General features: G+C 47.0%; 22 protein-coding genes across 25 annotated transcripts; 14 read left to right on the forward strand and 8 right to left on the reverse strand.

Annotated features, from left to right (window-relative positions):
* Window positions 1-9,642: 9,642 nt before the first annotated feature.
* On the reverse strand, window positions 9,643-11,511 carry TMEM140 (transmembrane protein 140). The gene has a single exon (XM_054167847.1). The coding sequence runs from the start codon at window positions 10,237-10,239 to the stop codon at window positions 9,682-9,684; it is 558 nt and encodes a 185-aa protein (XP_054023822.1). The 5' UTR covers window positions 10,240-11,511; the 3' UTR covers window positions 9,643-9,681.
* A 7,860-nt stretch (window positions 11,512-19,371) lies between these two features.
* Window positions 19,372-34,202, reverse strand: AGBL3 (AGBL carboxypeptidase 3). Its single transcript, XM_054168044.1, is given in 13 exon segments — window positions 19,372-19,616; window positions 19,619-19,654; window positions 20,888-21,062; window positions 21,858-22,042; window positions 24,365-24,431; window positions 25,823-25,902; window positions 26,065-26,162; window positions 26,680-26,806; window positions 28,008-28,170; window positions 29,638-30,420; window positions 31,486-31,612; window positions 32,622-32,729; window positions 33,740-34,202. Coding segments are annotated over 13 exon segments (2,178 nt in total). The 5' UTR covers window positions 33,927-34,202; the 3' UTR covers window positions 19,372-19,574.
* Window positions 34,203-58,152: 23,950 nt separating this feature from the next.
* PDE6H (phosphodiesterase 6H) lies at window positions 58,153-65,063 on the reverse strand. 2 transcript variants are annotated; one of them, XM_009898496.2, is made up of 4 exons: window positions 64,968-65,063; window positions 59,914-60,106; window positions 59,608-59,648; window positions 58,153-58,718 (listed from the first exon to the last, which is right to left on the reverse strand). In XM_009898496.2, the coding sequence occupies exons 2-4, from the start codon at window positions 60,054-60,056 to the stop codon at window positions 58,642-58,644; spliced, it is 261 nt and encodes an 86-aa protein (XP_009896798.1). In that variant the 5' UTR covers window positions 60,057-60,106; window positions 64,968-65,063; the 3' UTR covers window positions 58,153-58,641. The 2 variants fall into 2 exon arrangements, with proteins under 2 accessions (XP_009896798.1, XP_054023943.1); XM_054167968.1 differs by lacking the exon at window positions 64,968-65,063 and adding an exon at window positions 63,354-63,450.
* A 13,893-nt stretch (window positions 65,064-78,956) lies between these two features.
* Window positions 78,957-87,733, forward strand: ARHGDIB (Rho GDP dissociation inhibitor beta). 2 transcript variants are annotated; one of them, XM_009898498.2, is made up of 6 exons: window positions 78,957-79,084; window positions 82,906-83,094; window positions 83,676-83,759; window positions 84,496-84,572; window positions 85,976-86,039; window positions 86,947-87,733. In XM_009898498.2, exons 2-6 carry the CDS (start codon window positions 82,917-82,919, stop codon window positions 87,144-87,146), a joined length of 603 nt encoding a protein of 200 aa, XP_009896800.1. In that variant the 5' UTR covers window positions 78,957-79,084; window positions 82,906-82,916; the 3' UTR covers window positions 87,147-87,733. The 2 variants fall into 2 exon arrangements, with proteins under 2 accessions (XP_009896800.1, XP_054023894.1); XM_054167919.1 differs by lacking the exon at window positions 78,957-79,084 and adding an exon at window positions 82,717-82,785.
* On the forward strand, window positions 87,392-106,372 carry ERP27 (endoplasmic reticulum protein 27). Its single transcript, XM_009898499.2, has 7 exons — window positions 87,392-87,395; window positions 88,427-88,564; window positions 88,769-88,869; window positions 93,167-93,304; window positions 97,232-97,342; window positions 100,473-100,598; window positions 106,073-106,372. Exons 1-7 carry the CDS (start codon window positions 87,392-87,394, stop codon window positions 106,370-106,372), a joined length of 918 nt encoding a protein of 305 aa, XP_009896801.2.
* A 17,515-nt stretch (window positions 106,373-123,887) lies between these two features.
* Window positions 123,888-129,709, forward strand: MGP (matrix Gla protein). 2 transcript variants are annotated; one of them, XM_054167824.1, is made up of 6 exons: window positions 123,888-124,011; window positions 125,894-126,052; window positions 126,393-126,491; window positions 126,794-126,829; window positions 127,972-128,047; window positions 129,309-129,709. In XM_054167824.1, exons 3-6 carry the CDS (start codon window positions 126,476-126,478, stop codon window positions 129,445-129,447), a joined length of 267 nt encoding a protein of 88 aa, XP_054023799.1. In that variant the 5' UTR covers window positions 123,888-124,011; window positions 125,894-126,052; window positions 126,393-126,475; the 3' UTR covers window positions 129,448-129,709. The 2 variants fall into 2 exon arrangements, with proteins under 2 accessions (XP_054023799.1, XP_009896802.1); XM_009898500.2 differs by lacking the exon at window positions 126,393-126,491 and having other exon boundaries at window positions 123,889-124,011.
* Window positions 129,710-133,192: 3,483 nt separating this feature from the next.
* Window positions 133,193-139,536, forward strand: BGLAP (bone gamma-carboxyglutamate protein). Its single transcript, XM_009898502.2, has 4 exons — window positions 133,193-133,348; window positions 135,241-135,276; window positions 136,955-137,024; window positions 138,993-139,536. Exons 1-4 carry the CDS (start codon window positions 133,282-133,284, stop codon window positions 139,120-139,122), a joined length of 303 nt encoding a protein of 100 aa, XP_009896804.1. The 5' UTR covers window positions 133,193-133,281; the 3' UTR covers window positions 139,123-139,536.
* A 1,038-nt stretch (window positions 139,537-140,574) lies between these two features.
* Window positions 140,575-145,323, forward strand: ART4 (ADP-ribosyltransferase 4 (inactive) (Dombrock blood group)). Its single transcript, XM_009898539.2, has 4 exons — window positions 140,575-140,596; window positions 142,726-142,910; window positions 143,670-144,396; window positions 145,156-145,323. Exons 1-4 carry the CDS (start codon window positions 140,575-140,577, stop codon window positions 145,242-145,244), a joined length of 1,023 nt encoding a protein of 340 aa, XP_009896841.2. The 3' UTR covers window positions 145,245-145,323.
* Window positions 145,324-146,087: 764 nt separating this feature from the next.
* On the reverse strand, window positions 146,088-146,919 carry LOC104298474 (uncharacterized). The gene has a single exon (XM_009898540.2). It carries the CDS (start codon window positions 146,917-146,919, stop codon window positions 146,125-146,127), a length of 795 nt encoding a protein of 264 aa, XP_009896842.2. The 3' UTR covers window positions 146,088-146,124.
* An 874-nt stretch (window positions 146,920-147,793) lies between these two features.
* On the forward strand, window positions 147,794-151,542 carry SMCO3 (single-pass membrane protein with coiled-coil domains 3). The gene is made up of 3 exons (XM_009898503.2): window positions 147,794-148,282; window positions 148,748-148,796; window positions 150,771-151,542. Exon 3 carries the CDS (start codon window positions 150,785-150,787, stop codon window positions 151,460-151,462), a length of 678 nt encoding a protein of 225 aa, XP_009896805.2. The 5' UTR covers window positions 147,794-148,282; window positions 148,748-148,796; window positions 150,771-150,784; the 3' UTR covers window positions 151,463-151,542.
* Window positions 151,543-156,170: 4,628 nt separating this feature from the next.
* WBP11 (WW domain binding protein 11) lies at window positions 156,171-173,236 on the forward strand. The gene is made up of 12 exons (XM_009898504.2): window positions 156,171-156,299; window positions 160,658-160,774; window positions 161,565-161,596; window positions 162,497-162,590; window positions 163,474-163,670; window positions 164,932-165,065; window positions 165,755-165,954; window positions 167,441-167,635; window positions 168,103-168,204; window positions 169,677-169,994; window positions 171,367-171,549; window positions 172,133-173,236. The coding sequence occupies exons 2-12, from the start codon at window positions 160,711-160,713 to the stop codon at window positions 172,564-172,566; spliced, it is 1,953 nt and encodes a 650-aa protein (XP_009896806.1). The 5' UTR covers window positions 156,171-156,299; window positions 160,658-160,710; the 3' UTR covers window positions 172,567-173,236.
* A 2,985-nt stretch (window positions 173,237-176,221) lies between these two features.
* On the forward strand, window positions 176,222-176,708 carry LOC104298437 (histone H2A). The gene has a single exon (XM_009898505.2). The coding sequence runs from the start codon at window positions 176,222-176,224 to the stop codon at window positions 176,609-176,611; it is 390 nt and encodes a 129-aa protein (XP_009896807.1). The 3' UTR covers window positions 176,612-176,708.
* A 1,722-nt stretch (window positions 176,709-178,430) lies between these two features.
* LOC104298440 (histone H1) lies at window positions 178,431-179,356 on the forward strand. Its single transcript, XM_009898507.2, has one exon. The coding sequence runs from the start codon at window positions 178,703-178,705 to the stop codon at window positions 179,354-179,356; it is 654 nt and encodes a 217-aa protein (XP_009896809.2). The 5' UTR covers window positions 178,431-178,702.
* A 1,415-nt stretch (window positions 179,357-180,771) lies between these two features.
* LOC104298439 (histone H2B 1/2/3/4/6) lies at window positions 180,772-181,270 on the reverse strand. Its single transcript, XM_009898506.2, has one exon. It carries the CDS (start codon window positions 181,254-181,256, stop codon window positions 180,876-180,878), a length of 381 nt encoding a protein of 126 aa, XP_009896808.1. The 5' UTR covers window positions 181,257-181,270; the 3' UTR covers window positions 180,772-180,875.
* A 4,652-nt stretch (window positions 181,271-185,922) lies between these two features.
* Window positions 185,923-186,247, forward strand: LOC104298445 (histone H4). Its single transcript, XM_054167989.1, has one exon. It carries the CDS (start codon window positions 185,936-185,938, stop codon window positions 186,245-186,247), a length of 312 nt encoding a protein of 103 aa, XP_054023964.1. The 5' UTR covers window positions 185,923-185,935.
* A 2,212-nt stretch (window positions 186,248-188,459) lies between these two features.
* On the forward strand, window positions 188,460-188,870 carry LOC128897867 (histone H3). The gene has a single exon (XM_054167982.1). It carries the CDS (start codon window positions 188,460-188,462, stop codon window positions 188,868-188,870), a length of 411 nt encoding a protein of 136 aa, XP_054023957.1.
* Window positions 188,871-198,517: 9,647 nt separating this feature from the next.
* On the reverse strand, window positions 198,518-199,002 carry LOC104298443 (histone H2A-IV). The gene has a single exon (XM_009898509.2). It carries the CDS (start codon window positions 199,000-199,002, stop codon window positions 198,613-198,615), a length of 390 nt encoding a protein of 129 aa, XP_009896811.1. The 3' UTR covers window positions 198,518-198,612.
* A 296-nt stretch (window positions 199,003-199,298) lies between these two features.
* LOC104298441 (histone H2B 8) lies at window positions 199,299-199,824 on the forward strand. The gene has a single exon (XM_009898508.2). It carries the CDS (start codon window positions 199,365-199,367, stop codon window positions 199,743-199,745), a length of 381 nt encoding a protein of 126 aa, XP_009896810.1. The 5' UTR covers window positions 199,299-199,364; the 3' UTR covers window positions 199,746-199,824.
* A 6,338-nt stretch (window positions 199,825-206,162) lies between these two features.
* Window positions 206,163-207,383, forward strand: LOC128897869 (histone H4-like). The gene is made up of 2 exons (XM_054167987.1): window positions 206,163-206,455; window positions 207,344-207,383. Exons 1-2 carry the CDS (start codon window positions 206,163-206,165, stop codon window positions 207,381-207,383), a joined length of 333 nt encoding a protein of 110 aa, XP_054023962.1.
* A 6,714-nt stretch (window positions 207,384-214,097) lies between these two features.
* Window positions 214,098-214,622, reverse strand: LOC104298446 (histone H2A.J). Its single transcript, XM_009898512.2, has one exon. It carries the CDS (start codon window positions 214,617-214,619, stop codon window positions 214,230-214,232), a length of 390 nt encoding a protein of 129 aa, XP_009896814.2. The 5' UTR covers window positions 214,620-214,622; the 3' UTR covers window positions 214,098-214,229.
* Window positions 214,623-214,920: 298 nt separating this feature from the next.
* Window positions 214,921-215,426, forward strand: LOC104298447 (histone H2B 1/2/3/4/6). Its single transcript, XM_009898513.2, has one exon. The coding sequence runs from the start codon at window positions 214,961-214,963 to the stop codon at window positions 215,339-215,341; it is 381 nt and encodes a 126-aa protein (XP_009896815.1). The 5' UTR covers window positions 214,921-214,960; the 3' UTR covers window positions 215,342-215,426.
* A 972-nt stretch (window positions 215,427-216,398) lies between these two features.
* On the reverse strand, window positions 216,399-217,295 carry LOC104298475 (histone H1.10). The gene has a single exon (XM_009898543.2). The coding sequence runs from the start codon at window positions 217,280-217,282 to the stop codon at window positions 216,617-216,619; it is 666 nt and encodes a 221-aa protein (XP_009896845.2). The 5' UTR covers window positions 217,283-217,295; the 3' UTR covers window positions 216,399-216,616.
* Window positions 217,296-222,325: the final 5,030 nt, after the last annotated feature.

Genomic DNA, 222,325 nt, shown 5'->3' on the forward strand with positions numbered 1-222,325 from the left:
TGGGTCTTCAAAGTGGCCAGCTGCTCAATGCAGGTTACTCTCCCCACCTATTCCACTCTCTGTAGTGAGAGGACAAGGGGCAATAGCTTGAAACTCTATTTATGGCTTTCTGCTTCAGTCTCTGCAACACAAGCCCCTGTCTGCCCTTTCTGCCAACTGGCCCCATGTCTACAACAGCACAAAGTCAGGGTGCATGTGACTTTGAGCCACCTCCTCAGGGAGCCCATTGGCATCACAAGGGGAGTGAAAAGCGGTGTGAAATACAGTGCAGGTCCTGGTTCAGTCACATCCAGGAGGGTGACTTCTGTGTTACCTTGGTAACGAGAACTTCATGATCCTCGCAGGAGTTGTTCTCTGCTTCTGCTGCTGGCAGCTCTTCCTCCATGCTATATACAGAAAGGAAGGAGACACATTCAGTAAAAATACTCTCACACACTTTCACACTCTCTGCTGGAAGAGCAACAGTTGTTCCTGTGCCATTCTACCTGTATTCCTAGCCAGGGGGTAAAGGGGAACCTTTACATTTCCTCAAACCTAGGCCTGACTCTGAAGGTTAATCTGACAACCTGAGAGTTCAGTGATCGTCTAAGTGGGTATCAAGAGTGGGACAAAGATTGTGGCAGCACACCCACAGCCTGCCAGCAGCAAGGAGAACTGCCCAAAACATCCACTGAGTACAGGAGTCATTTCCTCAGCGGTGCCCATGTTGAGCATTGCTAGCTCCTACAGCCCTGGAGAGTGGGTGGGATTTGCCAGAGGCACTGCCCACTCCTCAATGCCCCTTCATGTCCAGGCTGTTGTCCTGGAGTCTCTTCCACTCACCTCTGCAGCTGGGCCAGCTCGCTCCGGACCTCCTTCTCCTTCTCGGTCCTCAGTGAGTCGCAGGGTGTGGAAGAGCTGGGGCTGTGCTCCCGCTTCCACACCCTGCCACGGAGGCCCTTGAGGCTCCTTTTGGCTTTTTGACGTCCTCCTATAAAGGAGGAAAGAAAAAGCAACAGTGCTGGGAGTGCTTATTTCACTCTGCTGTTCATCAGCTGCTTCACTCTAAAGGAGCTTACAAAGGGAACCATTCAGTGTGTCAGGAATTACCCCTGCCATGCTGCTCCTTATCAGACTGCAGGCCTGCTCCCAGGCTGACTTGTTCTGGAAGCTCCACAGGGGGCAAGACACTTCTTGAATCTTCCTGAATCCTCCTGCATGTTTTAAAGGCACATGTGAGAACTGGCACAGACTCCTCCTTGAGCCATTTCCACACACAAAGCCTTTCAATATGGAAAGATGGAGAGAGACTTTTTCCTGGGGCCTGTAGATGAGGACAAAGTGCAATGGGTTTGAACTAAAAGGGGACAGAGTGGAGACAAGGAAGAACCGTTTTGCACTGAGGGTGGTTTAACATTGGACCTGGTTGCACAGAGAAGTGGTGAGTGGCCCCATGTGTGAAATAGTTTAAAGTCAGACTGGATGTGACTTTCCTGGTTCAGTCACATCCACTCAGCAGCACTCCAAGCTGTACCTAGAAGGAACCACTATGTGAACAGCCACAGGCTAAAGGATGGCTCCCTGATTCAGTTTCAGTACCACAATCACCTGTCTGTGCCCCTTTGAGAACTGGCATCAGCTGAAGCACATTTTTTTAATCTCAGACTCCCTTTTGTTCAGGGCAGAAAGCAAAGCAAGTAAGAACAGAGAGGCACAGAGTGTCTGGCAGTAGGGAAAGGACTCCCCAGCACCACTGCAGCACCACGCTGCATTTCAGCCCTGGTGATACACAAGTGTGACTTCTGCATTACCTCTGAAAACGGAAGGACAGGATCCAGCCAGGAGGAGTTATTATCTTCCATTTTCCCTGGTGCAGGCAGCTTTTCCCCAATGCTGCATTGAAAAAGGAAGGACATACAACTGGTTAAAATAATCAGTGTATCACAGACTCTAGTGGAAGTGCAGCAGCTTTTCATGTGCCATTCTACCTGAATTCATAGCCTGCTGGTAAAGGGGAACACACCCACCCCACACTCACAGCCACCTCTCACTGCTCCACTGGAATATCCAAGATTGAACGACCGCTGGCATGTTCATGCTACAGGTGCCTGTTCTTGTCCATGGAGTAACTTATCCCTGCTGGCTACAGTCTCTTCTCATAAAACCTCTTTCAATTTCAATGGCCAGCGACATTACAAAGCCCTCAGGCACGCTATGGTGGCTGAGGGTTCTGCTGAAGGCTCTGTTTTGCCCTGTTCAGTGCTGCATGCAAGGAGTCTCAGAGGTGGAAGGGATGGGTTTGATAACACCAATGGGAAGGCTGCGCCGTGTCTTTCTGCTAATGCGTGCCCCACTCAAGCCTGGCAAGAGGAAAGGAACCCTCTGTGCTTGGACTAAAGGCTGCTGAGCTCCAGAGAAGACTCACTACAGGAACCAGGCTGGCAGGGTGCGGCAGCAGAGAGCAGCATCTGCCTCCTGTCCCAGCTTAGGCAGGCCCTCGTCGGGCTGGTGTTGGGGAAGTGGCCCTGCTGCTGGGGCGTTTGTGCCCTGCTAGGCTGTGCCAGGTCTTCCAGACAACGTGGGTGGAGGTTTTGCCACGAGGTGCTGCTCACTATTTACTACTTCTTCACATCCACCCCATTGACCTGGAGTCTCTTCCACTCACCTCTGCAGCTGGGCCAGCTCGCCCCGGACCTCCTTCTCCTCCTCGGTCCCCAGCGAGTCACTGGGTGCGTAAGTGGTGGTTTTGTTGTGCCGCTTCCACACCCTGCTGAGGAGGCCCTTGAGGCTCCTTTTCGGTTTTGGATGTCCTCCTATAAAGGAGGAAAGAAAAAGCAACAGTGCTGGGAGTGCTTATTTCACTCTGCTGTTCCTCAGCTGCTTCACTCTAAAGGAGCTTACAACGGGAACCATTCAGTGTGTCAGGAGTTACCCTTTCCACACTGCTCCTTACCAGACTGTAGGCCTGCTCCCAGCCTGTCTTGAGCAGGAATCTCCACAGTGGTCATGATACTGATTGGACTTCCTGAATTGTCCTGCGTGATTTAATGGCATATGTGAGAACGGGCACAGACTCCTTCTTGAGCCATTTCCACACACAAAGCCTTTCCATATGGAAAGATGGAGAGAGACTTTTTCCCTGGGCCTGTAGCCTGAGGTCAAAGTGCAATGGGTTTGAACTAAAAGAGGACAGAGTGGAGACAAGGAAGAACCGTTTTGCACTGTGGGTGGCTTAATACTGGACCTGGTTGCCAAGAGAAGTGGTGAATGGCCTCATGTGTGAAATAATTTAAAGTCAGGCTGGATGTTATATTGACCCAACTCTTCAGGGTGCCCACTGGCATCACAACGGGAACGAAAAGAGGTGCGAAACACAGTGCAGGTCCTGGTTCAGTCCCATCCCCTCAGCAGCACTTCAAGCTGTGCTCAGTAACAAGAACCACTATGTGCACAGCAACAGGCTTAATGATGGCTCCCTGTGTGCAGAATCACCTGTCTGCCCCTGTAACACCTGACTTCAGCTGAAGCACATTTTGTTCATCTGAAGTTCCACTTTCGCCAAGGCAGAAAGCAAAGCAAGTGGAACAGAGAGAGAGACACAGTGTCTGCCCGTGGAGAAAGGCATCCCCAGCACCACTGCAGCACCACCCTGCATTTCAGCCCTTGTGCTACACAAGTGTGACTTCTGCATTACCTCTGCAAATGGAAGTACAGGATCCTGCCAGGAGGAGTTGTTATCTTCCATTTTTCCTGCTGCAGGCAGGTTTTCCTCCATGCTACATACAGATAGGAAGGACATACAACTGGTTAAAATACTCACAGTGTTCCACAGACTCTAGTGGAAGGGCAGCAGCTGTTCATGTGCCATTCCACCTGTATTCATAGCCTGCTGGTAAAGGGGAACACACCCACCCCACACTCTCAGCCACCCCTCACTGCTCTACTAGAGTATCCAAATTGAAATAGTGCTGGCATGTTCATGCTACAGGTGCCTGTTCTTGTCCATGGAGGAATTTATCCCTGCTGGCTACTGTCCCTTTTGATAAATTCCCTTCTCACTTTGGCGCCCAGGATTATTTAAAAGCTCTGTGGCACACTATGGATGCTGAGGGTTCTGCTGAAGTTTTTGTTTTCCCCTGATCAGTGCTGCATGCAAGGAGTCTCAGAGGTGGAAGGGATGGGTTTGATAACACCAATGGGAAGGCTGTGCCGTGTCTTACTGCTAATGCGTGCCCCACTCAAGCCTGGCAAGAGGAAAGGAACCCTCTGTGCTTGGACAAAGGGCTGCTGAGTTCCAGAGAAGACTCACTACAGGAACCAGGCTGGCAGGGTGCGGCAGCAGAGAGCAGCATCTGCCTCCTGTCCCGGCTTGGGCAGGCCCTGGTCGGGCTGGTGTTGTGGAAAGGGCCCTGCTGGTGGGGCGTTTGTGCCCTGCTAGGCTGTGCCAGGTCTTCCAGACAGGGTGGGTGGAGGCTTTGCCACAAGGTGCTGCTCACTATTTACTACTTCTTCACGTCCAGCCTGTTGAGCAGGAGTATGCTCCACTCACCTCTGCAGCCGGGCCAGCTCGCCCTGGAACTCCTCCTCCTCGGAGCTGGATGCATAAGGGCTGGGGCTGTGCTGCTGCGTCCAAGCCCAGCGGTGGAGGCCCTTGAGGCTCCTTCCGGCTTTTCGAAGTCCTCCTATAAAGGAGGCAAGAAAAAGCAACAGTGCTGGGAGTGCTTATATCACTCTGCTGTTCATCAGGTGCTTCTCTCTAAAGGAGCTTACAACGGTAACCATTCAGTGTGTCAGGAATTACCCCTGCCATGCTGCTCCTTACCAGACTGCAGGCCTGCTCCCAGGTTGTCTTCTTCTGGAAGCTCCACAGGGGGCAAGACACTTCCTGAACTTCCTGAATCCTCCTGCGTGATTTAAAGGCACATGTGAGAACTGGCACAGACTCCTCCTTGAGCCATTTCCACACACAAAGCCTTTCAATCTGGAAAGATGGAGAGAGACTTCTTCCCTGGGCGTGTAGCACGAGGACAAAGTGCAATGGGTTTGAAGTAAAGTAGGACAGAGTGGAGACATGGAAGAAACTCTTTGCACTGAGGGTGGCTCCACATTGGACCTGGTTGCCCAGAGAAGTGGTGAGTGGGATGATGTGTCAAATAATTAACGTCAGGCTGGATGTTTTATTGATCCAACTGTTCAGGGTGCCCACTGGCATCACAACGGGAACGGAAAGAGGTGCGAAACACAGTGCAGGTCCTGGTTCAGTCCCATCCCCTCAGCAGCACTTCAAGCTGTGCTCAGTAACAAGAACCACTATGTGCACAGCAACAGGCTTAATGAGGACTCCCTGATTCAGTTTCTCTACCAGAATCACCTGCCTGTGCCCCTTTGACAAATGGCTTCAGCTGAAGCACATTTTTTTAATCTCAGGCTCCAGTTTCTCCAGGGCAGGAAACAAAGCAAATGAGAACAGAGAGAGACACACAGTGTCTGTCAGTGGGGAAAGGCATCCCCAGCACGACCCTGCATTTCAGCCCTTGTGCTACACAAGTGTGACTTCTGCATTACCTCTGCAAATGGAAGTACAGGATCCAGCCATGTGGAGTTATCTTCCATTTTTCCTGCTGCAGGCAGGTTTTCCTCCATGCTACATACAGATAGGAAGGACATACAGCTGGTTAAAATACTTACAGTGTTCCACAGACTCTAGTGGAAGGGCAGCAGCTGTTCATGTGCCATTCTACCTGTATTCATAGCCTGCTGGTAAAGGGGAACACACCCACCCCACACTCTCAGCCACCCCTCACTGCTCTACTAGAGTATCCAAATTGAAATAGTGCTGGCATGTTCATGCGACAGGTGCCTGTTCTTGTCCATGGAGGAATTTATCCCTGCTTGGCTACTGCCTCTTCTGATAAATTCCCTTCTCATTTTGGGCCCCAGCATTATTTAAAAGCCCTTTGCACCCTATGGATGCTGAGGGTTCTGCTGAAGGCTCTGTTTTGCCCTGTTCAGTGCTGCATGCAAGGAGTCTCAGAGGTGGAAGGGATGGGTTTCATAACAGCTGTGGGAAGGCTGTGCCGTGTCTTTCTGCTAATGCGTGCCCCACTCAGGCCTGGCAAGAGGAAAGGAACCCTCTGTGCTTGGACAAAGCGCTGCTGAGCTCCAGAGAAGACTCACTACAGGAACCAGGCTGGCAGGGTGCGGCAGCAGAGAGCAGCATCTGCCTCCTGTCCCGGCTTGGGCAGGCCCTGGTCGGGCTGGTGTTGTGGAAGGGGTCGGGCTGCTGGGGTGTTTGTGCCCTGCTAGGCTCTGCCAGCTCTTCCAGATAGGGTGGGTGGAGGATTTATTACAGGCAGTGTCCAGCGCTTACTACTTCTTCACGTCCATCCTGTTGACCTGGAGTCTCTTCCACTCACCTCTGCAGCTGGGCGAACTCGCCCCGGACCGCCTCGGTGCAGGGTGTGGAAGAGCTGGTGTTGCGCTGCCGCCTCCACACCCTGCGCAGGAGCCCCATGGCTCGCTGCATGTTGCGGCGGGGAAGAGGGGTCTGACACTGCCGGGGTTAGCGGCCGCAAGACTAACCCCGGAGGGAAAAGGAAAAGGAAAAGGAAAAGGAAAAGGAAAAGGAAAAGGAAAAGGAAAAGGAAAAGGAAAAGGAAAAGGAAAAGGAAAAGGAAAAGGAAAAGGGGAGGGTTAGGAAAAAAGTGAGTTCTTTAGGGAAGACCAGCAGTTCGCGTCCGACTCTCTACACCTCCAAACACCGTCTCCTAGCAACGTTGCCCTCCGCCTAGAAGACTCTGGACGTCACTGGAGGGGATGACGGAGTCGGACGGAGGCCGTCGAGGGGGCGTGGTGAAGCCAGCCCGTGACGCTGCCAGCCAGCCAGGCGCTGCCAGTCTCGCCACGGCGCCGGCAGCAGCGAGTGCCAGCGCTTCAAGCGAGCTGCCTAAGAACGATAGAGGCGGCACCAGCAGCAAAGCTTCGCCCTGCTCCAGCTCTGCACGGGTGCTGTGTGGCCGGCGGGAGCTGTACGGGCACGGCAGGTCCCAGCGCGCCGACGCCGGCCAGGCGAGCGCTGGGCTTCCCGCGGCCGGCGCTGCTGCGCGGGGAGTGGCGGCAGGTGTCCGGCGCCGCCTCCTTCCGGCCTGGATGGGGGCGGCCGGGGAGCAGCGGGCGACGGTGGCGCCCCGCAAGTCCGGGCGGTGGCGGCAGCGGGAGGCAGCAGGGCCCAGGTAGTGTGGCTGGGGTGGGGGCAGTGGCAGTGGCGATGGTGGCGAGCGGGCGAGGCTGGGCTCTGCCCGCGCTGAGTGTCCATCCTTGCGGTGCGCAGGGCGGCGACGGCGGTTGTCTACTGCATGAACGAGGCGGAGCTGCTGGACGTAGCCTTGTCTGTCCTGGCCGAGGTGAGGTGGGGACTCCCGCGCTTGGGGCCGCAGCCCTGGCCGTACCTGAACGTGGGCGGGCGGGCAGGAGGTGTCCGGGTCGCGGGCAGAGCGTTGCCGCCCCAGCTCCGTGGCAGCCTCTCTGCCGAGGCGCTGCTGAGCGCCTCCTGAGTTTCCCGGTCCCGTTCCCCGCTTCGCGGAGGCTGCCGCGGCCCGCGCCCCTGCCTGTCTCTTCCGGTCGCCGAGCCGGGCGCTGCGGGACGAAATCAGCCTCCAGCGTGACCTGGGTCCCACGGGCATGGTGGGCTGTCGGCCCGCTTCGCACCTAGAGGTGCTCCCGGAGTCGCGCACAAACTAATGTGGTTGTTTTGTCATCGGTCAGCATCTACAGTGCGAAGGAGGTGATGAGAAGGCCCCGTACGGGAGTGAAGAGGAGCAGGAGTGCCAGCCAACGGCAAGCGAGGCTCCTGGAAGTACTGGGCAAGGCAGCAAGCACAGTCCAGTTGCCCTGTGCCCTCCTGACGCTGGTGCTGACACAGAGGGGACAGTGGAGGATGCTGAAGATGATGTTCTGAAATACGTCAGGGAGATCTTCTTCAGCTAACAGAGCCTTCTGTGCAGCTAGCCAGGAGCAAAACGCGGGAGTAGGGAGGGTGTCCCCTCCCACAGCACCGGGCATAGTGTGTGTGGGGTGGGGGGGGCTGGAGTGGGCTCTCTATCTGCTGTGTTGGTGGCCCGAGAGGCTGATAGGAGGCCCATGAAGGCCATAGGGGAAAAGGAAGAGACAGTCACTTCTCCCAGTATGTGCTGTGTTCAGTGGGATTAGGCTCCAGATTAGGTTATGTTCACTTCTGTTTGGCATCTGAGAACAGGAAGAGATTAAAAAGAACATCAGGCTTTCTATGAGCGTCGCTGTGGTGGGTCAGTGTTGGCACTGGAGGGGAGTAGGGAGTTGCTGGCCTTGGAAGGCCATTAATGGCTGTGCAGTGTCAAACAGTCATGGTCCAGCCTTAGGACTCCCTTGTCCTTGCAGTCCCTGTGTGACAGCTGCAGCTGGGTCTGGCAGGCTGTCCCCACTGGAACCGATGCTGAATTTTCCTCCAGGCTTGGCCAGGTGTCCTGTAGCTGATGAAGAAGGTGGAAGCAGACTGGAAGGTGCAGGGACCATTCTGAGGTGACTGACCACATGACTGTGGTGTAGAGGTCCAGGAAAGGAAGAGAATGGTCTGAAGCAGGGGGAAAGAACAATTCACATGAGGCTGGGGCAGGTTCAAGAGCCTTTATTGAAGACTTGGTCAAAGGAGCATCACCACCCACATCCCCACAAGGACCACAGCAGGTGAGAAAATAAACCCTCATGTCCCTGAAGGGCACAGGGGAAAAGTAGGTGCTTCTGTGCAAGGTTACAGACATGGCATGGGGTGGTCCCATGCACTGCCATGGCAGAGACCCCTCCCCTTGCTCTGGCTATGGATAGGCCAGGCAGGACCCTTCTGTGTGGCCTTTGGCAGCCCCTGTCGTGTTCCCTAAGCACACCCTTGCATGGGTTGTCTGTTGGTCTGAACTGGGTTTGCGAGCGAGCTGCCCTTTTACAGTCTGCCTGAGTACTCTGGACCCAAATCCTTTGCTTTCTTGTGGAGACACTCCTCATTAAGACTGTTTGGTGTTCAGGAAGCCATTAGGCTGATTCTCCAGGTGCTCTGCTGCTGCTGGAGTTGGATATGGGCCACTTCATCCTAATGAACTTGAGATATTCCAGCAGGTGAAGTGCGGGTGCTGCTGCCAAAGAGTATTTCCAGTGCAGGTCTGGGGCTGCCACTGCTGTGATGGTGTGCAAAGGCAGTGCTCCTCGAGTCACTATCGCCTCAAAGGCATCCTTAGTTTGTCCAGGAGGTGGAGAAGCAGCAGAGTTCTCTTGGGCAGCTCCAAGGAAGGAAACCTGTCTGCTTCTCCACCTGCCTCTATTTGAGCTGGATATGTCCAGAGGGCTGTGTCCATAGTGCTGCTGCTGATCTGTCCCCTTCACTGCTCTTGGGGTCAGGGCCAGAAACACTACTAGTTTGATGCTGTGCCCCAGGCCGAGGGGTGTGACAGATGCTGTGGTTCCCAGGAGCCTTCTGAGCTGCAGTGGTATCTGCTGCCCGGTTGCTGCAGGAGTGCTGCACGCAGCAGTGTGCCAGAGTGTGGCTGGATGTGGGCCTTTGGAGCAAAGATCACATTCCTGCCAATGACTAAAGCTGTAGTGGGGCTGCTGTTTTAAATCAGTTATGTGTAACTTTTGCATCTTCTTCGCTGTTAAGTATCAATGGGCAGAGCCTCCTCAGTAGAAGGGCTTTGAGGTGGGGGTGTGCTTGGCCCAGCCAAGGTACATAGTGACCGTGAGAATCTGGAGCAGTAGCAGCGCCTGAGTCCCAAGCAGAGCCAGGAAGCCCCCAGTTAAATCACAGAGGTGAATCCACCGTGAAGTTTGTAGCAGAAACATACCCAGGCCTCCAGACAGAATTACCATCTTGATGATGAGCAGGATGTGGATCATCTTCCAGCCCTCTCTCTCCTCAGTGCACTTCATGTATGCAAGAAAAATGCAGTAGAAGATGCTGAAGACCAGGCAGGCATACACACAAATCCTGGCTAGCATTATTCCTTGCAGGCTGATGCCCATCATCTGCAGATGCTTGTACTTCAAGCACTGCAGCCCCCTCACTGTCTCATTCCACAGGCAGAAGTTGTAAAAGCCAATGCGCTTCTCAGGGAGGTTGATCAGGTTTCCAGCTTCCCACAGCAGGGCGTAGAGCATCAGGGCCAAGGTGCCGGCAGCCTCGAGGAGGATCAGCACACAGAGCAGGTGCCCTGCGCACTTGTGGTGCAGCAGAGCCATTCTGGTGCCTAGGTGCTGGTGTGGGGGTGCCTGCTGCAAAACACAAAGAGACAGGGACCACTGGGGTATTGCATGCTCTGGCAACCTTTCCAAGGTTCAGCACCTGTGCTACTGAGGTCTTGGGACCTCTCCTGCAAGGAGAGCAGGAGTGTCTCTGTTTTGCCTCTGACTGCGTTGTGCGTTTCTGGGTCAAGAGGGGTGCATTTCTGGCCAGAGTAAAGGAGGCTTAATGATGTCCTGTGTGTGAACAGCACTGGGAGGACAGTATGGCTCCCTTAGCCCCACGCATGTCCTTTGCATCGTGGCCTCACGCGGGACAAGGGAGGCATTTGTCAGTAAACTGCAGTGGTGGGTGGAGAGCAAAAGTGCTGTCTGGTAAGGAGGGGGCTAAGAGCTGTTCTGGCAAAATGCTTTCAGTTGTGGTCAGACAAGGTCATCCCTTGTGATCTTGAGACTACTGAATAAAATGTGAGCGTGACAGGGTTTGCAATGTAGGGTCCCCCTGCTCCTCAGCCCCCTCCCACCTCTCTCACCTCCCATAGTTTTGGGACACCTGATGGCACTGATGCCTCTCATTTCCAGCACCCACATGTCCCTGAGGTCCTTGCATGCCTGGACATTTCTGGGCATGGCAGGGCTGATTACCTGCAGCCCTGCTCCCCACTGAGTCCTAGTTGCCTGAGGACCAGTGCCCCATATGGACAGGCAGTTGTTCAGCAAGAAGAGGCACCCCAGACCCACCTGCAGCCACTTGTCCTCTTCTGAGACGTGGGGGAATGGTTGTTATGGAGACAGACCTGTGATTGCTGCCATGCTTGCTACTCTCTTAGATGGCCTGGCAAACCCAACTCCTCACTCTTCTCCCAGAATGTAGACTGTCCTCAGTGCCCTGTTGCAGGCTTCTGCTTCACAGTGAAAACTATGAAAGTAGCATCAGGAAAGGCTGTCACTGGCTGCAGAGCTACGTAGCACCACAGCACTGGCCACCTGGGCCTGAACAGAGGCATAAACACAGGGCAAGGAGCTCAGAGACCCTAGCTTCAAGCTCAGCCTCTGGCTTGAGGCTCTTCAAATAACCTCCTTCCTGCTTTTGCCAAGCATTATCTCCAGTGAATCATTTACTACCCTCAGGAAGTTCACAATGTCAGTCTTGCTGTCTTCACTGCTCATTGCCCAGTGGTATATTATCCTGATGTCCTGGATGTCACAGGCCATCGCCCCACAGGCACTTGTGGCTTTGGTACAGCCTCAGAGTGGCACAAGAAACCCCCCCCCCCCAATCTGTACCCAGGGCCTGGCTGCGGTGCTGGCGACTAGAGACACTTCCCTGTCCCTGGATACTTGGGAGTGGGGCACTTAGGTTTAATATGCCCAGGGATAAAGCTTCTCTGTCCCAAAGGTCTCCTCCAGGAGGAGGAAAAGGGGCTGGGAAGAGCATGCACACATCATCGAAAGAGAGGTCACAGCATCCAGACACTGACCTGTCCCCTTCCCCTGGTCAATACTTCACCACTTCTTGTAGCTTCCCTTGGAGGTCTTCTTCACAGCAGGCTTCTGGAGAGGCTGGATCTTCACATGGGAGATGCCCATTGTTCTGAATCTACAATGAAGGCACAAAGGCCCAGGACAGTACCTGTGTTCAGGCCCAGAGTGTGCTGCAGAATGAGACCTTGCACTTGTGCAGTTTTAGTTTGTCTTGTCCTTGGTATTGCCTCTTGCTTTGGTTGTCTCTACATGTTCATTTTCTTACTGGGCGTTGTGCTCTTCCTTTCCTTGTCCTGGAAGGGCTTATGCCTGCCCACTGTTTTCCCTGCCACGCTGCCCCACAGCCTTCACAGGAGGGACAGTGCTTGGATGGGTTCTTGGTGAGCTGACTATCTCTGCAGGGATTTGTATCAGAACTTGGAGTTGGGATGAGTACAGCCCAGCCAAGTCCTGGCCCTGTCCACCCACCAACCCTTGCCTGTTTCTTTAGACTGGTTTCTTGTGGAAGGCAGGCTTGTAGAACCATGTGCTGTTTCTTCAGTCACCTCATGTTCCCTCCACCTCCATTAAGTGCAGAAGTAATTAAAAGTCCTAGCTGCACATGCCTTCTACAGAGGGGGCAGAGAACAAATTTCCTAGTAAGCTCATGGAAATATGTGGCAGGGGTGGAGGAGAGCCACCTCAGAGAGCCTGTTCTGCTGTGTGATCTCTGCGTGTATCACAGTATCACTGAGGCTGGAAGAGACCTCAAGGATCATCGAGTCCAACCTGTCTCCACAGACCTCATGACTAGACCATGGCACCAAGTGCCACGTCCAATCCCCTCCTGAACACCTCCAGGGATGGTGACTCCACCACCTCCCCAGGCAGCACATTCCAATGATGAACGACTCGCTCGGTGAAGAACTTTCTCCTCACCTCGAGTCTAAACCTCCCCTGGTGCAGCTTGAGACTGTGTCCTCTTGTTCTGGTGCTGGTTGCCTGGGAGAAGAGACCAACCCCTTCCTGGCTACAACCACCTTTCAGGTAGTTGTAGAAGGCAATGAGGTCACCCCTGAGCCTCGTCTTCTCCAGGCTAAACAATCCCAGCTCCCTCAGCCTCTGCCCTGCTGGCAGGATCGGCTGCGAGCAAAGCAGAGGGGAAGAAAGCCTGCTGCCAGGCTAAGGGCTGCCGGCAGAGACCAGCCAGCGGCACACGGAGCAGGCTGTGGAGTGGCCACCCAGCCAAAGTGTGTCGCAGCTAGGATGGGACCTGCTCCCTCCCTGACACTTGCACCCTGCAGCACCGCTTCTCCTCTCAGCTCCCCGCAGTGGCAGCAGCATGAAAAAGGTGGAGGACCCAGTGGGGGATACTTACGGGCTGCCCATCTGGCTAGGTGCGGACGGAAACACGCTGGAGAGGGCTGAGATACCTCCCTGCTGGGCTGAGTGGCTCCGTGCAGGCTGGGCTCTGCCACCTCCCCTCCGCCTGCTTTCTGTTTCGGTTTTGAGGGCCGTGGGAGCCTGGGTCAATGCTCCTCCCCTCTACCGCGTCACGTAAATAGGAGCAAGAAAACAAGGCGAGCCCAGGTGCCGTGAGCGGGGCAGCTTTGCACTTTCTTCCCGCAGCTGTGCCAGCTGACGTGAAGAACCGGATGGGTTAAGCTCACCCAGAAAAGTGGGCTACTACCGTGGCTTGGGTGTCCCTGGGGGCTGAGTGGAGTTTGTTTTGTATGGACACTTCTGTGGCGGTGACTGACAGCCCCCGTGCTGACTCCACATTGCCAGCAGTCACTGGCCACTTTGCCTGTCTTGCACTTTGAACGCTGCTCCCCTCTTTCTGCTTCCCAGACCCAGCTTCTTCTGTGCTCCCCCTCACCTACAGACATAGTACTTAGGCAAAAGAAACCTCTGAAGCCACGAGTGATCTGAGAGGCAAAGTTCCTCCTGCTTTAGTCCTCCTGGTCAGATGAGCACCATTGGTCCTGTTTTTAAGCAGCCTTGGAGGTGGATCTGTGAAAGAGGTGTGTGCTGGGGGTGTATGTGTGGGACGTACAGCCTTGCAGCTGTTCACAGAGTTCCACCTAGTGATTTCACATTTAGGCATGGTCTGGAAAGCTCCGTGTGGTACATAGCTTGCGCTATTGGCACCCACATCCAAGAGCACAAGGGAGGTGTTTCTCAAGGAGCCTTGTGTTTTCCTCCCTGCAGGGTCTTGGTCTCTGTGGCTTGTAACACCTCCTGGGATGCCAAGGCTGCCAACAGGGAGAGGTACGGTCAGCCTCTGGCTAAAGACTTGGTACCACTGACCACCTTGTTCTGGAGGCCTCCTTCCACATCTCTGACTGCCTCTTTGGCAGGTAGTTCTCCTGCTTTCTTCCAGGTGTTTAGGCAGGGAAGACTGTCTGGATGTTGGGCAGGATGCAATATGCCTTGCTGTTCTTCTTCCTGGGGACATTTTACAGGTGTCTTATGGCTGCCCCTTTGGCTTCAGATGCTCAAAGTATGATGATGGACCGGCAGGGGAGGATAGGTGTGCGGTACAGGGGGATGATCATCAATGTGTCTCATGGAGAAAAGGGGGAAGGGAGAGGAAAAAAGAGAGCAGGGCTTCTACATATGTGTGCCTGGAGGTGGGAGAGATTGGATGGAGTGTTTGGGCTGGTTAAGGCCTAGAGTCTGTGGGTGGAAAAGGAAAGCACTTCTGAGAAGCCAGTTCCCACTAAATTCATGTGCAGTCCTTCCTTTCTGGAATTGCTTCCTGAAACAATGTAATTCCTTGTGAGTGTTAAGGGGACGTTCTCATGGCTTTACTGTGGCATGAACTGCTCTGCAGCTCTTGGTTTCTTGTGGTGCAGTTCAAGCACACACAGCAAGGTTATCTACAGTTCTACTGACAGGAGCAATCACAGGTCAAGCATGAGATGAGATGGGCCATTCAAAAGTGTTTTGCTTATTTCAGCCTGCTGTTTTAAAAGCAAGATTCAATACTTCCTTCCCAGAAGCTGGTCATGACCTTGGTCCTCATTCCTGAGGGAATCTGCACAGCAGAACCCTTACTCATAAACCTTCTCAACTACAGCTACTACTGCCCCATTGTACTTGAGGGATTCCTGTAGAAGTCCTTAGACTAGTGAGAAGAGAGTTCACCTCATATTCTGCGTTGCTTAGAAATCACTATTTAGAAGAAAATCACAAAATTACCTTCCCCCACCCCCATTCTGTAATCTGCTGACAACTAAAACAAAACCAGCTCTATGCTTTGCTTTTTCTTGCTTTCATGAGGAAGTTGCTGGCAGCCTGAAAGCCAGAGTCCAAGGCAGTGCAAAGCTGAAGAGCTTTGTGTTGTCTGGACCCAGACATGTGCTGTTTAGTTTGAAGAGGCGGCTAAGGGGAGGCCTCATCTCTCTCTACAGTTACCTGAAAGGATGTTGTGGAGAGGCTGGTGCTGGTCTCTTCTCACGGGTAATTAGTGACAGAACAAGAGGGAATGGCCTCAAACTGCAGCAGGGTAGGTTTAAACTGGACATTGGGAAATTTTATTTCACAGAAAGAGCAGTCAGGCACTGGAACAGGCTGCCCAGGGAGGTGGTTGAATCACCAACCTTGGATGTGTCTAAAGGTCATTTTGGTGCTTGGGGATACGGTTTAAGGGTGAACTTTGTGGAGCAGGGTTAATGGTTGGACTTGATGATCCCAAGGGTCTTTGCTAACCTGAATGTGTGGCTCAGGATTCCATGAGGCAGAACCCTAATCCCACAGGGTATCAGATGTGATGCTTGCAGAACTCATTCCCTGGGACTGGTGCCCAGCTGGCTACAGCCTTTAGCTTAGAAGGTGCCTGTGGCATCTGGCACGCACCCGACAGGTGCTCTTCTTCACCATGCTTGCATCCAGTTCTAGCCCTGACAAGAAAGCTGAGCCACTTGTCTGTCTGGGAGGCCTTGTGATGGTGACTTGTGCCTATGTGTCTAATTTGTCTTGCTTGTGATATGGTATGATTTTTCCTTGTTTCTTACACAATGCACAACAGAGGGGCTGTATGGGGTATTTCCTTTTGAAAGTATTTGAAGTATTTGGCTAAGCCTTTCTTCTCACAGATACAAAGAATCTAGGTCTTATTTTGTATTGGTAATTCTAGTTCAGCCCCTCTCAAATGCTCAAAACTTCGATAGCCCTGATTTTGCAGCGATAGGTTTTGATGTATGGATTAAAATTGAGCATGCTGGAGAGAAAGAGATGAGGCAGAGAGAGGAAGCTCACTGACTTCAGTCTGGAGAAAAGAAGACTCCGAGGTGACCTAATTGTGGCCTTCCAGTATCTGGAAGGCTGGGGAGGGACTTCTCAGGATCTCAGGTAGTGATAGGACTAGGGGGAATGGAATGAAGCTGGAGGTGGGAAGATTCAGACTGGACGCGAGGAAGAAGTTCTTCACCCTGAGAGTGGTGAAGGCCTGGAATGGGTTGTCCAGGGAGGTGGTTGAAGCCCTGTCCCTGGAGGTGTTTAAGCCCAGGCTGGATGCGGCTCTGGCCAGCCTGATCTAATGTGAGGTGTCCCTGCCCATGGCAGGGGGGTTGGAACTAGATGATCCTCATGGTCCCTTCCAACCCTGACTGATACCATGATACTTGCTTACTGGGAAAGCCTAAGAGGAAATTTAAAGGAGACAGAACTCAGTACTTGTCCTGTGCAGAATATTTTTTATCTCTTCTCCCAAATGTCTGTACATAAAGAAAATACAAACTATGCAGGTATCTGACTGTAGTGAATAAAACAGCACCCAGCTACGTAAGAAGACATGAATGGTCACACTGGTGTAGGCTGAGGGGCCACCTCTCACAGCACCATGCCTCCAAGGTGGCTGTTACCAGGGCAGAGCAGTAACAGGACAAACATATCCAACACACTTTGCAAACACTCCCCTAGATTCTCACTCTTTTCAGCTGAGGAGATCTCCCAAGCTGTATGTGTCTGTCTATAAAGTCCACAAATTCATGTGTGCATATTGCAACCAGGGCATCCTTTAGCAAAGAGTTCCATAGAGTATTTACATACAGACTTTATGGGAAATGTTTTGCAGTGCCACAGGTACTTGGTTTGTTGGTGAAAGGGGAGAATGATTTATGTGGTTTATGACTCTACAGTTTCTCTGCTGTGATCAAGGAATGGTGGTTTCAGCTGCTCAGTGAATAACCCCTCTCTTTGGGAATCTTAACAAAACTTTCAAAGAGAGTGAAGAAGAAAAAAAATCAAAAGGGGCAAAAAAGTGCTTTTCCCAGAGCTGATTCTGGAAGTGAAGTCTGCTTCACAAACCCAGTATGTTTTGTTTAAGACAAAGCATACTTTATATTCAGGAGAGACTCAGTGCTAAACTGGTTTAGAATGTGGGATACTCATATAGTGAGACAAAAGTCATGTGTAGACTAGCCAATGTGTGCAAACTATTTGAAAAGAAAAGAAGAAAGAAACTGAAAGAAAAGAGGAAAAGAAAAAGAAAACACCCATAAGTCCATGGGACCGGATGGGATCCATCCTAGGGTGCTAAGAGAGCTGGCAGATGAGCTGGCCAAGCCGCTCTCCATCATTTTCCTCCAGTCCTGGCTCACAGGAGAGGTCCCAGGTGACTGGAAACTGGCCAATGTGGTCCCCATCCACAAGAAGGGACGGATGGAGGAACCTGGAAACTACAGACCAGTCAGCCTGACCTCAGTGCCAGGGAAAGTGATGGAACAGATTATCCTGGCGGCAATAACTGCGCACCTGAAGGATGGCCAAGGGCTCAGGTCCAGCCAACATGGATTTAGGAAGGGCAGGTCCTGCCTCTCCAACCTGATCTCCTTCTATGATCAGGTGACCCGTCTGGTGGATGTGGGGAGGCCTGTGGATGTAGTCTACCTGGACTTCAGCAAGGCCTTTGACACCGTCCCCCACAGTAAACTGCTGGCTAAGCTGTCAGCTCGTGGTTTGGACCACAACACTCTGTGCTGGGTTAGGAACTGGCTGGAGGGCCGAGCCCAGAGAGTGGTGGTGAATGGTGCCACATCCGGCTGGCGGCCAGGCACCAGTGGCGTCCCCCAGGGATCAGTGCTGGGCCCCATCCTCTTTAACATCTTCATTGATGATCTGGATGAGGGGGTTGAGTCAGTCATCAGCAAGTTTGCAGATGACACCAAGTTGGGAACAGATGTTGGTCAGTTAGAGGGTAGAAAGGCTCTGCAGAGGGACCTCGACCGACTGGACAGATGGGCAGAGGCCAATGGGATGGCATTCAACAAATCCAAGTGCCAGGTGCTGCACTTTGGCCACGGCAACCCCATGCAGAGCTACAGGCTGGGGTCAGAGTGGCTGGAGAGCTGCCAAACAGAGAGGGACCTGGGGGTGCTGATTGACACCCGCCTAAACATGAGCCAGCAGTGTGCCCAGGTGGCCAAGAAGGCCAATGGCATCCTGGCCTGTATTAGGAATAGTGTGGCCAGCAGGAGCAGGGAGGTCATTGTGCCCCTGGACTCTGCATTGGTTAGGCCACACCTTGAGTACTGTGTCCAGTTCTGTGGCCGTTTGACGCTGTGCCTTTAAGAAAGGGGCACACTGGCTAAATGTTTGTAAAATATTTTGGTATTCTAAACGAATTTCATTGGCCAAGGATTGTGGGAGGTCAGATTGGACCCGGGGGAGCTGGGAACTTTCTCTCAGTCTTCCTTCCTTCGCTGTCCCTTTTGGCTGGATCTGCTTCTGGGATTCTGACCAACTAAGATAAGAACTAACTCCCTCCCTGTAACAGGCCTGTCCGCTCCTTCCCCTGTCCTGCTAACCATCCTCGTCTCCTCTTCTACCTCTTTGGGGGAGAAGGGAGGTAGGGGGGTGAAGGGGGCACAGGGGGAAGCCCCCTCTGTGGGGGGGTCTGGTTTCTGGTTGAGTTCATTTGCTGTATATTCCTGTATATATTGTAAAATACCTGTATTTGTTGTGTTACATAGAATCTGTTTCCTTGTAAAATATAATCTCATTTCTCTGACTGGGTTTAGCCGTGGTCTCTTTCTCAGTGGGGGGAGGGAAAGCAGAGCCTTTCCTTTCAAAAGGACACCACATGTGTCCAGTTCTGGGCCCTCAGTTTAGGAAGGACATCGAGACACTTGAGACACTTGAACGTGTCCAGAGAAGGGCAACAAGGCTGGTGAGAGGCCTTGAGCACAAGCCCTATGAGGAGAGGCTGAGGGAGCTGGGATTGTTTAGCCTGGAGAAGAGAAGGATCAGAGGTGACCTCATTGCCCTCTACAACTACCTGAAAGGTGGTTGTAGACAGCAGGGGGTTGGTCTCTTCTCCCAGGCAACCAGCACCAGAACAAGGGGACACAGTCTCAAGCTGTGCCAGGGGACGTTTAGACTCGAGGTGAGGAAAAAGTTCTTCACTGAGCGAGTCATTCGTCATTGGAATGGGCTGCCCAGGGAGGTGGTGGAGTCGCCGTCCCTGGAGGTGTTCAAGGGGAGATTGGACGTGGCACTTGGTGCCATGACCTAGTTGTGAGGTCTGTTGGAACAGGTTGGACTTGATGATCCTTGGGGTCTCTTCCAACCTTAGTTACTGTGATACTGTGTGATACTGTGAAAAGAGGAAAAAGAAAAAGAAAAGAGGAAAACAGAAGGAAAGAGGAAAAGAGAAGAGGAAAAGAGAGGAAAAGAGAAGAATAGAAAAGGAAAGAGAAAAAAATAAAATAAAAAAAAAGAAAGAAAAAGAAAAGGAAAGGAAAAGAAGACAAAGAAAAGAGTAAGAAGACTTTTACTTTTAGCAGGTATCTATTCCCCCACTGTAGAGTCATAATCCATAACCAAAGCCTCAGGAATTCTTTAAGCCAATCAGATGTGCGACCCTTTCATGTGCCTTCAGTGGCTGAAGAACTGGGGTTCCAAACTGGGGCTCCTGGTATCTTGCAGCATGTTGCCTGTTTTTTTGCTTTAGGTAGCAATGTCAGAGTGTCTTGTGCCTTGCAGATGTACTCTTCCCAAAACTTGCAGGTTGGCTTGCTGTCCTGGTTTTCTTGGGCCTTGTCCCTTTTGAGGGGGGCCTCTCCTTCATGTTCCTTTCTTTCTGTTTTGAATTGCTCTTTGCACTACAATCATGACCTGAGCCAAAAAAGAGGAGAAAACAAATCCATATCAAATACTACTTAGTAAAAAGTAGATGACTTTGGTTTCCTTCATAGGAAACTGGTCTTATGGCAGAAGCATTTCCTCTATTGAAGGAGAGTCACAGCATGATTCAAAATCTAGTACTTCAGCCAGAGGTACAGGACCTGATTTTATTGCTCCTGTGATATGATGCCCTTCCTGGAAGGGCTAATTCCAACATTTCTCAGAACCAGACCAGACATCCCTTTCTGGCATGCTGACACAGATGAAAAGCAAGGACCCAATGGCTAGAGACTCTCCTACCAGTAACTGCAGAAGGATTGTGCAGAGTCAGAGGCATTCATTATCCTTTACCATTAAGGTGACGTTTTCCACATTCTTTACCCTGGACTGTTCACAGAGTTGAATGAGCTTCTGGACCTCAAGTATCTCGGCTGGGAAGCTCCAAGATGTCATTTCTAGTATCTGTCACAGCTTATCAGCTGCTGCTGAACATGGGAGTTTTCCAGTACTGCTACCATACTGTGCCTCAGCTGGTGTGACAGGCTTGGCCTTGGCACTACCCACCGGTGAAGACCACAGCTCGTCAAGTGGCTAAAACACTGCTGGAGCCTGGGCCCCTGGCCTCTTTCTCAGCATGACCTGACCCAGAAGATACATTTTAGCATTTGGCAATGGAAGAGGTCAACTGCAGCTGGCTTTAGTGTGCACTGCAAATAACTCACCTGCAGGGCATGGTGAGGCAGGAATCTACTGGGTAAGGTCCATGATCATTGGGTAGATGAACTGGGTCTGACAGTGTATGGGGAGGCATGTGCCTCCTCCACTAATGACATTTTGAAGCTCCTTTTATTCTAAGTGCAGAGGTGCTTTACACAGTTAATACTGAATTTCATTCATAATATTTCACCCATCTGGCCAAAATAAAGTGGGAGAGCAAAACAGGGAAACCTCCCAGTGATATTTAGCTGGGGTTAAAAAACACATTAGGAACCCAGGATCCCCTCAATCAGTGAATCCACTCCTCTCCTATCATAGGCACATCCTTCTGACAAACCCTTTCACAAACCACAGTTTTCCAGCTACTATGCCACTTCTTTTGGTGGTTGTCTTTTTGTTTGTTGGTGGGGGTTTTTTTTGGTGACTTATGTTTCATTTTATTGGTGCTTGTACTTAAGTTCCCCAAGACAAAAACAAAGTAGTCACAAGGCAGAATAGCACTGGGTGCATGCCTGAGAAAAACCAAGACAGGAATTCAGAGCCAAGCACTAAGTCATTACTAAATCATAGCACTGCAGCATCTCACTGTTGGTTTTTCAGCACCCAAAGTGTGAAAAACACATGGATAAAGGGTGTCCTGGGAATTAATGCCACTACCCTTCATGTGCAAGAATGTGATGAAGACAGTGTGCATTACAGAAAATGGAGCTCTTCCAAATGCTGAGACTGAGTGAAATGACAACCAAAGAACTCTGCACTTAGCCTCTCTTTGAGATTATTAAGAACCCAAAAGGCTCATTGGGATTTTAAGAATGAAACAAACAATCTTCACCTTTTTTCACGGGGTCAAGTACTTGAACTACCTCATGTTCAGCTTCAATGTCCTGAGTCTGTGAAACAGAACAGAAACACCCATTATTAGTAAGTTCAAAAAGACTGACTAACAAAAAGCTATTATCAGTTAGCCATTTTATGGCTTGTTCAAGGAGTGTATACCAGGTTAACAGAGGGGAAGCTTGGTAAGCATTCAATAAGTAGAAACCAGGCCTGATTTTCAGAAGTTAAATTTCCTTCCATAGAATCAGTCAGGGTTGGAAGGGACCACAAGGATCATCTAGGTCCAACCCCCCTGCCATGGGCAGGGACACCTCACACTAGATCAGGCTGGCTAGAGCCTCATCCAGCCTGGTCTTAAACACCTCCAGGAATGGGGCCTCAACCACCTCCCTGGACAACCTACCTAGACTTGTTGATACTTCATTCATTGATGAAACAGACAATAAAGAGTAATGAGTATTGTAGGTCACCATTTGGTGACCAAACTACTTGTCTGAAGTTTAAGTGGTTGAATTAAGTTGTCATATATCAGTCTTTGGTCAGAAAAAGAGCACAACATGTTTCTACTGGGATGAAAAATAATCACAGCCTTGCTCTCATGACCTCTGTCCCTAGCAATGCTGCGAAAATGTTCTCCTGATGCTTTGGGTTTTTTCTGCACAGAAAATAGTCAAGTTACACTTTTGATTCATGAGGGAATATTAAGCTACAAAGAAAAGAAAAAAATCCACCACAAACCAGTTGCAAGTAAACATGATCATCACAGTGCCAGAAGGAACCCATGCAAGAAGCTGCTCAAGATGCTGTTGTGTTCAGCAAATATTTATGAACCTGGACGTAAACATATCTTATTGACAAGGGACCTCACTTCCTACTCTGGATGGCTAGTTTATTTTTAGCCTGGGAACCTGGACAACCATACTTTCTCAGTAGGATTAATTGGCACTGCTCTGGTTTTTTTTTTTGATGCTGGGAGTTCCAGAAAAACAAAAACTCCAGAAAGATTGGCATGAAATGCAAAAAAAAGGCTACCTATGGAATCAATGAGAGCGTTAATAAAGCAGCCAGCAGTAGCACCTTTATGTACAGAAAAGGAATGTTACCCATCAAAATATGCATAGAATCATAGAATCAATAAGGTTGGAAAAGACCTCAGAGATCATCAAGTCCAAACTATCACCCAGCTCCTCATGACTGACTAAACCATGGCTCCAAGTGCCACGTCCAATCCCTTTTTGAACAGCTCCAGGGACGGTGACTTCACCACCTCCCTGGGCAGCACATCCCAATGGCCAATTACTCTTTCTGTGAAGAACTTTCTCCTCACCTCGAGCCTAAGACTTGTGGCTTCTTTCTGGATGACTGCCCATGGAGTGCAGAGGAGGGCAAGAAAGCTGTTGAAGGGCCTGGAGAATCAATCTTATGAAGAGTGACTGAAGGAGCTGGGGATAGTTAGTTTGAAAAAGAGGAGGTTGAGGGGAGACCTCATTGCTCTTTACAACTACCTGAAAGGACATTATGGAGAGGTTGGTGCTGGTCTCTTCTCCCAGGTAATTAGTGATAGAACAAGAGGGAATGGGCTCAAGCTGCGACTGGGTAGGTTTAGGCTGGACATTAGGAAACATTTTCCCCATCAAGAGTGGTCAGGCATTGGAATGTGCTGCCCAGGGAGGTGGTTGAGTCACCAACCCTGGATGTGTTTAAGGGTTGTTTGGATGTGGTGCTTGGGGATATAGCTTGGACTTGCTGATCCTGAGGGTCTTGGCCAACCTGAATGTTTCTGTGATTCTGTCATTCAGGAAACCTGTGGATGTGGCACTTTGGGACATGGTTTAATGGCCATAGTGGTCTTAGCAACCACAGTGGAACCAAGTGGAACAATGTGGACTTTGCCCAAAAATGTGTTCTCCATGAAACACCTCCAGGCATAAATGGGATAAATGCCTCCAGGGAGGGAGGCAGCACATAAAGAGATCCATGACAGCTTCCCTCACCACAGGTGTGCTCAGCAGAGCTCATGTGACTGAATCACGTCTCAAAGTATCATACCTGCCACTAGATCTTCAACTCCAAACCATGGAATTGATCATCTGGCTCAGTCATCTGAAAATGCTTGTCTGCATGTTTTGCAAAGGCTTACAGGGCTCATTTCAGTTTTACACCCTTTCAGTACACACTCCTGATACTTATTTCCCCTTTTTACTGTTTGTTTACTGGATTTATGCCACAAACAGGAAGTAACAATTTACAGAAACGATTCTTGTTGGCTCAATTTCATCCACCAGTTTGCTAAAAGCAAAACACCCCCAACAGTTTGTTTTGCTTGTTTACAGGAAACATCTTGAGCAGTATTATGGAAATCACAGGCACCAAAGAAATAAACATCAAGGAAACAAGGACAACCCCCGAGTTTTAACCTCTTCTTTTCTGCAAAACAAGCAAATACAGGTTTCAGGGAAATAAGAGAGTCTCATTGCCTCCAGGCTACATTTGCCTGTAAGCCTGGAAGCAGGCATTGGAGCAGTCTGATGCAGACAGGACCAGTGAGATGATCTGCTTGCATGCCTGAGAGGAGAACACAACTCCTGCACACGGTGAATTGGGTGTCTCCAAAGCATGGCTGACACCAGCATACATGGCCACCAGACTTCTCCTGCTTAACGCTGGTGCCCTCTTCCTCACGCTGACCTTACTCAGCTGTACTGCAGACCATGACAGGTAGAAAGCCACCTTCTTTTGGAACAAAACCACCACCTTCTGGTCAACCTGGGTAGAGCTATAGGGAAAATGAATACTGTTGTCCTGTGCTGTTCGTTTGAACTGTGTGTCCATAGCCTATTCCATTGTTCATAACTATTCTGACTGACTTATTCCCAGGATTCTTCAAAACAGAGCCTGTTAAATTCTGGTAACTTTTCCTGGTGGCATTCAGGACAGAGATGTTATAAGGCCAAAAATACCCCAAGTCATAGCATACCTTAGTATCCAGTTTTAGCTGGTCTGCATCAGGATCAGAGGAATCTGAGCTGTTAGAAGTTTGGCTGCTGTAAAAGATAAACTTTGGTTTATTTCATTTCCAGATTTGGTGATTGCAAACAGAGTTTTGCAGCATTCATCCCAATAATTAGCAGGTGTTTCCTGTAGTAATCCCAGATGTAGAGATGTGACTGTGTGTGTAGAGATGTGACTGTGTGTGTAGAGATGTGGATGCTTTTCCCACGTGCCTGCCTTCCAGATCCACATTTTAATTGTACAGACCTACAGCTAACCTGCAAAAAGTGGGCAATGTATCTTAGAGAAAGCTTGGTTACTGAAAGAGACATGGTCTATCCCCATGGCACCTCCTGCTTCTACCTAGGTTTCTCTCAGTTTTGTTTCACACACCTTCCCCCTCCCCAGTCCTCTCACAGAGCATCATCCTCTTTGTTCCTAGTAAGCCTTCTCCTAGATCTCTGATGATGCATTAGAATCTTGTGTCTCTTTCCATTTCCTTGCAGTTCAGCAGCAGCTGTCAAGCTCAGCTCTTGATTTCTATACTCTAGGCACTTCAGGTCTGATGAGATGGAGCCAACCTATTAATGATCCCCCTCAAAAGAAAACAAGATGTGTACAAAAGTTTTATTCCCCAATAAATTATCATACAGCCACAGCTGTTCATAACACATAAGTGACCACATCTCACAAATCACCTACAGTCCCTGCCTGCACTGACACAGGAGAAGCTGATTGGGTTTAATAGATCTCATTTGGTCAGCATTCAGATTCTTGCACTGCTATTGATTACCTTCTACTTAACCCCTTTGTCTAGATGGAATCAGATTAGCATCTTCCATGGTTAATGAAATCAGCCTCAAAACAATACACCTTACATTGTGGCTACATTGCTCTGCAAAATGTAAGGCTGAAAAACAAGAGGAAATGGCTTCATGTTGTGCCAAAGGAGGAGTTAGGTTGGACATGAGGAGCAATTTCTTCCCCAGAAGGGCTGTCAAACCCTGGAGCAGGTTACCCATGGGAGTGGTGGAGTCTCTGTCCCTGGAGGGATTGAAAAGCTGTGCAGATGCAGTTCTGAGGGGCATGGTTTAGTGGTGACCTGGCAGTGCTGGGTTAGTAGTTGGACTTGATGATCTTAACAGTCTTTTCCAACCTAAATGATTCTATGATTTAAGTGATGCAAAAGATCAGGGTCTGTACCAATGCAGTTTCATTTCTCCTCAGGAAGGCCACCTGGAGTAGATGCAGAGCTCTACTTCCAATGAACTGGCTATTATAGCTTGGCTACAATAACATTTGCATGCAGTCTTTTATGGAGTGTTAAATTAAGGAGTGTGACTGTTAATAAAGTAACTTCAGTAACATCTCTCACATTTACTCTGGCACACTGAGGTGCAGAGAACACAGTAAATTGTGGCATATCTGAATACTTCTAAATTACCTGGAATTCCAGGCTAACACATCAGAATTCAGGACCTTGGAGTTCCCCCTGGCTTGCTGTTTCACTGCTTTCTTGTGTTCCTTCAGGCACAGATAATAATAAGAGACATCACCAATGTAGTTTACTGCTTAAGAAAGCCATTAACAAATTTAGTATTGCTATAACCTATACAGTTATTACATTTTGTCACAGTAAGATGAACTGAGGCAGGAGGAAAGGCCTAGGGGGGGGACTTTCCTTACCTCCTTGTTATGAACACAGTAATTGAAGAGAGCATCACAAAAATGCTGTCCTATTGACTCCAAGTCTTTCATATCAAAATGAGTCATTTGTCTGCAGCCTGTAGCATCAGTGGGAGCAAGAAAGAAATGAAAATGTCACTCATCTTGCTGACTGCTGGGTATCTGTGATGTTTCAGGATGGTGGCTGGCAGCAAACTCACATATGACAGATGTCAGACAGGTCTGTGAGTGCTGGAGTTTTATACAGATGATATTACAGATCATTGGTCTGCCTACATGAACAAATGTGTCCACTCAGAGGAGGTTAACTATAGCGCACAGCTGACTGATGCCCTAAGACGAGAGGTCCTACAAAATACAGCTAGCTTTAGTTACTGCTTTTAATCAGCATTCCACTCACGCTGTAGTTTCATGATATGTATGCAATAATGCTGAAAAATAGCTAGTTTTGATGGGTTTTTCCCAACTCTTCTCTTGAGTCATCATTGATTTCTACACAATAAAATAGAACACCAACAAGTAGATGGTACCTCGAGCTAGCGTTTTCCATGAAATAACACAAGTAAAGCCCTTGTTTGATAATTTCTACTAAACAGCCACGGGGAGTCATCTCACCCAACTTAGAGCCACAGATAGAGGCTTCCAAAGTGTAGCTGTTGTTGATGCCCATCTTCCACATCACCACTCGGCCTGTGCCTTCTCTGCTCTTTCGCACTCGGAAGCGGCAGTCTGGGAACGAGAACTTCAAAGGCAGGTACAGACATCAGCTTTAGAAGCAAAGAGGAAGATGCAATAAATTCCTTTAAACCCTGCAAGTTCTTTCACAAAACCCCTTACCTGCCAGCTAAACAAGTGTCAGTTTTCACACTGCTTGAACATTGCTCAACACAGCTCAGAGCATCCTGATACAACAGAGACGTAGGTGAACTAACAGCCCTTTGATTAAATGTTTGGTTTGCTTTCAGGATTTCTGAGACATCTGCAAATGACTTTTGCTGTGCCTGTACTTGCTGTTTCTAAAGGATCCTGTACAGACAGCTGCCCAGCTGTGTTACCAACATGCTTTTATACACCAACATGCATCTTACTAAAAGGTTGGAATAACTCTTGTCTCAGTTAGCAGACCAACAATTTAATGCAACTGATACAGAGCTCACAACCACTTCATTATTGATAGCTGAGGAAAACAGCATTAGCTGCTATTAGGCAAGGACATCAAGTAGGTTAGTTTGTGCATTGGTTTATAGAATCATAGAATCAATCAGGGTTGGAAGGGACCACAAGGATCATCTAGTTCCAACTCCCCTGCCATGGGCGGGGACACCTCACACTACATCAGGCTGGCCTCATCCAGCCTGGTCTTAAACACCTCCAGGGATGGGGCCCCAACCACCTCCCTGGACAACCTATTCCAGGGCTTCACCACTGAGCTTTTTGCAAACTTTCTGGTTCAAAATAAGCTCACTGGAGTCAGATTTTGCTGGGAAATGGGGTATTTTTAAAGCCACCATTCCCTAGTGCACTCTGTTTTTTCTTAACTGAAATATCTTAGACAAAGATGATGATTTTTGACACAGTTGTCAACAGAAGTATTCCAATTCATCCTGAAGAGCTATTTTGCTTCTTTAGTTTCTTCTTTCCTTCCCTGCTTGCCTTTAATTCTACAGTATATTTTAAAGCTCCATTGAATATTGTGGGTACAGAATATGGAATGTTAGCCTTTGACACTGTAAAACTTTACACTTCAGCTCCTCTTGATGCATTTTGGAGTGCTGGGTTTCCAAGGAGTTAAAATTTCTTCTTCCTACCATCTCTAATTTTAGCCAATTGCAGATTATTTTACTGGCTGAATTGCTATCTTTTAGTAAATGCAATACCTCAACAAAAAAACCCAAGGAATCCTAGTTTCAGGTGAGTAGGTTTCTAGCCAGGCATTTGCTTACCTTATCTGGGCAGCTCTTGCTCAGCAAGAGTGGGAAGAGACGTGGATGCACGTGGGGTGCTTTTGAATGCTGCTTTGACTCACAACCATACATAAAGACATTTTGTTTCTTGTTGTGACCATGGATGTCACAATACAGGAAGACATCACGTTCCTCCATCACTCTGTAAGATGGGACAACATAGAATGCTTCATTAAAAATGTGGGGTTTTTTTCCCTCTACCTCAGAAACTAGTCTGAACTGATGTTACACTGAAGCAAGAAATCCACACAAGTTTCATATTCTGAGCTCTAAGTTAAACCTTTAGTGTGGCAGATCAGAGACAAACTGCTCAGTTGCCTCCACAAAAACTCAGTTGTCACTGCACAGAAATAAGTGCATGCATCAGCAGCCTTTGTCCAGGTGTTCCAGCTTTCAGTTGGAACATCCAGCTCGGTAGATGTGCACAGGAGGACATTGTACAGCTGAAACCTGATGTTCTTATCTGCTGCTCTTCCACTGTTGTACATGTGTTGGATAATACATGTTGTATAATGATGAGACTGAAGCATAAGTAGCAGTGAATCCCCTTTCTTTATCAAACTGGAGACAGCAAGTTTTATGATGTGCCAAGACTCTGCAATGCATTATTGCTTAACTAACTCTTAAAATTTGCAGCTAGACAGACTGGGGTTTAGCATCCCACACCCTCAATGCCCAATTCATGTCAAAGCAGAGCTCTACAGGGAAGATGTGATGGCATCACAGTGTGTCACCTGGGACTTTATGCTGGGCAGGAGCTAGAAATCCACAGCAGAACTAAGAAGGAAGCAGTAATAAGCAGATCTGTCTCTGCTCACAGCAGCTGAATATGATGCTGAAGATCAGTAGCACTTAGGCAGACTAAATTGATACTAATTACAGGAAACTCACAAGTGCATGCTGTCTCCCATATAGAAAGACATGAGGGGTGCTCATCCCCTGTAAGCTAGGGATCTGCATGGCAAAACATTCATTTGAAAGAACAAAAATCTCATTTAAACTGGGCTGCAACTAGATGAAAAACATTAAATGTACTAACACTGTCACTGGCTTTCTGCACAAGAGTCCTGTTTGGTTTAATTTGTTACAGATGCTTACCAGCTGAAGGTTTAGTTTTATAGCCAGAGTATCAATGCTTCTGTGACTGGAAGTCTATGTAAGAAACCAAACATATTTGCAGCAAAACATAGAGAAAACTTGGCAATCTTTGCTGTCAAATGGACATCTGGGATCTATTCTGAACCTAACCACATCATTCTGGGATGTGGTTGTATGCTGGAAAAGAACAAAGTGAAAGAAATAAGGAATTTGATAAGCAGATTTGGGCAGGGTATACTGAGGAGAAATATGCTGAAAATGTTTTGGTAAAAGCTCTTTTACTTTGGAGATAGAACTTAACTACCAGGAATGGAGAAAGTGTATTAAAGGGAAACTTGCACAATACTGAAGAAGAAAATAACCTGCTCTGAAAAGCAGCCGGACATGAAACCGTCAGAAAGGCTTGGGGGCAAAGATGTCAACGATACCAAAACCCATAGAGAAGACACACTAACAAAGAGGCAGTGGAAAAGAAAATCATCTGTCCTGCAGGGAGAGAAAATGAGGTCACCTTTTGATCATGCCGCGGGTGTGCCAGACGGAGGGGTAAGATTTCTTCCTTTTTGACTTGTACTTGCGGTTCAGGTCCTGACCTGTTAAAGAGCAGCGGTGATTTCCCACAATCACACCATCTGGATTCAACATGGGCACCACTTTGAAGACAAAATTGTCCCTCAGGAGCTGAGCTTTGCCTGAATCACCAAGAATGTAATCCAGAAAGCCTTTCATTATCCAGGAGCTGTTAGTTTCTCCCGGATGCACCCTCGCGGTTAGTATCACAGCCTTCCTCTCGGTGCCCTCGCCGCTCTTAGAGGGGTTGGTGACAGTTAGAACGTACACCATGTTTCCCGCTAGTGAATGGCACAAGATATCAATCTTGCAGAATCTGGACTTCCCCTCATCTGTAGAGATGGCCACCAGGTACTCCTGCAGCTTGGAGTAGGTGTAGGGATAGCAGTGAGCAAAGTAGCAGGTATCTTGGTCGTGAGGGAACTGGAACGTCCACGTGAGCGAGAAATATTGCTGCCTGCCTTGGCCTGCATTGTTTCTGTAGTACTTGATTTCATTTCCAGTCCTTCGCCAGCCAACCCTGTGCTCCTTAGCATCAGCTTCTGAGTACATCAGTGGCCTCAGGCCACGTTTGTAGAGGCTGTTGGGCCTGGTGAAGTTGACGATGGTGAAGCGATACGGTGTCCCCGCCTGCGTGTTGCTCACTTGGAAGTAGAACCACTGCGTGTGCCTGCCCGTGGAGAGGTCGGTGCGCAGGCTCAGCTGGTACTCAAATTCATTGCTGCTAGGCAGAAAGGAGGCAAACAGCTGTGATGCTGGTTAGCACTGTAGGATGATGCAGTGTCCAACAATCGGAGAGGCTGGAAAAGACCTCTAACATTATCCAGTCCAACTGTTAACCTAATGCTGCCGTGTCCACAGCTGTACCACATCTGTAAGTGCCAAATCTACACAGTTTTGAGCACTTCCAGGGACGGCAACTCCACCACTTCCCTAGGCAGCCTGCTGCAATGCCTGACCACTCTCGCAGTAAATAAATTTTTCCTAATATCCAATCTAAACATCTCCTGGTGCAACTTAAGTCCATTTCCTTTCATCCTGCTGTTTGTTACCTGGAAGAGACTGACCCCCTACTTGCTACAGCCTCTTTTCAGGTTGTAGCATCAGGCTGTATCTCTGTGGAGAGAGGCAGAACCTTACTTCAGGAGGTTGTAGAGGGAGATAAAGCCTCCTCTGAGCCTCCTTTTCTCTAGACTAAACAACTCCAGTTTCCTCAGCTGCTCCTCATAAGCTATGTGCTCTAGACCCTTCATCAGATGCATTGGCCTGCTTTGGACACACTCCAGCACCTCAGTGTTTTTCTTGTGGTGAGGGCTACATGCAGACTGCCATTAAAAAGCAGCTCACAGTGAATAAAGTGCAAATGTAATCTACAATGTCATAAATCAAAGACTATGCAGCTGCTAGGAAAAGAGGCCTAGTTGCACCAAGCATACCAATAATGCAACTGCTGTCTTCATTCACAGAATCACATGAGGACTTTTAATAATCACCAGGACTTCTAAAAACATTCTCCAAACTGTGCTTTAAAAGGAAATGCTTAAGACAAGGTGTTGAATTTGTGTAGGTGAGTATCACCTACAGAGAATATTCAGTGCCAGGGAATAGCTGTCAGATGATTTCATGTGAACGATACCTGAAGCTACTTTTGAAGCTTGTTCAACTAACATAAACCGAGTTACAAACCCACGGTGTGACATCCTGCTTAGAAACTGACAGCAGGCTGCTGATAGTAACACCCCTGAAAATAACTCCCTGTTGATAAAAGAAGAAAAGATGAGAAACTTACACTTTGACCACCTTCTGCAAATTCCCACTCTCAAACCGTGCTTCGAAGATCAGGGTGGTGTCCCCTTCCTGACGGAGGAGCTGCTTCAGGGGGCAGAGGCCTCTCACTTTGGAATACATAAAGCAGGAATTCTTATTAGGCAGGGGAAGGGGCAGAACAGATTCCTTTCATTTCAGTCTCATTTTAGGGAGTATCTGCATTCTTCTGAACATTTCTTCTAGAAACAGGCAGCTGCATGGAGTTGAATTTCAAAGCATTTCTTAGGTAAGCATAAAGAATTTATATGAAGATTTAGTTTTCCATTCTCACTTAACCTTAAGGATTTCAGCCAGCCTGAGAGCTGACTCTGTCTTGGAGGTGATTGTGTCTCTCTGTATGAGCAAAGGGCAATCCATACTCTGTACTTAGTAAAAGCAACTGGTTTGGTACAAAAACTCTAGGACTCAGCTCTCCCAGATGTGTTCACCAGTCAAATGGGCAATTTCTCTGCTCAGAAATCACCTATAGCTGAGAATTGTTGCCATCAATTGGTTCTTAAATCTCTGTATTCAATTATTCTAGTCTAGAAGTAAAAAAGATGACACCCAGGCCCAGCAGCAACCACTTTTATATTGCAAGTGATGTTTTCACATCACTCCCAGCTTACAGTCTGATCCTGTATGCTCCTTTTCCTGTGTTCTGCTATCTTGTTCACTGTTCCTCAGAAGAGACACTCACAAAGGCATAACTGACCTTTTAATTCCCATCTTCATTACTATAGTTCACTAAGCCCCAGAACTTCTAGTTTTGCCATCAGTGAGAATTTAGTTTTCTGGTTGAGAAGTTGTTTGGGTGCCAGAAAGCTTTTGCCACCAAGGTGTGCCACCAAGGGCAATCAAAATCACCTGTCCTCCCCAAACTGCACCCACAAAATAGAGAGGACACAGCTCTTCTGCTGAAAGCCAGGAGAGAGCTGTGTAACTATGCAACTAATTTCTTCCCTATCTATAGGAAAACAATTTATTCCCAAGTGCTTTAAAATAACAATAGAAAAGCACATTGGTTTCACCAGGCTTTGAGTTAGGTTCCCGCAGGGGATCAAAGCAGGTGCTTCAGTGACCTACAGGTGACAAGAAGAGTTTTCATTGTGTTCCCACCTTCTTCTTCAAGATAAATCACAGTGCCTTTGTCAGGAGTTTGGTATGGTGGCATCATCTCCCAACCTGTTGGAGTGTAAAATGGCTCAGGGGTGGTGGGTATCCAATCTGAAAAAGAGAAGACACACAGAAGGAGTACAAGCAGGAATAATTAAGAATCTTTATAATATGAAGCATACATTGACAAGCAGTTCATCCTCTTTATACCAGTTGCACAAATCCATACAAGTTCCCTTTTGAACTTCTTTTCCTGGATCTGTGAACAAATCTTCACTGTAGCTCTAAATAAAAATACACATCAAACTGTGCATGGACTGACTTCTGCTGTGCAAGCTTACTTCTGCTCCCTGTACAGCTTGCTTACCATCTGTGAGCATGACAGTGGTGAAGATTAGACAGCACTGGTACCATTAGGAAAACAGATGCTCCAAATACAGAGTGAAGTCATTGGTTCTCCCTCCTCTACTCTGCCCTTGTGAGACTCCACCTGGAGTACTGTGTCCAGTTCTGGTTCCCCCAACACAAAAAGGACATCAAACTGTGCAACTCCATAGGAGCTGATCAGAGGGCTGTAGCACTTCCCCTATGGGGGCAGGCTGGGACGGTTGCAGCTGTTCAGCCTGCAGAAGGCTCCAGGGAGACCCTCCAGTACCTGAAGGGGGCCTACAGGAAAGCTGGGGAAGGACTTTTACAACGAGGGATGGCTTTAAACTGAAAGAGAGGACATTTGGACTGGATATTAGAAAAAAATTCTTTATAGTAAGGATGGTGAGACACTAGAACAGGCTGCCCAGGAAGGCTGTGAATGCCCCCTCCTTGGAGGTGTTCAACTCCAGGCTGGAGTAGGTGTTTTCCAACCCAAACAATTCTATGATTGTGTTTTCTTTTTTCTGTACAAATTATATTTTGACTAAGAATGATTTGTCTCTTAATATTTCATTCACAGTGACAATAACTTCTTGCCTTTATTTATATGACCCTGCCCATGGCAGCAGGGGTGGAACTAGATGATCTTTTAAGGTCCCTTCCAACCCAAGCCACTCTAGGATTCTGTGAGATATAAGGCATGCTTCCTCTTTGCCTGCACACAAGATTTGAAGCATAACACAGTAACTTACCAATGTGCTCAATTCTGTCCCTCATAACTTCATACTGGTGTGGCCAATACACCAGGGAAAACTGACTGGCAGATGGTAACTCATCCACATTCTGAGGCTCCTGAAGGTGGGGTACCACTGCCTCTGAGTCAGATGATGACAGGATTTGTTTTGTCCTGGGAAAAAGATGAGCACAAAAGGAATCCATAAGAAAGTGAAAGAACCCTCACATCAGTCCTTCCTGCCCTTCCAAGTGGAAACAGGCTACAGAGATTATCTATGTGAAAAGAACGTAACTAACCATAGCACAGTAAAATTACATGCCACTGCAATGTAAATTTATTGCTCCATCCAATAAATCACGCTGTATTTAAAAGTAGCCTTGAATGAACAGTTCACTCACTAAACCACCAAGCACATCAAGTAGTCACCTGCAGCAGGGAGTGGTTTAATTGGGTTCTTATAGGAAATGTTGGCATCTTTTATTATTACTGCTTTTGTTGGAATGGAATGGAATGGAATGGAATGGAATAAATAGAATAGAATAGAATAGAATAGAATAGAATAGAATAGAATAGAATAGAATTAACCAGGTTGGAAGAGACCTTCGAGATCATTGAGTCCAACCTATCATCCAACACCATCTAATCAACTAAACCATGGCACCAAGCACCCCATCCAGTCTCTTCCTAAACACCTCCAGTGATGGTGACTCCACCACCTTCCTGGGCAGCATATTCCAATGCCCAATCTCTCTTTCTATGAAGAACTTCTTCCTGACATCCAGCCTAAACCTCCCCTGGCACAGCTTGAGACTGTGTCCTCTTGTTCTGGTGCTGGTTGCCTGGGAGAAGAGACCAACACCCTCCTGGTTACAACCACCTTTCAGGTTGTTGCAGACAGCAATAAGGTCTCCCCTGAACCTTCTCTTCTCCAGGCTAAACAACTGCAGCTCCCTCAGCCTCTCCTCATAGGGCTGTGCTCCAAACCCTTCCCCAGCGTTGTTGCCCTTCTCTGGACATGTTCCAGCAACTCAACCTTTCCTAAACTGAGGGGCCCAGAACTGGACCCAGGACTCAAGGTGTGCTGAGTACAGGGCAGAATGACTTCCCTGCTCCTGCTGGCCACACTGTTCCTGATGCAGGCCAGGATGCCATTGGCCTTCTTGGCCACCTGGGCACACTGCTGGCTCATGTTCAGCCTGCTATCTACCAGTACCCCCAGGTCCCTTTCTGTCTGGCCGCTCTCCAACCTCTCTGGACCCAGCATGTAGCACTGCATGGGGTTGTTGTGGATTACTAGTATGTTGGGGCAAGGTCTGCAATCTCCATGTCTGAGTCAAAATAGAGAAGGGGACTGGGGTGTTACTTGCTTGTCACAGAGGATTTCGCCAAAGTTTTGAGGAGCCACTTGAATGGAAACATGACAGGTAGAGGAAAGGTTTTGAATCTAGTAAGTGGATTGGGACTGCTGGTGCTGTGCACTGACTACAAAACACTGCTCAGAGTGAACCGCTTGGTTTTGTAGTAGATAGGAGAAGAGTCCTCTCCAAAGCATTCCCCTGGCCTTTCTACTGCCTACAGCAGGTCACAGGAGTTTGGTTTCATGGGAAATTTGTTGTACTTGATTTCGGTCTGAACCAGATGCCGGCACCTGTAAGACTCCAGCGCCAGGGACGAGCTCCTGGGACAGAGGTTTGTGTAGTGCGAGGCACAGCACGCTCCCAAAATGCAGCTAAGGCTCACACCTGCCCCGCGGTGCATTCCGGGTGCCTGCACAAGTGCTGCTCACGGATTTTCTTAGGAGAATAAACACAGCTGCTTCGAACTCGTTATTGGTCATTTCCCCCCGATCTGGGACCACCTCTGACGAGGAGCTGGCACCATCGGGACTTACTGGGCTGCCTTCCTCCTCGACGGCGGGGCTCTCCTCGTCCCGGGCCGCGCCGGGGCATTCCGGTGAGGCGGCGGTACCGGCATCATCCCGGGCTCCTCGCAGGGGCGGCTGCCGCCACCAGCAGCAAACGCCGGCCGGACCCCTCCGCAATGCCCGCGGGCTGCACCGCAACCGCCCCGCCGCCCCGCGCCGCTTTCGCGAGAGCTGCGTGCGAGAGGCGCCGGCGCCGGCCGGTGGGGCCTGGCGCGGGGGTCGGGATGCGGTCCCGGGGGACGGGATGCGGTCCCGCGGCCCGCCTCGGGGCCTGTCGCTGGCCGGCGGCGTCACAGGGTTTGCCAGGGGGGAAGAGTGGTGCGGCCAGAGCATCAATCATAGAACGCATCGGGTTCGAAGGGACCCTCGAAGGTCGTGTCGTCCAACCCCCCTGAAGTGTGCAAGAACATCATCAGGCTGCCCAAGGCAGCAGCAAGTCTGATCTTGAATGCCTCCAGGGAAGGGGCTTCCACCACATCTCCGGGCAGCCTGTTGCAGTATTTCACCACTCTGTTTGTAAAGCACGTCTTCCTAATGTCCAGTCAAAATCTACCCTGCTCCAGTTTAAAACCACTGCCCCCTGTCTTACCACTACAAGCCCTTCCAACCAGACCCTTCCCAGCTTTCCTGTAGGTCCCACTCAGACATTGAAATGGAGCTCTAAGGGCTGCCCAGAGCCTTCTCTTCTCCAGGCTGAACATCTCTGACTCTCCCATCCTGTCTTCACAGGGTGCTCCAGCATTCTGATCATCTTTGTGGCCCTCTTCTAGACCCACTCCAAGCAGATCCCTTCCTTCCCCTTCCCCTTCCCCTTCCCCTTCCCCTTCCCCTTCCCCTTCCCCTTCCCCTTCCCCTTCCCCTTCCCCTTCCCCTTCCCCTGGCTTGTGCTGTGCAGGGAGAACAAGCATTTTCCTTCTGTTATGTGTAAACCTTGGACCTTTAAGTCAGGGAGCACAAGCAGCACGCAGTACCAATGTGAAATAAATGCGATGTTGACAATCCCTGTGCATTCCCATCAATAACCACCTCCCTTCCCAGCCTGTTTACTGGTGACCATGTGTTTATCAGCTACATTGTTTTGTGCTTCTCCACAGTTTTGTGCTTCAGACAGTAGCAGCCTGGTTTCACATGTTTCCTTGAAGCTTTACTTTACAAGCTCTTTGTCTCTCAGCCTTGATTTGTTCTGGAATGAAACAGGGATGGCAGGACTTCGGGATGAGTGTGCTACAGCTTTGCTTGCTGTTGGAGAAATTGTTCATCATTAATTAGTTGTTTCGAAACACCTCTGCTTGCCTTCCCTCTGAAGAATTCTATTTGCAGTTACAAGATGGAGTGCTATTTTGTGATCTTTGTGTAAACTTTATGAGAAAAGGTTCTTTACACGTTTGCCTCGAACCTTATTTTTTCTACAGTGACACTCTTCTCCCACGGTGCTTTCGGTTTGCTGCTTCTTGCCCTAAAAATAATTTCTCTCCAGTGGAACAGCTAAGAGAAGAGGGGAAAACAGAATTAACCAACTTTTAAAGGTGCAGCTGTTGTCAACGTGGAATGGCCACAAGGTGGTAGCAGCCTGTAAGGAAGGGCTAGGAGATGGCTCTCAGCTTTGCAGCTTGATCTAGGGAGCCCAGTGCTGCCCGTGTGCCTCACGCCATACAGGGGAGCATTTGCAGCGTTCAAAGTGTTATTTTAGATCCGTTTGCTTGAGTTATTTCACTCTGAGATCCTTTTGGCTGAGGCAGAGCACTGTGGGGGATAGCACTATAGCCAGGAGGGGACATTTTACAGGGGCTTGTAGTGATAGGATGAGAGGGAACAAATTGAAGCTTGAGGAGGGCAGATTTAGGCTGGGTATCAGAAACAGATTCTTTCCAGTAAGAGTGGTGAGACTCTGGAATGGGTTGTGCAGGGAGGTCATGGATGCCCCTACTTGGAGATGTCCAGGACCGGGTTGGATGAAGCCTTGAGCAACCTGGTCTAGTGGAAGGCGTCCCTGCCCATGGCAGGGGGTGGAACTAGATGATTGATTGGGTAGTGTTGGATGATAGGTTGGACATGATGATCTCGAAGGTCTCTTCCAACCTGGTCTATTCTATTCTATTCTATTCTATTCTATTCTATTCTATTCTATTCTATTCTATTCTATTCTATTCTATTCTATTCTATTTTCAAGGTCCCTTCCAACCCAAACCATTCTATGAATCTGTGAGTCTCTCCTGTTGGCCCTGTAGGCTGACAGCATGTGACTTGACCAAGGATGCCAAGTGCAAATCCATTTAAAAATTGACAGTGCAAGCTAATATCTGGGTTTATTTGCTGCTGTGGGGCCTTGGCTGGCTTATGCAGTCTGTCTGCTTTGGGCTCTCCTAAAGGCATCCAGATAGCACAGCCCCAGGCTGCAGAGTTCTGCAGTGCTCTGTACTTCTCCCAGCTCAGAGCAGTTCAGAATAATGTAATGGGTTAAGTTTACACTGCCTGGCTTTGTGAGAGATCAGTCTGTCATCCATTCTCCCCAGGCTGAGACAAAGTTCGTGTTGATAAAAAGGACAGTGAAAATCTATCATGTGCCCTGTCTGATTTGACAGAAATGCAGTCATATGCCCACACGTGAGCGTTGTGCTGCTGAGTGATCTGGCAGAGTGCAAATCCCTGGTAATGCACATGAAACCATGGCTTTGGTCAAAATAAACGAATAGAAGAAAAGGCTTTTACTTCTGCTGCTTCTGCTAGGAGAGGAAAGGAGAGAAAGGGGAGCTTCTGCCACATTACTGGGACAGACTAACTGCAGGGATCATTTTGGACTGGGTTGCAATTGCCAGAGAAGGTGTGGGAGGTTGTTCTGTAAACTGTTTCACTGTGAATTCTGGCGGAATTTCATCCTTTCTTGATGCACAGAAATGATGGGAAGTGTGTGAAGCCTGGCAGCACTAACTTGTTCTACCTTGTGTTTGCTCTGTATCACACCTGAGTGAAGTTTGACATAAAGACAACATTCACATTGCAACATTTGAAATGAGCTTTGAGAAGAGGAGACTGAGAGGCGCCCTCATTGATGTTTATACATATGTAAGGGGTGAGTGTCAGGAGGACAGAGCCAGGCACTTCTAAGAGATGCCCAGTGGTAGGACAAGGGGCAATGGGTGCAAGCTGGAGCAGAGGAAATTCCATGTGAACATAAGGAAAAACTTTTCCACTATGAGGGGGACAAAACACTGGAATGGGCTGCCCAGAGAGCTTGTGGAGTCTCCTCTAGAGGCACTGAAAACCCACCTACCTGGACTTGTTCCTGTGTGACCTACTCTAGGTGATCCTGCCCTGGCAGGAGGGTTGGACTGGATAATCTTTCGAGGTCCCTTCCAGCCACTAATGTTCTGTGATTCAGTACCATAAAGACAACATTCAATTTGCTTAATTTAACTCTTCAATGAAAACAAGCTCTGCATTTCTTGCTGCATTTCTCCATATGAATGCTGAGTGGTGCTGTGAATAGCTATAGTTTCAGTTGGGCATGATGCTTAGATGTGAATGCTCAGACACTTCACAGCATGGAGTTTAAATCTTTCAAGGGAAAAAAGGAAAAAGAAAAGAAGAAAAAAGAAAGGGAAAGAAAAAAAAGGTACCACTACTACTATGGACTCAACATTCATTGTCATTCATTTGCTGAGAGCCATAAACAAGAGTTAATGGAATGAAGCTGGAGGTGGGGAGATTCAGACTGGACGTGAGGAGGAAGTTCTTCACCCTGAGAGTGGTGAAGCCCTGGAATGGGTTGTCCAGGGAGGTGGTTGAGGCCCCATCCCTGGAGGTGTTTAAGACCAGGCTGGATGAGGCTCTGGCCAGCCTGACCTAGTGTGAGGTATCCCTGCTCATGGCAGGGGGGATGGAACTAGATGATCCTTGTGGTCCCTTCCAACCCTGGCTGGAAGAGAGTCTGAACTGCTGGTTCCTCCATGGAGTCCTTCTTTTGTGCAAGTTTTTCTCCCCAGTGCTAATGACCTAAACATCTTTACATCGCTTAAGACTCTGTTACTCAGAAGGGACACAAGGAGCAAAACAAAAAAGTCATTTAATGTTGCACAAAATGAAGTAATGGTTTGTGCTAGGCCCCTTTCACCCAGTGCTGCAAACGTGCACACATGCTTTAAATTGCTTTCCATTTCCATAGGACTGTTCTTAGCAGTATGGTGAAATGTGTTTATGTTAAACATGTGACAGAGGAGCTTCAAAATAAATCATGTCCTGAACTGACCTGATTCCTTTCATAGTTGTTTTCCTTTGGCTGTAATACAGCTTATGGAGCAACAAAATGCAGCACCGAAGTCTATTTTGAACGTGTCCAGAGAAGGGCAACGAGGCTGGGGAGAGGCCTCGAGCACAAGCCCTATGAGGAGAGGCTGAGGGAGCTGGGGTTGTTTAGCCTGGAGAAGAGGAGGCTCAGGGAAGACCTCATTGCTCTCTACAACTACCTGAAAGGTGGTTGTAGCCAGGAAGGGGTTGGTCTCTTCTCTCTAGCAACGAGCACCAGAACAAGAGGACACAGTCTCAAGCTGCACCAGGGGAGGTTTAGGCTGGAGGTGAGGAGAAAGTTCTTCACGGAGAGAGTCGTTCGTCATTGGAATGTGCTGCCCAGGGAGGTGGTGGAGCTACCATCCCTGGAGGTGTTCAAGAGGTGATTGGATGTGGCTCTCGGTGCCATGGTTTAGTGCACAGGAGGTGTTGGGTGACAGGTTGGACTGGATGATCTTTGAGGTCTCTTCCAACCTTATTGATTCTATTCTATTTCATTTCTCTCTGAGACAATCACCTATATATTTTTTTCTATTTCTGACTCGGTTTTCGTGTTTCCCTTTGACTCCACAGTTCTTAAAGGTGCATTCTCCCTTTTACAGGAAGCAAACTGTTCAAGAATAAATATGTTCCAGCTACTTTTAGCTAAATAAAACAATCTCCTCTCTGGAAGCTTGTACAACCAGCTCACTTGTGTGATTTTTGTGTCTATGATTTTTTTTATAGGTATTTGAGAAGGTTTTAGTTGAGCAAGCTCCTTTAAATAGGAAGCTCCTTTAAATCCAGTTATGTTCACTTTGTTCTTTTCTGTCCTTTCCAGATATTTTCTTCTCTCAGGCCATGTCACGAGCGTCACATCTCTAGCTGCCAATACCAATTCTTGCTTGGGTTTCTTTGGTGGTGGTGGTTTTGGGTCCCCCCCCCCACCTTTTCCTGGCACTAACTTTGATTAGCCTCCTGGGCTTTCTTTGAAGATTTCATCTGCAACTGCAAGTAAGCTCTAGTGTACTCTGATGCTTCTATTTGGATTTAAAAGCCAAGTGACCTTGTTTTAAAGACTGAACAAAATGCTCTTGAAGATACATGGAAATGGATACTCAAGACACACCTGCACTCAAACCTGGAGTACAGAGAAAGTAAACACATTGCAATTTGGGTTTCTACCTTCATTAACTAATTACTCTGAGCCTGCTGTAATATTTAAGTTCCTTCCTGTGTTTACTGAGATAAAAAGGAGTTCTGTAAACTTTTTCATTTGAGGGGTTATGTTCCATTCCCAAGCACTCTGGGTCTTGTATATAGTCAAAAGGTTCTGCCACATACTTGGGGAATATTCCCAGTATTTTTCTTTGTTACCTCACTGTGTTCTGAAGCCTTTGCTGAAGCTCTTGAGGCCTGTTGAAACAACCTGAGAACACCCAAAGGGAAACCTGAAATGTCACGGTACAAACTGGGTCTCGCAGTGCCAGAAAGCTCACAAGCAACAACGTTATGCCTGTGCCGAGGCAACCCTGTTGCAACAAAAGTGCTTCCCAAAACCACGTTGCTGTGTTCCAGCACAACCCCTTGAGAGAAATGAGTGATTCTGGAAATAACTGTGACAAAAAAGAAAAGCCAGAGAAAATGGGTGGTGACCATGCATGGATCTTACTGCTCCTGCACGTATTCCCCAGGGACAGGGAGTATCTTTTCAATATATGGTTGCACAGTGCTTAGCACAGCAAAGCTGTGAGCCCTGCTGAGGGCTTGGGGGTGTTTTGGGAATGCCAGTCAAAACTCTGTACTTTAACCAACAGTTATTGTACTGCTTTGAGAGTTTGGTTTGTTCCCACAGGTTTTATTTTTATCCAAGTTCTCCAGCTCCATGTTGGTGTGAATGTTGCTGTCACTGTTGTGTCAGCATTGGTCCTCTCTGTGTTCTGGACTATTCTGTTTTGGGGTTCTGGGTATGCTGTGCACCTTGGATCACATTCAAATGTCTGCATCTAAACTAGACACCTTAATTATTAGGTTTTCTCTTGTCTGTGGAGGACTAAGCAATGCAGCTGAGACTAGCATGAGATTCATCTCATGCTGAAGCAGATGCCAGTGTTTGGTTAGGTGAGTATGTCCTTCAACTCCAGTGGGTTTATTGACTAGATCCCCCTTGGCAACTATGCTATAGATATGTAAAGTCAGGAGAGGTGAGTCCCATCCTTAGAGACCTCTACCATGCTGCCAGTGTAACTAAGCATAGAAAGCTGATGTGAAGATGTTACCTAACCTAATCCCAGTTGGAGGGCTGGGTGCTGCAGGGGCTGTGTCCCTGGCCCAGTGAAGGGGCCCCCATAGGTTTTCCCTGTTCTATGAATCTACCATAACTGGGCCCACACAGCTGGCCACTTCTGGGGCACAGCTTGAACTCCAAATAATAATCATCTCTATCCCTTCTCCCCTCCATCACACCTTACCTCCCTGCTCTGCCCTGTCCTGCCCTTCCCTTTGGTTAATCTCTGTGACTGTTTCTAGCACTGTGCTTGCACCCACAATGCCTTCTACCCAGCTTGCCCTCTTTTAAAACTGATTTCACTGTCTTTCCACTAGCCATTTTTCACTAGTGTCTTTCTAACTATAGGGACATCAGAAGCAAGAGAAATTAATTCCTCAGCTTTTGAAATAGCTCAGGGCATAAGACAAGCTACAGTGGGTTGGCTCCAGGGTTCACGTACCCACTGTTGTGTTTCTGATAGCTGCCAACAGCGAACACTGGGGAAGAATGCAGAGTAAGCCCACAGCTGCACTTCCAGCCTGCAGAGATGTAGCTCAAAAGACTTCTGTCTAAAGATGAGGACATTATCTTTGAATCTCAGTACATGAACTTTCACAAGCTAGGTAGCAATGTGGCAATGGGCCTGAGGTTGACATTTCTAGTCCCTCCTCTGCCCTCCTTGCTCTAAACTGGGTGCTGCTGGCTGTGTGGCTCTTTTGTAGACATGACTTTTGATTACAGGAACCACTTCAATTATTATTTTTTCTGATTTTTAAAAGTGAAAGAATATTTTCCTTTTCCTTAGCTGTAAACTCCATAGAGACTGGCTGTAGTTGGAGGGCAGAGAATCAGTTAATGAAAGCTTTTCCATCTGTGGTGATAAGGGCCTTGCAGGAGACCAGTGGTAGCAAGACTGATGCGTCCCCATGTCAGTATGGAGTCAGTGAGTCTGTGAATTGCACTGAAGATTGGCTCTGATTTAATATTCAGTCACCTAGGACATGGATCCACCAGGATAATCAGGCTCTGAAGCTCCTTGTGACTTAGGAAGACCTGTGAAAGGTGCATCCAGCCAGAAGTCTTCTTTAGTTCAGAGAGTACACTCCTAAAATACAAAATAGAGTGATTATTAGAAACAATGACACCAGTGCTGGGAGGAAGAGTGACCAACATTCCAAAATGGCACAGAACAGGGAAGACAGTGAGAAAAGCTGGTGGGAAAGAAGCTCCAGGGAGGGAAAAGTTGAGAGATCTGTGTAATGAAGGGGAAGCTAGGCAGACAGTATATGCTAACCGATGTCAAGCTCTGCTCCTACAGCACTGCGTCAACAAACAAGAGCATTAGAGTAGAGCTATCCTGTTTGAGTACCCTGTTAAGAAGCATGAACTTGAATTGACATTTCACAGTGCTAGTGGTTGCCCAAAGCTGAGCCCCTTTGAAGCTAACCTAGTGCTTTGCATTCTGCTCTTCTGCCTAACTCAGGCTGGGAATGATACCAAGCAGTCCTATAGTGGAATGGCAAATAGGTTCTTTTGCTATGGCTTCTTGTACCAGCTACATTTGTAATGCACTACCCTTAACTTGTGCAGGTTTATGCTGCCTCACAAGAGCACAGAAAACATTTTGCTGTTTGCTTATTTCTTTCTTTATGGAAACATGCTGTCTAGAGATGATGTGGTCTGTATAAAACACTCAGCCTCCTGGTGATTTCTGGACTAGCACATGGGTGGCATGTCTGTACTTCACAGCTCAGGTGTTCTGGGGCTAGCTCCAGTTAAGGCTGGAATATCTGAGCAGCACTGTGCTGAGGTAGCAGTCTAGATGTAGGGAACAGTAGAGCAGTTTAACCAATGACTTCATTTCTCTGCAGGGAAAATTATCTGACCTGGCTGTTGTGCTGAGGTGCTAGGATGCATCCCAATGCAGAGCTATTTCCCTGGGCATTAACTCTGTGACCTTTACACCAGGCTGTGCTGTTCAATGCAGGTATGCTCTGATGCCTGTTTCTGCACCAAGCAGATCCATAATACAACAGACAATATGACAAATATTAACCCAGAAGAGGCTAATTTTGTCTGCCTCTTGCAAAATGGCTGTACCCAAAATAGGACACTATGGAGCAGGACTGATGGTGCTTAATGAGTCAAGAAGATCCAGGGCTGGCTGACTGAATCAGCAAAGCAGATCCATAATGCAGAAAACAAACAGTTCAATAATGTTTCTACTTTTAAGATGAAAGCAAAGCCACCTGACTCAGTGGAATAACAACAGCCCAGATAAAGCAGCACTGGGAAAGTGGTGAAACCACTGCAGTAGCTTTAAGCTCTCTGGCATGAATGCTGCTGAGCAAATAGGTGCAGCAGCAAGAATTCTGCATGGGCTGCAAACTGCTGCTGAGAAACTACAGAAAATCACCACAGTTTCATACTTCAGCTAGTGGAAACTCATATAATCCAGAAAGTGGAATGTATGAGGCAGGTTCTTGCTCTTTAGGTGGGTTCACAGACTTTTCTAGACAGCCTTCAACCTTGGACGATGTCTTATATCTTTTCCCAATTTGTTTCTGGTTTTTATGTAATTCCATTTTTTTTCCCCTAATGGAGTGTGAGTTCCTGCTCATCAAATTAAAGCATAATGACATGCATCTTGCTTTTCTTGGTTGTTTTTCCTGGACCCTGCAGCAACAGTTCATGGGGGTCCCTGGGGACTGTAGACCACAGGCTGAAAAATCACTTAATAATTCTCTTCGCTGGTGCCTTGCAGATTCCTGGGACACAGCATGCCCTCCAGCAGATAACAAAAAAGAGAGAGGGTGATGAATCCACAAATGCATTCTTAGCTTATCTGAGAAAGTAGGCATGTTTTTTAGGTCAGGGTAGTGGCGTAAGCATGGCAAAAAGAGCCTGATAAGAAAAATGAAAGCGGCTGAGCGACGTTTAGGGTGCGATAATGAATTGTTTTCTAGACTTCTTTCTTTTTGCTCTCCAAACTGCTCTGTGGGAGGTGAGGTGAGAGCTAAGTAACTTTGTATGGCAGAAATCACTGGTTAGACTTACTCTGTTGTGGCTAATTTTTATCTATCTATCTATCTATCTATCTATCTATCTGCCTATCTATCTGTCTATCTATCTATTTACTGTTTATGTTGACTTGGTGCTAGGAACAGTGTGTGGCTGTTTCTTCTTCAATTGTATTTTTAACTTCTGGCACAGTCTCACAGGCTTGCAGATGCTTATTTTTATGGGTTTCAGAAAGCAGAATAAATAAACCCTAGCTATTTTTTGTCCTTCTGTGCTTGTGTCATTCAAAGTCATCACCACGACTTTCACTGGTCCAAATGGAACTCCACAGCTGTTTTCCAACAGTTGTGGGGAGGTTGGATACTACTCAGTAGTGCTAAAGGTACAATGTATTTTCCCAAAAGTCTCCTGTCTTTGCTTCCAGTAAAAGAAAGTTCTTATTTATGGGGCAGTTGCCAAGAGATGAGACTCATAAGACTGCTTCTTTTTTTCCCTTTCTTTTTCCCCCCCCATGGAAATCTGTATCAGCAGCTGGCCTTTTCTAGAGTTAAAATCACTGCTTCCATGTAGGGGGAATTTATCCTGAGAGTCATATGCATCATTGTGGATGAGTATCCTGGACCCCTCTGTCCTGTTCCTGGCCCCAGATACTATGGCACAAGAAGCATGGGCTGGTAGGGTAGAGATTTCAGGCCTCTGTTTTACAGCCTCTCAAAGAATGCCATTGCCATAAAAAGAGATTTCTGGCATTAGTGAATCTAAAAAGTCCAATAGAAATTTTAAGTGAGGAAACATACCAAAAGTTGGCTTTGTATTCTGTGTTTTAACTCCTGCTCTTGCAATACACCACAGACATTACTGTCTAACCCAGTGTGCCCTGTGAGGACAGCTCTGTGTTAAGGAAATTCTCGAGTTTGTCATGACTGGGAGCTGAGCACCCAGCACTAAGTGCAGAGGAGGAGCAGGGCACAGTGACCCTTGGATGAACAGCAAGCAGAACCAGTACAAGCATGTGGGGAGCCCCAGAAGAGCAGGACGTATTTAATAGCCACCAACATCATCCTCCAAAAGGTGCTTCAAGGAGGCAGGTGCCCACAGGAGGTGGGAAAGAGTCATACAGCTGTAGCCCCACAGCCTCCAGCACTGGAACGAAAGCAATGCCAGGCCAGTCCCAGTCTGTGCTTACTGCTACTGACAGAAAATCCAAGCAGTGGGCTTGCTTCTGCAGCTGGACTTTGCTCTGAGGGAAGAGGGGTGTCCTGGCTACCTTCTGGTTAATTCAAATTCATTTGTTATAAATACATTATTCAAATCTCTCTTCTGAATCCCACGGGGATCTGCAGTTCTCCATCTGGTTCTGCTGTGTCAGGTGTGGACCTTGCCTGCTGGACGCACCTCATCCGAATGCAAATCACCCAATTTCTGTCCTGGCTGATTCTTGCCGGAGTTTCTGAGGCAGTAATTCTCCACCACAGCCTTGCTTTGTGCACCTCATGAAATGTACTATCTTAGATTAAGATATTAGTGAGCATGAGGCAGTGTCTTCTAGCTTGTCATAGGTGGATGAACCTACCACTACCCAAAATACAGAATACAGAATTAACCAGGTTGGAAAAGACCTTTGAGATCATCGAATCCAACCTATCACCCAACACCATCTTATCAACTAAAGCATGGCATTAAGTGCCTCATCCAGTCTCTTCTTAAACACCTCCAGTGATGGTGACTCCACCACCTCCCTGGGCAGCACATTCCAATGGCCAATCTCTCTCTCTGTGAAGAACTTCTTCCTAACATCCAGCCGAAACCTCCCCATATGCAGCTTGAGGTTCAGAGAGGGTCTCTACTGTGCCATGAAGGGAAGATGTACAAAGTGCTGTAAGGTGCAAAGACATCATCTCTGCCTCAGGAAGTCCTGGAGTGGAAATCACTGGAAGCTACTAGGTTATGCTGGGGAAATACTGCTACATATTGCCACTCTCTTGTATCTTCTCCATTGCATCCATTACTGGGCACAGCTGGAGAAAAAGTACTGGGTTCAAGGGAGCTTTTTTTCTGACTGGGTAGAGACACTTCTGCCTTCTCCTGCTTTCCTGAAAGTTTCTGATTTAAATTACACATGCAGAAAGCAGCAATGAAGGCTATTTCATTTGTCCCATAGCAACAAGCTCATGTGATATACCCCATGCCAACCTGCATTTTTTCCAAGTACTTATGCAAATGGGTTATCATATTTAAACACAACTCTTGCTCATAGGCTCCCACCTGTGCAGTAAGAGGTAAGCATGAGTGACAGGTTGTCAGAACCAGCTGGAGTGATCCTGATGACATCCTGCACAGTTCTGACTTGAGAACTTCTGCAGTGGCCCTGCACAAGAGCTCTGAATTGCCTGAGCCACAGATGTTAGCTGCAACTTATCTATCCTCCATCCTGTCACACAGACTTGGTTTGAAGACCTGCAGGGCACAGATCATGTGGAAAGTTGTTTCTAAAGTTCTGTGATAAGGTTCATTATTTCCTGTGTCAGGAAGGAGCAATGTGGTTCTTATCTGAATGTATCAAACACCACTTTCCAGCCACCAGATCTGATTCTGCTTTTGCTGTTTGGAAGACTCCTCTCCTATCAGAAATGCATTCCCATTAAGACATTGCTGGCTCTGATCAAGTGGCCTTTTTACCATCTCTTTAGTAAACCAAACAGGGGTTATGGACCCCTGATGGAAAGTAATGAAGCCCTTCTGGGTTACTCAGTACTGCTCAGCAGCTGAGCTGCAGCAGTGAGTTGTGCTTGCCCTCTGAGCTCTATACAAGCAGGCACAAGCCACCATGAACTGTATTTTATTGACAATTGGAGCAGCCAAAAAGGTCACCACCCTAACACAGTCAGTAAGCAGTAACTTGTAAAGCTGTAGCAACCCCCTTGCTTTGGATGTGTGTCTGAGCCCTGAGCTGATTTACCCCCTGTGCACCCTCATCACAAATCCCCAGGCACTGAAGGGGCTGTGGAAACAGATTTCCTTTCTCCTTTTTAAGTAGTGTCAAAGTGAAGCCACACAAAGGGCAGTGAATAGTTTCTGAACTGTTGTGTAGCCCCTATCACAGAATGATAGAACTGTTAGGGTTGGAAGGGACCTTAAGGATCATCTGGTTCCAACCCCCCTGCCATGGGCAGGGACACCTCACACTACAGCAGGTTGCTCAGAGCCACATCCAGCCTGGCCTTAAAACCCTCCAGGGATGAGGCTTCCACCACCTCCCTGGGCAACCTGTGCCAGTGTCTCACCACCCTCATGGGGAAGAACTTCTTCCTAACATCCAATCTGAATCTATCCATTTCCACTTTTTTCCCATTCCCCCCAGTCCTATCCCTCCCTGACACCCTAAAAAGTCCCTCCCCAGCTTTCTTGTAGCCCCCTTCAGATACTGGAAAGCCACAAGTAGGTCTCCTTGGAGCCTTCTCTTCCCCAGACTGAACAGCCCCAACTCCCTCAGTCTGTCCTCATAGCAGAGCAGCTCCAGCCCTCTGCTCATCCTCATGGCCCTTCTCTGGACACATTCCACATTCCACATTCCACCTCCAGATCCTTCCTGTAATAGGGGCTCCAGAACTGGACACAGTACTCTAGGTGGGGTCGCACCAGAGAAGAGTAGAAGGGGAGAATCCCCTCCCTTGACCTGCTGGCTATGCTTCTCTTGCTGCAGCCCAGGATCTGGTTGGCTTTCTGGGCTGCATGTGCAATTCCAGTTTGAAAGCAAAACAGAAGATTTGTATTATTGGGGTCACTTGGGAGCTTTATTTGGGGCTCAGCAAGCAAGTCCAGGTGGTCCCCAGAGCATGACTCTCCTTGGTCCTTCCAAAGAGGTGATTTAAAATTTGCTCTGTAATTGAACTATTATAACTAGTGGCAGTTTTCTCCTGCAGTTTAGTTCATATTAAACTTCTCTCTGTCATGATTTTGCCTGCATGAACTTGGGAATCTTGTTTTTAATGTAGATAGACCAAGAGATGAGGTTCTTCTGGGAGCAGGCACCTGAAGGCTCCAAACTTCTCGTGTTGAATCACCAGCCAGGCTAGTGGGGGTAAGGAAGGATTCCTTCCTGCAGAGGTTATCAGGAGCATCTGGGGATCAGGGTAGCTAATAATTATTCTGGTTAAATACAGATTGAAGGTTTGGAGAATGCAGCTTTTATAGAGATAGAAAAGCTACATGTTGGTGACAGGTTGGACTGGATGATCGTTGAGGTCTCTTCCAACCTTGGTGATTCTGTGACTCTGGGACTTAAAAACACAGCATTTTTTTTCCCCAGACAGGTGGTTCACCAGTTTGCAGCAGGTTGGCTTCTTTTTTTTTTGTGTGGAGCCTGATCTGATCTAAAGCCCTGTGGAAGTCAGTGGAAAAAGCTCCAAAGAGACTCCTGGCTTGAAGTCAAGGAATTAAGTTGTACGCCTTAGTGCCATAGGATATTATTGCACTAAAGAGCTTATTAAGATTAAAAATGGGATTAGGCATTACCATGAATGAATGCAAATAGCTTACATGGCTGTGATAAAGCTGCAAATCTCTAATCTGCCTTGCAGGGAAATGGTGTCAGACTGGAGGCAGGGGGGGTGAAAAAGGCATTTCAAAGCATTACACACAATGAGGTGCATCCTGTATCTTCCAAAGCGGAGCAATCTGGCACTAAAGGTAGAACATAGAATGAAAATCTCACTGGTTTTGTTTTGTTTTGTTTTGTTTTGTTTCCCCCCCAAGAGCCAGTTCTTGCTGGGCAGTGAAATGGAAATGTCTCATATACTTCCATACTTTTTCATTTCATCATTTCATCATAGAATCAACCAGGTTGGAAAAGACCTCAGAGATTATCAAGTCCAACCTATTACTTAATACCTAACCCCTCATGACAACTAAACCATGGCTTCAAGTGCCACGTCCAATCCTTTCTGAGCACCACCAGGGATGGTGACTCCACCGCCTCCCTGGACAACACATTCCAATGGCCAATAACTCTTTCTGTGAAGAACTTTCTCCTCTCCTTGAGCCTAAACTTCTGGTGCTGGTTGTCTGGGAGAAGAGTCCAACCCCCAGCTGGCTACAACCTCCCTTCAGGTAGTTGTAGACAGCAATAAGGTCTCCCCTGAGCCTCCTCTTCTCCAGGCTAAACGCCCCCAGCTCCCTTAGCCTCTCTTCGTAGGGCTTGTGCTCCAGACCTCTCCCAGCCTCTTTGCCCTTCATTGGACACATTTGAGTATCTCAATGTCCTTAAATTGAAATGCCCAGAACTGGACACAGTACTCAGGGTGTGGCCTTAGATTTTAACTAGTTCTTTTAAATTAATTTTTCTAAATGAGTTTTTGCTTGCAGTTGCTCTCTTGATGGTGAAACGGTCCTGCAGCAGCATCAAGAAGTCACTTGAGCAGTCTGGTCCTTGCTGAAGGTGAAGGGCAAGTACATCCATGCAGAGGATCTGCTGGATGCCACTAGGGATGTGAATCTGAGCCAGTGGTCCCTACTCTTCTTCCCTTTTTTTGTGGTTTCCACAGAGTATTAATAACTCCTGAAAGGTAACAGGGAACAGGAGTGAACGCTTCACTCAGAGAGAGAGTTGTTAGCCACTGGAATGTGCTGCCCAGGGAGGTGGTGGAGTCACCATCCCTGGAGGTGTTCAAGAGGGGATTGGAGGTGGCACTTGGTGCCATGGTTTAGTAGTCATGAGGTCTTGGGTGGCAGGTTGGACTTCATGATCTTTGAGGTCTTTTCCATCCTTATTGATTCTATGAGTCTATGTATTTTTTTCCCCATCAAATAAACATCTTTCTATTGCTTCACTGGTTTGTTTGTATCTTGTTATCAGAAGCTTACACATGCTAAGCAGTGCTTTCTGTGTATTTAACTTTGATATTGTAATGACTGAGTGTAAATGTCACATAAACCCCAAACTTACTTTCCATACATTGCTACTGCATAGCTTGAGAGAATGCCGCGATGGCGACGACCCAGAACAAGTGCCCTGCTTCCTGCAGGAACCGTGCCTGATCCAGACCAGATGTTCTCTGCAGGGGATTCTTGGATGCTTTTTATAGTCAGTCACAAATGTCCTAAGTAACAGAGCCTTCCCACTTGCCATGGGACAAGAGGCCAGCTTTTGCTGAGGGAGCTGGGGTTGCTTAGCCTGGAGAAGAGGAGGCTCAGAGGAGACCTTGTTGCTCTCTACAACTACCTGAAGGGAGGTTGTAGCCAGGAGGGGGTTGGTCTCTTCTCCCAGGCAACCAGCACCAGAACAAGAGGACACAGTCTCAACTTGCATCAGGGGAGGTTTAGGCTGAAGAAGTTCTTCATAGAAAGAGAGATTGGCCATGGGAATGTGCTGCCCAGGGAGGTGGTGGAGTCACCATCACTGGAGGTGTTTAGGAAGAGACTGGATGGGGCGCTTGGTGCCGTGGTTTAGCTGATTAGATGGTGTTGGATGATAGGTTGGACTCGATCTCAAAGGTCTCTTCCAACCTGGTCTATTCTATGCTATCCTATTCTATTCTATTCCCAAGGAAGCCATTTGTTAGGACTTCTTGATAACAACTGCTTAAAGTTGTGATGTTCAGACAGAATCATAGAATTGTTAGGGTTAGAAGGGACCTCAAGGATCATCTAATTCCAACCCCCCTGCCATGGGCAGGGACACCTCACACTAGATCAGGTTGCTCACAGCCACATCCAGCCTGGCCTTAAAATCCTCCAGGGATGAGGCTTCCACCACCTCCCTGGGCAACCTGTGCCAGTGTCTCACCACCCTCATGGGGAAGAACTTCTTCCTGACATCCAATCTGAATCTACACATTTCTATTTTTTGTCCCATCCCCCCCAGTCCTATCATTCCCTAACAGCCTAAAAAGTCCCTCCCCAGCTTTCATGTAGGCCCCCTTCAGATACTGGAAGTCTACAATTAGGTCTCCTGGAACCTTCTCTTCTCCAGACTGAACAGCCCCAACTCCCTCAGTCTGTCCTCATAGCAGAGATGTTCCAGCCCTCTAATCATCCTCGTGGCCTTTCCCTGGACATGCTCCAGCACCTCCAGATCCTTCCTAGATAGATTTTTTCTTGTTTCATCCTAGCTAAAGTTTGTCCTCCTTAGTTATCTATACTGTACAGCTGGCTACCTCCAGATGGCTATCACAACTCCACCTGGCTATTTTAGGAAGCTGCACATGCTGGAGCAAAGTCCCTGCTGCCTGTTGAGTCTTTACTCCTCCTTTCTTCATTTTCCTATCTGTATGCTTCTTTCCTCTCCCTCCCCCTTCTCCATTAGCTTGAAATTCTTAACAGTTTATCAACCTCTGTCCTCACAATTCCTAGAACTGAATGCAGCTGTCTGGATGGGGATGCAACAACATTAAGCTCCTCTCAGGTTTCTCAGAATGCAGCTCCTTGTGGTACTATTTCTGTATAGACAGCATTAGTTCAAAATTGCTTCATGTTATGATTGTATTTCATTTCAAATGCATTGCTGACCTGCTTTCCCCTTGCTCTTGTCTGGGACTGATGCTTACTAGATCTTCTCCTAGCTCAAGATTCATATTTGAAGAGTCTGATGTGTCCACCTCATCCCAGCTGTGTCCTGGATATGTACTGACTTTTAAGACTGCTGCATCTCCACTGTCCCCTGTTAGTGCAGTTCAGTATCCACAGGCTGGAGCAGCACACTGGCTTGGAGAACTGTTACTGATTAGTTCCCAGTGATGTGCTTACACAGTGCCTAGCATGGGAAGATCTTGATCCCAGCGCGGGTTTCTGGTACCACTGCAGTTGCTAAAGCCAGATCCAACACTACTTGTTGCTTTTCATGTGGGTGGCCTGCTGTTATTTTTCCTCCTTTATTTTCAGAGCTGCAGCCAGCTCCCCTGGTGCAAACAGATGCAAGCTTGCTGTGCCTGTGCCAGCAGCTGCCTGGATGAGAAGGTGGCTGTCTGGTGTACATGTCTGAGCTGACTTATTTCCAGCTAGACTGTGAGATGAGCTCACCTTCTCCTTGTGCCTAGAGAAACCAGTGTGGGTTTTTGATGAAGCCAGGTGAGTTTGTGCCTCAGGTCACTCATGGGGCAGAAACCTCTGTACAGCTGAGGAACTGTCCCTGTCTCCCATCTGTCTATAAATGGCTGTGCTCCCCTTCACCCTCTGTAAGCCTGCACAGGTCTTGCTTCCAGGCATGTATTTTAGCAGCCTGCATTGAATGTTAACAGTCCTGAGATTTCCACCTTTTAGGTCTTCTGGTGTTCTGACTAGAGGTGAAGGGAAACCAAACACAGGCTTTTGAGCCCTCCTAACACCACAAGATACAGACTGTCCCACTGTTGTCATTTCTGCTTAGGTACTGTGTCACCCATGATTACATGGCCAGCATGGTGGTAGTCTGGAGCACCTTTTGCTCCCACATTTTGATGTTTCTTTCCAAGCTCTCTTGGATGCTTGTGCTGCTTTAGCCACTGTCTCTCACACAGAGCAAGGGCCCTTGTGAGGGACCAAGTTCAGCTTGCTCAGTGGATACTATTCTACACTCCGTGGATTCTATTCTATACCCCTTGTAGATAGTTTGTGCCTCATGTAGATGCTTTTCTTCAATACCATAACAGGCTTGGAGCTCCTGCAAGTGCTCCTTGGCCATCTGCCATACCTTGTCTGGCATGGCCTGCAGGGCAGAGCCCAGTGTACTGCTTTGGCAGGCAGCTTACAGCCTTCACTACATTGCTTCTTCATGCTCTCCATATTCTCGAAGGAATCTTTCCTTCCTGTGAGCTTTTCCTGCCCTCACCACTGTCCTCACCAAGCTCCCAGGGTACCAAAAGTCTTCTTCACTCCCAGTACCCCCTGATTAAAGTCATACTCTTCACAAGGCAATGTAATTCATCTATTTATGCTGTATCCCCAGTCAGCCCAGCCATTGGAACAGCCTGGTGTATGCTGCATATGTGCTGCACGGTGGTTGCTATGCTCAGCCACTTCATTTACAGCCTCAGGAATGTGAGAGGCCCTCGGGAAAATGCCAGAGATAAGAAAGTGTTTGAAAATGCCTGAAGGTACTGAGCCTTCATAGGGAAGGTATGTTGCACCCAGCAGGAGCAGTGAGGGCTAAAAACCTCAGCACAGCTAAACTTCAAAAGGAGTCAGCATAAAAAATGAGAGCACTTGTTAAAGCTGAGCTAAAAGTTGCAGCTGGTAGAATGAAGTCCTTATGTGCTCCCAGCACTTGTTTCAGCCATCCCACTCCCTACAGGTGGATTGCAGGTGACGTGGGGAAGCCTGGAAGCCATAAGTGCTCCCTGCCTAGGGCAATCAGGACAACATCTGGGCGTGCAGGTGCCTGACATGAGGATACTAAGCTGAGCCCAGCTTTGATGCTCCTGGCAATACAATGGGGAATGGGAGTAGGATTTCAAAATTAAGCAGCCCCGTATGAGGAAATTCCAGAGTTAAGCAGATGTCTGAGTTTGTGAAACTGTCTTTGATTTTAATTGCATGATACTTCTGTTCTTATACAGGCATTAAGGCTGGAAAAGACTTCTGAGATCCTTGACTTCAGCTGTCACACAGAATCATAGGATTGTTAGGGTTGGAAGGGACCTCATCCAGTTCCAACCTCCCTGCTATGGGCAGGGACACCTCACACTACATCAGTTTGCTCACAGCCACATCCAGCTTGGCCTTAAAAACCTCCTGGGATGAGGCTTCCACCACCCCCCTCAGCAACCTGTGCCAGTGTCTCACCACCCTCATGGGGAAGAACTTCTTCCTGACATCCCATCTGAATCTACCCATTTCTATTTTTTGTTCCATTCCCCCTAGTCCTATCATTACCTGACACCCCAAAAAGTTCCTCAGCCTCTCCCCATAGGGCTTGTGCTCCAGCTCCCTCCCCAGTTTTGTTGCCCTTCTCTGGACACCTTCCAGCAAGTCAACATCTTTCCCAAACTGAGGGGCCCAGAACTGGACACAGGACTCAAGGTGTGGCCTAAGCAGTGCTGAGTTGCTGACTTCAGCAACAAGAATTAAAAAGAGATTCATAGATTCATAGAATACCAGGTGGGAAGGGACCTCAAGGATCATTGAGTCCAACCTTTCAGGGTAAGGATGTAGTTTAAATGAGATGAGTGTTTGCAGCTCTATCTTGCAGCCGCAGCAAGGAGAAGCAGCTAAGTGGCATTCGCTGCTCAGTCATTTCTTGCTGTAGGCGAGAAACATGCTGACACTCAGCTGCATCAAGAGTTCCCAGCAGAAATAACTGGCCAAAAGATTTTAGCCCTGAGGAAATCATGTGCCCTCTGCCCAGGACAGTACATCAGTCATCACTCAGGGAGGAAAAAACTGCTTCTCAGATGGTATCACAGTTAAGTCTTTATTGCCTGTTGTTTGGAGATAAGTAGCTGGGTTTCTCTCAGGAAGAGTGTCTGAATTTCAGGGCCTCCTTTAGAATGAGAAGCTACACCCTGTGCTTTTCTCTTGCTATGACTTGTAAGCAAGTCAGATTTTTAAGCAGGCAGGAGATTTTTAAAACGTTTTTTTTTTTTATTCATTTTTTGATTACTTTTCTTTTTGTAGTAAAAGAGCAAATGACATATTACAATGCATAGAGACTCGAAGTCCTTCAACAAGCTGCTTTAACATGTTTGCTTTCTTGCCCCACAGCCATCTCTCAGTGTCTGAAAAGTGGAAGTTTCAGCTCATTAGAAAAAAAAAACCAACAACAAACCCAAACTTAGAACCTCAGACAAAACAGCTGTGAGGATGCTCTCAGCCCCCTTCATTCCTCTGAAAATTCCTTACAAGTAAAGGAACAAATAGAATCCCTATTAATTAATAGAAATTGGTTCAAAAATAACTAGCAAACTGTGTTGTCTCAAAACATCTGACACAGCTCATCAGCCAGGCATGAGAGCTGGGGTATGTGTGCATTCCTGTTGGATTCCTCTAGGAAGCAGAACAGAGTAGTTCTCTGATGGGAGCTGGGGTTATGGCAATCAGAGCAGGACCCTCCTGTCTGCTGGAATGCTTCAGTCCCTGGACTCAGGAGAACTTGACTTTTATCCTGATATTTCCTGTCTGAGGATTTCACTATCTTTGGACTGCTTTCCCAAGGTCTGGTATGCAAAGGGAGCAAAAGGACTAATTCAAAGGCTCTCCTTTGGTTGTTCTGCTTACAAAAGAGATACAGCTCAATGGACTTGATGATCTTGATGATCTTGGAGGTCTTTTCCAACCTTATTGATTCTATGATAGAGGTAGCCAGCCTGCACGATCCAGAACTGGATGCAATGGGCCTTTTCCCAGATAGGAGAGGACAAACTAAAAAGGTGCAATAAGGATCACATGTTACAGGATGGTGTAAGGTCAGGGGAAGCAGGAGAGCATTGACATAGGAGCAGTCCCATTTAGCCACAGGAAGAGAGAGCTAGCACATGAGATTAAAGAAAAATAAACCCAAATGAACTCAGTCCCCTGCAGTAGAAACTAAATAAACCATCATTTACATAAAAGGGTACTTAGGGGGAAAAAAGAAAAGCCTGAAAGTGTGAGAAAGGCAGGGGAAATTGGGGGTAAGTGGAAAGAACAGACTGCCTCTGCCCAAGGAAATAGCTGTGGGCTGCAATTAGCTAAACGGTAGCTGACTCCTGCGCTGCGACTGCGTGGAGGTTCTCAACGGCTCCTGGGTTCACTGCTGGTTCCCATGGCAGGAGTGCTGAATGCTAAAAGCTGTACTCTGGACTTCCAACAGGAATTTCTTTCAGCTCCTGGTGCTGGGGAGATATTTTTAAATGAAAGCTGCTAGCTTTTATTTCTGGAGTAACAGTAGCAGACAACTATAGCACAGCCCAGGATTTATAGCAATGCTTTGTGCATGGGGATTGATCTTTTAGGCTGGATTTGCTCTCCTCTCCACAACCACTCCTTGCTCTCAGGAACATGCTCAGCACAGGAAAGATAAGCTGGGAGGAGGCATTTCTTACACAATGAGGCTCATCAGGCTGAAGGCAATGATTAAAAATGCCACCTCCTCTGATGGATGTTATGTAGCTACAATAAAGGTTGCTCACTGACTCTAAACAAACAAACAAAAGCCCTTCCTTAATGCCAGGGCAGAAGGGAATCTCAGTGCCTTCCCTGAGCATTTAAGTGGTTGTGAGTGCCTCACCAGCACTCAGGCTGCTGGAGACCAGGAGACACAAATCAATAGAGTTAAGTGGATATGCCATGCTTGCCTATATATACACACTGTAACCTCCCCCTGCCTCCCCACCTGCTTTGCTCTTATCTCTCTCTGGGGAACCACCATTTGCCTGTTTGTCCAGACAAGCTCCAGAGCCTGAAGTTGCCAGAGGGTGAAGAAAAAAGCTTTCCTGATGATGATGTGTGTGTGTGTGTGAAGGGAGACTTGCCTCATGCTAAATACAGGGAAGAGGGAGCAAGTAATGCAATATTATCTTCTGATAGATGGGGTGGGACTACTGGCACTGCCTGGTGACAGATTGTAATGATTCTCTGTCTTAACTGGCAGCAGTCATGTCCTGGGGAGAAAATGCCTCATGTAAGTATGTATGGGCATGGGGACAGTGCAAATGTCACAGAGGGGTGTCCCATCAAAGGAAAGCAAACACCATGCCATTTAGAGTGCTGCTGCTTTGGGATTGCAACCACAAAGGAATGAATAGTAGGATTAATTCACTTAGCTACTGATCTCAGACACACCTCCTCATTTAAAATTATTAGGAGAGCCAGAGTCTCAAAGGTCACAGCTTGTGGGCAGTAGAACAGAGACAACATTTGCAAGTCCCTTTCCTCATTTGCTGATGAGGTAAATCTTGGCAGCAGATTCCTTATGGTGAACCCCTGGGGAAAGATGTCCTAAAGAAAAATTGCCTGATGCTTGAACTGGTGACTCTAATGCTGTTCTCTACAGATACAAATAATTGGTGGCCTGGCTAACATGGGGACATACCCATCAAAATCCCCTAAGGAAAGCTGTCAGGGAGGCAAGGAGGAAAGCTGAATGAAGTTGCTGTAATTAGGTCTGGATATACATGCACTCCCATGCACACAGTATCTCAGCTAACCATGGAAAGATTAACCAGGGGGGGGAAAGTCAAATACAGCCTCCCTGTATCTCCACAAACAGTGAAAATCTACAAGAGTGGGGAAGCCAGAATGTGGTGCAGGGAGGTATTAAGACATTTTTCAGCAGTTTCATCACATGGAGCATGAGGTCTGTTCAGGGTCCCATAAAACTTCTTTGCCAAATTAATCTGCAAAGGACTTTCTCATAACTAGCTCTTACAAAACCACTCTGCCCATGAGCATGTGAATGGGATGCAAGGGCCAAAAATAAGTGTCAAAGGTGATGAAGACCATGCTGGGATCTGTGGAGCCACCAGGTGACACCCAAAGAGATGCTGGTGCTTTAGATGATCCCGAACTGGGCCAGCTCGTGCAGTTCCAGATGGCTGAAAGCTTCCCATGGGCAAATCACTGTGATATCTGCAAAAGAGAAAGCATGAGAAAGGGATTCTGGTCACTGCACTTCTTGGATTTCTTTTGTGTTAATGGAAAGGTTGACTCACTGAGGAAACATCAAGAAGAATGAGGCTCCAGCTGAAGACTGAGCAAATGAGCTCTTCAAATATGACACTACCTACTAGCCTGAACCAGGTCAGTGTATTTTGGCTTGTGCCATCTTTCTTGATGAGCAAACTCCAACCTGTCCTCCTGTAGTCTCTTCAGTGGCTGTGTGGTGTAAAAATTCCTTCCAGTGATGTGGTTTCTCCTGTTCTTACAGATTGCCTGTAGCCAAAGTGCCACCTCCTTGAAGATATGTGCAGTCTAAAAAGAGGTGCTGAAGAACTTGGTTTACAAGATTCAGGATCTGTAGCTCTTTGACAGGTGCAGTTTTTACTGGTGGCTAAGCTCAGACTAGGTGAAGCTCATCCAGTGCATTTTTCTCAGTGCCTGATGGGTGCATATAATCCTTAAAATTAGGATTGTGGTGCTAATACAAACACTTAACCAGCTGGGATTTAGTTCCCGTGGTTTTTGGTATTAATAGTGCAGCATTTGGCATTTCTTTGAGAACCTCATTCTGCTGAAGTTCTTAGCCAGGGTATTAGCAGAAAACAAACAAGCATTTTTGCAGCCAAATGGAAGTGTTCAGAAACTGAAGCATGCCTAAACAGCCTTTCTGTCTTGTCGTGTATGCAAGCATAAGCACGAATGTGACAGCTTGTGGAGGCAGTAGCAGCCTTCTCTGGTGACCCTGAGAGCTGCAGGGAGGCCAGGGAGACAGAGGAGCCACCCAGAGAACACTCTCCCATGCTGAAGCACTGCACTTGTGTTGAAGCAGGGCATGGCAACGACATCCTGCAGTGCTTACCTGTGCCCAGTCCCTCCATGCCTGGGATGTCATCTCCAAACCTAAGGAGAAAGGAACAGATTAGTGGTGAGTTTGAGCCAGCAGCACCCACAAAAGGGGAGCTGCCTTGCACCCTGGGAGCCAGGAAAGGAGAACTGTGGGTGAAAAGCAGAGGAAGAGAAGCAGTTTGAGGCAGGGGAGCTGCCAGCACCAGGGCACAGGGGGAAGTCTCCCAGCTCCTTGCCCAAGGAAAGATGGTACCGCAGGATACCTAGCAGTGGAGCCACCCGACTAGTTAGGCTTCTTGTCATTCCAAAATGCCTTTACCCTTTTACTCCTTTTTTAGGGGGCTTGCTCTTGAACTGCCTTGTCTGTCTCTGCTTGAACTTGGGAGGCCCCTTGCGTGGTGTGGTGGGCCCAGCTGCAGGAGTTTCTCCGGCATTGAGGTTGGCAGGTGGGTTCTCGCTCATCGCTGGGCTGCTCTGTGTGGCAGGCACACGCCTCTCTCAGATCCCTCTGCCTGCAAGAGAACAGCAAGGACTGACAAATCACTCTGCTTATCATTTCTAGGTATCAGCAGTCAGGTGACAGAATTACAGAAAATAGAATTCTGACAGGATGTTAAACATAAAGCAAGCTGGTAATGCATACAAAGCAAGCTGGATAGCTCTGCCTTTCATCTGGCATGCTAGAATTAAGATGCCAAACAAAGGGCACTTGAGCTAAGAGCATAAAAAAACCACTTAACCAAATAGTCTAATGACTTGCAGAGTCATGGAGATTTACACCTTTTATCTCTGACAGAGCTGGACTCTTGGAGACAGATTGTTGCAGCCCCACAGTTTGGGTAAAATAGGAAGGTTAATGCCAATGTCGTTTGTTTTCTAGTGAGCCTTGCAACAGCAGTGCTGATGTTTGTACTTACTGGTTGGGGACATGACTACTAGGAGCCACAGAGACACACTTATGGCTTAGAAAAATATCTCATCCTTGGGAATCATCATGATATACTTCACCTGTTCCTATATTTTGCCCAAGCATTACCTTGTGGGCACTGGTGGAGGTGGGATGCTGAGCTAGAGGGGCTCTTAGTCTGTGTGGAGCTGCAGTTATGGCCTCACGTTTGTCAGTATCAAACTTATGGGAAACAGCACAAGATCTCTGAAGGATTGTAATGAAGGCTAAGGCAAAGCTTTAGGGACTGACTTTTAGACAGAAGTTAACTTCTCAGGATTTAACAGAGTAAAGCCTCTAACTTTTCCTGGGATGTGCCCATTTGGGCATTTCTGAGCATTATTTCACTTTTCCTCTGCTGCACCACAATGCACATGAGCCAAGCTCCACTTCACAGACAGGGGCTAGATAGTTATCCAGGAGCAATACTTCTGTGGGAGACATCTCTTCTGCTTCAGCATGCAGAACTGCTGCACTCAGAGCCCTTTGATTTCTTCCCAGAGAGGACAGGATTAACTCTTACCAGTGCTTAAGGGGGAGCTTCCAGCTCTTCATCAAATGTTGTGCTAATGAGTATGCTAGAATGGTCTGAGCAAGTGCATTTATGGGCAAAAATAATTGCCATTTTCATCTGCCCTCCTTTAAGTCACATTCTGCCCCGTGACCATTACATAACTCCTGTCTCCAGGTGTTCATCCAGCCTGGTGTGCAGCCAGGCTGATGGAAATGCTGATGGACTTAGCTTCAGGATTTTGTACTAAAGACTAATCCCATTATGTCACCATAGTGCTCTGGCCTAATCCCCAGCATCACCTGCAGTGACACTCTGGACTTTTAATCTCAGAGCTATAAATGCAATCAAAGATGTTGGTCTGGGGATTTTGTTGTTGTTGTTGCTGCTGTTTTTTCTCAGTCTGAAGATAGTCTGTGTCTTTTGACTGTCCTGAAATAGACAGAGTGATGGAAAGCTTAAGCTGAGATGTACCATCCAAGCAATCCTCCTGTGACATTTCCACATCAGTACAAGGTGAAGAGCTGTGGCAGCCTGAGAATATTTCACCCATGACATCTTTCCATCTGTGCTGGCAGTGGGATGGATCCTAACGGCAGCACCTAAAGGCAGGCTCCTTCTTCTGTCACTTGTGGTCGGGCTCTGTCTCGGCTGTAATATCCCAAGCAGGAGACTGGACAGGTTCCAGGAGCCCCAAATGGAGCAGCAGATGGTTGTGTCTGCAGCTGAAGTATGCACAGATGCTATTCCCCCGCCTGTAACACAACGCTTCCTAAGCACACACTGTGCCCACAAGCACAGGGATCAGCTCAGGCTGTGGAAGTTACATATTTGGCTGCCATCTCTGCAGCACCTGAACAACTGCCCAGTACTTACAGCTTTATCCTCACAGCATGGTGGCAGGACAGGCAAACACTGTCACCTTCATCTGTTACAGAATGGGAATGGAGGTGCAGTGATTAGTATGACCTGGGCTGCACTGCTGGGAGGAGTGACAAAAATCTCACAGGTTTGGGGCTTTTTTTAGAGTCAAACTGAGAGGGAAAGGCAGTTTGGCTCAAAAAACCCCCCAAACAAACAAAACCAAACCAAACAACAACGAAAAAGTCCAAACAAAACCCAAAACAAAACCCAAAGCAAAACCAAAAGCAAGCAAGCAAACAAACAAATCCCAAACCAAATAACCCCCCCCCAAAACCCAAACAAAAACCCCAAAACAAACAAACCAAAGCCAACCAAACAAAAAACCCCCAAACCAAACCAATTTGGTGCCTCACTGCTAACCAGGAGCAATGAGGAATTCAGATGGTACTTCCATTCAACAAAACACTTTCCATTGGGGAACTGCTTCATGGTATGCCTGCTGATGACTCAAAGGATAATATTATGCCTCAGCCCCAGGTGTAGTTCTTATCAGCAGTGTCTGTCTTGATGCTAGCTACTCCTCCTGTACTACAGGAGACAGACATTCACTTCTAAGCACCACGTTCATCTGACCTGCCAAGATGCTTGGCACCCCTCCCAAGGGTTGCTTCCAAAAGTACAACAGAAGACAAAAATCAGCTAACAGATTTCCAGCCATTTGAACTGGCATACAAAACTGGTAAGATGCATTTAAGCTCCATCTCCAGGTGAGTTCATGCCCTGCTTCACCAACCCCTGCTGTGTGCCAGCATGGCACCTTAACCACAAAAACATCCTTGAAGGTCAACTCATCTTAGTTCCTTGACTCCATGTGTGCCACCAGCCTTGATAGAGAAATAGCTAATAAGAAGACTCAGCCCTTGGAGTTTCCTTTCCCCCCAGTCTGAAGTAGTTGTATCCACCTAGCAGCTCCTCAGTAATCCAGAACTTGGTAAGAAAAAGGATCTGATCAAATCACACTGCAGCTTCTCTCTCACCAACATCAATTCAAGAAAGCACACCCAAGGAAACCAAAAGAGGCAATTCTAACACCTTCCTTACTAACATCTCTCTACCTATTCTCTCCATGCACAACCAAAAGAAAAGGCAACTTTAATGCCACATAGCAGCCTCTGTTTTGCAGCAGGAATCAAGCTGCACTTCCACACCTGAGCTGCTGGGATTCATTTGCCATCACACACAGCCAAAGATGTCTCCTTTCATGCTGGAGAGGGTCCTTCCCCACAGGACAGGAGCTGCCCAGTTGCCCAACCTCAGGAACCAGATGCCCTTGCACACGAGCAAAGAGGAGTGTGCAGGCATCCCAGGATCATGGATGGGAACGGAACACCCACAGCAGCTTCCCAGAGGAATCTCCCAGCCTTTTGCCTCCCCATACCTGGGTATTTGGATAGCCTTTGGTGCCACAAGAAGCAGATGGGTTGACAAACGTTTGATGAGACTGAGTCTCCTTCTCTAGATCGCTGCAACTGCTATGCTGCCTCCTCCTAGATCTTCCTGGGCTGCCAGAATTCTTCTGCTGATGCCAGCACTGAGATGCAGCTCCTGGGAGAGAGCTGATGGCTGTGGATGTAACGGCTGGGGATGAATGAGATGTTCTCCATCCACTTCCTCTGCCCCTTCCTCTGACAAGGTGTTACCTAATTGCTCCTGACAGCCCAGTCCAGAGTTTAATCCTCTGAGTAAGGGCTTTGCTTGCATGTGAATGCTAATTATACCTAATACATGGTAATGGGCTTATCTTGGTTGCGTCAGACACCCCACCTCTGGGTTGTTGGCCAGCTTAATCATCCTTCTTTTAGCGTTCTTTGAACTTAAAGGGGCTTGGATGCTACTGACAACTGATGACTCTTTAATCTGCCCTCTCCTTAAGCTCCAATTCTCCGTGGAAAATTTCTGTGACAGATAATGCAGATGCCTCACTTGTTCTTCAGTCAGATTCAGTATAGGAAATCATCTTCCCCTGTCTGAAATCTTCAGAAATACAGATTTCTCCATGGGCAATTGTCTTCATGGTGCCTCAGAGGGATGTCAGGCACACAACACCCAGGAGCCCTGGCCTTCCATACACCGAGAGTAGACAGCAGCCAGAAGGAAAGACCCTTGTTTTCACATTCCTTTTAATGGGGTCCTTGCATGCTCAGCTTTTGACCTCATGAGAGCCACTAGCATCATCCTTGCAGCCAGGTCTTCATCAGGGAGTATTGTATCCAGTGTAAGATGCCTGTGAGCAGTCTCACAGCTCCAGTCTCAGTTGCTTGAGCTGGCTATTCGTCGCAGTGGAAAAAGCCCGTGCAGGTTCAGCTCTTTCTGATCCTGTGCTCACACAGGATTTCAGACCCTCTGTTCTAGCAGAAGTTTTAAGACCAAGAATAGATGAAAGAGGATGCACTATAAAAGACAGAAACTCAATTCAAGTAGGTCTATGTTCCCACAACTGTTCCCTGGATGGAGAGCACTGGAAAGACTAACCCAGCTGAAAGAAGCCACTTACTAACGTTGGAGGTACAGTATCACACGATGTGAAGTCTCCACCAATGTCCCCTGCATGTATGACTGGACACTGGGGCAGAAAACACCAGCTGCCTGTTCTTGGCTGCTCCTCAGGAGTCCCCCTGGTGCTGCTCCCATGCAGGCTTAACCAGCTGAGGACATAAGCAAAGGGGTGCCAGGGAGCCCCAACTGAGGGGCACGAGAAGTTGAGTGACCCTGTGGAGGGCAGAGCTGCTCACACAGCCAAGGAGCTTTGAGACAAACCACTGCTGCAGAACTTGTCCTAATGTTAGAGGAGCCAGAAAACCACCACCCAAGAAGCACAGCTCCCTCTCTTAACTGCTGGGTCTGTCCATGCTCTCCAAGCACAAACATCCAGTTTTTCCCCCCTATGGAGTTTTATCAGGACATTTTTTTTCTCCTCTAGGTTTTGCAATCAGTTCCCCTTTCCTTCTCCTGTCACCCTCATTACTGCTTTGATGTCCCGGGAAATACTTACAGTGCCAAGGGCTCCTCTCGCAAACCATTCAATGCCTGTCCTCCAGCCCGTGTAGAACGAGTCCCCAGGTGTCTTTTCTCCTCCATATATACCCTGCCACCAGGTGACATCAGGGCACCAATCGTGGGTGGCCTCTGCAGGGCGGGGGGGGACACCTATGGGGAGTGCTGTGATCCGGTCACTCTGGAGGCACAGCTCCGGTGAGGCCTGGGAGGGGGCAGCAGAGCCTCCACACACTCCCAAGGGGTGATGTGCCCCTTTCTGCAAGGAGCTGTTGTGGGGAGAGCTCTGGAGAAACAAAGAAGAATAAAGAAATCTCCTGCCCTTTGATGCTCCTGAACACACACCCACACCTGCAAAGGTAGGGAGGGGTCCTAACCACCCCAGGTCCATCCCCTGTGCTGGTGAATGCATAGAGAGGCTTCCAGAAAAGTTCTCAGAAGTGCTGCAGGGGTCAGGATGCACCTTACAGAGGGGTGCACATGGTCAGCCTGGTGCTGAGAGGACTGAGTCTGCTCAAGGGAGTCATAGGGAATGCTGTTGAGATGCTGCACTGGGCCTCAGTGAATATCTAACTGGATTCAGCAGATAGGGTGGCAGGAGAAGAAGGGGGAACCTTTGTGCAGCACATGGGTGGCCTGTCAGTTCTGCCACTCAAGGTGCTGGGCTGAGTCACATTGGAGTACTGTTAGCTTTGCTGCTAAAAGAAGTTGTCTGAGAGAGGGAAGAGCTGATGCCCCAGCCCAGACTCTAACCCAACAAAACTCTCTGCATGCTAGCACTGTTTTATCAGGTGCTTTGCATTTCCAATGTGTTTTAAGAGCCTGTTGTGATTTCCTGGGATATTGATGTCAGTGATGTGGAAAAAGTAATTGGAGTCTCAAGGTGAAAAGAGAAGGAGCAGGGCCCTGCTAGATGGTGATGAAGTTTATCCTCATCCTTAGCTGCACCAACACCTCACTCATCCACTGTAGCTGTCTAGCTTGAGACATAACAACCCCCTGGGGTCCTTTGGCTTTTCACCCTTGTTGAGCATCCACCACACAACATGAGATAAGGGCTGGCAAGGCCAAAGATGGTCCCAGAGAATGGAGCTGTGCTAGGAACATCAGAGCAGCACAAGGGCAGAAGGAAAGCAAGGTGTGTAGGGATGGATGGGCTTCATCCTGGGGCTATTCAGCCTGGAGAAGAGAAGGTTCTGGGGAGACCTTATAGCAGCCTTCTAGCACCTGAAATGGGCCTGTGAGAAAGCCTGGGGAGGGACTTTTTACAAGGGCTTGTAGTGACAGGATGAGGGGCAGTGGATTTAAGCTGGAAGAGGCTAGATTTAGACTGGATTTTAGAAAGAAATTCTTTACAGTGAGACACTGGAACAGGTTGCCCAGGGAGGTTGTGGATGCCCCCCTCCCTGGAGGTGTTCAAAGCTAGTTTGGATGAAGCCTTGAGCAACCTGGTCTAGTGCATGACCATTAAGATCCCTTCCAACCCAAACCATTCTGTGATTCTATGATTCTCTGATCTTTGACTGAGGCTGGAGGAGAGGTTTTGGAGCAGGCATGCCAGCTAGTGATGTGACAAGAAAGGACAGGCTCTCTCTGACATGACAGACTCTGGAAACAGGGACCAGTCCAGCGTGGTTCTGGTGCTGAACAACAGTGTCACAGATGAGGTGTCTGGTCTTTCAGATGGCTCAAGTCAGATGAGATAAATCCTTCAGTGAGACTCTTAGCTTACTTTTAAAATAACCAATAAGGTCCTAGCCCTTGACTGGGCAGAGAGAAGCTGTGAAGTAAATCCTAGATGCATCCGAGGAGCTTTCAATCTAGCAGAGAAGGAGCAAACACACTTAGCATTCCCACGTGTTTGAGGGCAACCACACAGCTTTCAGAGGCTTGTGTGATAATTTCTGGGTGCAGGAAAGAGGACAGGGGCAGCATCGTGTTGGCGTCGTCTCTTCCCTGCCACTAGAGCTTGTATACAAATGCATGAAGATTGATTGGGCTCTGCAGCTCCTGACAGCAGGAGTGATTACTGTGGGCAGGGACTTGCTTGTGTGGATATAAAGAAGTGCAGCCTGCTGGCAACAGACTCCACTCCCATCCCTGCTGCTCATTCCCATGCCTCCATCTGCTGCAGACAGGTTTCCAGGGGCTCCCCCCCCCCCCTTTCTCTGTAGGTAGAGTTGCTGAGAAAATCAGCTCTGCAACAACCCTTTTCTCCTATTCTCTGAAACTTACCAGTTTCAATATTTCCAGGCTGTTTCTTTTCAGAACACCCTCTTTGTTTTCCTCTTTCCCCAAAGAAATCTGTCTCTTTTCTCTTCAACAAAAGCGGACAGGTGGGGGAAAAAATATGTCTCCGGTGTCACGTGAAGCTGGTTCTTGGCTACAGAAAACACATGGCAGAAAGTCCCCAAAGGTCCCTATCATGTTCTTTCTTATCTCTCGTGATTATTAGGCCATTCCTCCTTCTCTCTCTTCCTTCCCCTCACAAAGCAAGTGGCATTTGCTTTGCAGAGATGTATATGCGCAGCTCCTTTGCAGAGCAACAGGTGCCAGCTTCGTGCCAGTGCTTGGCTGCCACCCCAAAGGTATGACGAATTCTGCCCTGGGCTCAAGTGCCCTGTTCCTCCCTGCCCTTGCCCAGGTTCTTCCTTCCCTGGTCCCAGGAGAGCCAGCACCAGCCTTTTGGGCCACGTCTGCTGCCTCCCGATCCAGACCTGAACTGCACCAGAAGCCATGGGCTCCAAGCATTAGCAGGAGTGCAGCCCCTGGGATCCCAAAGGGAAACCTATGAACTGTGTTACCGCTGGCCGGATTACTCCCTATTCCAAGGCATCACTTAAAAACATCTCCAAAGTTTCTGACCCTATTTATGAGCTGGTGTAGCCATGGTAACTGTAGTTACACCAGAAATAGCTCACTTGGATGACAAAGAAAGCACAAGTTTACAAGAAGAGTGACTTTTCCAGGGAATGGCTGAGCTCATGGGACTGGGGGAGGAAATCCCAGCTGAGGCGCAGGCTTGGGGATGGAGCGGATGAAGGTTGTGTCTGTCATGGGCCACAATGACTCTTTTGAAACAGAGCTCTGCAAGCTGGTGCCAGGTGCTTGGGAGACTTTGTGTCTCACTGACAGGGCTTTGTCACTTGCCACACAGACATAACCTGACTGGAAATGAGCAGGGAATTTCCCAGGGATCTCCAGTAAACTTCAGCTTCCTTCCTGCAGGCGGGCAGCCCACCAAGTACCTCTGAATTCCTGGCAAGAGAAGGACAGTGGTAGGACCTGGATTTGAAATGAGATTGTCTATTGGTCTTGTAGAAGGTCAGTGAGGTTGTCATGTCAACAGCAATTTTGGGGAGAAACTCAGTGGACCAAGGTTCCTCTAAAAGAAGATTTACACACTGTGACTCTCTTTTCCCAATGCCCATCGTGTTCCTAAGCTGTCTGTAGTCTGTGCTAGTGAAAAAAAGAGAAGCAGATGTAGAGGACTGGGCTTTGCACTGATATTTAGCTGTTCCAGTATGTGCAAATCATTTCATCAAAGATGCAGAGAAGCAGGCATCCTTGTGGAGTTTCACCACTCTTCCCTCAGGACACCATGTACCAGTATGCTGGTGTCAGGATTAAGTATCTCTAACAGCCTGCAATAAACCAAGTGTTCTGACTTTGGGAATGTGTGCCTGCTGCTGGAGACAAGAGCTGAGTGTCTCCAAGCTCAGCTTGTGAAAAAACCCCAAACCCTGGTCTTTATTCTCATTTCCACTTGTGCTCTGGAGGCTGCTTTAGCAGTGGGGCAGAGATTTAAGGAAGCTGGCACACTTTAGTGCCAGGACACTAAAGAGAGATTTCCATGGTTAGCGTGGAGAAAAGGGTCCTTTGAAGAACCATAAATCCAGCCATAAGGTCGGGCTGAACTATGAGCCACAGCCCTGTGTATGTCAGAAACTAGGAGGCACTTGGGGACATGACTAAACCCAGGAGCCAAATGGCCACCATCAAGGTTTCTCCAGGAAAAATGAAATCTCTGCTTTTCTCATTCAGTGAAGGGTGCTTGATTTGTGCACGTCAGAACATCATTACAGGCCTCAGGCTTTCAGGCACCAATGAGTTAAGACATGTTGGAGCTTTTTATAGCAGATGATATAAAACCCCATGTAGCCTGTCATACACTTCATTAGTTGCCAGAGAGATACATTTTCTTCTGAGAGGAGGTTCTGGCCCTTCTTGGAACAGATAGGCAAGTCATACCATCTAATGCTCACAAGACTCTTACACTGGTATTCCTTGATTGGCATAAATAACAAGAAAACCAGAATGAATCATAGAAAGGTTTGGGTTAGATGGAACCTTAAAGATCATCTAGTTTTAACCCCTCTGCCATGGACAGGGACACCTTCCACTAGACCAAGCTGCTCAAGGCATCACCCAGCCTGGTTTTGAACACCTCCAGGGAGGGGGCATCCATGCATGACCTCCTTGGGCAGCCTGTTCCACTGTCTCACCACCCTCACTGGAAAGAATCTCCTCCTAATATCCAGTCTAAATCTACCTTCTTCCAGCTTAAGTCCATTCCCCCTTGCCCTGTCACTACAAGTCCTTGTAAAAAGCTTTCTTGTAGGCCACTTTCAGGTACTGACAGGATGATTTAAGGTCTCCCTGGAGCCTTCTCTTCTCCAGGCTGAAGAGCCCCAGCTCTCACAGCCTGTCCCCATAGGGGAGGTGCTCCAGCATTTTCGTGGCCCTCCTCTGGACCTGCTCCAACAGTTTGATGTCCTTCTTGTGCTGGGGGCATCAGAACTTCTTTCTTTCTTATTAATTAATTTATTTATTTATTTATTTATTTTTCCAGATTGCAAAACAGAGCTAAATTTTTACCATGCCTATTTGTGAATATGGAAGCTGATGGAAAGAAAGTTCATAGACCTGCAGATTGACACCCACCCAGCCAGCCAGCCAGCCAGCCAGCTGCTGTGGGGACTGTATGTGCTTGGTCATGCAGCACAAAAAGCTCCGTGCTTTATAACTGCTTTGTGATTCATTGTTTAAGAACAATCCCCCTGCTCACTGCAGAGTTGTCTCATGAGAAAGCAGTAACAGCAGTGAGCATCCTCTTTGTGTACTAACTTTGTTCAGTGACTGCATCCAGGCTGTTAGTAAGTGCTGCATTTCTCTCTTCCCTATTTTCATTCTGTCCACAATAAAAACATGCGGGTTTTTCTTTTGTAAGATCATTTTCTCCTGAATCCCACTTAGAGAATAAGCTCAATGTTAATATAGTGAATAGAATAGAATAGAATAGAATAGAATAGAATGGAATGGAATGGAATGGAATGGAATGGAATGGAATGGAATGGAATAGAATAGAATAGAATAGAATAGAATAGAATAGAATAGAATAGAATAGAATAGAATAGAATAGAATAGACCAGGTTGGAAGAGACCCTCAAGATCATCGCGTCCAACCCATCAACCAATCCAACCCACCTAAACAACTAACCCATGGCACCAAGCACCCCATCAAGTCTCCTCCTGAAAACCTACCCCTTTCCCCTTTTTCTTTTTTCCCCCCAAATCAAATACAGGTAGTTAATCTTCCTATCTGTGTGACTGCCAGAAGGCAGAGCATGTGGTTCCTCTTAAAAATACACCTGAATAACCCTTTGCACTGTACCGTCTCAAGGGTTTCCCTGTGCTGCCCCAAGGGTTTTCCTTAGGTTTGGCTTTTTCCAGAGTTGATTCTTTTTGGATGAATGATGTGGCAACATAGCTGTGAACAGTGATTAAATGGTCCACTAGCACTCCCTGAAAGTGATCACACATGGAACTAAACACTGTCTTCTTTTAAAAACCCAAAGATATTCCACACACAATCACAGAAGCACAGAATTTCAGGGGCTGGATGTGACCTCGAAGGATCATCCAGTCCAACCTCCAGGCCAGAGCAGAATCCCCTAGACCAGATTGCACAGGAACAAAAGATAGAAGAGACTGCAAGAAGGGATTTTTATTTAAATGGAGAACAGATAATTCCAGAGCTTTATTTGGTTGAAAACAGTGAAGCAAATAATTCCATATCATTGGCCTAAGAAGAAGAAATTGTACACAAATCAGCTCCAGATGTCTTCTTTCCTGACAGCTCCTTTCCATTTTTTTTTCCCCCTGAAAGATCAATTCTTTCTCCTTGGCAACCAGCAGCCCAATAAAGAAAAGCTCTTCTAAAAGATTTTGGTAAAAAACCTTTCTTTCTTCTTCTTAAGGGGACACAACTCTTGCTATGGCTTTCACACCATGCTGCAGACATACTCTCCTTTCCTCCTCCTACCAGATAAAAGCACTGCTGTGCAATCTCATTCACACCAGCCCTTTGCCACCATTATTATGATTTCCCTCCCACCCCACCATGTAACAGCTGAGGCTTTCAAACAGAAATGATTGCTTCTGGGGAGCACCTTGCTCTCTCCTTGGGAACATTCAACTAATGGGCAGGGGAGGCAGCTCTCTCTGCTCCATTATCTTGTCTCTTGGGTGGCTGCTCACCTCCCTGGCACGTGGATGCTAAATGCTTTAGCTGCCACGCGATAGCAGATCCCTGATGGATCCCTGTGGATAACTGTGGAAGGGCAAAAGTCTGGGGATGAAAACACAGATCATTTTTCATTTTTTTTTCTTCTAATTTTCTCCCTTTATTGCCCAGGTGTATTGCCAGGCACTAAGCCTTCTGATCCCCCCTCAGGATCTTGCAAATGCACAGGGTTTAGTGTTTTAATGTTGGGGTTTTTTTAATGCTCTTTCACTGGCAGTTTCCAACCTTTCTTTTCATTTAGCTCCTCTACACTCTTGCTTTGCACTGGAGGCATACACTTTTATAATATGAATTAGTCTCTCTTACTAGGAGGCCTCTAAGGATATTCCTGTGCCAAGAACCTGGAACAGCAGCCCACTTTTGTGGGGTCCAATCAAGCATCATAAGCACATCACAGACTAAGTGAACTGTTTAGTAGCTATCATTTCATACTGGGCATGCATATGTTGCACTAAGGACGTCTGACAGTTTCATATATACAAGGACTTATTTGTGTGGTCCAGGGCTGCCAGCACACTTCAAGTGCAATGCTGAAAGTTATTTCTAGGGGGGAAAAAAAAAGGAAACAAAGAAAATGAAGGATGAGCAGAGAAAACTAAAAAGGGGAAACTTTCCCCAGTGGCCAGCTGGGAAGGGCAGTAGCGGGGTCCCACAGGAACAGCATCCTCTTAGGGCTCTTTCCAGCACAGCAGGTGATGACAGTGAAAATTATGAGGATGCTGATTGCTTGCTGTGCTTTCCCTTAGCATGATGTGCTTTCCATCAGGACCCACTTGAACTGTCTATTGGTTATTCCTGCTTGTGATTCTGTTAGCTCTGGCAGGAGAATGCTCGTCACGTGCAAATGTTGCACATGCATTGCTCATTGTGCTTCTGTGAATATACACTCATGGATGATATGTACTGGGGAGTTAAATAATAGCTGCTAGCTGTTTCGTTGAGCACCACCTTTGTTTGTCTCTTCCATGCACCGAAGTCCACAAAAGAAGAGATAACGAAGGAGAGGGAGGAGGGGCAATTGTCACGTTAGTGCTTTTCACAAGAATCTGTCACAAGAAGGCTGTGGGGGTTTTGCAGAGGCAGGGCTGTGAGAGCAATAACACGGGAACAGCCCAAGTGCCATAAAGGAAAAATGTTGCCACAGAGACGCCAGTAATTGCTGCCTCGTGGCTGCAGAGGGAGGTTATATAGCCGCAGGCAGCACGCCCGCAGCGCTGCTGAGGCTGAAACACCAGGGCACATAAGGCACCTAAGAGCTAGTGGGAGCCTGGACACAGCCTGACGTGAAGCTGTGCATTCCAGCCTAAAATCAAGGTCTTTGTCGTGAGGAGTGTGCAGTACAGGCAAGGCAGGGAGCAGTTGGCAAGGGAGATTATCTAAGGCCAGCAGAGGAGGAGACGATGGCACAGCTCTCCTCTTAATTTAGTTCCAGCTTCAGCTCTGGCTGTTTTGGAGGAAAGTCACAATGCAAGGAGGAGTGCTTGGATAAATACCTCCTAACACCCTGCCTGGTGATCAGCTTAGGGCTGAGATTTGATTACACTTGCTGAGATTTGACTTTACATAACCACCTGCTTTCTGAGAGGTCCTAAAATAAGTCAGTCCTCTTTCAAATCCATTTCTGGTGTGTGACTTCTCTAGGACACCATCCCCTGCAAGAAGCTGGCTCCTATTACAACATCCACCAAGGGATGGAGAGCAAAAGATGCTTTCCTCCAAGATGGGCTCTGGAACCCCTGCTTGCCGGTGGCAGAGACCTTTTTCCTGTCACTCAGCCGTGTCCTCCTACTCTCCTCCTTCTGCCTACTTAGCTCTCCTTCTCCTTTGCTGTGCTGCTCTGTCCATCCTCAGCCTTCCTCAGGCTAGCCTCTGGTGGAAACTGACTCTGTTTTGCCTGTACTCTCACATCCTCACCCAAATCCTTTTCCTTTCTCTGTCTTGCTGTTTCCCCCTTGTTCACCTAGGGAAGTTGAGTCATCCAGAAGTGACATGTGCAGGCTTATGTGCACCTTCGGGCTGGAGATGGGAGTTATGGGATTAGCACATTAACTGGCCTGCAAGCTTCTTAGACAAGCATTAGGTCTCCAATCTTCCCTCCATCTCTCAAGGAAATCTCTTCTGAAGGAGCTGGAGAGATGGAGCACTCAGTCACGTTTCCTGGGGTCAGATCTTTTTCCAGCTGACAGCCCTCATGTCCTGTGTCTGGGTGGTTTGAAGGGTTTGTCATGGGAGCAGGAAGTAGGAAACCCAGCTAAATCCTTGCCAGAGGATCTGTGGTTGTACCTCAAAGCACCTTCTTCCTCCTTGCTGAGTACTGGCTCCCTTGCCTGACACTGTGTTTAGTTCCCATCCCTTTCTTCCCTTCCCACCTCATGAGCTGTACACTTCTTTGTAGTGCCTCAGGAGATGTGACTGGCACTGAGTAGGAAGAAGATGGGCACCATGGGTGCTGGGCACAGCAGGATCAACCTTAGGATGCTGCCTTTTGAAGGAAATCATGGGCCACCTTGTGCCTGTGTTTTATTCATGTGCAATGAATTCATGCTTCATTGGCTGTGTCCTTAACCTGCTTAACTGGGATGCAGAGGAGGCAGTCCTGGGTTTACCAAGGAGTTGAGTGGCACCTTGTGATGCAGAGAATGCCCTCCTCGTAGGGCAGGCAAAGGCCTCTTATCTGAGCTCCCTGACCTGTCACCTTTCCCCATGCTCAGCACCTCGTGACTGCCTTGGGCTGGGATTACCTCCTCCCATTTCCAGAGGAGAAAGCATCTCTGCAAGTAGTGAGGGACAACATCTGGGGACATCTGTGTGGGGGACATGCATGGTTAAAATTGACACCTTGCAGCAGCAGTTGATGTGAATTTGCTGCACCATGAGGTTGTCTTCTCAGCTTATCACCTGTAGTCTGCCTGCAGAGTGCAGAAGGCTAAAGGGGGAGGCAAAGCTCGTGACAGTGACAGGAGTCAGCACCATTACTCATTAGAGAAAAATCTAAGTTGGTAACATGATGTGCTGAGTTCCATGCAAATACAAATGAGTAGCTGGAAATCAAATCACTTTACAAAGGCAGGACTAAAAAAATATTACACTATTTAGCCTCTTAACAATTGCAAAAATGGGTTCCTTACCCGGACTAAAATCTCATTTTATTTTTACCTTCAGAGCTTCCAGCCTGGGAGATGTCAGTTCCAAATGATACAGCTTTGGGAATGAAGAGTAGGTGAAAATAAGTGATTCCAACAGGTGAGGATTTCCTGCAGCAATCACTTGTCAAGGCCATAAAATAGTTCCTTTCCTCAAATGCTGCCTCCTCTCCTGCAGAAGATGGAGAAAGCATTCAGCAGCATGCAGCAGCAATCTAAAACATTACAATCCAGAAATGCTGGCAGCAATCCAAACTCAAATAAATAATTAAATAGAAATGCCATGCTTTGTTGGTTGGGTTCTCCCCCCCCCCCACACACAGTTTTTAAGACATCTCAAGATTTGTTTGGCCCAGGAAGGTGCTACAGGAGGTGTATGACTGTTGAGAGTGAAGGCTGTGTTGTTGGAGGATGTGTTGGACTATTTACTTGAACTAATTTTATACACAACTACTTGTACCACTGTGATCAACCTCGTGAGGTTCAACAGGGCCAAGTGCAAGGTCCTTGACATGGAGAGGGGAAAGCCCCAGTATCAATACAGGCTGGGGGATGATATGATAGAGAGCAGCCCTACAGAGAAGGGCTCAGGGTCTTGGTGAATGAAAAGCTGGACATGAGCCCACAATGTGCACTTGCAGACCAGAAGGCCAGCTGTTCCTGGGCTGCTTCAAAAGGAGTGTGGCCAGCAGGCTGAGGGAGGTGATTCTGCTGCTCTACTCCACTCTGCTGAGAATCCACCTGCAGTGCTGTGTTCTGCTTTAGTGCCCTCAGCACAGGAAGGACATGAATCTGTTGGAGAGTGCCCAGAGGAGGGTCACAAACAATGATCAGAGGGATGGAACACCTCTTCTATGAAGACAGGCTGAGAAGGTTTGGGTTACTTAGCCTGGAGAAGGCTCCAGGAAGACCTTACTGCAGCCTTTCAGTACATAAAAAAGGGGCTATAAGAAAGATGGTGACAATCTTTTTAGCAGGCCCTGTTGCAATAGGCCAGGGGGTAATAGGCTTGGAGTAAAAAAGGATAGATTCCATCTGAGCTAGTCTGGCAATTTCATTTTTGGGGGGTAATTTCAACCCACCAGAACTAGACAGAAAGAAAGACATTTTTGACAATGAGGGTGGTGAAGCACTGGCCCAGGTTGCCCAGAGAGGTGGTAGATGCCCCATCCCTGGAATCATTCAAGCTCAGGCTGGATGTGGTTCTGGCAATCTGATCTAGTGGAAGATGCCCCTGTTCACTGCAGGGGACTTGGACTCGATGACCCTTAAAGGTCTCTTCCAACCCAAAGCACTCCATGATTCTGATTCTCTCAGAGAGGTCAAAGTAATTAAGACCCAATCATAATATTTTACATAGAAAATATTATTTCCCAACTAAGAACACATTAGAAATATTACCATTTCCCTTGCAAGGAAGCAGGTGCACTCTAGCTGTTGTCCTTGCCTCCTCCTGTCGCAGATATAAGAACTGGCTGGGGTTGGACACCATCTGCCAAGAGATGATCTTCATTGCGTAGAATCAGTTTGTCAGAGAGGAAATACTCAGTGGTAGGGATTTGCTTTGAGTGATGTTCTGCTTCAGCATGGTTCAGAACTTGCCTTTCTTCCAGCAGATCAGTGACGTTGGCTCCCCAGTGGGATGCTGGATATGCTGAACACAGGATGGTGCCTGGCTTCTGAGCTCCCATCTGCTCGACATGGTGCATATCCAGTGTCTGCAGCTCCTTCTCACCCCTTGTACTGACAGGAAGATGAAGCACAGAGCTGTGACATGAGTTGCCCACAATTACATCCTGGCTAATTTCTAATTTAGGAGCAAAATCTGTTTCTCCTGCATGCCAGGCAGACGTGCCAATGCAGGCTGAGCGCACACACCTATGGCGGCACAAAGCTATACATCCCTGTACCTCTATGCACATTTGTTGCTATATTACTCACACATTTAGAAACACAGAGACACAGGCAGCTTGGTATTGATCTAGAATTAAAAATAACAAAAGTCAAAAAATTAAAAAGAGAGAAAGCTAAACCAAACCATCCCCCAGCAAAAATGTTCCTAATAGCACTGGAGTTACGACTTCACTGGTGTCTCTGTACACAGCCACTAAACCCAAGGAAATCTCAAGCCAAGCCAAGCAAACCATAACCTCAATCCACACACTTTCCCCACTCAAAAGGGTGTTCTGGTGTCCCAGTACAAATGAGGAAGTCTACTGAAATTGGAGAGTTAGTACTGACAGCACAGGGATAGAGAAAAGAAGGGACAAGATTCAAGGGGCTACTGACCAGTTCCTGAAAGCTCCCCATAATGAACACAGCCAACTCTTCACACCTCTCCCAGGGTCACCATTAATAACTTGAGCCACCACACCATGGCAGTGTCATTGAAAGAATTTATTCTGTCCTTTCCCCTTCCCTATCCCACACAGCTCCTTCCCTGTGTGCCAGCACAAGGGTTTAGGAGTATTTGGCCATCATGAACAAGAACTGGGAAACCTGTCTAGGTTTAAAACTCACTGGCAACTACTTCTGCATTTGCTTACATGTTTTTTGCCAGGTATTTTTTAAACTCAGCTCAGTGCTGCATTCAGCTCAGTTCTTTTGTGCTGGCCCACAGGGAGGGTAAGCGTAGGAGTGAAAAAGAGCAGCAGAGAATGAAGTCATTTATCTTGGTGGTGAAACTATTTCATGGAAGCTTAAAATGTCTCTGAGGCTACAGGTCCTGCTAAATGGAAGTCCACTGCCAGCCAGACATTGCTCTGTGTCTTGAAAGGACATTGAACTGCTGGAGCAGGTCCAGAGGAGGGCTACAAAGATGATCAGAGGGCTGGAGTATCTGCCCTATGGGGACAGACTGAGAGAGCTGGAGCTGTTCAGCCTGGAGAAAAGAAGGCTCCAGGGAGTCCTTAAAGCATCCTTTCAGTACCTGAAAGTGGCCTACAAGAAAGCTTTTTACAAGGACTTGTAGTGACAGGACAAGGAGGAATGGATTTAAGCTGGAAGAAGGCAGATTTAGACTGGATATTAGGAGATTCTTTCCAGTGAGGGTGGTGAGACAGTGGAACAGGCTGCCCAAGGAGGTCATGCATGGATGCCCCCTCCCTGGAGGTGTTCAAAGCCGGGCTGGATGATGCCTTGAGCAACCTGGTTTAGTGGAAGATGTCCCTGCCCATGGCAGAGGGGTTGGATCTAGACGATCTTTAAGTCCCCTTCTAACCCAAATGCATCTATGAAATACATGAGATGAGAATAAAGATTGAAAGCAAGGCTAGGCTGAGAAAACCAGTCCCCTCTTCTGAGATCTGTCTGTCCCTGAAGGACAGCTCTCACACCCAGTGCTTTGCAACCTCTAAAAATGTGTGTCTGATAACACGCTTTTTAATGGCTACGTGGATCTGGGTCTGTGAATTTAAGCCCATAGACTTTCTTGGCTTATTTTGTTTCTGCAAATGCACTAAGAGCAGTTTATCAGTCGTTGCAGATCCAGATTTGTTGGTTGCAAACCCATAATCTAATTTGTTGTGCGCTGAGGACCGTGCGTGCGATGGATTTGTGTGACTGAAGAACTAAGCAGGCGCTCCGTGAGTGGAAAGGGAAAGAGACTATCTGCTGATATTTCAGAAAGGAAGTGGTGTGCAAATCTTTCTGATCATTTTAAGCCATCTCTGGGAAATAGGAGCTTGGTCTTCCCGAGCTAGCTCGTGTGAAAATGGCTGCGATTTGGGCGCAATTAGCTGGTTAGGTGCAGCAGGTAGCCTGCCCTAACCAGGAAAAATGGAGTTCAGCAGCAGTGACCTCTATTTGCACACCAGGAAAAATGGAGTTCAGCAGCAGTGACCTCTATTTGCACACCCCGTACCCCCCAGCATATGAAGGAATAGACTCAGTCCAATTCTCCACTTATTTTAATGAGTATAAATCAGGGCCTGCTTTTGAAACCAACCTTAATTACCCCGGGGAAAATAAACAAAATACAAACCACGGCTGAAAATCAAAGGACCACCACCCCCAGACCCCAATCTCGGGCTGGCTCAGCAGCCGGGCATTGCGGGGGGGACTTCCGTGTCCCTGGCCGGGCTCAGCTCCGCAGACAAAGCCCCTGCGCACCTCTGCGCAAAAAGAGCGCAGCGGAGGGCGGGCGGGCGCGCAGACAAAGCGGGGCCGGCAGCTGCAGCATGCGGGGCCGCGCAGGGCTTCCTCTGCGAGTGGGCTGCTGCTGCTAATTTTTTTTCCCTTTTTTTTTTTTTTTTTTCTTTCTGTCGCGTGTGTGAGTATTTTTTTTTCTCTCTCTCTTCACCAACTTCCTTCCTGCTCCAACTGCCGAAGCTCACAGCTGAGCGCTGAGAGCGGAGGAGGACCCCGGCCGCAGGCGCTGCTCAGCCGGTGAGTAGAGCCCAGGCGAGGGGATGGGCGAGGGGGAAGAGGGCAGGGGGACAGGAGCCGGCTCGCCCCCCGACTCGCTGTCGCTTGTCGCCGCGCAACTTTGCGCCTTTGTTCCCTGCGATTAGCTGCGTTACCTTGCCTTGCGCGGGGACACGGGCAGGGCCCTGCCAGCATCCGAGGGGGAAGCCCGCGGCAGCCCCCGGGATGGCCGGAGAGCCCCTGGAGGTGATGGGGGCTGGGGGTGTGCGTATCCCTGCGGGGTGGTACCCGGCGGTCCCCGGGCGATGGGCTCCCGTTTTTGCGTTCGCACCCCGTGGGGGCGGGATGTGGGGATGAGAGCCGAGGGCACTGAGGAGGCCAGGGTGTTACTCCCCCATGGTGGAAAGTCGCTTCCTCCCTGCCAAACCCGCTTCCTGGAGATAAGCCCTCGATCGGGAGGCTGCTGTGGGGGAATGATGCACAGAGGAAGGGCAAATAAAATACTGCTCTGTGACATGCCTTTTTGTGCCCCGTGGCAGCATGGTGGGGGGGCGCGAAGAGATGCCCACCGTCGACCTCATCTACTGCCCTTCCTGCCCCCTCCTGTTGCAAGGTGCAAGGGCAGCCCTTCACCCCCAACACTGGCAAAGCCCAGCTGAGAGATGCGTGCACCCTGCGTGATTGCTCCTTTGCCTCCTGCAACCATCTCTCTGTCTGGCAGGGGGTCCCTAGCACTGCCTCTGCTCCTCTCTTTGCTGCTTCATAGATGCCACCGTGCCTCAGAGGTGCAGGTGATGCACAACGGTGGGTTGGCACTGCAGAAAAGCAAGAAAAATGTGATGAGGCAGGGCACAAATCATCCAAACTTCTTGTTTAGAGCATTTGGATGGTTAATTTATAATTATTTTTTATTATGATTATTATTTTAAGGGTGCTTATGGCCTGGAGGTTGTAGGAGGTTTCCACCTTAGCCTAGCCCTTGGCTTAAGCAGAGACACCCAGGGATGCTGACAGCTGGGCACCGACATGCTCACTCTGGGGAAGCACTTGTGCCCAGTAGTGTGTCTCAGCTTGCAGAGGGGACCAGTCCCAGAGCTGGAGGGGGTAGAGGCAAGGGCAGCAGAGATTTGAGCTTTCCTCTTGGTCACTTCCTGCCTGGGAATTTGGCAGGTAGGCAGAACCTGGGGAGAAAGGTGAGAATTGGGTCTGATCGGTGCCATCCTGAGATGTGTGTGTGTTGGGGATCAGTCCAGACAGCCTGGCTGATCCTATTCTCCTCAGACTCTTGCTTTTGGCATAGCAGGCTGCCTGTCCACCTCTCTGGGAGGTTTTCAGAGCCTAAACGCATCCCTTCCTCAAGTGAGCTACCCTCACAGGCTGGCAGGGAGTCTCTGCGGCATTTGTGATGCATAGGGAGGGTCTAAGGGATGTGAAACAACCTGCTGGACCAACGCTGACACTGTGTGTGGCCAGAGATCTCTTTCTCCATCGCCTGGATCTCTCCCTCTCCTGTGATAAACCACAAACCCCTCTGTGGAGGATGGGGGCGGGCAGGCAGGCAGTTCTGCTCTGTGGTTGTAGTGGTGGCAGATGAAATCCAGTATCACAAGAGAGCTTGGGAGAGTGGAAATGACTCACATCTGCAGCAGGAGCCCAAGTGGAAGACAAGACCTGATGGTGCCTGCACTGCTCATTGTGTCCTCTTCCTCTACCACGTGTGGGCTGGAACTGAGGGGACTCTGAAGCTTTGTAAGGTGACTGTGCTGGGGCTGCAGGGCAGTGGGATGTGAGCAATTACTGCTTTCATGAGGGAGCATCTGTTTTCCTTCCTTGTGAGGACAAGCACAAGGGCCTTTCACATGGTACCTAGGCCCCCAGCACTCCTAGGGTTGAGCATGAACTCAGCCAAGGTGATTCAGCTGCTGGGACTTGCTTTCTTTCCTGTCCATTGCAGTTGGATTTCACCTTTTATTTTCCAGCTGCCTGCTCTACTCTAGTTCCTGACTCACCACAAAGTGCCATTGCCAAGTAGTCTTGCATCAGGGCTGTTGCACATTAGCATGCCCAGCTGAGTCTTGTTGTTCCTGTGCTGTTTGGTCCTTCTCTGTCCCTTTGTAACTTGTCATTAGGTCCCTCCTTGATTTATATTTTTTTTCCCAGTGAAATTGTACTGCATATTACTCATTGTTGCCTGATTCCACTTGCTGATTCACCCTGAACTGGTGTGTGTGTGTGTATATATAGAGAGAGATATTAATTTCCTTTTTTTTTAATGAATGAAAAAACTGTCCTGCATGTTCCCAATTTAACTTTTGGGAGCAGATACGAATGTTAAGACCACAGCTGCAGAAAGGGATGAAGAGCTTGTTGGGAAAATTGCAACTAAGCAGGCAAAAGTGGAATTTTTAACAGGGACAGCCCCTGAGAAGGAGTTAATGCAAGAAGAGGCTGAAGTGAACTGAATGACCTGTGTAGCTTGATAAAATCTCCTTGCTGCCAAATGGCAGGGAATGGCTTGGCCATTTAGGATAATCATTGGTGCACTAGGGCATTAGGACAACCATTGCTGCTGCACTAGGGCTCTGCTCTGCTTTCCAGCCTTTCTTTGAAGACTGGGAAGGTGGTTAGGACTGTGCAGCTGACTCTGTGATGCACCTGACTAAGGGGGCCCTGGCACAGCACTGTTCACCTCTCCTGCCTTTGATGCCTGCTCCCCATTCCCTGCCCTCCACTTGGCTGCCAATAGGTTGATCTCTTCCTGCTCTGGCTCCTATTTGGGATGCTCCCCAAGCAGCTTCATTGCCCTCCTGTGTTCAGCATTCTGTCCCAGCCGTGCTGGCTGGGTGGCTGCAGGCTCCAGCTCTCTGGCCTTTCCAAGAAGCCCTGCTGATGCAGCACAGGTGGGCAGGGCTGGTCTGCAGCCAGGCTGGATGCAGCCACTGTCACGCTTCCTTCTTCTGTGGAAAGGAAACCAGAGTGTGTGAAGTGAGCTTGTCCTGGGAATGCCAGCGGATAGGCTGTAGCAGGTATGTTTCCTTGAGGGCTTCAGCTAACTTAGAATCATAGAATCTTAGAATCACCTGTCTGGAAAAGACCTTAAGATCATGGAGTCCAACCATGACCTAATATCTCCACGTACACATTAAGGCAATTGCTGCAATAGAGTCATAGAATGGTTTGGGGTTGAGGGGACCTTAAAGATCATCTAGTTCCAACCCTGCCAGCTGTTTGGCCTTTACATGAAATGCTGCCTGCCCATGGCTTTTAACCCAATACTAGAGGGAGAATGAAACCTCTGGCCCTGGCTTTGTGTATGTGAGGTGTCCCTGCCCATGGCAGGGGCCTTGGAACTAGATGTTCATTGAGGTCCCTTCCAAGCCTAACAGTTCAGTGATTCTGTGCCTGCACGTGGCAGTGCCTCTTTGTGCAGGATAGCTGGTGAGTGCTGAACTGTTCCGTGGTGGCTTGTAATTGCAGGCTTGCCAGCCAGCAACCGTGCTGCAGAGCGGTTGTAAATCATTCTGGCTCCAGCCTTCACTCCCGCACCTCCTCCCCGGGAGGGAAGGATGGTGATGGTCTGCGTGTGCGCGTGGTGCCTGCAGGGAGAGGAGCGGGGGCAGGGGGGGCTGTGTTCCAGTCGGAGCGTCGGCAGGGCCGAGTCGGGATTGCAGCCGGGTGCCAGCGCCGTTTGTCCGTCACGCTCCCGCTTTGCTCGGCGCGGGGTGGGTGCCTGCCCGCCGGCTGGGGGGTGCTGAGCCACGCTGTGCCCGGAGCGAGCGTCCCTTGGGACTCTGCCTCCCTTCAGAGCCATCCCACTGACTGTCACCTCCTCTGTTACCCAGACAAAGCGACCATGACTGAGAAAACCCAAGAGCCTCATGTGGAGGAAGATGATGATGAGCTGGATGGGAAACTCAACTACAAGCCTCCTCCCCAGAAAACACTGCAAGAGCTGCAAGAGTTGGATAAGGATGATGAAAGCCTTGCTAAGTACAAGAAGTCCCTGCTGGGAGATGGACCTGTGGTAGTAGGTAGGCTGAGGCACGCTGATAGGGAGGGACTGGGGAGATGCATCACAGCAGGGTGATGTGGGGATGGGGCAAGGTGGCCTCACAGAAGAGGGAGCTTGTTTGGCTGGGGACATGCACTGCTTTTGCTGGAGGACTGGGGATGAGCAGGTGGAGAGATGCATGTAAAGGAAGCAGGGAAGATGCTTTGAGCATTAGGTGTAAGGTTACTCACGAGTGCTGTCATTGGAAAGGGACTTGTGGTGGGAGGTGTGTGGGCCTTGGAGGACTGCTGGGGGGTTAGAAACATGAGCCTGTGCTGAAAGGGGGGCTTGCAGCTCAGAATGATATTAAGAGGGGAGTCTACTGTAGTGGAAAGTTCTCTTCTAGGTATTGGGATGGAGGCTGGAGCGATCCATGTTGAAGGGTTGGGATAGATGTGTGGTCCTGTTGTACTAAGGGAAGCCTGCCACTACTGGGTGCTTCATGAAGTGCAGTTTTTGTCTGGAAAAGCACCCAGGCACCCCCATTTCTTCAGTGTTGTTCCCCTCCCCCTGCATTCAATTCTGCAAGCTGATAGCTTCCCCTGACTTTCCTACCTGCAGACCCAACAGCTCCCAATGTGGTGGTCACCCGACTTACCCTGGTATGTGACTCTGCTCCAGGACCAATCACTATGGACCTTACAGGTAGGTACAGACTCTGTCCTTGGACACAAAAGTGAACAAGCAAAGGCCTTGGCATGCTTCAAATGGAAAGGGAATTTGTCCTTGGGATGCTGTAGTGGGTTTTAGGGGAGCTCTGAGGGCATCTTAGTCTTGTTCCTTATTTTAAGGTATACATATATGAAAAAGAAAATGTCACAAAGGAAAATGTTGAGGGTCTCTTTCTTCACCTAGACTGTTCTAGGAGCTCCTGCCTTATTTCTTACTTCCTTTCAGTGAGACCTCATGAGCACAAGAGATGTGCATGTGTCTGGGTAATGGGCTGTTCTGAAACTTCAGAATCAAGCAACACCACAGTTCCGGTTCCCGGGGACATGGGAAGAGAACCAGGCTTCACCTTATATGGGCTTTTCTGCAGAGAGAGGAAGCTGGGCCCAGAGAAGCAGAGAGGCTTCCTGTTCAACCAAAACCATGCAGAGCCCTGCAGAGCCTCAGGCAACCTCAGAGTACAGGCAGGAGCTGTGGAACATGCTCTGCTCACCCAAAGCCAGAGCTGGGCATGGGCGAAGCACACACATGCTCCTGCAGCTGCCTGCCAGTCAGTCTCTGTGCGTGCTCTCACTGTGCAACTGCTTATACAGACCTCTGATTACTTGTTTTGCATCCTCCAAAGGGATGCTTATCTCTGACCCCATCCCACCACATGTGGTCTCATCTCACTGTCACACCTCTAGGTAACTGCTTCATCCTCTCCTTACAGGTGACCTTGAAGCACTCAAGAAAGAGACCTTTGTATTAAAGGAAGGAGTGGAATACAGAGTTAAGATCCACTTCAGAGTGAGTTGTTTTCCTGCTTGTTGCTTCACATCAGGTGCTGAGGCCAGCCAGCAGCAGTCTGTCAGATAACTAGAGCCAGGCAGCATCTGGGACCTTGTAAAGCTTCCTTAGCTTCAGGTGTCATTCTAGCCCACAAAGGACAGGGCATTTCCAGGGAATTGCTTCTGCTTGCTCACTTTTTGGAAGAAATTGCTCTCTGTTCACCCACAGTGGTGAACAACAGGTGATGTGGAAGCCAGATGGGTGGTTTTGGCTAGAGTTTGGCTTGAAGAAAACCTTCACTTCACACAAAGTAGAAATGGACAGGGAGGTGAAGAGAAGAGATAATGGCTTTCCATAAAGTGCTGGTTCAGTCAGCACTGCTGGGCTTCATGTGTGCATAAAAAAGATTTAATGCTGTAGCATTTGGCTGAAGGTACTCAGGCTCATCTGGGTCATGCTCTACCCCCTCTCCCACTGACCAGTGTGTCAGCCATTTCTTCTGTTTCCAGCTGAAAATGAAACTTGGGCGCACTGCAGTGTGGCATCCAGCACTGCAGTGACCATCTCCACACATCTACTGCAGGCAAAGCTGGCTTTGGCAGAGGAGGCAAAAAGGGTGGAGGATAGTTCCCCTGAAATGGAGCAAGCAAAGGGTTAGGGTTTTGGGTTCTGCAGAGATTTCTGTTCTTCGAGGCTTGCTCACTGTCTCAGAGATGACTTTATCCCCAGAGACATCTCCAAATCTCCTTTGTGCTATAAAATATTTCCATCTGTATCTGAGCCCTGTAGTTAGGAGATGCCTGGAGCCAGACAAGTTATTCTAACTCCTTCCCTCAGTCTCAAGGCTGCTAAGAGCTGGCACCATGTGAATTTTCCCCTGGTATGTAAAAAGATCTGCCTGTCTTGTTTCCAGATTAAGCAGTGCTGCTAGGAAGCAGTGTATGCTGGATCAGGACAAAAAGGGATACATCCAAGATATCCAGAGAAGATCTGAGGAAAGATTATGGACAGACTGTGTCCCTCTGTCAGCTCCACACAGAGCTTGGGAGTGCTTGGCTACTCTTGCCCACCAGTTTGTGTTGGAGAGGTGGCTCTAGTCACCCATGTCCCATTTTCAATATAGAAATTATCAGCTGGGAGCTCCCTGCTTCACTTTTTGTCCTTATCAGCCCATCTTGCAAAGCTGACTGATGTCAGCTTCAAAGTTAGGGAAAGGATGGGGAAGTGCAAGAGATGCACAGGTCTCTGGGTGCCTATGGAGAAGTCACATTAGGACTTGCCACAGCGTGTCCTGTGCTGAGCCTTTGGGAGCAGTGGTGTGGGGAGCCAGGATAGGTATGTAAGATGGATATGAGAAGAGAAAAAATGAGCAGATAGAGAAGCAAACCCTTTCCCTTGACACTTCTCATTGCTTCTTGCAGGTGAACAGGGACATTGTGTCGGGACTGAAATACGTGCAGCACACCTACCGGACGGGGGTGAAGGGTGAGTAAAAGCCCTTCATGCCCTGCACACCAGTGCCTACCACTGTGATCCTGCAGCTCTGGGCTGGGATAGACCCTCCCTTGGTTCCAAGAACCTCCCTGTGTTGCCATGCAGGAGGCGAGACTTCTCAGCAGAGTGCATTAACTTGTGCTCTGCATTACCCAGGCCAAATGCTTCCTGTTCCTGTGTGAACTCAGTGTGAGCCAGCTCTGGTATGTGTATGCTACACCACTGTTTGCAGCAGCAAAGTCCCCAGAGACACTGCTTAGACAGTGCTTGCCACAGATTTCCTCTCCATATAGAGCTCTTCGCCTCCTCCCTGCCCCCTGTAGAGTGGCTCAGCCTGTGTGGAGCTTCTCACCTTCTGAAAGCTCTTCTAGGTGCACTTGGTAAAATCCAGAGCAGCTCTGCAAACTCCCTTGCTGTCTGCAGAGCCCTGTGATTGCCCATGGCCTCCTCTTTGTGCAGTGCTGCTCTGCCTGGGGACAAGGCAGAGGACAACCCCATTTTGCACACACACATCCCACATGCGTTTTTGCATGCAACCACTTCTAAGGCTCCAGCATCCTGTTCAGCACACATAAGTGGTGTCTTCTCACCAGAGAAAGCAACATGGGATCAAGAGAGGTCTTGCTGGATGTACCCACTCCCTTCTAGCAGCACATACATAGGAGAGGGCACAGACTGAGTTGCCTGTCCATCTGCCCATCCATCCTTTTATCCTCCCCTCTGTCCTTGTGCATCACCACTGCACTCTTTCCACTGTTTCCCTTGCTGACATGGACTGACCCTCTCTCTCCCCATTAGATCCTTTCTGCCTGTGATCTGTGCTTATGCTCGTGGCTTTTTCTCTCCTTTATCATTCCCCACCTAAGAGGCTCATCCCTTGTGGGCTGTTTTCTCGTAGTGGACAAAGCCACGTTCATGGTTGGCAGCTATGGACCACGGCCAGAGGAGTACGAGTTCCTGACGCCTGTTGAGGAGGCTCCTAAGGGCATGCTGGCTCGAGGCACCTATCACAACAAGTCCTTCTTCACGGATGATGACAAGCATGACCATCTCACCTGGGAGTGGAACCTGTCCATCAAGAAGGAATGGACAGAATGAGTGAATCCAGTTTGCCTTCCCCCTTCCTATCCCCTTGCCTCCTGCACCAGTCTCCAGGTGGGCCATGCCCACCATGCTGCTCCTTCCTGCCACTGTGGCTGGCCACAGCCCTGGCAGCCCTTCCCATGGGCACTGGGGCTCTGTGCCAGCCTCAGTTGATGCATAGGCCTGCAGGTGGCCTTTGCTGCTTCTGATACACTGAAAATACCCCACTCGTCCTCACCATCGCCCCGTCACGATACTTCATGGGTGAAACTGGGAAGCATCTTCCTCCCTCTCTCCCAATCTTCCTCTCGCTGCCTCCATTTCTCCTGTACCAACTCCGGTCCCGGAAGTGCCTTTTCTAGGAAATAAGATCACCTGGCAGGGTGGACTGGCCCCTGGAAAATCCCTATCTGAGTTACATCTGCCATGTACTCTGACTCATTGTAAATGGTACTTACCTCCCATGATGGTCTCCTGGTTTGTATCTGGTGCCCTACCCTGTTAAAATCCATCCTTGTGCAGGCAAAACCAGGCAGGGGGAATGCAGCTAGATGCTGCAAGAATACTTCAGTGTCCCAAGAATAAAACCAGTTTCTTTCTTCTTTTCTGCATGAGCGTCACATTCTTTTCTAGAGTATGTTTTTCATTGAGATGTCTGTGGAGAATGCATTATAGGGAGGCTTGAGAGCATGTCTCAGCAGGGAAAGAGCTCTTCTCCTTCAAAACATCAGCCTGACTCTCTAGGCAAATCATTCCAGAGCTGCTTCCTTCAGAATCTTTCTCTGAAGCCCAAAGTCTGGCCCATGATAGAAGTAGACAGACCTCACCTTTTATGCCTGGTGGCAGCTGAATGAGCCCAGGGAGCTACCACATGGCCTTGTCATGTTTAATACTTGGCACAGGAACTCTTCCCCATAGCCAGAGCTAATGCAAGAGCTGCGTGTCCCAGTGGCTGCCTCTCTGGCCAAGCAGAAGGAAACATCAGGCTCTGGGACCCAGCACTTGGAGAAGTGCAGTGGCTTTTTCTGTGTGGAGGGATGTTAACCAGCTGAAGAGCCAGGTCCCACAGGTGCAGAGTAGCTAAGAGGCACAGTGCTGCGGGTGAGGATGCCCTGGTGGCAGTGTTGGTGAGGCTTTCCAAGGCTGGTGACTGCACAGTGGGGAGGGGCTCTCTCCCAACCAGGCACTTATCTCAGGAGCTGAAGGCTTTACCCTGGGCCAGCTGCTCACTTCCCACTGCCCCAGGACTGATTCCAGACCACAGTGACGGCTGACGTGTCTCTTGCTGCGGGTAGGACCAGAGCAGGGTGGCGTGGCGAGGAGAAGGCAAGCTGGCACCATGGGCACCGCCATCTTCCTGTGCCTCTTTGTTTTCCTGCTCATTGGGGGTGCCCCAGTGAGGTGTGCTGGTGACAGTGGCTCTGCTGGAGATGGTGGCTCTGCATCCAACAGTAAGTGAGCTTTTCTCTTGGCTCGGGGAAAGGCTGCCATGGGAAGGCCACCTTGTGTGCTGCACATGTGTCAAGCTTGCAGAGGAGGCTGGTGAGCTTGTTGGGGTGCTTGTATGTGTGTTGTGGGGAGCATCTTTGAGCTGGTCTTTGTATATCCTCTGTCCAACCCTGACCTCTCCTCCTCAGGCACAGCCAACCCCACAAAGAAACCTATCCTGTTGAACAACACTGCAGATGCCGAAGCCTTCATCAGTGGTGCAGAGGTGGTGGTTGTTGGATTTTTCCAGGTGTGTTCACAGCACCCTGTCCCACCTTGAGGAGAGTGTGAGGCTGGACGTGGCACAAACACCTTCCAATGGCAACTCCTGTACAGAAAGGTGCTGGGTCTGTGACAGGCATGTGGAGGGGTTAGGTAGCAAGCCACAGAGAGAATGCAGGGAGTTCAGTCTGTGTATGGAAGGGGAAATGGAGCAAGGAAGGAAGGTGAAGGAGTTTGTGGAGTCCTGGAGTCAAAGGGAAATGGTGCAGGAAAAGCAAGAACGTGGGTGGCAGAGAAACAGCATTTGCAAGGAGTGAGTGGGAACCTCTGTTGTTTGCTTTAGTCTGCAAAGACAGAGCAAGGCACTGCCTGTGTGATGGGTCTGAGGAAGCTGTGTCCCAGGGAGCAGCACTGATGTGCTGGAGTCTTCTGAAGTCCAAGAGGGTTTGGGCTCAAGCTGCAGCCTCCTCCCCAGGAGAGCATGTTCTCTCTTTCTTGCTGCTCTGTTGCCCAGATTTAATACCCTTGAGATCCCTGCCTCTCTGTGTCTAAATTCAATCAAATTCAAGGGTGAAGGAAGGTTACATGCCCCTTGCCCCCTAAATGGCATGAATATTTTTCCTTAGGAAACAAGTCCAAAATACATATAAAGTTAGAGAACCATAAAACATGAGCCTCTTGATGAGATCCTCATTACTTTTAAGGTCCTCCAAGTTGAACCTTTTCTCCCTCTTTTCCTTGAGCTCTGCCCTGGGCTTCTGCTGCCCACACACTGCCTCATGGCTTCTGTCAGAGAAGACTTCAGGCTTTAAAAAACAGCTCCTTTCTGCAAGCTCCTTCCTCTTTCTGCCCTGTGCCAGGGGCTGTGGGGGCAGAGTAGGGAGGGCATCACGCTGTTGGTATAGAGCCCACCACAGACTGAGGCCCAATGGTGCTGCTTGTGCAGCCCAGGCATCAGCATGCACAGGAGCTTGCTGGACTCGATGATCTAAGGGGTCTTTTCCAAACGAAACAGTTCTGTGATTCTGTGAGTGCTGGATGCTTATGCCCCAGGGGCCATGATAAGCAATGATCACAGAACACCAGCTGCCTCGCCTGCAGGCAGTCAAAGCTCTTTGGGGTTGCTCTTACAGAGCTACAGTCCTGCAAACCAGCGAGGCAATCTGCACAGGCAGAACGAAACTGCTGAGGCACCTCCTTCCCCCCAGGGTAACTGGCTGGCTTGCACAGGGCTGTACCGGCAGCACAGAGCCTTCTGCTGAACTGCAGGCAGGGACTGTGGTTTCCTGCTGGGAGAAGCACTGCAAGGGCATAGCCATTGGGTGTCTTGTGCCACTGTGGCCTCCCTCCTGCTGCAGGATTTAATTTATCAGTCAGACAGGAGGCTGCTGCCATGCGGCCCCAGCTGCCAGAAGGAGGAGGCAGCAGGCAGCGACGTGTGGAGCATTCAATGCCTGAAGCACGACAGGACTGCATTTAAACAGTAGATAAAGACATCTGTGGGCCACGAGGGCTTGTGTTGGGCCCTCAGCCTGAGAGTATATTCATGCAAATAATTTCCACGTCCTCTGTTCACCATACATAAGTCCTCTGCTGCAGCCTTTCAATACACTGCAGCACGCAGCTCGGCAAGCTCCCTGTATAATGAGCGCGGCCCCCTGACGGGGAACGACATGCCGTGATGGAAAACCAGCACACTGCTCCAGAAACTCTGTGTGCCTGTGAGAAAGGGCCCTGCTTGGCCTGATTAAACCCCAGCTTTCCCAGGAATGCTTTAAAACTCACTGAGGTTCCTCCCACCCTAGGCTTTAGCGCTCTCACCCGAGCCATGTTGACGTACTGGCATTTCCAAAACAGGTCATGAGAGCTGTTTTTCTTTTGACTGGAGGAGGAATTTTGTTTTCCAAGTCTCCCTGGGCTCACAAACAGCCGAGCTGATGGTTCAGACTAAAAAGAAAAACAAACCCATTTTCAAGCAGAGGATTTAAATACAATCAGCAGAAGGTTCAAAAATGCGTCACTGAGAAGGAAAAATGGGAATTTCAAGGGAGGTTTTACTATGGGCTAAGGCTGCAGCTAATGCTCTTCCTGCAAGAAAGGGAATGGGCCTCAAGTTACTGAGAAATTGCACATTTCTATCCTTTGATGTATCAGCATAAGCTATCTTTTAAAGGATATGCCTAGGACACCTCTCCTGAAGCTTAGCCTGGAGAAGAGGAGGCTCAGGGCAGACCTTATTGCTGTCTACAACTACCTGAAGGGAGGTTGTAGCCAGGTAGGGGTTGGTCTCTTCTCCCAAGCAACCAGCACCAGAACAAGAGGACACAGTCTCAAGCTGCACCAGGGGAGGTTTAGGCTGGATGTTAGGAAGAAGTTAATCACAGAAGGAGAGATTGGCCATTGGAATGTGCTGCCCAGGGAGGTGGTGGAGTCACCATCACTGGAGGTGTTTAGGAAGAGACTGGATGGGGCTCTTGGTGCCATGGTTTAGTTGATTAGATGGTGTTGGGTGATAGGTTGGACTCGATGATCTTGAAGTTCTCTTCCAACCTGGTCTGGTCTATTCTATTCTATTCTATTCTATTCTATTCTATTCTATTCTATTCTATTCTATTCTATCCTAAAGGAACCAGGATACAGCTAATGCAACATGTTAAAAAATTGCAAACCACTCACTCTAGAGTCAAGGCTATCTTAAAAATGGTATGTTTAGTATTTGTTTCATATACACATATATGTGTATGTATGCATGTATATATGTGTGTCTGTGTGTATATATACATGTGTGTATATATTTTATATATATATGTGTGTGTATATATATATTTTGAGTGCTGTGTCCAGTTCTGGGCTTCTCAGTTTAAGAAGGACATTGAGATACTTGAGCATGTCCAGAGAAGGGCAATGAAGCTGGGGAGAGGTCTGGAGCACAAGCCCTACGAGGAGAGGCTGAGGGAGCTGGGGTTGCTTAGCCTGGAGAAGAGGAGGCTCAGGGCAGACCTTATTGCTGTCCACAACTACCTGAAGGGAGGTTGTAGCCAGGTGGGGGTTGGTCTCTTCTCCCAGGCAACCAGCACCAGAACAAGAGAGCTGTTTCTCAGCTCTCAAGTCTCAAGCTGTGCCAGAGGAAGTTTAGGCTGGAGGTGAGGAGAAAGTTCTTCACAGAAAGAGGTATTTGCCATTGGAATGTGCTGCCCAGAGAAGTGGTGGAGTCACCATCCCTGGAGGTGGTCAAAAAAGGATTGATTGGATGTGGCACTTGAAGCCACAGTTTAGTTGTCAGGAGGTGTTAGGTATTAGGAAATAGGTTGGACTTTATGATCTCTGAGGTCTTTTCCAACCTGGTTGATTCTATAATTCTATTCTATGATTACAGATTCTAGGCTTCTCCCCTCCCTTTTGAGAGCTCAAGGGCTTTGTATCATCATAGCCTTACCTGTGATTGTTGGGGTAAGCAGTGAGGTTTCAGAGAAATCATAGAATTGCTTTGGTTGGAGAAGACCTTCGAGATCATCGAGTCCAACCATTATCTAACTTTACCAAGGCGAAACCATGTCCCTCAACACCTGAGTCTTTCAAACACCTCCATGGATGTGCTTCCAGGCTTGATGGAGCTCTGAGAAACCTGCTGTAGTGTGAAGTGTCCCTGTCCATGGTAGTGGAGTTGGAACTGGATGATCCTTGAGATCCCTTCCAACCCCAACAATTCTATGATTCTGTGGGGACTCATCCACCTCCCTGCAGAATCTATTCCAGTGCTTGACAACCCTTTCAGTGAAGAAGTTTCTTCTAATACCCAACCTAAACCTTCCCTACTGCAACTTGGAAGGTGATGTTCCTACCCCATCATAGCCACCTGTTAGATGGGGCTTTGACACTGACAGCGTGCTTGGTATCGCCGCCTGGTGACTTCCCCCATGTCAGAGAAGGGGAGGCGGGCGGCAGGTCGAGGAGACGGGCAGCATCTTGGCCACACAAGCAAGGTGACAACGGAAGAGGAGGTTGCTTACCCCTGCACCCCGCTGCCTGCCCCTTCCTTTGGCTGCCCAACCCGGCTTTGCCCTCTCCTCGGGCGGGGCCAAGGAGGGGAGCGGGGCCGGGCGGTTCTGCCGGTCGGACGGTAGGTGTCGCACTCGCGCCACCTCCGGCGTGGGGCAGCGGCGATGGGGGGCTCCGGGTGGGGGGCTCCCGGTGGGGCGGGCTCCCGGTGCCGTAGCTCCGCTCTTCACTGCTGCTCTCGCCCCGCCTCTCCCCTGTCCCTTTTCCGTTCTCCCATCTTCCCTTCTCCCTTCTCCTTTCGCCCTCTGTCTTCTCCTCCTCCGCAGGAACCGGAGAGCTCTGAAGCGTCCCAGTTTCGCCTGGCAGCCGATCGGATCCCGGAGGTGCCCTTCGGCCTCAGCACCAGCCCCGAGGTCTTGTCCTACTACGGCGTCGTGGCCAATACCGTCAAGCTTTTCCGCATGGTGCGTGGGCCTGGGCTGTGCCACGCTACGGGTGGGAGTCGCCCATGGCACCGCCGCTGCCGCGGCTGGAGAGCCACCAGCTCCTTGCTGGGGAAGCACGCTGCCGTGCAAAAGGCTGTGTCTGCCAAAACAGGGCTTTGGTTCAGGAGTTCCCCTGCCCACTGGTTTTGGTGAGAGAGGCCCTAGAGCAAGGGCTTAAAATCTGCCGCCAGGTAGGGGTACAGAAGTGGGGTCTCGAGTTCCTAGGGATAAGAAGATTGAAGCTGGTCATCCCACATTAGAACATGGAAAACAAAAAAAGGGCTTGTCCTTGATGGGCATTCTGCCTGCCCACCTTAAAGCACATCTCTATAGAGTGTCCTGCCCCAAAGAGGACTTCTGGTTTTCACTTGAAGCATGCCCATCACTGAGACATGCAACATTTATTACACCTGATGAGATTCTCCATTTAAAGTGTTTGCCCTATGGGTCTGGTCCAGCACTCAGTGCTCTGCAAAAAATGATGTCTGTGTTTCTGAGTGACCTGCCTGGAGCACAGTGCTACTTGGATGGGGTTTCCATGCACTTGAATAAGCTCCTGAGACCCATGAAAAGCATCTCTAGAGGCTATCTTAGCAACACAGTAGGCTTCTTGCTAAGTGTTGCTTCAGGCAGGCAAAGCTGTCTCCCTGACTGCACTTTTCCATCATGACTGAAATCGGATCCAGACTGGGTTTCTGCAGTTACAGATGCTCTGCCACCAAAAGAAATCCCAAACACTTTTCTTGCTTCGGCACTGTGGTTTGCAGAGCTGTTCTCCAAATACACTTTGGGCCTGGGCTCATTTTACAGTTGGATGGATACTCTGCAAGATCAAGTCTTTATTGACTCCAGCTGTAAGTGCTGGTGCTTCACTGAATTTGAAGCTGTTTGCTGAAATTTAAGGAGACCGTGTTGGGAAGGCCCAAGATCAAGTGTACCAGTGGAAGCTAGGAGGGAGTATTCTACTGCTTATGTCCACTTCCTTGTGTTGCTGCCTCTTATACAAGTATGAGACTTGAAAGCTGGAGAGAGGTGTATCTGAGGAGGAGAGGGGCCCTAGGCAGCACATGATGTCCTAAAAGCCACAAAGTGTTGTGTCACCAGAGCCCTAAGCCTATGGGGCTGGTGGGAGGTGGCAGTAGGGAAGTGGGGATGAGCACACAGTCTAAGTGTTCTAGGGAAAATAAATGTGGCACCCTGGCCAAGTTCTAGATTTAGGATGTACGAAGACTGGACAAAAACAGTTTGTTCCCCATTCTTTCTCAACATTTCCTGCAACATGGTTACCACTGTAATTTTCCAAATAATCCAAAGAGCATGATCTAAGAATGAGCAATAGGGAGGCAGGTCCTTTGGTTTAACCTTTTATTTGCTGTTGGGCACATGCTGCAATCTGGAGCAACACTCAGCTCAGTTTTGGTTCTTAATCGTGGTGGTTTTCTTCCTAAAACATGGAAAAGATACTCTGTGCTGTGGCAGCTAGTGAGGATGACTGCATTGGAGAGGTGCTTGATAAAAGAAAGCATCTGGACTGTTGGAAGTCAGATGCTATTGAGTATTCTTTGTTCATAGTCGAGTTTTTGCAGCTCAACTCTTGTTTGGTAAGAAAAAAACCAACCCCCCCCACAAGAAACTAATACACAGATTCAAATGTGGTTGACAATTCCCTTGTCTAATTGTCAGTTTTCCTGAAGTTATTCAGGCACAGTAGTTTGGCTTTTATTCTGTGCTGAACACTGTGTAGGAGTAAGAGGTCAGAGATGAAAAGCAAAAGCAAACAGAAAAAAGAGCTTAGACAGGAACTTGGAATCAAATACTCATTTGAAGAATATAGAGATGCATGGCCAGGGTAGCAGTGAATCAGAGGCATAAACTCCTTTTTTTTTCCCTCGCTTTTGCAGCGTTTGAAACACAGTGCTTAGAAGTTTAAACCATAATTACAGTAGTAGGAGGGGCTGGTGTCAGCTGGTGAGACTCCTTTGCATGTAGTGGAGGGAAATAGATTTATTCTAGTGAGGAGTCTGGGCTGATAGACCTGAAAAGAATGTAATTAACAGATGCTAACAAGCTAATTATGTGGAGATGAAGACATTTTGACTGGAGCTTCAACTAAGGCTATTTCCCCAGCCTTATTCTCTTAAAATCATGAATGTTGAGTGCAGATTTCAGACTTTATTATGCCCCCAAAGCAACCAGGTGCTTCCAGAAGCCCATGAAAGGCAAGAAAAGACTTTCTGTGGAGTCCAAGGCTGCAAGGCCTTTCCAAGGCCTTTCTGATCTCAGGCGACCAGGTGTTGAACTGGTCTGATCTTATTGACTTGAATAGAATTCCCCTTTCATTTCATGCAGGATGAAAATCTGTGAATCAAGGCCACACAGTCTGAAAAGCACCAATCAGGGTTGCCAGGCAGGGCACTGTGGCCCTCTACCAGATCAAAGACCTTGCTGATGACCACAGAACAACAAAAAGGGGTTGTAGATGTCTGCACACCGCTGGAAAAACCTAACACAAACCCTGGCATGTGCATGTGGACTTTTCCTTAGCCCCAAGAACCTCATTCAACATGTGTAAGCAAAGGCCTTCAGATCCCAAACTTTGATCTTTTTTGCATGTCACAACCTAGCAACTCTGCTCCATCAGGGGGTTTAGATATCATTGAATGGTTTTAAGTATCATTGAATGTGTTAGAGGACACAGTCTCAAGCTGTGCCAGGGGCAGGTGAGGAGAAAGTTCTTCCCAGAGAGAGTTGTTAGCCATTGGAATGTGCTGCCCAGGGAGGTGGTGGAGTCACCATCCCTGGAGGTGTTCAAGAGGGGATTGGACGTGGCACTTGAAGCCATGGTTTAGTAGTCATGAGGTCTTGGGCAACAGGTCGGACTTGATGATCTTTGAGGCCTTTTCCAACCTTGTGGATTCTGTGATTTTTCCTCTTAAGCAAAAAATGTGCTGGGATTGATTTTTACTTCTATTTTTTTTTTCTCCCCCTCTGATATACTGGACCAAAAAAATAAATAATCCTCTTTTTATTGGAGAGATTTCCTGCTTGCATAATGTTTCCAGGAAATCCACACAGGCCCGTGCCAATGTTTATGACTTGTAGAAGAAAAAGAATAAGCAGATGAAGGTGTTTAAAAAGGAGTGTAAAGCCAAAACTGATGCAAGGAGTTCGGCTGTTTGGTGATCTCACCCCACAACACCTTGAGTAGTTTATTAGCTAATCCTTCCTGTCTCCAATGCATCAGGAGCTGATGTTGCAGGGATATCTGGAATCCTCAGTGAATTCTGTTATGCCATGAGTTTACTTTGCCCCTGAGAACCTGGGTTGTTTAGTTTGGAAAAGAGGAGGCTGAGGGAAGACCTCATTGCTGTCTACAATGAGCTGAAAGGACATTGTAGAGAGGCTGGTGCTGGTCTCTTTTCACAGGTAATTAGTGATAGCACAAGAGGGAATGGCCTCAAGCTACGACTGGATAGGTTTAGACTGGACATGAGGAAAAATTTTTTCCCAGCAAGAGTGGTCAGGCATTGGAATGTGCTGCCCAGGGAGGTGGTTGAGTCACCAACCCTGGATGTGTTTGGTTGTGGTGCTTAGGGATATGGTTTAGGGATGAACTTTGTAGAGTAGGGTTATCAGTTGGACTTGGTGATCCTGAGGGTCTCTTCCAACCTGAATGTTTCTGTGATTGTGTGAAAGAAGGTGGCAGGTCTGTATCTGCAAAGTGCAGGCTGGCCTTTGTAGGTTCTGAACCTTCCAAAGTGGGGATTGTGTGGTGGTGGTGAGAGGGAGAGGATAGCGGTGCACCAGGGAGTGGGTGTCCCTGTGAGTTAATGCCATCAATACATCTGGAGGGGTTATTGAGAGGAGAGGACAGATGTGATTTTAGGTTTCTCTTTGTGTCTTCAGATAGACAATGACCAGAGGGATCTGGATCTGAACAGCGACATTGATGCTGAGAAGGTGATCCGGTTTGTGCGGATGAACGAGCTTCGTCTGGTGACAGAATACAACCCCGTGGTAATTACCAGCTCCCCATGGCCCTCACCCTGGCACTTGGCCTCCTTCTTATGGGTGTCTTCTTGCCCAGGAGTTTGCATACCCAGATGTGTTGAAATGGTATGCGTGGGGTTGGAGAAGCCATGCAGCTGTTTGTTGTTACTCCACACAGGGCCTAGAAGCAGCAGCTGTACTGGGGGGCATGAGTGAGATGAGAAGAGGAGGAGAGCCATGGTGGTTCCTTTAGCTTTCTAGTAAATTTGGGGTGTTGGTGGACAGAGAGCTCCAGTTCTTAGCACTCCCACTGGCAGTCCTGCTTCATCCTGTGGGCATTTGCTGTGTTGTGCCATGCCTGCAGTCCCTACTCAGCCAGGATGCCCTGAAGAGCCTTGAAAAACATGGAAACTCAAATGATGTACTCCCAGAAGGCAGGCTTTTTTTTTTCATCATGCAGGGCTTTGATGTAAGCTCAGCTATTTGAAGGCTGATTCAAGAACTCGTTGGAAACTTACTGAGGAAATGTTTTCCCATTGCTTACTCCAGAATTCATCACTTGAACCAGAAAAAGAACATAAAAATAATCAAGCATAGGGTGCTTCCACGTTGGCCATTTTCATTAGCTCACCCATCTGACTGAGACTGGCAAGGTCCCAGTGCTCCTCCCTTCTATGAAAGATGACCAAGGACATCTCAGCAGTTTCCTGGGTTCATTGCTGTGGAGTCTGTAGCTCTTAGAAGCCCTGATGGCCACAAGGTTGAGACTTTATCATTGCTGATGGGGGGCTTTGGCAAACTTCTGGAGAGCTACAACAGTGCTGACCAGGATTAATTTAGTCAAAGGAGAATGGCCCAACCTGTTCCAGAGCTATACCTTTCCAAGCTGAATTCAGCAAAGGATCAGCTGACACATTTTCCAGTTCAGGGTGCAGCCCACTAGTGGGAAGAGGATTTTGTTTTGAAAGTGCAGCATCTCGTTTGAAGAATAAGAGACTAACAAAAGTATGTTTGCTTCTTTAAAAATCCAAAACCCACCCCAAACCAAAGCAAATGGATTTGTTCTATTTGTTGTGCTGGTTATTTTTCATCTTGATAAGGGCTGTGAAAAAATGCATTTCGAAATCACAGAAGAGAATATATCTGGGGGCAGAGAAGCTATATCCTGCCCCGCTGTCCCCATAACGCTCTGAGAACACCCAGATCACGTCAGCAGGGATGTTCTTTTCTTTTTTATTGCCTGAGCCTTCTGAACCTTTGGAACCTCCACTGCATCTTTTGGCAACTCATTAGATCATGGCTCTTTCTTCGTGCGTTTCTGCTGATGCTTTGGGCTCTTGCTCCGTGGCGTTGTGTCCGGCACCAAGGCTGTCTCCCCGGCCAAGAAGTCCTGAGCTGTTCAACAAGTCTGATTCCTGAGACAAGAGTCTGAAGACAACAAAGGTTCATCACTAGCCTCAGGATAGTCAGGGGAGGGAGACTGCCTGGATACTGCAAGCAAGATTCTATGATTCTAAGTCCTCTCCACCCCACCTGGCAGTGTGCATATAGTTCCTGGGGTTTTTTTGCAGACACTTTGGAGTCCTAGCAAGGTGCTGCAATTAACAGTGCCTCCTGAAGTCTCCTGCCCAAAGCCTTCCCAGCTCCTCTAACATAACTTGGTGTTTTGTAAATATTTATTGCCAGTGCATATGCTGTTTACATCTGAGAATGCTGGTGGCCAGCAGAGAGGTCACACAGATCATGATGAGTGCTGCCAAGAGTTTCTCTCTCCATCCTGGGGCCCTTACTGTTTCTCCCACATATTTTAGGCATTTTTAGGCAATGCTTAACCTGTGGGATTTCTAGAAGAGTCAGATGTGACCCAGTCATGTTGTTGAGCTCTGCTGATTGCTCTTGCACAAGGTTGTGTGGACAGGCACACCTTTGTGTGGAGCTGCCAGAAGAACTGCTGCTCCAGCCCTGTCTGCTTTCAGCCCAGCCTTCTCATGGCCTTTGCTTGCTGGCCAGCTTACCCTTGCCTTCAGCCCTGTCCTCTCCAATGAGGTCTTGTAATGCTCCCCAGCCTTGGTTTGCATCTCCTCTGTTTTCCCCTTGCTCCATCTGCACACCACCAGAGAACTGAAGGGTTACATATGTCTGATAAACATTAGGCTAATGGATGAGTCCTGGCTGCCAAAAATTAATGCTTTGCAATACATGGCCCTTGCCAGCATGCACTCCTTGACCCCTTTGCAATACATAGTCCTTGCCAGCATGCACTCCCTGACCCCTTCCTTATTACTCCTGGAGTGTGTGGAAACTTTCTTCACCCACTGGCGAGGAGCTGCACCTCCGTGGTTTCAGTGGCACGGGGGAGGCAGCAGACCTGGCCCAGCTGCTGTTTAGTTTGAGGGAGAGGCTGCAAGGATGCAGGAAGTGGGCAGAAAAAGTGAGATGAGGGGTGAGCGAGTGCCTAGAGGTGGTGTGGCAGCTTCTTGGGCAATGCCAGCCCTGCCTCCTCACAGAAGGCCAGTATGTTCTGCCTCCTTAGCCCTCACCCCAGGGGACAAGGGACAGCTGACTCTAGGTCTTCTCCCATGGTGGAACTAAAGAGGCAATTTTAACCCTCAGCACTCTGGAGTTCCCAGGCCCTGGGGTTCCTGAAACTCTGGACTCATCCCCATCCTACACACAACTTAATACTGAAGAAAGAAGATAAGGGGAGATGCCAACCCTGACACCACCGATCTTTCCCAGTTTCTTACTCCTGTTTTTGGCTGGGTGTTGCACCTCAGTGCTTCAGGGCACCCTCATGTTCAGTGTATGATGGCTTTCCCTCTGCACTTCTTTGCTCTTCTAGACTTCAGCTTGCAGTGTCCAGGCAATCCCCCTCCCCTGACTATCCTGAGGCTAGTGATGAACCTTTGTGGTCTGCAGACTCTTGTCTCAGGAAGAAGCAAAGCCAAGAGGTTGAGAACTCCCACAAACCTGCCAGTTCAGTGTCCTCCAGCTTTGAAGAAAGCTGTTCTGCTTGTCAGGGTGGTTTGCAAAGAAATCTCAGCTGAGGCATGAAGGTTGATGTCCCTCCGGCAGTGCATTCAATGTAGATTGACTGTTCTCAATCTCCCTGTCTGTGTGTTTCTCTCCCTGTCTGTGGTGGCTATGTTTTTGGCAGACAGCAATAGGTGTGATGCACAGTTCACTCCAGTTGAACCTCCTCCTGATCACAGACAAGATGTCCCCAAAGCACCCCGAGAGAATGCGCGAATATCAGGCAGCAGCGGAGCTCTACAAGGGGAAGGTAAGTCCCAACAGAGAGAAGCGTGAGCCACTGGGGAGAAAAAGGGGAGAAGAGTGATTTCTTCCATGGATGAGGACATCATCTCCTTTTCTGTGCATTATGGGAGCAAAGGCCATGTGGCAGGAAAAGAGGATTAGCTGGAGGGGTTGGTTCCCTTCACCTTTAGTCAGTCTGCCTTCTGATGATGAAAATACTCACTGCATCCTGCTCTTCTGCTCCCTCAGTGGCACAGTATGTACTTCCTTGCTTCTGGGCCAGCTTTGTTCCCTTGCACTGGGAGATGACAAACAGCTGCTGCCTTTCAGTCTGATGATGGTTGCATTCCACTGGTGTGAGATGTGATTTTGTATATACAGCCTGCAAGGTGCCAAGGAGCATTATATAAGTGACCAGATGGCAATTAATGTTGTGATGTTCCTTAACCCTTAGCCTTCTGCTTGAATCCTGGGGAAATGGCTGTTTCAAAAGGAGTTTGCAAATGGGTTTGTTGGATTTCCCACACTAAGATACGGGATACATGGAGTCTGTCAGAGAAATATAGCCTGGTTCCCACCCCTCTGTGGGCAGAGCTCCCCCAATAGTAAATCATCCCATGGCTGATTCTCTGTTAGCAGCTGGATTACAAGGAAGTTTATGTCCAAGGAACAGAGGAAGGAACTGGCGAGCAGAGAGGGATTGGGAACAACAACAAGGCATTTGGGGCAAGGGAAAACAGCAGATGGGAGGGGGCAGAAGATCATAGCAGCAGGGAAGGCTGAGCTGAGAGGCTGTGGATGAGATCTTCCTGGGAGAAGTATGGAGCTGGAAAGAGTTGGGGTTTGGGAAGAAGAACATCTGCATGCATCTGTTTATGGTACTGAAGGGACAGATTAAAAATCAAATATATGCTCTTCTTCCAATGGAGAGGCCACCTCAGGACTGTGTACCACAGAAGTCCTGAGGCTTGTTTATTGCAGGACTGCTTTGGACCTTGCTATCTATTGTCAAAAGACCAGGCAGAATCCATGCATCAAAGTCAAAAAGTCTCTTCCAAAGTGTTCTGCTTTGAAAAATACATAGTGATAAAAGAAAACTTCCAGATGTGGAAAACTCCAGCCACCTCATGTGAGATGTGTGTTACAGTGACACCATTATCCCTGTCCTCCATGAGCAGCAGTCTGATACAGGTCTCCCCAAAGCAGCTAAGTCTTCTGACACAGCACATTGCTGTTCAGCATCACTATCCTTTGCTGATACAGCTGCAGCTAGTTTCCATGTGACATGCCTAGGTCTGAGAAGATGTGAATAATTTTCCTAGAAATACTTAAGAAATCATTGGATACAATGTTGTGCTGGAGTCCAGATAATTTCTGAATTGCCAGAAAGCCAAATCTAGCTTTTTCTTTCTCCCCCTTCTTTTCCATCACTGAAAGCAACTTTCCCACTGAATCAGTTTAGAGGTTTCCAGAGTGAAATATAGATATTAAAGATGTGGGGATTGGACTAATTATTTCCACTTTACTGCAGTGGCACTGCAGAGCACATAGATGAAGGGACTTAGAAGTCTGATAAGTTGTTTTTCCCCAAAGGAGTGGCAGTCTGAGAAGTAAATTGTGCCTTGCACTGACCTGTCACAAAGCAGTAAGAGAGAGCTGGGTCTTAGCCTTAGATCTGGATAGTAAGGAGTAAGCAGAGCAATATGCCCACTTAGGTTTGTCTCCATTGCTGTGCCACACAGAAGGATGGGAATTAGTTTGAGTATCAGAAGCAGCCACTGCACGATCCCATGGAAATCTCTGCTGGCTAATTTTTGCTGAGGGAATTGTCTCCTGTCAGGACTACCAAGTTAACTCAGTTTTACTTCAAAACAAGTAAAACATTGAGTAGATGTTGCCTTTTTGCAGCTTTCTGATTGTCTGTGAGTAAATGCAAGTTTCTTGAATGGAATTGTGTTCAGGATTACCAGTGATTAAGTAATAGCTTGTGGGCTGGTGGTGAAAGGCTGTGGAGTTAGTGCTGTCAGTGCACGGAGCAGACTCATTGCTGTGCAGTGAAGAGGTGTTTGGGCTTTCTGTGAGCATCTGCCACTGCATCCAGCAGCACTTCACTGTGATTGCAGTGCCAGAACAGAGTGGGGATACACAGAGTGTGTTGCATCTTCTCTGCAAGCCAGTGCAGAGCAAAAACAGAGCTTTAAGAGTGTTCCCAAGCAGAAGGGATGCCAATCGTTTCATGCAGCTCTGGTGTGCTCTGAGGGAGGAGGAGTACTTGTCCTTGTCCTAACCAGCTGTAAGGAGAAACTTCTTGTTTGGGTTGATGGAGGGATGAGGAGGAACTGTTCTTGCTGAGTGGCTGATGGCACAGAGTGAAGAAAGTCAGAGAAACATAGAATTGTTTAGGTTGGAGAAGACCTTTAAGATCACTGAGCGCAACTGTTAATGGATCACGAGGATGTGATTAATCTGCCACTTCCTATCTGGGTTATGGTTCTTTCATCTCTGGTTTAAGGTCTTTTCATTTTTGCATGAGAGGAAGCTGACATTGTCAGCTGGGGGAATCCATGAGGTTGTATGGTGAGGGCTGTTACTTGAAAACAGCCTCAGCTGCACCCTGAGCAGCAGTGAGTGTCTGAAGGCAGTCTAGATTCCTGCAAATTTTATTGTGGAACCTGGGGGCTATAAAATGCTGGAGAGGGAAGTGCAAATGTTAGATGGTGCTAAGCCAACACGAGCTGGCAAGAGTAAGAAGAAATATGTTACTTTTCTAGCAGACTTTGAGAAACAATTGTGGGTGGGTAAGCTGAAGAGACAGAGCTCAGAGCGCTGCAGCTGCAGGAGTGAATCCACCAGTCTTCTTGGAAGGGTCTCACTGCTATCAAATATGTTCTTACTGAAGAAAGTACTGCCAAAAGTCCAGGCTTTCCACTGGAAAGGAAATGTCAGAGTTTGCATTGCTAAGCCAGACTAGCATAAGCATCTTCAGTTTTCTTGACACAGTCTCAGAGCACAACATGACAATTCCAGCTGGTGCACCTCATGGGTGTTTGCAGAACTTTCAATAGGGTGATGTTGGGAATAACAAGAGCAGCTTTGGCTGCAACTCATATAACTGGTTTACAGTCTCAGAATGGTGTTTGCAAAGTCCCTTTGGATGCATTTAACTCATTTGGAAATGAGTTCTGAGAAAGTCCTGAGAATCCTTCAGGAGTTGTTTCATGGAAATGAATGGATGATGGATAGTGCCCTTTCTCTTGCAAGCAGTCATTCATGCACTTTTTTCTTGTTCTTGTCAGACACTGATGGCTCCAGAACTGAGAGAAATAATGGTTAGAGTTGCCTCTTCCATCCATAAACAGGAGAGGTTGTAAATATGCTTTATCTTTGTCAACATATGCAGTAAATTAGTTTTTATAGCTTGCCCTTTTTTTCCCCTAATTAATGACTGATTTCTGGTTTTGTTTTGCTTTGATATACTGTGCAAGCTATAGAAGAAATTACCCAAACTCAATCTTTTTGCTTGCACAGTCTACCCAAGGAATGATGTTGATTGCAGTTCCATGAAGTTAAAAGTCAATCACTGTGAGGCTTGGTCATCCTTCCTGTTTGTCTTCATCAGAGGAAAAACTAAGCAACATCTATTGGTTTCTACCATTGCAGTGCTATTTTCAATTGACCTCAGTTCCTTGGGCAATAACATCATTCCATATTTTAGTATTTACCAGGAGCTCAATGTTCTAAAAGCACTGGGCTAGGGATCAAGTTGTCAAGACACCAGGACAGCACCAGTGTCCAAACATTTCTGAAGGAGAGCTTATTGCAGGTGGCAACACAGAGATAACAGCATGTGTGGAGGGGAGAATTTGTGTCAGGAGTTCCTCGTCCATACCTTCACTGCCTATAGCAGCAGACCTCTGAACACAGGCAAGAAGATTGCTGCAGAATGAAACAGTTTCATCCAAGTAGTTTCAGAATTCAATGGTTTCAGCTATTGTACAGAATAGAATGGAATAGAAAAGGAACTCTCTCTATGAGATGGACCCACCTGGTTACTAGCAGTGACATGAGAGCTGGCATCATAACTGGGATTTGTTTTGGTGAATTGCAGCTTTGGTAAGTTGTCTGAGGAAAGGCTTTAGACTGTTTTCAGCACTGGCAGAGAAGAACAGGCATGTCTTTCCTTCCCTTCTGAAACATTTATTGTAGAGGTTACCAAGTTCACTGGCTGGACAAGACTAAGGTCTAGATGGCAGAAGTTAGGCAATGTGAATCTTGTCTCGTGGTTGGTAGAATTTTCCATGGTCATCTCATTCATTCTGTATGGTTAGAGCCAATTGGGAATCTCTGAACCAAATTCATTCCTCATGAAAAAGAAAAAGCCACTTCCACCAAGCGGCATCTACTGTAGAAATGCCCCCACTGAGAAACCTGCTGTGTTTCCAGCTGCTTCCAGGAGACCTGGCTTCTGGTGCTTGTGGCCTCAGCACCAACACACTTCACAGGCTGTCTCACAGGTGTGACTTTGAGGCCACACAGGCCTTGGCAGGACTCCTGGAGCACATCCGGCATAAGATGCATGGCTTGTCCTTTTGCTGAAGGAGGATTCATCCCACTTACAGATTCCAAAATTTGAAATGTAATGCAGCTGTAAGATCTCAGGTGAAATGTTCTCTTTAAAATAAAGTTGTGGAGGTGTTTGCCAGTTCTGATAAGTCTGTACTATCAAATCATCCCAGTAGAATCCTAATCCTTGGCTTGATCTTCATCTCCAAGACTATTTGGGAGCCAAGGAAATTGTGGGGCCTTCTCCTTCTGGTTTATTCATTGTTGAGCTTCTCTCTTCAGGTCTGAAAAACCCTCCACTGAGCTGGGCTTTATGGTCATTGGTCCCTTGCTAAAAGTTCTCATTTCTCAAATGACTGCATCCTCATTTCTTCATTCCATTTTGCTTCATTTCACTGCAGCTCACTTAAAGACATCCTCTGTGTTTGGTACTCTCATGTTCTTATCTTTGCAGGCTCTTACTGCCCTGTACTTCACTCTCACATTTTTGCAGCTGAGTTTGATGCTCCACACACCAAAACACCTTTTATTCTGCCATGCTGGATCTTGCATGGATGTGAACATCTTATCCAAACAGCATGCAAGTAGAGGAGTCAGCTTCTTTCGCGTTCCACTAAGATAAAAAACCATCTTGTTTCCCCATCTGTTAGGAGAGCAGAAATGTAGACTACTTCCCTCCATACTGTAGATAGATTTTCAAGGTGAAAGAATACATTTTGTTTGGTAGTGTAAGTCTGAACTTGATAAAAACCAGGGAAATGCACTGTATGGAGCAGTTAGTGGCAGAGGAAAATGCCCTAACTGAGCATGGTGGGTTTTCTCTTAACTCTTTGTTACAATATCACTGTTAACCCTCACGTGGCCACTCTTTGTGGATCTGCTTTTTCTCTCAGTTTCTGTTTTGCTCACCTTTTTCCTCTCCTCTTTCCACCACAGATCCTTTTTATCCTGATAGACATCAATCTGAAGAGCAATGAGCACGTGATGTCATTCTTCAAAGTGAAGAAGTCCCAGCTGCCAGCTCTGGCTTTGTTCCATACACCAGATGAGGAGCAGGATGTGTTGACTCTGGAGGAACTCTCTGTTGAGCGTGTACAGGACTTCTGTAATCACTTCTTACAAAGAATACAGAAGAAGGTAAAGGGGCACTCCTGTACAGTCTACAGGAAGCTGGGATCTTGTGAGACAGTTTTATTGCTCACAAGGCTGTTGAAGAAGATGACTTCAGTTCTTTGAACTCCTCTCCACCCCTGTCACCTCCTCTTTTGTTTTCATTTGCACCTGAACATCAGAAAAGCATCAGATCTAAAGCAGGGCAGGAATGGATATCTTTGTAGATACAGTTTTTTCCTTCATTGACCTTTTTTGTCTACAGCAAGAAGGCTTCACTGACCTCTGTAACTGTATGAAAGCCTCAGTGAAGCATCTGTTTTCTGGGAACAGCAGCTGGGGAGACAGAGTGAAGAGTTCTTTTGGACACTGAGAATGGGGGGTGGTGGATGGCAGCACATGAAAGAGGATCTGAGGGACGGTGTCATGGGTGGGAAGGAAATCTGTCAAGAAGGCCACAGAACAGAGAATACACAAAGGCTCAGGACTGTGGCAGAGGTCTCTGCTGAGAGAGGAACAATTTAATTTCCATGCTGATTCAGTGTTCTCTCTCTGACAAAGCTTACCTCCCAATAGCACAGAGTCTTTGTGTGTCAGTGCTGTGTCTTTTGCAATGGAAATGACACAGGCAGGGCAGTGGCACAGAGAGCAGAGGGAGGCATTTAAGATCTTTTGTTTCCTTTTATCACTATGCTGAGAAACCCAGCAAGGTCAAAACTGATTCCATCTCTCTAATGTGTTTCAGAAAGAAGATGAACTCGAGGAGAAGGCCCTCAATGACGAACTCTGATTCTTTCTCAGCCAGCAGGATAACTGTGCTCAGAGTCATCTGTTTCTGGTGGATGGAGAGTACACTGAGCCCCACAGATCAGGAATTCCTGGGATAGTGGGATTAAGGGACCAAGTCAGTCACAGATTCCTTTCTCCATGCTATATACATATATGCTGTCTGTCCTCTCTAGGAATCTCTTCTCCTTTCTCATTTGTTGGCTCCAGCATTCTTTTCACAGTACTTCAAGAGCTCTGGTATTGCCCTATACTGTGTCCTTCCATGTCACCTCCATTGGAGCAACATGGCACTGTCAGGAGATAAAGCTTGTAGTTACCAGAGATCTGTTGCCCTTACTCTTTTCCACTTTTGATGCCATGCTGGGAGCCAGTCAGCCTATCCTGACACTAAGAAGAGATTGGTTGCTGGATGTCAATGAACTTTCCCATTTATTTTACTAAATAAAGCAGAAGGTGAATGGCCTGAATTCTTCTGCAAAGAATGTGATTTTCTGTTCCCTGTGTCTTTCATTTAAGGACAAAGCCTGGGCATTTCTGAGTGAGTAAGCTCAAAAATCTCCTTTCTCTGTATCTAACCAGGCTTGCAATGCCTGACCACTCAGATTGGTTGCTAAGAATCATTCCCCACAGAACTGGACCCATCATCAACAGATATTTCCACTAGTAAGAGAGATTTCTCTCAAGGTTTTGGATCAGAAGAGCACTGGATACAGCAGGTCTGAGTTAGTGCAGCAAAAATAAGTGAGCCTAAGATGCTGATTGGGGCTAAGAAATGTGAGAACTCTGACAGAGGAGCAGTAGAAAGTTGCATTGAAAGATAGGGGCTCTCTCCACACTACCTTAGAGGGAAAGGCTTCTGTCTGTGTATTGACATCAGATATCCCTCAGCAGTCTCAGTGCTGTTGTCCAGGGGCTGGAGTCTCTGCAAGCCATCCCTGTTCTGCTGTACTAGACACATGCAGTAGCATTGCCTCATTCTTGGCTCAGCATCCTTTGACATGAAGTGTGGAGGCCTCCGTCAAACAGTGACTGCATTGTCTCTCAGGGCCTGGGAGACTTGGCTTGGGACAGGGAGCTTAAGAGGCTCAGAGCTGAGAAACCTCAACCCTTTCTCAGACATTAGCCCAAAGCAGAGAGCTGAGAATAGAAGTTGTTCTTGTGGTTGAGGTAAACACAGCTCTCCACCACAGATGGAGAAGTTGAGAGCTAGAGGGCATGCAAAGCAAGTGCCATGAGGAAAGCCTCAGCAAGGACATTTTCAGCACAAGAGAGAGGCAGGTGCCAGCACTTGTTTAGCTCTTGCCTTTTCCACAGGATTCACACTGATGTCTTTTGTCTCCCATACAACTGGGCTTACTCCTTCAGTGTTCTACTCTCCCTTCTCCTCTGCTTACCCAAAGCAATTCCAATGCTGCAATAGTTGGTATGGGGAATCCAATTGCAGGGCATTTCAAAGGAAGAGTGATATGACCAAAGCAGCATTCAGGATTGTGCCTTATGTTAGCAAGGACAGGAAACTGTCTGCCTTCATAAGGAGTTCTCCAAGAGGCAGGGTGGTGGGAAACATGGAGTCTCAAAAGCTACATGGTCAACACAATAGCCAAGAGTTGTTTTGTAGATGAGGCCATTCAGAAAAGAGCAGGGAAAGAGGGAGAAGTGGAGAGAGAGGCAAACCACCTCTGTCTGTTCAGAGCCCAGGTAAAGCAAACTCACACCTATCTTCCAACATCCCCACATAGGTGCTGTGTGCTGGGTTTGAACTCCTGGTTTTATATCAGTCCTAGGGCTGCTGTAAAATGTGGGGCTGTATCTCCTAGCAAAAGCCTTGTTTGCTCTCCCTCAAGGGGAAGATTGTTCCTTTTCATAGCTCTAGCCTGTCCCTCCCTAGGAGGGGCTGTACTGCTTTCTCTTCAAGAAAGTGATGGGGGAGGGTCTTCTGTGGAGACATCTGCGAGGAGCCTTGTTGCTGTTCATGTTGCCAGTGTCACGCACCTCTGTGGTCCAGACCAAACAGTGGGAGGGCAGCTGGCCTGCTGCATGGCTGCCTGAGGTTCATGTCTTGGCCCTGTGTGGACACAACAGGAACTGGGCACAGCGACGTGACCCTTCCTCAGCGCTGGAGAGAGACAAAACAGGACATGAATGAAGCTCTGGTCCTGCAAACAAGTCTATGTGCAAAAGCAATGTCCCTGGTGACTCTGTTTGCTGTGTACACAGCTAATTATAGGGACAGCTTTTCAGGAGCTTCTTTATGTACACCAAGGAGTTTAATCCTCTCTGTACCTTCCAGAGATCTGCACCTACCCAACAAGCTTGGGAACCACAAGACAGCCACAGGAAAAGCCTCCTCCTCCTCCTCCAGTTGCCCTGCAGTACTCTCTGGAACTTACACAGCATGGACATCCTTGGAGTGCTGCACTGTGCCATGGGCACTGACAGCAATGGCCAGGAGACCCTCCATAATTCCTGTACTAGAAGGTTTCGACAGTGGTGGCTTAGCCACTGTGAGAATGAAACTGGAGGCAGAATCTTGTGCAGAGTCAATCTCTTACTTGGTTTATTTTGCAGCTGTTTTCTGTTGTGTTATCTCTGACTTGAATTTTTTATATACTTGTCCTAGATGCTTTGAGCTGGCTGGGGGAGGCTGGCCTTGTTTTCAAAGGGAGAAAATGCTGGATAAAAACTGATAGAGCAATGGGTGAGAGGGTTCCCCTTTTTTTGTGAAGATACCATGGTGTGAGAGCCCTTGCTCTGCACCAGAGCCTGAGCCCAAGGGGCATTCAAAACAGCTAAGACAGCAGCTGAGCCTGCCTGACAGCAATGTGAGGCTGTGGAGGCGTGAGAGCTGCTGTCTTTACCTCAGGGAACAGGGAACTGGGTTGTGCTGTGGAAGATGCAGCTTTGCCTTCATCCTTGGCAAGAAAGGATTTGAACGCCTCCAGAAGCAGTGTATTACAAAGACCTGGAGGTTCAGCAAGGGGAGTAACATTTTTGTGTTTTATACCCATGGAAGTAGTGTGAGTGGCATAAAGCAAACACATGCTCCTTAGAGGTGAGGGTTGGGTCCCAGGAGTACTCCCCACATACCCTGCCCAGGCAGAAACCAGCTGCCAGGTCCTAGTGGCAGCATTCAGCTCTCTTGGGCACTCTCGGGTATGAGCAGGTGCCCTGGAAACACAGAGGTTTATGTTACAGCCCTCTCCTCAGCATTTCATACTGGTTGGTGGGTTGTTTCCCCATGCTGTATTCAGTTTTCATCAGTACATCTCCTGGGTGCACACATCCCCCAGGAGTCTGACTCTGGGTCACGGATGTCACTAGGGAGGAAGAGACCCAAGGGAAGAGTTGGTGCTGAGAGGTGCTGCTTTTCTGTTCCCAGGTTCATGGCAAAGCTCAGCTCTTTTTTTGCTTTGATTCTTCTCTTTTCCAGCAGCTGATACAATGCCATCTCCCTGTAAATTATACTGAGTATGACTTTGGGCAAGGCTGTTTGAGGAAGGAAGAATTCAGCATGATATGTGTGGTGTATCAACTGTCTGGGCTCTGCTCACTTCTGTTCTTGAGCACAGAATTTGTTCCCTCTCTTTTGTGCAGCGTGGGCCCAACCCGAAGTCTGAATGCAAGGATGGAATGGATGCAAGGGAATTAGATGCCTGAACTAGCCTCAATCTGCTCTACCACACACAGAAGTCCAGCACTGAGCTAAGCTTGAGTTTCCAAGAGGGGGACTGACCTGAGACTAGTTGAAGATTTGGGAATTGGTGGGAATTGTTGTCATCCTATAACAAAAGGGAGAAAAAAAAAGGCTGACACCTCTGTTCATCTGGAAGGAAGCTGAATCAATAAACCCAGACAGCAATATTAGAATCATAGAATTGTTAGGGTTGGAAGGGACCTCAAGGATCATCCAGTTCCAGCCCCCCTGCCATGGGCAGGGACACCTCACACTACAGCAGGCTGCTCACAGCCACATCCAAGCAATCCTTCTCTTCCATGTAGACAGACCACAGGACTTAGTCACTCTGCACAGGATGGCTTCCCTTCAGTGCCACTAATGGCAGCCCATGGGATGGCAAAGAGGTGGGAACAGTTGACACAGGAGGAGGAAATATTGTCTGAAGGATGAGACTGGGGAAGTGGTTTGCAGGAGTGTGAAATAGGTGGGCAAAGAAGAGCCAGAGGCTGGTCTGGGAGAAAGAAAGGACTTCCCCAGGGGGTGATGTGGCCAGGACAGGCAAGGATCAGTGAGGGAAGATGCTGGATGGGTACCATAGGGAACTGATAATGATGGAGAGGAGAACATAGCAGTGTTTTTTTTCAGGGAGTGTGAATCAAGTACCTCTTTGACCCATTTTGGCCCAGTTACTGGGAAAACTTCAGAGGAATATTCTCAGTGGAAAAACCTGCAAAGCCACGAAATGAACTTTGAAGAAGAAAATACTTGTTCTTCCTTTTGAATTTCTCCCTTCTTTGCTAATATACCTACAAATCCAGGCAGGCAGGCTAGTCCCATGAGCTGAAAAGCAGTACATTTCTTCAGGTTAGAGGAAAGGTCCATAGTTAACTGCTCCCCTGCCTGCACAGAGTAACTCTGCTGTACAGAGTTACCTTCTGTATCATGACTGCAACCATCACTGGGTCCTCTTCCCACACACACTCAGCAGAGAGGCTGAAGGAGATGTGATGGTTTATCCTGAAGAAAAGGAGGCTGAGAGGAGACATTATTGCTCTCTACAGCTACCTGAAAGGAGGTTGTAGTGAGTCTGGTGTTTGCCTCTCCTCCCAGGTAACTAACAACATGGCAAGAGGTAATGGCTTCAGGCTGCACCAGGGAATATTCAGATTGCATATTAGGGAGAATTTCTTTACCAAAAGAGTTGGAAGAGGCTGCCCAGGGAAGTGGTGGAGTCACCATCTCTGGAGGTGTTAAAAAATGAGGTCAAGTGGCCCTTTGGGACATGATCTAGTGGTCAAGGAGGTGTTGGGTGGAAGGTTGGACTTGATGATCTTAGAGGTCTTTTCCAACCTTCATGATTCTATGATTCTTTGAACCCCCTGTGCACCTCAGCAGCTCCTGTAGCCTCCCAAATCCTGTCCATGTACAGTGTGCAAAGCCAGACCAATCCACTTCCCAGCCTACACTCAGGGGCTGTCTGTGCACTCCATGTTTCTCCCTATCCCTGTGTCAGGAATTCTATATACACTTCATGCCTCCCACCTCCCTCTCTTCCTAGGACAGAGTTTATGTTTCACCATCCTGTTAGTGACTTGGTACACCTGTATGCCACCCATGTGATGTGGTTTGTATAAAGCCACCATCACCAGTACTATTTCTTGCCCTTTATGAGGCAGATGAAGCATTGGCAGTATTGCTGTCTGTAACTTTCTCAGCTAGGACTGAGACAGCATGTCCCTAGCTACCAGAAGCCACAGATAACTTACTTCTGTTTCCTTGGCCTGTGGGCAGGTATGAAGAAATCTCCAGCCCTTGGGTCTGCTACTCAGCTATCAGGGGAGTAAGGCAGGATCTTGCAGTTTTCCTAGTTTATGTTTTGTGCTCATTAATTACTGGGATCAGTGGAAAAAGCACCCCAAGACATACTCTTCTTCTGTTTTCTTACCCACTGAATAATAGAGGGCTGTATGCCAAAAAAGAGTGTGTTTTAAAATAAAAATGTGATATTTCAAGTGTAAGTCTGTTGTGCTCTGAGTATTCTTTGGCACTTTGGAATTCCACGTGGGTGTTGACCCCAGGTTCTTTTATGACTTCCCATTGTACTCAACCTTATTTTCCTTGGCCAATTCTTTCTGTTCTTTGGCTGAGAAAGAGAGGAGACAGACAGCAGCTCACCCCAGACTGTTGAGAAAGCCTGTAGGCAGAGCTGGAGAAAGAACTCAGATCTCCAGACCTCCTGAGCCTGAGCCACATGGCCACACTTTCTCTTCACCCTTCATCTATCTCCCTGTGACTCCAAATGGCTATTTTTTATATTGAAGTGGCAGGGGTTTGGAATGAAACAAAGGCTGCCTTGTTTGATTGCTCTAGTTTGGCATAGCTGAACAGTTCTGGATCATTGCTTTCTCTCTCCATCTCTCTCTCCTTGCCAGTGAGAACTTTTCTCCTGGAGGAACTGCTTTATCTTTGTGGAAGCCAATGGGGAATGTTCTCCCTTGCCATGTGGCTTTTGCAATGCAGCTGCAGTGCTCTACTGGATCCCTGAGTCTCCTGGATTTCAGCCCCCATCTTCATGAATCATGAAATGGTTTGGGTTGGAAGGGAGCTTTAAAGGTCATCTAGTCAAATCATCTTTTTGTATGATCTATAGTCACTATTTGGAATAGAATAGAATAGAATAGAGTAGAATAGGAATAAGAATAGAATAGAATAGAATAGAATAGAATAGAATAGAATAGAATAGAATAGAATAGAATTGAATTGAATTGAATTAACCAGGTTGGAAAAGGCCTTTGAGATCATCAAGTCCAACCTATCACCCAACACCATCTAATCAACTAAACCATGGCACCAAGTGACCCATTGAGTCTCTTCCTAAAGACCTCCAGTGATGGTGACTCCACCACCTCCCTGGGCAGCACATTCCAATGGCCAATCTCTCTTTCTGTGAAGAATTTCTTCCTAACATCCAGTCTAAACCTCCCCTGGCACAGCTTGAGACTGTGTCCTCTTGTTCTGGTGCTGGGTGCCTGGGAGAAGAGACCAACCCCCACCTGGCTACAACCTCCCTTCAGGCAGTTGTAGAGAGCAATAAGGTCTCCCCTGAGCCTCCTCTTCTCCAGGCTAAGCAACCCCAGCTCCCTCAGCCTCTCCTCACAGGGCTTGTGCTCCAAACCTAGTCCAACTCCCTTGCAGTAAGCAGGGACATCTGCAACTAGAGCATGTTGGCCTTGTAGTAATGTTTAGAGGCTTTCTCCCCAGTTGAGATCCTGGCAGTAAAGAAAATATTTTGTTGAGAATATATTAGGAAGATGAGTATGCACATTAAATGTTTTAACATTAGTTGCATTATTAATAGTAATTGTTTTATTTAACATGATTTATTAAGATTATGTCTTTGCATATTAAAAAATGTAGCTGTGGCAGATCAGAGGAAAATGTGGATGAGCAGCCCCTGCTTGGTGCCTTTTAGTTTTGACCAGACAGTGGCATTGCAGAAAGGGAGGGATTGTTGAAGGGAAAGGTAAATGGGTTATGGCTATTTCTGATGCTGTGACTGAGGTAGAGATGCTTGTATCAAAGAATCAACCATCTTTCAATGGTCATCAGTCTGCTTTTCATGTATGTGTTCTGTCATCTAGGATGTGGTCTGGATGCTGAAGCAATTAATAGGTCTTCCAACTGCTTCCATCCTGGCAGTATGGAAATGACATGGAAATGGCAGCCTTTGGTGTCTCCTCTGTGACCTGATAACTCTCTGCCGTTGCACAGAGATGCAGAGCACTCTGGAAAGATGCAATCCTCCTGCTGAGAAGCAGGCAGGAATAGGTGACCCAAGAATCATTCCTTTAGGATTGTCCTCAGTATCCTAAACCAGGGTCTTTTCTTTCCACCTTGTTGTCTGTTCAGCAGTATGGAGACTTTCAAGGGTACAAACCACTCCACAGTGCCCTTCTCAGACTCCAGGATAGGGCTTTCTCTACCTGGACTCTCTTATTCCCTTCTGGCTCTCTGGCTCTGTGCCAGTCACAGGCTCTCTGACCTTTGCTGTGATTGTGTTTATCTTTTTGCCCCTCTGCCCCATGCATAACCCTGCTTCCCCCAAGGGAAGGTCCCTGCCACACTGCTTGCACCCCAGGCACTCCCTTTTAGAAAGAACAAATATGCTCCACTAATGGAGGACAAAGAGGAGCAAGACTTCAGCAACACAGGGGAATGGATTAGCTGCCTTGCCCTGGGGCCCTGTTCACTCAAAGGTTTCTGCTTGGTCTCTGACTCCTATAATTGGTATTTCAGCAGAGTCCTTGGCAGGTCTGGCTCTGTGATCTAGTACAATAAACTCCTCCTTTTCATAGTAAATTTAGGGTATTTAGGACTTGAGAAATTGCTTTAGCAGCATTTCACATTGCAGGGCTGGATTATTTCTGTGTTTGTTCCTATAGAAATTAGATGGTTTTTGTGTTGGCTTTTCTTGTCCTCCCTTCCACCTGCTCACACACCTTGCAGCAGAGTAGTGGTCTCTAAGGTATTGTGGTGCTACTGGTTTTGTGAGACTAGGTGCTGGGCAGAAGGGGAAAGTCCCCAAAGCTACATTGTTAGCTTTGTTATGCCAGGGGTCCTGTGGTCCTGCTCATAACATACCCTCATATCCTTGCTGGGACCCTCAACCCTTCCAAGATAAGCTGCTTTGGAGCTGCTTCTTGCCCCATGCCCACTGCCTTGAATGGTGTCAGTGCTCTCCCACTCACCTCTGTGGCCCCTTCTTGAGTATTCATGTGGGATGTTTATTTTTGATTTGGGCTGAGGTTAGCTGAACATCTGTCCTTGTGCTGGCAATCCACCAACCTTGCAATCTCAAGGCCCCTGAAGTGATTGGCTTCTAGTCATTGGCTTGGTGCTGGTGTTTAGTACACCAGCCTGCGAATTTCTCTGGGGCAGACATGGCATGGAAAGGTGGCATGTGTGGGGAAGGCCTCTCTTTCCCAACAAGTTCCTTTGTCTGCTTCAGCCCCAACACCCACTTATATTCCCAAGGATCCCTGTTCCTCAGGTCACGGACAAAAGCAGCAAAAGCTCCCACTAACAGCAGGGAGGTGGGGGATGGGAGGTGTTCCCTGCCCTAAAATGCTCTCAAATGGAGAGTGGAGACACCAGGGTCCTGAGATGGGCCTCAGGGTATCAAGATTTCAGTTTGCTTGCTTGGATATGCAGCTGCCATTGGCAACTGCTTTGCTCTGTCATTTGAGCTTAGCTGCACATGGGAGCAGGCTTGTTTTACAGAGGTGTACAGCTGTTTGGTAGATAAAATATGCACAGCAGAGATTCTAATACAATGCTTGCTTCAGTGTCCTCATCAATCTGAGGTTCAGCCAGCCAGCAGGGCTGTAAATTCTTGTGTACCCAACATGTGACTCATGCAGTGTTTTGCTGATAAACATCCAGTAACATTTTCCAGTGCAGACAGGATGGTAGGTGGGAGACAATGAGGAGAGAAATCTCAAATAATAACAGCCCAGTTGGTGTCAGGAAGTGTTGCAAATAGATCCCATTACTAGAACAGAGTGGGGGGGAAAAAACCACACCAGTTAAAGCCCAGGAAGAACAAAAGTGTCTTTGTTGGCAAGAGTCTTTAAAGAATGGTCCTGCTATAGAAAAACCTCTATGCAACTGCTAGGACAACTCATGCATATGTTTTTATGTGGGTTTTGGTACCTGTGTTCAGTTTTAAAATGCCATCCTTTATCATGTGTGGAGGGAAAAATAGGAAAGATAGAATCATAGAATTGTCAGGGTTGGAAGGGACCTCAAGGATCACCCAGTTGCAACCCCCCTGCCATGGGCAGGGACACCTCACACTACATCAGTTTGCTCACAGCCACATCCAGCCTGGCCTTAAGAACCTCCAGGGATGGGGTCTCAACCACCTCCCTGGGCAACCTGTGCCAGTGTCTCACCACCCTCATGGGGAAGAACTTCTTCCTAACATCCACTCTGAATCTACCCATTTCTATTAGTTTTTCCCATTCCCCCTAGTCCTATCATTCCCTGACACCCTAAAAAGTCCCTCCCCAGCTTTCTTGTAGCCCCCTTCAGATACTGGAAGGCCACAATAAGGTCTTCTTGGAGCCTTCTCCTCTCCTGACTGAACAGCCCCAACTCCTTCAGTCTGTCCTCATAGCAGAGCAGCTCCAGCCCTCTGCTCATCCTCGTGGTCCTTCTCTGAACAGGTTCCAGCACCTCCAGATCCTTGCTTTAATAGGGGCTCCAGAACTGGACACAGTGCTCCAGGTGGGGTCTCATCAGAGCGGAGTAGAGAGATAGCTTCAGCACAGAAGACCCCTAAAAATGTTGACCAAGCCAAAAGAGGGAGGATAATGAATCCAAGAATATCACCTCATGCTTGCAGCAGTGGTGCTGTGCTCTTCTTTTTGTGCATATGTCCTGGGCTTTCTCCCAGCATCTGGCTAGAAGGACCACAAACCAAAGCGGAAAGAGCTCTGAAAGAAGCTTCTTCCCACACAAAGCACTGCCAAAGCTGCAGAACGATGCAAGGTGGTTTGGGATAAAGAATTCTCCACGATGAAGACACCATAAAAAGTCTCCATGCTCCCTTTTGATGCTTCATTTTGTAGTAAGTATGGTTGCAATATTGGAGTAACAGAGGTCAGTGGAAGACACTATAGAAAGGGAAGGTTATTTTATACCAAGCCACACTGCCTCAGACTAACACTCTCATAACCACATGCTCACAAGCGCCAGGATGCATTTGTTCATACCCTTTGGTTTCCTTGCAATCACATAGAAGATTCAAGGCACAGGGGCTGGGGTCCTCACCATGTCTTCTGTGTTTCTCTAAGTTTGACCATGATATGCTCATTTTTAGATGCATCTTTTGCATCCTTCAGGAGCTGGCACTGTCTGTGGTCTTTTGTGTCTCCGTCTTTTCCCACCTCTGGGTATCACTAGGTCTCAATGTCTTTTGTCTCCTTATCCAAGCATCTTATGGCTCAGTCTTGTTCTTTATTTTATCATCATCATCATCATCTCTTGTGGTTTGAATTTTTCCTTTTGTTAAGTCTTAGGTTCACTCTGGCCTTTATTTTAGAGCATATTTTAAACTGTGCTTTGGTTTTCCCCATCTGGGTGTCCACAGGATGTGTTTCTCAATATGTTAGGATCTTAAGGGTCTGCTAATCTAAGTGCCATCAATACATGCTGGTCTTGTAGCCCTTCTTATGCCTTTCTTCCTAGGGCTTTCTCATCCAGACCTCTTCTTTGCTCTCCATTTCTACTATTTGTTTTTTTAATTGTTTCTTCTATAATTTAAAGGAAATTATGACCACTAATGGCACAAAACATCCCTGCTCAAGTGGTGTCTTCTGGATTCCAGTGCTGCTTTAGGAAAACCAAGCAACTACTTGAAAAGCAATAACAGCTGATCTGATCTATCTTTCCTTTCCCTTTTCAAGCTATTTCCTGGTTTATAGGAAGACCAACTCACACCTTGAGTCCTGTGTCCAGTTCTGGGGCCCTCAGTTTAGGAAAGAAGTTGAATTGCTGGAATGTGTCCAGAGAAGGGCAACAAAGCTGGGGAGAGGTGGTGGTTTGGAGTACAGCCCTGTGAGGGGAGGCTGAGGGAGCTGGGGTTGCTTAGCCTGGAGAAGAGGAGGCTCAGGGGAGACCTTATTGCTCTCTACAACTACCTGAAGGGAGGCTGTGGCCAGGTGGGGGTTGGTCTCTTCTCCCAGGCAACCAGCACCAGAACAAGAGGACACAGTCTCAAGCTGCACTGGGGAAGGTTTAGGCTGGATATTAGGAAGAAGTTCTTCATAGCAAGAGTGATTGGCCATTGGAATGTGTTGCCCAGGGAGGTGGTGGAGTCACCATCACTGGAGGTGTTTAGGGAGAGACTGGGTGGGGTGCTTGGTGCCATGGTTTAGTTGATTGGATAATGTTGGATGATAGGTTGGACTTGATAATCTCAAAGGTCTTTTCCAACCTGGTTAATTCTATCCTATTCCTCTTCCTCTTCCTCTTCCTATTCCTATTCTATTCTAAAATGTCTTGATGAAAACAATCAGTTATCAAATTTTATACAAATAAACAAAGACAGGCCCAAAGAATGTAGAATTAGTGTGTGAGCTGCATTACTGAGGAAGGTCTTCATGTCAAATGACTTGGCTGGCATGAGATGTTAGGAGCATTAATATGATTTGTAGCTATGCACAGGAAGATAAGAGCAATCTGATTTTGTGCTTCAAGGAATAACAATCTCTTTCTTCTCACCACAAACAGCATTTCACAATTAACTGGGTATCACACATTTCCCCCACCCCTTAGCCTTCCTTTGAACTCTGTCAGGTATTGACATCAGAGGCCAAGACCAGGGGCTTGGCGTGCCACAGAGAAAAATATTTACTTACTAGAGATAAAATTTATGATACTCTAGATACTGAACCTGAGACAGAACAAAGAAACACACATAACCCTATGGAGATGCTTGTAAATATTTCAGTGTCCCTCCTGTATTCCAGACAGAGCAGAAACATTTCAGCCCAATCTTGGTTTCACGAGGATCAGTAGATGTTTGGATCTCAAATGCTAAGCTTGGTGCTGAAAAACACAGAGGCATTACTGTTATTTTTTTTATTTACTGAATGGATGAGAAGAGTGGAACCACAGCTGCTTGCTTATCTTTCTGCATGCCTGGACAGGAAACAAGGCAGATAAATCTCATCTCCTCTGATCCCAAAGAATGAATCAGGTCGAGAGATTTCTGTGCTCTTGTGTTGAAGTCAGGGGGATGGGAGTGAAAAAGGAGGCTGCATTTCTACCCCCCCTTTCCCGTAAGAGTGCAACCCAGAAGCATGCCCTGTTTTTTACAGTCAGAGTTCAGACTTTTTGCTTGCTCAGGATGTTTGAAGCACAAGCAACTCTAGTTACTTATATGGATTATTTCATCCCCACACAGGGGCCTCTGCCAGTTTTTGAAACATCCAAATAATATTAACATTATCCTCTCTTCCTTCCTTCCCAGACAGCAAGAGAAATAGGCTGATCAGTGCATGTGGACATGTGTGGGTGGAGAGAGGTGAAGCCAAAGGAAAGGAGAGAGTTAGCTCTTAGATCTGAATGCTTTGGTTGCTCTATTCAGAGCATCAAATAACCTCGGTCTGGCTTTTGTGATATTTTAGTCTTCTGTGCTCATGAACTTCCTGTTACCAGTAATCTCTTTTTATTATTCTATTTCTTTTTCATTGTTTCAGCCAAGCACAGCTGTTCTGGGAAGTCCTGTCCAGAAAGAGTCAGTCTTTAAGGCAGCTTAATGACATCCCATGGAGTATGCTGAATATTGGAGCTGAAGGCTTGAGCCAGGCTCACTTTTTGCAGGAAGCTGAAATGGAGAGCAGTAAGTTCCCACTGAACTGTACTGCTGACCCCAAATGCTCCTCTATTTATACCCAGACTGCATATTTTTTCCCAGGACACTGGGCTTAATTTTGAAGCCTGATAGATTGCAAGGAGTAGCTTCGAGGATCACAACTCCACAGGCTTGCTGGGAGGTTGTGTCTGGCCACTGATCTCTGAATTGAAATAGTTCAAAGATTTTAAACCAAAGAGTTGAAACTATTTAAATGTTTTAAACTATTGAACTGGGCTCATGAAAAGAGGGAGGTGGTTCTGCCCCTCTACTCTGCTCTTGTGAGACCCCACCTGGAGTACTGCATCCAGTTCTGGAGCCCCTAACTCAAGAAGGACATGGATCTGTTGGAGAAGGTCCAGAAGAAGAAACAAAGATGATCAGAGGGCTGAAGCACCTTTTCTACAAGGACAGGCTGAGGGTGTTCAGCTTGTAGAAGACAAGGCTCTGAGGAGACCTTATAGCAGCCTTCCAGTACCTGAAGGAGGCCTAAAAGAAAGCTGGGGAGGGGTTATTTGTAAGGACACACAGATAGGATAAGGAGCAATGGTTTTAAACTAGACCAGGGTAGATTTAGATTAGACATTAGGAAGAAGTTCTTTACTGTGAGGGTGGTGAGACTCTGGAATGGGCTGTCCAGAGAAGTGGATCCCTCATCCCTGGAAGTGTTTAAGACCAGGCTGGATGAGGCTTTGAGCAACCTGGTCTAGTGGAAGGTGTCCCTGCCCATGGCAGGAGAGCTGGAACTAGATGATCTTTGATGTCCCTTCCAACTCAAGCCATTCTATGATCCTCTTCTATTCTCCTCCTTTCTTTGACTCTTTCAACCTTTGAAAATCTACTTTTGAAACAATAAAATCTGTGTTTCCCCCCAGATTGAAGGAGGGTTTTGAACTTGTTTTAGGGTTAATTTTGGGTAACTAAGTGACTTCGCTGCCAGAGCTAACACACGTTCAGAGATGGGGATCAAGTTCTCTAAATGTCTGAAATGTGTTCTGTTTATTTTTATTTCTTAGCCTTTTGACTAGCTCCTGTGTTTAAAAAAAAACAAACCCCACATCTCCCTCTCTAAAGCTTAGTGTCAGTCTGCTAGTTTTCAGCACGATTTATTCCATGAGCTTGTTGACTTTAATTATATTGTGGCTACTCAGACACTGTTACTTAGTGGCTCAATTATACTTGCTTCTTGGATCAGTGCCTGGGTGTTACTTAGGACCGAGTGAAAAAGTGAAAATAAAGTTCTTGTTTTCTCATGTGCTGCAGAACTAGTTGTTCCAAAAAAGCACTTGTTTGTCGTGTTGAGAAATCACATCCTCAGCCATAGACCATGTGGTGGTGCTTGACTGACTTACACCCTAAAACACAGGAGCAAAGTGAGGGTGAGTCCAGTTGGTTGGTACTCTGGGCAGCCTGGGATTGGGCACTCCGCTGAGTCACAGAGCTGATAGTCTTTATCTGTGATCACTTCTGGGATCATTGGTTCATAATCGTTCCTTTTGTTCCTCTTTTACTTTCCTTTTACGAGCTCTTAATTTACAGCAGGATTTTTCCCGCTAGTTCTCATGGAAGACCTTGCCTCAGCGCTGTTGTACATCACCCTGCTCCAGTTACTCCAGCTTTCAAGGTCATCCTTTTTCTCCACTCAGGCCTCTTTTCCACTGATGTTGCTTTCTTGCTTTGTGTTATCAACAAACTTGCTCAACAAATACTTCCTTGATGGCAGTAATCAGTAAAAATAATCCCAAGAGAAATGCAAGCAGGAATTTCTCAGCCTTTCTCCCTTCCACTGCTCAAGCTTCTGCCTCGTTTGTCTGGTTCCTTACCATCTCACAATTTTGGCTTGAATGCCCATTTTCTCCCTCTTAACTTGCCAGATGGGACTGGGGCCAAAGTTTTTCCACTGTCTAGGTAGATGAGGACAGTAAGATCTTCTGGTTCCTGATTTCTTTTGGGCTTCAGCATGTCTCAGGTCTGGTATCCAACTGTCCCTGAAAGTTGGTAGAAGAGGGTAAGAAATGTCCTCCTGCTTGCACTTGTTTTCAAAGGTGGCTCATAACTGTATGCCCTATACCTTGAGGACAGCTCAGGCTTGCTGTTCCCAGGTTTTGAGGGCCAAGAGCTGCTTGCAGGAAGACACAGATGACACAGCACGTTGTTGCCATAGGTAGGAGTGAACTTTTCCCAAACTCATTGAGCACTGCAGGAGCTAAAGATCCCCCCCGTGGACAGGAGCTAGGCAAAAGCACATAGATCAAAAATGCATGTGTTAGCTGTGAGGTGACAAGGTGTCCTATAGAAGCCCAGAAAATCCCCCCAGCCCTATCCCAGTCATTTGGTGGTTCTTGAACTCCACTGTTATGCCATCATTTTCATTTTGCAACCAAGGCTGTAAGTCAGGCCACAGGATCACAGGATGTGAGGGGTAGGAAGGCACTTCTGAAGATCATTGAGTTCAACCCCCCTGCCAGAGCAGGACCATAGAATCTAGCACAGGTCACACAGGAACACATCCAGATGGGTCTTTAAAGTCTCCAGACAAGGAGACTCCACAACTTCTCTGGGGAGCCTGTTCCAGTGCTCTGTCACCCTCACAGTAAAGAAGTTCCTCCTCATGTTGAGGTAGAACCTCCTATGCTGTAGCTTGTATCCATTGCCCCTTGTCCTATCACAGGGTGCAACTGAGTAGAGTCTGTCCCCTCCTTCTTGACCCCCAGCCCTCAGATATTTATAAACATTTATTAAATCCTCTCTCAGTCTTCTCTTCTCCAGACTAAAAAGACCCAGGGCTCTCAGCCTCTCCTCACAGGGTAGTGCTCCAGACCCTCAATCATCCTGGTAGCCACGTTTGATCTTTTCCTGGACCAGACAAGCCACATTCACCAGCTGTTTGGTTAGTGAACAGATGTGCTGGGTTTTCTTTCTTAAACTCTGCAGCTGCTTATCTCCTCCATCTCACCTCTGCTGAGGTCAGTCCTTCAGGCTGTGCCTACCCTTACTTAAGGACTGGACCTTCCAGCACCCATGCTGGGCATGCACGAGCGATGGATCTCTGAGAGCACTGCGGCAGATTGCTGCTCACACTGGTTCAGCATCCCAGCATGATGTGTGTGTATTCTTGCCTCAAGCATAGGCAAGATCAGAAGCCCAATAGCCCAGTTCAGCAAGCACATGTCCTGGGTTGTCTGATTTATTGGCCAGCACTGTTGTGGGTCTGGTGTTAGTCTTGAGGCCGCATCTCATGGACTTGGGTTTGTGTAAGCGAGCTCTTTGCCTCACAGTTTGTCACTTTGGGAGGTTTCAGAGCTGCCTCCAAAAGCAGACTCCTTTGTTATATGACTTTGCAATCCAGCTTTAGCTTGCTTTTAGGATGAGGGATCAGACAGTTGCAAAAGGAGTATGAAAGAAGATGGGAGAAGACTCCTGGCTGCCTGGTCCCCATGGAAGAGCAGGTGTCCTGGCCAGCAGTGTGACTCTAATTAGAGTATGGCTAAGGAAGGAGAGGATGTAAGAGAAGGGATGTCTTGCTGCAAAGAGGGAGACTGAAACTCGTCCTCAGACCTCTGCTCACTCACTGCTCCTGGGCACAGAAAGGCAGCCTGGATGTGGCTGTGCCCCTACTAGTCCCTGGTGTCTCCTTCAGCCTCTCCCTCTTGGCTCCGTTCTTTGAGGTTGTTGGTTTCCTGGCTGTGAGCAGAAGGTGTTTTTGCTGGAGAAGGTTGTAGCCTGAGGGTGGATCGAGAGTAGGAGACTGAAGAGGGGAGGAGTCATAAATCAATGCTGATAAATAAAAGGTCCCACTTCTTCAGTCCAAGGTCCAGGACGCTGGGAGAGCTGCCCCCTCAGACAAGAGCTGCAGGCTGGTGGGGAAGCAACATCTTAGTGAGTATGCAGGGACTGCCTTGCTTTGCCTGGACAGCTGCTCATGATTAATGCCTTTCTGGTGCTTCACAGCTGAAAAGTATTTGGAGTGGTTGCTATGGCATGTCTAACATTGTGATTCTCTGCTCCAGCAGGAGACAGGTCAGAGGGCTGCTTTTCTGATCTCCTCTTTATTTGGGGGACTGCAGATATGTTCCCAGTGTTTGCAGGCAATTAATCTCAGCTCCTCTTTCTGTATTACTAACCAGTGAATGCTGCTGGAAAGCAGGGGGCTTGGACTCACTGTGCTGTGGGCTGTGTTACCTCTGGGGTAGCTCACTGATGCTAGGGAGGGGAGATGTCTGCTGGAGAAGTCTGGAGTGCAGGGGGAGTAGAAAGGAGATGTACTTTTGCAAGGGACAGTATTCCCCAAAAGCTATTTGTTGGCATAAGGCTGTGAGGCTGGCATGTTCATTCATCCCTTGGAAAATGCATTGCCTCACTGGTGAAAAATGAAACATTTGGGTTAAAGTGGTGTTTTTGGCTCTTCTCCAGTGGTTGATGGGCAGGGTAGGCTCCAGGTATTCTGGGACCAGAGTCCTCTGAAATGACAGCAAAATCTTCCAGGGAGCCAAGGACTCTGCCCTGGATGTAGACAAACAAAGAGGGTTTGGCTGGAAAGTGTCTTGGAGTTTCCCAGTGTGGCCTCACCATCATTTCAAAGTATTCCTCTTTGTGCCCCACTGCTTTCCCACTGGGGTCTTTCCTTCAGCCTCTCCTTCAAGCCTCCCTTATACACTCCCAGAGTGTATAAGACATTTAGAAAAACCTGTAAAATCCACATTCAATATTTAACTCCAAAACTGTGGGCTCTGAGGAATGCAAACAATCCCAGCACAGAGAATTCCCTTGAAGCAGCTGGAGTGGCAGGGGATGGAGGACAGCAGAAAAGCCTCAGTTCTTCTCTGACCTTGTGTCTATAGTAAATTTCTGGCTTCTGCCTCAGCATATCCTCATCTCAGTCTAAGCACTAAATGGGCAGGGCATAGGTGGTGTGGAGGGACATTGATGGTGCAGATTTGAGCTGCTCTCTGCGTGGGGTGGGATGATGGGGAACACATGCAATTCTTTCTCTTTGGTTTGAAGATGAAGGCCCTGCTCTATTTCTCTCTCAGAGAGCATAGGCTTCAGAGAAGGGCCATGAGTTTGGTATTGAAAGGGGAAGATGTAAAGCCCAGAGTAATGCAAAGTTCTGGGAGCTGCTATCAGCTCAATGGAAAACTCATGATCTTTCCAGCAGAAGAGATCCTTCTAGGCTGCTGCTTGTCACTTCTGGAGCAGTAAAGTAGGAGAGGGGAAGGGGCAGTAGGGTTGGATTCTTCCTCTGACAGCTGGCAGACTGGGATCACAGTGGAGGCCAACTGGAGGGAGTGGGAGCAAGTGGGGAGGGAATGTTGGAAGCCTCCTTCTCCACGACTCCATCGGCAAAGCTGACAGAACAGTCTGGGATGAGAGTATCCAAACAGAGGATGGTGAGGGCAAAGAGGGCAGATCAGAGGAGAAATTAGAAAGGCAAACATTTACATTTGGGATCAGCACACACCTCTCCCTCTGAGTTTCTGGCAGCCCCTGAAATTCCTTCCACTTGTGCAGGCCAGCTTTTCTGGTCATGGAGTGTTGGTGACATGCTTGCCTGCAAATTATGGCCCCCAGCCATGAACTGGAAGAGAAATAGGGCATGCCCTCTCCTTCCTGAAAACCTGATTCAGTCTGCTAATAGAGGATGTTTTGTAATGGCTCCGTAAAGAGTTTGTACCAGACAGCCATTGCCTTTCCCAGGCTTTTTCATGGGTGTATTCCTAGCTCTGTTTTCATAATAAACATTTCAGTGCTAATTTTGCAGGCATCCCAGGATCTCCAGCTGCCCTCAGTGGGAAGAGTGTGAGACACAGAGAGAGAAAGAGAGAGAAAGACTGAGAGATTCCTCCCTGCACTGGCACAATGCGTACTCTCATCATCTTTACACTATTGGCTGTCATGGTGATGGCTGCTACTTGCTATGGTAGGTGACCCTTTTTGATGGATAGAGTGATAACTCCAAGCCATGTTTGGGTCTGTACAGACATTTTTTATTCAGCTTTGTTTCTTCTACCCTCTTACCTTGATCCCTTGCCTGCTTTTCTTCCCTTGGGTCGGATCCTCATAGCCCTACTCCAGAACTGCCAGCTCCAGTCATTGCAATTTGTGGTTCAGGGTGCTTCAGGCCCTTCTTCTCTGTTCCATCTCGCCTTGCAGATTGTTCTTCCTTCTGTCCCTCTGTTGTCTGGACTGCAATGTGAGTTATTATTCTTAGTTCTTCCTTGTTAATGGGGAGACTTCCCTCTCTCCTTTTGTGCTACCAGCTGCTTTTCCATACTGATGGAACTACGATACTGTTTCATGCAAGAGTCAAGCACATCTCACTGTGTTAATCCATTCTCTAAGAATGGCAGGCTTTGAAGGTAGGCAGGTATCACATCCACCATGCTGTCAGGAACATCAAAGTGAGGAGCTGTACTTGAGACTCACACACTAGAAGACCAAGCACTTGAAGCCCTGGCAAAGACACCAGGTAGCACCATTCACCCTTTGCCTAACCCCCCCTAAACTCCTCATAGGCCACACCGCTGATCCTTTTCTTTCCCTTTTAAACCTGGCTTCTCTGGTTTGTGTGTTCATGTTCTATTGATCTGTGGTGTGTGAAAGATTGTAAATGCCATCAGTGGTGTCTTACCACATGTTTTGTTCTTCTTTTCCCCCCCAGAGTCCCATGAGAGCATGGAATCCCACGAGTATCTCAGTAAGAGACTGCTTTACTATTTTCTTGAATTTCAAGTGTGCTACAAACCATTTCCTTACTGTAGGGTTAAACAAGGCAGAACCACTCAACCCAGGCAAATTGAATTTACTGACTGATGGAGATTCAGGGTGAAAAGGAAGAGCTGAAAAAAAGACTTCACATGTTTGGGCACAAGTACATACCACTGTTGTGCACAGAGTACAGTGAGAATTGGAAACCAAAAAGTCATGAGCTTAGTTCCCTGCTTCATGCACCTAAACCAGATTGATACTAGAAAAGGATGTTGCTCAAAAACCTCCAGGATGAGCATGAGAAAGGGTACAGCAGGAGCCAATGACATGATTTCTTCTCCCCCAAGGACAGGGAGAGCCTTACTCTTAGCACCTTGGAAGAAGCAGGTGGAATGTGTGGGCAGGAGGGATTCTTTTGTTGTAGTGTCACAGGAAAAGCATGAGAGGGTGGAGACTCTCACTCTGGAGCAAGCAATATCCTGGAGAGGTTAGAGAACAGATGGATTGAAACCAAAAATAAATTAGATCATCTGAAAGAAAGACTTCACAAAGCAGTTAGTCAGGAGCACAAAGGCCCTTGGGGGAGCTGGTCCCAGGCATCCACAGACTCCTGAACTCTGCAGTAGAACTGTGATGTTTCTCAAAAAAGGATGGAAAGGACCTTCAGGCACCTCAGTCCAAAGCTGCCACACAGACTGCACAGTGACTGTCTTAACTTTGGAAGCAGATAGACTTTAACAATGCCCTTCCTGTAATTTCACCTGTGATTTCACAGTCCTGGTAATTCTGCTGAGTGTGCCCAGACCTCCCATGGTCTGTGCAGCTTGGCACCTACCTCCTGGCCAAGCTCCACTCACTTAGAGGGACTGTGGCAGTAAAATCATAATGGCTTTCCCCTGGGTGACTTGAGTAACAGCAGACCAAGAGCAGCACGTGCCCTTCCCTTGTGCAGGCTGCGTAAGCCAGAGGAAAAGCCTGTGCACAAACCAGTGGGGGTGGACAGCAGAGAACATTAAAAGATCTTGGGAAGGAGGGTCAGGGAGGCTGTTACAAATGTGGAAGCTAGCCTTTGTTGAAATCTGGCCTTGAAAAAGTGCATTAGCTCATCTGAACAAATGTTTGCCTTCTCAGATCCCTTCATCAGCAGGCGAAGGGCCAATGACTTCATACAAGCTGACGCGAGGCTGGAAGCCTTGTCTCAGGAGAGGTATGGTGTGGCCTCAGAACTCTAGGGTTGGGAGTGAGGAGAGGTCTTTCACTGTGGAGGACAACGTGGTATCAGGAGTGGCAGTCATGGTGACTTCTGAAAAGCCTTAACCCCTCTCTCAATCATAGAATCAATAAGGTTGGAAAAGACCTCAAAGATCATTAAGTCCAGCCTGTCACCCAACACCTCATGACTACTAAACATTGGCACCAAGTGCCACATCCAATCCCCTCTTGAACACCTCCAGGGATGGTGACTCCAGCACCTCCCTGGGCAGCACATTCCAATGGCTAACAACTCTGTCTGTGAAAAACTTTCTCCTCACTTTGAGTCTAAACTTCCCCTGGCACAGCTTGAGACTGTGTCCTCTTGTTCTGGTGCTGGTTGCCTGGGAGAAGAGACCAACCACCTCTTGGCTACAACCACCTTTCAGGTAGTTGTAGACAGCAATAAGCAATGTGAGATGCCTGCCAAGTTTCCAACCCCAGAAGGAGGAGAGTCACAAGGGAAGCTCAGTTTGAGGTCATGTTCCAGTCCTCACCTCTCAGGCAGAATTTGCATGATCTTTTCTAAATCAAAAGGCCATCTGGGGACCTCCTCCTCTCATCTATAAAATGCAGATATAGGCAGCTTGCTGCCTATGGAGGGCTTATGAAGATAAAGCCTGAAGCACAGGAATCATCTTAGTGAAGTGTCAAGGCAAAGCTTCTCTGCAGTAGCAGGTGACCCTTTGCCAGTTGTTTAAGAGTAGAAGAGATGAAGACAGCAGGCTAGGGGGGCTGTGGAGGGTACCTCAGGTTGAGACAGGAGCCACCCCCCTCTACCCACCACCCTACTTAGTCCTCAAGTAAAAGATTACCTGAGGAGGCAAAATGTTCCTGCTGTAATCCCATGGTTCCCCTGGGTGCAGTGAACACAGAAGGTAGAGTGCTAAGCTTGGTTGCTGGATGAAGGAGCCTGGTGATGGACCCTTAATCCTGGTGGGTCTTTGACCAGGGGGGTTCTTGTGCTGTTTATTACTTGTAAACACCTGTAAATGTTGTATATTTGCACATATTCATTGCATTCCATTGTAGATTCTAGTTTTGCCTGTAAATGCAGCTTTCATTTGCTTCCGACTGGGCTGGGCTGGCAAATTTAATGGTGGGGTGGGGAAGGGGTGGGAAATTTCAACCCTCCACAGAGTGGTAAGGCAGGAAAGGGGCTATGGGCAGCTATTTCAGATGACAGCACTAACCTCTAACCTTCCTCACTTGTGCAGGATCAGGGAGCGTGTTAAGGCACCCCGGGAACGTCAGAGGGAGATCTGCGAAGACTACATCCCCTGCAAACAGTACTCTCTGTACCGTGGCTATGGTGCTGCTTACAGGCACTATTTTGACAGGAGGAGAACTAAATAGAAGCTGACCTGTCTCCACTCTGGGGCCTGGAGCCTGGGGTATCAAGAAACAGAAACAAATCTGCTCTGAAACTTACTCAGTTGCTTGTGTCCCTGTATGTTATCCTGCCTGCTGCTTCTCTCCCACGTAGCCATGGTTTCCTACCCGGTGTTAATTAGGGCTGAGCTGATGTAGCAGAGATCAGATAGAGTTCAGGATGTGGGTGTTTACTGCACAATAAATTGCTGGTTTGATACTATCTTCTCATGAATCACAGTATTTGGGGGGGGGAGGGGGGAGAGAAGAGTGGGGGGGTACGGTGTCTCTGTGATTTTCCATGAAGAAGCTGAGTTTGTTTATCACAGAGGCTGGTGTGAATTATGGAAAGAAAGAAAAGGGGAGGGAAAAAAGGCAGCCAGTACCTTGCAATCACGTTTTGAAAAAGGTCTACAATGTTTGTGTGCCAGAGACCATGAGGGGCTGCTTTTGGAGATCACTGGCAAATTTCAAACCCCAGCCTTAAGGCACCTTAAAACAGTGTGGTGCTCAGAAGGCAGGGGTGAGATTCACCTTGTGGAAATTAAATCCATAGTGCCTTTTGTCCTTGGGGAAACAACATTCACAAGGTGCTTTTTTGATCTTAAAAGCAAAGTTAAAGCAAGAGTTAGGGACAAAAAAAACCCAAGCCTGTAAACTGCATCTTGTTTGTCCAGCTGCATTCAGGTCCTGATGTAGGTTGCTCCTGTAGTAAGGAGCGTTTGGCCCAGACTTTGCTCATGTTTCCTTACTTCCACTTGGAACTGATTCTGGTAATGTTAGAAAGCTGCAGAAGCCAAAGGTGAAGAGGAGCTCCAGGTGGTAAATAAACAAATAAAAGAAATTCAATGCTTGGGGTCAAGCTCAGTTTTTTTTCTTTCACTTAGAGCGATTTCCTGTTACTGTTTGTAACTCATTTGAGAACAAGATGTGGTCTGACCCTGTGCACAGGTTGCTCAGCACCTCCTGGCCCACTGAAGCCTGAGCATGACCACTGTTGAGTGGTCACCAGCAACAGGGCACCTCCCAGAACCTGTCTCCACACCAAGAGGCATCAGCAGGGACATTCAGCGCTGCTCTGGGCTGGTCAGCAGCCACAGGAGCTTGGACACTCCTTGGTGTAGGCTGTGTAAAAGACATCTTCTATCTCAGCCCAGCACAGATGATTTTTCATATTCACATCTCCAGGCTTCCACAGGCATCTGCAAATTATAGACATGGAAAAGTTTGATTACATGCTTTCAAAGACCATGAGATATGAAGTAACAAATTGTTGATCAGTCTGTGAAATTAAGTCCAAGGCAAATCTATCTGCTGCATGCATCTTCTTCCAAAATATGCTGTAAGGCTTTGCCAGCTTTGAAAATGACCTTTGGGAAAGACATGGGAGTTTTTTATTGAAAACACTTCTGACAGGAAACTCCACCGTGACAGCTGCTAAAGTTTTGTGCAAAGGCAAAAGTGAGAGGTAGATGAGTTTAAGGGGTGGGGGGAGGGAACTGGGGGGACATCCATATGGATATATGTGCACCCACTCTTGGTCTGCATTTTCCCAAGTAGTTGAATCCTAGAATCGTGGAAAGGTACAGGATGGAAGGGACCTCCAAAGCTCATCCAGTCCAACCTCCCCGCAGTCAGCAGGGACATTCTCAGCTACATCAGGCTGCCCAGGGCTTTGTTGAGCCTCACCTTGAATATGGAATAGAATGGAATAAACCGGGTTGGAAAAGACCTTCGAGATCATCATGTCCAACCCATCATCCAACACCATCTAATCAACTAAACCATGGCACCAAGCCCCCCATCAAGTCTTCTCCTAAACACCTCCAGTGATGGTGACTCCATCACCTCCCCAGGCAGCCCATTCCAATGGCCAATCACTCTCTCGATGAAGAATTTCTTCCTAACATCCAGCCTAAACCTCCCCTGGCACAGCTTGAGACTGTGTCCTCTTGTTCTGGTGCTGGTTGCCTGGGAGAAGAGACCAGCCCCTCCATGTCTACAAGCTCCATCCCTGTCTCCAGAGAAGGGGCCTCAACCACCTCCCTGGGCAACCTGTTCCAGTGTTCCACCACCCTCATGGTAAAGAACTTGTTCCCAACATCCAATCTGAATCTGCCCTTCCCTAGTTTGAAGCCACTGTTGCTCATTCTGTCACTGCAGGCCCTTGTAAACAGCCTCTCCCCACCCTTCCTGCAGGTCCCCTTCAGGTACTGGAAGGTTGCTATTAGGTCTCCCCAGAGCCTTCTCTTCTCCAGGCTGAACACCCCCAGCTCCCTCAGCCTGTCCTGGTAGCAGAGGTGCTCCAAACCCCTGATCATCTTACAATCAGCTGGCACAAAACTTTCACACCCTAAAGTCAACAAGTCTGCAGTGTCTGGATTTGACTTGACACTGTGACACTACCAAAACAGAGGGCACAGTGTTAGTGCCGTCTAGGGCTGTGCCCAGAAATATCTCCCAATTCCAGCCTCTGATTTACCAGTATAAATAAGGAATAATACCAGAGATTACTGTGAGATTGGGGTAGTGGAAGCAACAAAGAAGCATTTTTAAAAGACTACATGCTGGTTAGAAATGTTGGGAAAAGCTGAGGGCAAAAAAGTAAAGCTGCTTGGATTACTGGAATTGTATATTGTTATTCTTCCAATGTTGTTCTCTTGGAAGCACAACTTTCCTAGAATGTCTATGATTTTTAGATTAATCTTGTTATTTATTTATTAGAGTGTTATGCTTTAAGATACCTTTTTTGCTGGATGTTGTCAGCAATACACATTCAGTCTTTCCTGGACTGTAGAAAAGTTGCTGTTGTTGTTTTCCCCCCCCCACACACACATCCTGAAATGTCTCTAAGATGAAAGTGTTTCTGAGGGTTGGCAAAATCCCTAATGGCTCTGACTGCCCTTGGAAGCCTTTTGGGCTTGAATTCTTGGGACACTCTTGGATGTGTCTTTTGCATGTGGGGCTGAGGAGGATTGGATATGATGTGGAAGAAGATGTGATCCGTGTGCTGTTTGTGGGCTACAGCTTTGTGAACCTGGAGGGTTTAGGGAGTATGGGAGATAGGCTGCAGAAGAGTCCTTGCAGGACACTTCACAAACCAAGTAAGCACAGCTACTTCTGTCCTGGAATCTAATGGTTAATGAGATTTTTAGACAAGAGAAGCCAAACTAAAGCCCCCAAACTAGGAAGATTTCCAGGAGGTGAAAGGAAAGGCTCTCCCTCAGGCTAACTACTGGAGTTCCCAACAGGAGAATAATCTCAGCTCTTTGAAGTGGTTTGGTGAGAGTCTCTGAAGCAAAAATCTACTTTGTGCTTGCTCTGTGCAAACTGTTTCATGGGCTTCTTTACTCTTCAGGGGAATGGGTCAGGGTGGAGTGGGAAAAAGGGGTCATCACTGGGTTCAGTTTCATTTGATTTTCCAATTGAGAGAGCCCCATCACACAAAAAGAGCTTCTCTACCTCAGGGTGTGCTGGTCTCTTTCCTGGCTTTCTAGCAAGAAACTGGTTGGCTTTCATGTTTGTAATAAAACTGATTTTTTAAATTCCAGTTGTTTTCCTTCAACAGCCCTGTTCAAAACCTCAGGGAAAAAAATCATCTCCCTGAGACAGATGTCAAGATGGCTGCCAGGACCTAGTACCTCCTGGCTCAAAAGATGGACTTTATTTTGGAGCTCAAACGCTGGAACACAAGCCAGAGCAATGATCTCTGCAGTTGATCACAGGATATAAACTGCTGCCTGAAAGCAAGCTGCAGAGAACTTCGGTAACCTCCAGGAAAGCTCTGAGGTTAGGGAGCCTAGTGCAGCCAAAGAAGACATGAGGAATCTGCTGGCAGTGCTGATGATGTCTCTGGCCCTGGCAGTGCTCTGCTGTTGTGAGAAAGGTAAGGGAGATGTCTTCCTGGGAAGGCTCTCAGGAAGGCTGCAGCTTTTGGGGAGGAGGTGCACTGCTGGTCATTGCACAACTTCAGATCTCTGTCCCAGAGACAGAGCATGGAGGAGAGAGATCTTAGGGAATGAGAGCTTCATCTCTCGCTCCGCACTTTCTTCCGCTGGTCAAACACCACCCCCTCCCAGTTTCACTGTTGTTGTTGTTCATAACAGCAACAGCAACAATGATGATAATAATAATACTGTTGAAATATTACAGTAGTTTAGCATCTAGGTGAACAAAGGGATGCTGGATGCTCACTTTTCTTTAACAGAGGGTTTTGTTGCAAGCGGATTTGCGTTGACCATAGGGAGAGGGATTTTGTGCCTGCCAGCCCTGGAATGCTGTAGGATCACAGCTACGGAGCCAAGGCTTCACCTGCAGGGAAATGTGGGAAGTGGGGAACTTCTGCACCTGCTATTGGTGGTTAAACAAGAGGGATTTGTCATACTGAAATAAGAGCACATCACATTTGAAGGTGATTTAGCCATGGTCAATTTATAATGAAGAAATTGCAATGTGGTGGCAGCTCTACAGCTGATGACATGAGAGGGAAGGGAGGAAAGCTCAGAAAAAAGCCAGTATTCTCCCTTTACAACAGGAAAACAGAAGATGAGCAGAGGAGAGCTCTGTCTTTTCCTGCATTATCTCATTTAGAGTGAAATTTTCACTCCTTGGTATGGACATGTCCTGTTCTGTAGTGGCAAACATATAATGCTTGATGAGCCTTTTCCTTCTGTTAGTCTTTTTCTCATACTTTCCCCCCCCCCCCCCCACTTTTGAGCATATATCTGCTTTTAAAAGTCACTATTATGCCCCAAAATGCTTAAGGACCTTGGGGGAACTTCTAATTTCATTTTACTGTTTTGATCCAAGGAATAGAAACACTGTTTTTAAAATAGCACTACACCCAATCCTTGTCACACTTGTTTGATTAGGCAGCTTTAATTTTGTTGTTGTTGTTTGTTTTCTGGGTTTCAAGAGCCCCTTTTCTGCCCATAAGTACACTTAGGGCAAGTTCCTGGTGACTTCAATGGAACTGTTGAAACATGATGAAATTGTGGGAGAAAAAAAACAACCCTGTGAAACAGAGCAGTTTGGGAGAGCCAAGATTAGGACACCTCCCATTTCTCTTAGAGAACACTTTCCTTGGCTGTTTGCAGAGAGAATTAGGGATTAAGATTAGGACTGAAAACAGAAATGGTGTCTAAATTCCTCTTGGAAGGCCTGGTGAGTCAGGTACCTCAAACCTGAACCAGAAAGTTGTGATGACAGAATGGTTCCTAATTGTTGATCTTATTCCTAACTGTTGAGCGGATTCCTAACTTTTCATCTTATTCCTAACTTTTGATCTTATTTCTCTTCCCTACCAATGCCTTGCAAGTTCTCCTCAAAATTCAGGAAATCTCTCTTTCCAAAAATAGAAGAGGTGCTCAGCTTGCTTTAGGTTCTGTCCAAACCTGAGGTTTTGCTCAAACGCTCAGCTGGCCCTGTCCGTCCCTGCTCTTAGCCAGGATGGGGAGGATGAAAGAGAAAGATCCTCTTCTAGCTCCCATGGTGGGTAAATGTTTATTGTATCATTTAATCTGGCTCAGAGGAAGTTGAAATTAAACAAATCTGGGCACAACAGGTGGAGAAGTGGTGGAGAAGTTTCTAAATTGCATTCTATTTCTAAATTATAAGTGTTAATAAAACAATTCCTCCCTTTTGGGGAGGAACAGACCTTCTGGAAAAGTGGGGGGGGGGGAACTGGATCCAGCCAGTAGGCAGAGGGATTTAGTTACAGAGTGGAGCAGAGGAGGAGGACTCACAAGCAAATTTCTTTCTGTCTGTCTTTTTTTCCAGATCCCAAAGACCCCTCAGGATCTCCCAGCATTGACAGTGAGTATTTTGTTACGACTAATGCTCAGCTCCATTCTCCTGCATCTGCTTTCCCTTTGATAGTTTCAAGGGGTGAATAAGAACAATGCTGAGTCCCTCTTGGTCAGGTTGGACTTGATGATCTTTGAGGCCTCTTCCAACCTTGGTGATTCTGTGATTCTAGCTGCTCCTTTTTTGTTCCCTCACTGCTGCAGTTGTTGAGGTGCAGGAGCACCTGCAGCAGTGGGGCTGCCTTTCACAGCCATGAGGGCCTGAGACACCAGGGAGGTCAAGTTCTCTCCCTCAGCAGCCCAGTATCACTCTGAGTGTGCTGGTACCATAGTCTGCATCTCCACAACCCCTGAGCGGCCTCCAGGCATGACAGGAGTCCTTCGGGATGTTAGCAGCTGGATGTATCTGCCCTCTAGGATCACAGGGTGGTGAGAATAGAGCAATATGGTCAATCTCTCTGCTTCAGAGACCTATTCAAAGTGACTGTTGCACTGTTAAGAGTGCAAAACCTGCCCCAAGGCCTCCAGGCACTGGTGTTTTGGATGTGCTGAGCAGTCAGCCTGCTGTGCAGAGTCACAGAGCAGAAAGGTTTGGTGCCTCACAGCAACAGGCTGTGACATCCCTGCCAAATGCCACAACCTGGAGAGCATGGAAGCATAAGTGCCTTTGTTGGCTGCTGCTGAGGGGTGCAGTCCCTCCTGTCAGGTCATGTAGGACATGGGGGATTTGCACACCTTGAGATGCTCACAGCTTTTGCATCAAACTGATCCTGGCTGAAAGCTGTATGGAAAATCCCTTTCGTTCTCCCCTGTCTCTGTCTCTCCTTTCTCATGCTTTAAAGGATAACATTGCTGCTGAGGAGCGTGAAAGCTGGTGCTTCTCCAGTGAGCCAATATAAACACAGATTTGGCAAGGCAAAAAAAAGTGTTCAGGGAAAGGTGTTTTCTGACACCTTATTAACTGGCAGTTTCTGTGTAGTCATTAATTTGCTCCAAACTAAACCCCAGCTTGCTAGAAAAGAGGCACCTCTTGCCTGCCAAACAGAAACACAGACAGACATCCCATGATGATAAGTGAAGAGCACAAATCTCACCAGAGGGGAGACCTTAGAAACTTCTTCCCCCTGTGACAGTGACAGTTTGCTTACTTTCCTGCTGAAACATGTGCTGGTGTGCAGCTGCCTGTGTTGCTGGTGTGCTAGCAACCTGTGCACACCTCTGCTGATGGGGGTCCATCTCATGGAGTGAGATTGTGCTATGCTGAGCCCTTGCTGGGGATGAAGAGTGAAGTGGCTGTACCTGATGTTTGTGGGGTGCTCCACACCACTACCACAAGGCAGAAATCCCTAGGGGATTGAAATCCAAGGGAGAAAACAAGAGACTGCTCTGATGTGGTATGTTACCAGAAGTCAGGAGCCAATGTTTTCATAGCAGAAAGATCTTGTTTAGCTTGGAGAAGAGGAGGCTCAGGGGAGACCTTATTGCTCTCTACAGCAGGTTGGAGTGAGGAGGGAGCTCTGAGTGGACAGTGTGGTGGGGGGAAATGAATGGGCAATTAGGACAGATGGTTCATGACAGTCATCTGCTTGTGAGGAGAGTAGACTGTCCATTTTCAGAGGTTAGGCTACTCCCTGTTTCTCCCAGTCCATGGCCCTGCATTTCTAATCCACTGCATCCTCTCTTGCTAGGCATCAGGATTAAAAAAGAAGTTGCCAATACCTTTGTGAAGAGGCAGAAGAGATCCAGCCTGTATGAACGGTAACAACTCTCCAGTCAGGCTGAGAGATGGATTCTGGACCTGTTCTGAAGAGGGGGTGGGAAGGCAACAAGACATGACAAGGCATTAATTTGTTGTATATCTATGTTATCACCTTCATGTGTTGAAAGTAATAATGGCTGCAGGAGACACTTATTGATAGAGAAACAGCTCTTCTTTTTCCCCCATAAATATTGTTTTGGGAGCTCATAGCTGAACTGTGGTATGCCTCCCAGGGAAGAAGACAGTACTAGCTGTCTGGGCTAGCCAGAGGGGGGACATCAGGATATAAATTAGAGGTGCTCTAATCATCAGGGTCATCAGAATTGATGAGCATGACAGAGCCTTGGTCATCACTTTTGGCTCCCTACAAGAGCATGGTTCTGTTGCAGGGATGAGCCTGGATCACAGTGGTTGTTCTTTCTGAAGCTGTAAATGCTACAGCCATTTTTTGTTTGGTTGCTTTGCAAAAATCCTAGGCACAAAGGTTTGGAGAAATCCTAGCTGGAAACATCTGCAGAAATCTGGGGTCATCCAAGAATGTGCTTTGCATTTTTTTTCCCTGGAAGAGCTTGTTAAGTCACTGCCTCATGTAGGCCTGTGCAAAAAGAATTTTTATTCAATCCTTCTTGGGACTGGGGGGGATAATCTTATCTTTTAGACAATAGAAGGTTGGGAGGCCCCATCTCTGGCAGTACTCTGGATCAGAGCGCTGTAGCAGAGGAAGCAACTCAGGTTGAAACCTGCAGTGGTTTAAAACAAGATGAAAATGTACTGACCCTCCCCTCACAGGTAGGGCATCATAAAAGCAGCTTCTCCTACAAGCATTAATCAGGAGGGACTGAGCTCAGGGTATAACTTTGTCATGAAGTAAGGTTAGTCTGGAAATACAGATGGAACAAATGGAATTAAAGGGTACTGCAGGGTATAGCAAACACAGAAACAAAGTAAGAACTAACGAGCTACCAGTGTGACTTAGAATCATAGAATCAGTCAGGGTTGGAAGGTACCACAAGGATGATCTAGCTACAACCCCCCTGCCATGGGCAGGGACACCTCACACTAGATCAGGCTGGCCAGAGCCTCATCCAGCCTGGTCTTAAACACTCCAGGGACAGAGCCTCAACCACCTCCCTGGACAACCCATTCCAGGGCTTCACCACTCTCACGGTGAAGAACTTCTTCCTCACGTCCAGTCTGAATCTCCCCACCTCCAGCTTCATTCCATTCCCCCTAGTCCTATCACTACCTGATATCCTGAGAAGTCCCTCCCCAGCCTTCTTGTAGGCCCCCTTCAGATACTGGAAGGCCACAATAAGGTCACCTCAGAGCCTTCTCTTCTCCAGACTGAACAGCCCCAACTCTTTCAGTCTGTCCTCTTCGCCTCCAGACTTCTCCGGTAGCACTGTGTGCAGTCATCAAGAAAGATAACCAAACTTGGAATAAGGGCTGAGAGGGAAATCCAGAGAGTATAGTTGAAACTAAAAGATTTGGGCTTGCTTAGCCTGATTAAAGGAAAGCTGAGTGGAGATAGTGTCACTGTTAACAACAGAAAGGATGATTAAAAGACACTCCTTAAGCTAAAGGAAAACAGTGGCTAATGGAAAAGTGGTCATAAACTGGGAGGAAACAAAAGGAAGCAGGTAATATAAATACATAAACAATAGAGAAAAGATTCCTGGGTAGTTGGAGAATAAGGCTGGGGACAAAAAAACCTAACACTAACTGCTTCTGTGGTCTCCTTTGATCACAAAATCTCCAAAGCAATCGCTTTGGGTTGGATTCAGTGCCAACTTTTCCCAACATTAATCATGTAAATTAACCTACCTTGAGAAATCTCCTGGTGGGGCACCCTGGAGAATCACTCTTCTCATGTTAGTGTCAAGGGTGTGAAAGCTCTCCAGCTCCATCAGCTGAATGTGCAGAATGGCATCTCTCTCTCTCTCTTTATCTCTCTCTGTCTGCTCCAGGTACCTGGAGTATTACAAAAGCCCAATGGAGCAGATGCACGAGCGCTGTGAAAACTACCCTCCCTGTGACTATCTCTCTGACCAAATAGGATTTTACACAGCCTACAATCGGTTCTTTGGGAGATACTAAGAATGAGATGGTCACTTCTTTCACTCTGAGCCCCTCAGGAGAAAGAAGGCTGTGGGCTGGAAGGAAGGAAGGAAGGAAGAAAACCATGTAGACTGGGGCTGCCTTCTGATTTCCCCCTGTGCAGCTGGAACTGCAAGGCAATAATTATCCAAGCTGTTGAGCTCGTGTTAGCTGTCTTCCTTTCCTCAAAAACATTTATCTTCAGTCATATTTTGTGGTATTTTGAGCTTCACCAGAAGTGATTGAGGAGACTGTCTTATGTCTTTCCACTTGAAACCCCTTGAAGCAGCAGATGAAAAGAAACTGTGATTCATCTGAAGAAAATCAGTGCATGCCTTAGAGACACACCAAGACCTTTTGTCCTCTGCTACAAAATGCAGAGTGTTTGTAAGAGGAGGATGTCACAACATGTGTAAATAACAACGTTGATGGATCTCGTTGTGGGGGTGCTCACCAGGAAGAAGGCAGAAGAGCTGCCTCCTGTTGCAGTAACTGGGAAAGCTCAGTACTTTCAGGTAGCACAATCACTCTAAATATGTGACAGTGTAGGATCATTTTGCAAAGGTAGGGGGCGTGGAAATACTCTCACATCGCCAGAAATCAGCTTCTAGAACACTCTTCTGACTATTCTGCCACAAAATTTGCTCTGTAGAGCAACAGGAGATAAATCCCCAGAGGGGTTTTTAAGGAGTCCTCTTAGATGAGCCCTTCCGTTTGTGCTCTGCCTTCAGGGACTACAAAAAGTGACCTGGAAATCTCTGGGGTTTTGTTACAGTTTTCTGGTGAAACTGAATATACCTAAGCAAAATTAAAAATAGCCTCTTCCTGTCTGATATTTCAGCATTTATGCTTGAAGTAAAACATGCTCCAAAGAAAGCAAAGCAATAAAAAGCAATAAACTTTATGAAATAAAGAAAACTGATATCAGTTCAAGGATGGATTGAAACTGGGTCAGCATTTGGTTTGTTCAAAGCACTCTGTGTCTCTCTCATACATATATGTGTCTGTGTTTATAAACATATCCTCTTCCCTCTGCACTGCTTCATTTTGTCCTGTGGTAGGGATATTATACCTCAGCAACTTTCTGCACAGCCTCCCTTGATGTGCTCTGTCAGCTTTCCTCCCCTGAGAGGGAGATGGCAGATCCCATCTCCAAGGACAGGGACTGCTGACCCTCAGGAGACTGAGAGAGTCCAAATCTCTCTGGTTACATCAAAGCTGGTGCAGCTATCCACAGCTGCTGACTGCAATAAATACTGCTTATGCAAAGCGGGTTGGCATGCTGCTTCTTTCTGTTCCTCTGTAAAACTTCTATCTCTGGTTAGGGATGTTCAGAAGATAAAGCCTGCTCCTATGGAACCTGAAGAGCAAAATCCAGATGTGTGAGGCTTCCTTCTCCCCTCCTGTGCCACAGTGTCTATCAGAAGTGACTGCACTGAAATTTAGGTCACGATGGCAGCGAGGGAGAGGAAGGGTAGGCTTTTTCCAGTTCACCATCTACTGAGTTCAGCATTTCTCTGAAAGAACACTGGGTAAGTCCACAGAGAGGGCTGCCAGAGTGAGTGTGAGCATCTTGTGTTTGGCAAGCTGCTATGACTTGCCCCAGCTATGCTGACCTTGGCCGAGGAGAGAAGGTACAGTTAATAAGCACCTCCGCTTGTCTTGGTTAAACACCTGGCACTGCTTCCTTTATTGGCATAAACTGATGGGGACTTCACTGCTTACAGCCAAACCCTGGCACTACCTAGTGAAAATGAACAAAGTGCTCACTGAAAGCAGGTAAAATTTTGCTGGAAAAATAGAGGGATCAGTGAAATCCTAGTGTCTTCTGTACTAACAAGTCAGGAGGGCTTGTTGTACAGTTTTGTCCACACACACACACACACATACTGCAGAAAATCAAGCTTGTCCAAATAACCATTTCTTCTGTTGGCTTGGGATTTTTTTCTCCCCCTTTCAGTATTTGTTAACCATTTTTTTGTCCAGGGAAGTTGCACACAAAGGCCTCGAGCATATTACCTGCTCTGTGTCACCCGATCTCTATATGGGCTGAAGTCAGCACCACCTTTGGGGATCTGAGCACACAAACTGCGTTACAAAGTTACTGCTGGCTACGGAGGAGCCCGATTTTTGCCTGCTTACTGGCGAGTTAAGTCCTACTGCAAATCCTCTCTTGCCATCTTGTGGCCACCGTATTTATTGCAGTTATTGCTTTTGGAGCGTTTGAAAATGCAGAGCCGGCGTTCTTCCTCATTCGCTTCATACTACAGCATCCACTAGGAGTCCAGAGGAGAAAAATAGGGACAAAATCTGCAGCTGGATTGTACGCAGCTGAAATGACCTTTCACAGGGGTTATTTATCCTGATTGTCAAGTTCCCACCGGGACCTATTCCAGTTTAGCTCCTTTTTATCTCTACACAACCAGGAGAGAAGATGCCTCTGAATAAATTCAGAAGCCTATCTGCAGACTCACTTTTAGCAGTCGAAAAACCACTTTCTGAAATACAATCCAAGAACATAAAGCAATTACAAGAAGAAGTAGCTAAGCTGCATTTATCCCTTTACATCACCCTTCATGTCATCATCTCATATCACCAGTGGATGCAGACACTGTCAGCAGCATTAGCTGGTGCAGAGTTACAGATCACTTTGAAAGCAGCTCAGTACAAAACCTTTTGTCCTCTCTAACCTTATTTCAGCAGCAATCAGCAAAAGCTCTCTGTCCACCAAATCCAAGCAGCTACACAAATGTCTCTTTTCCCAGGTAATCCCACCACAAGTGTTCCCCTCACCTAGCCTATCACACCTACCTCACACACCATTGTCCAGCAGGCAGTGGGAAATGGATTTCACTTCTGTATAGTCAGAACAAGGCCCTGACACTTCCTTTTGGCTCTTCTTTTGTGGTTGTTTTTTTGGCTGTCAGAGGCCATGGGGCTTTGCAGATGAGTAACTCACTAACCTTTATTGAGAGGGCTGACTAGAAAGCAGTTGCTAGAGAGGGGTTAGTTCCACTATAGAATCTGTGTTTACACAGAGGGCTGACTGGAAAGCAGTTGCTAGAGAGGGGTTAATTCCACTACAGAATCTGTGTTTACACTCTCATTCTGAGTGCACCCAATGTAAACAGTTCGAATGTGCCACTCTTCAGTGATGTAAGGGTACGATTGGCAGCAGATTATTGGAAACAGGAGGGAGCTAAGGAGGATCAGGACAGTTACCTTATCTCTGCTTCCAGATGGGATTCTGACCTACTCTGCATTTCTGTGTTGGCTTTATCAGAGCTCTGCACTTCTTTAAAAGGGGTTTTTTAAGCTCTTGATCAGGGACTGCTCTCCACCTCATCTTGATACATCACTCCTCAGGAGAGAGCTGTCTTGTACTTCTCCAAGCAAGGACTTTCTTCCTTTTTGCAGGAAAAAGGATAACACCTGGAATTAAGAGAACTATCAAGGTGAAGGACACCTACATCAGCTGGCACTGGTGCAATCAGACCTCTCCTTAGGGATTGTGGCCATGCTTCTACCAGCAAATTATCTGTTTGGATTGATTAACGACTTACAAGTTGACGGAAGAATCTGGTGAATGATCTTTGGCTGAAGAATTGCCACCAAAGCCTGCGTGCAGATTACACACTGCAAAATTTCCAATTCAAGAGAAAAGGGAAACAGCTGTAAATAACCTCTGCTTAAGCAACATATTCTTTACAGTGTCTTGGGTGGACACTAGGATGCCAGTGCTGGCCAGCCTTCTATTGCTGATCTCCTCACAAATGCTGCTAGAAGGGGTAAACATGGTTTTTCTTCTCTTCTCTTCTCTTCTCTTCTCTTCTCTTCTCTTCTCTTCTCTTCTCTTCTCTTCTCTTCTCTTCTCTTCTCTTCTCTTCTCTTCTCTTCTCTTCTCTTCTCTTCTCTTCTCTTCTCTTCTCTTCTCTTCTCTTCTCTTCTCTTCTCTTCTCTTCTCTTCTCTCTTCTTTTTCTTTTCTTCCCTTTTCCTTTTCCTTTTCCTTTTCCTTTTCCTTTTCCTTTTCCTTTTCCTTTTCCTTTTCCTTTTCCTTTTCCTTTTCCTTTTCCTTTTCCTTTTCCTTTCATTTTGTGTTTGTTGTTCTCTTTGCCTTTCTCCTTCTCCGTCTCTTTTTCTGTCTGAGAGATGTGACAAGACAGGAGGAGGAAATTCACCTCTGATCAGGCTGCTCTAGCACATTGCTTTGCTTATTCTTCCCCTCTTTAAAACCACTTAGTAATCATGAGCACAGTATTGACGGAAATGGACCATGTGTTCCTGCCAGCTCTCTTGGAGTTTTTAATGAAACTGGTCCACATCAAATATGAACTCAGGCATCTTGGCTGGCATTTGCCTGAGGTGGGGCTTGGACAATAACACAGGGTTGCTCAGGAAGACCTTGTCAAAGATTCCTGTTTCCTGCTCTTGCTCTGCCAGTAATGTCAGAGGCAAGAAGAGCCAGGTAGAAACTTGGCTTGTATCCACAGTGATACACAGAAAAATCACACTCTGATGCTAATCTTAATTTGCTTTAATGTTGCAGGCTGCATCCCACTTCATGATGGATATGGCTCTGCATTCCTTTGATGACCAGTATCTGGGGTGCAGAGAGCAGGTGATGGATGAACTGGAGCGAGGAGACTACTTCCAAAAGGAAATAGCTGCTAACAAGGACTATTTGAGTCTCTGGAAGAAGGCTCAGGAGGCTTTGCTAAAGAGCCCTGTAGGTCTCCTAAGAGAGATGCATGAGAGCCATGCCATAGTCCTCATGGCATACACCATGAACTCTTCCCTGCATTCTCAGCTGAACTGGGCCACTGCTACAGGAGGAAGCTCTCCAGAGCACTACAGACACAACTTCAGTTTCAAATATTTTCACTTTTACCTAACAACTGCCATTCAGATAATGAAGCAGTGGCAGAGCAGCAAAGAAAGCACAGGGAAACCCAAGTGCTACCGGGTGCACAGAGGGGTAAAAGACTTATACATCGAGGCCATGGTGGGCAACAGGGTGCGGTTTGGCCGTTTCACTTCTACCTCTCTCCTCTGGAATGAAGCCCAGAAGTTTGGGAATGAAACTTTGTTCACAGTGACCACTTGCCTGGGAGCAGCTGTGCAAGGTTTTTCTTACTACAGATCTGAGAAGGAAGTCCTCATTCCCCCTTATGAGACCTTCCTTGTCAAAAGCTTCTTTCAGACGCAGCACGGTAACCGGATGCACCTGCATTCTGTGGGCGACTACAGCAAGTACCACTGCCAGCTGGTGGAAGGTATTGTATTCAGCCTTTCATGCAGGGAGGACACAGGACAGTCTGGTCTCAAGTGCCCTAAGCAGCCCTCACCAGCTACACCTACATGAGGCCACACTCAAGGCCAAATCTGTGGCTTGCTTGTTGTGTTTGCTTACAAGAAGTAATGTTTCATCTACTTGTCATGAAACAGCACCCCAAAGCTCACTAAAAGTGAACCCACCTGGTACACAGCAGGTCCCATGGCTCTTTGCAGACTCAATTTATCCTGCCATTGCAAGGATGTCATGTGGGTCCCCATCATTCCTACTGCAAGGGCAGATGAGCTCTGTATGTTGCTTGAATTCAGGTATTTATTCTGGTGGCTTGCAAGGCTACTACACTTCAAGCTTCAGGACAAAACTGCTGCTGCCTTAGTTGTGTTCCCTCCTGTGGCAGAAGAGAGAAAAGATATTCTTTGTCAAAACACGCCCTGTGAGTTTCCTGGCTATAGAAATAGCTCTGTGCTGGAAGACCTCACTGGATCTGTTCCACATCCCTGTCCTTCTGTGAGTTCACCAATACAGGACTCTTGCTTTTGTCTCTCCAAAGAATATTGTGTCAGTGCAACCTTTGAGCACAAAATAATTACTTCAGGAATGAGTCTGTGTCTGGACTTAAGCCACAGTAGCAAGTAGACTTGAGGAAATGGCTTTCCTGGGAAAAGTCTGTGTTAGCAAGTGCAGGAAGCTTTAGCCAGTGAAAGACATCTAAATGACTGCTCTCTTGACTTTCTTTCAGCTTCAAGAAGCAAGAATGCTGGTTCTACTGCCCTCACCTCTTCTGCTCTTGTAGTTGGAGTTTTCATGTGCTTGGTCTGCAAGAACTGATTCTCTGGCTGCATCCAGATATACAAGCTTGGAGAGAAGAAGAATTCACAGGAAATCAGTCTCTGGAGCTCCAGTTGTGGCAGAAGGTTCAACCCTCCCTTTGCTTTCAGCAGAATCTCGCCATCTGAGTCTCGAACATTCAGCCTAGTTTATCAAGACATTCTCTGCAGATATTAAGGTAGGAGGGCAGTTATCTATGGCCTTTCTGGAGAGTAGGGAAGTGGCACCCTTCACTGTGGGCAGTTGTGCCCTTTGGCATTCAGGAAAGACACACATGGACTCTGGACTATTTAGAGATCTCTTAGTATCTTTATTTTTAGTGAGAAAGAGTCTGTCTGTGAGATACAAAAGACACAATGGTGGTAAAGTCTGGTGGATAGCTGTGCAGCCTTGCATGTCTCCTTTAAGTGTAAGGTCCCAGGGGACAATAAAGTCTGTGGGTGCTGCACAGTGATCTTTCCCTGCTGCATGACCCCATGGACCAAAAGCATAGATGTCTGTAATGGCAGAGGCCATCATCTAATAATCTAAATCACAGTAACATGTTCTGTCAAACTAGACTCCTGTCCCTGAATTCCTAAGGCATGCTTGCCCAGTTAGCTAAAACAAATTCAGTCCACAACTATTTTACTCTTAGCTTGTTTTCTATCTTTATTTCATGGTACTTTCTTGGTGCTCTTGGCTGACCAGTGATTTCAAGCAAGAAGTTGTCAGAACTTGATTTTGACCCCCACATGCTCAACAATACTAGGCCCAGATTCCAAAAGAAGAAGGAGAAGTTCAGAAGCAGCTGCTGCAGAGACTTCTTGCATATGTCTTCAAATATTCCTAACTCTTTCCTGTGCAAGAATTACAGGAATCAATGGGGATTTTTCCTGCATCAGCCCACTGATGTCTCTTTCTGCAGATCAATTACTGTTGAGATGCAGACTTCAGCCATTTTAACAAAGGTTTGGAATCCTTCACAAGGTGGCTTCAGCACCATGAAAGTCTCCTCTAAGTAGTCAGCTGCTGCTTTTAGGATTTTCTTTATGGATCTTTGTCCTTTCAGAACATTGATAGACTGTATGAAACTAAGAAACGAGGAGGAGTGATGTTCGAACTGCTGTGCTGTGTCACTTGAGGAGGAGCAGCCTTCTGTGGTACATGGGATCTCCTTTTGTCGCAGTATCTCCACAGGATAAGCATAGTCCATGAGAAGTTCTGATACTTGGAGGGATAAGGCAGGTGAACTCGATAAATGATGAAGAGCAGCCTCTATTGTGTCAGGAAAACCATGTTTCAGCATCACTGCAACAAGTACCCACACGATGCTTCCTACAATCCCTTTGTAATTCTCATACAGCTCCTTCACTGCCACGATCTGGTCCTGCAGGGAGGTGGTGGGGCCAGAAGTCTTATACAAACTGTGGGCGATGCTTTCCTGTACCTCCTTGTTTTTTGTTTCCATGGTGGTTTGCATCTCTTTCAGAGCACTGACCAGGAGCTGCAGATTCTCTTCAATGCTGAAGTGCTCTTTGACTGTCATGATGGGGAAGTTGGTGCCAAGATGCTGATTGAGGAGTCGGAACATTTTGTTGGTTGAAGAGACGTAGAAGTACACTAAGTCATGTAGATTGTGGCAGGTCCTAATCAGCCTGCCTTTATGACTCTTTGCACGGAGGCAGGGTGACATTTCTGGAGTGGGGGGACTGACTCTGAAAAGCAAACAGAGAAAAATCCAGGGGAGTAAAACTGGAGAGGGGAATGAAACTGGACACATCTTCTGCTAGAATGTGACATTCCTGAAACCAGCTTTAGAAATTACCAACCCACCTGATCCTCCCTCCACCAAGATATTACGGTTAGAAGGGAACACAGAAAAAGCTCTTTGTCAGTCTTTGCAGGTGGCTTATCAGACAGGCCAGAAAAATATGGTGTAAACAGCTGCAAATATCGTTACTCTTATGGCTGTGGGAAGCATGTAACTTGAAAAGCAATAGAAGTGCTGTAAGTGGTCATTCTGCCCCTGTACTCAGCATTGGTCAAGCCACAACTTGAGCCCTGTGTCCAGTTCTGGGGCCCTCAGTTTAGGAAAGATGTTGAGTTGCTGGAAGGTGTCCAGAGAAGGGCAAGAAAGCTGGGGAGGGGTTTGGAGCACAGCCCTGTGAGGAGAGGCTGAGGGAGCTGGGGTGCTTAGCCTGGAAAAGGGGAGACCTTATTGCTCTCTACAACTACTTGAAGGGAGGCTGTAGCCAGGTGGGGGTTGGTCTCTTCTCCCAGGCAACCAGCACCAGAACAAGAGGACACAGTCTCAAGCTGCACCAGGGGAGGTTTAGGCTGGATATTAGGAAGAAATTCTTCACAGAAAGAGAGATTGGCCATTGGAATGGGCTGCCCAGGGAGGTGGTGGAGTCACCATCACTGGAGGTGTTTAGGAAGAGACTGGATGAGGCACTTGGTGCCATGGTTTAGTTAATAAGATGGTATTGGGTGATAGGTTGGATTCGATCTCAAAGGTCTTTTCCAACCTGGTCTGGTCTATTCTATTCTATTCTATTCTATTTTTTTTTTCTTTAAATGCCTTCTAGTGTTTATTGGTGATTTTATGGGAGTCCTGGCAAACAATCCTCTTTACATCATCCTTAGAAGTATAATCCTTCAGGTTGTATATACTGGTGAATCCACATAGAATGAAACTCATTCTGTGGAAGGAGCAATGGGCACAGCAAAGTCAAACACATAGGAAATCTACATTCAAGGGGCAATGCAATTGAAGGTTGCACCTATTCTCTCGAGGAACAGAAGGCTTTTGGAGCATCTAACAAATGGAAGGAAGAGAAAAAGAGTGAAAAAAAATGAGATTAATTTGGATAAACATGCCACAATAGAATCAATGAAAAGCAGGCAGGCAACAGGACCCAGCTGAAGCTCAGCCTCTGGATCCCGAACTCATCACATGCTGCTGGAAACCACCAGAGGGAACACAGGGGAAAGAGGATGAAGTCACTGTCCCACACACATTACAACTGATTGCAGGAGCACTCAGAGAAAAACAGGTAGGAAGTCTAAATGTTTAATTAGAAAAGCCTCTGGAGAAAATTTCCCTGGAGCAGGGGAAATAGTCAGAGATATGGAAATATATGTGGCCTGCCCAACTCTGGAAAGCAAATGTAAAAGCTAGGAAAAGTGTTAATTTGAAGAGACATAAAATCAAGGGCAGTTACAGGAAGCTGAAATAATCACTTATAAAGAATAGATGCTAAAAGTCTCCTCCACACCTGTTTGTTTGTTGATGTTTTGGATGTTTTGTCTTCTCAATTTCTACAAATAAGGGAAAACCAAATGACCTTTCCACAAAACATTAGTGGTGTGGAAAGGTACCAAGACCACTCTGCATCAGAGAGCAAGCCAGAAACATCCCTGAGGCAGGACTGACACAAAATCATACTTGGCATTGCCATGACTTTGTGTTTCCTGACAATCACAAACTTTCATTGTACATGTGCTTTGCTCCCTTCCAGCTTGAAGAAAGATGTGTTAAAGAGTTTATTCTCTTGACAGAGCTACAAGGTAAGTGGCTGAGAGAAACCTCTAGTATTGTGCAAAATATTGTGGACAAAATTATCTTCAGACTAAAAGGGAACTGCTGAAATAACTGTTTCTCCACAGTGCTCTTGTGGGGGAGGGTGTGTTTAGTAAAACACAGCTAGGTCAGTGTCAGATGATTTGCAGTTAGCAGATGGTGCAAGAACTTCAACGGACCAAAATGACACAAAGGTATCTTCTTATTTTTAATGCAGAAAAATTTAGCTAGTCCCTTACTCACAACAATTTGTATTGGTAACTGTGATATGTAGGCACCAACAGCAAGAGGAGCTCTATCACAGGGAAAAAATATGAGAAGCACTGCATAAAAGTGGCCCAGAATAGCAAGAGAAGGGCTGAGAATGCAAAAATGCTAACAAAGAACTGAGTCATTCGACTCATTCATAGTTTGCCTCTGTTGTAAAGCAAGGTTTATTTGAGTCAAATCCATGATAAAGAATGTTTGCTTTGCAGTTGGTGATGGGTGAAAAGGAGTTGGCACAGAATTGATTACAGAAGCTTAGTGATGAGGAGCAACTCCATGATCACTGGTAGTTCAGCCACTTTGGACTCTGCATATTGACATGCAGAAACATGCATTAAATTTGCCATTTTCCTGGCAAGCAAGCAACAGCCCAGAGAACAGTTACTGTAAGAATTAGACACAAGTGTCTGGGAAGAAGGAATCAAACAAGTTCAGTTTTGTGCTCTGGTCTGTAAGCAACTGGAAGTGTTTAAGAAGAGACTGTATGAGGCATTTGGTGCCATGGTTTAGGTGATTAGATGGTGTTGGGTGATAGGTTGGACTTGATGATCTCAAAGGTCTTTTCCAACCTGGTTAATTCTATTCTATTCTATTCTATTCTATTCTATTCTATTCTATTCTATTCTATTCTATTCTATTCTATTCTATTCCTATTCCTATTCCTATTCCTATTCCTATTCAATAAGGGAGAGCCAGATTCTGCTCAGTCATGTCTTAGGAGCTTGGTGAGAACCTGATGATGTTAGGTCCACACAGCACATCATAGGTATGGAGGAAGCGTGGCTGCACAAGCTGGGGTCTCCCTGTTCCAAGGTAGTCTGTCATTACAGACATCATGCTGGAGTAGGTGCACTTCACAGTGCTTAGAGGGCATGCTGAACATCACAGGGCTGTCTGAAGCTGTTTGATATTCATGAGGCAAAAACCATCTGGGGAATCAATTACGGCATTAGGAAAGTGAATAAACAGTAAGGGAGCAGAGGCTAAGTATCGGGGAAGGAAACACAGTGAGAGATGCATGTGAGGTGACACAGGTTAGAATGGGTTTATTATAGATAATTTGACTACTCTCTATGAATTCCCAAGTGTGGGTTTATTTGTACAAGCACTGAGTGCTTTTATAGTAACATTTTCTCTTGAATATGAGGAGAAATCAGCTACCCTGGCATGAAACACCCTTATGGTGATACAGACTATGCCTGCTCCACCAGTTCTCATAGCTGTTTAAAAATCACATGCCCCTATCTGAAAAACAAAACAAAACAAAACCCAGGCTGTTACAAAAGTGTATCTAGAACAGTTCTTTCATTTCCACAGCTTATTTTAGATGTTGCTAATTAAATGAGATTGTTCCATTTTTTTTTTTCAGTGAACTAGTTCAGCTCCCACCACTTTCAGTTTCCAAGGTGAAGAGTGACCCATATTCATCTCACCAATCTGCTAACTACATATTTGTTAGCTGTTTCTGTTGCTCTATGTCCAGTGTCTCGTAAAGTCCTTTTAAAAATCATTTGGCTAAAGATCCACAACAAGATTTAAGGTTTCTACCCAGTTACAAGCTATGCCTTGAGATTTGACTTGTTGAGTGTGAAAAGAACCAGTGAGGCAGAGACAAAGGACATTACACTGGCCTTTAAGGTTTGGGGTTGTGGGTGTTGAACAGAGTAAGAGATTTCTTTTCTCTCCTGAAGCAGCCTGCTTCTGAAGAATGGCGCTGAGTGACCTTCTTTACCCAGATAACCCCAAGAGAAGGCAGGAATTGATCCAGCTGCACCAGGAACTGCTTGACTGCATGTCCACAAATTTCCATGCCACAAATGAGCTGGCTGGGGTGCTGAACGAGCACCTGGGCTGTACTATTCCTCACATTCAGATGAGAGAGAGCAGCACTGTCAAGGAAAACTGTGATATAATCATTCAAGCCATGAGTGAGATTCAGCATCAGGTACAGAAGATTGATAGTGACATGAAGGAAAAGCTAGAGCCTGTGCTGTACCAGAAGCTGTATGACATCAAAGAGCCTGAGCTGGAGAAAATTGCAATAGCCCATAAAATCTTTTCCATTGTTCTTGGGGAAGCAACTTCAACAGCTGAGATGGTAGCTCTGAAACTTCTTGGGTCCAGTCTTGTAACTTTCACTGTGAGCAAGCTCATTAGCCTCCTTGCACAGATTGGGGCATCTGTTCTTGGGGGAATCAGCATCACCATCCTTGGGCTTGGAATTGAAATGATCCTCCATGCCATCCTGGGAGCTGTGGAGAGGAATCAGCTTTCCACAGCTGTGAGAAGCTATGAGGAGCACCTGGCTGAGTTTAAAGCAGCCTCGGAAAAGTACCAGCGTGCCATACGTGAAGTGACTTCTTTGGTGAGGCAGCAGGTTCAGTGAAGGAAGTCAGAGCCCTCTCTCCTGCTGTGACAGCAGCTGCAGCAGCTACACCTGCAGAAACCTTTTTTGATTCATTATGGTAAATGGACTACAGATGGTTTTTTGGTGGGGTTTTTTGGTCTTAGTGGCAGCAGAGCAAGAGATGTGACATCAGAGAATTGTCAATGAAGTGTGTTAATATAGACTTGCCTTATAGGTGCTTCTGGGAAGCAATGCTTTCAAACCTTTGCACCTTTCCTTCAGCCATTTTTTGGAATGCACCATAGATAACCAGGAACTGCAATTTGTACCAGTGACATCAATATTCATTGCTGGAGCAGTAGTGGTAAGAAGGTGTGATATTGCTTCTCTCTGTTACAATGTCAAAGATCACAACATGACGAGAGAAAACCATTTCAACAAGCCAGCCCATGTTGTCATCTGCAGGGCTCACTGGGACAGCAAAACTCTTGGTTTGGATTAGTGCTAAATCTGGTAGGCTGAATTCCCTGCTCATTGAACTGCTTACAAGGACTAGGTGAAGCATATTTAACTGCTATTTCCTGTCCCATCCCTGCCTGAGAAGCCAGGCAGAGATCTTCTTTAAATAAACTCTAATCCCCAAAGATTAGCAGACAAGAGAAGCATGGGCCTACAAACACACACAAATAATCTTGCCCCACAACTGAAAGTGGCTACAGTGCTCCAGGCATGCCTGCCTGTGAATAACCTCTTATGCTCAGTAATGCCCTGTTCCTGACAACCCCCAGGGAAACATTTCTGTGCACACTTGCTGCTCTGTTGGCTGAAATGGCATTGCACACATGCACAAGTGTCTGTAGGATTGCAGCCCTATTGATGCACTACATTTATTTTCAAGTGCTTTACCCAAATCCATTGACATGGGACTGCAAGAGCATGCTCAGGTCCTGAATTCCCCAGTATGCTGCCCAATGGGCCTTGCTTTTCAGGTTTTGGAAACAAAGCTGAGAGTGAGACATGATTTTCAGTCTCTTGCTCTGATTTGCTGTGGTTTGCTTTTACTTCTTTGCTCTTTGGAAACAATAAAGAAAAATAAAACAAAGTAAAGGAAAATAAAACAAAGTAAAGAAAAATAACACAAAGTAAAGAAAAATAAAACAAAGTAAAGGCAATTTAAGAATTAATAAAAATGTACCTGAATATTTTAAGATTTCTCTGTCCTATACTCAGTTTAGATTTTTATTTTTTGGGGGGGGGCTTTATCTGAAACAAAAATCTTGAACCAAATAATGAAAAAAAAGAGAGATTAAAATCTCAATTGGAGATGCAATTTTTATATCCATGATAGGCTTATCTAGTAGGACTGTATATAGGTTCCTTTTTTAGCACCAGCTTCTCTCAGACTAACAGCATACCCAAATGCACATGTGCTTGTCTATACACAACATTAGAAATGAGACTGGGGTGAGGCCTTGTGGACAAGCCCTATGAGGAGAGGCTGAGGGAGCTGGGGTTGCTTAGCCTGGAGAAGAGAAGGCTCAGGGCAGACCTTATTGCTCTCTACAGCTACCTGAAGGGAGGTTGTAGCCAGGTGGGGGCTGGTCTCTTCTCCCAGGCAACCAACACCAGAACAAGAGGACACCAGGGGAAGTTTAGGCTGGATGTTAGGAAGAAATTCTTCATTGAGAGAGTGATTGCCCATTGGAATGGGCTGCCTGGGGAGGTGGTGGAGTCGCCATCACTAGAGGTGTTTAGGAGGAGACTGGGTGGGGTGCTTGGTGCCATGGTTTAGTTGATTAGATGGTGTTGAGTGATAGGTTGGACAAGATGATCTTGAAGTTCTCTTCCAACCTGGCCTATTCTATTCTATTCTACTCTACTCTATTCTATCCTATGCTATTCTATTCTAGATTAGATTGATATATTAATAACTAGATTGTACCTGTGAAAATAAAGAGATGGGTGAGATCACAACAGAGAAGGTATAGATTGGCTTCATAGTCCTTCCATTCTGGGTTTTTGCTTTTGTTGTTTTGCTTGCTTGTTTGTTGGGTTGTGAGAGGGGTTTTTTGTTGTTTGTTTGGTGGGTTTGGGGGGTCGTGTGTGTGTGCGTGTGCTTTGCTTTGTTTCACTTTGCTTCCCTCACTGTTCTCTTTGCATTTCTGTTCGAAAGCCACTAGATGGCAATGCAGCTGCTGACAAACTGGGACCTGCTCAAGGCATGGACTGGATTGAGAGGCAATTCAGAGGCAGACAGAACTGCCTTGCCTCACGTGATGTATTGTGGTGGGTGACATGGTGACCTGAGGCATAATTCCTCCAAGAGCTGACATCGCCTGTCTCCTGCACAAGTGACACTCAGTTTAGAAGTACTTGTTTAGAAACAAGAGACTGTCAACCAGCAGAACAGCAATACCTGAGTGTTGGACAGGCAGGAGCTCCTGGCTCCATCTGACTTTCTATGTGCAAATGCTCATTCTGATTTAGGAAGAAAACTCACCAGCTGTGTATCTGCAAGAATGCAAATCATCACTGTATAAGAACAGCAGACTTAAGTGAAAACTAAACCTGTTACTTTTCAGGCAGTTTGTCCACACTGTCTGTAAAGCAAATTCTAAGCAGTGTCAGGGGAATTGGGATATGCAATGTACACAAAGAACTTAGGAAGAAGCTCTTCAATATGAAGGTGGTGAGAGTGTGGAGCAGGTTACCCTGAGAGGTTGTGGATGCTCCTTCCCTGGAAGCATCCTGGGTCAGGTTGGATAAGACCTTGAGCAAACAAGTCTAGTTGAGAGGCATCCATGCCCGTGGCAGGGAAGTTGGAATAGATGAACATGTCCAGAGAAGAACCACAAGGATGATCAGAGGGCTGGAGCATCTCTCCTATGAAGACAGGCTGAAGGACTTGAGATTGTTCAGTCTGGAGAAGAGAAGACTCTGAGGAAATCTTATTGTGGCTTTCCAGTATCTGAAGTGGACTTACTGAGAGCTGGGGAGGGACTTTCTAGAGTGTTGGGTAGGGATAGGAGTAGAGGGAAATGGATCCAAGCTAGAAAAGAGTAGATTTAGATTAGATGTTAGGAAGAAGTTCTTCACTGTAAGGGTGGTGAGACACTGGAATGGGTTGCTGAAAGAGGTGGTGGAAACCCCATCTGTGGAGGTTTTTAAGGCCAGGCTGGATGTGGCTCTGGGCAACCTGATGTAGTGTGAGGCATCCCTGCCTGTGGCAGGGGTGTTGGAACTAGATGATCCTTGAGGTCCTTTCCAACCCTGACAATTCTAGTATTCTATGATCTCTAATGTACCTTCCCATCTAAGCCATCCTATGATCTACAGTTTTTATTCATCTCTTGATAGACCCTTATTCCTGGTGGGCTTAAAGGAAAGCAACTTGACCTACTTGTGTGACAGGTGTCCTCATACCCATGAGAGATGTTGGAAGAAGTTGGAGGCTGGTGGACAGTGGCCTGTTCCTTCTGTGCAGGAGTCAGGAGACTGTGAGCTCACAGAGGCTGGGCCAGCAGCTCCCCAAGGGAGAGCTGCTCATTGACCTCACAGAGGGGAATGGCAACATCCAGTGGTAACAAGGTGGTTTTGAGGTGAAAAGCCTGACAATCACTTTGGGACCTTCCCAAAGTCTTCCCCCCAGCTCTAGGAATAATAAAATCAGTAGGATTTACTTGCATTATTGACAGTTATATACTTGAATTGTGTGCAGGATGTATGTCACCAGCTGGATGCACCCAGGGGAGCAGAAGTATCCTAGCTCTGTTTCATAGAATACATAGAATAAACCAGGTTGGAAGAGACCTTCAAGATCACCGCGTCCAACCCATCAACCAATCAAACACCACCCAAACAACTAACCCATGGCACCAAGCACCCCATCAAGTCTCCTCCTGAAAACCTCCAGTGATGGCGACTCCACCACCTCCCCAGGCAGCCCATTCCAATGGACAATCACTCTTTCTGTATAGAACTTTTTCCTAACATCTAGCCTGAACCTCCCCTGGCGCAGCCTGAGACTGTGTCCTCTTGTTCTGGTACTGGCTGCCTGGGAGAAGAGACCAACATCCGTCTCTCTACAACCTCCCTTCAGGTAGTTGTAGAGAGCAATAAGGTCACCCCTGAGTCTCCTCTTCTCCAGGCTAAGCAACCCCAGCTCCCTCAGCCTCTCCTCGTAGGGCTTGTGTTCCAAACCCCTCACCAACTTTGTTGCTCTTCTCTGGACTCGTTCCAGCAAGTCAACCTCCTTCCTAAACTGAGGGGCCCAGAACTGGACACAGTACTCGAGGTGCGGCCTGCGTGGTAACCAAAACTCTGTCCAACAAAATATGTAATAATTCCCTCTGACCAGTCTTACACTTGGTCCTCCAAAGATGCCACCACCAGTCTGCTGTTGTTTCTCCTGTAGACTCCCTGGAGCTGCCTCTTGGCGTGACAGAAGCACCACGAGAAACATGTGAGCGGACAGGCCGAATCGAATTCGTAAACATTGTCCAGCAATAGCAGCTTAGCATTCCCCGAGCAGCAAAGGCGGCCTCTCCCCACACCCCTCACTAGGAGTGCCTCACTCGCCTCCAGAGGCCGGCAGGGACCGCTCTGTTCCCGCCCAGGCGGCCGCGCGGCCTGAGCCCGCCCTGACCATAGAGAAGCCTCCGCGCGTGGGAGAGCGGCGCCGCGAGATCACAGAGCTGAGCAGCGAGCGCGCCACTCCTCGCTCCCGGAGTGCCGTCCAGCGCGGCAGTCGTGCTTTACGGCGGCGCCGTTCCGTCCTCGTTCAAGATGGCGGCGCGGCCGCGGCAAGGAGCGAGGGGGCTATAGAGGCCGCTGCAGCGGGAGGAAATCGGGCTGCCCCGCCCGGCCGGGCGGAGGGGTGAGAAGAGCGGGACGGTGCTGGGCTGGGGGGAGAAGGCGACGGGAAGCGAGGGGAAAGCGACGATTTTGTGCTACCTGCTTCTCTTCCTTCATTGTGGGAGGAGGGGAAGCTTTCGTGTGCCTCGTGGGAGGCTTTCTACTTCGTTCTCCAGCGCACAAAAACGCACCATAAGTGTAGTGGTTGGGTTTTTTTTTCGTTTTGCTTTGGCTTTTTTTTTTTTTTTCCTTCTCCCCTCCCCCGTGGAGCGTTAACTTGTTGCATTGAAGCTTTATGTCCTAAAAGGATTTGGGATGGAGGGTTCAGAAGTTTGTCGTCTTTCCCATTGCCTTTTATATGTTAGAAATATGGGAAATACGGGGTGCAAATTTAACTCTTACCTCTGTTTGGTGGGCTTCCCACGTGAAGAAACTATTGTGGTGGGCAAAAAACCAAAACACCACCAACAAAAAAATGGTGTGATCTTGTAAGTGTGATATTAGTGATCATAAATCGTGGCACACTTGCATAGAGCAGGACAAATGTGAGCATAACCTGGGAGTATGAACCCTGAGCAGAGCTCTGTAGCGCTTCACCAGTCTGTGCATTGAATGGGGTCAGCTGTAGATCTTCACCAGTCTGTGCATTGAATGGGGTCAGGTTTTGGAACTTGCTAGGAACCCTTTCTGCAAGGCCTGAAAGCACTAAATGAAGCACTGTGCTTAAATTTCTTTTTAGGGTATAGAGGGGGGTATTCAGTTTAGTGGTTTGAGAATGGCATCTTCTGTAATTGGGGGAGAGGAATGTGTACAAAGACTGCAGTGAGCCTGTAGAGAGCTTCAGAATCAACTTGTGAATACTTTGCAGTCTGTTTAGAAATTGTATGGTGACTAGAAAGCTGAATCCCTCCAGCCTCTAAATGCTGAATTGCTGAAGCATTTACAGCTGAAGTGCATGTACACTAATGCACACAACAACCAAGAGGACTTGGAAGCCATGGTACAGCAGGAAAGCTGTGATGTGGTCACCATCACAGAAACGTGGTGGAATGACTCACATGACTAGAGTGCAGTAATTGATGGCTACAGGCTCTGCAGGAGAGACAAGCAAGGAAGAAGGGCTGGAGAGGTGGCCCTGTACATCAGTGAGGCTCTAGATACCATGGAACTAGAGATTAAGGATGATCAAGTCGAGTGCCTATGGGTGAGAATTAGAGGGAAGGTCAACAAGGCTAACATCCTGGTGGGAGTCTGTTACAGACCACCCAAGCAGCATGAAGAGGTTGATGAATTACTCTGTAGGCAGCTAGAGGCTGTCTCAAGATCACCATAGTTTGTTCTTAGGGGTGATTCTAACCTGCCAGATATCTGCTGGGAACTTAACACAGCAGAGAGGAGACAGTCTAGAAGGCTCTGGGAGTGTAAGGAGCATAGCTTCTTATCACAGCTGCTGTGTGCCTACCAGGGGGAAGGCTCTGCTTGACCTTCTTTTTACAAATAGAGAAGGGCTGGTGGGAGATGTGGTGGTTGGAGGCTGTGTGGGGTCCAGTGACCATGAAATAATTGAGTTTTCAAGATGCAGTCAAGCTAAGAGGGGCATCAACAAAACCTCTACTGTGGACTTTCGGAGGGCAGACTTCAGGTTACTCAAGGAACTAACTTGGAAGGTACCTTGGGAAACTGTGTCCAGTTCTGGGCCCCTCAGTTTCAGAAAGATGTTGAGTTCCTCTAATGTGTCCAGAGAAGGTCAACAAAGCTAGTGAGGAGTTTGGACCACAAGCCCTGTGAGAGGGGCTGAGGGAGCTGGGGGCATTTAGCCTGGAGAAGAGGAGGCTCAGGGGAGACCTTATTGCTGTCTACAACTACCTGAAAGAGGGTTGTAGCTAGGAGGGAGTTGCTCTCTTCTCCCAGGCAGCCAGCATCATAACAAGAGGACACAGTCTTAAGCTGCATCAGGGGAGGTTTAGGCTGGATGTTAGGAAGAAATTCTTCATAGAAAGAGATTGCCCATTGAAATGTGCTGCCCAGGAAGGTGGTGGAGTCACCATTACTGGAATTGTTTAAAAAGAGACTGGATGGGGCACTTAGTGCCATGGTTTAGTTGATGAGGTGGTGTTGGGTGATAGGTTGGACTTGATGATTTCAAAGGCCTTTCCCAACCTGGTTAGTTCTGTATTTCTGTATGAAGGATGGGTATTCACTTGTCACAATGTCCCTTTCTCAGGGATTCTTTCTGTAGAAAAGTGTGACTGGTATTTCCAAGCCTCTGCATTTACCACCATGAAACATGGCCATTATGGAGAAGATGCAGTCTTTTTCTGTCTGTTCTTTATGAAACTTGGCTTGTGGTTTGTAAGAAGTGATTCTCACTTTCCACCCTGCCCCTCTTCCTGAAGGCTTCCTGTTCAGAGTTCATTGATAAGTGAATGCATTCTCCAGATATGCTTTATTGCCTTTTTTTCCTCCTTTCCTTCCTTATTTCTGAAAGGAAGCAGTGAGGGAAGAAATGTTCTGCAAATGAGGCACAAAAGCAGAGATTCATTGAATGATGAGAGCAGACTCAGGGGGCCTCCAGGTAAAACCAGGGTAATTAGCATAATATCACATGGCTAAACAGCTCCTGCTCCACCACCACCATTTGTGCACCCATCCCAGAGCTGGGGCCAAGACCCTCACCAGCCAAGATACCATACAGAGGAGCTCAACCCCAGTGAGGAGGCCCAGCCAGAACCCATGGGTGATACTGGAGGAATCATCAACACTCTTCCTACCTAACCGGGGGGCCACCAGGCCCCCCGGCCTTTGTTGTCACCACCACCATCACCCAGTGTGCACCAGGGGCACTCACCAGTGATGAGAGGAGGATCCCTCAGCCCAGATGGGCTCAGCTTGGGGCTTCTGCCTCTTCTGGAGGGGATTAAAAAGGGGAGTGGGTGGGAGGGGCCAAGTGGCCACACCTGGGGTGGGAGGAGACTCCAACAGAGCCCAGGTGCTCTGGGATTTGAGGGAAAAAGGGGGCAGGTGAGGGACTTTCAGGGTGTCAGGTAGTGATAGGACTAGGGGGAATGGAGAAAAATAGAAATGGGTAGATTCAGATTGGATGTTAGGAAGAAATTCTTCCCCATGAGGGTGGTGAGACGCTGGAGTGGTTTGCCCAGGGAGTTGGTGGAAGCCTCATCCCTGGGAATTTTTAAGGCCAGGCTGGATGTGGCTGTAAGCAACCTGATGTAGTGTGAGGTGTCCCTGCCCATGACAGGGGGGTTGGAACTAGATGATCCTTGAGGTCCCCTCCAACCCAAACAATTCTATGATTCTAAAACAATTTTGCAGTTTAGGCTGAATGTTAGGAAGAAATTCTTCACAGAAGGAATGATTGGCCATTGGAATGGGCTGCCCAGGCAGGTGGTGGAGCCACCATCACTGGGTGAGGCACTTTGTGCCATGGTTTAGTTGATTAGCTGGGGTTGGGTGATAGGTTGGACTTGATGATCTTGAAGGTCTTTTCCAACCTGGTTAATTCTGTGATTCTGTAAATCTCAGAGGCAGTTTTAGATCTTGAAGTTGCATATTATGTAGTGGGGTTTTTTTTCCCTGTTGGTTTTGGTTGGTTGGTTTTGGATTTTGGATTTGGGGCTTTTGTCTGGTGTGATTATTTATATTTTTTCCCCTTTTTCATTGGTGTTCTGACAGGGCAGTAGGGTTGGATTTGGGGGAGGACTGAGAGAGACAACATCCCTGGCTGTAGTTTGGACACATTTGTAGCCCAAGTTGAAGAAATATCTGAAGACAAGAAACAATTCTTTCCAGAATACCTTTTTTCTGGTCTTCATAACAGCTTGAGAAAATGCTGATGGAGGCAGAGTGCCTAAGGGCAGTGGTGTAGCACTGGTCTGTGGGGGAGAAGAGAAGACATGGGGGGGGTGTGCACAACATTTGCTGATGGATGCAGTAGTTGCTGGGGAGGGAAATCAAGGGGCAGCTTAAAAGTCTGAGGAAAGGAGGAAAATTGTGGGACACAGTTGATAATGAGAGGAATGGAAAGGTAAATATTTATGAGCTCTTCAGAGGGTAAATGAAAAGCTATGAGGACTCTGATAGGCTTGTAAAAAGGATATGTGTTTTACCCTTCTGCAGTGTAAGCAAGAAGCTTTGAATCTTGGAGTGAATAGCAAACTCATTGATTAGATAGCTAGTAAAGTGGTAGTAACTAGGCACTTGGTAGTGCCTAGTTAAAGTAGTGTGATTTTGATGTGACTGACTGACCTTGTAGTGGGGACCTCACAAGTATTTGAGGATTCTGGGGGGGGGGGGAGCAACTCTGCCTTTACAGAGAGAAGAAACAAGCATCCTCAGGCCTTGAAACCATGTCATTTTTTCCAGATCTCCCTGTTTCTGAAGTTTTTTGAGGTGGAAGGCAAAAAAAAGAAGGCAAAATGGGGCGGAGATCTACATCATCCACCAAGAGTGGGAAGTTTATGAATCCCACGGATCAGGCCCGTAAGTATCTACAGAAGCTAAGCAGATGGGAATGGGGTAGGGGGCTCCTAGGGAAGCAAATACAAAGCTTTCTCTGAGGATAGGATTCTCACTGGGAAATATTAGCTTAGTTTTGCCTGGCAGAAGAACTTCTGGAGTGGGATGTTTGCTTGCATGTTACTGCTCCTCCTGAGTACTTACCTCTTATTTTTCACTGCAGTTAGCGGTGCTCAAAGATCTTTGTACTTAGCTGTTGGCTAAACTGCAAGCTGCTTCCTGGGGCATAGTTCATCTGTGTGAGGCTAAAATTTGAGGAACATGTCAAATTTTGCAGATGCTGTGGTTAGAATGAGAGTTGTCTTAACATCTGATATGTTACCAGAAGGAGAAGACATAGCTATCAATGCTGAACAGATAAAGAGAATCCAGAATTCAGTGGTGAATATGCTTCCTTTCAAATACATACTCAAAGCCTACATGGTTTTGAAGGGCATTACCTATTGTTGACTCTGTTCCAGCTTCTGGGACTGCACACATTGCTGTGACTTTTGCTCCCTGTTGTTCTTCTCTCTGTAGACATACCCCTGCTCTGGAGACATGAAAAGTGCTGTGTCTGCTTTTCTTTCTGTATAAACCACACAAAATAGAAAGCTGTTGATACATTTCTCTCTCACTGGGAAGAGAGTTAAACAGTCTTTGTAAAATGAGTGAACTGTTGAGACCCAGAACTAGTCTTGATGAAGGAAAGGTTCTTCAGGGGTTTGACTGTCTCTTTCAAGCTGTTTTTGCTTTCTTTTCCCCTCCTCCCTAGGGAAGGAAGCTCGGAAAAGGGAACTAAAGAAGGTAAACAAAGAGATTGGGAATGATTACTTGCTTTTCCTTGTACTATGTGCCATGGTTGTGATTGTAATGTAAAATGCTATCTAAACAAGGAGTTTAAGAAAACAAAGTTTGGTTTTGAGCAACATTGTCACATCATCTGCTGTTGTGAAACCTGTGAGTTAGAGCTTTTTGAAACATGATGATAAATGCTTGGGAATTAAAAACAGCCCCAACAAACCCCCCAAAAAGCCCTAAGAGACAGCCTAACCCCAAATCCCTTCTACAACTACCTGAAAGGAGGTTGTAGAGAGGTGGGATCAGTCTCTTCTCCCTAATATCAGGTGATAGAGTGAGAGGAGATGGCCTGAAATTGTGTCAGGGGAGGTTTAGATTGGATATGAGGAAAAAGTTCTTTCCTGAAAGAGTGGTCAGGCATTGAAACAGGCTGCCCAGGGAGGTGATGGAGTCACCATTTTTGATGGTGCTCAAGAACCATGTGGACATGGCACTTGGGGACATGGTTTAATGGCCATTGTGGTCTTGGGTTGATGGTTGGACTTGATGATCTTAGAGATCTTTTCCAACCAAAATAATTCTGCCATTCTGTGCCATAAACTTCCCAAAACTCACATCTTTTTGAGCATGTTTTGCTGTATACCTTTTGTCAGCTGGTTTAGCTTGTTGAGTGTCTTAACTTGGAGTGAAAGAGTTATAGAAGCATTTGTAAGTAGCAAGATGGTGCAATTAAAATTCCCAGAAGGTTTACTTGCCTTTGCTGCTGATGTTTGTCATGGTTAATAGTTGCAGGGAGTTTTGAAGTGTGTTTTTTACCACACCCTGGGAGTGGGGACTCAGTACCAAGCTTCTGTTATCTTTCTCCTGTGATGCTGTTCTGATCTCCTTGATCTCTGATCTTCTTAGAACAAAAAACAACGTATGATGGTACGAGCAGCAGTACTGAAAATGAAAGATCCAAAGCAGATTATCCGGGACATGGAGAAATTGGATGAGATGGGTGAGTGAGAGGTATCAGGTGTTGGACTTAGGTGGTGGTTTATGTGGACACTTTAATGGTTTAACTTTAAGGGGTGACTGGGAAACTAAAGCAGAGCAACCTTTTTATTTCCCTGATAGAACAGGAGGTTCTAGGAGAAAGATGTTGAGTTGCTGGAACGTGTCCAGAGAAGGGCAAGAAAGCTGGGGAGGGGTTTGGAGCACAAGCCCTGTGAGGAGAGGCTGAGGGAGCTGGGGGTGTTTAGCCTGGAGAAGAGGAGGCTCAGGGGAGACCTTGCCATCTACAACTACCTGAAGGGAGGTTGTAGCCAGGTGGGAGCTGGTCCCTTCTTCTGGGCAGCCAGCACCAGAACAAGAGGACACAGTCTCAAGCTGCACCAGGGGAGGTTTAGGCTGAATGTTAGGAAGAAATTCTTCATAGAAAGAGAGATTGGTCATTGGAATGTGCTGCCCAGGAAGATGGTGGAGTCACCATCACTGGAGGTGTTTAGGAGGAGACTGGATGGGGTGCTTAGTGCCATGGTTTAGTTGATTAGATGGTGTTGGATGATAGGTTGAACTCAACGATCTCAAAGGTCTTTTCCAACCTGGTTAATTCTATTCTATAATCATGGATGGATTATGATTTTATGTGGTGCTATCAAAAAGGATTTATTTTTTTTCCCCCCACAAGAGGGTGACTGATAAAAAAATGTAAGTGGTGTGCATGGTAGTGACTTAGACTTGGAAGAGGAAATTACCCTAAGGCTGAAGACTTCCTGAAAACAGGGACTGAAAGTTGTTTGCTTTGAGGTTATTTCATTCCTTGGAAGCTGTGGAGTAGAGTTACAAGAATATGTGGATTGTTTTGGGGTTGTTTGTTTTTTTTTGCTCTCTTGAATTAGAGTTTAACCCAGTACAGCAGCCACAGCTCAATGAGAAGGTCCTAAAGGACAAGCGCAAGAAGCTGCGGGAGACTTTCGAGCGCATCTTGCGGCTCTACGAGAAGGAGAACCCTGACATCTACAAAGAGCTGCGCAAGTTGGAGGTGGAGTATGAGCAGAAGAGGTCACAGCTCAGCCAGTACTTCGATGCTGTCAAGGTAATGCTTACTATATCTCAGGCTTGCCACTGTGGTAGCGTGTGCTTTATGTCTGGTTGTTAGGTGTGACAAGTACGGAGGCAGGGAGGTGTCTATGAGACCCGCCTGATGTTCTTTGGCCTGTAGTAAGTCCTGAGATTAGTTTGTGTGGGGCTAATGCTTCAAAAGGCCATGAGGCCTTGAGCACAAGCCCTATGAGGAGAGGCTGAGGGAGCTGGGATTGTTCAGCCTGGAGAAGAGGAGGCTCAGGGGTGGCCTCATTGCTCTCTACAACTACCTGAAAGGAGGTTGTAGCCAGGAAGGGGTTGGTCTCTTCTCCCAGGCAACCAGCACTAGAACAAGGGGACACAGTCTCAAGCTGTGCCAGGGGAAGTTTAGGCTCGAGGTGAGGAGAAAGTTCTTCACCAAGAGAGTCATTCGTCATTGGGATGTGCTGCCCAGGGAGGTGGTGGAGTCACCATCCCTGGAGGTGTTCAAGAGGGGATTGGATGTGGCACTTGGTGCCATGGTCTAGTCATGAGGTCTGTGGTGACAGGTTGGACTTGATGATCTTTGAGGTCTCTTCCAACCTTTGTGACACTGTGATACTGTAAAAAATCTGTGTGGTAGCTCCAGTTACAGCATTTCAGTGAGGACAGGATGGGGGTTACCAAGTCTCTGTCTGTGATGAAATGCTTTCATTCAGTGTGAAATTACAGAGGAAAGGGAACTTTGTTGCAATTAACAGTATCAGAGTTGAATTAAAGATGGAGCAAGCTTGTGAGTGAGCTGTTGAAGTTTCTTTGGCTTTCTGCTAAATCTGTTGCTTGAAATAATGAGAATCCTTTGAAGAGCTTTCTTTGACATCCTTCCATACCATATTTGACAACTTCATGTTGTCTAAGTGCAAGTATCTGTAAGATACTTAGGTTTGTCCTTTGGAATATGCAGCACCCTGTGATTTGTGCCTTCTGCATACTCTAAATACAAACATATTTGTCTTTGCTTTGGAACTGAAGGTCTAAAGGGAGATGGAAGCCTGACTAGGTTTCAGCTGTAATACTGAAGCCTTTCATGGGTACTCTGCCTATGCTTGGTTTTGAGTTGAAAGCTTTTACATGTTTCCCAAATGTCTTGCATGGACAGCTGCAAGATAATATGCCCTCAGAACAGACACCTTTGGCAAGTGATGGTAGATCCCATGTGTTTTGTACTCTGAAAGGTTGTGCAGTAGCTTCTGTGGGAGTAACCCATTCTCTCCTTCCCTTTTTATTCTCCCCAGAATGCTCAGCATGTCGAAGTGGAAAGTATCCCCTTACCAGATATGCCACATGCTCCCTCCAACATCCTCATACAGGACATTCCCCTTCCAGGGGCTCAACCACCTTCTATCCTCAAGAAGACATCAGCTTATGGGTAAGAGGAAAAAAACAACTCAGAGAGGAGGTAAAAAAGAATAAAAGGGTAGAAGCAGAAGTAATGTGGAGTAGGAGAAATCAGGAGTTCTGTGCAAGTAGTTTGTAGTTTATTTAACCAAAGCCCTTAATTTTTTCCCTACTGTTACAGGCTTTTTGTTTTAAATTGGTGGGAGTAACACCCTGTGTCTTCTAGCATTTGTCTTTCTGCATCAGTAAAACTTAAAGCCCTGCAACTCTCACCCTAAATGCCTCATATGTTGCATGCATGTGTTCCTTTGTCTTGCTGGTATATTCAGTTTAAGCTCCTAGTGTACTTGTGTTTCAGGTTTCTCATTCTAGTACCAGTTCTTTCTGGGTTTTTTTTCTGAGTAGTCTTCTGTTTTCACCAACTTTGTGATTACTTCATTCTGCTTCTCTGGTAGGAGTCAATACTTCTTTTCTTCTTTCTTCTTCTTTTTTCTCTTCAGTCTTTTCCTCAGTCATCTCCTGAGAGCCTTGCTCTTGTCTGCTCTTCTGCAATCATGTCTCTGTATGAGGCTGTAAACTCCTTGGGACAAATCTGTTCCTGTTTGTTTTTAGAAGGCTTCTGTGTGAGCAGTGATGAGAGAAGACTTAAGGAACTCTGCTAAGCTCATGTTTGGTTTTGTTTGTTTCTGTTCTTGTGGTTCTTATTTCTTTTATCTCCAGACCACCAGTTCGTTCCATTTCTGTACTTCCTCCTCCTGGGCTTGGTGTTCCACGTTTACCTCCAGGTAGGAAGCCCCCTGGCCCTCCTCCAGGGCCACCTCCACCTCAAGTCCTACAGATGTATGGCCGGAAAGTGGGTTTCACCTTGGAGATGGCTCCTCGAAGGCGAGAGGAGGAGGTTTCTTACAGTTCTGAAGCAGGTAAGGACCTCCCTATTACTGTCTGAGGTTTTCCTTGGCCTCTCTGTTTTGCTACTGTTGTGAACATACTGTGCTTTAGTCAATGTTCTCTGGCAATGTGGCTATAAATACCCCACTTGAAGGACTTTTAAAGTGGTTGTACCTCTGAGATGATTCTAGCAGATTTCATGATGCCTGCAGTTTTTGTTACCAACTACATTTTCAAATGCTGAAACTCCTAATTACAACTTTCAAATACCATCTGTGCAACATAATGAAAACAGAAGCATGTGTTCCCAGATGGTTTTAACCAAAGCTGAATCATTGTGCTCATTATTCCTTAAAAAAAAAACCCAACCCAACCAACCAAAAAACCCAAGGGGGGAAAAACCCTCAATTTTCTGAGAAGCCTTCCCTTTTAAAAACAAACAAACAAAACCCCCCAACCCCACCAAAAACCCCAAACCCAATGCAACAAAGAAAGCCAAAAAAGCCTGAACAAAATGAACTCAACCAAAGCCCTGAAAATCTAGACCAAGCTGGGGTATGGATTTGGTAGGAGGGCCTAGGGTCCTCCTTTTTAACACAGCTACTCTGTCTTCCACATAAACTTCTTTGTTGACTAGGTAGATGCTTTCTGGTAAGCAATAAAGCTTATTTCAATGATGGGTGATGAATGTGTAGAGATGAGCTAATGAGTTGTAGGTAGGAGTTGCCTTCACTTGTTTGCTGTGCAGATCAACCATCTGGTTAATAGGAAATCTTATAAATAGACTCTCTGGAATATTCTTTAAGAACATGCTGAACAGCTTAGTAAAGAGTTGACAATATATCCATGTGGTTGCCAGGGGAGATTTTTCTAACTGTAGACATAAAAAATCCTCTCTTTCACAGCAGTGTATTTGGAGTTTATGCATTTCATAGATCCATAGAATGGTTTGGGTTGGGAGAATCTTAAAGATCATCTAGTTCCAGGCCCCCTGCCATAAGCAGGGATGCCCTCCAGTAAACCAGGTTGCTCATGGCCTCATTCAACCTGGTCCTGAATGTCTCCAGGGAGGGGACATTCACAGCCTCCATGGACAACCTGTTCCAGTGTCTCATCACTCGTACTGTAAAGGATTTCTGTCTAATACCCAGTCTAAATTTGTCCCCCTTCAGCTTCAATTCATTCCCTCTCATCCTATCACTACAAACCCTTGTAAAAAGTCCCTTCCTGGCTTTCTTGTAGGCCCCTTTCAGGTACTGGAAGGCTGCTATAAGGCTTCCCCAGAGCTTTCTTTTCTTCAGGCTGAACAGCCCCAACTCTTGCAGTCTGTTCCTGTAGGAAAGGTAGCTCCAGCCCTCTGATCATCTTTGTGGCCCTCCTCTGGACCTGCCCCAGCAGTTCAGCGTCCTTAGGTTGTGGACACCAGAATGGGACGCAGTGCTAGCAAGTGTGTTACAAAATCATGATGTTCTCAGCAGGAAGTGTTCCTAGTGTTACCTGATGCTCTGATTCCTGCAGGCCAGCGAGGGCATGACGATGACATGTCCAGTACCAGTGAAGATGAAGGTTATCCTGAGGATATGGATCAAGACAAGCATGATGAGAGCAGTGATGACAGTGACAGCGACAGGTCGGATGCAGACAGTGAAGGCGAGGACTTCCTGCATCGTGATAATGACAAGGAGAGGGAAGGTGGTGAAGAAAAGAAATCAGGTATGGTGGGAAGTCAAGAGATTTAGGTTCAATTTTTTTACTTCCCCCTCCCCCCCCCCCAAAAATAAATAAATTTCAACACTGTTAACAGAGTTTGTATCTTTTTCCTGACTGGGAGGGAAAGTACTTTGTTTAGCCAGCTAACTCTGTTTTAACTCACTTTATTTCCATCTATGGCACTTTTATGAGTAAATGGATCAGAATGAAACTAAAACCACTGCTAATGCTTTTGGAGAACGTGATTTTCTTGGTTGCTTGCAGGAGACCAATTGGTGAAGAGCACTCACTAGGTTAGCAAAACCTCAAATCATTACTTGGGTTACTTCAGTAGCACAAATGTTTGCTCTTAGGGGAGAAGCACCATTATATTACAATGAAATGTTATCCATACCAGGTAGAAGACTTGAATCTATCTGATTTTTATTATGTTCTTCCCACTAACCTTGCCTGTGCTTGGCTTTCCCAAGGTCATAGTGTGAGGTTTGCAGACATGCCTGGGAAGTCACGGAAGAAGAAAAAGAACATGAAAGAACTGACTCCGCTCCAGGCCATGATGTTACGAATGGCAGGTGGGTGAGAGGGAGCTGTCAAATGGAGATAGGCCATTTGGCTTTCAGATAAGGCTTCTCTGGGAAGCTTGCTTTGTGTGCATAGCTTTTATTTTATTGGATACATATTTTATTTGTCATAATACAAGAGCTGCTGAGAGTGCAAGCTGTGGCTAGGTACTTAGGGGTTATATTTGTTCTAGTACTGTGTATTTGTGTTCTGCATAGCAGAGTTGAAGTTATGGCAGCTTATGGTGGTTTAATTTCTTGTTTTCTGGATGTACTGTGATGATTTTTTTTTTCCTTCTAAATTTTATTTTGCTTAACTCTCAAAACAGTTGCTCAAATGAAATATAAACCCCATCATGAAAAAGGCAGGGTGAGGTTGTCTTTGGGCTCAGCCTGTAAGGATTTGTACTGCTTACAAGATTTGCATTCCCTCAAAACAGCCTTTTGAAGAAATAAGTTAACCAATAGAGTGAAGAGTATTAATTTTTTAAGAAAGACACCCTAATATCTTTCAAAGGCTTCAGGCTTCTTGGACATGAGGATTAGATTTATTCTGAGGTCCTATCCCTGTCTCGTTGTCTCCATTTCCCACCCTGTTCGCACGGACTCTCACAAACCATAGATCAAATAGCTGCAGTTTGGGTTAGTAGTAGAAGTAGAAGGCCAATGGCATCCTGGCCTGTATCAAGAAGAGTGTGGCCAGCAGGAGCAGGGAAGGCATTGTACCCCTGTACTCTGCACTGGTTAGGCCACACATTGAGTACTGTGTCCAGTTCTGGGCCCCTCAGTTTAAGAAGGACATTGAGACACTTGAAAGTATCCAGAGAAGGGCAACGAGGCTGGGGAGAGGCCTTGAGCACAGCCCTATGAGGAGAGGCTGAGAGAGCTGGGATTGTTTAGCCTGGAGAAGAGGAGGCTCAGGGGAGACCTTATTGCTGTCTAGAACTACCTGAAGGGAGGTTGTAGCCAGGAGGGAGTTGGTCTCTTCTCTCAGGCAACCAGCACCAGCACAAGAGGACAGAGTCTCAAGCTGCGCCAGGGGAGGTTTAGGCTGGAGGTGAGGAGAAAGTTCTTCACTGAGAGAGTTGTTAGCCATTGGCATGTGCTGCCCAGGGAGGTGGTGGAGTCACTGTCCCTGGAGGTGTTCAAGAGGGGATTGGACGTGGCACTTGGTGCCATGGTCTAGCCATGAGGTCTGTGGTGACAGGTTGGACTTGATGATCTTTGAGGTCTCTTCCAACCTTGGTGATACTGTGAAGCTTTGGCTCCCACAGGAATATGTAGCTCTTGGTGGCAGAGCTCTGTTTAGAACTGTGATGGGTTTTGTATTTTAGTTTTAAAAAGAATGCATGTTTTTGTTTAAGATTTGGTCAGGTTTGTTTCTTTGAAGATTTTTCTGTGTTTTTTTTATTCTGTGTGTTCAGGTTTCTCATGTTCACAAAGACACTACCTGTGGACTGATTTTATGTCTCCATTTCCTCCAGGTCAGGAAATCCCAGAAGAAGGGAGGGAGGTGGAGGAATATTCAGAAGAAGAGGAGGAGGAGGAAGAGGACTCAGAATCTGAAGAAACATCACAACAACAGCAGCAGCAGCAGCAACTCAGTGAGGAAGCTCTTGCAGAAACTGGGTCATCAACTACAACTTCACAGACACAACAGCAGCAGCCACCTCCACAGGCTGTTCCTCCAACTCAGATACAGGCACCTCCTATGCCTGGGCCACCTCCACTAGGACCACCTCCAGCTCCTCCACTGAGGCCCCCAGGCCCACCCACTGGTCTTCCTCCTGGCCCTCCACCAGGTGAGTGCTTGATATCTTCTGCTTTGAAGGGTGCAGACTCTATCTACTAGAGGGAGTACATCAGTTTGGGAGTTTTAGAATGGGGTACAAGAGCCTGATGTCATAACTTCTGAGACCACTTTCTGTGGTCAGTCTGTTGTTGCTGTGCTGTGCTTTTGAGGCATCAGGCTCCTGTAGCTGTGGTCAGCCTGAAGGCCACTGGCTTGTTTTTATTAGTACTGACACAGACAGCAGTGGAGCCAGGGCCTGGGGTATGAAGAACAAGGCCTGGTGCCATGTGCTTCCCCAGGGTGTTTTGTGGTTGGTTTGTTATGTTTGAGGGTTGGGGTTTTTTTTTTGGTGTGGGGTTTTTGTTTGTCACTGGATTGGGGTTTTTTGAGCTGTTCTTCTGTGTGCCTGTAGTTGGTTGTGGTTTTTTTCTTTGTTTGTTAGTTTTGGTTCATTTTTCCCTTGTGCTGTTTCCTTTACAAGACATCCTAAAGAGGTTTGGGAGTGAAAACCTAGTTACAGGCTTTCATTTGTTGATTGATTGATTGATTATTTTTTAATAACAGTCATGTGAAGGCTTCTACTATTCTACCACCTGCATATATTTCAATCTTGTTAGGGAAGAGAATTATCCTCAGATGAAACAAATGTAATTTATATCAAGATTAGACTGCCTGGAGCAATGGAGTGAATCAGGAACTTTTAAAGGATGTATTATAGGATTTTATTTTTTTTTGAGGGCAAACAAAGTTTGTTGTCTTTAAAATTCATTTAGAGGAAGGCAGCAGTTTGGTTTCTGTCAGCTAGTGGGGTTACTATATAGCTGAATTGGATACAAGTAGCAGACTGCTTTGTGACTTGAAGTGTATGAATCTGTCTCTTAATTTCTTAGGATTGCAAAGACCAATAGTTGGACTGTAGTGAGGAGCAGGGTGTGCTGTGGTTTTACTGTGTTGCTCTGCATGATGACATTAACAACGTGATGTTTTCTTCCTCAAGGGGAGTGTATGGAGAGCACAGTTCTTTCCAGTCTCTTCCCCACAGTTTTATTTCTGATAACCCCTAGGGGAACCTCAAAACAGCTGCTTTCAGTAGAGCAGAAGCTGCTTGCTGCTTTTAGCTGTTTAAATTGTAACAGCCTCAGCTCAGTAGCTGTTCTCTGTTACTGTTCTGTCACAGGAGGAAGAGCCCTTTTTACAAGTGTGAGAGAACGTTAGACCTTTTTGGTTTTTTTTAATTTGAGAAGATCTGTTGAATCTGGCAGCTGGCCAGCATTAGAACAGCTTTCAAGTTCCTGTTGGGGATTTAGTATTCACTGATTGGATTGGTTTGAGCTTTCTTCACCATGAGCTGAAACACTCTCTCTCTGTCTGCGTGCTTTCAGGAGCTCCTCCGTTCCTGAGACCTCCTGGCTTACCAGGACTGCGTGGGCCTTTACCTCGACTTCTGCCACCAGGCCCTCCACCTGGGCGACCACCTGGCCCTCCTCCAGGTCCCCCACCAGGTCTGCCCCCAGGTCCTCCTCCACGTGGGCCTCCTCCTCGCCTGCCCCCTCCTGCCCCACCAGGTAAAGTATTCTGTTTCCTTCAGTGCTAAGTCTCTCCCTACTTAATTTTCCCAGGTTCTGCTGTGGTGACCAAGCCAGGAAGTGCAAGTGGTTACTGTTTTTTCTGTTGCTCCTGTCTGTAGCTGCATTGTGCTGTATCTTGCTGTGTGTAGTTTGGTAGCAAGAAATCCATCCTCTAAAAGGGAATTTCAGAGTTTAAACTTCTGTTGGTTTCCGAATAACCCCAGGGTGCTAAATGGTGCTGCACTTAATGAGGTGGAGAATAGAGTGGTGTTCATCCATGTGGTCATACATTTCTGATGACTCTGAAATTCCAGTGGGATAGATCATCAAGGAAGTTTCTTTTCAGTTTGTAACTCTAAAATTTAGGAGAGCAGCACACAGGCTCCGGTGGCTCCCAGAGTCTTGAGGATCCAGCAGCATTTGGTGCAAGGTTGAAAATAGGCCTTTTATTTTTTTAAGACAGTTCTACTACATCTTCATTTTTTGGTTTGCTATTTCCCTTCTTCACTTTCTGAGCCAGTGCACTTAAGACTTCCAAGTGTGGAGTCAGCTCACGGTATTTTTTTCCCCCGTCTTACAGGTATCCCTCCTCCTCGCCCGGGCATGTTACGGCCACCTCTGGTGCCTCCATTAGGACCTGCCCCACCTGGGCTCTTCCCACCAGCTCCTATTCCAAATCCTGGGGTGCTGAGTGCACCACCAAGCTTGATTCAGCGCCCCAAGGCGGATGACACCAGTGCAGCCACCATTGAGAAGAAAGCCACGGCCACGATCAGCGCCAAGCCACAGATCACTAACCCCAAGGCAGAGATCACTCGCTTCGTGCCCACTGCCCTGCGAGTGCGCCGGGAGAACAAAGGGGCTGCAGCTGCCTCCCAGAGAAAACAGGATGATGAGCCTGCTCTCCCATTAACCAAAGCTGCCCCTAAGGCTGGATCATCTGCCCCTATCTCTGTACAGACAAAGGATGATGTGTATGAAGCCTTCATGAAGGAAATGGAAGGTCTCCTGTGACCTGTCATAGTCCTAGTCAGCTTTGCTGCCCCTCTGAACAAAGATGAGACCACCTCAGAGGAAAGAGAAGAAAGGGTCCTCCTGCAAGCAACAAAAGGGCTCACATGATAGGGAGTAGTTCCCTACCCACAGGTTAACTTTCTGCTAAGCTCTGGATAGAAATGGCTGCAGATGAAATGTGGCTGGGGACCTTCTTTCAGAGCTGGCATGTCCACTTGGTGGGAGGAAGTTAAAAGAACGTCACACTGCTTCCCTTAAGTCATCCCCCTTCTCTGGAGGGAGGTGATGGTACTCTGGGGAAGGGAGTGACTGTGGGAGAAGGGGGTGACTATGCTCTGCCTGAATCCTTCCATATCTCGGGTGAAGGTAGTGGAACAGGTTTTTAACGAGCCAGCAAAGCATTAGCAGCATTTCATACACATATGGTTGTCCAGGTTTTATTTTCTGTACCCTTCTTTTTCTGTAAATATTTTATAATCCTGATGGGTTTTGGTTTATTTTTAGTTGCAGTGAGATTGGTCAATCATCTTTGTTCCAGGGTAGTCAGGGAGGTAATCTGTTGCATATACCGTACACTGGAATTTTTCACCCTGTCCCCTTTATGGTCATCTTGACAGCTTTTCATCATCTGGGGAAACACCATTTTGTCTTGTGGAAGACAATAAATGTTCAGTGTATCAAAGTACTGGTTTCCTTGTGATTTGTTTAAAATTAGCATGATGAGATGAAAAAGGGGGGGGGAGGAGGGGATGTTCTTTGGCCTTGGGGGGAGATTGAGGCATTCTGAACTGTAGTAAAGCGAGGTCTACTTCTAAATAGTACTTGAGCTAAGTTGTGCTGGTTTTCTGGTTTTAAGTTCATAAACAAGCTTTGGTAGCTAGTAGAAATTTGAAATGGGAATGGCAATTTATTACTTTTATTATATTTATCTTTTTTCCCTTTTTTATTTGGGGTGGTGGTGCGGTGGGGAGGGGATCATCTGGGTCCTTCTGACCCTCGGGGTTTAATAACAGTGCTGACCATGCCTCGCAGGAGCCAGCCTAAGGAGAAAAGGAGCTGTATTCTGGGGTGTCAGGACCAAGCATCATTCAAGGTGGAGAAAATCTCCTTGGCAGTCCTGTCATGACATTGGTAACCTGCAGGAGTCATTTGATTTATTCTGATCCTCCAGTCTTACTTATGTATTACTTTTTATTTACCATATTCTCATGTAGATGAACCACCTTGTCTTCTACTGGGATAGACTGGACACTTGCCTGCTGCAGTACTTACCCTTTTCAGACAGAGGCACAAGGATTTGAATTTGCTGTGTGTTTAGACGGGCTCAGCAAAGGAGAATCGATGCACCAAGACTGTACATAGAAAGGTCAATTCCTCACACCGTGTGGGGTAAAGGGGAGGGCAGTAAAGAAGTTGGGTGGTTTCCTACAACTGATAGACCTGTAAGATAGAATCATGGAATTGTTTCAGTTGGAAAAGGCTTCTGAGATCATCAAATCCAACTATCAACCTAAGACCACCATGGTCATTAAAACATGTCCATGTGCCATGTCCATGCTTTTCCTGAACACCTCCAGGGATGGTGACTCCACCACCTCCCTGGCAGCCTGTTCTAATGCCTGACCACCCTTTGAGTAAATGATTTTTTTTCTTAATACCCAATCTAAACCTCCCCTGGCATAATTTCAGGCCATTTCCACATGAGGGCTTTGAGAATGGGAGGAGTGGAGTGAGGAGGTGAGGTGGTGCAGACAATACTACTGAAATGGGATTGAAGGCCACATAGAAGGCCTGGATTTGATAATGCAAATCATCCAGGAGCTGCAAAATACAATATTATTTTTTTCTGGGAAGAGTTCAAGGACAGGCTACCTACTGTCTCATGTCACTGACACAGGAGGCTTCTCACATTCCATTGTGGTTTTGGATAAATATGAGTTTGGGAGCTGTATGGCTTGGTGGGATTGTTTGTGTAGAAAATGGCTGCACTTCATCTGATTGACTAGAACTGGGGGATTGTCTTCAGTTAATATAGATGATTATATTATTATATGTTGTTTTCCTTTAATACACTTCTAGGTTGCAGGAGCACAGATGTAAGCTCTTCCTCTCACTTCTATCAAAGCAGTGGGGTATGTGGATGCCCTAACTTCAATCCATGCACTCAGATCAACAGCTGGTTCTGCATTAGCCACACAAATGATGGGTCATGGCAGAAATATCAAATAAAGCTTTGAGGTCTCCTGACAGCATTTTCTTCCCCAGCATCAGAAATTATTGTAATTTCATTGCTAAACTGACAATACTTGCATCAGCTAGATGATTCCCCCCCCCCCCCCCAATTCACTTATCTTTGATCTCTGGTGAAATCAAACCCACAGAATCCCAGGATGTGGGTAAAAAGGAGGAAGATTCTGCTGTGCAGGGCTGGGACAGCAGAACTATGTAGCTAAGTCCAGGGTGCAGGGATTGATCCACTGTGTGGATTCTCTACACAGTGTGCAAAGTCACACACAGATAATGAGATACCAGGTTTATTATGATCCTGAGCAGGATGGACTGGGAGTTTTCACACTGTAATTAGTAAGATAAAAGGGTGCCATTTTAGCAGTTCACAAAATTTTTCCTCTTAATCTTCCTTAAGGTTTTATCTTGTGAAGCATCTTAGTCAGTTGTCCAACACAGGCTCCTTTGTTGCTATTGACAAGAATGGTATCTGCCCTTGCTCAAAATATATGGAAGAAAGAGAAAAAGAGGTCAGGGAATAAAGATTAGACATGGGATTGCTGCAAGGGAGGAAAAATGAACAGGAATCTATTTTATCTGTAGAACAGAGCCAGACAGTACCAGATGAATACCCTGACTCTTGAAGAAAACACTTCAGCTTATTGATGTGGTATTTTCCAGCTAGAGTAAAAATGTGACAGCCTGACTGCTAATGCTCTGCAAAACAGCCTTGCAAATAATACTATATTTGTTTGATTACAGCAATGTTTGAGTAATTTGTCTCCAGAATCACAGAAACTTCTCATAGTGCGTGTTCCCACCTTGTTTCTACACACGAGTAGTACTGGGTTGCAAATGTTCCTACCGAGTGTTGCTATTATTACCATTATTATTATTATAAATTACCCTGTAGTTATATTTCTGAGGTTTTAAGTAAAAGACTATTTCTAATAGGTCAGAGATGGCATTAGCAGAGGTTTCCTCTGCTCCTGGCAGGCCCCTCTGCCCTCTGCTCTCCTCGAGCTGGCTGGCACACGATTCGCCGTAAGATGGCCTTCCAAGGCTCGTCCCGGGAGTCAGAGGCTTGGATTGCTAGAACGAAGTGTGCCAGCACCGCAGCCGAGGTGGTGTTTCGAACCCGCCCCAGGCGGACAACGCGCCGGTAATGCCCAGCTCAGCCCCGTCCTCCTCCTGCCCATGCCGCCAGCCAGCCGGCGGAGCCAAGCCAGGAGGGGACAGCCACCAATCTGCTCACCCATTGGGTGGATTTGGATCCGCAACGCCATTGGTCGGGACGATCGAGAGAGTGTCACAGCCAATCCGAAAGCGGCACGGGGAGCGCGGGGAAGCTATAAAAGGGGCTGGGCAGGGGGCGTAATGCTACGTGTTTCACGTGACGTGAGGTAGCAGTGCTAGAACATCGGAAGCAATGTCTGGCCGTGGGAAGCAAGGCGGGAAGGCTCGGGCCAAGGCCAAGTCACGCTCATCCCGGGCTGGGCTCCAGTTTCCCGTGGGCCGTGTCCACCGACTACTGCGCAAGGGCAACTACGCGGAGCGAGTGGGTGCCGGCGCCCCGGTGTACTTGGCGGCCGTGCTGGAGTACCTGACTGCTGAAATCCTGGAGCTGGCAGGCAACGCTGCCCGCGACAACAAGAAGACGCGCATCATTCCCCGCCACTTGCAGCTGGCCATCCGCAACGACGAGGAGCTGAACAAGCTGCTGGGCAAGGTGACGATCGCGCAGGGCGGAGTGCTGCCCAACATCCAGGCCGTGCTGCTGCCCAAGAAAACCGACAGTCACAAGGCAAAGAGCAAGTAAAACCTGGAGAGAGCGTTTCAATTTCCGAAGTAACCCAAAGGCTCTTTTTAGAGCCACCCACTTCCTCATAAAAGGAGCTGCAGGTCCTAGCAACCCAACAAACCAAAACTAAACACACACAAATACAACAGCAACAAAAAAAAGAACCCTCAGAACAACTAACTCCCCCCAAAAACCCAAACCAAGAAATAAAATAAATGCTGTTCCCCTAGGGAATAGAACTGCCAAACTCTTAAATTAAAAACCCAAGTCTTCCACATAATACTAAAACCAATTGTAGTTATTCCATGTGTAAAGTGATTTTTCTTTGGTGAGGATGAGAAAGGCACAGTTGATGGCCACTGCAAAAACGAACTCAACAGCTCCAGGATGCCTCTTGCATCAGTTCAGCCCTGTGTGAAGTAGAGGTAACTCACCAATGTCTTTAAAACCTACTCTGCTTCTTTCTGAACCACCTTCTGGCCTGAAGACTGTGTCCATACCAATAGGCATCCTGAATCTTTCCTTAACACACTTTTTCTCGTGGGTTTGAATTGCTGTTCCCACTTTGCTTGAAATCTGGGTGGGCTGGGGAACAGTCTTAATTACAGGGCAGACCATTTGATGTAAAAAGGGATATTGCTGGGTCTGACTCATACTGAATGTTATTGTAAAGGTGTTAAAATAGAAGCAGAAAAATGGGTCATTAGGGGGTCAATAAGCATGTTTTAATAGTTCTCCATCTGGAAACACAAGTTACTTGAGTCACAATGTGGTAAGAAAATTTTAGTAGCATTTGCACTTAACCACAGCAAGAAGTTGCAAGCAGTTTACAGGCCTCTGGCACAACAAAGGGTTGCAGACAAGACTGAAAATACATGTGAATTACTTGTTTTAATTCTCTGTGCTCTGGAAAACAAGATGCATTTACTGTCTAAGTTGTTTAAACGTGGCCCTGGTGAAACGCAGGTGAAGCCTTTCCCTCTCTTTCCAGCAGGCAGCTGTTTTCAGTGTAGCAGATACATCAGGTGGATGTGCTCTTTTCAATATTACTCCTAATGCAAGAACCAGGTCACCAAGGAGGTTAAAAAAAATTGGAATATTTCACAATCTGATGTGAACAGGGAACCCTGACCAAGTTTTGAACAAGTTTTATCGTGCAGAAGTACGGGGGGGAAAAAAAAATCGGCTGCAGCAGTGTCTGCCTAGATAATGATGACTCAGATTGTCACCAATCAAACACTATCAAAATAAACCATTGCTAAATGGTGAAGGGATAGGGCACTGATTATAAATCCTAGCAAAACCTGGCGGTCTTAAGTCTTTATGTCGCCAAATTTCTTAAGGAAATAAACATTTCTGTAGCAGAGCACAAGGAAACCGTGCCTGCATTGTGCACCCTGAGCAACATTGTACAAGCTGCTGTGCTGAGAAAAGTCATCTCCTTCTGGGGTACAAACAGCCTTTCACAGGAGTTCAGTCTGCTGCTTGCCTCGTTGCATAACGCACTGTTTTAATTTATTTTAATTATTTTTAAAGGGGCAAAGGATTTTGGACAAAGCAGCTAATTTCTAATCCATATTCAGTGCTCAAGATGAGCCTGTGTTACTTCCTCCTCTTTGAAATCAATTTGCGATTAAAATATCTATTCAAATTGCTAATTTTCAGTCCTGATTAACAGCAGACCCTTTAAAGAGTAATAATTAATTAGTTTGTAAATTTAGTTGTCCACGTTGCGGATTTTATTTAAAAGGAAAAACAAAAGTTTCTCTCGCCTGAGGTCTGTTCAGGTCCAGGACTCGGGGTTTATTGCCTCTTTTTTAACTCACCCTTTGCCTCTTCGAAGGGAAACTTTGCCTCGGGGAAAAAAAGTCTTTCTTCTCCACGTCGCTGCGAACTAAGGGGGATTAGATAGCAGAAATTGTGATAAAAACAGGCTTTTTTGACTCCTAAGAAACACAAAATGAGCGGGGAGAAGGAACCTTTCTGCCGTGCAGCGGGGCGGGCTCTACAACGCACCAATCACCGCGCGGCTCCTCTCTATAAATACGAGGCCGCTGACTTGCGCCAGGCCCAGTGGTTTTCCCTGATTCGTGGACGGAGCCTGCTATTATGTCGGAGACCGCGCCTGTTGCCGCTCCTGCTGTCTCTGCGCCCGGCGCAAAGGCCGCCAAGAAGCCGAAGAAAGCGGCGGGCGGCTCCAAAGCCCGCAAGCCCGCGGGCCCCAGCGTCACCGAGCTGATCACCAAGGCTGTGTCTGCTTCTAAGGAGCGTAAGGGGCTTTCTCTCGCTGCTCTCAAGAAGGCGCTGGCCGCTGGCGGCTATGATGTGGAGAAGAACAACAGCCGCATCAAGCTGGGGCTTAAAAGCCTCGTCAATAAGGGTACTTTGGTCCAGACCAAGGGCACCGGCGCTTCCGGGTCTTTCAAGCTGAACAAGAAGCCGGGTGAGACAAAGGAGAAGGCAACTAAGAAGAAGCCGGCAGCCAAGCCCAAGAAGCCAGCAGCCAAGAAGCCTGCCAGCGCTGCCAAGAAGCCCAAGAAAGCTGCAGCTGTGAAGAAGAGCCCCAAGAAGGCCAAGAAGCCAGCAGCTGCTGCAGCCAAGAAAGCAGCCAAGAGCCCCAAGAAAGCAGCCAAGGCAGGCCGGCCCAAGAAGGCAGCAAAGAGCCCTGCCAAGGCAAAAGCAGTGAAGACCAAAGCAACCAAGCCTAAGGCGGCCAAGCCTAAGACAGCCAAGGCAAAGAAGGCGGCACCCAAAAAGAAGTAAAGCCGTAAAGAAATTACTCCACTCATTTTAAAAAACCCAAAGGCTCTTTTAAGAGCCACCCACTTACTCTCAAAAAGAGCTGAAACGCTGCGGTATCGGCAGCAGCAGAACTTAAGTCTTGAAAGGGCCTTGGTAGAAATACACTGTTAGTTGGGGGATTTTGACGTGCTTTTGGTCCAGCCTGTGTGGGACACTTGGGGCTTCCTTCCAGAGGAAGTGTTTCCCCTACGTGCAGTTCGGGAGCCCTGCGATAGCGGCGGCGCTTGCTCCGCCTCCTAATTGCCCAGCGCTGCCGAGAGCAGCAGGGGGCAGCAGTCCCGGCGGCTGCGGCCTAGCAAGCGCCCCAGTCCTGCGGTCTCTGCGGAAGTTTAAAAGTCCCGCGCTGAGTCGGGATTGGTCCCTTCCGCCCACCCCAGCCCGCCCCTTGTTCTCCAGACTCCGCCCTGGAGCCTCCCCACTCCCTCCCCGGCGGTTCCCGATACTGTCTTCCCCTACGTCAGTCACTCGGTTTCCTACGCTACTGCAGTACCTTCCCCCCGCCCCCCCCTTCCCCTCTTCGCCGGGGTTCCGGCACCAGCCGTGCTTGAGAATAGGTCCGGAATACGGAAAAAGGGCTCGTCGTGCCCCGGCTCTCTCTTTCCCTACAGGGAAACGCTGCCGGGGGAAGAGCTGCCAATACAACTTCGCTGAGAGCGGAGGGCAGCTGTGGCCCCACACCGCCAGGCTATCTGAACATCACTCACCAACCCTAGCTTTACACCCGTAATTTAACGATTTTATTTTGACGTTGTTTTGGATCGGAAAATCCTTCATAAAGAAAAAAAATCCTTTCCCTCTTGCCTAATCGAATGCGAGCAGCTACCGGGCGGGGGGGTGGAAAGGGAGGAGGAGGAAAGAAAAAAAGCGGTGGTGCGGGTCTGCGGGGCACGTACTGGAACAGAGGGAGAAAAAGACAAACCATAAATCAAGCCACAAACAGGCCGGGAAAACTTGCTTCGAAAACTGCTTTCAAGATATTTGTCACCGAAGGAGATAGATTTTAATTATTATTTTTTTTTTACTTTACAGGTATAGGACAGACAGTGATTTCTTAACAGCAGTAAGATTCCGCGCCCCCCCCCGCCCCGACCTATCAAGTAGGAGAAATTAAAACCTTTAGAAAACAAAAAGCCACCTACCTTCTGCAGGGCTTCCAAGCTCTAAAAATAGAGCTAGCAAAATACTTGGGATGAAGTTCCTGCTTTTTAGCCACATTGGAGACCAGGCAGAACTTAAGAGCATGCATTTCCCCAGTTTTAAACCAAGCATATATAATAAACAATAAGCACAAGCTGCTAACCGAGAGCTAAATATAGCCAAATTTCGACTACCAAAAAAACCTAAGAACTTACTAGCAACATACAAGCAACCAGGCTCTTCAGCCACTTCCCAATAAAAAACAGCACTTCAGCCCTTTTTCTTGAAAGCTTTGGTGGCTCTTAAAAGAGCCTTTGGGTTACAACTGATGGTCGGAGACGCTCTACTTAGAGCTGGTGTACTTAGTGACAGCCTTAGTGCCCTCGGACACGGCGTGCTTGGCCAGCTCACCGGGCAACAGCAGCCGCACGGCCGTCTGGATCTCCCGCGAGGTGATGGTGGAGCGCTTGTTGTAGTGCGCCAGGCGAGAGGCCTCGCCGGCGATGCGCTCGAAGATGTCGTTGACGAAGGAGTTCATGATGCCCATGGCCTTGGAAGAGATGCCCGTGTCGGGGTGCACCTGCTTCAGCACCTTGTACACGTAGATGGAGTAGCTCTCCTTACGGCTCTTCTTGCGCTTCTTGTCTCCCTTTTTCTGGGTCTTGGTCACGGCTTTCTTAGAGCCCTTCTTGGGCGCAGGAGCAGACTTGGCAGGCTCAGGCATGGTGAGAAGTCTTGTGTGACTGCAACACCAAAGTGCTCGGTAACACCGTGACTCCAATATTTATAGGGGCCTTATGCAAATCACTGGATTCAGGGATCAGCACTTCTATTGGATAATGGCGCAAGTGACGTCAGCCATCGGACGAATCGCTTTGTCATTGGTTCTTTTTAAATTCCACACTACTATTGGTTAAAATAGCTAACCTCCATTAGCCAATGGCAATGCGTTCTTACAGTTGCACTGTTCTGTTGCGAAGCTCGGCCCGGGCCTGCCTGGCCTCAGCCATCTCCTATAGCTGCCCGCTCCGAAGGGTTTGTGTGTCCAAAGTGCAGTCAATTTCTCCAGAAAAAAAACACCACACAAAACTACATAAAATTGCAAGATTTTGGCTGCCTGGGGAGGTGGTGGAGTCGCCCTCACTGGAGGTTTTCAGGAGGAGACTTGATGGGGTGCTTGGTGCCGTGGGCTAGTTGTTTGGGTGGTGTTTGATTGGTTGATGGGTTGGACGCGGTGATCTGGAAGGTCTCTTCCAACCTGGTTTATTCTATGTATTCTATTCTTTTTTTTTGTCGTTTGTGTGTGTGCAAGAAGCATATCTGCATACCTCATATTTTAGCCTGTGTTTATAGCAATCACCACTTAAACATGAAAAGGAAGAAATACAACCTGAAAAGCATATGGAAACACTGGGGTATTAAACATTGCTAATAGTGTTTGAAATTAATTCTTCTGGCTCCCAGAGCATAGGTTGTTTTTCAAGACTTTCAATGAGATGGAAGTAATGATTTAATTTGTAACCTGAAAGATTATTAACTTCTTTTGAAGTAAATGCATTCATCCAATATTTAAGTCAAACCAAAGAAAAATTCTAGGGATTAAATGGGGATTTTAAACTGCATGTTGATTTTATCAGGAATCAGAAATACAAGCTCTTTTCTTGGCAAATTGACTTAACTGTGCAAGAAGAATAGCCTTTAAATTATTTAATTACACTAATAATTCTGATGTGCTAGTTGCCAGTTTGTTTTTTTTTTTTAATGAAAATGTTGTGTAGCAACTTTATAAATTACAATTTAAAATTCACTCCTCAATACATGAATCCACTATAATCCACTTTTAAAGAGATGAATTTGTCCTTGAATGAAATGACTGGGTAACTTGGCATCAAATAGCCAGTTTGCAAGGGCTTCTGCTGTGCTTAACACCTAAACTGGGGAGATAAAAGCAGCTACCCATGTTGAGAACAGCAGCTTCTTATTGCTTTTGTGATGCTGTAGCTCTCGGGTTTCATGTCCATCTCCTCCCAAGCCTGCTTCCTCTCATCAGGAAGAGAGATAGGGTGGGTGGTCATCCATCTCCGTCTGTTCTCCCTCCCCGCTCAGGTGCTAATAGCCATTCAATTCACTTGGAGATAATCTTTTAAAGCAGGAGAGAGATGCCTTGGGGAGAAGAAAAGTAGTGATCTCATTTTCAGCAGAGGAAGAACAGAAGCCAGAAAGGCCTGTCTCCAAAGATTTAACTCCCCACACATGCTGTGAACCTGGTAACATTCTTTTGGCATTACCTAGAAAAACAGTTCACTGAGAACACCTTTGTCTAGTAACAGGAGTTCTCTTGTCAACATCTGTGAAAGTCCAAGACTTCCATTTCTGGACAGCATCGTATAGGAATCTCCCCTTTTGTCTCCAAAAGTGCAGCCAAGGTTACTGCTTTTTGTTACACTGCTCTGAAAGAGAAAACGTGAAATAATACAGAGCAATCTCAGCAGATTCAGAAAACAAAGACACTGAAAGCAAACCAAAGCACAACAAGAACCCCAAACACAAGAACAGTTTCTACAAACATGTTCCCACCCCTGTTAACCCTTTCAAGCCTGTTGATCAGTTCCAGCTAAAACTGACAGCTGACTCAAGTCTTAGAGATTCTTAGTTCTAACAAGTTTTATAACAATCACCTATGGAGGAGAAAAACATCCTCCATCCAGGAAAGCTGAACTGAATAGCTGCTGCTTGTTTTTAGCCTTACAGATAATGTGTTCAAAACAAACCAACCAACCCCCAAACATAAACCCAAAGCCCAATCCAAAGAAATAAACAAAAACTGCAGTAGCTGAAGGCCAGTGAGTCCTGGTTTAGTGTGGTTGCACATGCTGCCCCTTCACAAAGAGGCAGGAAACAGAGAATGGTAAAGGAAAAGTATTTGGGGAGAATAGAGAGAGTAGGAGAAATTTGTAAAGGTAACTCAAGTTCTCAGGAGGAATTGATTGTGGAAACATTACTGATGGCAGAAAAGCTGAGTTCATTGCATTGTTTAGGCAGTCAAGATATATGGAAGAGGAATCCAGACATTACATTCTTTTGGGTGTCTAAAATAATTGTACTTAATAAAGGAAATGGATCAGAATTTGCTAACATTTAGTCACCCATCTTACTTCCCATTCAATAGCAATGAAATTTCCAGTGACTGGCTGAGGGTTTGGAGCATCCAAAAGAGATAATCCTTGAGAATTGAGCCCCCGAGTCTGATAGGAGGGAACAGAGAAAAGACTTCAAGAACAATTCCAGAAAATTCAGGGATATCAGAGCGTGGAGTCAATTTCCTATTGCATGTTACCAAACAGTGTGAAGTGAAACTCATTTTCCCTGGATGGTGTCTCTCCTCCAGGTAAACACAGAATGCTGCAGGCTACCAGCTTTTTCCTGTTCAGGTGCCTATTCCGCTTGCTGGGATGCCACAGCTTAGTGCCAGCACAGCTCCTGGGTGAGCTCTGCATATATTTTTTCTGAACTCTTCAGTGAGAAGCACATTTATCTCTTTTTTTCCATCTGTACTTACTGAAAAAAATGGGCTTCAAGAAAATAAAATGTTGAATTTATGGGCAGTACCTTTGCTCTAATTATCCCACGTTAAATAGCCTCTTCAGCCAGAAACTCTGGGTAACAACTTGCATGATGAGGAAAAGTCAGACACCTGTATAATACTTTGGGCTTATAGAGTACCACTTGCCAAGGCCAAAAGCTCCTATAAAACAAACAATCAACAATTGTTAACCAAAGGAAACATGTAGATACAAATAGACAGGCTTTAAAATACAGGAAGATCATCACTGGAGATTCTAATTGATTTCTGAAACCATTTTATTTTATTCTGCTATATTCTTCTCTGTGAGAAAAGAACCAAGAAGTTGCAGGAAAAGTTATAGGACAACTAGACTATCAACAGAAGACAACCAGCACATAGCCTTCTGGGTCACTGGAAATATATCAACAATAAGGCAGAGGGGCCTGTGAGTTCTGATTAGTTTGGAAAATTTCTAAAGAGCATGATGCACACTGGAATCACATTTGAGAAGTCTTTGTTTAAGGTTGGAAGTAGTTACTGCATATCTTTTATGAGCAGAGACTGGAAGATCAAATATCATTGAACTATATGCTGTATAACTTGACATCCATTACTGCAAATTTCATAGCTTTGTCAGTCACTGAGTATCACAAGCATCTGAACATCGTGTAACTACAGAAACAGGAAGTATATGGTCCACATTTCCACAGCATAAAATAACTGTACTGAGACACAAGAGGGAAGGACTAAGCATGGAGGGGAGCTTGCCATGCATTTTGTGAAATAAATGGTGTTTACAAACTTGAGCTTTCTAAACATGGTTATAGATGATGTGATTCATTCTGCTCTTCCCTGAATGTAGGTGTAAATTACAGTTTGTAACAAATCATATTTTGTAGGTAAAGCTGTAAGAAAACCAAACCAAACAACACAAAAAACCCCAAACAAAGGGCAGCAAAGGAAGCGTTTTTAGGTATTAGGTAACAATAGAGCGTGAAACTGAACAAAGAACACATTTGTCGAAGCACCTGAAGCAATCTACTTTTTTCTTACGGGTAAATTAACAAGACAACCAAGTCAGTTCCTTCAACGGCACCGCAGTCCCCTAAATACCAAGAAGTCGCACGATCGTGCCGTTAAAGCGACCAGAGGGATAACAATGTTGCACCCGACAATGAAGAGGGAGCTGTCGGCACCCGAGAACACAAAAACAAAAAAACCCAAACCAAAACAAGAAAGCAGAGAGGGGAAAGGATTAACACCCTTGCTCATCATTCGTTAGAGAAGAGGGGATTTGCTTGAGCATAGCGAGCAGCCCGACTGGCCGCGTTTCCACAGCTCAGCCCCGGACGAGTCCTTTGTTGGAGCGTAGCGAAATGGCGGCGGCGGAACGCGGGCGGGAAGCGGCGCTGCCGGCCCCGCCGCCTCCATTGGCTGGATTTTGCTGCGCACCCGCCACCGGCGGGGCCCGGCTCCTCCGCTGGCGCTGAGCGCCGCAAAGACAGGGTCGGAGAGCCGGAACGTACGCCGGAAAAAAGAGTGTCCCCCTGACGACTATTTACTTTCGTGGTGCCTGGGCCGAACCGGCGGTGGAACTCGACTGCGCCGGGATCGGGTCGGGGACCAGGGCCCGAGCCCGCACTGTGTCGGTTGTCCCCGCCCCCTGCCGGAGGCGATGGCGCGAACGTCGCCGCGCGCGCAGGGAAGGGCGCGGAGAAGAGCCCGCCCTTGTCGTACCCCGCCGCAGTCCTCAACCAGGTCGGACCCCGAGCCATATAGACAGGCGCTGGCGGCCGTTCCCGCCACACGCTGCTTGTTGGGTCGAGTAGGGTGAGATCATGTCTGGCAGAGGCAAAGGCGGGAAGGGGCTCGGCAAAGGAGGCGCTAAGCGCCACCGCAAGGTGCTGCGCGACAACATCCAGGGCATCACCAAGCCAGCCATCCGCCGTCTGGCTCGCCGTGGCGGCGTCAAGCGCATTTCTGGTCTGATCTATGAAGAGACGCGCGGTGTGCTGAAAGTCTTCCTGGAGAACGTGATCCGAGATGCTGTTACCTACACCGAGCACGCCAAGAGGAAGACTGTGACGGCCATGGATGTGGTCTACGCGCTCAAGCGCCAGGGACGCACCCTCTACGGTTTCGGCGGCTAAACTCGGATTGCTACGATACATCACGCTTTTCTAACACAAAGGCTCTTTTAAGAGCCACCCACTCCTTCAAACAAAGAGCTGTAATTGCTGTTTCGTATACGGTTTCTTGACATAGTTTTCTGTTCACTCGAGGTAGGGAAAAGGTGTAACATACCAGTGGGGGTTTCTTCTGTCGAGCTTTGTAGCCTCTCATTCTCGCTGTCTTCCTATTTTCAAGCATGGAGGTCTGCGCACTGATAACAGTAAGAGTAGTAACGCTCCGCCCCCGGGCTGTTTGGGGGAGAGTAGATGGGCTCTGAAGTATAGCGTGACCTTTATCTGCACCCATCCTGTTTTTCCTGCGCTCCCTTCACTGTTCCCCCTCTCCCCACCCTCAACCCCTCTCATGAAACGGAAGGAAAGGAACCACGCAGGTAAATGGGATTCTGTAATACCGCTTTTCTCCGGCATTCCCTGCCACGCCTGTACTGGGAAGCTAACGAAATGGCGGCGGTTCTCCTCCCTGCTTTTCAAGGGGCGGGCAGAAGGGAGGTTACGAGCCTTAGTGGAGCCTCAGGGGCCGCAGAGCTAAAAGGCTGCAAAATACACATGGAAACGCCTTTACTCGACTCCAGAACAGCTGGCCTCCCACCCCACACCTATAGCTTCAGAGCCTAATTTCAAACACACACGCCAGAGGTGGGAGGGAGGGAGAACATGAATGAAGACTGCAACCAGACTCCTGTAAGTCTTCTGCAGTTATCTCAGAGAAAATAGCAGTGGCCTGAGTAGAGGGAAAAGCAGATGGGAATAGACTACCTGTGCTTGAATCTACGAAAAAAAAAACCTGCAGAGATACAGCTCTTTTTTAGTGGCTATGTAGTGGCTCTGAAAAGAGCCTTTGGGTTTGAGACTAGCAGGGCAGGAGCCTTAGGCACGCTCGCCACGGATGCGGCGGGCCAGCTGGATGTCCTTGGGCATGATGGTGACACGCTTAGCGTGGATGGCACACAGGTTGGTGTCCTCGAACAGCCCCACCAGGTAGGCCTCGCTCGCCTCCTGCAGCGCCATCACGGCCGAGCTCTGGAAGCGCAGGTCGGTCTTGAAGTCCTGCGCGATCTCCCGCACCAGGCGCTGGAAGGGCAGCTTACGGATCAGCAGCTCGGTCGACTTCTGGTAGCGCCGGATCTCGCGGAGAGCCACGGTGCCGGGGCGGTAGCGATGGGGCTTCTTGACGCCGCCCGTGGCCGGGGCGCTCTTGCGAGCCGCCTTGGTGGCCAGCTGTTTGCGGGGAGCTTTCCCGCCGGTGGACTTCCGCGCGGTCTGCTTTGTGCGCGCCATATCAATCCCTTACACCTTCTAACTAAACAAACGTGAGCCGAGAAGTAGCGCAACCCTTCTTTATATCGGGTGCCGATCCCGCCTTCTCTCCTGTGATTGGTCAAAAATCGGATAATGTAATTGGTTAATTAGAAACATGAGCAAGCGCAGCCTTAGCTGGAGGTGTCCCGAGCTCCGGCCCATTATTTTTATTTTTCTTTTTTTTTTTTTTTTTTTTTTTTTTTTTTTTTAATAAGACTTAGAGTGCTTTCAACATTCTATTTTTCTTTCTTTCTTTTTTTTTCTTCCCTTAGTTTTGTTTTCATTTTTTCCTCTTAATGTTTTGTACCTGAATTGTGCTTAGTGCATGATGGTTTAAATTCATGATGTTTTGCTGTGTATGACATTAGCAGCTAAAATCGGGCTAGTATGAGAATTTGATCTGGAATTGCAGATTCGTTCGATTAGTCAAAAAACACTGTCCTCATAATTTATCACCACGAAATAGAAATGATTGGCTTTTTTATCTACTCAGGTTTCAGTAAGGAAACACGGGGTGAAACCCTGTAGATTACAGAACAAACTGTTCACGCATTTTTGGTAACACAGCCCGGAATAGATTCATGTGAATTAATTTAATGAAGGACACACTGCATAGAGATATAAATCACTAAAACAAAACACTGAGGTCCTGAAGGAATAGGAGTTGAAAAGATGATGGCTCCTTTTGAGTCATTAAGGAGAGCCGCTGAGGGTAGAAGGGCAAAGAGGAGTTTTCAAATTTGTCCAATTAGATCGGCCCTTTTCATCAGCCAATGAGAAAGCAGAGCCTGTATATAAAAGAGAGTCGGTGGAGGTTGTGCTTAGTTGTGCTTTTTGTGTTGTGTTTTAGTCAGAGGCAGGGCTTCCTAGAATGGCGCGTACAAAGCAGACCGCGCGGAAGTCCACCGGCGGGAAAGCTCCCCGCAAGCAGCTGGCCACCAAGGCGGCTCGCAAGAGCGCCCCGGCCACGGGCGGCGTCAAGAAGCCCCATCGCTACCGCCCCGGCACCGTGGCTCTCCGCGAGATCCGGCGCTACCAGAAGTCGACCGAGCTGCTGATCCGCAAGCTGCCCTTCCAGCGCCTGGTGCGGGAGATCGCGCAGGACTTCAAGACCGACCTGCGCTTCCAGAGCTCGGCCGTGATGGCGCTGCAGGAGGCGAGCGAGGCCTACCTGGTGGGGCTGTTCGAAGACACCAACCTGTGTGCCATCCACGCTAAGCGTGTGACCATCATGCCCAAGGACATCCAGCTGGCCCGTCGCATCCGTGGCGAGCGTGCCTAAGGCTCCTGCCCTGCTAGTATCAAACCCAAAGGCTCTTTTCAGAGCCACCACATAACCACTGAAAAGAGCTGTATTCGCATTTTGTAGATTGTTTCATTTTGTTTGGTTGTGGGTGTTGGGGTTGTTTTTGTTTGTTTGTTTGTTTTTTTGCGGAGCCAGGCTTTCTATCTGCTTTTCCCTGTACACAAGCCAGTGCTGATCTGTGATGCATGTGAGAAACTTGGGTGTATGGCAGCGTGCTTCCCTCATTTCCCCTCCCCACTGCGCCTCCGGCCCTTATCTTGAATGTTTTGTAGTTTACCCGTTTGAATCTATGGCGGTGGGATCGGAGGAGACCACAAGTGCCGCCTGGACACAAGGCAGCTGTTTAGAAGTCGAGTGAAGGCGTTTCTGTGCGAATTCCACAGCCTGTTAGCTCTAGCCCTCGGGGCTCCACTAAGGCTCGCAGTGCCCCTTTTTTACTTCCCGTCCCGCCCCTCCCTTGAAGAGCGTCGCCATTTCATGAGCTTCCTGGTACAGGAGAGGGGATTCCATAATAGCCCTTTTACCTATCCTTCCACGATTCTTGCCTGGCTGTTCCTTCCGTTCCCGTTCCGGCAAGGGAAAGCGGAGAGCGCAGGAAAAACAGGGTTGAAGGTCGCACTACGCTCCCGCAGCCTATCCTCTCCCAGTCAGAGCCCGGGGGTGTAGCGCTACTGTTCCCAGCCTGTAATGTGTACCCTTTTCTCCGCACTCCACTGCATAAGAATAGGAAGATGGGGAGAATGAAAGGCTACAAAACTCGACAAAAGAAACCCCCACTGGTATGTTACACCTTTTCCCTACCTCGAGTGAACAGGACTATATCAAGAAACCGTATACGAAACAGCAATTACAGCTCTTTGTTTGAAGGAGTGGGTGGCTCTTAAAAGAGCCTTTGTGTTAGAAAAGCGTGGTGTATCGTAGCAATCCGAGTTTAGCCGCCGAAACCGTAGAGGGTGCGTCCCTGGCGCTTGAGCGCGTAGACCACATCCATGGCCGTCACAGTCTTCCTCTTGGCGTGCTCGGTGTAGGTAACAGCATCTCGGATCACGTTCTCCAGGAAGACCTTCAGCACACCGCGCGTTTCTTCGTAGATCAGACCAGAAATGCGCTTGACGCCGCCACGGCGAGCCAGACGGCGGATGGCTGGTTTGGTGATGCCCTGGATGTTGTCGCGCAGCACCTTGCGGTGGCGCTTAGCGCCTCCTTTGCCGAGCCCCTTCCCGCCTTTGCCTCTGCCAGACATGACCTCACCCTACTCGACCCAACAAGCAGCGTGTGGCGGGAACGGCCGCCAGCGCCTGTCTATATGGCTCGGGGTCCGACCTGGTTGAGGACTGCGGCGGGGTACGACAAGGGCGGGCTCTTCTCCGCGCCCTTCCCTCCGCGCGCGGCGACGTTCGCGCCATCGCCTCCGGCGGGGGGCGGGGACAACCGACACAGTGCGGGCTCGGGCCCTGGTCCCCGACCCGATCCCGGCGCAGTCGAGTTCCACCGCCGGTTCGGTCCAGGCACCACGAAAGTAAATAGTCGTCAGGGGGACACTCCTTTTCCCGGCGCACGTTCCGGCTCTCCGACGCCGTCTTTGCGGCGCTCAGCGCCAGCGGAGGAGCCGGGCCACGCCGGTGGCGAGTCTGCAGCAAAATCCAGCCAATGGAGGCGGCGGGGCCGACAGCGCCGCTTCCCGCCCGCGTTCCGCCGCCGCCATTTCGCTACGCTCCAACAAAGGACTCGTCTGGGGCTGAGCTGTGGAAACGCGGCCAGTCGGGCTGCTCGCTATGCTCAAGCAAATCCCCTCTTCTCTAACGAATGATGAGCAACGTAGATTGCTTCGTGTACTTTGAAAAAAATGTATTTTCTATTCAGTTTTGAAGGGTTAAAATTTGGAGAGCAGAGCTCCAAGTCCTGCTAGACTGATAACAGGAGACAGCGTCAGCCTTGATGGCTCATGAACCGTGGGAACACGGTGCAGCAATGCAGTTGGAGGAGCAGAGATACCTGATTACAAAAGGTTATCATGACCTGAAAGTGTAAGTCTTCACACATATCATAGATTATTATAACAGAGTCCCTGGTCTCTTAATTTTTCTTTGATGCTTGCTAAACCCCTGGTAAGATACAGGTACCTGTGTGATGGATTTGCTGTCACCCACCACAAACTGCTTCTTTGTTATGTTAGCTTTCATAAAGAAAAGATTTTGCATAATAAAGTGGACACCTGGCCTGAACCAGGCTGAGCTGAATCGCAGCAGAGTTTCATGCTTTATTATAACGATAGCCCTCAAATTACTACTTTTGCCTTGTCTGTGTTTATTCAGCTTCAGATACAAATCTTATGAACTGTAGTTTACATCTACACTCAGAGGGAAGAACATCATGACTAGCCTCATCTCTAGTCACGTTTAGAAATCTCAGGTTTGTAAAATCCATTTCTTTCAGAAAAAGCATGTCAAGCTCCCCTCCCTTCTTAATCCTTTCTTCCAAACTTTTTACCATCTGCTTGTCATGATTTGTTCTCTGGTTAATTATAGCTGCATGACTTTTTTCTTTCTTTTTGTTGGTAAGGTATTTTGTAATTTTGTTTGATCCCTCCTGAGTCTTTTCCCTGTTTCTTAATGTGTTCCTACTATTATAGCAATTCCTGTGTTAAAATAGCACAGTCTATATCTTAGGAATCCTGAAAGAGTCACAGGCATGGGATTACACAGTTCATTTAAGAGAACAGTGTATCAGTGGGGATAGCTTGAGCTATCTGCCACTGCAGAAGGACATGAAGAAATAAATACCTGGGCATTTATATCCTTAAAGACTCTGCATCTTTGCTTTATGAGGTCTTCTCTTCTTCAGGCTAAAAATCCCCAAGACCCTCAGCCTTCCTTCATAAGATAGGTGCTCTAGTCCCCTGATTATCTTTGTAGCCCTTTGATGTACACTTTCTTATGCAGTCCCCCTCCTTCTTGAACTGGGGAGCCCAGAACAAGACACAATATTCCAGATGAGGCCTCACCAGGGCAGAATAGAGGGGCAGGTGAACCCCCCCTCAGCCTGCTTGCCATGCTCTTCTTGATGTGTCCCAGGATGCCACTGGTCTTCCTGGATGTTTGTATGCAGTGTGCAGAGACCTGAAATAAATTCTTAAAGAAGTGATATATAGAGATGCTATGTGGAGGAAAAAAAGTTGTTTGGTTGGTTTTTTCACCAGCCTAGTTAGTATAGTAGGGTTGTTCCTGTGCCATGCAGTCATGCACCAGGCTTTCTGGGATAGAATGAACAAGTTGGGGAAATGATCTAATGATGATTGCCACCTTGCCACCTTATAGAAGTAGTTTATCAACTAGTATGATCAGCTGTGAAGTCTGAAGAATCAACATAACATTTTCAAGCACAGCAAGCTGTAAACCCAGGTACATCTAGGGGGTTTGTTGGGTTTTGTAATTACTGCCCCCTTCCCTTCCTGCCCCCTTCCCTTTCCACACCCCCCCCCCCCACACACCCCCCCTTAGACCATCTCATCATGGTATGAACCAGCAGATTCACTTTCCTTGCCTGCCGAGTAATGAAATAGAAACGACTCGGGGAGGAGGAGAGGGGCGGAGGAAGCGAGATAGAGAAGAGTGGGCAAGGAGGAGGGGAAGGGAAGGGGGAGGAAGGAAAGAAGCCACTTCCCTGACAGGATTGGTCAGAAATTGCTGCAGCGGAGGCGGGCAGTGCTCAAGGTTGCTGCGAGACCGGACCTCGGCTGCTTTACGATGTTGAGGGGGAATCCCCCAAACCGATTACTCTCCTGTTTACTCAGCTGAGCCACACTAATATTAGGGAGAATCTGTGAAGAGGCAAAGAAAAAGATTTTCCAAGGAATTACTTGTGTGTTATGGCAATCTGCTAGTTTGTCAATACTATATATCAGTCAGACTCCATCTAAAGGTCTTTTCCAACCAGCTGATTCTATGATTCTTTATACACTTATTTAGTCACCACCAGAGGCAGGTTTCTGTCTGTGTTTCTATATCTATAACACAATTGGCTTTCAGACTTCAATCCTTTCATTCAAATTTCCTGAATGACAGCATCAATGCCTCTGAAATGTTATGAATGGAGAAGTGTGAGTTTCTTTCATGCTTAGCAGTGTTTAAACTGATCCTATAATGTGAATCAGAGGGAAAAAAAAACCTCACACAAACAAAAAACCCCACCACCAAATAATAACATAGAATGCCTTCCCCCCCCCCCCCCCCAAAAAAAAAAACAAAAAACACCTCATTTGTTGTCTAAGCAGGCCTGTTTTCAAAAGGAATGTGAAAAGCAAATTGCTGATAGAATAGAATTAACCAGGTTGGAAAAGACCTTGGAGATCATCAAGTTCAACCTATCACCCAGCACCATCTAATCAACTAAACCATGGCACCAAGCACCCCATCAAGTCTCTTCCTAAACACCTCCAGTGATGGTGACTCCACCACCTCCCTGGGCAGCACATTCCAATGGCCAGTCTCACTTTCTGGGAAGAACTTCTTCCTATCATCCAGCCTAAACCTCCCCTGGTGCAGCTTGAGACTGTGTCCTCTTGTTCTGGTGCTGGTTGCCTGGGAGAAGAGACCAACCCCCACCTGGCTACAACCTCCCTTAGGGAGTTGGAGAGAGCAATAAGGTCTCCTCTGAGCCTCCTCCTCTCCAGGCTAAGCAACCCCAGCTCCCTCAGCCTCTCCTCATAGGGCTTGTGTTCCAAACCCCTCCCCAGCTTTGTTGCCCTTCTCTGGACACATTCCAGCATCTCAACATCTTTCCTAAAACGATGATACTGTTCCTAAAGTTTCTGTATGTTGAATGATTTGGAAGGTATTCCTGCTTGGATCATATTGTGATTTGCTATGGAGTTTTGCAGAAAGCTACTAAAGAAAGTAAATATTTGCATGAAAGGGATTTTGAGAGTAACTTATACATAGGTAACCTTTGAGTAGGTTATCACATAAACATTCAAATAAGTTTTACTAAAGACAGCACACAGAGATAGCCCTCAGGAGCAGGCAAACGATTCCATTATGGGCTATAGGCAAATGTTCTGATGTAGTTACATGTTGTTATTATATTTTAAATACAGTAGCCTAAAGCAGATTCTCTTCATGAAAGGTGAAGGGATTAAAAAATAAAAATCACTCCTTCCTCAAAGCAGAAGACTGCTTAGAAGCAAGGAAGTTAGGACAAGGACTATATACTGTCCACAATCAGGTCATTACAGAGCGATCAAGTGTAGTCTTTTTCAAGAAGAATGTAAGTGGCTTTTAAGACCTTTGCCCATACATTGTTTTCAGTATAAATGAAGTTAAGAAAGTAAATGTTCTTATATCACCTCTCTCTGTTCTACTTGTTTGCTTAACTGGGAAAGCTTCTGCATCTGAATGTGTGGTATGGTTTTTGTTTGGTGGTTATTTGGCTTAGGGGTGTTTTTGTGTGTGTTTAATTGGTTTTCTCCTTCATTTCTTACCTTGCATTTTATCTTACAGTGTTTTATAAAAAACCCAGGAAACTATGAGATACAGATTGAGTAATACTTGGGAGAAAGAAGGGAGATTGCACTGCCTGTGTTATAGCTACTTTAAAGCATAAGGCTGTATTTTGTGTGTACATAGAAGTCAAAAGAAATATAGGTCATCTGTGATATTTTTTTTCCCCCCAAACCACCACCATCTGTGATGCACTGCTTTTAAATATAAAGCCTTTCCCATTTATAGAGAAGTCTATTTGAGAATTAAGGATCCAAACTCAGTGAGAAACTCAGCATCTGTGCTGAAAAAAATGTTTTCTTTAATGGCAAGTATTTTATTTAAGTCCCACCTGTGATGTAAGTAAATAGTTGCCATAGTGCATTTCTCTCCTTCTATTTTAATATACATAGTGCTTCTATTTAACTATGATGTGCAGACAAGATGTATTCATTTATAACAAGCACAGTGACACAAGACAAAAGAATACATAGCCTTTCTACCTCAAATGTGGAAAATTACTCAGGACAGACATGGAAGAGGAACTACATGCTCTAACTATGCAAGCAAAAAATATATTTGAGTTGTATTCTAGCTGAAGAGGAGGAGGAGGATTTGTTCTACAGAACTTAGCACTTTGGCAACATTAGTTAAAAACTGCCAAAACAAACACCTGGTGAAAGTACTGTTGATAACATGCAAAAGAGAATATTAATCATAAGCTACTATGAGAACAATCTGAGCTCTTTATATGCATCAAGAAAGGCAAGAGAACAAACTGGTAAATTATGTGATTTACTATTACTGAGTGTAACTACTTTCAATTGAGGAAGACAATAGAAAAGAAATCATGCTTTAAATTTCAAGCTGTCTAAATATCATTTGTAAATAAAGTGTTGGAATGCTTGTGCTTTTGAGTATCTTTCCTAATATCAGTAAGAGGGGGGGCGAAAACCCTCCCTCCTTAATTTCCTAGGGAAGAAAAACAGACATGCTTCCTTCTTAGGCACTTTAGTGTGAACATTAGTCCTGAAAACAAGTAAATGCTTCCTTTTCACAACGTGTTTCCTAGAGCAAAAATAAAGCCTGGGGAGCCTCCGTTTCCAAACACAGGATTATGAAATGGCCCAATCAGGAGCTTCTGCAAATCGATCCTCTGCTTCAGACCCATGCAATCTCTCCTCCCAACCCCATACTAGATATCCACTAATATAAGGTTTTATTTCTTACTGTACTACATTAAATAAGTCGGGATTATTAAAGGAAAATTAATTTTCAAATATATTAAACCTAGTTCTAAGTCTGGAAGTTCAGTATGGCTTTTAATCAAGTTCATCTCTGAATAGTAGGTGATTAACACCTAATAGTATTTCTTTCAACGTGTGACAGGTGATAAGAAGTGGTAAAAACAGTCCTCTGCCTCTTTCTGGAACCCGAAAAAAACCCCAGACAATAGCCCCCACAAACAGATAACCCAACCAAACCAAACAGCAAACCCCACCACAAATAGACAAAGCCCCCAAACAAACCCATCACCCTCTCTCCCCTTCCCTGAAGCAACACAGCAACAACACACATACCGAAAACCCGCCTCCAGCACTGAAAACTGCGTGAATCAAAGGCCGTTTAAAACAAGCCCCGCGATTCTCATCTTGTTTCCAAGCAACACTTCGGCAGGGCACTCCTGTATTACCTCATCTGCTTGAAAAATATTTTCGATTAACACATTTGCCACGGTGACTCATTCCTCTGCCTCCCGAGAGAGAACACCGCAAAAAAGCCGTACCGTTTTCCTCTCCGTATTTCCCCGGGGGGCACTTTTAAGGAACAAAACTCCCAATGCATCCCCACCCTGCTTTTCCCTCCCCCGCCAAGCCAGGGCTTTCAGCTACCGGCGGTGTATTCTCTAGTTGGAAACATTTCTGCTTACTGTGGGGGACTCGAACAAGATGAACTTCGAGGGTCTCTGCCAACCCGATGCATTCTATGATTCCTGCCCCCACCCCGTCCCCGGGGACTGTTTGGTTTTCTACAGCACAAACGATCACAGAATGAAAAAAAAAATACGAAGCTGTTTTACTTCAGAGGAAAAGATGCAGTGTCCCCAACAGTGGAAGAAAACAATAATTTGTTCTGAAGAAACATGTAGGGTAGATGAGCCTCCACTACCTTCCAGCAGAGTGAACCCCCCCTGGCCACCAAGGTAGAGGAGTTCCTCCCAATAAATACCAGCCTCTCCGTGCTCACATTGGTTGTATCCCACTATCATCTTCCCTTCCCTACCAAAGGCAGATGCCGGCAGCTCTACAGCCTGTGTACACCTGTTGGGCCAAAGATGGCTTCTTCAGCCAGCATGGGACATGCAATCCACACACAGAAACAAGATATCAAGATTGTTACAATCCTGAACAGGATCAGGTGCTAGCAGGGTGTTATAAAGAAGCTAACACACCCGAGGCAAAAGCTGGGGCTTATATACAAAACAGTAACAAAGTAAACTGCAGTCATCTCATCACTCCCAACCTTACATACGAGAGTAGAAATTTACCATTTCCCTATCTCGATGTTCCTGCTACTTTTTGGGACCACCCGATTCTTCCCCACGAGTAATAATACCACCTCCCCTTCCCCATCCCAGTTTGTGAAATACAAACCCTTGTATCTGCCGGAGGAATGGGATATTCACAAGTAATTAGCAAGATAAAAGGGTACTATTTTAGCAATTCATATGTTACTTCTTTCTTTCACAAGACTCTGCCTCCTTTGAAGCTTAACACCCCATTGTTCCCTCTCTTCAGGTTTTATCTCATGGAGCACAAGAGGCTCCCACACTCAAGCCGGCCAAGCCCGACTTATAAAGCCCCCTAAAAAGGTGACTAAGGTTGCAAAGACCAAAAAGGCAGCACGAAGTTGTAGCATTGTCTTCTGAGTTTCCCGGAGGGGGAAAAAAAAAGGCAACCAAACAACCACCCTCCAGCAGTACTTTTAAACACCACCCATCCTCTCAGAATTAAAAAGGGATAATTGAAGCATCAGTTCAGGTCTGGACTGGTACACAAGAATCCCTTGCCATGCCTGTATTTGACTATGTAGTGCTCAGCCTGGAGAACAACAGAAGCCTTCAGGGAGACCCTATTTCAATGTATGAAAGGGACCTACAGGAAGGCTGAAGGACTGTAGTGATGTGATGAGCAGCAATGGTTTTAAACTAGAGCAGGGTAGATTTAGGTTAGACATGAGGAAGCTCTGTTGTGAAATAGCAGATCAGGTCACTGGGAGAGATGGTGAAGGCCCCATCCCTGGAAATATTGATCAAATTTGATGGGGCCCTGAACAACCTCATCTAGTTAGAAATATCCCTGCTTACTGCAGGATTGGACAAGATGACCTTCGAGGGTCCCTTCCAACCCAATGCATTCTGTGGTTCTATAGGAAATCACATGCTATGGAATAGTACACTTTTTGATCCTTCATTGCAGCTTCAGAGTAGCTGATACTGCCCTTTGGGATCCATCCTGGGTTACTTACAGGTCAGAAAAAGAACTGAAAGAATTGCTTTGATATTGCCTGAAAGCTGTAAATTGCAAAGCTGAAAAAAAATACAAACTGGGGAAAAATAGCCAAACCCAAAACAAAGCCAAAAAGCCCCCGAACAATAAAAACCCAACAAAGCAAACAAAAAACCAACTGCAAAACTAAGCAAACACAAGCAGGCAGAAAAACGTATGGGCACAGCATTTTTATATCTTTTTTTTGTACCCCCGAGAGAGGCAGCAGCAGCCCCAGCGCAGGAGCTGTGTCCCGGCCAGCGCAGGGTTTGAAAAGCGCGCGTTCTCCGCGGATTGTCTGGCAGATACCACGCCCCTCGATGCAGGTGGGCACAGAAACCACATCCCAACCGGGGTCGAGAGTGCTTACCCCCCTTAAAGGGTAAGCCCACATCGTTAAGCATTGTCCTCCCTCCATAGATTACACTGTAGTGGTTGATGCCCATTAGCCCAATGCCAGCCTCTTCTAAATCTGATATAACATTAAGTGCACTAAACACTACAGCAAAAAACCGCAGCAAACTGAGCAGCAAAACACCACATTTCAGAGACTTCCCCTACACATCTAAAGAACTTTTAAATGTATCAGAACAATTTCCACAGAAGTTATTAGTACACTTGGGTGTTCCTGCTCTTTCTATGAAGTTGTGGGTGGCTCTGAAAAGAGCCTTTGGGTTATTTGTTTAACGAAGTTTACTTGGCTTTAGCCTTGTGGCTGTCGGTCTTCTTGGGCAGCAGCACGGCCTGGATGTTGGGCAGCACTCCACCCTGCGCGATCGTCACCTTGCCCAGCAGCTTGTTCAGCTCCTCGTCGTTGCGGATGGCCAGCTGCAGGTGGCGGGGGATGATGCGCGTCTTCTTGTTGTCGCGGGCAGCGTTGCCTGCCAGCTCCAGGATTTCAGCGGTCAGGTACTCCAGCACGGCCGCCAGGTACACCGGGGCTCCAGCACCCACTCGCTCCGCGTAGTTGCCCTTGCGCAGCAGTCGGTGGACGCGGCCCACGGGGAACTGGAGACCGGCCCGTGAGGAGCGCGACTTAGCCTTGGCCCGAGCCTTCCCGCCTTGCTTGCCGCGGCCAGACATGCCTCCAACAAAAGTTTCAAAAACAAAGATTTAAAAAAAAAAAATTGAAAGTTGTCTACAGAAGAGACAAAACCAAGAAATGCAGCCAGAGCTGCCACCCTGCCTTTTTATCCCTTCCTTCTGGGGTTCAGTTGGACTTCTGATTGGCAGAGACTGCGATTGCAAAGTTAACCAATAGGAAGACGGATGAAGTTTCAACCAATCGAAGGTGTTAGCTGGTGTGACGTCAGGAGCTCGTGTGCGCCAATAGCGAAGAACAGCCTTGAGTCATCTCATTTGCATACCGTCCCTATAAATAGGCGCACCGCTGCTATTGTATTTACGTCGTTCTTGTGGTGGACAGGTAGAGGCAGACTTGTAAAATGCCGGAACCAGCTAAATCCGCTCCTGCTCCAAAGAAGGGCTCCAAGAAAGCTGTCACCAAGACTCAGAAGAAAGGTGATAAGAAACGTAGAAAGACTAGAAAGGAGAGCTACTCCATCTACGTGTACAAGGTGCTGAAGCAGGTGCACCCCGACACGGGCATCTCCTCCAAGGCCATGGGCATCATGAACTCCTTCGTCAATGACATCTTCGAGCGCATCGCCGGCGAGGCCTCTCGCCTGGCGCACTACAACAAGCGCTCCACCATCACCTCGCGGGAGATCCAGACGGCCGTGCGGCTGCTGCTGCCCGGTGAGCTGGCCAAGCACGCCGTGTCCGAGGGCACCAAGGCTGTCACCAAATACACCAGCTCCAAGTAAATCTGTTTGAAAGATCGTCTAAACCAAAGGCTCTTTTAAGAGCCACCCACATTTTCAGTAAAAGAGTCGTTCACACCGATTTCGGTTGGGTGAGTGATGTTTGTGCTTAACACCGGTTTAGTTTTTAGATTAGTACCCACGAATTGGTAAAGGAAAATATTTATGTTGAACTACTGGGAAGTGTTGTGTTGTGAGTGCCATGCCCTAGACTTTATCGGGCAGGTCTATAAAAAGAACCCTAATCTCCCAAGTGAGTTTTAAAGCCATTAAAGTTCTACTTAATTATTTCTGCTTTCCTTTTTTTTTTTTTTCTTCCCTTCCCAATGAGTGCAGCCAATTCTGGCAATGTTTGGGGTGTTCATGGTGTTGGGTTTTGGTTTGTTTTCCTATAATTTCTCCTTATCGTTCCTGTATGAAATAAAATTTGAGTTTGTAGGGGGTTTTGTTTGTTTGCTTGTTTTTTGGGGGGCTTTTTTGGTTTGGTTGGGTTAATTGTCAGTTTTATTTTACTTTTATTTTTTGGTTGTTTCCCCTCTCCTCAAGCATCACCTTATTCGAATACAACTCATACCTTGCCTAAAAAAAGCACCCTTTAAATATTGCCTGTCATTGTCAAACGACTTGGCTGCAAGCCAGAGTGGCTTGTTTACTCAAAGAGCTTGACAGGGATGTAGCTATATGACCGTGGGGTATTTGGAAGATGGGGTTTCATGGAATTTCTCACACCCTGCTCATCGGATATGGAGAGCAGTATAATTTCATTAGGTTCAAAGATTTTACATGGATGTGGTGTAGTTGTTTTTTTTTGCTACGTCTCTCTGATGGAGAATAACATTTGCAGAATAAAAAGCTTCCTCGTTGATTCTATGTGACAACGCAGTAAAAAAATAAGAGTGAGAAATAAGGGAAGCTTAAGGAAATATGTGAATGAGAGGACATTATCAAGCTTCAGATGAAGCATAATGTGCTGAGAAGGCTAGTTTTCTGAAAGTCTTTTGCAAGGGGACATAATTCTGGCTGGCCGGGACAGAGGCAAGGATCAAAGCCGGCTGGAATCAAAACTGCGTCCGCTGGCAGGTTACCACCGTGGCAAAACGCCCAGGCGCGACCAGACCAGCTGGCGGGGCAGAGCTGAGGGATAAGAGCAGGCAGAGCAGCGTCACCTCCACCAGTGGGACGGGGGGGCTGCGGAGCTGGAATCTGCCGGCGCCCCCTCCCCTCGGCCCCGCGCCGCAGGGCGGGCTTTTCAAATCTTTCCCAGGGCCCAATGGAGTCTGTAGCTTCCCTCTAGCCAATCACAGCGCAGGGGTGGCTATAAGTACGGACCCTACGGCAGCTTTCGGTATAGCCGCTTGTTTCCTGCCGTTGCGGAGGAGTTTGCTTTACGATGGCGCGCACAAAGCAGACCGCGCGGAAGTCCACCGGCGGGAAAGCTCCCCGCAAACAGCTGGCCACCAAGGCGGCTCGGAAGAGCGCCCCGGCCACGGGCGGCGTCAAGAAGCCCCATCGCTACCGCCCCGGCACCGTGGCTCTCCGCGAGATCCGGCGCTACCAGAAGTCGACCGAGCTGCTGATCCGCAAGCTGCCCTTCCAGCGCCTGGTGCGGGAGATCGCGCAGGACTTCAAGACCGACCTGCGCTTCCAGAGCTCGGCCGTGATGGCGCTGCAGGAGGCGAGCGAGGCCTACTTGGTGGGGCTGTTCGAGGACACCAACCTGTGTGCCATCCACGCTAAGCGTGTCACCATCATGCCCAAGGACATCCAGCTGGCCCGCCGCATCCGTGGCGAGCGCGCTTGAGTTATTAGCAAATTGAGCTTTCACACTAAAAACCCCAAAGGCTCTTTTAAGAGCCGCCACATGGCCACTAAAGAGAGCTGTAAACTCTTTAAGGTTGTGTAGGAAGTGATGAGTTTCCTTGTAGTGCTTATTTAGCTTCACCCAAGATTGCATCTCAAGTAAGTACCAAGCAAAATGCTTTTAAAGTAATTTTTCAGAGGGTATGAAAAGGGTCCTGACAGTAGTGAAACATCTTGAAATGAATTTCTTGGGGGGGTTGCATGAAAGTTGTCTGAGGGTGTAAATTGCATGTTTTATCTAGTGTTTCAGTGGGGTTTGTGTTTTTAAGATGAGACTTTATATTAGCTTTTAAAGAAAAAATAACTAGCTTTCCTTTTTCGGTGGAAATGTCTAGGTTTATATTTATACATCGTTTCTATTTCCTTAGTTCTGTCTTAAATACATTCATGCTAACTCGCTGACTTTGTAAAGGTGATTCTTTGCAAAATACCTTATGTGGACAAGGTGTATTGGGAGCTTACTGTAAATACTTTCTGCTATGCTGCATTTACTTTGTTCTTATACTAGCAACATTGTTTTGTCTTGACACAAATGCTATTTTCTCTAAACCGTTTTTCTCGGATGTGTGTTTCTGGAGAAGCCAGGAGCTTTTTCCCGCCCTTCCTCTCAGTTGTTTCCACTGTGCTTTATCATTCACGTTATGTTCTAACTGTCCCTGTCATAAACGATGGACCTTTTCTGCCCTTCTCAAGCACTTCCAGCTCATTCCTGAGATTACTTTTCTTCCCTCCACCGAGATTTCTGGGGGTAGGGGAGGGACAAGGGTATTTCTGCGAGTTCTCTCTTTCAAAAGAGGTGTACCTTTGACTAGTGTTTTCTCAGGGACATCCTTGCATCACTGATTTTTTTGACATCCCGTGTGACTGATTAGAGATATCTATTTCGATCCATTTCCTCCATGACTCTTTCCTGAATGTATTTGCTAAACTTAGCAACGGAGAAAGTGTTTTGCAAGGAGCATTGATGATTCGAAACTTGACACCGAGTCCAAAATTGCTCTTAAAAGTAATGTGAAATTACAGCTAAAACTGGTCTTCTATACCCCTCGTATTCACTGATATTATTATTATTAATAATAATAATTGATTTGGTTTGTGATCTATCTGCTAAAGGGGGTCTGTCCCGGACTGTACATTCAGCTGCACAACCTTGCCGCCCTACTCAATATTTCTGTAGCTGGTGCCTGAAAAATTTACACTTCCAAAGTTATCTCTGACTTACTTCGTTTCAATTATTTTTTTCTCCTTTCTCTCTCTTTATTTGCTTTGCTTTCGACCGCAGGATTTTTTATGTAGGCTGGGAGCTTGCTGTTCCACTAAGCGTATTTGAAACAACGTGAGTCTGTTTTTTAGCGCTACAAAAGAGCAGCTGTGCCTTTAAGAAGCGGTTGGGTCGAGTTAAATTCAGCCTTCATTTCGAGTCGGGATGAAGGAAACACGGAAAACTGCTTAGAGGAAATATTTCCCTTTGGAAAGCCTAAAGTTGCGAGACTCCTGGAGGTGTGCTCTGTCTGCTGACATTATTCTTATTAGGAAATCTTCCTTTCTCTGTGTCAAGAGCTTGGACTCTGCAGCAAAAACTGGCCAATCAACTGTCTCGACACCATTTTCTTTCCCTTGTTTTTCTCACTTTCAGCCATTTTCTTTAAACCTCGGAGGGGTAAAAGTCGAGGGGGGCGGGGGAGGAGGGACACGACTATATCGGGAATAGTAGTTTGGGGCTTAAGATAGGCGATGTGATTTATTCCCTTTCTCTTTATTGTTGTTCTTTTCAGAACAAATGATTATTTTTTTTCAGTAGGTGATTATCAACCACTGTGATTAGAGAGATGAGTCTCAGTGCAAGCAAGCCCATTTCTGTTACTCTCTGATATTGAGACATCTATTCATTTATCTGAGCCTCATTACATATTTTTATGATCAAAGGATTACTAGACAAACCAATTTAAATAGCTATATTTTATATAGTTGATATTTACTATCTTGTCAAGTCAGAATATTTATTTTTCAGCAGACACTTCAGAAAATTTGGGTCAGAAATGATGTCTTTATTTGCCTTGAAGAAAATATTTTTGAAGAGCAAGAGAAGAAAATAAGTTTTGTGGGGTTTTGTTTGTTATTTGGATTTTTATTCTCTCTAATATATTGAAGTCCTTTGACTGTTTTTAATAAACATAGTATTACTTGGACTTGTTCTGACAGCTGCATAATTGAATTGTAAAAAACCCTGGCAGCCTAGCAGATGAGGAAGAAACAGATGTGTAAGCTTGTCTGCAGAAAGGATGAGTTCTTATGAACCTTGATTCATCATGTCTGAGTCTGATGTAGTGTTCAGGTATAATGCATTTGAAAGGACACTAGAGGTGTTTCCAGGCCAGGTTGAATGGGGCCTTGAGTAACCTGAAGTGTCATGTCCACACTTCTTGAACAATTCTAGAGACCCCACCACCTCCCTGGGTTACCTGTTGCAACACTTGACCACTCTTTCAGTAAATAATTTTTTTCCTAATATCCAATCTAAACCTCCCCTGGCACAATTTCAGGCCATCTCCTCTCATTCTGTCACCTGGTAAGTAGGGAGAAGAGACTGACCTCCCACCTCACTCCAACCTTTATTCAGGTAGTTGTAGAGAGTAATGTCATCTTCCTGCAGCTTCCTCTTCTCCAGTAACTACCTGCAGCCTGTCTGAATGGCTCAGGCTGTGAAAAAGCAAAGTATAAGGCAATCCACAGCATAAACAAAAAAGAGAATTAACTTCAGTTCAATTTAGTTGAGAGAAGGTGACATAAAGATCAGTCCTGGGCATTCAACTATGCAGACAGCAATGGGTGGGTAAATTGTAATAGTAACAGAAGGGTTATGGGTTGGAAGGAGTGAAAAGTAGAATTGCCTTTATCTTCTAAACTGCACAAGAGGCCATTCAAAGATGTGCATACTTCAGCTAACACCTCCTCCTCTCTGGAGATCACATGGGGGCTCACAGCAAGCATTCCTTATCCTGCCTGTCCCTGCAAGCAACACTGGCCTGCCTACATGCTAACGTGGAACTTGTGTGAGTGAAATCACTTTTGCTATAAAGTAGAAATACCTTCCCTTCTTTGTAAATTGTTGCACTCAGCTTTGCTGCAGCACCTCAGGGTTTCTTTCTTTCTCTCCTTTTTCTTACCATCACTTATCAGTTAATCATCAAGAATTCATGAAAATCTGTGCTGTCAAAAAAAGAAAAAAGCCCCTCTAAGTAGCCCATATTAAATTGCACTTAAACTCAGTATAATTTATTTGGATATTATCTGTGTCAGGGAGTAAATGTTAATAGTTTGAGTAGGAACAGCAACACCAATCTGCATTTTGTTAGCTATCAAAACCAAGTGGCCTTCCTTTGTTATATGCCATGAGTTTATTAAGGAGATAAACTGAGCATCAGGGTGGGATTTTGTTGATAGCTTTTTGCTTCTGTTAAGGTACAAAGCAATAAGAATGGGTGTCTTACTTCCCCAGTAGGTGCATTCCCAGAACATGATGTCATGACTTGTACGACTTCTTCACAGCCTCTATTCTTTAGACTCAGTTTCTCTCAGAATGGTCAAAAAATAGGCTTGATAGGTAAAGGTATGACATATATGTATGTTTGTGTGTGGCTTTGTGCTATGAAGTAAAACAGATATCACAAAGCACCACCAATAAGAGAAAGAAACATAAGACTGAACAAGTTTTACACCACAAGAAGGAAAAGTAGGATATATTTTAAAAAAGGGGAAAACCAAAAACCAACAAAAAGCCAAGGATAGCTATTCTTCTTATGACATGACATGAGCAATTCCTTCCCCTCTTATTTTAAGCAATGAGGATTACCAACAGAAAGACGGTGTTTGTAGAGGGCAGCCAGGCAGGCAGAAATTAGCTAAAGGTGACCGAGGAAGACTTCTGTGCGGGTTAAAGCTAATTATTACAAAATTGAAAGCAACCCAACAATTGTCCAAAGCATAAACGGAGACGACCAAGAACCAGCGAAGGGGAGGGGCGGTGGCGCAGAACGCGGCCCCGGATTGGTCCGATTTTGCCGCAGACCCGCGGTCCTCTGAAGGGACAGAAGGGACGGGCAAAGACCGGCACCAGGGGCACCGCAGCCCCAGGGCCGCCGCCCCTGCTGCCGGCGGCGGAAATCCAGAGCCGCCTCGCAACAGTCATGCCGCAGGTCGGGCAGGGGAGAAAGGGACGGGACAGGGGAGAAACAGCACGAAGTGCAAGCTGCAGAGGGGCAGGGCGGCACGAGGGCAGGAAGTGCAGGGCAGGAGTCCAGTCCTGATCTCCACGGGCAGAGCCCGCGGGTGCGTCGCGGGGGCCGGAGCCAAGCAGAGCCCCGCGGCCGCGTCTGACGGGAAGCGCGAGGCGAGCCGCGCGGGGGTGGCCTCGGGGGCCAGGGCCGGGAAAAGGGGCGGAGACTGCCGTTGCGGTCCCGCCTCCCTCCGCAGTCCTCAACCAGGTCGGCTCCAGGGAAATATAGCACGCCTCTGCGAGGCTGGTGCTGTGGAGTGTTCGGTTGCGAGAAGTGTGTAGCTATGTCTGGCAGAGGCAAAGGCGGGAAAGGGCTCGGCAAAGGAGGCGCTAAGCGTCACCGTAAAGTGCTGCGTGATAATATCCAGGGTATCACCAAGCCGGCCATCCGCCGCCTAGCTCGGCGCGGCGGCGTCAAGCGTATTTCTGGCCTCATCTACGAAGAGACGCGCGGTGTGCTGAAAGTCTTCCTGGAGAACGTGATCCGTGACGCTGTCACCTACACTGAGCACGCCAAGAGAAAGACCGTGACAGCCATGGATGTGGTCTATGCGCTCAAGCGCCAGGGACGCACTCTCTACGGCTTCGGTGGTTAAGCTCGACTTGCAGGCTTTCCACGCTCTTCATCCAGTCAAAACACCAAGGCTCTTTTCAGAGCCACCCACAGATTTCACATAAAGAGCTGCTTATTACTAGATGAAAATGTTTTTAGATTTTAAAAGGTTTTAATATAGCTATCTCATGTATAATTTGGCAGCTTCTGACCCGTAGTGTTCCTCAGGGATCAGTACTGTGTCCATTTTCATTCAATATTTTCAATGATCTGGACAGGGTGGAGACCTGGGTGAAGGCAAACCTTAGGAAGTTCATTAACTACAAGTGCAGAGGCACCTGGGGAGGAACAGTCAGCAGTACAGGTTAGGGGTTGCTTTCTCCATGGAGAAAAATCGCAAGTGGGACAGCTAAGTGCCTTTGTGGCCAAAAGAGCCAGTGGTATCCTGGGGTGCATCAAGAAAAGCATGTCTGGCAGGTCTAGGCAGGTTATTCTCCCTTTCTACTCTGCCCTGGTGAGACCATACCTGGAATACTGCATCCAGTTTTGGGCTCCCCAGGTCAAGAAAGAAATGCTGGAGACAATCCAATGGAGAACCACGAGGATGATTAGGGGACTTGAGCGCCTCCCCTATGAAGAGAGACTGAGAGACCTAGGGATGTTTAGTCTTGAGAAGACTGAGAAGGAATCTGATCAGTATCTAATCTGAGGGGTGGGTGTCAAGTGGATGCGGCCTATCTCTTTGGTGGCGTGCAATAATAAGACAAAAAAGAACCAGGTACAAGCTTGAACATGGATTTCACCTCACTGTGAGGAGAAACTTTTTTACTGTGAGGGTGATGGGACACTGGAACAGGCTGCCCAGAGAGGTTGTGGAGTCTGCTTCTCTAGAGACTTTCAAAACCCACCTGGATGCCTTTCTGTGCAGAGTACCCTAAGTGATCCTGCTTAGGCAGGGGGTGTTGGACCCAATGATCTCTGGAGGTCCCTTCCAACCTCTAATGTTCTGTGATTCTATGATTTATGAGTCTTACCAGCTTTTGAATTGTAAAGTTTCAGAAAGCCTATAAATGTTCTGGTAAAAATGCCTTGTGGGAGAAAACCCAATGCACTGAAGTCTGAAGTTATAAGTTGATTTCATCAGCAAGTGTGAACACATTACAGGTTTTACCTTAAAGCATACTTTCAGATAACATCTTTTTCTGGGTAAAAGCAGCACCATTGACATTGTAACAAAAGCAGAATGCATGTGTAGATACAGCACTAACTCTGTGACAGCAGAAGTTCTTGCAATCACACCAGCATGTTTCACACCAATGAGAATGGAACTATTACAATCCCCTACAACTATTACAATACTATTACAATAGAAAGGGGGAAGCAGGCACCATTGTCAGTGTTATTTAGGTACAGTGAAAATTTTTAAAACAAACTTAAAGGTTGCCTAGCCCAGCAATATCTGCTTCAGAGCCAGAGACGGGCTCTAGGAAAGCCATCACAAAGACACAGAAGGCTGACAAGCAATAGAGCAAGGAAGGAGAGATGCTTTTTAGGTGTACAAGGTGCTGAAGCATGTGCACCACCACATGGGCATCGTATCCAAACCTATGAGCATCTTGAACTCCTTCCTCAAGCATCTGCAAGTGCATTGCAGGAGAGGCCTCTAACATGGCATACTAACCTGGCTCTGATATCACTTCATTAGACACCCAGTTGGTCATGTGGCTGCTCTTGCCCAGCAAGCTGACCAAGGAGTTCTGAAAGCACCAAGACTATCACCACATAAAATAGTTTTAAGGTTCTAAACTTTAATCCCAACAGCTCTTTTAATACCACCATTTTCTAAAGCATCAAACTGGAAATACGACTGGATTGCTCCCACACTTATGCCTGCATATATAACCAAGCTGTAAAATGACAAAAGCACAAAACCTACGAGTTTGGAATGAAGCATTCAAACAACTTCATCTAGTAATAAGCAGCTCTTTATGTGAAATCTGTGGGTGGCTCTGAAAAGAGCCTTGGTGTTTTGACTGGATGAAGAGCGTGGAAAGCCTGCAAATCGAGCTTAACCACCGAAGCCGTAGAGGGTGCGTCCCTGGCGCTTGAGCGCATAGACCACATCCATGGCTGTCACAGTCTTTCTCTTGGCGTGCTCAGTGTAGGTGACAGCATCACGGATCACGTTCTCCAGAAAGACTTTCAGCACACCGCGCGTCTCTTCGTAGATGAGGCCCGAAATACGCTTGACGCCGCCGCGCCGAGCTAGGCGGCGGATGGCCGGCTTGGTGATACCCTGGATATTATCACGCAGCACCTTGCGGTGGCGCTTAGCGCCTCCTTTGCCGAGCCCTTTCCCGCCTTTGCCTCTGCCAGACATAGCTACACACTTCTCGCCACCGAACACTCCACAGCACCAGCCTCGCAGAGGCGTACTATATTTCCCTGGAGCCGACCTGGTTGAGGACTGCGGAGGGAGGCGGGACCGCAACGGCAGTCTCCGCCCCTTTTCCCGGCCCTGGCCCCCGAGGCCACCCCCGCGCGGCTCGCCACGCGCTTCCCGTCAGACGCGGCCGCGGGGCTTTGCTTGGCTCCGGCCCCCGCGACGCACCCGCGGGCTCTGCCCGTGGAGATCAGGACTGGACTCCTGCCCTGCACTTCCTGCCCTCGTGCCGCCCTGCCCCTCTGCAGCTTGCACTTCGTGCTGTTTCTCCCCTGTCCCGTCCCTTTCTCCCCTGCCCGACCTGCGGCATGACTGTTGCGAGGCGGCCCTGGATTTCCGCCGCTGGCAGCAGGGGCGGCAGCCCTGGGCCTGCGTTTGGGGCTGCGGTGCCCCTGGTGCCGGTCTTTGCCCGTCCCTTCCGTCCCTTCAGAGGACCGCAGGTCTGCGGCAAAATCGGACCAATCCGGGGCCGCGTTCTGCGCTACCGCCCCTCCCCTCCGCTGGTACCCGCTTCCGCTTATGCAGGTCTCGCGGAGGGACTTTATCTGGGCAGTTTTCTTTGTTCGGTTATGGCGACTCCTCTGTTACCTTTGTCTTCCTCGACACTTCGCTCCTGACATCTTCCCTATTCTTTTTGTAGGCCTAAGTCCGTCCCCGAACGTTCGACACTTTCATCCCCGCACGGAGCTTGTTGGTGCGAAAGCAGGGAGTGAAAGCCTTAATCATAAATAAATGTTCAGTGAAGGGGTCTGATGGGAAACGCCTAGACCTGGGCCTCTGGCAGCGGCGGCTTGGAGAGGCTGCTTGGGCGAGTAGGGGCAACCATCTGCCCTTTACGCTTTCTGCTACCCCTGCCCCTCAGCCCAGCCGAATAGGGACTTCTGGCCTCAGGCTCTGGTCTTGCTCCTGGCCTCTGAAATAAAGAAGTGCTTGTGTGCAACGGTTTCGCACATGAGAAAGAAAACTTTGCAGACATTGCTATCCATATGCCTGTATGACAACAGAAAAATGAACTATAACCAAGTACATGTTCTGCAAATGAGTAATTCAGAAAACTTGTGCTGTATTTCTCACTTTTTATAACACACCTCATATACATGCTGCTTACAGTTTGTTGTACTTTATTAAGTAAGTTAATAAATACTGAGAACTATGAAGCAATATTTTAGTTAAAAATGTTAAGATTTTAAATGTTACTTACTTGGAATAGAAGTTATATTGCCATGGTACTTCCCATTTGTTGTATTATTAGTATTTTTGTACACTTCAGCCTTATTTATCTCTTTAAAAAAATCATAGAATCATACAAAAGTAAGGGTTGGAAGTGACCTCTGGAGATCATTGAATCCAATTCTCTTGCCAAACCAGGATAACTGATTTATATCCTTTAAATATGCTATGCAATTTCATTCCAGGATATATTTTACATTATTTATGCAATATCTCCATAGTATTTCTTGGCAGAATATATTTCCTACATCCACAAGGAATCATGACTGAGATGTTAATATTTTAAGTGCAAGGTCTCCAAAAAAGCACAAGTATTCTCTATGGCTAGAATTATCACTGTGAATTCCATTTTCATACAATCCACTATTTCAAACAAGTAATAAAGAGTTGACACTCAACGAGAAACAACACAAACAAGTAAAACTTGTTTTCATTTAGATTGTGTTAGCTTTTCCACTGAACAGAGTGAATCAAAAGGCCTTGTAGGTTAACCAGAAAGTCTGTCATTAGTGGATCTGCCAGGCTGGTGTCAGGCATTGCTCTTTGGCTCCACAAAGTTTGCCTTGTTCTTTGTACCTGAATGTCTGGGTCTAGATGTTTCCTGAGGCATTTATAAGCAACAAGGAATATGAAAGGAAGCCTAAATAAATAGCACACAATCTTTCACTGTCTATGTAATTTATTCTTAAATCTTCCTAAGTGCATTGTGAGTATCCCAAGCATAAATTTTCTCTATCAGTATTACTACTGGAAAACTTGAAAAACCGTGTTCCAAAGTGTCCTGGCAGAAATGAGTGTTCAAGTGGATGAGACCAGTAGCTTAGAGATTATCTGGGAAGCCCTTTCCCCAAAGTGGGGTGCACATTTGATACAATTTACTATCGTGCTTTCTAATAGGTTGCTTTGCCTTAGGGCTGCCACAAGTAGCTACAGACATGTTTCATGAGTATTTCTGGTTTTGCCACAGTCAGCTCCCTTATGGGTCAGAGGGTTTTCTTGGACAAAAATAATTGACAGGGGAAGAAAGTATTGCTGTTAAATACACTCCCTAATGAAGCTGCTTTTACTGTTATTAGAGACAGCAATTACAATTTGGATCAATGTTTAGGATCCAATCTTCATATTTTAGGGACTACATTTTCCTGATGAATTTGTACAAATATTGGTAGGAGAAAGTACTATGAGAAATGAAACCTTTCCAAAACTATGCCCCACTACAAAGAAAATAATGTACCTTTTCAAGTGTGTTTAGTTAGGATGGTTACCCTGGTTCCTCATTAACCACTAATGAGGAAATTGCATTTGTTTGTTTCAGGAAGGCAACATCTTGCCATGGATGGCTGCATGAGAAAGTACATCATTAATTAAAAACCAACAAAACAAAACAAAACATCCCATCACTCTATTGTATCTAACTGCAAAGTTAGTCTTCATCCTCTTGAAAGCTTATATGGCAATTTAAATCCATACCTGTATCTACTAAACCTGTAAGAAGAATACTATAAAATGAAAGCAATGTAAGGATCTTTTCAACAGAGTACCTAGTTCCTAATACTGCAAACAAAATAAAGGTGAAAAGCCTTTCTTTCCTCTGAACTACATAGTTCTGTGGCTTTTGTGTTGACACCACTGAATTATCCTCAAATATAACTGGGGTCTATAACATTAGATGTTGGAGAGGGTTTGGGTTTTCTTTTCCATCGTGAGTTCTTTAGAATGTGAAGATGAGTTGGGACTCAGTGATACAGATAAGGCTCCATAGGGTATTCATTTCCTCTGCTACACTTTGCTGTATATGTGAGAGAAAGCTCATTTATTTAAACTTTACTACATAGCCTCAATCCATGGGATTTGCTTGAAAGCAACAAGCCATCATTCTTTGCATATAATCCCTCTCATTTATAGGAATTTGAAATAAGAGGCCTCACTGGTGTGATTGCAGCGCAGTGTCCACAACCCATGCAATCAGTAGTGGCTAAGAACAAGGGAATGTGAAGAAGCTAAACACTGGAGAGAGTGAAACTCCAGTTCCTGAGGCAAGCAGAGAAATGAGTAAAGTAAGAGGTGTTTGAAGTTAAATTAAGAGAATAATAAATTTTTTTGGTCAGATAATAGGAATTTTGAGAGATGTGCTGGACTTGCCTCCACACTCAAAGGGGCAGAGCCCCTTTCTACACAGGAAACAAAACAGCCTCTTCACTACATATAGCCCTACCCTCACCAGGCTTTCTCTGCAATTCCAATGCTTGCAGCCCAGAAAGCCCATCAGAACCTGGATTGCAAAAGAACACCAGTCTGGCCTAAAGGTATACAGAGCTGATTCTCTCCCTTTAATCCACTTTTATGAGACTTCCCCTGGACTATTGTGTCCAGCTCTGGGGTCTCTAGTGCAAGGAAGACATGGACCTGTTGGAGAGGGTTCAGAACAGGGTCACAAAAATTACTATGGGGCTAAAGCATCTTTCCCATGAAGGCTGAGAGTGGGAATTATTCAGCCTGGGTTTCTGAGAATACCTTATTGCAGCCTTCCAATACAGAAAGATGGAGAGACTTTTTACCAAGGGATATAAACAGACCGATGAGAGGACAAAAGGCAATGAATTTAGACTGAAAGAGGGTACATTTATACTGGATACAAGGACTATTTTTTTTTCCCCCCAACAAGAATGGTGGGATACTGGACCAGGTGGTAGAGAGAAATTGCAGGATGTCCCATTCTTTGAAGTGTTTAAAGTCAGGTTGGACAGGGCTCTGAGGAACCTGATATAGTGGAAGACATCTCTGCCTGTGGCAAGATGTGTTTTACTACATCATTTTAGATGATTTCTTCCAATCTAAGCCCTTCCATGATTACAATGCACACATGCAATGGTCTTTTCTGGGAACTAAATGTAGAAGAGACTTGTGCACATTGAAAGACAATCTAAATCACCTCTGTCCTTCAAAAAGAGACACATAAGTGCTGGGAGAGCAGCTAGTGATTAAAAACCAAGCAAACAACAACAAAAAAAATTCCAAAACACAGCCCAAGCATAAGGAATCCACCTGAAAAAAAAACAACACCAAAACCCCAAACCAAAACCCCCTTAGGTACAGCTACTGTCACTATATCAGAATAGTCTGATGCTTCCAAAAGCTCTCCTCCTTTATGTTTCTCTCCACAAATGATCAGATTTCCCACTTAGGTCGTGATACAGTAGTACCTAAAAGGCCTCCCTGCTACAGCTTGATGGTGGAGAGGAGCACAGGAAGTACTATCTTACTATAGGTAATATTTTCCTTCCTTCATGTCCAAGGGTTTTTTCCTTCCCGTTAAGGGAAGGGGAGGGCAGAGGTGCTGCACTGGTGGGCACCAAGGCCTCCCTGCAAGTGTTAACTGCCCAGGGCTAACTGATATCACAAAGGAATAGCTATGCACATCAAAAGAATTTAAGAGTGTTAAGTTTGAAACTCCTATTTAAAACAGGAATATAGTAGTGTTGCAAGGAGTTTCTTCTGAATTAAAAGATGCTGCATAGTTGTTTTATAGTGCAGGCCTGACTAGTTAAGCAAAAACAATTATCTTTCCCTAAAGCATTTATTTTACTGCTAAATAAAAATTAAGTCGAAGACGCTTTAGACGCTTTAGAGAATAAAGGCTTTCAAATAGAACCCCTTCTTCATTGTTACATGTAGTTACATCTGTTTGGCATCAGTTTCATAGTATCACAGCTTTGAGCCTTTTAGCCACCCTTCTCCCCTCCCGTACTTTTGACTACAAGCAGCATAGGAGTCATAAAAGCTGAGCAGTTTCATCACAGAGCAAGTGTGTTAGCAATCATGTTACAAGCCACAAGACAATTAATAAACTGCAACAAGTACAGGGTTATTTCAATAAAAGGAAGTTAGAAAGCAAATACATCACTTGATATCAAGTAGGAAACAAAACTTTTCAGATATTGCCACAGCACATGGTTTTAGCTCCCTGGACTAAACGCACAATTTTTATCACCAAAGCGTATTTGTTAAGAAAGCAACCCAACTCTTTTGTGACAGTGTGGGTGGCTCTGAAAAGAGCCTTTGGGTTGTAATTATCGTCACTTAAAGACTCCTTGAGCAGTTCTGCTCATTGAGCTTATTGAGGTTTTACTTGCTCTTTGCTTTGTGGCTCTCAGTCTTCTTGGGCAGCAGCACGGCCTGGATGTTGGGCAGCACTCCGCCCTGCGCGATCGTCACCTTGCCCAGCAGCTTGTTCAGCTCCTCGTCGTTGCGGATGGCCAGCTGCAAGTGGCGGGGGATGATGCGGGTCTTCTTGTTGTCGCGGGCAGCGTTCCCTGCCAGCTCCAGGATCTCAGCCGTCAGGTACTCCAGCACGGCCGCCATGTAAACAGGCGCCCCAGCCCCGACACGCTCCGCGTAGTTACCTTTCCGCAGCAGTCGGTGAACGCGGCCCACGGGGAACTGCAGCCCGGCCCGCGAGGAGCGCGACTTGGCCTTAGCTCGAACTTTGCCACCCTGCTTCCCGCGGCCAGACATTTTTTTTTTTTTTAAATGTGTGTGAAAAAAGGCCCCAACCTTCCCCCGAAAGACAAGACAGAAAAAAATCTTAGTAAGGCAGCGGCTCCTCCTCTTTTATCCCTTTTCTGGGCGGGATTAGCTATTGGCGATTGGCTGGGAACAGCTACTGCATACAGAACCAATGAGCAGACGGATCGTATTGTCACCAATCAGAGACAAAGGTATAGCCCCGGAGCGCGACAGTCCAATGGCATTGGGCGAATGTGAGGTCGGGTATTTGCATATCGGCACTATAAATACAGGGGCTGCGCTTGTTTCAGCTGCTGATCTTCTTGTGCAGAAAGAGAAGCTGTATCGAAATGCCTGAGCCAGCCAAGTCCGCTCCCGCGCCCAAGAAGGGCTCCAAGAAAGCGGTGACCAAAACCCAGAAGAAGGGAGACAAGAAGCGCAAGAAGAGCCGCAAGGAGAGCTACTCCATCTACGTGTACAAGGTGCTGAAGCAGGTGCACCCCGACACGGGCATCTCCTCCAAGGCCATGGGCATCATGAACTCCTTCGTCAATGACATCTTCGAGCGCATTGCCGGCGAGGCCTCTCGCCTGGCGCACTACAACAAGCGCTCCACCATCACCTCGCGGGAGATCCAGACGGCCGTGCGGCTGCTGCTGCCTGGTGAGCTGGCCAAGCACGCCGTGTCCGAGGGCACCAAGGCTGTCACCAAGTACACCAGCTCCAAGTAGAGTGTCTCTGACCATCAGTTATAACCCAAAGGCTCTTTTAAGAGCCACCCACATACTCCTTAAAAGAGCTTTAAACGCTAGTTTTTGGAAGTTCCTGATGTATGAAGTGTGAAATATGTATTGTATCATAGCCATCAGACCTTGCAGTGATTAATCCATTAATTGCCTTGCATCTTTAACAAATGCATTAACTATTATATGTATTAATCTTAAAATACTTTCCCAACGCATATGCTTTTACAGGGCTATACAGAACTGTAATAAATTCATGAAGCTTTCAATTGCTACACGAACACATTTGCCCTCAGAAACAGGAAAATAAAGGGGTAGGGTAACTTCATATATATATATATGTATGCGTGCATATAGCTCTTCTGGGATAGCCCTAATAATTTTTCCACATCAGTACGAGAAGACAGGGCGCAGCATTATATAACGGAAAGGTGCAGAAAATCGAGGACATTGATTTCGGGTAGATGCTTTGGGAAGCCAATGGTTTTTTTCCCGAGGATGTACGAACTCGGCAGTCCCGGGAAGCGCGGAGCCAGGGCGGGCTTTTCGAAATGTTCCGATTAGCCAATAAGGGGCTGCTTTTTTTCCCGTCAACCAATCACAGCCGGCGGCGGAGCTCTCGGTGCTGCGATGGCTGCGCGCAGCTCGGCCTCTTTTCTCGTACCGGCTCTGCAAAATCCCCGGGCGTAAAGCGCCCTTCTCGCTGAGGCTCGGGAACTCCCCGTGAGAGCTCTGCCCCTCTCCACCCTGCCCCGCAAATCTCAAAAAGCAAAGCTGGCGAAATCAAGCAGAAATTAAGTCCTGCCCCGCGACAGCGCTGACAGAGAAAAGGTCATTGCCAAGGAAACGGAGGAGTCGTGCTGATAGTTCCCGGCTATGGTCACCAAGAGGTGTGGCAGTCGCACCAGGCTGTTAGGAACCGTGCTGGTTAAGTCACTGAAAGAAGTCTCCACACCCCGGAGCGATAAACGCCCTAAGCTCTTTCACCCTCCCTCCCTCCCTCGCCGGGCTCAGAAAAAGTCACCCTTTAGAAAGCATTTTCACAGAAAATGTAAACTTTATTTTTCCAAGTCTTAGCGTAACCGCGGTATGAAGTTTAGCGTCCCATCCACTCCACAGACGGAAGTCCCACCCGGATAGCTGCCTGTCGTCCGCTCTGCTGCAGGCACGGAACTCCTTAGTGGAGTGTATCAGCCCTTTTGGGGACAGCAGTGGGTGGCTCTTAAAAGAGCCGTTGGGTTTAAGTATTTCCACTTCAACACTTCACTTCTTGGCCGCTGCCTTCTTTGCCTTGGCCGTTTTGGGTTTGGCTGCCTTGGGCTTGGCTGCTTTGGGCTTCACCGCCTTCGCTTTGGCCGGGCTCTTGGCTGCTGCCGCTGCTTTTTTGGGCTTGGCAGCCTTCGTCGCCTTCTTGGGGCTCTTGGTCGCTTTCTTGGCTGCCGCGGCAGCCGGTTTCTTAGCTTTCTTAGGGCTTTTCTTCACAGCTGCAGCTTTCTTGGGCTTCTTGGCAGCACTGGCAGGCTTCTTGGCCGCCGGCTTCTTGGGCTTGGCTGCAGCTACCCGCTTCTTGGGGGCTTTTTCCTTCACCTCTCCTGGCTTTTTGCTGAGGCGGAAAGAGCCGGAGGCACCGGTGCCCTTGGTCTGCACCAGTGTGCCCTTGCTGACGAGGCTTTTGAGCCCCAGCTTGATGCGGCTGTTGTTCTTTTCCACATCGTAGCCGCCGGCGGCCAGCGCCTTCTTGAGCGCGGCGAGGGAGAGCCCCTTGCGCTCCTTGGAGGCGGACACGGCCTTGGTGATCAGCTCGGTGACGCTGGGGCCCGCGGGCTTGCGGGCTTTGGAGCCGCCCGCCGCCTTCTTCGGCTTCTTGGCGGCTGCCTTGGCGGCGGGGGCCGCAACGGCGGGCGCGGCGGCGGGCGCGGTCTCCGACATCGCTGCAAAGACTTCTTCCTAATCAAAAGAAAGTAATTGGGCTACAGTAACCCCGATGCCTGAATTTATAGCGAAGCGGTGATCTGTGATTGGTGCTTTGCAGAGCCCGCCTAACTGTTAGCCAGGAAGAGCTTTTCGTCCTCTGAGTCTGTGTTTCTTTGGAGTTATAAATTCATATTTTTTGTAAAATACGTGTCACCGAATCACCCCAGTTTCATGGGGGAGTGAAGAGAAGACGGTGGACTTTCATCCGAGGGAGTTTCTTACTGTTAGGACCCCACATGAGAGAGAAAAGATGTATTTAACGCCGCGCTGTGAAGCCAGACAGAGCCCAGGAACGGCAAACTTTTGTTTTTCCTTCTAAATTAAAATAAAACCCCTAGATAAAAAGTCTTCCCCGAAACGCAGGCTTATTCTTTAGGGGCTTTTCTCCAGATTAGGATAGAAACCGAGGATGCAGCTTCAGTATTTTTGTCGTAAATTGGTTTCAAAGAGAAGGAAGTAACACAATTTCATGGCTGAGCTCTGAATATGGATAAAGATTCGGCTCCCTTAACCATATCTTTAGCTATTAGGGATACTGTATTTCTTCAGAATTTCGTGTTTGGGGAAAATGAAAGACCTTCCGAGGAATATATATATTGTGGAAAAGTGTGTGGAACTTGCCAGGGCTTTGCAATTTTTGCAGTGTTCTGTAAGTGAATAGCAAGATTTTGATATTTTTACAAATAGCCTCTGTTTCTAAAAGGAAGCTGTCATTGCCTAGTTAATGCATATAAATTCCAGATAAACTGCTAGTTTGACACTTTCTCAGGTACTGCAGTGTATATTGTTAGTATTTAGGACTTAGAAAAGTCAGAAGCTGTCTCTTTGGGGAGAAATGTAAAACAGATGTAGATACATTATAATGTACTTTGTGCTGCCCAAACATTAATGGAGCCAGCTGAAACCTCAGTTCCCCTCAGATAAATTAAATAACGTGAAAATCTGGCCCACATGAACATTGTCAATATTACTTATAAATGTTTAGACACAAACTGGGGGTGATTTTTCCTTCTTCCCTCCCCCTCCCCCCTCGTATCTTTTATGAAAGCTGCCATTCTCAGCTTTAAAGGAAAATAGTTGCCAATTATGTTTTCATCCAAACCCTCAGAATATTGAAATACTTTCCAGAGCATCCTCATAAATCGTAATCAGCATCAGTTATTATAATCCCACTTAATTATTAAGTCTCACAAAGTGACAATAGAAATTAAGGAAATTTTTTTAAGGACAGATATGAGTTGTTTGGGGCATTTTTTTTCCCCATTAAATCAAAAGACAAAAGCCTTGATTGGTGTCTAATTAAAAAGCAACCAGATTTTTGTCCCACATTGCAAAGAACGAAGTAAGGCTAAGCTTAGTATTTTGCCCCATTGTGCTTTCTAAACATTTGTTATGCCAAATGTCAGGGGACTATTTCAACAAAGGAGGATCTCTTCTGACATGGGTGAATTTGAGATTCTCTTCTACAAATAGTACAGCATTCATTTCCGTAGATTAAACGTTGAAGAGATAACTAAGTTAAACTTAATAATAAGTAACATGAGTTGAATAGTTGAGATTAAAATGGCAAGTAAAAAAATGAGACACATTAGAATAGCAAAAATGAAAACAAAGAATTGCCAGTTTTGAGGTTTTTTGTTTTCTTGAAGTTCTGTCTTTATTATGTCTGCATATAGGCCAGATAATATATATTTTGAAGGAGAGAAAAGGAAAACAAGAGCAAAGGGAAAATAAGACTTTTCAGTACCCTGCAGTAAAAAATCAAACTGGATATCATGCTGTAGTGGGCTCTGAAATCTGCCACATTTCTTGTGAAATTGATGTTGTTCAAATGCAAGTGACTAGACCAAATCCACAGTAGCCACAGGGTTTTAAAGTACATGCTGGTGACCCAAATAAACAGCAGGAATATGTTTCTGAGAGGTGAAAATGTAGTTGCTTCTGGCAAGATGTGGGTATTACCGTTATTTTCCAGGTTAGGTGAACGGAGATGGACATAACACAGAACCAGACTGCAAGAGACACAAAAGACAGCCTGGAAGGGTTGTCATTTTTCCAGGTCTGTTTACTGCAATGCACATTGTTCTGGGAATAAAGACTGAAAGAAGCCCAATGTGCCTTAATCTCTGCAACTTCGATTGTTTAGTGTTAGAGGTCTATGACTTTGGTTTATTACACTTTAAACTGGTTGTGTACGGAGTAACTGCTGGTGCAAAGTGAATACTCTTCACCAGCTCCTTTCATCACATCCACACATTTGGGCAAGTTTGTTTTTAATATCGCTCTTTGTAAATCTGTTCTCAGCCCATCATGAAAAGAAATATTTCCTCCCCTCCCCCCATAAACAGGCTGCATTTTACAGATAACGACGGAAGGTGGAAAAACTCTCATGTCTTGGTCCTTAAGTAGCAGCAATCACTTGAACTCCACTCCATCACAGCCCACGGGTATTGCTGTCTGCACTTTGTGACAACTTTTTAAAGGGATAAGACCACCTCTAGTTTTGTAAGGAAAGCAAATGAGGAAGAATCATTATTTGAGATTTTCAAGGAGCAGAATGTAAGACTTTTGCCATTTTTAGTGCTCAACAAGCCCATGAAAATCTGCATGTTATTTAAACGGCTCCCTGCTCTCTGTTTTGAGTTGCACTTCTTAAATTCTTTGCTTTTCCCTATTACTCTGCGACTCTGCAAGCCTTGGCAGCTGGCCTCCGGCATTATTTGTCAGCGTCCTTTATTGTGCCCATTCCTCAACCATCACACTGGCTCTATTCTGCACGGGGAATTATTCCTGGTCTACTTCTGAGCAGTACAACAGCAAAGCATTTTTTCTGGTCTTACAAGCTATGCTCATGAGGTGCAATTTTTTTTCCCCTCCCAAGAATGAGACTTTAGAGATATGAGGTGGTGTGAACTTTATTCTCCCCTCTCTCCACCTCACCCCCCCTCCCCCCCCCCCCGGGTATTTCTCCCTCTCTGGCCTCAACAATGACATTTCTAGTTAATTGGATAAGATTGCAAGAAGCTTTAAACAATTATCAGGCTTGCATTTTGGGAAGTAGCTGTTAAATGCAACATTAGACTGAAATAAAAATTTCTCAGTTTGTATAAAGTTCAATCACTATCTGACAAAATAACATCAATATTGCCCTGGGTGCTTTACAGAGAAGGGGGAAAAAAAATACAGTGTAAAGCAAGTATCCCCCACAGAACTTATCAAAAGAGTGGTAGAGTGTGGAACAAATTTTCTACCTGACAGAAAAGTTTTCTCCCTGCCAAGCATGGAAAAAAAAGACCACATAAAACTTTTGAGTGAGCTGGTAATAATAATAATAATAAAAAATTGCAGTTTCTGTGTAAAAAGACAGCTTTTCACATGTGACTTTTTGTATAATAAATTTGAATCAAACAAAAAAGCATGAAAGCCCTCCTGTGGTGGTTTTATTTTTCTTTCAACCACCCAGTCTGAATGCTGTCTCTGTTTGTCTCCTAATCATATTCTTGCTTCTCCAAAACAGAACCTCATTTCCATGCATCATCACACAACATGGCCTGGATTCCTTCCTTACCTAGCAGTATAGGTGTTAGTGAAGAAGATCCTAAAACAATGCCCTGTGACCCAGTGCAAGGATCTTCAAAACAAAATAGTTCATATATGATATAAGAAGCGATTCCTAAAGATGGTGTAGCAGAGAAACCACCAAGATTCATCTTAGCAAGACAGAAGCTCCACATGGAGAAGAAACAGATTAGACATTAGATAAATAGAAGGAAATTAGACATTCAGACTGCAGGAGAACACTTCAGATAAGATGATTAGCCAAATTTAGATGAAAGCTTACAGTCATTTAATTAAAGTTGCTCTTGTTAGCATGGTGAAGACCCAAAGAAATTGAAAACTTTTAAGTGAAGCCTGTTAACTTCCTGACAAAAATTGATTTTGCAGACAGTCAGGTAATCACTTTCAATCCTAATAATAAAAGCACCATCCTAAAATCAAGAGAAAACAGCTGTGTCTCTGGCATGCTGCAACTGTATTATCAATACTGATACAGGATCTGCAAAGTTTATGTAGCAGGGAAGAGCTAAGATGCCAAAGGGCTGTCAGTAGTGCAGAAGCTTGTGTTCTTTTAAATGGACACTTCAAATTGGCTAACAAAAAGATACTGACAGTGTTAGGGCAATCACATCTCCTAAAAAACCTTTCTAATCTAACACCTAATGCAACATACTTTACCCCCATGCTCAAAATAAAGCGTTAGCTAGAGTCTGCAGAGAGCTCCAGTTGAATAGTCTCAGGCTTTTCAGTCTCCCATCATATGAGAGATGCTCCAGTTCCTTAATCATCCCTGTGGCCCTTCACTGGTCTCACTCCAGTTATGCCTGCATCTCTTGTGGACCCCAAGACTGGACAGTGCACTCCAGGTGGGTCTCAACAGTACTGATTGGAGGAAACAATAATCTCCTGCAGCATTATATACTATATATATTACTATTATATAATAATGCCCTCCAAGTTAATTTGTGAAACCTATGTGCAGATTAACTTTAGATGGCACTCAGACCTCATTCTGAATCTTTGCAGTCAGATAAAGGGAGCTTGAAAAAAACACTGTTACATCTCACAGAGACCTTTCGTTTCAAAGCTTGTCAAGAATAGTCTGAAGTGCCCTGATTTGGATCAGTTTTGGATCTGATATCCTCTTGTATCAAATTTCACTTTGTTTCACCCTCCCCTGGGAGTGATAAGTGACATCACTATTAGCACTACTGCTACACATAGCAATCCTAGCTGTGAGCAGGATTCTATTCTACTTTGTTATGTACACTAATTAACTTTGTGTGGTTTTCAGCTGGAGAAAGGACAAAAAACTACAGGGACCTACATGAAAAAGCATGGAAATGCATCTGTAACTAACTGTCAATGAATGCATGGGAAAAAAATTAAAGGTTATATGCTGTCTATTCTCCTAGGTGCTTAATACTGTGAAAAGACAGT

The sequence above is a fragment of the Dryobates pubescens genome, chromosome 15 (genome assembly GCF_014839835.1).
Source record: "Dryobates pubescens isolate bDryPub1 chromosome 15, bDryPub1.pri, whole genome shotgun sequence".
Lineage (NCBI taxonomy): Eukaryota > Metazoa > Chordata > Aves > Piciformes > Picidae > Dryobates > Dryobates pubescens.

What these genes read in the sequence shown, in the direction of transcription:
- TMEM140 (XM_054167847.1), bottom strand. Translation starts at nt 10,239, where the DNA reads ATGGCTCTGCTGCACCACAAGTGCGCAGGGCACCTGCTCTGTGTGCTG.
- PDE6H (XM_009898496.2), bottom strand. Translation starts at nt 60,056, where the DNA reads ATGAGCGAGAACCCACCTGCCAACCTCAATGCCGGAGAAACTCCTGCA. An exon ending in CCTAAAAAAGGAGTAAAAGG is followed by an intron (nt 59,649 to 59,913) that starts GTAAAGGCATTT and finishes CTTTCTCCTTAG; the next exon opens with GTTTGGAGATGACATCCCAG. An exon ending in CATGGAGGGACTGGGCACAG is followed by an intron (nt 58,719 to 59,607) that starts GTAAGCACTGCA and finishes TCTCTTTTGCAG; the next exon opens with ATATCACAGTGATTTGCCCA.
- ARHGDIB (XM_009898498.2), top strand. Translation starts at nt 82,917, where the DNA reads ATGACTGAGAAAACCCAAGAGCCTCATGTGGAGGAAGATGATGATGAG. An exon ending in AGATGGACCTGTGGTAGTAG is followed by an intron (nt 83,095 to 83,675) that starts GTAGGCTGAGGC and finishes TCCTACCTGCAG; the next exon opens with ACCCAACAGCTCCCAATGTG. An exon ending in AATCACTATGGACCTTACAG is followed by an intron (nt 83,760 to 84,495) that starts GTAGGTACAGAC and finishes CTCTCCTTACAG; the next exon opens with GTGACCTTGAAGCACTCAAG.
- ERP27 (XM_009898499.2), top strand. An exon ending in CAGTGGCTCTGCTGGAGATG is followed by an intron (nt 88,565 to 88,768) that starts GTGGCTCTGCAT and finishes TCTCCTCCTCAG; the next exon opens with GCACAGCCAACCCCACAAAG. An exon ending in CCGTCAAGCTTTTCCGCATG is followed by an intron (nt 93,305 to 97,231) that starts GTGCGTGGGCCT and finishes TTGTGTCTTCAG; the next exon opens with ATAGACAATGACCAGAGGGA.
- MGP (XM_009898500.2), top strand. Translation starts at nt 125,992, where the DNA reads ATGCGTACTCTCATCATCTTTACACTATTGGCTGTCATGGTGATGGCT. An exon ending in GATGGCTGCTACTTGCTATG is followed by an intron (nt 126,053 to 126,793) that starts GTAGGTGACCCT and finishes TTTCCCCCCCAG; the next exon opens with AGTCCCATGAGAGCATGGAA. An exon ending in GAAGCCTTGTCTCAGGAGAG is followed by an intron (nt 128,048 to 129,308) that starts GTATGGTGTGGC and finishes TCACTTGTGCAG; the next exon opens with GATCAGGGAGCGTGTTAAGG.
- BGLAP (XM_009898502.2), top strand. Translation starts at nt 133,282, where the DNA reads ATGAGGAATCTGCTGGCAGTGCTGATGATGTCTCTGGCCCTGGCAGTG. An exon ending in GCTCTGCTGTTGTGAGAAAG is followed by an intron (nt 133,349 to 135,240) that starts GTAAGGGAGATG and finishes CTTTTTTTCCAG; the next exon opens with ATCCCAAAGACCCCTCAGGA. An exon ending in AGGATCTCCCAGCATTGACA is followed by an intron (nt 135,277 to 136,954) that starts GTGAGTATTTTG and finishes CTCTCTTGCTAG; the next exon opens with GCATCAGGATTAAAAAAGAA.
- ART4 (XM_009898539.2), top strand. Translation starts at nt 140,575, where the DNA reads ATGGCAGCGAGGGAGAGGAAGG. An exon ending in GGCAGCGAGGGAGAGGAAGG is followed by an intron (nt 140,597 to 142,725) that starts GTAGGCTTTTTC and finishes CTTTGGCTGAAG; the next exon opens with AATTGCCACCAAAGCCTGCG. An exon ending in CCACTGCCAGCTGGTGGAAG is followed by an intron (nt 144,397 to 145,155) that starts GTATTGTATTCA and finishes ACTTTCTTTCAG; the next exon opens with CTTCAAGAAGCAAGAATGCT.
- LOC104298474 (XM_009898540.2), bottom strand. Translation starts at nt 146,919, where the DNA reads ATGTCACCCTGCCTCCGTGCAAAGAGTCATAAAGGCAGGCTGATTAGG.
- SMCO3 (XM_009898503.2), top strand. Translation starts at nt 150,785, where the DNA reads ATGGCGCTGAGTGACCTTCTTTACCCAGATAACCCCAAGAGAAGGCAG.
- WBP11 (XM_009898504.2), top strand. Translation starts at nt 160,711, where the DNA reads ATGGGGCGGAGATCTACATCATCCACCAAGAGTGGGAAGTTTATGAAT. An exon ending in GGAAAAGGGAACTAAAGAAG is followed by an intron (nt 161,597 to 162,496) that starts GTAAACAAAGAG and finishes TGATCTTCTTAG; the next exon opens with AACAAAAAACAACGTATGAT. An exon ending in GCCCCCTCCTGCCCCACCAG is followed by an intron (nt 171,550 to 172,132) that starts GTAAAGTATTCT and finishes CCCGTCTTACAG; the next exon opens with GTATCCCTCCTCCTCGCCCG.
- LOC104298437 (XM_009898505.2), top strand. Translation starts at nt 176,222, where the DNA reads ATGTCTGGCCGTGGGAAGCAAGGCGGGAAGGCTCGGGCCAAGGCCAAG.
- LOC104298440 (XM_009898507.2), top strand. Translation starts at nt 178,703, where the DNA reads ATGTCGGAGACCGCGCCTGTTGCCGCTCCTGCTGTCTCTGCGCCCGGC.
- LOC104298439 (XM_009898506.2), bottom strand. Translation starts at nt 181,256, where the DNA reads ATGCCTGAGCCTGCCAAGTCTGCTCCTGCGCCCAAGAAGGGCTCTAAG.
- LOC104298445 (XM_054167989.1), top strand. Translation starts at nt 185,936, where the DNA reads ATGTCTGGCAGAGGCAAAGGCGGGAAGGGGCTCGGCAAAGGAGGCGCT.
- LOC128897867 (XM_054167982.1), top strand. Translation starts at nt 188,460, where the DNA reads ATGGCGCGTACAAAGCAGACCGCGCGGAAGTCCACCGGCGGGAAAGCT.
- LOC104298443 (XM_009898509.2), bottom strand. Translation starts at nt 199,002, where the DNA reads ATGTCTGGCCGCGGCAAGCAAGGCGGGAAGGCTCGGGCCAAGGCTAAG.
- LOC104298441 (XM_009898508.2), top strand. Translation starts at nt 199,365, where the DNA reads ATGCCGGAACCAGCTAAATCCGCTCCTGCTCCAAAGAAGGGCTCCAAG.
- LOC128897869 (XM_054167987.1), top strand. Translation starts at nt 206,163, where the DNA reads ATGTCTGGCAGAGGCAAAGGCGGGAAAGGGCTCGGCAAAGGAGGCGCT. An exon ending in AAGCGCCAGGGACGCACTCT is followed by an intron (nt 206,456 to 207,343) that starts CTACGGCTTCGG and finishes AAACCCACCTGG; the next exon opens with ATGCCTTTCTGTGCAGAGTA.
- LOC104298446 (XM_009898512.2), bottom strand. Translation starts at nt 214,619, where the DNA reads ATGTCTGGCCGCGGGAAGCAGGGTGGCAAAGTTCGAGCTAAGGCCAAG.
- LOC104298447 (XM_009898513.2), top strand. Translation starts at nt 214,961, where the DNA reads ATGCCTGAGCCAGCCAAGTCCGCTCCCGCGCCCAAGAAGGGCTCCAAG.
- LOC104298475 (XM_009898543.2), bottom strand. Translation starts at nt 217,282, where the DNA reads ATGTCGGAGACCGCGCCCGCCGCCGCGCCCGCCGTTGCGGCCCCCGCC.